Source organism: Narcine bancroftii, chromosome 7, assembly GCF_036971445.1.
Source record: "Narcine bancroftii isolate sNarBan1 chromosome 7, sNarBan1.hap1, whole genome shotgun sequence".
NCBI classification, from domain to species: Eukaryota; Metazoa; Chordata; class Chondrichthyes; order Torpediniformes; family Narcinidae; genus Narcine; species Narcine bancroftii.
Genome location: NC_091475.1, coordinates 207,460,583 through 207,746,389, shown reverse-complemented (window position 1 = coordinate 207,746,389; position 285,807 = coordinate 207,460,583). Strand labels below are relative to the sequence as shown.

The following is a 285,807-nucleotide window of genomic DNA, read 5'->3' as shown; positions in this document are numbered from 1 at the left end:
TTTTGGGCGCCTTGTTTAACCCTTTGGACTCCGTGTCCCAGCTTTCAGGGTCTACCGACAAGCGCACACTTTCCATGGCCCCATTTTATGAGACTGGTTGGATCCCCAACCACTGGCTGGTTTATACTGTAGTTTCCCCATGGACCCTGTCTGGATTGGCGAGAAGGGCCAAAGGGGCCTGTTTCTGTGCTGTCGTGTTCTATGGTTCCAAAGTGTTCAGAAAGGATGAGCTAACGTTGGAGAGGGTTCAGAGGAGGTTCACAAGAATGATTCCAGGAATGAAAGGGTTATTATAAGAGCTCTTGACCTGTACTCTGGAATTTGGGAGGTGTGGGGGGGGGGGGGGTGAAGAAATATTTTGAATGTTGAAAGGTGTGGTTAGAGTGGATGTAGAAAGGTTGTTTCCCATGGTGGGACAGTCTAGGACACAGAGGGAACAATTTCAGGACAGAAGGGCGTCCGCTTGGAATTTCTTTAGTTAGAGGGTGGTGAATCTGTGGAATTTGTTGCCACAGGCAGTTGTGGAGGCCGGGTCATTGGGTGTATGAAAGGCAGAGATTGATGGGTTTATTCTTAGCCAGGCAGTGGGGCTGAGTGGAAGAATGGAGCAGTGGGGCAGATTCGATGGGCTGAATGGCCTATTTCTGCTCCTGTATCTTATGGATAATAAATATTCACAGCTATCCCTAGTGCAAGAAAGTGTACAATAGTGTAGCAGTAAAATGAATGGATCCAAAATTACAGAGCGCTGAAATTGATAATTTACATAGCACTTCTAATGTTTCAAAGTGGACTCAAGAATCCTTATGGGAAATTCACTGGACAATTTTTAATTCTGAGCAACAAATATTAGGGCATTTGATCAAAGAGGTTGGATTTCAGGGGGTTAGGGACTTTAGCAGCTGAACCCATGGGTATTAATAATGGAAGATTATTATAGAGTGGTGTACATAATTGAAGACAGCAAGGTTGCTGCGCCAGAATCCCGGGTTCGGATCCGTATCTGTCAGGAGTTATTTTCCTGTCACCTGCGTGGGTTTTCTCTGTGTGCTCCGGTTTCCTCACACCACCCAACTCCTATGGGTTTGGGACATTAATTGGGCCAGAAGGGCATTCTACCGGGCTGTAGCATTAAAATTAACGTTAAATACAAAAGGTAGGTAAATTTTTAAGGGTTATCCTAGTGCAATAGTGCAGTCTTTTGGTGGTGTTGGAACAGCTTTCGATTAGTGTAACAAGGTGAAATTCAAGAGCTGTTGGAAATAAATTATGCTTGAACCTGGAAATGCTTGTTTTCAGCCTTCAGCCCAAGAGGAACAGGTTAGGGGTGATGGGGGTCCTTTAGCCTCGCAGCCTTTTTAAGGCAGTATCACATATAGATACCAGCAATGGTCGGGCGATCAGAGCCTAAGATGGATATGGCTATGTTTACTAGCGTCTGGAGTTTTGTAGAGTCATGCAATGTGGAAACAGGCCCTTTGGCACAATTTGCCCATGAAGTCCCACCTGCCTGCACTTGGCTACATCCTTCCCAGCCCACCATATTCATGCATCCGTTCAAATGTTTCTTAAGCATTGCAGTAGTACCTCCCTCAATTGTCTCCTCTTGCAACCTGTTCCATACGCCCACTACCTTCTGTCTTAAAAAAAAGTTATCCCTTGGGTTCCTGTTAAATCTCTTCTCCACCCCACCACCACCACCACTCACCTTGAGCCAATGTCCACTGGTTACTGATTTCCCTACTTTTGGCAAAAGTCTGTGTGTTCACCCAGTCTACACCTCTATGAGATCACCCTCATCGTTCTGTACTCCAAAGAATAAAGCCTTTACCTGTTCAATCTCTCTCTATAGCTCAGGCCCCTGAGACCTGGCAACAACTTTGTGAATATTTTTTGCACCCTCACAGGCTTGCCAACAACTTTCCTGTGGCATGGAGACCAAATCTGAACACAAGACCCTAAAAGGTGCTTCGACAACATCTTGCAACATGACCTCCCAACTTTCACAGTAAAAACACAGCGCTGGAGAAACTCAGCAGGTCAAACGGTGTCTTTTACATAGTAAAGATAAAAATACATAACCAACGTTTTCGGCTTGAGCCCTTCATCAAGGTGTGGAAAAATGTTGGCAGGGGTCTGGATAAAAAGGATAAGGGGGAGGCGTGGTCGCAGAGACAGGAGGTAATAGATGGAGAAGGGAGTGAGGGAACAGCAGCGATCAAGGGGAAGGATGGCTTGGTGAATAGAGAGTGAAGGCAGTGGAGAGCTCATGGGGGAGGGGAAAAGGAGAACAGGTTAGCCGAATCCAGAAAAGTCACTGTGAATGCCATCCGGTTGGACAGATGTGGTTCCTTTGATGTATGAGTGATCTTGGTGGGGTAGTACATGAGGCCGTGGACAGACATGTGAGTAGGGGAGTGTGAAGCAGAACTGAAATGGTTGGCCACTGGGAAGTCCCTGTCACTGATGCAGACAGAGCGAAGGTGCTCAGCGAAGCGATCTCCCAATCTGTGCCCAGTCTTTCTGTGGTAGAGAAGGCCACAAAGGGAGCACCGGATGCAGCAAATCTGTGGATACACATTATTCGGATGACTGCCCGCATTTTGTCCATACCTTGATGAAGGACTCAAGCCTGAAAAGTCAGCTATGTATCTTTATCTGACTCGCCAAGGCAAATAGCGCCTTTGGAAGACTACACAAAAGAGTCTGGAAAAACAACCAACTGAAAAACATCACAAAGATAAGCGTATACAGAGCCGTTGTCATACCCACACTCCTGTTCGGCTCCGAATCATGGGTCCTCTACCGGCACCACCTACGGCTCCTAGAACGCTTCCACCAGCGTTGTCTCCGCTCCATCCTCAACATTCATTGGAGCGACTTCATCCCTAACATCGAAGTACTCGAGATGGCAGAGGCCGACAGCATCAAATCCACGCTGCTGAAGATCCAACTGCGCTGGGTAGGTCACGTCTCCAGGATGGAGGACCATCGCCTTCCCAAGATCGTGTTATATGGCGAGCTCTCCACTGGCCACCGAGACAGAGGTGCACCAAAGAAAAGGTACAAGGACTGCCTAAAGAAATCTCTTGGTGCCTGCCACATTGACCACTGCCAGTGGGCTGATATCGCCTCAAACCGTGCATCTTGGCGCCTCACAGTTTGGCGGGCAGCAACCTCCTTTGAAGAAGACCGCAGAGCCCACCTCACTGACAAAAGGCAAAGGAGGAAAAACCCCACACCCAACCCCAACCCACCAATTTTCCGCTGCAACCGTGTCTGCCTGTCCCGCATCGGACTTGTCAGCCACAAACGAGCCTGCAGCTGACGTGGACATTTTACCCCCTCCATAAATCTTCGTCCGCGAAGCCAAGCCAAAGAAGAAGATAAAGGACACTGACCTGCTGAGTTTCTCCAGCACTGTGTTTTTACTTCAACCACAGTGTCCACAAACTTTTGTTTTACTCCCAATTTCCATGCTCTAACCGATGAAGGCCAATGTGCCAAACATTTTTGACGCCACTTTCGAGGTAGTAGGTACCTGCACTCCTAGATTCCTCTGCCCTTCGACATTCTCCAGATCCTTACCATTCACTGTGTGGTTCCGACTCATGTCAGGCCTCCCAAAATGCAACCCCACGTGATTCTCTGTATTAAATTCATCAGCCATTTTTCTGCCAAACCAATCAAGGTCGTGATGCTGTTTTTGGCAACTATCTTCACTACAAATGATACTAGGCATTTTAGTATCAAACACCACTGTTTTAAGGTGCTTGGGAGTAAGGACAGAGGGGGGATGCAGGAGTTAAGTTCTTCACACAGAGAGTGGTGGGTGCATGGAATGCATGGCTAGCAATGATGGTGGAGGCAGGTGCAATAGGATCTGTAGATTGGAAAATGGAACTGAGAAAAATAGAAGGTCATGCAGGAGAAGGTTGTTCGGTCAGCACAACACTGTGGGCTGAAGAGCCTGTACTGTGCTGTGGATTCCTCTGTTCGATAAATTGTAGTGTGATGAGTGCATGGCCTGGGTGGTGTGGGGTGTGGGAGGAAATGGATCAGCTCATGCTGGGACAGACTCAATGGGCCCAATGTGTAGTGGCTTTGTGAGGGCGTGGCCTAGGTGGTGAGGGTCATCAGGGATAGAGGCTGCTTTCTTGAGACCACGCCTCTTGTGGACATCCTCGATGGAGTGAAGACTGAGGCTTATGATGGCGTCACAACTCACTGTAGCCTTTTCCTGTCCTGTGCATTGGCACCTCCATACCCAAGAATGATGCATCTGGTCAGAATGCTCTCCACGATACACCTGTAGAAATTTGCAGGAGTCTTTGGTGGCGTACCAAATCTCATGATATTCTAGGGTGGATTCCATCAAACCCTGGGGACTTAACCACTGCAATACTTTTCAAGAGACCCAATACTACCACCTCCTGATCTTGCAAAATGTTGAGCATCTATTGATGCAAATGTGGCATTAGCCCGATGAACAGTTTCACACCAGGTCCAGATACAAAACCACGTAATGAATATTTACGATGCTGCATGTGGTAGAGCTGGTGTAAGATGCGCCTAATTCTTAAGACTTGTTTACACTATTTCTGATTGGTATCACAATACCTTACTGTGTCGCTTTTGTTTTTTAACTGCTTGGTATCACCTTGATAAAAGAAAGGTGGTCTCCCTGTGTGTTGCTTGAGGCCTTGTCACCTGGTCCCCTGCCTCTGTTGGATGTTTCTTTCATTTGCTGCCATGTCATGTTATTTTCAGATTTATTGCCAGACTGTACACAAGACATCACTTTTTTTTTCCTGCACTAATTGGTAGTGCAAAAAAATTGCACACAACGTAAAACATGTAAACCGATAACAAATGTAAACAATCTGACTGTGCAACACAGAGAGAGGAAAGAAAATCAATAAAATGCACAAGAGTCTTTAAATGAGACCCTGATTGAGTTTGTGGTTGAGGATTCTGATGGTGGAGGGGGAGCAGCTGTTCCTGAGCCTGGTGGTGCGAGGCTTGTGGCACCGATACCTCTTTCCTGATGGCAGCAGCGAGAACAGAGCGAGTGCTGGGTGGTGTGGGTCCTTGATGATTGCTGCTGCTCTCCGACGGCAGCATTCCCCATAGATGTACTCAATTTGCTCTTAGTTTCAGTAATTCTATCTAACCAATCAGTGGAAGTTGTGAAAGGGTAATCTTGGTGATTTTTTTTTTCCCAAATGTTCTGTTTAACTCTGGTCTGGAACAGTTTCTAATCTTCATTCTTCTTTCAATGCAGGCAGACAATGGCATACTCCACGTGGTTGGTTTTGGCTGTGTTCCTTGCCTCCTGTGACAGTGTACTGATGGCATGCTTACCAGAGTGTCACTGTGAAGTGGAGAGTTTTGGGATGTTCAGTAGTTTCAGTCTAACCAAAGTTGACTGCAGCAATGTGGGATCCCACCTTACAGTGGTCCCCATTCCATTGGATACTTCTTATCTGGTCTTGTCGCACAACCATTTGAAGGCCATCTCTCCCTTGATGTTCACAGGACCTGGCTACACAACACTGGTGAGCCTCGATCTGAGCTACAATGAGATCGCGGGCATGTCCTCCAGCATCTTCTCGAAACTGAAGTACCTCGAGGCCTTAAACCTGAGCCATAACACCCTGGAAGAACTCGAAGAGGGAATATTTTCAAACATGCCCCTTGGAGAAGTTGATCTGAGCAGCAACAGATTCCATAACATAAACCTGGACACATTTGCAGCTAAAGGCCACATGATGAAGCCCTTGAGTGTGAACCTTTCAAGAAATGTGATAACCACAGTTGTCCGAAGTTTGGATAAATCCATTCCCAACATTTATAGCTTGGACTTTTCAGGAAACAGGTTAAGGACAGTGCCAACCCATTACCTTGCCAACATTCCGTTGCGTTACCTCAGCCTGGCCCGCAATGAAATCACCAGCATTCCCGGGAATGCTTTCATGGGTTTGCAGGAACTGACCCACTTGTCCCTCCAGGGCCTTCCAGAGCTGACTGAGCTCTCTTCCGACAGCTTCAGGGGACTGAAGAGCTTGCAGGCCCTGGACTTATCACATAGCTACAAGCTGTGGTCTCTGAATGTGGCAGTGTTTGATGGCCTGAGCTCCCTGCAAGATCTCCGCTTGGAAAACTCTGGTGTTGCCACGCTTCCTGGCGGCATCCTGAACTATCTGCCTGCCATTAAAACCATCACCGTTGGAGACAGCTGGCTGAGGTGCAGGAAGACGACCACAGAAGGCTCATTCCACAGACAGTTTGGCTTTGTTAAGAAGGAACAGTCACTCCATTGTTTTGATGTCAATGGTTCTTCAAAGACTCAGTACTCTATAAAACTGAAATGAGCCAAGTCTAAACTTTGGTGAAGCCTCAGCTTTTGATGCCTATCCCTTTAAATGAAATTACTAAGTGCCTTCATTAATTAAGCTTCCTGTTTTTCCAGCATCCACCACTCATTTTAAGGCTTTTTCATTTTCTGTCATGTGCAAATCTGGGTTTAAGTGGAGTTTTCTTTCACACTTTGGAAGTTGACAGCATTGTACTGTAAATATATTTTTTAATTTTAAAAGAAAGTCAACAGATGAGAGTGCCTAAACTGGTTCAGCCTCTCTGCAAACATTTGAGGGAAACAGTGGGTGGAAATTTGGGAATTTGAAAGTCTGAGTGTTTTGAAGATTCGAGTTCTGAGAGTAAGCAGGTAATAGAACCATAGAACACTACAGCACAGAGAAAAGGCACCCTTCTAGCCTGTGTCAAACCTTTTTTTTTGCCTACACCCAGTCCACAGCCTCTGTCCCTCTCCTATCCATGTACCTGTCTAAATTCTTAAATGTTAAAATTGAGCCCGCATTCACCACTTCAGCTGGCAACTCATTCCACACCACCACCAGTCTATGTAAAGAAGTTCCCCTTAAGCTTTTCCCCTTTCACTCTTAGCCCATGTCCTCTAGTTTGTATCTCACCTACCCTCAGAGGAAAAAGCCAACCTACATTTACTCTGTCTGTCCTCCTCATAATTTTAAATACCTCTAACAAATCTCCCCTCATTCTTCTCTGCTCCAGGAGATAAAGTCCTGACCTGTTTAACGTTTCCCTGTAATTCAGTTCCTGAAGTCTGGGCAACATCCTAGTAAATCTTTTCTGCACTCTCTCTATCTTATTGATATCTTTCCTGTAGTTAGGTGACCAAAACTGCACACAATCCTCTAATTGGGCCTCACCGATTGTTGCATGAATAGAAGCTCTCACGACTGGAAGGAGAACAAATACTTTTATTAGCTTATAACTAAGGGTAGGGTCTCACAGTAGTCTTCGGAAGGGTTGTGACCTTGTTTTTTAGTTGTTGATCTATCGACGGGTAAGAATGCAACCCGGGTAATGAGGAGCTGCTGAGTTGGTGCACGAGTTCACCTTGGCTTTTGAAATAAAGACACAGGAGGCTGAAGATGCTAGGATCTGGAGCTCAGACAACAAACTGCTGGAGGAACTCAGTGTTACTGCATGGACTCCAGGATTTTATTTTGCTCTGTAAAATTTAATTTGGAATATGTTTGCATTACTACCTAGTTCCACTTGGGATGCAATTAATTTCAATGTTTCATTCTGCAATAAAACTGGAATATCAGACCACTTTATACTGAGCCACTTAAACATGGCTGTGTTTTACCTATCTCTTCCAACATGTGGCACTTTTATGCTATTTTATCATTACAGAGACACTTTATATTTGTTGGAAAACGATTCTCCAGCACCAGTACTCGGCCTGGAGTGAAGCAGGGTAGTCCCTTGAAGATGGTAAAGGGAAAGAGACAAGCACATGTGGCGCCCTTTATCATGCTGGAGGACTGGCGGGGAGTGGGGGTGGTCCAGCCCAGGCAATTTACAAAGCGACAATGGCTCGGTGCAAGCAAGGTCTAGTCGATTACAAAGGCCAATGGCCCAAGGCCAAGTACAAAGGTACTTAAAGAAGCCAATGGTCAGGTGTGCACTGATGGGTGGGGCCAAACCTTAATTGGCAGGTGGTGTGTCTTCCGACCAGGTAGTGAGTGGGCAGTGCTGTCACTTGACAGCCACAGCCCTCTACAGGGGGGCATTGGTTTGAGGTGAGAAGGGAAAGAAGGACCTGAGGGGGTAACATTTCCATTCAGAAGGTGGTCTGTATTTGGAACCTGCTGCCAAAGAATAAAAGTGGATGCAGTTGCGACTTAAAAAAGGTATATGGATGAGGAGGGCTTAAAAGGATACAAACTGAATGCAAGCAAGTTGGACTAGCCCAGAATGCCAGCTTGGTCAGCATGGACAAGTTGGGCCGAAGAGTTTGAAGTAAAACATGAAAATCTGCTGACACCATGGTGGAAGTAAAAACAAAGCTGGCAAAACTCAGCAGGTCAAGGAGCGTCCTTTATATTGCAAAGATTAAAAATGCATAAATGATGTTTCAGGCTAGGGTCCTTCATGCTGGGCTGAAGGGTCTGTTCTGTGTAAGTATGCACCTTTAACTGTGGCCAGCACCAATGTGGCTGCCTGTCTTTGCCCAATACATTTTCAGCGAAGACATCCTGGTTCTCTGCCCAGTTCACACAAGTCCAAGTATTGAGTTCATTCACTCTTAACTGGGGTGGTTGAAGTTTCAACCCCTATGACCCCTTGACTCGCTGAGCTGACAGAAGAAGATGAGAAGCTTCTGTGCTCCCTTGTTGATAACAGCCTTCCTCTGAACTTGTTCCATTGGCAAGGCACAGCTGAAGCTCCTGGCTTTGAACAGAGTGGCTATTAGCTAAAGCCATTTGATAAAGGTAATGTTGAAGCTTGCCTCCTGAATGCAAATTAAATAAGCCACAACTGAGACTTTTTCCACAGTAGCCATTCTGGATTTCGGCATTGCCCCCAGAAGGTCTGAGATCAATTGTATCATCAGGGGTGAACAAGGGGTTTAGTAAGAGGGAGAAGGGTGCAATGTGATTCAATTACTCCTCATTATGCTGGAGTGTGTTAATCCTGCATTGATAGTAGATCAATAGAATCGACTATGGAGACTTCAGCCATGCGCAACCTTTTTTTGGCTATGGCCCCCTTCCTAGTTGGTTTCTTCTGTATTCTACTGATGAGACATAATTCTTTTAATAATACATGAAGTAAATTTTGGGTTTGACAGCCCCGGAAGGAACTGCATCTACAAATTTGCTGATGACATACGGCAATGAGGAAGTACAAGGGAGGGAGACAGATCAGCTGGTTGAGTCATGTCACACCAGCAATCTTGCACTCAACACTAGCAAACCTGAAGGAATGATTGTGGACTTGAGGAGGGGGAAATCAGGAAAACACGAACCAGCCCTCATCGAGGGGTCAGCAGTGGAAAAAGTCAAGAACTTCAGATTCCTGGGCGTTAACGTCTCTGGGGCCTCCATGTCGAAGCAATCATGACGAAGGCTCGACAGCTGGTATACTTAGTGAGGAGTGAGAGGAGATTTGGTCTGTACAGCTGTACCATGGGGAGCATTCTGATTGGTTGCATTCCTGTCTGGTATGGCGGTGCCCATGCACAGGACAGGTAAAGGTGACAGTGAGTTGTGAACTCAGCCAGTGCCATCGTGGACATCAGTCTTCACTCCACTGAGGATGTCTACGAGAGGTGGTGTTTCAAGGACACTCACCACCCAGGCCATGCCCCCCTTCTCACTGCTACCATCAGGAAGGAGATCCAGGAGCCTGAAGATGAACACCCAGCGGCACAAAAACAGCTTCTTCCCCTCTGCCATCAGATTTCTAAATGGACAATGAACATTACCTCACTTTTTCTCTTCCTTTGCACTAATTAACCGATATTTGGTTTTTTTAAAATGTAATTTAAAGCCACAAAACATCAAATATCATGAGATATTCTTGACAATAAACTCTGATTCTCAATGGGGGCCATACAACAACCTCCCCTCACCCTTCAAGGCCACAGCACATTTAAGGTTGGGGGCCACAGATTGAAATCATTAAAAAAAAATTATGAAGTCAGTAGGAGAGAAGTGCGGAAGAAACCAACTAAACTTGGCTGCTTCACAGGCTATAAACTTTGAGTAGAGTCCTAAAGAGGCCATAGCCAAAGAAAGGTTGAGATGGCTCCTTTAGTGCGTGTGGAAACTAGGCCTTACAATCGCTCTGTGTGTAATGTAAGATTGGGGTCAGACAGCATGAGCAACACTTGCACCCTATCGTTAGGAATACAGAAAGGGCTGCAGTTGTGCAAGTGGATCCCTTTTGCAGTTGGGAATGCTGTTGTGAGGAAGGCTAGAGTCACCCCTGTTGGGATAAAAGGGAGACTGATCTTTTAAAATGATGAAAAGTATTCATATTATTGCGGTTAAAATTTGTACTAAGGTGAACGTACAAGAACCAAGTGGTTTGTTGCAGCCGCAAAAGTTTGTGTTGCTAATGTTGTGATAAAGTTTGTGTTGAACTTTAAATTGAAATGTGATTAAACATCTCAAGGAAAGGGGATGTAATGATACAGTGAAAGTGATCCTCTTGACCACTAGAGTGAGTCGGAGACTCTTGCAGCTCAAGAGATTCAAGATGGATACCTCCACATGGTCATGGCATGAGTTTGAAAGCTAATACTGTTGTTTTGAAAGAACCCAAATTTCTTTATTACAATAAAAGGAACATCACATGGTAGAAGCTGATTCTGGCCATGTAATCCTGTGTTATCCAATGACATCCACCCGTCCCACCCAATGACAACCATATTAACCTACAGCCACATACATTATGTAAGGTGGGATTTGGAAAGTTGATATTCATTGCACATCTCTGAGATTGTGGTCCCGAGTGATCCAGAATTTTCTTCCAAGTCAAATGGAGACATCACCACTCAATCGTTGACAAAACGGCGCAAACTCTACGCTGAGAAGTCCAGATCGAGCCTGGGTGACTGGAACAGTGGGACAGCAGCTCTGCTACTGCTGTATTGATGGAGCAGATGCACAATGGGCTTTTGTCTTTGATGCTCTTCAATGTCTTCCATGCGAACTGCCTACTTCTCCCCACCCCCACCCCCCCCTATATTCTCCATTTACTTGTAAACCTTAAAATAAATCTGCTGTGGGTAGATGTGCCCCACTTTCTACCTGTTGCACCACCCATACGGTTTGAAACGCAGGAAGTAAAAAATGTGTTAAATCATGACCCAATAAATTGACTCGCCAAGGCAAATAGCACCTTTGGAAGACTACACAAAAGAGTTTGGAAAAACAACCACCTGAAGAAACACACAAAGATCAGCGTGTACAGAGCCGTTGTCATACCCACACTCCTGTTTGGCTCCGAATCATGGGTCCTCTACCAGCATCACCTACGGCTCCTAGAATGCTTCCATCAGTGCTGTCTCCGCTCTATCCTCAACATTCATTGGAGTGACTTCATCACCAACATCGGAGTACTCGAGCTGGCAGAGTCCGCAAGCATCGAATTCACACTGCTGAAGACCCAACTGTGCTGGTGGGTCACGCCTCCAGAATGGAGGACCATCGCCGTCCCAAGATCGTGTTCTATGGCGAGCTCTCCACTGGCCACCGAGACAGAGGTGCACCAAAGAGGTACAAGGACTGCCTAAAGAAATCTCTTGGTGCCTGTCCCATTGACCACCGCCAGTGGGCTGATATGGCCTCCAACCGTGCATCTTGGCGCCTCAAAGTTCGGCGGGCAGCAACCTCCTTTGAAGAAGACTGCAGAGCCCACCTCACTGACAAAAGACAAAGGAGGAAAAAACCAACACCCAACCCCAACCCACCAATTTTCTCTTGCAACCGCTGGAACCGTGCCTGCCTGTCCCGCATCGGACTTGTCAGTCACCAACGAGCCTGCAGCAGACGTGGACATTACCCCTCCATAAATCTTCGTCCGCGAAGCCAAGCCAAAGAAGAAGAAATTGGGAAACAGCTTGAGATTAGCTGAAGGAAGCAGCTTTGAATATGTGATTACAGACACAATGATAATTAAAAGATTTATAACCAACATGCACATTAAGCTGCAAGAGAAGGGGGAGGAGTCACGTGATGGAGTGTGGCCGGTCAGGGAATTCCAGCCCTCTCCCGAAAAGTTTAAAAAAAAATACACAAAGCACAAAGGTACAAGATTAAAATTTATAATAAAGTAAAAATAAAGGTGAGAAGAAAATGGCAGCAAAGAGAGAAAAGTCGAAAACAACGGAAAGAAAAGAAGAAAGAATGTCGGAAGAAGAAGGTAAAGGCCTTACCTGTCCAAAAAGGCCCGCCGCGGAGAGAGAAGTCCGCTCCTGCAGGTCAGTGGAGGTCCCGGGCTCGGGACTACAAAAATGGCTCGCAGAGCTGAGTAAAAGTGCGCAACCACGCATGCGTGAGGAGTCGCGCATGTGCGATGCGCATGAAAAAAAACAGACTGACGGGAGGGGGGAACAGCTGCGGAGTCGATCTCCACAGCTGAGAGAGACACCTGCAGCACAGCAGCAGGTGCAGAACACAGACAATAACGACAACAAGAAAGAAGAGGGTAAAAAGAAAACAAGGAAACAACAGATGGTCAATCCAGAGGAAGAAGAAGAAGAAGAACAGAAAGAAGTGGAAGAAGAAGAGAAAAGCAAGACAATGGATGTAGCTTTTCTTAAAGAATATATGGAATCAGTGAAAGAATGGCAATTACAAGAATTTAATGAGATAAAAAGAAGAATTAAGAATGCAGAAGAAAAAATGAATAAAATGGAAATGGCCATATCAGAGATAGGAAAAAGAGTGGAAAATATGGAAGAACGAGAAACAATTGAAGAAATGGAAGTAGAGGACTTAAAAGAGAAATTAGAAGAATCTAATAAAAAAGTTAAAGAGGCACATGAGCTGTTAGCTCAGAAGATAGATATAATAGAAAACTATAATAGAAGAAATAATATAAAGATAGTGGGCCTTAAGGAAGATGAAGAAGGCAAGAATATGAGAGAATTTATAAAAGATTGGATCCCCAGGGTCCTAGGAAGACCAGAATTACAGGAAGAAATGGAAATAGAAAGGGCACATAGAACATTAGCCCCGAAACCACAGCCACAACAAAAACCAAGATCCATTCTAGTAAAATTCCTAAGATATACAACAAGAGAAAATATATTGGAGAAAGCAATGAAGAAAATAAGAGAAGACAAAAAGCCACTGGAATACAAAGGTCAAAAAATTTTTTTCTATCCAGACATAAGTTTTGAACTCCTGAAGAAGAGAAAGGAGTTCAATACAGCGAAAACGATCTTATGGAAAAAAGGATATAAATTTATGTTAAGGTACCCAGCGGTACTTAAAATAGTTATTCCAGGGCAACAAAACAGACTATTCTCGGATCCAGAGGAAGCAAGGAAATTTGCAGAACAACTACAAAACAAGCAGAGAGATGAAGACATGTAATAAGAGTAAAAATGACCACGAACTATATGTATGTGTGTATATATATATATATATATATATATATATATAGGGTGTATACATGAATGTATCCGTATTTAGAGGAAAATATATAGAGTATAGACAAGAATTAATAAGGGAGGGAAAGGGAATAGAGGGAATAAGGAGGGAATTAAAAGAGTGACCTTTGTTACATATGAAAATTGAAATCTTTTCTGGGGGGGGCTGGGTGGGGAGGAATTACGGTCACTACAAAATCAGCTGACGTTTGCGAGTGAATTCGCAAATCCAAATGGAGAGGGGAGATGTGGTTGTCCGACAAGGGATAAAGGGCAACTCAGGAGGGGGAGGGGAGAATGGGGTTAAAGAAATTTTAAATAGGAGAATAAGGAAAATGTTTGATGTTTTAGAAATGTTGTCTTATAAAGTGTTCAAAACAAGAAAGCAGAAATGGATGAGAAGGAAAGGTGATGATGGAGAAACGGAAAGGGAAGATAAACAAAGTATAAAATGGTTACGCTGAACTATATGACTTTAAATATTAATGGCATGCATAACCAAATTAAAAGGAAGAAACTGCTAAATTTACTGTAAAAAGAAAAAATTGACATAGCATTTATGCAAGAAACACATTTAACTGAATTGGAGCACAAGAAATTAAAGAGAGATTGGGTAGGACACGTAACTAATTCAAAAGCAAGAGGAGTAGCTATATTAATTAGTAAAAATGTGCCAATTAAAATAGAAGAGGAAATAATAGATCCAGCAGGGAGATATGTAATGATAAAATGTCAGGTATATTCGGAGTTTTGGAATCTACTCAATGTATATTCACCTAACGAAGAAGATCAAAAGTTTATGCAAGATATTTTTTTGAAGATAGCAGATACGCAAGGGAACATATTAATAGGAGGGGATTTCAACCTGAATTTGGATTCAAATATGGACAAAACGGGGAAAAAAATTAACAGAAAGAACAAAGAAACCAAATTTATAATTAAATCGATGGAAGAAATGCAACTTTTGGATATATGGAGGAAACAACACCCAAAGGAAAAGGAATATTCATATTATTCGGGTAGACATAAAACGTACTCAAGAATAGACCTATTTTTGTTATCAGCTCGTATGCAAGATAGAGTAAGAAAAACAGAATATAAAGCTAGAATATTATCGGACCATTCACCCTTAATATTGACAATAAAGTTAGAGGACATCCCTCCAAGAATGTATAGATGGAGATTAAGCTCCATGCTACTCAAAAGGCAGGATTTTAGAGAATTCATTGAAAGACAAATTAAAATGTATTTTGAAATAAATACGAAATCAGTGAAAGATAAGTTTATACTATGGGATGCAATGAAAGCATTCATTAGAGGGCAAATAATAAGTTATGTAACCAAGATGAAAAAAGACTATAATCAGGAAACAGAGCAGTTGGAAAGGGAAATAGTAAATATAGAAAAAGAATTAGTAATGAAGGAAGACACAACTAAAAGAAGAGAATTGGCGGATAAAAAAATAAAATATGAAACACTACAAACATATAAGGTGGAGAAGAACATAATGAAGACAAAACAGAAATATTATGAACTAGGTGAAAAAACGCACAAAATCCTAGCATGGCAGCTTAAGACAGAACAAGCTACGAAAATGGTATTGGCATCAAGGAAAAAGGACAAACAAATTACATATAATCCAACGGAGATCAATGAAAACTTTAGAGAATTCTATGAACAATTATACCAAACTGAAAACGAAGGGAAAGAAGGCAAAATAGATGAATTTTTAACTAAAATTGAACTACCAAAATTACAAATAGAGGAACAAAATAAATTAACAGAACCATTTGAAATAGTAGAAATACAAGAGATAATAAAAAAATTACCAAATAATAAAACACCAGGAGAGGATGGATTCCCAATAGAATTCTATAAAACATGGGGGGCGTGGCAAGATGGCGTAGGGAGCGGACGTGCCTTCCCGGTCTCTCCCAGGCAGTTATATAAATACCCGTTTTAAGAATATTTCTTTTCTGTTAAAAGTCTTTGTTTTGTTTATCAATTGTTTTTAGTTTAAAATGGCAACAAAGATTAAGGAAAATAGAGTTCAAATACAGAACAAAACTACACTCTCCGACTTTGGAAGAAACTCGGCCTACTTGCCCAGACAGAACCACGGAGTCAAGGCTGGAATCTTCTTAAGAACGGAGCTCATTAATTGGACTGTCGGATAAGCTGGCCTTGGACACCCCTCTGAAAGATGGTGATGAATATTGATTTGAAATGTTTTATGAAGATAAATTGCAGTAATTGGCATTGGTTGCCCGTGAGTTTTAAAAAACCAGATAACATTAAAGTTTATTAGTGATTTTTTTTGGATGGAATATCAGAAGGATGAACTTATTATCTATAAATACAGAACAAAATTACATTCTTTGACTTTGGAAGTAATTTGACCTATTTGCCCAGACAGAGTCGGAGTTGGTGCTGGAATTTTCTCAAAACAGAACTTATTAAAGTTGATTTCGGACTCCTTTTTGAAAGATGGCGACGAATGTTGATTTGAAATATTTGAAATATTTTCTGAAGATAAACATATATATGGAACTCCTTGACCTGCAATAAGGTTTATCAGTGATTTTTTTTTTTGGATGGAATATTGGAAGAGTGAATTTATTATCTGTGAGTATGCATACATTGCAAACAGATTTTAATAGTTTTGAAAAGGTTTTTTTTTAAACTAAACAACAAGATCAGTTTAATATTGAGAAAATTGGAAAAAACGGAAACTTTATTAAATTTAAAAATTCAGTAGAAAGAAACTATGAACAAGATTGATGATTTATAAAATTAAAGTTGAAGGAGCAATGTCCAAGAAGAGTTAAAAATTTTGAATAAGTTTTTCTTGAAAATAAATAATAATTTCAACTTAACATTGAGAAGATTGACAAAGTGGAAAATTTGGTATTAAATTGGGAAACATAGAAGAAAAAACTTATGAATAACATTGATGCTTTAGAAGATCAAGACCGAAGGAATTATGTTCAAGAAAATTTTAAAAGATTTGAAAAAACTTTTTTTGAAAGTAAGCTACAAATTCAACTTGAGACTGAGAAGAATGGAAGATTTGGTGTTGAACTGGGATGTTCAGAGGTGTTTTAATTCAGTGGATGAAATTCAGGAAGACTTGAAAAAAAAATTTTAAAAAAAGCTTTTATTGATTGTGAACAATGTTTAACTCAGTGTTGGGAGGGTGGAAAGGGTGCAAAATTTAATATCAAGTTTGGATTTTCCAAAAAAAAGAGTTTATGAATAAGATTGGTTAAATTGATGGACCGGGGTTTTATGGATATAAGAAATGATGATTTTTCTGTTTATACGTGTATTTTGTCTGCCTGAGGGGTGGGGAGGGAGTGGTACTTCTGCTCCCGGAAGTCATATGCCACTTGTGGTTTATACCACACCCATTTGGGTTTTTGGGAATTAACCACCACAAGGTGGTCTCCTAAGGGGTTAGGGGAGGTGGGGGGGGGGTGAAAATTTGAAAATTATTTAGTATCTATTATGTAATATTATACTAAGTCAATTTGAAATGAATGTATGGAGATACTATAAATAAATTTCAAAAAAGAATTCTATAAAACATTTGAAGATTTATTAATTCCTCCCCTCCTGGAAGTAATCAACCAGATTGATAAAACACAAAACATACCAGATTCATGTAAAACAGCAATAATTACAGTAATACTAAAGCAAGGGAAAGATCCACTCACACCAGCATCATATAGACCAATATCATTACTTAACACAGATTATAAGATAATCTGATAAGGTACCGCACGGGAGTCTAGTGGGCAAGATCAGGGAGCATGGTATTGGAGGTAAGGTGCTGACATGGATAGGAAATTGGTTAAGAGATAGGAAACAAAGGGTTGGAGTAAATGGGTCTTTTTCAGAATGGCAGGATGTGACGAGTGGAGTGCCTCAGGGATCGGTGTTGGGTCCTCAGTTGTTTGTAATTTATGTTAATGATTTGGATGAGGGGATTATAAATAACATGAGCAAATTTGCAGATGACACTAAACTGGGTGGCGGTGTGAGGAGGATGTAAGGAAAATGCAGAGGGACTTGGACAGGCTGGAGGAGTGGGCGGCTAAATGGAAGATGAATTTCAATGTGAACAAATGTGAGGTTATTCATTTTGGGGGAAGTAATAGGAAAGCTGAGTATTATTTAAATGGAGACAAGCTAGGGAGTGGGGAAGTGTAAATGGATCTGGGTGTACTTGTTCACCGGTCACTGAAGGCTAGCATGCAGGTTCAGAAAGCAGTGAAGAAGGCAAATGGAATGTTGGCTTTCATAAAGAGGGGATTGGAGTATAGGAACAGAGACGCCCTTCTGCAGTTATACAGGGCCCTGGTGAGACCCCACCTGGAGTATTGCATCCAGTTCTGTCTCCAAACTTGAGGAAGGACATACTAGCTATAGAGGGTGTGCAGCGCAGATTTACAAGGTTAGTTCCAGGGATGGCAGGGTTGTCATATGCAGCAAGGCTAGAAAAACTGGACTTGTATCCATTGGAGTTTAGAAGGATGAGGGGGGACATGATTGAGGTATACAAAATCATCAGGGGGAGAGACAAGGTGAAGTCTGATTACTTGTTCCCAATGATGGGGGAGACGAGGACTAGAGGGCATAGTTTAAGAATACAGGGTAGGCCCTTTAGGACGGAGATGAGAAAGCATTTTTTTTACCCAGAGAAGTGTGAATCTGTGGAATGCTCTGCCACAGAGGGTGGTAGAGGCGGATTCGCTGACTATGTTCAAAAGAGAGTTAGATAAGACTCTTGTGGGTAACGGAGTTAAGGGTTATGGGGATAAGGCTGGAAAGGGGTACTGATGGTAATGATCAGCCATGATCTAAAATGGCGGTGCTGGCCTGACGGGCCAAATGGCCTACTCCAGCTCCTATTGTCTATTGTCTATTGTCTATTCTTTTCTTTGGCTTGGCTTCGCGGACGAAGATTTATGGAGGGGGTAAAAAGTCCACGTCAGCTGCAGGCTCGTTTGTGGCTGACCAGTCCGATGCGGGACAGGCAGACACGATTGCAGCGGTTGCAAGGGAAAATTGGTTGGTTGGGGTTGGGTGTTGGGTTTTTCCTCCTTTGCCTTTTGTCAGTGAGGTGGGCTCTGCGGTCTTCTTCAAAGGAGGCTGCTGCCCGCCAAACTGTGAGGCACCAAGATGCACGGTTTGAGGCGTTATCAGCCCACTGGCGGTGGTCAATGTGGCAGGCACTAAGAGATTTCTTTAGGCAGTCCTTGTACCTTTTCTTTGGTGCACCTCTGTCACGGTGGCCAGTGGAGAGCTCGCCATATAATACGATCTTGGGAAGGCGATGGTCCTCCATTCTGGAGACGTGACCCATCCAGCGCAGCTGGATCTTCAGCAGCGTGGACTCGATGCTGTCGACCTCTGCCATCTCGAGTACCTCGACGTTAGGGGTGTGAGCGCTCCAATGGATGTTGAGGATGGAGCGGAGACAACGCTGGTGGAAGCGTTCTAGGAGCCGTAGGTGGTGCCGGTAGAGGACCCATGATTCGGAGCCGAACAGGAGTGTGGGTATGACAACGGCTCTGTATACGCTTATCTTTGTGAGGTTTTTCAGTTGGTTGTTTTTCCAGACTCTTTTGTGTAGTCTTCCAAAGGCGCTATTTGCCTTGGCGAGTCTGTTGTCTATCTCATTGTCGATCCTTGCATCTGATGAAATGGTGCAGCCGAGATAGGTAAACTGGTTGACCGTTTTGAGTTTTGTGTGCCCGATGGAGATGTGGGGGGGCTGGTAGTCATGGTGGGGAGCTGGCTGATGGAGGACCTCAGTTTTCTTCAGGCTGACTTCCAGGCCAAACATTTTGGCAGTTTCCGCAAAGCAGGACGTCAAGCGCTGAAGAGCTGGCTCTGAATGGGCAACTAAAGCGGCATCATCTGCAAAGAGTAGTTCACGGACAAGTTTCTCTTGTGTCTTGGTGTGAGCTTGCAGGCGCCTCAGATTGAAGAGACTGCCATCCGTGCGGTACCGGATGTAAACAGCGTCTTCATTGTTGGGGTCTTTCACGGCAAAGACTCAGAAACCTGGCCAGGAATCCTGGGCAAGCATGGCGTCGGCAAGTGCAACGACAATGGGCGCCTCCTGTTGGAGCTCTGCGCAGAACAGCGGCTTGTCATTACAAACACCCTTTTTCAGCAGAGGGACAGCCTTAAGACCACCTGGATGCATCCCCGATCCAAACACTGGCACCTCCTGGACTACATCCTGGTGCGAGAAAAAAAAAAAGAAAGTGACAAACAAGATTGTCTATTAATAGCTAAACTATTAGCAAACAGATTAGCAGAGTATGTATCGAAAATGGTAAATCTAGACCAAACTGGATTTATTAAAAAAAGACGCACAACAGACAATATTTGTAAGTTTATTAACTTAATTCATGCAGTAGAAAGGAGTAAAGCGCCAACAGTAGCAGTTGCTTTAGACACAGAGAAGGCCTTTGACAGAGTAGAATGGAATTATTTATTCAAAGTATTGCAAAAATTCAGTTTACCAGAGAAGTATATTAATTGGATTAAAGCATTATATAAGGGACCATTGGCGAAAGTGACAGTAAATGGATATATATCAAAGCAATTTAACTTAAGCAGGTCAACACGGCAGGGATGCCCACTATCACCCTTATTGTTCGCGTTAGCTATAGAACCACTAGCAGAATTGATAAGAACAGAAAATAATATAAAAGGGATAAAAATAAAAGACAAGGAATATAAAATCAGTTTATTTGCGGATGATGTTATAGTATACTTAACAGAACCAGAACTATCAATAAAAGAATTATATAAGAAATTGAAGGAATATGGAGAAGTGTCGGGTTACAAGATTAACGCAAATAAAAGTGAAGCAATGCCTATGAATAATGCGGATTTCTCAAAATTTAAGAAGGAATCACCATTCAGATGGCAAATGCAAGCAATAAGATACCTAGGTATACAAATAAATAAAAATCTCGGCCAACTATATAAACTCAATTATTATCCACTAATGAAAAATTTACAGGACGATTTAGAGCATTGGAAAGATTTGCCATTAACACTAATAGGAAGGATAAACTGTATTAAAATGAACATTTTCCCAAGGATATTATACCTATTTCAGGCATTGCCAATACACTTGACAGAGAAATTCTTCAAGGAGTTAAAGAAAATAATAAGGAAATTTTTATGGAAAGGGGGGAAACCGAGGATAGCACTAGATAAATTAACAGAATGGTATAAACAAGGAGGCTTACAACTGCCAAACTTTAAAAATTATTATAGAGCCGCACAATTAAGATACCTATCAGATTTTTATCAAACAAGGGAAAAGCCAGATTGGACTAGATTAGAATTAGATAAAATAGGGGAAAAGATACCTGAACACATATTATATAAATGGGATGAAAAATTGGTACAACATAGAAGTTCTCCAGTATTACATCATCTACTCAATATTTGGAAAAAGATTCATGTAGAAAGGAATAAAACAAATTATCAATTACCAAAACTAATATTGACGCAAAACAAGTTACTCCCTTTTACAATAGATAACCTTTCCTTTAGAGAATGGGAGAAAAAAGGGATCAAAAGAATAGAAAATTGTTTTTCAGGAAATAGATTATTATCCTTTGAACAAATGAAAGATAAATACAATATAACTCAAGATACAGTGCTGGCATATTACCAATTGAGATCCTACTTGAAGGACAAATTAGGAAGCAGTCTGAGTTTACCAGAGGGAAGTAACTTTGAATATGTGATTACAGACACATTGATAATCAAAAGATTTATAACAAATATGTATATTAAACTGCAAGAAAAGGAGAATGAGGAAACAAATGGTAAAACTAAACAAAAATGGGAACAAGATTTAAATATAAAGAAAAAAAAGGAAACATGGGAGAAGTTATGTTCTGGAATGATGAGAAATACAATAAATACGAGGTTACGTATGATACAATATAACTGGATACACAGGCTATACATTACACCTCAAAAGTTAAATAAATGGGACCCAACAGTATCTGACAGATGTTTTCGCTGTAAAAAAGAAATGGGAACAACAATTCATGCAATCTGGACATGTGAGAAAGTAGAAAAATTTTGGGAAGATCTAAACCAAATATTAAATAAAATAACAGAAAACAATATACCAAAGAATCCAGAGATCTTTCTCCTAAGTAACATAAAAAACAAAGAATTTGGAATTGATTTGGATGGTGCACAAAAAAGATTTGTTAAGATAGCTCTAGCCGTAGCAAAAAAATGTATTATGTCAACCTGGAAATTGGAAGATAATTTGAAAATACAACAATGGTATATAGAAAGGAATAAATGTATTCCATTAGAAAAAATAACATATAGTTTAAGAAATAATATTGAAATATTTGAACAAATATGGGAGCCTTACATGAAACACAATAGCGAAAACCTACCGGGGACATTCACTACCTAAATTAACAAAAGGAGAGGGAAATGAAAAGAATTGACTCAGTGGAATTTCTTGTTTATTTTTATTGAATGACAACATTGTTTGACTGGTTTAATGTATCCTAGATTTTGTACTTTAAATGGACGGGGGGGGGAGAGGTAGGGAGGGTGGGATGGGAGGGGGGGGGTGAGAAAATGGCACTGTATATATTTGAAAAGGAAAAAGTATGTATCATGGTCAATGCGGTTTATGGTGTGAAAAATAAAAAAATTAAATTAAAAAAAAAAGCTGCAAGAGAAGGAAAATGAAATAAACTATAAACCTAAGCAGAAGTGGGAAAAGGATCTAAACATAAAGATAAAAAATGAAGTATGGGAAAAGTTATGTTCTAGAACTAAGAAGAATACAATAAACACAAGGTTAAGCATGATACAGTATAATTGGTTACACAGGGTATATATTACTTCTCAAAAGTTAAAAGAATGCGATCCAACATTATCAGACAGTTGTTTTCGCTGTAAGAAGGAAATGGGAAGAACAGGACATGCAACTTGGGCATGTGAGAAAGTGAAACCGTTTTGGGAAGATCTAAATCAGGTATTAAATAAAACCACAAAAAATAACATACCAAAAGAACCAGAGATTTCTTTTAATTAACATAAGAAGTAGAGAATTAGGCCTCAAATTGGATAAAGTGCAAAAATAATTCATTATGATAGCAAAAAAATGTATAATGTCAACTTGGAAAAAGGAAGAGAGCAAGAGTATACAGCAATGGTACATGGAAATGAATAAATGTATTCCATTGGAAAAAATAACATAATTAAAAAAAATAAAGTCACATTCTTTGAACAAATTTGGGAACCGTACACGGAACATATCAGAGAGAACTTGCCTACGACCTCCATCCCCTAAAATGAGAATGAAAATGATAAGAAGACAAAATGACTAGATTCAGTCGATGATGCATTTTTCTTGTTTATTTTCCTTTGTGTGAAAATACTGTTTTATGGTTTTATTGTATATGTTGAATATTTATGGGTATTGGAGGAGGGTGGGTAGAGGGGAGGGAGGAAGTGTGGTGGGGGGGGGGGGGTGGAAAGGGGAGAAAAGACCACAGTGTAAATTTAATGAGATATGTTTGTACATATTTTGGTTGAGATGGTTCACAGTGTGAAAAAAAAAGCTAATAAAAAAAACCATGAGCCAATCCTACCACTACTCAACGTGAAAGCGGAAACAAGAAGAGGACATCTGACCCATTCTGCCCTGTTAAGTCATTTGTTGCTGATCTTTCAGCTGAGCCCATTTATTAATGGTCTTTTTGCAGAATCACTTACTGATGATTAACCATAACTCACCAATATTTTTTTAAATATAGACAGGCACAGACAGACCCATCCAGCCCAGGAGCCTAAATTTGACAATTATTCTCTAAGCCCCGTATGTTTCGAAGGGTGGGAAGAAACTGGAGCACCCAGAGGAAACCCACACAGACACCAGGGAGAATGTACAATCTCTTTACAGACACTGCCAGATTCGAACCCAGAACCCAGTGCTAACCATTACACCCAAAAATCCTCTTGATTTCTTCTTTGAATACAATGAGTGCCTGAGTTTCCACATCCCTCTTGTGTTGAGAATTCCAATACCCTCGGGATGAAGAAATTTACCTTGGTTCTGAATGGTTTTATTCTCAGTAGGGGGCGAGGAGTGATCTAAGAATTATGATGGATAGAAAGGATATTTTTCTCAGGATGGGAGAGGTCTAAAGGAGCCATTTTCAATGGGGGCCTTACAGCCCCCTGTGGGGGCCACAGCATATTTCAGTAAGATCCTTGTTTTCACCTCACTTAATGTAGCGGTTAGCATGACGCAATTAGATCACCAGCGATCAGGGTTCGAATCCACCGCTGTTCTCCCCGTGTCTGTGTGGGGTTCCTCCGGGGACTCTGGCTTCTTCCCACCATCCAAAATGGTCAGGGTTGGGTATAATTGGGCGGCACAGGTTTAAACGGCCACATTTGGCTTTTACCATGCTGTAAACAAACATTTAAATGTAACATTTTTTACGTAGTCGGCAGGAGAGAAGTACAGAAGAAATCAAAACTTGAAGGCTACACAGAGAAGGGTGCCCATAAACTCTGAGCAGATCCCTAAGGGGGCCAGAGCTGGGAAAAAGGGTCAGAATGGCTGGTCTAGAGCACACGAATTTAAGGTGAGAGGAGAGAGATTTCTAACCAAAAAAAAATGCACTCTCCCTACCTTATAAGTCTGAATTTTTATTTCATCCAAGAGTCTCTTAAATGTCCTGATTGTACCAGCCTCCACCACCACCTGTGGCAAGGCATTCCCGGAGCTCACACCGCTCTGTGCAAAAACCCTGACGTCTCCCCTAAAAATTCCTCTCCACTTTATACCGATGTCCTTTGGTGTTTGCTACTTCCACCCTGGGAAAAATGTGCTGGCTGTCCACCTTATCTATGCCTCTCACAGTTTTGTTGTCACCTGAAGTTAGAAAGTCCGATATTTATTCCAGAGTAAAGAAAGTGTCTAGAGCGAAGATAGAGCAATGTATGAAAGTCTTGGTGAAACTCATCAGGTCGGGCAGCGTCTATGGGAAGTAAAGGGTAACCAGCATTTTGGGCCTGAGCCCTTCGTCAAGGTTTGAGCAAAAGGCAGGCAGGCACCAGAATAAATAAAAAGGTGGGGAGAGGGGAGGAGGGAGGAAAGGGCGGGGGGAAGAGACACAAGCTAAACAGGCAAGAGGACTTAGGTGGCTATGGGTGAAAGATAGAAGAGAAAAAAAAAGCCAAGAAGGGATAGAGGGAGCGTGTAGCTCTCTGGGGAGGGAAAGGGGGTGAGGAGCTGAAGCAAAGGTGTCCGAGGGATCGGGAGAGAGAGAGAGAAGGGAGGGCCAAAGAGAAAATGGTGAAGTCAATGTTAATGGCGTCTGGTTGGAGAGTGCCCAGGCAGAATATTAGGTAAGGTCTTGTTAAGAACATAGAGCAATACAGCACAGTACAGACCCTTCATCCCTCAATGCTGTGCTAACCCATATTAGTTCTAATTTATGTGGGGCCTCTCGGTGGTAATGGAGGAGACTGCATGTAGACATGTCCAAACGGGAGTGGGATTGAGAATTGAAATGCCATGCAGCAAGAAGTGGGGACAGCCTCAATGGGCTGAATAGCTTATTTCTACTCCAATGTCTTATGGTCAAGTTACTCTCTTCACAGATGCTGTGTGAACTGATGAATTTTTCCAGCCCTTCCTGCTGGCATTTCAAATGACTTTGACTTTTGGATCAGTGAAAAGTTGGATCCTGTTAGAAAGGCTCAGGCCTGAAACATCAGCGATATATCTTTGTCTCCTTTAGATGCTGAAGACCGGCTGAGTTCCTCCAGCATTTTACTACAATCACAGCGTCTGCAGTCTATCATGTTTCACTATAAGTCTTTTATCTGTGAAATTTAACACTCAAGTCATTTACTTGTAAACATCCTGTTCCATTTGAAAGGCACTCAAGGAAGGGAGGATCTTTCTTTCATTGAAAAGGCTTTGTGGGTGGTTGGGAATTCGATGAAACAATGGCTGGGCAAAATGCAATTAGGACCCTGAGGGGACCAGGAGTGGGATGAACAGAAGAAATGGGACAAATAAAACTTGCCTTTACGGAATCATAGGACACCAGCACATAAACATGCCCAGAGGCCCATCTAGTCTGTTCCAAACTAATATTACACCTAGTCCCATTGACCTGCACCCAGACCATTCCCTTCCCATCTATGTCCCTATCCAATTTTTTCTTTAATGTCAAATTAAACTCACATTTTTCATTACTTCAGCTCTCTCTGTGTGAAGTTCCCTTTAAACATTTCACCTTTCATCCTTAACTTCTTGTCTCCAGTTCTTGCCTCATCCAATCTCAGAGGAAAATGCCTGATACCATTTACTCTATCTATCCCTCATCATCTACTTCTATTAAATCTCCCCTCATTCTCCACGGCTCCAGGGATTGATCAAGATTCCTTTATTGTCATGTAATAGTTCTTTCTTTGGCTTGGCTTCGCGGACGAAGATTTATGGAGGGGGTAAAAAGTCCACGTCAGCTGCAGGCTCGTTTGTGGCTGACCAGTCCGATGCGGGACAGGCAGACACGATTGCAGCGGTTGCAAGGGAAAATTGGTGGGTTGGGGTTGGGTGTTGGGTTTTTCCTCCTTTGCCTTTTGTCAGTGAGGTGGGCTCTGCGGTCTTCTTCAAAGGAGGCTGCTGCCCGCCAAACTGTGAGGCGCCAAGATGCACGGTTTGAGGCGTTATCAGCCCACTGGCGGTGGTCAATGTGGCAGGCACCAAGAGATTTCTTTAGGCAGTCCTTGTACCTTTTCTTTGGTGCACCTCTGTCACGGTGGCCAGTGGAGAGCTCGCCATATAATACGATCTTGGGAAGGCGATGGTCCTCCATTCTGGAGACGTGACCCATCCAGCGCAGCTGGATCTTCAGCAGCGTGGACTCGATGCTGTCGACCTCTGCCATCTCGAGTACAGAACATGTAATACCATACAAAATGTTCTTCGGCTGCCGAGCCCCTCGCTAGTCTGCCACCATGGTCACCATCCTGGAGGGTCGTCGCCTCTCTGCTTTTCCTTCTCAATGGAATGTGTTCCCATTTCTGGAGTCTTGCTCCCCTCGGACATCCGTGGAGAGTTGTCAAACCCAAAGGTGAATATAAACGAATTCTACATGAAATAACTAAACATTGGTATGTATTTACTGACATTCAAACACATGAATTGGGAATGGAAGTAGCCCATTTGAACCCTCTAGCCTTCTCTGCATTATTAATATGATCTATCATAGTCCTAACATTCCCACCTACTCATGAAAACCTTTCATTCCTTATCAAAAACAATATCTTATCTACTTCTGCACCCATACCTCCTCCCTCACCACCATTCAGGGCCTCGAACAGTCATTCCAGTGCAGCAGCTCTTCACTTGTGTGTCTGCAGGAATGATCTACTGCACCGGTGCTCCCTTTGTGGTCTTCTCTACATTGGAGTGACTGGGCGCAGACTGAGAGATCACTTTGCTGGTCACCTTTGCTCTGTCCACATCAGTGACAGGGATCTCCCAGTGGCCAACAATTTCAAATCTGCACCCCACACCCATACTCACGTGTCTGTCCACCCTCTCTTTTGTTTGGGTGCCTGCTGACAATTTTCCAAACCTTAATAAAAGGCTTATATATATTTATCTTACTCTATAATGTATATTGTTTGATCTGCTGAGTTTCTCCAGCATTATGTTTTAACACCTATCTACTTCTGCCTTTGGAAGAGGTTGCAAAGGTATGATCCTCAGAGAGAAAAAGATAGTTTCATCTCTGACTTGAATGGCAACTCCTTATTTTAAACAGGGATCCTTGGTTCTAGATTCTGATGCTATCCTCACTGGGACTCAACACCCCTCTCTGTAACTTGATTCTGGACTACCGAATGCAAAGACCACAGTCCGTCCGGGTCAGCAGCAGAACATCGAGAACCTTCATGTCGAGCACTGGTGCACCTCATGACTGCGTGCTCAGCCTGTGCCTGTTCACGTTACTGACCCAAGACTGTATCGCCAGATCCAGCTCCAACAGAGTTATCAAGTTTGCAGATAACAGTCGTCGGTCCCAGCAGCAACAACGACGAGTCGCACTACAGAGAAGAGGTGGAAAATGTCGTGATATGGTGCAAGAGTAACAATCTGAGTCTCAGTGTGGATCAGACAAAGGAGATGATCGTGGACTTCAGGAGGACAAGGAATGACCACCCTCTGCTACACATCAATAGAGAGAGTGGAGAGCACAAAGTTCCTTGGAGTTCACTTAACTGGGGACCTATCATGGACACTCAACATCTCCTCACTTGTCAGGAAGGCACAACAGCGACTGCACTTCCTGAGAAGACTGAGGTGGGCAAGGCTACCGGCCATCATTATGTCAACTTTCTAAAGGATCTCGATCAAGCGTGTCCTTGCTGGCTGCATCACAGCAAGGTACAGTTGCTGCAGAGAAATGGATTGGAAGTCAATCCACAAGACCATAAGAGAAGATCACTGGAATCTCCCTCCCCTCCATTGACATGATCTACCGGGATCAATATCTAAAGAGGGCATGCAAAATCATTGAGGACCCCTACCATCTTATACACAGCATCTGTCAGCTGCTCCTTTTGGAAGTAACAGAGCCAGCCCCACCAGGCTGAGAAACAGCTTCTTTCCACGGGCAGGGAGAACGCTGAACGACCAAAGGAACTGCTCACACTGACCCTCCGAGACTCTCAAATTTACGAAACAATATTTATTTATTTGTATCTATGAATACTTGTCCTGCATATGCATTGTTCGTCTGTATGTGCATTATTTTTGGTTGTGTGTCTGTGCGTTTTGCACCAAGGACTGGAGAAAGCTGTTTCATCAGGTTGGACTTATGCAATCAGATGATAATAAATTTGACTTGATTTATAGAAAATATCTTCTCCACAGTCAATCTGTCAAATGGAGAGTACAGGAGCATCAAATTCAGGACAGCAAGGCTGAGAAATAGCTTCTTCCTGCAGACTGTGAGATTGATGAATGTTTTCCTGTAACCTTGGGCCTCTTATAAATGAAACAAGTAAATTATTCTGAAATATTTGTACATTCATTTTATATGACATCTTTCTGTGCATATGTGATTCTATGCTGTCTGTACACTGTGATCCAGTGAAATCCTGCCTCTCCGTATGTACAGTCGGATGACAATAACATTGAACTTGAGGTGCGAGGCTTCTAGTGTAGCACACAAAAGTGCTGTCAGCAGGTGATGTGACGTTATGGGCCTGAGCCCTTCTTCAGGAATGCAAAGCCACCCCAGATCAATGAAATCCCCTACCATGTTCCTGAATCGATTAGCCTGAGTAATTGTTCCCTCACAGGACCACCTGCCCATTCTAGACATGTCTAGAAAATCTTATTTAAACTCCTTTGAATGTATTACCATCTTCTTTAAATGAGGAGAGCACTGTACCAATTTTCACCAATGCCTTAAAAAACACTGGTCAATGGAGATTTTTCTTCCTGAACACTTTTGGGTGTATTTTATGAATTTTTAGCTGCTGAGTACAAAAATCATCTTATAATTTCCTACCATATCCCATCTTATAGATATTGTCTAACCTATTTTTGAGATTTCCTGTCATATTTTAAGTCTACTCATATATTGCCTACATAGCAAACTGTTTTGGTCATTCCAAGCATGCCGGGGCATGCAAATTATGTCTTAGGTTTGGACACGCTTAGTTAGGATAGAGGTAGACAGGCTATAAAAGCAGATCATATACAGATGCTATGCATTAGATTGATATAGAATCAATGCATGTTGATGCATATGTTCTTCAGGCAATAGCACAGTGAGTCTACTTAACAATAGCATTTATTGTCTTCAGGACAATTCAATAGAAAGAAAAGTGTCAATGTCGCAACAGCTACGATCCATTTGTGGTGTGTATTCACTTAAGGCTTAAAGATGCAACATGACTGCACTTATTAAGAAAGCCTATGAGCTCTACTTCGGTTGTAAAATTGGTAACAAAAACAAACTCTGAGCTCCTCACATTTGTTGTGCATCATGTGTAGTCAACCCAAGAGCTTGGCTCAGAGGTACTCGGGAGTCAATGCCATTTGCAAACCTAATGATATGGTGAGAACAAAAGGATCACATGACAGACTGTTAGTTCCATCCGATCAATGATTTTGGCTTCTCTGGCAAAAATAAGAAATCTATTGAATACCCCAAACTGCCTTGAGTCATGAGACCAGTGTGGCATGATGACAGTTTGCCAGTTCCAAAGCCACCAGAGACATGGAGCTTAGATGAGGCTAATGAAAATGCCACAGATGCACAAACCAGATGTGGAAAACATCACTGATGTAGATGCTGAACTGCTTATGCCTGGCGATCCTCATCTGATCACACAGTCAGAATTAAATGACCTGGTCAGGGACTTGGCGTTGTCAAAGGAAAATGGTTCAAGACTGCAAGCTTGGTATTTGCTGTCACCAGGTACAAAAATTTCTGTCTTTCGGAGCTGTCAAGAACACTCGACAATCTTCTTTCCGCAGGTTGACAGTTTCTGATTCTGCATTGATATTGGTGGATTGTTCACAGCTTTGGACTATGTTCATAACTCACAACAAAGGCATCTTTCTATAGATTCCTATTAGTTAAGCCTAAAAACTGTCCTATTACACAGTGGGAATGTCCACCCTTCAGTACCCATTGGCTATGCAGTACTCTTGAACGTAACCTACGATAACATGGAACTGTTGTTGAAACACACACAGTACAAGTGGAACGTCTGTGCTGATCTAAAAGTATTGGCACTGCTACTAGGAATGCAGCTCGGATATACCAAGTACCATTGCTTCATTTGTGAATGGGATAGCCGTGCTAAAGAGTCACATTAAATTAAAAAAAAGAACTGACCGCTCCATGAACATTTGGCTCCAGGTCAGAAAAGTGTGGGACATAAACCACTTGTTGACCCAACAAAGATATTTCTGCCTCCTCTTCATATGAATCGGATTGGTGAAAAGTTTGTGAAGGGAATGACAAAGAAGGTGATGGATTTCATTATTTGATACAGACGTTTCTAAGAATAACTGACGCCAAGATTAAGGAAGGCATTTTTGTTAGTCCATAAATCTGAAACGTTCGAAAATCAGCTTGTGTTACAGAATTATGCTATTATTAATCTTAAAGTTATAATATATTTTAGTTTAGAAAGGTAACTTGTGGATTGGAAACAGGGAAACACCAACAAAGACACTTACACACAGAGAACACCATTTTGAAGAGACGCAGAGTCTGCTATTCCCAGCTGTAAACAGAGCAATAAAACTAAAATTGGTTGTTCCATTGAAATAGTGTAAACAAACAACCATTTGCTTGTTGGCCTGTGGCGACAAACGGGATGCCACGTGCTTTTTGAAAAAGAAACAGTCATATGATTGAAGACAGTTCAAAGAATCAACTTTTGTATCATCAATGAGATTGATCTGAGGTCAGAAATGCAGTAACATCTATGAGAAAGGACTGCTATTGTGTTCCTCTTGTGAAGGGAGGAACACAGGATCAAAGTGGCTTCGGAAAAGATGGCCACTTTGTCTGTCTTTCTTTGTTAAGAGAGACTGGTGCTACTGTGGCCATTGTAATGTTCATTTCATTTAAAACCCTTGCCGAAGTTTGTGAAATCATCGTGGAAATCACAAGTTCAGTAACCTCCACTCAAGAGAGGGGAATTGTGAAAAAAATCATTCGTATGAAGAAACACTTCTCTGAAAACAACTCTACAAAAATTCATGAGTTTTGAGAAGTCTGATGACTTGGCACCTCACCTACTCCATAGCTACATTTGAACAACAGTTTAAAGATTCTGAGTTTCAACACAAAAACTTATAAGACTGAACTTTGAAATAGACTTTTCAGAATCGTGCCTGAACAGTAATAGTTTGGGATCTGCCACACACACACACACACACATACATTTGAGCATAGTGGGGTTAAGTTTAGAGTGAAGTAAGATTTTATATTATTAATAGTTATTAATAAAAATATCGTTTTGAAGATAACATTGTCTTGGTGAATTTCTATTGCTGCTGGTCTAGGGCAAAACAGTGAGGCCAGAGAAAATAGCATGGAAGTCATTTAAAGATGTTGTTGAGAATTTTCTTGGCAACTACAGAGCACCAAATCTAGCTGATTGACAACAAGTTCAAGCATACATATCATTGAAAATTAATTTTCTGCATTTGCACTTGGACTTCTTCCCTGCTGATCTTGATGCAGTTAGTGACAAACATACGACCATGGAAAAGTGGTATCATGGCAAGTGGAATCCATCAATGCTGGCCCACTACTGTTGGATACTGACATGAGAGGCATCAGATGCTAAGTACAAACGAAAATCAGTGGCAAAACATTTTTGGGTCAATTGAACTAACGCATGGGTCAGCATCATTATGCAATTACATTTTAGAAAAAATAGACATACAGCATGGTAAATGGCCATTTCAGCCCGCGGGCCCATGCCACCCAACTTACACCCCATTAACCTACACCCCCGGAACGATTTATGAACGGTGGGAGGAAACTGGAGCCCCTGGAGAAAACCCAGATAGACAAGGGAGAACATACAAACTCCTTACAGACAGCGCAGCATTCGAACCCCTATCCCTATCTCTGTTATTGTAAAGGCATTGTGCTAACGACTACGCCAACCTTGCTAATCAAGTTAAATTCAATAAAAGTTAATTTAATGTTTCTCCAATTTCCTACATGATACAGCAAATTTGAAATTATCTTTGTGTATGATGCACCATCAATAACTTCAAAGACTAGAAGTGGTAGAGAAACAGAATGGATGCCCATCCATGCTAGTCAACTACCCTGGACTGAGGAGGTGGGTGTGGCACTGTTGCCTTTATTCAATTCAGGGGTCAGTCGGAGGAGCCTCAAACACAGTGTCCTAGCACATCCGAACATATATACAGGACATGTAAACATATATACAGTGGTTTACCATAGTGTTCAGCTTGAAGTTGTCTATCACAATCCCCAATTTTTTTTCAGGAAGCAAACCTTTTGAAAAAAATTTGTTGCCCAGTGATAATTTAAGTACAATTTTCCTAGTTTTATTTTCAATTCCCTTCCCCCACCTGACACACAACAATATCTGACACTCCCTTCATAGCATTTTGGAGTAGATATGACCTTTCCCAATAACTCAGTGCAACTGCACTCAAGCCTTTCAGAACTTTACAACTGTAAATAAAAAGGAACAGACAGAGCTTGCTCCATCAGTCATGAAGATCTTCAGATCTAATCTTGGCGTCAAATGTTTTTCCCACAGATTTTCCCTGCCCCTTTGTCTATTGGCAGTTTAAATTTCTGTTAATCTCCACCTTGATTATATTCAATGACTCCACTTCCACATTTCACTGAGATTCGGAGTACCAAATGTTGTTTCAGTGGTGCTGCGTAGAAGATAAACATTGGACAGCACAGTTTAGGCCCTTCTTCCCATGATGTTGTATCAACCTAAAAAAAAACTAAACCCTCCCTATCTCATAACCTTCTATTTTTCTTTCATCCATGTGCCTGTCTGAGTCTCTTAAAAGCCTCAATTATTCAAAACTCCACCACCACCCCTAGAACTGCATTCCAAGCACCCACAACGCTCTGGGTAAAAAGGTGTACCCACCCGATGTCTTCCATAATCTTTCCTGCCTTCACTTTGTATAGGACAACACCCTGTTATTCTCAATAATAGTGTTATGAAATCTTTTTCATCCACTCAAGACAGCAAATGATTCAAGGATCCTTTGTTACCTAATAAGACATAAAAGGGTCATAAACATGACAAACTTTTATCTGCCATGGGACCCAGATACAGTAATAAAAAGGAACAAAGAAGGTTATAAAATTAACTATTATATATACAAAAACATCATTTGCCCAACTGTACTCTATATACTTAAAATACATGCAAGCTGTGATGGTGAACAGATATCTAGTTATGTATAGGCCGGGGGTGGGGGGGGGGGGGGGGGGTGGTGAGGGAGGGTGGGAGGGACTGTTTTGTTTGTATATTTAAAATGTTACTATGTATATTTTTTGAAAAAGACATAAAATATTCCAAAAAAAAACTTTTATCTGCCATAAGGCAGAGTGGCCATGAGCAATGCCCAGCGGTCCTGACAACAAGAGAAAGAGTTGCAAAAAGGTCCCTTCAGAGATGTTGAATGTCCACAGATTCCAGAATGTCCACAGATTCCAGAATGTCCAGCGGTGCAGCAGCATTGACTTCTGTTCAATCCTTTGGCAATCTGAGCTCCTCCTATATTATCAGGAAGCCTTCAATGCCCAAGGCCCTTTGGGATCCCTTCAGGAGCCCTTCTTGCCCACAGCACCCTCTCGAATCCTGGTTCTGATACCTGGTTCCCGCAAGCAAGTCTCTAGCAGCCCGTAGACTGGTGCTGGCCCTTCGACCGCAAGTCCCCAGCAGCCCACAGCCTGAGTGGGTCTTTTAGCTGCGAAGCCCCTCACTGGTCTGCCATCATGGTCACCTTCCCTGCAGGGTCGTCTGCCATGTTTTTTCTTCCCTGTTGGAACCTTTGGTTAACTTCTAATCCAAATAATGATACTTTTGACAATATTTACATACAGCACGCTCTCATTCCTGCATTGGAGTAGGAATTTTGATCTCGTCTTTGAAATTGAATTCACAACTTTGTGACTCATCATGCTACAGGTGATTTTGATATGTGTGGATGTTAAGTGAAGTGCCAAATGAACATCCTCGCCCTCCTGACTCCTGTTTAAATTCTGTGTAATTGGCATCAGCTACATCTAAGGGAAGGCAAAATCCTTTCTCTTGCCCGTGCAATGTCAGACCCTGTATCGACTTGCCTCCTTCTGGGAAAGTCATTCCCAGTGTTGAAATGTTAAAAACAACTTAACCTTTTAAGTGAAAGTGAGCTCTGCTTCTGAGTAAACGCCAATGCAAGCATTGTTGGGACATGAAAAAGGGAACTCAATATATAAAGGCAGAAAACAAGTTGCTTGAGAAACACAGCATACCAGGCAGCATCTATGGAGAGAAATGGGCATTTTGGGTAAAAATCCTTCATTAATGTAGTCAATGTTGTCCCATTGTTCAAGAGGGGAAATAGGGATAATCCAGTAAATTATAGACCAGTGGTTTGTAAACTTTTTCTTTCCACTCACATCCCACTTTAAGTAATCCCTAGGCCATCAGTAAGGGATTGCCTAAGGTGGGATGTGAATGGGAAGGGAAAGTTGAGACCCAATTGTTACTGAAATATTTTGCTTGAGAAAAATTGTCATTGGTCCATCTCCTTTGGAGTCCTGAAACGGTGCACATAACGAGTCCATGAGGGAGAATTAAAACAGGGGTTTTCAAACTTTTTCTTTCCACTCACATCCCACCTTAAGCAATCCCTTACTGATCACAGAGCACCTGCGGCATAGGGATTACTTACGGTGGTCCTAACAACGGTGTTAGGGAAGTTAATGGAGAGGATACTTTGGGATAGTGCAATACATAAAAGTGCTGGAGAAACTCAGCAGGTCATGCAGCATCCAGAGGAAGTAAAGGGTGATCAACATTTCTGGCCTGGTCCCTTCGTCAGGTGGAATTTCTGCACATTTGGAAAGTCTTGGTCAGTTTAGGGACAGTCACCATGTCTTTGTGCAGGGCAGGGCATAGGCTATGATTTAGTTTTGTTGAGTAGATGTCAAAGGTAGTTGATGGGGATAGAGCAGAGGATGTATGATTACCTGGACTTTCGTAACTGTGGGCGGCATGGTTAACATAGCCCTTAGAGCAATGGATTCACAGTGAGAGCGATCTGGGTTCATATCCGGCATTGTCTGGAAGGAATTTGTATGTTCTCCCCAGGTCTGCATGGATTTCCCCTGGATGCTCCAGTTTCCTCTCACCCTCCAAAATGTATGGGTTTGTAAGTTAATTTGGGTGAAATTGGGTGGCACGGGTTTAAATGGATGGAATTGGCTTCTACCGTGCTGTAAATAAATTTGATTTATTTGACAAGGTCCCTCATCTTGAATAAGATGATCCAAAAGGTAAAGGTAAAGGATTCCATGGTGAAATGGCAGGATTTGGAATTAGCTGGCCCAGACAAGACAGGGGATAGTGGTGGAAGGGTGTTGTTTTGTTGGAGGTTTGTGATCTGTGGTGTTCCACAGGAATCAGTGTTGGGACCCCTTGTGTTTATGTGGTATATAAATTACATAAGAATTGGTGGGTGGGTGAGTAGGTTTGCAGATGACATAAGCTTAGGCTACGCAGTGGACATCGTGGTGGGATATCAAACAATACAACTGAAAAGAGATCAAGTTACAGATGTGGGGAGAGAATGACAGATGGAGTTTAATTGGTAGATTGGATTCAAAGTTGGCTTACACAGGTAGTCCCTGACTTCCGACCGTAATGGGGACGGAAGAATTGGTTATAACTCGGTTTGGTCATAGGTCAGGGAATGGGGAACTTGGGCTGCTGCAGGAACAGGGAGTGGAAACCACTGTATACAGTACATTTAATCCAAAATAAGAACCTGTACAATAGCTTTAATAAAGATTTTTTTTTAATTTTTGTCGTATGTGCGAGAAGATGTAACTCTATGCTCTACTTACTTTACACCTTCGACTGTGTGGCTCAATATGACAATAACACCATCTACAAATTTGCCAACAATGCCATGGTAGTGGGTTGTATAAAGGAAGGGGATGAGTCAGCGTACAGGAGGGATATTGAAAACTTGGTGAAGGGTGCAACAACAACAACCTTGCATTCAACGTCACCAAAACGAAGGAGCTGATTGTTGACTTCAGAGAAAGCCGGAGGTATACAATCCAGTGATCACTGGGGGAATCAGAGGTGGAGTGGGTGAGCAAATTTAAGTTCTTGGGAGTCACTATCTTGGAGGATCATTCCTGGACCCAACACACTAATGGCATCGTGAAGAAAGCACATCAGCACCTCGACTTCCTCATGAGTTTGTGGAGGTTTGGTATGACACCAGAAACCCTGGCAAATGTCTATAGATGTGTGGTGGAAAGTGCGATTACTGGCTGCATCACAGTCTGGTGTGGGAACACCAATACCCCTGAGCGTAAAGCCCACCAAAAGGTAGTGGACACAGCCCAGGACATTACAGGTAAAACCCTCCCCACTATTGAGTACATCTATTGAGTACACTGCCATTGGAGAAGAGTAGCCATCGTCAAGAATCCGCACCACCCAGCACACGCTCTGTTCTCGCTGCTGCCATCAGGAAAGAGGTGTAGATGCCATAAGACTCGCACCACCAGGTTCAGGAACAGCTGCTACCCCTCCACCATTAGAGTCCTCAACAACAAGGACTCTTAGTAGTGCACTTGATTGATTTTTTAAATTCTCTCTGTATTGCACAGTTTGTTTACGTTCGTTATAACCATATTACAGTTTATGGCATGGAAACAGGCCTTCTCGGCCCTTCAAGTCCGCGCCAGTTCACGCATACAACTCTGCTCGATCCCCCGCCTATTCTCCACCCATAACCCTCCAACCCCCTCTTATCCATGAATATATCCAGCCTCTTCTTAAATGAAAGAATTGACTCTCCCTCGACTATTTCTGTTTACAGTTCTTTATTTGTTTACATGTATACGCTGTGTACAGTTTTTATTTTGTACTACCAATTAGTGATAATACTGCTACACCCACAGTGTATAAAATTGGCCTCTGACATCTCCCTTGAACTTTCCTCCACTCACCTTAAACCGATGTCCTCGGGTATTTGCTGTGGTAGCCCAGGGAAAAAGGTGCTGGCTGTCCACCCTATCTAAGCCTTTCATAATCTTACATACCTCTTGTGGTAAATCACTGTTATATTATGATTGGCTGCTGCCAACTGGACACGCCTTCTGAGACCGATCCTACCCATAGCCCTTTGGATGTTCCCTATTTCACTCTGCCTTGATCAGTCGATGAGGTTGATGGCTGTCCAGTCTATAATTAATAAAAGCCTATCAGTTTCACAACTCCAGCCTCGAGTGATTATTGATGGTGATTCACTTCAGTGAACTGGAATTCACTGCTTGAGTGTAGATTATATGCCTGACCCCTCTTCTTGGCTCCGCCTCCATCAGTCCCGATATGAATCTTGTTTTTCCCGCCTTACCCCAGATTTACCTGAAGACCTCTGTAAATACTGGCCGTTAGTTGTAAGTTAATAAAAGCGGGTTTGTGCTCCTCACAAGTCTCCGAGTACTATCGATCATGTTACAATTTTATAACTTGCTTTTGAAGACGGGAAGGAAGCCCTACTGAAGCCAGGCATGCTCCAGGTCGAAGAATTTGCCTACTGGTGGGCATGCTTCCAATCCTACTTAGGGCCATCCAAGAAGTCTTCCACTCCGACGGCCTCCAAAGATCGGCTCCAAGGGATACACGGTCATCAGGGACTGCGCGACATATGAAATGGCCATCGAAGGCCTGAGGCCCCAGAATGACGTGCTGGCAAGACACTGACTCTCACAAAGTTGGCAACGACTGGCTGAATCACTGGACGACTATGTCTTAGAACTATGGATGCTGACAAGAAAGTGCCACTACGAAGGCAGTCTCAGAGAAGAAGAAGTCCGGGATACTCTCGTTGCTGGAGTGAGTTCGAGGAACATGAGGAAACAACTATTGGAGTTGGGGAAGAAGGACCTTGCCAGTACCATCGATCCAGCAAAATTCCTCGAACAATCCCAACTGGGAGTGGACCACCTCGCTAACTAAAGCGGCGCCTTCTCGAAAGCCAGGCCTGCAGTGCACTGCTGCCCCAGGTACCGAACACCGTGGCCACACTTGACTGGGAGTGCTACTTTAGTGGACAGGCCAAACCCCCCCCCCCCGCACCAGATGCCCCACAAGAGACTCATGTGTTCAGGATGCAGTAAGAGGGGACACTGGGCAAAAATCTGTCGGGCAAAGGGGATACCCAGGAAGGCTACCATGTGTGCGTGGCACCCAAACATTCGTACACCCTGTGCCCAAGCCTGGAAGTGTGGGCCCCCGCCTCCCCATGCTGCTTGCTGCCACCATCTTGCTGTGCCTCGTGGTGGGATCCTCTACTGGAAGAGAAGCAATGGCGGGAATGGTGGCCGTCTTGCACTCCTCATGGTCAATGCCACCTCTTCAGCCTTCAGATCAAGACGATGGCAGCAAGGGGAGCGATGCAGCCTCCAGAGAGCTGGCATCAGTTGTCCTCGACCAAACAAAACCCCACCAGCTGAGTAACTCGACGATGGAGGTGAGGGTGAACAGACATCTGATGGACTCTTTAATAGACACTGGCTCAATGGAGAGCTTTATAAAATCTATGACTGCCCGCTGATACAAATTAAAGGTTTACCCCACGGACTACCGTATCGATCTAGTGTTGCAATCATATTCGGCGACTATTCAGGGGAATTGTACTGTGCACTTAACTGTAAAATGGAGGGAAATCTTGCAAGTTCCGACTGTATGTATTGAAAGGTTTGTGTGTTTCTGTGTGGCTGGGCCTAGACTTCCTGTGTCACATTAAAAGTGTGACCATGGAGTACTCAGGCCCACTTCCTCGAATCACGGTGCGGAATGGAAGGTCCCAAAACCCAAACACTACATGCAGTCTCTCCACATTGAATACTGAACCCCTGTTTCAGAACCTAATCCCAGGTACCATCGATCTAGCTGGAGGCACTAGGTGACCAGCAGGAACTTCACTCTGCTCACCGATCTGTAGCATTCATGTTCAATAATACGAACAGGGGCAAAATAAAGAATGACAAGATCGTGAGGTGGAGGATTGAACTCTTCACCTATGAGATAGTGTATAGGCCAGGTACGCTCAATGTGCCTCTAGATTACCCATCCCGAGGAAGCTGTGCTGCTGTGCACTCCAATCAGTTGCGGTCACTTCACAACGAGCTCTGCCACACAGGCATCACCCGCATGGCCCACTTCGTCAAGGCACTCAACACTGGCCTCCATCACGCTAGACCGGGGAGCGCTCACCAACTCACCAGATCAATGATGGACATCGGGTGTAAATGGCCACGTGACGAGCTGCCTGTTCGACAGTGGGAGCACGGGGAGCTTCATCCACCCCAACACAGTGCAGCGCTACTCCCTCACAGTAAGGCCAGTAAACCACAAAGTCTCATTGGCCTCAAAGTCCCAAACAGCAGGTGGCCGCGGCTACTGTGTAGTGACTCTTGACGATACAGGGCACAGACTACAAAAACTTTAAAATCCTCGTGATGTCGCAGCTTTGCGCTGCTGTGCTGTTGGGCTGGACTTTCAATGCCACCTTAAGAGTGTCACGGTGTAGTATGATGGGCCCCACCCCCCCCATTGTATGCAACCAGCAGTTTTTAAACTGCCCACTGCGCTCCACCCATGGAAATCCCCTGGCCTCTCCTCCCATCGTTTCCAGTCACCAACCAGCTGATTGCCCACTGCAAGCAACTTGCGGCCTCTCAACCCTGAAGATCACTCCTTTACTGCTGTTCGCTATCCTCGCCCCTGAATGTAAGCCCGTTGCTACCAAAAGTAGGCGATGCAGAGCCTTTAACAGGTCGGAGGATACAAATGGCTTCTGACTGAGGGGATCATTGAAGCCAGCACTAGCCTCTGGCGAGCCCAAGTAGTGGTAGTTAAGAATGGATCAATACATAAAATGGTCATCGACTACAGTCAGACCATTAACAGATATACAGAGCTGGATCCATACCCTCTTCCCCGCTTATCCGACATGGTGAACCAAGTAGCCCAATATCGGGTATCCTCCACCATCGATTTAAAGTTGGCATATCACCAGCTCCCTATCCACCTGGAGGACTGCCAATACACTGTCTTTGAGGCAGATGTCTGTTTCTACCATTTCCTCAGGGTCCCCTTTGGAGTTACCAACGAGCTCTTGTTCTTCCAACGTTGATGAGTACGAGCTGCACGCCACATTCCCATACCATTTGCAGCCATGGACAAGTGCATGCAGTGGACAAATCCATCCAGTTCCTGATGGAGAGCGATGCGTCCAACTTCACCTAGGCTGCCACCCTTAGCCAGGTGGGCGGACCCGTAGACTGTTTCTCCCGCACCCTCCAGTGCCCTGAAATTCAACATTCCTCAGTCAAGAAGGAGGCCCAGGCAATTGTCGAGGTGGTATTGCATTGGAGACATTTCCTTGCCAGCAAACAATTGACCTTGCTGACTGACCAACGTGCAGTTGCCTTCATGTTCAACAACCAGCAATGAGATAAAATCAAAAATGACAAGATATTGAGGTGGAGAAACAGTGGGGGGTGGGGAGGATCAATATTTACATTATTTAGGGTGGAGAGACCGCACGCGACATCCAGCTTTTGGGACCTTCCGTCCCGCTCCATGATTGGAGAGAGTGGGTGAGAGTATTCCATGGTCACGCTTTTAAGATGACACAGGAAGTCTAGGCCCAGCAACACAGGAGGACACAAATCCTTCAGTTACATACAATTGGAACTTACAAAATTCCCCCCTTTGATAATAGCTCTATGATGGGCAATCAAGAGTCTCCACGAGCCAGTAGAATGGAGTCAAAAGGTTTTATTTAGCTTAGTCATTAGCTGGGGGTCAGAGAGAATCTGGCCTGGATCTGAACAGGAAGTGATCTGGGATCAAGGATTTGGGTCGGGACCTTTATTAGGGAATCTTCTGGGAGGGGTCTGAGGGAAGGAAGGGGTGGTCCAGGCCAGTATATACAGTTATTACAGTGGTGTAATACCTCATACCACCTGAATCGACACAGAGTGCGAGTGTGAAGATAGGAAAATATGATAGTATGTTGGGTTCACTTTTAAGTTGTACTTCAAAGTTTATAAAGCTCTCAATGGAGCCAGTGTCTACTAAGCAATCAGTCAAATGTCCGTTTACCCTCACCTCCATCTTCGAGTTATTCAATTGGTGGTATTGCCTGATCCAGGACAATCAATGCCAGTGCTCTAGAAACCCTATCGCTCCCCATGCTGATGTCAACTCTCTCCTCTTGGCCTGCAGGCAGACAAGATTGTGTTGACAAGGCATGGAAAGATAGCTGCCCTCCGTCTTGATCCAACAAAGGAATAGGCGACGCTGACCTCTAGTCGTGGCAAGATGGCCACTGTGGCTTCCCACAATGCTTTACTTCTGATGGTGGGTCCCACCATGAGGCACAGCAAGATGCTGGTGGAGAACAGCATGGAGAGGCTGAGGCCGGCACTTCGGGACTTGAGCATGAGTCGAGCAATTATTCAGGGGTTGCACACGCAGTCGCCCTCTTTGGTTCCCTTTAGCCTGGCAGACCTTCACCCAGTGCCCTCAATTACCGCATCGTGATGTGAAGGAGTCCTTCATGGGGCATTAGGCGCGGAGATGCTGTGCCTGTCCACAGAAGTAGCAATCCTGGTCGCGAATGGCTGCAGCGGTCGGTGCTGGGGCCGCGGGGGGTCACTGGTGCCCCAACGATCTGGTCTTCTGAAAAGGTGCTGCTTTTGCCCGTGAGGTTATCAGCTCCCAGTTGGATCTGTTCGAGCTCTTTTGCCAACTCCAGGGTGTTGGCTAAGTCTTTCTTCCCTTATTCTAGCAGTCGCTACCTCATGTACCTCGACCTCACTCACTGAGAGCTTTATAAATTCTGAAGTACAACTTAAAAGTGAACCCAACATACTATCATATTTTCCTATCTTCTGAGGGTGTCTCAGATTTGTTCCTCCTCTCTCACCCGGGCAGTGCCACTTTGTAGTGGCATTTTCTGGTCAGGGCACACAGTTCAAGAACATAATTGTCCGGCGACTCACCCGGACGCTGCCTTGAAAGTTGGTGCCTTGCCAGCACGTCATTCTGGGGTCACATGTAGTGGGCCTTCAAGCCTTCTATGGCTGACTCGTATGTAGCACAGTCTCTGATGACAGTATACCCTTTGGGGCTGACTCGAGAGAGAGAAGTGCCAATCTTCAGAGAGTATCAGAGTTGAAGATGTCTGTGGTGCCCTGTTAGACAGAATCAGACACACACAAGATAAAGTCTGAACAACAGGCTTTAATCCACAAAAACCTCCACAGATCCAGGCTGGCTGTGGTTGTAGCAACTCAGTGTGAGGCCTCGGGAGGCCAGCGCAGGCTTATATCCCGGAGGGTGATTGACACCCGACCGGGTGGGGCTTGATCCATTCAGGCCGACTGATTGGCAGCCGGCCAGATGTTGTCCTGTCCCCTTACACTCCTGCAGGTAGAGAGGTTGCCCCCTGCAGTAGGCCGGTAGTGTACCATCAAAACGTCTTGTGTGGCCATCAGGTAGGACTGGAAGCACTTCAGGCAGTAGGCAAATTCCTCCAGGGCCTCAGGGGACAGGGGGTCCACCTGGAGCATACCTGGCTTCAACAGGACTTCTATCCTGCTTCAAAGTCAAGCTATTAAAATTGTAACATAACTGATTGCACTTAGAGACAAGTGAGGAGTACAAACAGGCTTTTAATAGCTTACTATCAATGACTGGTAGACACAATAGGCCTCAGGTGAATCTGAGGTGAGGCAGGAAACCCAGGATTTATATTGGGGTAGGTGAAGGTGGAACCAAGAGAGGAGCCAGCCACCTGGACAACACATAAAAAATGAATTCCAGTTAATTGCAGTGGCGTACTCCAGTGGGCATGAGGACACGGTCTCCATTTGGAACCTGGCGCCTTCAGGAGTCCCCGACACCATTACTGACCACCCCGCCCCCCCCCTTCATCTCCCACTATCCACGATGCACCAGCATCATGGCATGTCAGATCTGGTGCCACGCATACACCAACCTATTGCCGACGATAACGTGCAGGTGTCCCAGACCAAACCTGCATTGCAGCCAGCACTACGACAGTGACAACGGCAGACCAGACCACCCAAAAAAATTAAACTGCAAGAACTTTTAAATCACTTCACCCTACCGGACTCTTTTTAAAAACAAGGGGTGAATGTGGTAAACCACGTTTGGATGTACTAGGACACGTCCCTTGCTGACTGTGTCTGAGGCTCCTCCTACTGGCCCCTGAATAAAGACGACTATGCCACAGCCTCAGTTCAGGGCAGTCAAATAACATGGGTGAACATCCATTCTGTAGTTAATATAAAGCCTATCAGTTTGTCTACAACTAGTCTTTGAAGTTATTGGTGGTGTATCAGTCAATAGGATGCAATTTGGTGGCACAAGCTAATGGTTCAAAAGGGCCTGTTACTGTCCTGTATGGGTGAAATAAAAAAAAATAAAACAGATGTAACATTACACAAAATTGCATTTAGTCTGTTGTAAGGCAAAAATTTGCCGTCAGCAGATATTACCTGGCGTCCCTTGCAGAGAAAGAGAAGCAGAGTTCTGTGCATTGGTGTGTTAACCATTTATACCACTTCAATAAACATATTTCCAAAACTAAACTTAGCTCAAAATAAAATTATATGCAAAGGAAAAAAGTGCAGGTCTCTTCATATCTTTAGTGTAATTTTCATATATGCATTCCACTACTGTACATTGTAACATTAATCAAAGTTCAAATTTGTTAGAGTTCATACAACCCCGAGGTTCTCTTTTTCTGCTGGAGCTAGCAATTTCTACGCCAGAAACTGGAAACAAACTGTGCAAATGCTGATATAAATATACAGTAATAAATAATGAGCATAAAAGTCCTTAAGGGTGTTTCTACATGAATATAGTTATCCCTTTTGATCAAGACACTGACAGCTGAGGGGTAGTAACTATTCCTGAATCTTGGAGTACAAGTCCTGTGGCACCTGTACCTCCTTCCTGATGGCAGCAGCGAGAACGGAGCATGTTATGGGTGGTGCAGATCCTTGATAACTGCTGCTGCTCTCCGATGGAAACATTCCATAGATATGCTCAATGATGGGGAGAGTTTTGCCTGTGAAGAACCTGTGTTCCAGGCTGAGTCGACTAACTTTTGCAGGGCTTTCCGCTTCGAGATTAGATATTGGTGCCTCCATGATTCAGTCACTTAGCACACTTTCCACCACACATCTGTAGAAGTTTGCCAAGGTTTCTGATGGCATAGTGAACCTCCTGCAGACTCCTGAGGAAGTAAAGGCGCGATGGTGTTTTCTTCGTCGTAACATTTCTATGATGGGTCCAGGACAGGTCCTCCCAGATAGTGACACCCAGGAATTTGAAGAAGTTGCTGACACTCTGCCCCTGATCTCCCAGTGATTACTGAGTCATATACTGCACCTCTGGCTTTCCTTTCCTAAAGTCTGTACTGTCAATAACCACACCAGCAGTGCAAGTATAAGACAGCTTTAATAAACTAATATGTACACTTAGAGATCTTGTCTTTTTGCAAGACAAACCTGGAAGGCTAGACTGTAGCTCTGCACTGCTTTATATACAAGGCCACTGAGATGACCCCTGGTGACCTAGTGGTGTAGTTACATATCACCACATTCATCCCCCCCCCCCCCTTAAAAATTGTTAATCCCCCCCTTGTCCTCCTTCCCTTGTTTGTAAGTTCATAAGTCCAAAATTTTTTGTGGCTTCCATTGTCTTCTGGACCTCCTCGGTAGTGGTATAGGGGTGGAGAGTGCGGTCTGCCTTTCGGCCTTTCTTGGTGGAGGTGTGGGAGTGGGAAGTACTAGATGGCCATGTGGGCCGGGGATCCTCTTGTATGGGATTAGGTCCTGCCATCAAGTCTAGGGTGGTGATATTTTGTGGGGTGGGAGTACCCAGGGTCCTGATTTCTGGGGTGGGTGGTCTAGTCCTCTGGGGTGACTCGATGGATGACTGTTCTAGTGACTGCTGCTGCGCTCCTTGTTGACCTGTAGACATCTGTGTTTCCTCCGCGTTGTTCACACATCCGGCCGGCGCGAGATCCCTGGTGGCCACCGAGTCTTCTCTTCCATCTGGGAATGTGACGAAGGCGTACTGAGGGTTCACGTGCCTCAACTCCACTTGATCCACCAGCGGGTCCGCTTTGTGGGGTCTGCAGTGCTTCCGGAGGAGAACAGGTCCCGGTGTCATCATCCATTTAGGCAGCAATGTGCCCGTCGTGGCTTTCCTTGTGAAAGAAAAGATACGTTCATGTTAGTGGCAGTACACAACAAAGAATGTATAGAGTGTAGGGCTTCTGGCAACACTTCTTGCCATCTAGTAACAGGCAGGTCTTTTGCTTTTAAGGTCAAGAGGACCGTTTTCCAGATAGTGGCATTTTCCCTTTCGACTTGTCCATTCTCCCTGGGATTGTAACTTGTAGTGCGGCTGGTAGCAATCCCTCTCTCGTGCAGGTACTGCTGTACTTCTGCGCTCATGAATGCAGCACCCCTGTCTGTGTGTATGTAGTTCAGGTACCCAAATATGCTGAAGATGGGTTGGAGGCATTTTATAACAGTGGGTGCTGATACATCAGAACACGGGATTGCGAAGGGGAAACGGGAATATTCATCTATTACGTTTAGGAAATAGACATTTCTATTATTGGACGGGAGCGGCCTTTAAAATCGAGGCTGAGGCACTCAAAAGGTGTGGTAGCTTTTATCAGGGTGGCTTTGTCTGGCCAGTAAAATTGGGGTTTGCATTCCACACAGATGGGGCAGCTCTTGTTCACTGACCTCACTATCTCTACTGAAAATGGGAGGTTTTGGGTTTTAATGAAGTGAAACAGTCTAGCGACCCCCGGGTGGCCCAGCTCATTGTGCAAGTTCTCCAACTGGGACGTGGGGTTAAGGATGGCACAAGTGCCTCTGGACAATGCGTCCGGGGGCTCATTGAGTCTCCCAGGGCGGTATAGAATGTTGTAGTTAAATGTAGACAATTCTATCCACCACCGCAGGATTTTGTCATTCTTAATTCTCCCCCTGTTCTGGTTATCGAACATAAAAGCCACAGACCGTTGGTCCGTGACGAGGGTGAAGTGTTTGCACGCCAGATAATGTCTAGGGCCTCCTTCTCTACTGCTGAGTGTCTTACCTCTGACCCCTGTAGGGTTCGCGAGAAAAAGGCCACCGGTCATCCGTCTTGGTTTAGGGTGGCTGCCAGAGCCACATTGGATGCATCTGTTTCTATTTGAAATGGGATCGACTCATCTATGGACCACATGGTAGCTTTAGCGACATGGTCTATAATGTCCCTGAATGCTCTGGTGGCTGCTGGGCACAGTGGGAACACTGAGGCTTTTCTGTGGGCGGGCCCTGTCAGCATAGTTGGGGACCCATTGGGTGTAGTAAACGAACAATCCCAAACACCTTTTTAGTGCTTTCAGCGTGTGTGGCACTGGGAGGTCTAGGGGAGGGCGCATATGGGCTGGGTCTGGGCTGATTTTCCCATTCTACACTATGTAGCCCAGGATTGGCAACTTCCTGGTGCTAAAGACGCATTTGTCCCTGTTGTACGTTAGGTTCCTTTCCTTGTCTGCCTGGAAGAAGCGTTTTAAATTCATGTCATGATCCTCCTGAGTGTGGCCACAGATTGTCACATTGTCTAAGTAGGGGAACATTGCTTTCAGTTGGAAATCATCTACTATTTGGTCCATTCCTCTCTGAAAAAGGGACACTCCATTGGTGACACCGAAGGGAAGTCGCAGAAATTGATACAGCCTACCGTCTGCCTCAAATGCCGTGTAAATGCGATCTCTGTTTCTAATGGGCAGTTGGTGGTATGCTGCCTTCAGGTCTATGGTGGTGAATACCTTATACTGCGCAATGTTGTTGACTATGTCTGCTATGCGTTGCAGGGGGTAGGCATCTAGTTGTGTAAGTTTGTTGATTGTCTGGCTGTAATCCACTACCATGTGCACCTGGGCTCTCCAGGGGCTGGTGCTCTGCTCTATGATGCCCTCCTGTAGTAGCCTGCGGACCTCTGTCCTAATGAAGGCTCTGTCCCTCGGTCTGTACCTCCTGCTCTTTGTGGCTATTGGTGTGCATTCTGGGGTCAGGTGTGTGAACAGCGGAGGGGATTCTATGTTCAGGACAGACAAGCTGCAGTGTTGTTTCTTCTTAAGGCGTAGTGGGGGGGTGAGGCCCGTTGTGCACTATTGTACTGCTTTCTAACTGGCACTGAAAATCTAACCCCAATAGTACCGGGGCACAGAGGTGAGGGAGTACTAGTAATTTGAACCCTTCGTATTTTGTGCCCTGGATTTCTAGAGTAACCCTGTAAAACTGTTTTACCTCAGCCGCAAGGCTGCTGGCTGTTAACAGGATCTGGTGCCCACTCGGGCATGTGGGGAGGGCAAGGCGGTTGACTAACCCCTGATCAATAAAACTTTCAGTGCTTTCACTATCTATTAAGCAATTTACCCTCACATCATTAATTTTGATGCACACAGTGGTGTCAGATAAATTGTGTGGACTCGCCTGATTCATGCATAGGGAAGCAAGTCTGGAGTGTCCTTCGATCCGATAGTACTCGGCATCATATTCATCTCCTGAAACCTGTGTCCTCTGCTTTGTAGCATTTTTCCAAGATGGCCGGCTGCACATGGCATTCTTCTTCTTCCAGGTTTGACTTGCAGAGATACAAGACCTCTTAGTGTACATATTAGTTTATTAAATTGTACTGACAATAACCACAACAGCAGTGCGAGTATAAGAGAGCTTTAATACACTAATATGTACACTAAGAGGTCTTGATTCTCTGCAAGACAAACCTGGAAGACTAGACTGTAGCTCTGGACTGCTTTATAGACAAGGTCACTGGGATGACCCCTGGTGACCTAGAGGTGTAATTACATGTCACCACAAAGTCTACAATCAGTTACTTCGTCTTGTTGACATTGAGTGAGAAGTTGCTGTTGATACATCATTTAGACAGTCTTTCAGTCTCCCTCCTGTATGCTGAGGGTGACCATTCCAAAGGAGGACATGGTCATAGGTTTAATTTAAATAGTATTGCAAAAGCAACAAATGCAAATTCACTCTATGTGTGTGTGTGAGTTTGTGTGTGTGTGTGTGTAATATGTGTATGTGTGTGTGTGGCAATATATGGTAACCTATGACCATGTCCTCCTTTGGAATGGCCACCCTGGCATTGTCAGCAAATGTATATATGGTGTTGGAGTACTTAGCTACACAGCCATTGGTATAGAGTAAGTCTTCTTCTTTGGCTTGGCTTCGCGGACGAAGATTTATGGAGGGGGTAAAAAGTCCACGTCAGCTGCAGGCTCGTTTGTGGCTGACAAGTCCGATGCGGGACAGGCAGACACGATTGCAGCGGTTGCAAGGGAAAATTGGTTGGTTGGGGTTGGGTGTTGGGTTTTTCCTCCTTTGCCTTTTGTCAGTGAGGTGGGCTCTGCGGTCTTCTTCAAAGGAGGTTGCTGCCCGCCAAACTGTGAGGCGCCAAGATGCACGGTTTGAGGCGTTATCAGCCCACTGGTGGTGGTCAATGTGGCAGGCACCAAGAGATTTCTTTAGGCAGTCCTTGTACCTTTTCTTTGGTGCACCTCTGTCACGGTGGCCAGTGGAGAGCTCGCCATATAACACGATCTTGGGAAGGCGATGGTCCTCCATTCTGGAGACGTGACCCATCCAGCGCAGCTGGATCTTCAGCAGCGTGGACTCGATGCTGTCGACCTCTGCCATCTCGAGTACTTCGACGTTAGGGGTGTAAGCGCTCCAATGGATGTTGAGGATGGAGCGGAGACAACGCTGGTGGAAGCGTTCTAGGAGCCGTAGGTGGTGCCGGTAGAGGACCCATGATTCGGAGCCGAACAGGAGTGTGGGTATGACAACGGCTCTGTATACGCTTATCTTTGTGAGGTTTTTCAGTTGGTTGTTTTTCCAGACTCTTTTGTGTAGTCTTCCAAAGGCGCTATTTGCCTTGGCGAGTCTGTTGTCTATCTCATTGTCGATCCTTGCATCTGATGAAATGGTGCAGCCGAGATAGGTAAACTGGTTGACCGTTTTGAAAACGGATAGAGTAAGTAGAGCAGAGAGATGAGTACTCATCCCTCTGGTGCTCCATTGCTGATAGAGATGTGGAGGAGATGTTTTAGCCCAGGGGTTCCCAATCTTTTTGATTCGGGGGAGTAGATTTAGGACAGAGATGAGGAAAAATAGTTTTTCCCAGAGAGTAGTGAATGTTTGGAATTCTCTAACCAGGGAAGTGGTTGAGGCTGCCTCATTAAACATATTTAAAAATTGGTTAGATAAATTTTTACATGATTGAGGAATTAGGGGATATGGGGAGAAAGCAGGTAGGTGGAGTGAGGTCATAAATTCGATCAGCTATGATCGTATTGAATGGCGGAGCAGGCTCGATGGGCCATTTTGGCCGACTCCTGTTCCTACTTCCTATGTTCCTTTATAGGTTCCCGTGTACCCCTAAAAATTAAGGATTTAAAAAAATGACATTGTGCAATCTGACTGTGGATTACAACACCATGTATTGTACAGTAGTGGTTAATCTCTCAGACCCAATGTACCCCCTGAAAAGTGCAAATGTACCACTGGTACATTGCCCTAACCCCCATTTTAGCCAATCGAAACTGACTGCGGTCTGGAGGTGAGGAAATCCAGGATTCAATTACACAGTGGGATGTTGAGGCTCAGATTTTGGTGTTAATGGATCAGTTTTGAGGGGATGATGGTGTTCAATGCTGAGTTGTAGTCAGTAAAGAGCATCCTGATGTGTGCGTCTTTGCTGTCCAGATGTTCCTGGTTTTGTAAAGAACTAATGACATGCCATCTGCATAGACCTGTTGTTATGGCAGGCAAATTGGAATGGATCCAAGTCACCATTCAGACAGGAGCTGAAATGCTTCAACACCAGCCTTTCAAAACACTTTATGCCACTGGTCGCCAATCCTTAAGGCAGGATACCACATGCTGCTTGGGCACCTGTACATTTGATGCTTGATAGAAACAGGTGGGTACCACACACTGTCGTAGTGAGAAGATATCCATGAAAACATTAGTCAGTTGGTCAGCAGAGGTTTTCAATACTTGGCCAGGAACTCCGTCTGGATCATACACTTTCCTTGGATTCACTCACCTGAAGGCAGCCTGCACGTCATATACAAATACTGACAGTAAAGGATCAGGAGACATGGGCGTGTGCAGTGGATCCTCCTTTTACTGGTGGTCAGTGCGGGAATAGAAGGCATTGAGCCCATTTCAAAGTGCAGCCTAGCGGATTTGGCTTTATAGTGGGTTATAGTGGGCTGTGCACATCCCTTGTTGATTCCATTCTAGTCCGGAATCTCCACTTCACCCAGGAGATGACTTTCCAGAGATCATACCTGCATCGCTTGTTGAACTCTGGACTTTAGAGCCTCTGATCTGGCTCTCAGCAGGTTCTGGATTTCAATGTTAATCCAGAAATACCAACTGGGGAAAACACTGAATGATTTTGTAGGAACACACAGCTGTTTTAATAATGCCTGTCATGACCCTGGTGTAATGATTCAAGTCCTCAGCCGAGTTGTTGAACACAGCCCAATCCACTGACTCAAGGCAATCCTCAGCCTTGCTTTTTATGTAGGGAGCAGAAGTGCTGCCAAGTGGTTCAACTTGCCAAAATGTGGTCTTGGGAAGGAACGACAGGCATTCCCTATAGTAGTATAGCAGTGATCAGGAGTGATCGAACCTCTGATTCAGCAGGAAACATGCTAGTGATAGTAGGGCAGGGCCCTCTAATTTGCTACATTGGATTAATATGGCTCCTTGTAGTTACACTCCACCTCCGTTGTTTGAGGGAATTGCCCGGTAACAGAAGAACTCAAGAATGTCGTCCTTTCCCACAGGCCCTCTCATTGGCTGTGCCAAGCCTCAGGGCATCCCTCAGCACATCCTCCTGCAGCCTGGAAAGCGCCAGTCAGCAGCATTCCTCACCGACACCTCTGTGTGCTGGAAGGCCAACAAGTTTTTTGGGCAGATAGGGCATCTTTCATTGACCGAGTTGATGGTCTTCCAGCAGCCCTGGATCTCTGTCTCTACGTGCATCTTCGGGGGAACAGTACAGCAGCTGGAGATGAAATGTGACAAGGATCTTTGCGTCCTTCTCCACTCACTCTTAGCAAATCCACAGTATGCAAAGAGGTGGGCGACTGTCTCCACTCCACCGCAGTCATCTAGTAGAAAACGTCTATTGTGGGTGATGTTCTGGTTGTACAGAAAGGATCTGATTGGGAAGGCTCCTCTCAATGCAAGTCCTGGTGCTTATTGGCACAGTAATACACTTCCTATTAAAATTGTGACAGACTGAATTCCTTCACCTCTTTGTCCAATACCCTATCACCTCTTGGCCCCTCTTTCCCCCCCCCATATACAAAATATAACCTCCTATTTACCTGTCTCGATAAAGAGTCCCGACACATGGAACCACAGAACACAACAGCACAGAAACAGGCCCTTGCAGCCTTCTAGACTGCGGCAGTATTATTCCGTGGATAACGGCGTTTGAACCAAACTGAACTGAATTGTTCAGCAATTAAACTCAGTGTCTGTACATCCCACAAACGAGTACAATGACTCCAGTTAGATCTGCTGCTCAAGATTCAAATACTAATTCCCTCCAGGTATGGGGGCCCTTTTATGGACCGTTACCACCATCTACATTTTTAGGATTGTTATAAGCTTTGATGCTGCGCTGTCTCTTTCCAGGTGGGAGCTGCTTGATACCCACAAGTTAGTTTTTTGTCCAACCTCGTCGGGGTGTTTTTATTTCTATTTCTTGTAACTCAGTTGTTTAATTTTTGCATTATGGTAAACTGCGGGCAGCAACCTCCTTGGAAGAAGACCGCAGGAGCCCACCTCGCTGACAAAAGACAAAGGAGGAAAAACCCAACACCCAACCCCAACCCACCCATTTTCCCTCGCCACCGCTGCAACCGTGCCTGCCTGTCCAGCAAACGAGCCTGCAGCGGACGTGGACATACCCCTCCGTAAACCTTCGTCCGCGAAGCCAAGCCAAAGAAACTTCAATGAAGATATCTTAAAAACAAATTATTCTGCCTCGTCCGACTGACCCGCAGCCGGACCATATCACTGCACACCCATCCACAGCACAGAAGCAGGCCCTTCAGCCCTTCTAGTCTGGGGCCACCTATTATTCTGCTTTCCTCCCGCTGCAGGCTTGCACCATGCCCAAATTTTCCTGCGGACTGAGCGAAGGGGCGTGGCCTCGCCCTCCTGGCCACGTCACCCGGGGGCGTGGTCCCGATCCGTGATTGACAGTGGCGGGTCGTCATGGCGACGGCGGCTCCTCCTCCTCCTCCCGCCTCGGCCGGCCCCGTCTCAGACTTCAAACATGGCGCCCCATCCATGACAGGCCCGGCTACTGGGGAGCGCCGACCTCGACCCTGGACTGGTGCGAGGAGAACTACGCCGTGTCCTTTTACGTGGCCGAGTTTTGTGAGTTTAACTCTTGTTAACATTTCGCTCAGAAGGAGTGGGGCTGGCGACCTGCACGTCCCCCCCACCCCCCCCCACCCCCATCCCCCACCCCCCCCCACCCCATCCCCCACCCCCTCCACCCCATCCCCCATCCCCCACCCCCCCCACCCCATCCCCCACCCCATCCCCCACACCCCCCCACCCCATCCCCCACCCCCCCCACCCCATCCCCCCCCACCCCCCCCCCCACCCCATCCCCCCCCACCCCCCCCCCCACCCCATCCCCCACCCCCCCCACCCCATCCCCCACCCCCCCACCCCATCCCCCACCCCATCCCCCACACCCCCCCACCCCATCCCCCACCCCCCCACCCCATCCCCCACACCCCATCCCCCACCCCCCACACCCCACCCCCCACCCCGCACCCCCCCATCCCCCACCCCCCCCCACCCCATCCCCCACCCCCCCCACCCCATCCCCCACCCCCCCCACCCCATCCCCCACCCCCCACACCCCCATCCCCCACCCCCCCACACCCCATCCCCCACACCCCATCCCCCACCCCCCCACCCCCCACACCCCCCCACCCCATCCCCCACCCCCCCCACCCCATCCCCCAACCCCCCCCCCGTGAGTGAACCTCCCATCGCCTCTCCATTGAAACGGAAACATTGGACGAGCCTCAGACCCGCTTCTCACACATTTTCTCAAGTGTGGTTGATCTGCCAGAGGATGGGCCAGACTTTTACAACGCCCCCCCGCCTTGGAAATTGGTGCATTCACATCTGTGGGGAGACATTGAGGATGGAATGTGGGGGGTCTAGTTTCCCACCTCCACCTGTTCATGTCTCATGGTTGCCCCTTGCACACTGGTTGGGGTGGGGGGTGGGGGGTCTAGTTTCCCACCTCCACCTGTTCATGTCTCATGGTTGCCCCTTGCACACTGGTTGGGGTGGGGGGGAGGTCTAGTTTCCCACCTCCACCTGTTCATGTCTCATGGTTGTCCCTGGGATACTGGTTGGGGTAAGGGGGGGGGGGTCCCTAGTTTTCCACCTGCACTTGTTCATGTCTCATGGTTGCCCCTTGGATACTGGTTGGGGTGGGGGGAGGTCTAGTTTTCCACGTGCACCTGTTCATGTCTCATGGTTGCCCCTTGGATACTGGTTGGGGAAAGGGGGGGGGGTCCTAGTTTTCCACCTGCACCTGTTGATGTCTCATGGTTGCCCCTTAGGGTTGGGGTGAGGGGGGGTTCCTAGTTTTCCACCTGCACCTGTTGATGTCTCATGGTTGCCCCTTAGGGTTGGGGTGAGGGGGGGGGTTCCTAGTTTTCCACCTGCACCTGTTGATGTCTCATGGTTGCATTTTGCGTGTCCTCTAGGTGACTTCAGGGGCAGTCACACTGTGTATGATATAAATACCATTTGGAAATGGTGGGAATGCTTGCATGTTGCTTAGGATTTCTTTTTTTTTCTTGCTTCCTGATCAACAACAATAAGCATTGCCAACTCTCTGCTTCCAATTTGACATTTAATTTTTGGGACCCGGCACAAGGGCGAGTTCAATTCCCAATTGCCAAAACTGCCCGAGGAAAGTGGGTAATTTTGCGTCCTTCGCACTTTACTTATTTGCACGCAGAGTGTAGGCAATGCTGATATTGATTGTCCTTGAATTGGGTGATAGCTGAAAGGCAGCCATTCTCAACCTTTTCTCTGCTTCGAACTCTGCTCGAATTTTATGGGCTCCTTTCCCTGTGAGGCAGTCATGTTGACTCTGTCGCTCTCTTCTACTGATGACATAAATATAAATTACGATTTCAGTCCGGGGTGCTGGTGGCATTTGGCCCCCTCTATCAATTTGATCCTAGTTTCATGGGTGTCATATTGCAGATATGGTGCCTTTGTTTCACCAAGTTTGCACTAACAATCAAGCACATGTTTAAAAGATTCAAGATAATGCAAGATTCTTTTATTGACATGTGCACAAAATGTTTACTTCTCTTTGCCCTGTAAAGGTGCATAAAGAGTCACCTCTAGCACCATTATCAAGATGAGAGAGTTACCAAAGAGAGTCCCTTTAGAGGATGGATCCACCTCTGAGGCAACTGCCACCTACGATTCTGTAAATTTCACAGCTGCACGATCTCCTGTCGGTCCCAGTAGTGAACCCAAGCATCAGGCATTCCAGTTCCTCTCCTCAACTCCTGCTTCCAAACTTACAATGCAATTAAGAAGTTGTCAGAACTTCAGAAGCCCTCCTGAGACCTGGTTCCAACTAGCAAATCCATAGTTCTTCAGACACCAGAACCCCCCCCCCACTGGTCTGCTGCTGTAGTCCCCTCCCCTGTAGAGTCCTTTCCTAGGCTTCTCATTTAGGGGTGGGGAATGTTCTGCTTCAGTGCCCTGTGCTGGTTCACCAGTTCTTTGAAGCCTGCACCTACCAAGTAGGGGGACCACCATCTAGGCATGGGTCTTCAATGAAAAGACTGTTTAAATTTGCATTGAGGGCTGGGCAGTAGGACCCCACAGACAAATGCTAAAAGACACACTGATGCTAATTCTGTTTTGTTGTCCTCAGATTTCCCCCTCACCCCATTCTGATGCAAGCAAACACTTGTATACATCACGGCAATTTAGAGGTCAATTGGCCTGTGTACATTTATGGGATGTGGTAGGAGATTGGAAATCCAGGAGCTATCCACATGGTAACAGAGAGCATGTGCAATCTCCACACCAGAGGTCAGGTTTGAACTTGGGTTGCTGGCATGCCACGATGGTTGGTTGAGAAAGTAGAACATGTATAGCTCACTAACCAAGCATCCGGCTGGCATTGGCCCTTCAACTGAGTGGGGTGGTTGGCTCTGAAGAGTGGTGACTAATTTGCAATAGTTACATAACATGCCCACCTCACTGCATTTCAATATATGTGTCATTAAACTGGTTAGGACAACCTGACGCAGGCAATCACAGGGGTTGCAGCAGATATTAAACTCAGAGTGTGGCATATTGGGAAGAGAAAAAATAGTTTTCAGAATTTTTACCCTTTGGTTTTGAATGTTTCAGATCCTACAATTACAAGCTTTTTTTTTTTAACCTTTGTGGGATGTAAGTTTGCTGATGGAAGCCAAAGAATTGTAAAATTGCTGCAGTACAATTCTATTTGTTTAATTTGTGTAATAACGTAGTTGTTTAATTTCCAGAAAAAAAATAATTTAATATCCTATTTAGAAAAGTATTAATATAGTTAAAAGTAAAATACGAAAGTCTGCAGTCACCGTGGTTGAAGTGGAGAAACTCAGCAGGTAAAATAGTGGACTTTATATCGCAAAGATAACTGTTTTGGGCTTGAGGCCTTCACAACGTTGATTATGTATCTTTATATTTGCAATATAAAATACTGAGTTTCTCCAGCATTGTGTTTTTAATTAATATAGTTATTTGTGACCCAAGGTCACAGAAATAGTTCTGATTTTTCATTTTGAGTTCTAGATTTGTGAAACCATATATTAAAAATGATGATTAAATAACTTTTCTATGGAATATTCAATAATTATCTGACAAAAGCAGAGGTGTGTTGATTTTAGTTGGAATAGGTGGCAATTCAAATGGCAGGTAGTTTGGTTCAACTTTGAACATTAGCCAGGAAGATTAATGTGGTCATTGACAAAGCTGGATTCTTTTAAAGGGGTTGACTCATTCATGGAGTCAAACAAAATTGAAGTGTAGTAAAAATAAAACAATGTTCTGCGTCGATGGCTCAATGAAAGACATTGCTATTCTGAAACATTAATTATGTCCTTTTCTCCTTGGATGCTGCCGAACTGGTGGACCCGTCCCCCCGTCCCCCCGTCCCCCCGTCCCCCCGTCCCCCCGTCCCCCACCATTTCAGACTTCTGATTTCCAGCATCTGAAATCCAGGTACAAAAAAGTGGTTCAGCACTGACTAGAAGGGCTGAAGGGGCCTGTTTCTGTACTGTAGTGTTCTATGGTTCTATCTGCAATTTCCTTTGTGGGGGGTGAGTTTAAGCGTGGAGATGGGTCCACAAGGAGAATGACGGAGAGTGCACGTGAGAGAGCTGCGGAGAATTCTTGAACCTTCTTGCAGTAATCGCAAGGCTAGACGATGAATCTCCTGTTGGAGGTGAGTCAGCAATAGAATTGTGGAATGGTTACAACGCAGAATTAGCAGATTGGCTCATTGTGTTTGTGTCAGCTCTTCATCGAGCAGACCAATTCATGGGCTCCGAGTTCGAGTTCTTTCTCCATGGCCTTTCAATTATTTAACCATAATGTGCACAACCATAAACATGAGACATCAACAGGTGCAGGTGGAAAACCCGGGGATCGGAGTGTTCTGCCTTCATCTGGAAACAGGTGACTTTCTGCTGTCCCTTTTCCACTGGTTTTATCAGCACGTTGGCGTCAGCTGACACCAGTTTCATGTTGAAGGCCACAACTGAATTTTCTCCATCACCTCTCTGGGTAGTGCATTCCAGATTCCAACCGTGTCTTCTAAAAAAGAATGCCACTCTTAATTCTCTTCCCTGTTGTTTCACATCCCCATGAACCTCTAAACCTTGACTCTACTGCCAGTGGAGTTTGTCTGATTTTCATACAGACCTCTTGGCATTTTGTGTCTATCAAATCTACATTCAACGTTTTTGAAAGAAAGCAGACCCAAGCTCTCAGATTTATCCTTGGTAACTGATCTTGTAACCCAAGAACGGGTTTCGTAAACCTTTTCTCGATCCTCTTGAATGACCACATCCTTTCCATAATGACATCATCAAACGAGGAAAATACTTCAGTTGTGGCCTGACCTGTGTTGCATGGTAATACCATTGACTCTCAGTTGTCTTAGCCAACTATTTTCTATTAATACTACCAATGTCACTTTATTGTCATTTGCTTCAGCTCTCGCTACAAGCGGGATATGCGATATTTTATCAAAAACCGTCTGGAAGTCTGCTTTTCCCTCATCACCCTAATTATGATCCCATCAAAAATTCTGTCAAATTTGTTCACTATGCTTTGCCCTTTTTAATTTGTGTTGACTTACCTTAGTAAATCCATACTCCTCCAGGTTACTATTAATCATATTCCAAATTAATGTTCCTGAAAGCTTTCTCCTCCCTTTGAGTCACCAGTAGTTTCTGAGTTTATACTTGGTCCCTTCTCTTTGGGGTCAGATTAGAAACTGTTGCATTGAGACTGATCATTCAAGAGAATGCTATCATAAAGAAATGCCATGAAGGATGTTGCTTCATGCCAAATTGTAAAAACTGAAGCAGTCAGTCATTTAAAATGTATTTGCTCCCTCTTTACAAATAAATTACAATCCTTATTTGGTCATAAGATATAGGAGCAGACCCCTCCAGCGTATTCTGACATTCAGCAGTTATAGATGATTTTCTAACAAGGCCATTTTATTGATTCCCCTACTATCCAAAAATGTATTGAGCTGACATTTGATTAGTTAGTGACAGAACCTCCAAGTATCTGGGGTAGAAAATTCCAAAAGACCCTTTTCCACTGGCATCCCAGTTAATCGGCTGTGCAGTGTCCCAGGATGGGAAGCCCTTTGTGCAGTTTCCACTGGACCACCCTTAACTGGGACATAACTCATCCCCGGGAATCGGAAGTTCTACCTTCATCTGGAAACAGGTGACTTTCTGCTGTCCCTTTTCCACTGGTCTTATCAGCACGTTGGCGTCAGCTGACACCAGGAATACAAGTAGGGGTAGAGGTGGTTAATCCCATCATTTGACGCCGGCATGCTGACAGTTTTCTTTTTCCACTGGACCCTGTCCCAGTGGAAAAAGGGACTAAAGATTCAGATTTGTCTGAATCAGTATTTATGGTCGTGAACAAGTCATGAAAATCGGTGTTTTTGCGGCAGCGTCACAGTGTAAACGTACAAATCATAACGATCTTACAACATTACTATTAAAAAAAACAATTATAGTGCACAAGAAGTAAGGCAGTATCATTGATTATTCAGGAATCTGATGGCAGCGGGGAAGAAGTTGTCCTTGTGTTGCTGAGTGCTTGTCTTTAGGCCCCTGTACCTTTCGATGATAGCAGAATGAAGAGGGTGTAGCCTGGGTGATGGGAGTCTTTGAGGATAGAGGCTGCTTTTTTAAGATACCACCTCATGATGTCTTCAATGGTGTCTGTGATGCTGGAGGCTGAGTTTACAACCCTCTAGAGTTTATTCTTGTTCTGAGATGTTGACGCCTCTATACCAGGCAGTGATGGAATCAGCCAGAATGCTCTCCATAGTTCACCTGTAGAAGTTTTCAAAGGTTTTCGGTGACATACAGAAAATCTCCTCAAAACACCTCAAAGTATAGCCGCAGGCGAGCCTTCTTTGTGATTGCATCGACGTGGAGGCTCCAGGGCAGATCCTTGGAGAGTTGACACCCAGAAATTTGAGGTTCTTGACCTCTGCACTACTGAGGACTGGGTCACATTCCCTGATTTCCTCCTGAATTCCACAATCATCTCCTTGGTTTTGCTAACTTTGAACGCAAGGTTGTTGGTGTGGCACCACTCAACAGACTGATCTATCTCCCTTCTGTATGCTTCCTCATTGCCGTTTGGATTCTGCTGACAACTGCGGTGTCATCGGCAAACTTGTAGATAGCATTGGAATTGTGCCTATTCACAGAGTCATGCCCTTAGGTGTATAATGAGTAGAGCAGTGGGTGAAGTAAGCATCCTTGGGTTGAGCCTGTGCTGATAATCAGTGAGGAGGAGACATTGTTTGCAATTCGTACTGACTATGGTCTTTCGATGAGAAAGTCTTGGATCCAGTTGGGGGGGGGGGGGCGGGGTACAGAGGCCGAGAGTTTGTAGCTACTTGATCAGCACTGAGGGAATAATGGCATTGAAAGCCGAGCTGTAGTCTATGAAGAGAAGCTGTATGTATAAATTGTTGTTTTTGAGGTGATTGAGAGCTGAGTGGAGACCCAGCGAAATTGCATCTACTGTAGAGCGATTGTGACGATGGGCGAATTGCAGTGGGTCCGGATCTTTGCTTAGGTACGTGCCAATTCTGGCCATGACCAGCCTATCAAAACATTAGTGCTACTGGGTGGTAGTTGTTGAGGCAGCTCACACTACTCTTCTTGGGTACCGGGATGATTGATGCCCTTTTGAAGCAGGTGGGAACCTCTGACTGCAGCAATGAGAGGTTGAAAATGACCGTGAACACTCTGGCTGGTTGGTTGGCACAGAGTATATACATGACATCATGTATGATGCTGAGATTCTTTTTCCTGCAGGTAAGGCAGAATTACTACTTATTGGCATTGCACAAAAAACCTGACTCAGTGTACACATGTAAAGAAATAAAGTAATGTAAACAAGCTGCAATACAGAGGAAAAAAAAATCAATGAAGTGGATTCTGAAACTGAAGAATAGAGGCCTAGCCTATTTAATCTTTCTTCTGTGGAAACTGCCATCCCATCCAAGTGGGTCATTATCAAAAGCCTTCATGAAATCCAAATACATGACATGCTCTGATCTCATCTCATCTAGTCTACTCAATACATCCTCAGAACCATTACAGGTTTGTCGAACGCAATTTCCTTTTGAACTATGATTATTTCTGCTCATCTTGATGTTGGAATATTTATATTACGGATTTCTGCATTTTCCCAACGTCAGGTCGGTCGTTCAATATTCTTTGCCTCCTTTTCTTTAATAGTAGGATCACATTTCCTATCTTTCGATTTTCAAGATTCATTCCAGGATGTATACAATTTTAGAAGATGACAACCAGACACCACCTCTTTCAAAATTCTGGAAGTGGGTCATCAGTTTGTTGGGATTTGTCATGTTTTCAAATCTATGACTCCCTGGTATTTTGCATGCTTGCTGGATTTTTAAAAAAAAATCACTAACAATTTCAATATAAAATATTGCACATTTTCTCTGTCCCTACTTCATGAAATTTTGGATGTAAAAAGAATAGAAGGATTGTTCATTAGGTTAGTTTGCAAAAAAAGTCATTTTTTGTGTGTGGGTGTTATTGGCAAGGTTGGTTTTATTGCCATTTAGATGTTCTTGATGATTGTTTTCATTCACAATGGCAAGGAACCAACAAGGGAGAATGCTATTTTAGATCTAGTATTGTGCAATGAGATGGGTAAAATTAACGATCTAGTAGTTAGGGACCCCCTTGGGAAAAAAAAATGATCATGGTATTTAATTTCTCATACAGGGTCCAATAGATCTAAAACGAGTGTATTATGCTTGAACAGGGGAGACTACTACAGGATGAGGGAGGAATTGTGGTCAGCATGGACTGGGAGCACAGGCTAGTTGGCAGAAGAGTTGAGGAACAGTTGCTAAACAAAAGTATATTCCTTTTTTAAAAAAAAAATAAGGGCAGTAAGAGGGAAGGGTCAGCCTTGGTTAACTAAAGAAATAAAGGAAAGTATAAAATTAAAAGCTCGTGTACAAAGTTGCCAAGAGAATTGGTAAACTGAAGGATTGGGAAAACTTTAAAAGGGAACAAAGGACAACTAAATGGGAAATAAGGAAAGGGAAGAAGGATTCTGAAGGGAAATTAGCACAAAATATAAAAACAGATTGCAAATATTTTTAAATATATGAAACGGAAGAGGGTGACTAGAGTCAACATGGCTCCCTTGGAAGATGAGAAAGGGAGATTGATATTTAGTAATGAGGAAATGGCCAAGGCATTAACAGATATTTTGTCAGTCTTCATATTGGAAGACAAGTCCGGCATGCCAAAGAGTGGTGATAGGGATGCGAAGGGAGGTGAGGGCCTCGATAAAATAAATGTTAGAAAAGAGATGGTCATGAGCAAACTAATGGGACTGAAAATGGACAAATCCCCTGGCCCTGATGGGATGCATCCCAGGTACTGAAGGAAATGGCGGGAGTTATAGCTGATGAAATGGTAGCCATTTACTAAAATTCTCTGGATTCTGGACAGGTTCCGGCAGATTGGAAGACAGCAAATGTCACACCACTTTTTAAAAATGGGATTTAGGCAGAAGATGGGTAACTATTGTCTGTAGTCGGGAGAATGCATGAAGCTGTCATTAAGGATGAAATGGTGAGACATTTAGAACAAAGGGGTTCCATCAGGCAGAAAAAGCATGGATTCAGAAAGGGCAGGTCTTGTTTGACAAACTTGCTGGAGTTCTTTGAGGATATGGGTGTGGTAGATAGAGGGGAATAGGTTGATAAGGTGCTGCACAAGAGACATCAATAAGATCGAGATGAATGGAGTTGGGGAGGTATATTAGCATGGATTGAGGATTGGTTAACTGACAGAAGGCAGAGAGTCAGGATAAGTGGGTGTTTTTCTGATTGGCAGACAGTGGTAAGTGAGTTGGTGCTGGGCCTGCAGTTGTTCACTGTTTGGAAGAGGAGACAGAGTGTAGTGTAGCCAAGTTTGTGGATAATACTAAATTGAGTGGAAAAGCGAATTGTACAGAGGACGTGGAGAGGCTGCAGAAGAATATAGTTAAATTAGGTGAATGGGCAAAGATCTGGCAGATGAAGTACAATGTTAGTAAATGTGAGGTCATCCACTTTGGAAGGAAAAATAGAAGAACAGATTATTATTTAAATGATGAAAAATTGCAGCCTGCTGTAGTGCAGAAGGACTTGGGAGTGCCTGTGCATAAATCGCAAAAAGTTGGGTTGCAGATACAACAGGTTATTAAGAAGACAAATGGAATTGCTAGAGGAATTGAATTCAAGATCAGGGAGGTCATGCTGCAACTATATAAGGCACTGGTGAGGCTGCATCATGAGAACTGTGTGCAGTTTTGGTCTCCATCCTTCAGGAGGGATATACTGGCCTTGGAGGCAGTCCAGAGGAGGTTCACCAGGTTGATCCCGGAGATGAGGGGGTTGACCTACGAAGAAAGACTAAATCGCCTGGGATTATACTCACTCCAATTCAGAAGAATGAGAGGAGATCTTGTAGAAACGTATAAAATAATGAAAGGGATGGTTAAGATAGAGGCAGGAAATTGTTTTCACTGGTAGGTGAGACCAGAACTAGGGAACACAGCCTCAAGATTCAGGGGAGTTCATTTAAGATGGAGATGAGGAAAAATTGTTTTTCCCAGAAAGTAGTGAATTTGTGGAATTCTCTGTCTAGGGAAGCAGTTAAGGCTACTTCATTAGACATATTTAAGGTTCAGTTAGAGAGATTTTTACTTTAAAAAAGTAATTAAGGGATATGGGGGGAGGGGGGGAAGGCAGGTAGGTGGAGTTTAGTCAATGATCAGATCAACCATGATCGTATTAATGGCGGAGCAAGCTCGACAGGCCAGATGGCCGACTCCTGTTCCTATTTCTTATGTTCTATGGTGTTTTGCAGATATTTCCATAATGCTATTGGGCTGGGAGTACAAGGTATTTGAGTCATCAGTGGTGAATGGCAATTTGTGTATGAGTAACGTAGAGAACCTGGAACTAATGCTGTTTCAGAAACAATGTGTCTCTGGTACTAGAAATCTGAAATAAGATGGGGGAAGGTGGTCGAGGCATTGCTAATCAGAGATGGTTTTCATCAGCTGCAGAGGCTGCGGGAGTGCTGGACGTGACTCCTCGGACATTGTGTGTATCTGAGGGGCACTCTTTCTTACTGTAAAGGGTGCCGGGCAAAACTAATGATGACTCTTTGTCTGCCTTGGCCAGACAGTAATTTCATTTAATATTACATGTTTTGTACTATTACATGACAATGAAGAAATTTTGAATCAAGTATCGCAGCCGCAGAAAGGGAGGACATGGTGGAAAGGAGGAAGCATTCTGTGTGGTGGAAGTCAGAAACCGAAAGAGAACGCTTACTCTATTGGGAGTATTCTGTCAGCCCCCAAAATAGCCACAGAGCCATTGAGGAGCAGATGTTTAAGCAGGTTTTGGAAAGGAGCAAAAATAAGAGGTTGTTCTCGTGGGAGACTTGAACTTCCCTAATATTAACTTCAGGCAAAAGGTTCTGATGGGGCAGAATTTGTCAGGTGTGGGCAAGTCAATTAGAAGAGAGGCTGACCTCTTTTTTGGGGGGGGGAGCATTTTGGTGAAATTGACCATAACTCCCTAGCTATGGACAAGGATGGGAATTGGGCAAAAAGGTAAAGTATTTAATTGGGGAAGGTCTAATATGGGAACTAGTGGGATTAAATTCTCAGAGAAATGCACAGCAGAAATGTGGAGGATGTTTAGGGACTTGTGTTGGTCCTGGTTAGAATCTTCTCACTGACACAGGGAAAAGGAGATAGATAAAGGAGCCATGGTTGACGAGAGAGATGGAACAGTTAGTCAAGAGGAAGAAGCTTTGGAACCAAAAATCAAGAAAGGGTCATGAGAGTTGTATGGTGGACGGGAACATATTTAATAAAGGACTTAGGAGAGCTAGAAGGGGAATGATAAAGCCTTGGCAAATAGGATTAAGGAAATCCCTAAGGCATTCTATGCTTACATGAAGAACGGAAGTATGACGAGTGTGAGGCTACGGTCACTTAAGGATAAAGGAGGGAACATGTGCCTGGAGGCATAAATTAATACTTTTCTTTAGTGTTCACTGGGGAGAGGGACCTTGATGAATGTGAGATCAGTATAGAACAGACTAATGTGCTAATAGGAGCATGTTGAGGTTAAGAAAGTAAGTGCTGGACTTTCTACAAAATATTCTGGGAGACAAGTTCTTGGGACTGGGTGTGATATACCCCAGGGTGCTAGAGGAAGCAAGCAAAGAGATTGCAGGGGCACTGGCAATTATTTTTGCTTTCTTCTTGGCCACAGGAGAGGTACTGGAAGATTGGAGAATGTCAAATGAAGGAATGTAACAAGAAGAATTCTGGGAATAATAGACCAGTGAGTTTTATGTCATTGGAGGGCAAACATTTTGAGAGGATTCTTTAGAGAGGATTGAGGAGCATTTAGTGAAGCATAGTCTTCTCAAGGCATGGCTTTATGAGAGGCAGGTTGTGTCTCAAATACCTCAATGAGTTTTTCAAAGAGGTGACAAATGAAATTGATGAGGTAAGGCAGTGGATCTGGTGCATATGGATTTTAGGAAGGCATTTGGTAGGCAGGGGTAGATAGAGTTCAGTCTGGATAAGTGTGAAGTAATGCACTGAGGAAGGACAAACTTGAAAGTGGAGTATTGGTTAATTGCAGTGTGGAGGATCAAAGGGATCTTGGGGTTGAAGTCCATAGATCCCTTAAGGTTGCTGCACAGGTTGATAGAGTGGAAAGAGGGAGAATCATGTGCTGACCTTCGTTAGTCAGGTATTGAGTTCAAGTGCTGTCTGGTAATGTTGCAGGTCTGTAAAACCGATTGTACCACACTTGCCATATTGTGTTCATTTCTGGTCACTTCACTGCAGGATGGATGTCGAAGTTACAGAGAGGATGCAGAGGAGACTTTACCAGGATGTTGCTTAGATTGGAGAATGTCTTATGAAGCAAGATTGACAGCTAAGAATTTCAATAAAGGATGAGAGGTGACTGAGTAGAATTATATAAGATTATGAGTGGCTTCGATAGGGTGGACAGCCAGCTTCTTTTTCCTGGGGTGACAATAGCAAGTACCAGAGCACATCTGTACAAGGTGAGTGGAGGAAAGCTGTGGTGAGACATTATGCGTAAGTTTTTTTTGCACAGAAATGGTGGGTGCTTGGAAAATGCATTGCCGGGGATAGTGGTGGAAGCTGCAACAATAGGGACATTTAAAAGAAAAATTGAGGTTTACAGGTATGAGGTAATGAAGTATTAGATTATTCTGGAAAAGATTTTTATAGATAGCACAACATCATGATCTGAAGGTCCTGCACTGTGCTTTCATGCTCTACGTTCTAAAACAGAAAATTCTGGAAATAAGAAAGGTAATGGAGCACCTGTCAAGAGATGTTTTATCAGAACTGTAATGACTTTTTCAGGCACTTGCTTTCTTTGTACAGTAAAAACTCCCGGTATCCGGCACCCACGGGGATTGCAGACGCTGTATATGCGAATGTTCCGGTTTCCCGAGACTCACTTTTACAATGCCAAACAAATACACCTGGATTAAAGAATAAACAGTTTAAAAGAGAAAAGACAGTGCAAAATCAAAGTAATTTGAAAAAAAAATCAGTATTATAGTCGTTAATTATATGAAGTTCACTTTAATCAGGTAATTTATTAAATTTATGATGGTATAACAGCGGTAACTGTGCTAACTATGCCACCACCATAACGAACCCCTTCCCCCAAGTTTACAGATAAAGCCTTAATAATATGCTTAATAATATACTGGTGCTAATAAAGCCTCTTACTAGACAGGTTAGGGAGATAATTTGAGAGTGTCATCCTAGGTGACACCATTTTATTCAAACACAACTTTATTTAAACAGCTGTGGTGAGTGAGTCATGACAGGGACACTCCTCTGGCTGAATGTTTGCTCCCATCTTCACCAAGGGGTTGTGTGTTGCTCCAGAGAACATTTACTTATACAATTTTAAACTTTTGTTTAAATTTTAATTCATTTTTATTTATTTTAATTTTAAAAAATCCTCTATTTTATTGCTAGTTGCTTGGGGCTCCGATTGCTTGAATTCCGGATAATGGGGATTTTACTGTACATTGCAAATGTCCAAGATTGCTGTTTTTTAAAAATGTTATAGTAATTTGTGCTGTCTTTTACACCCTGAAGCAATTATGTAGCTGTGGCGTGTTTTGAGGTTTTCTTTGGGCAGACTTTTGTCTTTGATATGGTCAAAAGTGTCCATGCAAGCAGAGAATATAATTACTGAACTGTGCAATGTGGGGAAAAGAAATCATGGGAATTTGAACAAATTCACCTGCTGAAGAAAACTGCTTCTGTTCTAATTCCCAAACTATTGTCAGAGGGATTAAATGATGCCATGGGAGTGCCAAGGACAGGTGGTCAAACTGCCTTGTTGATGGTCTTTATCTGTTTCTATGCAAGTCCTAGACCTAGACGAGCTGGATATTGTCCAGCTATTGTCGCACGGACTGTTTCATTTTCTGTAACAATCCTATGGAATTATAAATGGGTCTGAACACTGCAAAATCGTCAGTGAGCAGTCCTAGTTTAAAAACTTAACTTGGATATTGAAGCAGGTGTGGTTAGTTTGTCTGATTAGGAATAATGTAATTGATCCTCTGTATTTGCACTTTGGGTAATTTAGCTGTGTTCGATGTGTCACATGCTTTGTGGAGTGAACATGCCTGGGCATTTTTCCATTTAGCTAGCTAGATACCAGTGTTGTGGCTAATCTGGAACAGTAAAGCTCTACAATCTATTTTACCAATGCAAAGGTCACCTTACATTAATTAAATACTGGATCCAAATTTTCAGGTGTTAATGTGAATGAAATGGGTTAGGAAGAAATATTAGCGTGGATGACCTCAGAAGCAGATGCATTTAACGTACCACATTATTTTGACAATGCTAAATGTCCAGACTAGACTCAGTTGACGGTGATCAAAGTTTGTTGTGGATTTTCCATGAACGTTGTTATTCTTTTGAGATCTCCACCCCTTGCATCTTTCAACATTCCAGGCAGTTTGTGTTTAAAGAATTATCTTTTGCATTGCCTATTCTCCTTCCTGCAATTTATTTATGATTTCAATAAACCATTTAGCTGCTTGGTTATTAATAAAATTGGTGAATTTTGCTTGTTCCTCTCCAAATACTAGATTCAGTTAGTGCAATTCTCATTTCTATAGCTGTGGGAAATGTTCCTACCTATGCATTAACCAATTGCCTTTTCTGTTCCAAGAGCTGTTAGCTTACACTCTAATCAAAAGATTCTGGGTTCTGGGACTTGTTCCTGTCACACAAGCGGAAAATCCAGCCTAAAATTTGAATATGATACTGAGGTATCATGTACTGTATTTTTAGATAGTTTTTATGCCTTCTTTCTGAATGACAACATTTCAAAGAAAAATATGCAGATTTCCTTCTCTTCAGTTAAGCATTAATTGCTCATTTATCATTAAAACAAATTATTTGACCATTATCACATTGCTGTCCGAATGAACTTACTATGTGCATATTAACTTATTAAAATAAATATAAGGAGGAGGGAGGAGGCCATAGGCCCATCAAGCCTGCTCTGCCATTTTATATCCGGGTGTGGACTCAGCTGCATTTATCTGCCATTTCTCCATAACCCTTAATTTCCCCCACTATAGAGAAATCTATCTATGCTTAAATATATTTATTAAAGCATCATGCAGAGGTCACAAAAGGCACTAAAGATTTGGACTCATGCTACCTTCCCTGGCCTCCAGTCATCCCAAAGGGTGTTCCTTTAGAGAAAACATGGCCATATGATAATTGGAGATCTTTGCAATGATGTTGATTTGAGGAAATACTATGCCTAGGAATACAGTAGAAAACTCCTCTTGTATTTGAATAGAGCCTTGGGATTTATTACATCGATTTGAGAGAGCAGGCACTGCCTTGGTTTAGTTTATTATCGGAACAGAAGCGCTTCTGACAGTGCAGCACTCTTAGAGACACGTTGGAATTTTGTGCTCAAGTTGCTGAAATGGGACGATCTCAGCATTATTTTAGTCCTTTGTCACAATATGTAGCCATTCTAATATTAAAGCACCGCAGTTCAATCAGCTAAGTGACTAAGCTGTTCAACAAGCGAGAAAGCTGAGTTTGGTTAAAAACACTGTCTTGAGAAAGACATTACATGTCAAAGAGCTGCATGTGGCTCTCGAGCCGTGGTTTGGCCACCCCTGGTATAGTGATTGGCATATCAGAGGCCATTTCCAGGAGCTTGCATGATCCTGTTTAACCAAAATTGGGGAAGGAAGCTTGAGAAGGATTGAGGACAAGCTGTGACTATTTTTCAGTGTCCACATTTTGTGTGAAGACCACAATCTTAGTGTGGACAGGGCAAGGGGGAATCTTGAGCTGAGTACAAACAAAAACATAAATTTATATAGTACATTACAAAATGCTTTCCAGGTAATGAAATCCTTGTGTGACCTAATCACAAAGGTAATGGCAGCTGTTCTGGATAAGTTGAAAATTATATTTTCCATTTGTGATGACATTATTCCTCTCTTCAGCGCTTGACGTCCTGCTTTGCGGAAACTGCCAAAATGTTTGGCCTGGAAGTCAGCCTGAAGAAAACTGAGGTCCTCCATCAGCCAGCTCCCCACCATGACTACCAGCCCCCCCACATCTCCATCGGGCACACAAAACTCAAAACGGTCAACCAGTTTACCTATCTCGGCTGCACCATTTCATCAGATGCAAGGATCGACAATGAGATAGACAACAGACTCGCCAAGGCAAATAGCGCCTTTGGAAGACTACACAAAAGAGTCTGGAAAAACAACCAACTGAAAAACCTCACAAAGATAAGCGTATACAGAGCCGTTGTCATACCCACACTCCTGTTCGGCTCCGAATCATGGGTCCTCTACCGGCACCACCTACGGCTCCTAGAACGCTTCCACCAGCGTTGTCTCCGCTCCATCCTCAACATCCATTGGAGCGCTTTCATCCCTAACGTCGAAGTACTCGAGATGGCAGAGGTCGACAGCATCGAGTCCACGCTGCTGAAGATCCAGCTGCGCTGGGTGGGTCACGTCTCCAGAATGGAGGACCATCGCCTTCCCAAGATCGTGTTATATGGCGAGCTCTCCACTGGCCACCGTGACAGAGGTGCACCAAAGAAAAGGTACAAGGACTGCCTAAAGAAATCTCTTGGTGCCTGCCACATTGACCACCGCCAGTGGGCTGATAACGCCTCAAACCGTGCATCTTGGCGCCTCACAGTTTGGCGGGCAGCAACCTCCTTTGAAGAAGACCGCAGAGCCCACCTCACTGACAAAAGGCAAAGGAGGAAACACCCAACCCCAACCAACCAATTTTCCCTTGCAACCGCTGCAATCGTGTCTGCCTGTCCCGCATCGGACTTGTCAGCCACAAACGAGTCTGCAGCTGACGTGGACTTTTTACCCCCTCCATAAATCTTCGTCTGCGAAGCCAAGCCAAAGAAAGAAGATTCCTCTCTCCTAATGGCTGAGCATTTCCAGTTTTGTCTTTGATGGAATTTGTTAACCAGCGCATGCTTAAGGAGAATGTTGGTCACCATTTCAAACATAAATCATTCATTGGAACTGATTATTATTTAGTTAATATTAAAATGCCCGCATGCTGAAAGTAAATTCATTCATTGGAAAAGCTAGGGTTGTTTTATCTGGAAATTATTGATCAATTAAGAAAATATTTCATGTGATTTACAGAAATGTTGTTCTTAACTTGAAGTGACGATGAAAATAAAAAAAAAAGTTAAACTGCTGGAGATCTGAAATTAAATCAGAAACTGGTGAAAACGTCGTCAGGATCAGAATTTACTGTCATGAACTAGTCCAGAAATTCGGGGATTTTGCGGCAGCGTCTTAGTGCAAACATACATATTATAACCATTTTACCACAAGTTTTAAAAAAATAACTGCATGAAAAGGAAGGCAGTGTCTTTGGTTCATTGATTTTTCAGGAATCTGATGGCAAAGGGGAAGAAGCTGTCCTTGTGCCGCCGAGTGCTTGTCTTTAGGCTCTTGTCCTTTTTCCTGATGATAGCAGAGTGAAGAGGGCATGGCCTGGGCAGTGGGGGTCCTTGAGGATAGAGGGTGCTTTTTTTTTAAGAGACTGCCTCATGTAGATGTCCTCGATGGAGTGAAGTCTGGTGCCTGTGATGTTGCAGGCTGAGCTAACGACTCTTTGATGTTTATTCTTGTCTGAGATACTTGGAAAGACAAATAGACCTAATTTTCAGGTTGAAGGGTAAAAAGAGGGGCTTCCAATCTTAAACGTTAATTCTGTTTCTCTTTATGCAGATGCTGCTTGATGTCACCTGACCTGTTTAATGATCCAAATATCTGTTGCTATTTGAAACCATGATGGCTTGCTCTGTAGTACTGGATACTGAATTTAGCTTGCTGCGACTCAGGCTATTTGGTCTTTGTGTGGGCACCAGATTTTATAAACCAACATTTTCCCTGTGAAACAAAAGTACTATTTAATCATTTTGCAGAGTTATCAATTGGAAAGCGCTTGACGTCGAATCCTCGTGACCATTTTGCTCATTGTTATATTAAAGCAGATTTTTTTGTGATTTCTGGTGTTTTGTGTTGAAATAGCTGATCTCGGCTAATGCCGATTAGGATACTGTAGGAGGTAATAGTTAAGGGGCAGCCAACATTTAAATTTTTAATTTAGACATGATGCAAGGATCGACAAAGAGATAGACAACAGACTCGCCAAGGCAAATAGCGCCTTTGGAAGACTACACAAAAGAGTCTGGATAAACAACCACCTGAAGAAACACACAAAGATCAGCGTGTACAGAGCCGTTGTCATACTCACGCTCCTGTTCAGCTCCAAATCATGGGTCCTCTACCGGCATCACCTACGGCTCCTAGAACGCTTCCATCAGCGCTGTCTCCGCTCCATCCTCAGCATTCATTGGAATGACTTCATCACCAACATCGAAGTACTCGAGCTGGCAGAGTCTGCAAGCATTGAATCCATGCTGCTGAAGACCCAACTGCGCTGGGTAGGTCACGTCTCCAGAATGGAGGACCATCGCCTTCCCAAGATCGTGTTCTATGGCGAGCTCTCCACTGGCCACTGAGACAGAGGTGCACCAAAGAGGTACAAGGACTGCCTAAAGAAATCTCTTGGTGCCTGCCCCATTGACCACCGCCAGTGGGCTGATCTCGCCTCCAACCGTGCATCTTGGCGCCTCACAGTTCGGCGGGCAGCAACCTCCTTTGAAGAAGACTGCAGAGCCCACCTCACTGACAAAAGACAAAGGAGGAAAAAACCAACACCCAACCCCAACCCACCAATTTTCTCTTGCAACCGCTGGAACTGTGCCTGCCTGTCCCGCATCAGACTTGTCAGTCACCAACGAGCCTGCAGCAGACGTGGACATACCCCTCCATAAATATTCGTCCGCGAAGCCAAGCCAAAGACAGAAATAGACCATTTCGGCCCAGGAATATTGGACCAAAATGGCCTGTTACCGTGTTATATGTCTAAATTAAAAATTAAAAGGTTGGCCACCCCTGTATAGTAGAACAAAATAATTGGTATCAAGAGATTTTTGTTGCAGAGCTTTTGATTATATGTTGCATGACCTTGTATGTTTCATGAGCAAATATTTAATTTGATCTGTGTGAACCATCATTGAGAATCTGAAAGGGAGTGAGCATATCTCTATGTTCTATACAGAAGAAAGCACACCAGTGCCTCTACTTTCTCAGAAGTTTGCGAATGTTTGGTATGACATTGGAAACCCTGGCAAATTTCGACAGAGGTGCTGTGGAAAGTGTTCTGACCGGCTGCAGCGCAGACTGGTATGGGGACACAGCCCAGAACATCACAGGCAAAACTCTCCCCATTGTCAAGAACATCTACGGCGAATACTGCCGTTGGAGAGCATCAGCAATCATCAAAGACCCTCACCACCCATCAGGAAATGGGTATATGTGCCAGAAGACGAGCATCACCAGGTTCATGAACAGCTGTTTACCACCTCTTCCCCCCCCTTCCCCACCATCAGACTCCTCAACAACAAACTTTATCAGGGACTCTTACTTATGCACTTTAATGATTTAAAAGAAAATTCTCTCTGTATTGCACAGTCAGTTTGTTTAGATCTGTTACCTGTTTGCAGTTCTTTATTTCTTTACTTGTGTACAGTACATTTTGCAATCTTGCCCAATAATTGCCATCTGACAATAGTAACACAATTGTCCAGCAAGTTACCACTCAAATAAATAAAACATAACAAGAGTAACTAATAAGGACAGGGACTCACATTTTGCAGTAATATGTCAGATATTTTAGTTTTTGTACATTCCTCCAATCGCATATTTCATTTGATGCACTCTAAGTCTCACAGAAGCATGCACTTCAGCCCAACTCAAGCATGTTGGCCAAGTTAGCAGAGGACTGGTATAGGACATCAAAAAATGGGGAGAACAACCCCCCCCCCCCCATCCCCAACCCCCTGGTTTGAGAAGGAGAAGCAGAGGAGGTGACCACAGAGAATTCTTGAGGCGAGGAACCCACAGAAGCTGTGGGCTGCTAGCGACTGTGGTTGAGGGATTCACACCAGGCGGCAGACTGGTACCAGGTATTGGAATCGGGATGCAAGAGGGTGCCGAGGGCACTGATCGTTATGGAGGTTTGGCTTTGGAGCTGAGGTTGGTGATGGTTTGGATTGGACTCTGAGTAACTGCCATGGCTGCGGGACACTCAGGGTCTCTGAGGGTCTCCCATTTGCTTTTCTTTCTCTGGCTGTAAGAAGCACTTCAGGAAATTTCTGCGGATGGCGAATCTGCCTAACAGCAGATGAAAGTAAATTCTGCAAAATATTGTACTATATTTATTACATGACAAAGGAATCTTGAATCCTTCTAAGGCAGCCATTCTCAATCTCCACTGGGGGCCACAGCATATTTAAGTAAAAGCCTTGTTTTCTTTTCATCTCGCGTAACATAAATAAAATATTTTTTATATGGTCGGTAGGAAAGAAGTATGGAAGTAACGAAAACTTGACTGCTTCATAGGAAAGGGGGCCCATATACTTTGAGCAGAGTCCTGGGGGAGCCATTGCTTAAAAATAGGTTGAGAATTGCTGCTCTAAATTTTCCTTATCTGTGTATCTCTCTGAATGTATTTTAAATGTGGTGATTGTTACCACCCCCCCCCCCCCCCCCCCCCCACCAACCACCACCACAGTTTTCTCTGGCCGTTTATTCTAAAGACCCACCTCCCACTGAAAATTTCTGAGACCAGCTATATAAATGTAGAGTATTCACCATCCAATGAAGGTGCAGGACTTGTAATATACAACACACTTCACACCAAAGACTACTGTTTTTAGACACAACATGGTGAAAGCCCCCTTTGGCTCATGATCCGGTGCTGCCCAATTACACCCAATTGACCGACAACCTCTGATACGTTTTGAAGGGTGGGAGGAAACTGGAGATCCCAGGGAAACCCCACGCAGACACTTCCCGCCTTTACCATAGCAACCTGAGGTATATTTTGTCTGGTTCAGGGGATATAGATCTTAATGTCTTTAAGAAGACCCAGCACATCTTTCTTAATCTCAACATGGTCCAGCACATAAACATGTTCTTTTCTGACCTTGCCTTGACCAAGGTCCTTTTCTCTGGTGAATACTGAAACAAAATATTCATGTAGGACCTCCCCAACTCCTCCACCTCCAGGCACATGTTGCCTCCTTTATCCTTAAGCAGCACTACCTTCACTCTTGTCCTCCAGTTTTTCACATATGTATAGAATACTTCAGGAGTCTCCTTAATCCTGCTTGCCAAGGTCTTTTCATGGCCCCTTCTAGCTCATAAGTCCTCTCTTAAGTTCTTTCTGACTACCATACAATTCTCATAAGCCCTTCCTGTTTTTTTTGCTTCCTAAATCGAATGTATGCTTCCTTCTTCCTCTTAACAAGCTGCCTCACCTGTTTTGTCAACCGCTGTTCCCTTTTCCTATCATCTTTTCCCTGTCTTTGTAGAACAAACTTATCCAGAACCCCTCCAAATGGTCTCTAAACCATTTTCACATTCTTTTTGTGCTTTCCTCTGAGAACATCTGTTCCCAATTAGTTTAGTTTGCGTTTGGCTTCACCCTGACAGGTTGAGGACAGTTTCTGAGTGGCACGAAAATAGCTGACAATTGGGAGTTCAAGTTTGCACCCAAGAATTGAGCATGGATGCTTGATGAAGTGTTTGCCTGATTTGCATTTGGCCTCACCAATGTAGAGGTGCACATTGAGTACACCAAATGCAGGAGATTAGGTGGGAAAAGATGCCTTGCCCAGAATATCTGCGTATGGCCCTGGGTGGAATTGAGGGGGGAGATGAAGGGACAAATTTTGCACCTTCTCTGGTTGTAGTGGGAAAGAGTGATCCAAGATTCACTGAAGCAAGAAGAGGGAAGGAGAAGATGTGGCTGATAATGGGATAACATTGGAGTGTCGAACAATGATGTGCCAGATGCTGAGGCCAGTGGAGTGAAAAGCAAAGACCAAGGGAACCCTTATTCCATCTGAAGGGAGGTGGGGGGAGAGTGGAAGTGTGTGAAATGGAGGAGATGAAGGTAAGGGCTTTATCAATGACAGTTGTAGGCTGGGGTTATTTTAGAGCCCACAAAAAATGGACATGGAGATCAGAACATGGACAATTTCTCCGATTTCTTCAAAAACATGCTGCCAGTAGAGTTGACACAAGTTGTATAAAAATAATTTCCCTTCATTTATTAGCATTGAGATCTCCATGTAAGGGTGGTTCATTACTTTGCATTTCCATTCTGATCCATTATAGCTGAGTTCTGAAAAGACAGGAGATGTTCGCGCTGCTTCTGCACCTAATTAGTATTGCATGTCTTGCCGTAAAGGATGTTATTTGATATTTAGTTGGTGTTAATGTCATGCCATTCTCTCCAGTAGCGCTGAAAAGCGCAACTAAAAGATTAAGAGCTAAGTTTAAGTCAAGAATTATTAATAAAATCTGAAAAGCCTCTGTCCAGTATCTTCTCAGGCTTGAACAAATCCAAAACATGTGAATTAATGAAGTCTCCCCATTGTTATATCTATCGTTACAAGGAGTAAAATTTGGCTAAAAATGAGAAAGTTTATCCTTGGACATTTGAGATCCATGGACTTCTTAAATTGTAAGAGAGAATGGCAAGAATATACATAATGATGAAGTATTAACCAATTTAAAATTCAAATCCCAACATTTCAGATATTGAAAAAGGGAAGTCCTGTTCTCTTGCTTCTTTAATTTTATCTAAAGGAGCTTGATGCAATTTCATCATTTTGTAAACAGTAGATATTAAACCTTTCCGCCAATAATATTTGGCTCAGGAGCGTTAGGAAACTCAGATAGAGAATGAAGAAAGTTTCTAATCTGCAAAAACCTAAAGAAAAATTAGTTTTAGGTAAAGTAAATTTGCTTGCCAGTTGTTCCAATGAAGTAATATTTTTGTCAATAAATAAATCTTTAAACCTTGTAATACTTATTCTGTATCAGTTATAAAAAGTTAAATCATTCATAGAACGTTGAAAAAAGTAATTGGATAAAATAGGGCTGGAAAGAGAAAAACTGCTTAAACCAAAATATTTTCTGAATTGCAGAAATGTAATACTTTGGCTTGAGCAATTAATTAACTTGTCAACCAGCAAAAAATAAGGTTAAAAAATGAATTTGAATGCATTATGTATATAATGTTTACAGTAATAGTTTTATAAATGAATATAGCAGCATCTGCGGACTTTCTTGGGATACATTATATATATATAATGTTTACAGTATATAGTTTTATAAATGAATATAGCAGCATCTGTGGGCTTTCTTGGGATACATTATGAATTTGTTTTGATTTTTGTGCTAATTTGAGACCAGGATTTGGTCAACATAGAATCTGCCTATAGATTTCATCATTTTAGATTTCAGATTTCTTGTCAGATCACATACATGACATCCCATACAACCCTGAGATTTTTTTCCTACAGGCTTGGCAGAATCACCCCTAATGGGTAGTGCAAAAAAAAACTACACAACATTATATATGTGAACAAATAAAGAACTGTAAACTGATAACATATGTAAACAAACTGTGCAATACAGCGAGAATAAAAAAGATCAATAAAGTGCCCAAATAAGAGTCCTTAAACAAGTCCCTGATTGAGCTCGTTGTGGAGGAGTCTGGTGGGGGGGGGGTGTGGTGTGAGACATGTGGCCCCAAGACTTCTTTCCTGATGGTAGCAGCGAGAACTAAGTGTGTGCTGGGTAATGAGGGTCTTTGATGATGGCTGCAGTGTTTCCTGTAGATGTACTCAATAGTGGGGAGGGTTTTGCCTGTGATGCCTTGGGCTCCGTCCACTACCTTTTGGAGGGCTTTATGCTCCGAGGAATTAGTCTAAGGTGAATGATAACCGATCCTAACTAAATAAGAGATTTTACTGAAAATTAAAGGGCTCATCTTATACTGACAATGAATTAGATTTCTGGTTCTTGTCATCCTGTTTAATCAACTGTATTCACTATTTTTAGTAGCTCAGATGCTGTTCGTTATTCTGCACCTTCTGTAGATTGTAGTTCTATGCTATCTTACATGGGTGTTTAACTCTACCTTTTGTTTTTGAGCTACTAGTTACCTTGGCTATGCTCTTTGAAGGTCTTGTTTCTTTCCTGCCATTCAAAGTCTCTGAACATTTTTAGTTGCCTTCATATTCAAAGGATCAACCTCTTTAATTTCCACCACCTTCAGGATTCCATCACAAATGGATGGCATTTCATTAATTTGCATAATCCCCAAGACCCCCATTTTCATAGAACGTGGAAATCTACAGCACTTCTCAAGCCCTTTGGTCCAGTGTTGTTTTACCTTGCCGTCCTCTCCGCAATTTGCCACTTTTCGCCCCACCCCCAAGTTCATCTGTTCCAATTTACCTTCCCAAGATCCTGCCTAATAGGGGGATGTAAAAGATAGGTTTTTCCACAAAGAATGGTGGCTTCATAGAATGCTTTGTCAGCAATGGTGGTGGAGGCAGGTACTGTACAATAGAATCTTTTAAGAGACTATTGAATAGCTATATTTTAATTGTATTGAATAGCCTTTTGGCTGATATCGCCTCAAACCCTTCACAGTTCGGCGGGCAGCAACATCCTTTGAAGAAGACCGCAGAGCCCACCTCACTGACAAAAGACAAAGGAGGAAAAACCCAACACCCAACCCCAACCCACCAATTTTCCCTTGCAACCGCTGCAACCGTGTCTGCCTGTCTCGCATCGGACTTGTCAGCCACAAACGAGCCTGCAGCTGACGTGGACATTATCCCTCCATTAATCTTTGTCCGCGAATCCAAGCCAAAGAAAAAGAATGTTTCTCTGAGGGGCGCTGGACAAAGTGGCGACTCCGTCTTCCTTATGGTAGACAAAGTTAAAGAATTTTATGTATGTTACATTCTAAATGTAGTATTACATGACAATAAATGGAACCTTTTAGCTACATGGAACTGAGAAAAATACAAGGTTGGCAACAGGGAATTTCCAGGCAGTTGTTGGAGTAGTTTATTAGGTCTGAAGGACTTGAACAGTGCTGTATGTTTTCTATGAACTTGGAAATCATGCAAATTAATGAATGGTTGAACAGGTTCAACAGAACAGACATCTGACCCACTCCTATTTCACATTGTTGATTTTTTTTTGCTAAATGTGGGACATGTGTTAGTCAGGAAACAGGCACAGTATCTTTCACTTTAATATGTAAGAAAATGAGGTCTCAATTTGCTGTCTCATCCAAATGATGGCAACCTTTTGGTTTGACACCGTTTTGGAATTGGGCTGGCATGTCAGGCTAAATTTTTCTGAATGGGGAATTAAACCTCATCTTTCAGAATCAGGTTAAAGTACTGTACCTAAAGGATATTGGTGCCTGGTTGAAGTTGTCAAGATTACCAAAAGATTCAATTTTATTTGGTCATGGAAACAAAATACTTTTGATGGTTGCACTGATGTTATGAAAAGGGGACTTGGGTAGGAAGGGGCTAAGCAAGAGGACAAGAATAAGAAAGTGACTATATAGGGGGTTTCATGCTCAAAAGCCACGCTATTCCCTGCTCGTTTTTTTTTTAAAAAAAGGCGAATCCTCTGTTGTGCAGAGGATGGAAAAGGTGGATCGCGCAGTCCTTTTATGTAGCCCAGAGCAGCAGCCGGCTTCTCAAGGAAACCCTTGCCAGCTGGTTGTGGTCTGGTTTCGTCCCACCCTCAAAATGTACAGGGTTTGTAGGTTAATTGTTGTATTTGGGCACCATGGACTTGTGGACTGTGCTGTTATCTCTAAATTAAAAAAAAACAATTGATCAGCATGCCTCTCCAGCCAAACCACTAATGCATTTAAGATTCAAACTGTACTTTGTTTCTGTGATTCTTTTGCCAATCTGTTTAATGTTCTTGATCCTTCTGCCAAATGAGTACAATCTCTTTTTATCTACTTTTGGATGGACTTTTGATGATTAAACTACTTTTAATATTCTGCAAGATCCCCCACCTCTGTTCCAAAGAGAATAATTTTTTTAAAGGGTTTATTTTCTGGAACCATTCTGGGGATGGTGAACACTGTTTTGTGAAAAGCTTGCTAAGTTTGAAGTTTTTTCTTATTACCCTCCTTCAATAGTTGGAACATTTTAATATTTTTAGCTTTTTAGTATGTCAGAGAACATACATGACATCACATACAACTCTGAGATTCTTTTACCTGCAGGTGAGGCAGAATTATCACTTATTGGTCGTGCAAAAAAAAATGTGTTATGTGAATGGACATGGAATTGGTGGGGTTAAGAGAGAGACTAGGTTACAGGGATTTCTGTAGACAAATGGGATTGACATGAACTTGATGGCTTAAGTTGCTTTCTCCTACGCCCTTTAAGTATATAACAATATGATGACTTGACAACGTCTGGACTGGGCATCTGCACAATAAACCATTTAGTTAGCCACTAAACCTTGGCACCAACCTGTAAAAACTGATAAATTTGGTTTTCAAATTTCAAAATTTCTTAAATAATTCCTCCTTTTCATGCTTGCTAAGTATTTGTAGAATCTTTACAGCTGGCAAAGGAAGGAAGTGCTTTTCCCATTAGAGTGGGATAGTTTGGCAAGTCTGTGAAGAGAAAGGATTAGTGTGCTTAGTTATTGCGCCACACAGTTTCTGCAAAAGAGTGTTTGATAAAGGAAGCAGTGTGTAGAGTTGTGCCATAGTTGAGTTGAGTCCAACACATCGAAGGCTTTGCGAGACTCCACATTAGTTTAGTGTTACTGAGATACAAGAGTTTCAGACAGCCTGTGACTGGAATACAGTTGCATTTTGTACATCGTGAACTGTTGTCTTCGGAATATACAGTATTTATTCTGCCTCCAGTTCTCCATTACCAGAATATGCACACCATTACAGGGATTTTTGTTTTCTTTGCAACTAACTGGAAATTTGCACAGTTGTAGGGTGGAGAGGAGAGAAATTATCTTTGAGTATCTGGCAATGGCAGCATTTATAGGCTATCTCTTATAGCCCGAGAGAAGGTGGCAGCGATCGAGTGCCTTGAGCTACTGCTGTTGATTTACTCGCAAATCTTCACTCTCACTCCTTGTTAAAGAATATAGAACATTAGAGCACAGTACAGGCCCTTTGGCCCACAATGTTGTGTTGACCAATATCGTCTTTGGCTTGGCTTCGCGGACGAAGATTTATGGAGGGGTAATGTCCACGTCAGCTGCAGGCTCGTTTGTGGCTGACAAGTCCGATGTGGGACAGGCAGACACGGATGCAGCGGTGTATATATACACCTACCAAAAAAACCCTCTATTTTTCTTTCATCCATGTGCCTGTCTAAGAGTCTCTTAAATGCCCCCATTGTTCCAGCCTCCACCACCACACCTTGCAATGCATTCCAGGCACTCACAATTATGCGTATAGATTACCCCTGATGTCTCCCCTAAACTTCCCTCCTTCGTTTTGTACAGATGTCCTCTGATGTTTGCTACTCCCGCCCTGGGAAAACAGCTGACTGTCTACCTTATCTATGCCTCTCATATCTTTGTAGACCTCTATTTCTCCTTTCATGTCTCGTCTATGTATCTTCTCATTCTTCTTCACTTCAAGGAGAAAAGCCTTGGCTTTGCTAACCTTATTTTCCAATCCAGGTACATCCTGGTAAATCTCTTCTGCAACCTTTTCATATCTTCCACATCCATCCTATAATGAAGATACTAGAACTGAACAAAATACTCTAAGAGTGGTCTTGCCATCTACATACTTAAGTAACTGACCATTTACCCTGTACTCAGCCTTCTGGTTTGTTCTTCCAAAATGCATCACCAAACACTTACTCAAATTGAACTCCATTTGCCACTTTTCCACCTAAATCTGCATCCTCTGGTAACCTTCATCAACCTTCAGCTCCATCCACAACTCCTCCAATCTTCATATTATCGGCAAACATCTGCCTCGTAGGATCATAGGCACATAGGAAGTAGGAACAGGAGTCGGCCAAAAATGGCCCATCGAGCCTGCTCCGCCATTCAATACGATCATGGCTGATCTCATTTATGACCTAACTCCACCTACCTGCCTTCTCCCCATAATCCCCTAATTCCTCTATCATGTAAAAATTTATCTAACCAAATTTTAAATATGTTTAATGAGGCAGCCTCAACCACTTCCCTGGTTAGAGAATTCCAAACATTCACTTCTCTCTGGGAAAAACTATTTTTCCTCATCTCTGTCCTAAATCTACTCCCCCGAATCTTGAGACTGTGTCCTCTCATTTTAGTTTCCCCGGCCAGCTCAAAAAACCTTCCTACATCTATCCTATCCATACCCTTCATAATCCTGTATGTTTATATAAGATCTCCTCTCATTCTTCTGAACTCGAGCGAATACAATCCTAGACGATTTAATCTTTTGTCATAAGTCAACCCCTTCATCCCAGGGATCAACCTAGTAAACCTCCTCTGGACCGTCTCCAAAGCCAGTATATCCTTCCTTAAATATGGAGACCAGAACTGGACACAGTACTCCAGATGCGGTCTCACCAGTACCTTATACAGTTGCAACATGACCTCCCTACTCCTGAATTCAATTCCTCTAGCGATGAAGGCCCACATTCCATTTGCCTTCTTAATAACCTGCTGCACCTGCAACCTAACTTTTTGCGATTCATGCACAAGCCCTCCCAAGTCCCTCTGCACAACAGCATGCTGTAGTTTTTCACCCTTTAAATAATATTCAGCTCTTTTATTTTTCTTGCCAAAGTGGATAACCTCACACTGACTAACATTGTACACCATCTGCCAGACCTTTGCCCACTCATCCAGCTTAACTCTATCCCTCTGCAGACTCTCCACATCCTCATTACAGTTTGCTCTTCCACTCAATTTGGTGTCATCCGCAAATTTGGCTACACCACATTTTGTCCCCTCCTCCAAGTCATCAATGTAAATGATGAACAGTTGTGGGCCTAACACTGACCCCTGCGGCACCCCACTTACCACTCTCTGCCAACCTGAAAAACAACCACTTCTCCCGACTCTCTGCCTCCTGTCAGACAACCAATTTTCAATCCAGGCCAATAGACTTCCCCGGACTCCACTTTCCTGTAACTTACTGAGAAGTCTCTTGTGCAGCACCTTATCAAACGCTTTCTGGAAATCCAAATATACAACATCAACCTGTTCCCCTCTGTCCACCACACCCATTATATCTTCCAGGACATCCAGGACATTTACAAAAATCACAAAGAGCAGAGGTCCCAGAATAGATCCGTGGTACTCCACTAGTCACAGACCTCCAGACAGATTGCTTTCCTTCCACTACTACTCTTTGCTTTCTACCTTCCAGCCAATTTTTTTTTAATCCACAGTCTCTCATGGGGGACCATGTCAAATGCCTTACTACAATCCATGTAGATTACATCTACTGCCCTACCCTCATCAATTTCTTTTGTTATTGCCTCAAAAAAACTCATTTAGGCTCGTAAGACACAATCTTCTCTTCACAAAGCCATGCGGATGATCTTTGAGTAGATTGGACTTATCCAAATGTTAATGGATCCAATCCTTAAGAGTCCTCCGCTAGTTTACACACCACTGACGCAAGACTCAGCCGTCTATAATTCCCAGGTTTCTCCCTATTACCTTATTAAACAAGGGGATTACATTTGCCATTCTCTAATCCTCTGGCACCCTTCCTGCAGCCAAAGAGGACTCAAAGATCAGAGCTACTGCCCCAGCTATCTCTTCCCTTTCTTCCCACAGCAACTTGGGGTATATGTGTCTGGCTCCAGGGACTTATCAATTTTGTTGTTTTTAAGATCCAACATCTCTTAATCTCCACATTGTCCAGCACACAAGCCTTTGCACAGTTGCTCCATGACTTAATGAGTATCTCCAGCATCTCTTATATTTGTGAGTCCTTGCATTGGCTATTTTTACTTTTCAAAGTCCTTGCAAACATTTTACTATTCACTTGGAATGTATCTGTATCCCTGCTTTAATTATCTTCCGTTGCTATTCTCAAACATTTTGAACATAGAAACCAAGAAGTTTGATCCTATTATTGTGAAGGAATATATCCAGGTTCTAAAAACTGACAACCCGATACCCTTGCTTAAAAGGAGAAGGAGGCCGAAAGCTGGAATTGGGCCGGTTTGTCTAATGTCTGTGAACAAGGAACCACAAACACTACCTCATTTTTTATCTTTTACACTTATTTATTTTTAAAAAATATATTTATGGAAATGTAATTTATAGCAGTTTTGCTCCTACAATGCTGTAAAGCACAACAACGCTGCCGCAAAACAATGAGCTCATGACCGTTCATGGCAATAAATTCTGATCCTGTTTGTCACTCATTAGAAAAAAAAATGAGAAGCTGTTATTAAGGAAGTAACAAAATTTGAAAAGCCATAATCTGATCCTACAGAACAACGATAGCTTCATGAAGGGGAAATCATGTCTGATAAATTTAATGGGCTACTATCCAGCCAAATTGGTTGGAGGGAATCTAGTAAAAATGGTTTATTTGGATTCTTAGAAGCATTTGACAAGATGTTACAGTAATGGTTACTTAGCAAGATAGGAGCTTATGGTGTTTGAGTAGATAGAGGACTGGCTAATCAGCTAGAAGGAACATAAAGAGGTTTATTTTCAGTATTGTAACTTGTGGTACAGCAGGGACCCCACATTGTTTACTTTCCACTAAATCAGTATTTCTTGTGTTCTGCAGATAATTGGTGGTCAATAGGTTTGTTATATGTGGTTTGCAGTGAAGGCAAAGATTACTGAATTCATTAACAAGTTAACAACCTAAGTCTCAATGTGGACAAGACATAGAAGTTGATTGTGGACTTCAGAAGCACCAGAGATGACCACCCTTCACTACACATTAATAGCTCAGTTGTGGAGGGCACCAAGTACCTTGGAGTCCACTTAAGAAATGACCTATTCTGCACATATAAAATCTCCTCACTTTTCAGGAAGGCGCAACAACAACAACAACTGCTCTAACTCAGAAGGCTGAGGGGGCAAGGCTACCGGCAACCATTCTGTCAACTTTCTACAGGAGCTCCTGGCTAGCCGTATCACTGTGGTAGGATTGTTATAGAGCATTGGATCAGAGGTCAAACCACAGGACCATACAAGTGGTAGAGAAGATCACTGGGATCTTCCTCCTCCAATCGACGTGATTTACTGGGATCATTGTTGGAAGAGAGCACGCAAAATCAGGGCGGGTCCCTACCACTTGCACACAGCATCTTCAGTGATTCCCATCGGTAAAGAGATACAGACGTAATAGAGCCAGAATCACTAGGCTCTTTCCCATGGGAAATGAGACTGCCGAATGACTGTTGAACTGCTCAAACAACCCTCCGAGTCTCTACTATTTCTGAATAAGATTTCTTTTAATATGTATATATGTACTGGTGGAGAAGTTGGATATGTTTATGGATGGGAAAGGAATGGAGGGTTACGGGTTGAGTGTAGGTCAATGGGGTTAGGTGGGAGAAAGTGTTCGGCATGGACTAGAAGGGCTAAGTTGGCCTGTTTCTATGCTGTCATTGTTATATGGTTATCTGTATCATTTGTCTGTATATGTGTTTGCACTGTATTTCATCTGGTTGTACTGGTACAATCTAATGATAAATGAACTTGAACTATTAGGCAAAAAAAGTTGTAAATTTTACAATTTTTAAAAAAAAAGCAAATTCTCAAAAAACTAAGTTTAAAAATCTTGTCATTGGTCTGGGAAGGAGCTCGATCTGCCATTCCACCTCATCGATCCACCGGCGATCTGTTCTAGAGGAATATTTAATATGGTGCATGGGTGGGGGAAAAACAGTTGAGAACCAGTACTCTAAATCTTTAATATTTATGGCCACATACAAAAGTGTGGGGTGGAGGGTGTGGTTGAGCAAGGCAAGATGCTCCAAAGGTCACATTAGGAAGAGTGGACATTCTGAGCATCAACTTCCAAGATTCTGGTAGATTCTGGAATTTTTTTCTGTGGGTTGGAGGGAAGCAAATGTGACCCATTATTTAAGTCGAGGGAGAAAGAAAATTGGGAATTACTGCCCTGCTTACGCAAGGTCAATGGTAGTTAAAATGATGAAATATCTAATGAAGGATACCATCACTGACAATTTGAAAAGAATAGGATTGACCAGAGTTGACATGAATTTTGAAGGGACAGTCATGTTTTGCTAATCTCTTGAAGTTCTTTTCTCTGGATTCTTTGGTATATTGTTTTCTGTTATTTTATTTAATATCTGATTGAGATCTTCCCAAAATTTTTCTACTTTCTCACATGTCCAGATTGCATGAATTGTTGTTCCCATTTCTTTTTTACATCGAAAACATCTATCAGATACTGTTGGGTCCCATTTACTTAACTTTTGAGGTGTAATGTATAGTCTGTGTATCCAGTTATATTGTATCATACGTAGCCTCGTATTTATTGTGTTTCTCATCGTTCCAGAACATAATTTCTCCCATGTTTCCTTTTTTATCTTTATATTTAAATCTTGTTCCCATTTTTGTTTAGTTTTACCATTTGTTTCCTCATTCTCCTTTTCTTGCAGTTTAATATACATATTTGTTATAAATCTTTTGATTATCATTGTATCTGTAATCACATATTCAAGGTTACTTGCCTCTGGCAAACTCATACTGCTTCCTAATTTATCCTTCAAGTAGGATCTCAATTGGTAATATGCCAACGCTGTATCTTGAGTTATATTGTACTAATCTTTCATTTGTTCAAAGGATAAGAATCTATTTCCTGAAAAACAATTTTCTATTCTTTTAATCCCTTTTTCCCATTCTCTAAAGGAAAGGTTTCTTGAAGTTCTTTTGAGGATGGAGAAGTTGAGGGAGCCAGTAGATGTGAAGTATTAGGATTATGATAAATTTGTTTGTCAGCCAGGGTAGAGAATGCAAAATTGGGTAATATGATTATGGACTTGGTTATTGGACAGAAAGCCAGGGTTGGAATAAATGGATCTTGGGTCGTCAGATTTTGACTGATGAAGACCCATAGGAATTGGATTTGGGGCCTGTTTATTCACAATTGATGTCAGTGATTCTGTTGAGGGGACAAAAATGGCACATATCCAAGAGAGATCTGGACCCACTTCAATTTGCTTACCATCACAATTGCTCCACACCAGATGCAATCTCACTGGTTCTCCCCTCAACTCTAGATCACCTTGAGTCTCGGTTGTAGACAACAACAACACCTACATCAGGCTTCATTTGACTAGAGCTCAGCTTTCAGAACCATCACCCCCTCTGTACTGGTCAACCAACTCCAAAACATGGGCCTCTGCACCTCTCCCTCTGTAACTGGATCCTTCATTTCCTCATTGGAAGACCGCAGTACAACTAGGAAACAATAGTGCTTTTTCACACTGGCGAACCAGTAGACTGGGTGTTCAGTGAACCGGTTAAGGAAGCCGTTTGCCTTTCACACTGGGCCACTGTTTAAACCACTCTCTATGTCATTTCATGCTCGTCACAAAGCATCCCTGGTGATGGGGGATTCTATCCTCCACTGGTGACATCTGAGTGATGCATCGAGTGATGGTGGACCTGCCATAAATCCTGATCAATGTATTGTGATCTTGTATTTAAATAAAATTGAACAATCTATCCAAACCTCTGCAGGTGTACTGTGGAACGAATACTGCTTAATTGGGAGATATAGACCAACTAGTGGATCATTTAATCCTTCGTTCAGTTGTTACATAATTAAGCATTATGTACAGCACTGTATGAGCCGATCAACCCGTTGTTATATAAACCTTTATAATTTTATAAAAGACTGGGAAAGTCGAGCTGCACAATTTATAAACACCGTGGGAAAGTCCTAGTGGCAGTAGTGCACAATTTATAAAGGTTATGGGAAAGAGCGATGAGAAAAGGCTGTACGCATGGAGCACTCTTGGAGGGGTTTGTGTGCCTCATGGAATTCTGGGAAGGCAGGCCCACCATCTTTCTCTCCCGCTGCAGCTTTCCTACAGTCCTTTAGAAATTTTTAAAGCTTTATATAGGTCGGCAAAGTTTTTAATCTTTTGTTTCCTTCATGTTCCTGCACTCGTGCAAAAATGTAATCAACCTGTCGCTACTTTATCCCAGGATACCCTATGTCCCTTTCACGCTGGGCTAATCAGTACACAGGCATCATCAGACTCAGGGGATGATGCTACCTCCCTAAGAAGTACCCCTGGCGTGATTTGACGCCTGCGTGCCAATAAAGGAGCTTTCAGAACTGGACCCTTAACTGGTAGATGGGCTCTCAATTACTAGGACAATGTGCCAGTGTTAAAGGGGATAATGTCTCCTCACTCACAATCTGCATAGGTGCACCTCAAGCAGGCATGTTTAGCTCATTGCCCTACTTGTTCTGCACCCATGACTGTGTGGCACAATTCAAGTACTATCTACAAATTTGTTGATGACACGAATAGTGCATTGAAAGGGAACGTGTCTGAGAGTGGCTGTGGTGGAAGTGCTGACCTCCAGCCCTTTTATGCAACAGTTGACACATGGCTTTGGACCTGAAAGATTTGAACAAAGGATTAGATGACCCACTAGTTGGTCTATATCTCCCAATTAAGCAGCATTTTTTCCACAATACACCTGCAGAGGTTTGGATAGATTGTTTGATGCATGCCAAATCTTCTCTGCCTCCTGAGAAGGTAGAGAGAGAATAGTTGAACGTTGAGCAGAATTTTTGTGTCATGCTGTGTTTTTAAAATTTGTTTAATTTCCGAATTCCACACAAAAGCAGGAAAAAGGCAAAAGACACCCTTTGGCAGTGTCGATTTCAGGAACTCTTATCCATTTCCACAGATTGCATAATAATAACAGCCAAGGCAAGCCATTTGTGTCACAATATCCGTGTGTGAAAGAGTGCCAAACACTGATAGCTTTCTTATCTTAAGAAGGTTGTGAGTTCAAATTTGTCTCTATTCCAGCTGACTGCAGGAATACTCAGATTTTTGTTCGTGGACTAAATTTTGCCTTCAATCCTTGGCTTAGTAGTGAATTGAAAGGGAATGTGTCTGAGATTGGTTGTTGCTGGAAATGTCAATTTCTAGTCCCTTTGTCCAACAGTTCACACACTGCTTTGGTCCTGAATGTTTTGAACAAAATATTAAGATGACCCAGCTGTATCTTTTTGGGCACCTGGTGACATTTTTCCATACCTTGATGAAGGGCTCAAGCCAAAAATGTTGGTTATGTATCATTATTGCCTTTATTATGTACACTGTTTGACCAGCTGAGTGTCTCCAGCATTGTGTTTTTACTCAATGACCCACCAGTTGGTCTACGACTCCCAATTTTGCAGTGCCATGATGCTCCAGGGTGTAGAGTCAGGCCAGCATTGTCTGAATTTGTATTCTGTTTCTCTAATTCAAATTCCCAGCGATTGCCCCCTTAGTACCTACCCCTGTGCCTGCAAGAAATGCTTCATGTGCACCCATACCTACTCCCTCACTATCATTCAGGGCACCAAACAGTCCTTCGAAGTGAAGCAACACTTATGAACCTGCAGGGGTAGTCTTCTGCATCTGATGCTTCCATTGTGGCCTCCTCTACATCGGAAAGACTGGATGCATTTTGGGAGATTGTTTCATTGAGCATCTTTGCTCTGACCATTGTAATAGTGGGGATCTCCCAGTGACAACCCATTTCAATTTATTGCTCCATTTCCATGCTGACATCTCTGTCCATGGTCTCATGCACTGCCAAAATGAGCCCAACTGGAAATTGGAGGAACAACCCCTCGTATTTCGTCTGGGCAGTCTCCAACCAGATCGTATTAACATACATTTTTCCAGTTTCCATTGGCCCACCCCGTCTCATTTCTCCCCTGCTTTTATCCCGATGTTACCTTTTCTCTAGCACTTTCGCTTTGTCCGCTGTAATAAAACAGCGTCCTCCCTGTGGCAAACCGTTTTAATTCCACACACCATTTCCACACCGCTGTGAAGCACAAAGATCTGCAGATGCTATGATTGTAGTAGAAGCGCAGAGATCACAAGATGAATAAGAGCAGAAATGCTGGAGGAACTCGGCAGGTCTCGCTCTCAGCATCTATTGGAGGTAAAGATATATGACCAATATTTCGGGCCTGGGGTGCTCTTCAAAATACTGACGTGTCTATCCATGACCTCGTGCACTGCCAAACTGATGCTACCCACAAAATACTGACGTGTCTATCCATGATATCGTGCACTGCCAAACTCATGCTACCCACAAAACTGGAGTTACTTGCAAAATAACACCCAATAGTTCATCTGGCCACTCTCCAATCTGACTGCATTAACATTGTTCAATCCCTTCCCCCGGGTCTCTACCTTTTCTGTTTCCTTTCTTCCAGCTAGCTCTCCATCTTCTTTCCCTGCCCATCTCCAGAGGGCTACTTCCTCCATCTATCACATCCATTTTTTTCTCTTCTACCCTCCCACCTATATACACTGTGCCTGTTAGCCTGTGCTCCTCCCCGTGCCCTGTCCTCTCCTCTCCTCCTTCCCCCTCCCCCTCCCCGCACCTCTTTAAGCAACTTCCTTTTTGCTCATATTCTTGTCGAAGGGCTCAAGCCTGAAACGTTGGTTATGCTTTATGATGGTGCATGGCCTGCTAAGTTTCTCCAGCACTTTTATGTATTGCAAGAGGTGTTGGGACTGAATAAGAATGTAAATTGTTCCCTAATCTTGTTTTCCTTTCGGACTACCAGTCTGCTTAATGTTTGCATTTGCAAGGGAGGAAGCTGTCTCAATTGTATAGAGACATTACAACCTCTCTGCTGAAGATTCAGTCAATGATCCTGCAGAAACATGATGAGGGAAGCACAAGAGACTGCAGATACTGAAATCTGGAACAGCAGAAAAAAGAGCAGCTAAAAAAAAATTCAGCATAGAGATGAATTAATGGTTGATATTTTGGGTCAAGTCCCTGCATCTGGATGGAGAAAGTGTGGGGAAGGTGGCCAGTTTAAAGTGGTGAGAGGGAGGGCTGAGAAAGAAGCTGGCAGGTGATTGGTGGAACCAAATAAGGAGGGGATGATTGCAGATGAACCAGATTGGGGATGTGATGGGAGAGGGGAATCAAGTGAACGGAATTTTGGTTTCCTAGTCATATCAATGATGGACTGATGGAACAATGCTGGAGAGGACAATGAGACTTGGTAATGTGGACAGGAATGGGAAAGGAATCTGGCTGGATTGGTGAGTGAGGAGAAGAATATTGGGTGAAAATTGCTCATTTGCAAGATTCAATATTCTTGTCATTGAGATGTACACTCCCAAGCAATCTAAGTTTGTGTTTTGCCTTGATGCACCTCATGATTTTATGCACTTTTGCAAAGAGTTTGCCTGACTTTAGCTTTTAAACATGTTGGAATGTCACATCAGAGGCGCAGGTTATTCTTCCCAAATGATGTCAGCCATTTTCCATGGATCCATAGAACATTACAGAACAGAAACAGGCCCTTCTGGCCTGTGCCGAACTCGGATACTGTCTCGTCCCACTGATTTGCACACAGACCTTACCCCTCCTTTGACTTATTGTAAGACTACACCCTGCATTTTTGATTTATTATTATGTGCTCCCTGCTGGTCTTAAGTACGGCTTGACTTGCCAGATAGCACACAAAACAATGCTGTTCTCTGTGCCTCAATGCTTTAATTTCTGGTGAAGGTGGGGCCCCTGTGCTGTTGTCTAGGATGATTAAGGTGGTCAATTTGCACCGATTTGGAACCTGTATCTCGAATAATGGGATTAAAATTGTAAATAGTTATTCCTTTTTTAAAATATTTTATTTAAGATTAAACATCACAAGTAGAAGAATTACTGCAACTAAGTACATATATAGTGTGATTAATCATTTTGCCTGAAAAACTCGATTAGGCTCATGAGGCATGGCCTACTCCTCAGAAAGCTGTGGAAGACTGTATGTCTCCAGATGCTTGTAAATCCTGCTCCTAAGAATCTTCTCCAATACTTTGGCTGCCATCTTTCTGTTTTGACCTGAACCTGGCCATCAAACACAGAGGTTCTTTTTGTGAACTTCCCTAGTCCTGTGGATTGTTCAAGGTGTGTGGTACTATCTTATACTTCGTTAGAGTCATGTTACAGGATTCTAAAGTAAACTCTCTCAAGTAAACTTTAACCATTTGAATTGTTATTGAATAGTCTTCTCCGAGCCTAATGTTTATCTGATTAATCAGCGGAATGCCAAGGCCAGTATGGCATCTGCATCTGATCCAACTGATATCACCTCACTTCCCTGTGTGTGGCTTAGTTATTCACATACAGGAGTTTTTCTTCCCTACTTAAATAACTGAGAAACGATTGGGCAAGATGTGTAGTTGGATCCTGAAGTAGTTGGGCTCAGCTGAATTCATCTGGACTCTGTGTAGACAAAACACTGCAGCGTGTGTTGACTGCCTGGTATCAATCTTCATTTTCTTCTTCTCTTTATTCTGCAGGGAATACTGTAAGTAATCTGATTATGATTCTACCTCCTATCTATGGTGCGGTTCAGACTGTAAGAGATGGCCTTGAAACTCGCTATTTGGCTGCATTTTTGGGCCTTGCAGGTATGTTCTGTGATTTTTTTTTTAATATCATCTTTTCCCCATTTATTATTCTTGTTAATTTTTACATGTAGATTTAAAATTTGTTCTTCTGCTTCATGTTTTTCAGTGCGGTAAATAGGATGCATCCAATATGAATTGTTAACTTTGTTTCTCTAAGTAAATACACAATGTTGGAGAAACTCAGCAGGTCAAACGGTGTACTTTATATAGTAAAGTTAAAAGGCCATTTCAGGTGAACTCTCCGCCTTGAGGGCGGCGACAGGAGCAGATTGAAAACTGAGAACTCACATTTCAGGCAGCAGCCTTAAAAGGTTGCTCCACTGTCCCATTCATATCCAGAGGTGCCTCATAGCACCCCCAGATCTGTTGGAGTTGTCACCGCGCCATCCATCATTAATATGTAGCATAACAATGGTGGTCTTCCCCACGCAGGTGGAACCGCTCTTTGTTTCCCAGAACAGTTTCAGCTGCATGGGGGATTATGGGTAGTGAAGACCGCCATTGCTATGTTACTTTTTGAGCTGCAGAGAGTGGCCCTGAAGACCTGGGCGCCATGGAGGTTGGCTGTAAAGTCCTGGATGTGGGATATTGGGTACCTGTCCGGCGTGGTCGCGTCGTTCAGGCGTTGATAATCCTCACGGATCTCAATCCTCTGGAGGATTTTGGGACCATATGAAGAGGGGAGGCCCAGGGGCTGTCCGAGCAGTGGACGATACCCAACTCTTGCAGGCGTGAGAACTCCTCCTTGGCTAACTGCAGCTTCTCAGGCGGAAGTTATCGGGCCTTGACGTGCAGTGGGGGGCCTTGTGTGGACATGTGATGGTATACCCAGTGCTGGGGTAAGACGGCGTTGAACTGTGGCTGAAAGATGGAGGGGAACATCAAATATACTGGAATACTCATCACTGGGGCGGTGATGGTGGCGATTTCGAGTTTGCAGGCATCCGCGGCATCGAGGCGAACCGAGTGGAATGTGCGGGCGTTAACCAGTCTTTTGCCCTTCGTGTCTATTAGTAGGCCATGTGCTCTGAGGAAGTTGGTCCCCAACCGCAGGGTACCTACTGAGGCTAGCACGAACCTCCAGTGGAATTTCTCCATCCCGACCTGGATCTGCGCCCTGTGGGTGCCGAATGTTTTGATGGCGGAACTGTTGGCTGCCTGCAGGGAGGGACCACGAGCCCAGGTGCGTGTCTTAAGGGCGGTTGGGGGCATGACACTCAGTTCCGCTCCAGTGTCCACCAGGAAACGTCGGCCGGAGGACTTATTGGTCACATGCAGAAGGCTGTTCGCGTGGCCAGCTGTCGCAGCCATCGTGGCTGGCCGAGTCGTTTTCCTGGAAGGTGCAAGGTTGCCTCCACTTACGAGCTTGTGCCCCCCAGTATTGGTGATAGAAGCACCAGATGGGATGGTGCTCCTCTGGCTTGTGCTTGGGGGGAGGCTGCGACCGGCTGGTTCCTGGACGCGTGACTTGGCTGAGGGTGGCTTCGTTCTCCCTCTTGTTGCGCCAGGAGGTGTCCACTTGGACTGCGACTCGCCATGGGTCCGTGAAGTCCTCATCCGCCAGCAGGAGCTGAATGTCCTCTGGCATCTGCTCCAGGAAGATTTGGTGGAATAAGAAGCAGGGCTTGTGATCTTCCACCAGCGCCAGAATATCGTCCATGAGGGCCGATGGCGTTCGGTTGCCCAATCTGTCCAGATGCAGGAGTCTGGAGGTCCGCTGTTGTGGGGAGAGACCAAATGTGCCCCGAAGGAGGTTTTTGAGGGCAGGGTATTTACCCTCAGCTCGTGGGTTGTGGTTGAGATCGTCCTGCGGTCTCCTCATCCAGCACATTCACGACGTGGTAAAACATTGTGGCATCTGTGGAAATGTTCCTGAGGCGAAACTGCGCCTCCACCTGCCCGAACCACGTATGCGGGCGATGGGTCCAAAAGGGGGGCAGCTCGATTACAATGGCATTTATCTCGGCCGGATCCATGTTTTAAGACCAGAAAACCATCTGGGCTCGTCGGGGTCACCAATGTAGTGGTAGCTACACCGAAGAAACTCACAGCCACCATGTTGATGCACTCATCGACTGTTTTATTCAAATCCCGCGCGCGCCCCTTTAAGGGCAGCGTGAGCTCGGCCACCGCGTGTGTGGTGATATCATTTCGGCTTCCCGAAACATGAGGCAAGGGAGAACCCCCGACGGTGCCATCTTCTCTTGGCTGCCCTGCCACGCGGCGGTACAAGCGGGGCCGGTTTGCCACGAGAGAGTGCGCCGCCATAACTTCCTTATAACTTCCTCAACTCCTGTGGCATTGAGGTGAAATATAACTTTTGAATTCTTAGCTTTTCTCAATGCTTTCTCCTGGTTGTTTTGTTCTTCATGTAAATAGTCTTTTTATTCTCTATCCATTTCTTTTTTCATTGTGGGAGAGCATTCTCCACTTTATTTGCAATCTTCAGCAGTGCTGGAGAAATTCAGTAGATCACTGCAGCGTCTTTGGGAAGTAAAAGACAATAGGGCCTGAACCCTTTGGGAATGTGGAAAACTAGGTTGATCCCTGAATAAAAAGATTGGGGGGGGGGGGGGGAGAGAAGGGAGGTAGGAGGACAGGTTAGAGGTGTTGGGTGGATACAGGTGTGAGGGTGAATAGGGGAAGTGATAGGGGAATGGGCAGAGGACCAAGAAAGGTAGCTTCTGATAGGACAAGGAAGGGAATAAAGTAAGAAACTGGAGGAACGAGGGGGCAAGGAAAGAGACCATGCTCAAGAGTGGCTGCAAAAAGGTTAGGGAGAGAATTGAAGTATGGTTTTGTAACGTTTAACAGTGTTTAAGTGAAAGATGGATAGGTCAGTAAAAAGGAAAGTAAAGAAAGTATACTTTATGGGTTGGTATGTTGCCTCCCTGGTGCCAGGGTCAGGGATATCTCTGATCGAGTACATAGCATTCTGCAAGGGGAAGGAGAACAGCCAGAAGTCGTGGTCCATGTGGGGACCAATGACTTAGTTAGAAGTGGGGATGAGGTCCTGAAACAGGATTATGTAGAATTAGGTAGGAAGTTAAAAAAACAGGACCTCCAAGGTAGTAATCTCTGGATTGCTGCCCGTGCCACGAGCTAGTGAGGGTAGAAATAGGAGGATGTGGAGGATGAATGCGTGGCTAAAGAGATGGTGCAGGGGGCAAGGGATAAGATTTCTGGATCATTGGGATCTCTTATGGGGAAGGTCGGACCTGTACAAGAGGGACGGACTCCACTTGAACTGGAGGGGGAGCAATGTGCTGGCAAGTAGATTTGCTAGAGCTGTGGGGGAAGGTTTAAACTAGTTTGGCAGGGGGGTGGGGAACAGAGGGTGAGAGCAGTGTCCAGGGAGTATGGCCACCTAGCTAGGAATAAAAAAGATAAGAAAGGTGGGATGGAGATTAGGGTAGAAGGTAAAAAAGAGAATATATGTGAGGGTCATTCTCTGAGATGCATATATTTGAATGCAAGAAGCATAGTGAACAAGGTAGATGAGCTGAGAGCATGGATAGATACTTGGGGTCACGATATTGTGGCAATTAGTGAGACCTGGCTACAGGAGGGGCAGGACTGGCAACTTAATGTTCCGGGATACATTTGTTTTAGATGTGATAGATCAGGGGGTAAAAAAGGAGGAGGAGTTGCTCTGCTTGTTAGGGAGGACATTACTGCCGTGAGGTGGCAGGATGGTATGGAGGGATCGACCAGTGAGGCTGCTTGGGTGGAATTGAGGGGTGGAGGAGGCAAGAGGGTGCTAATAGGGATGTATTACAGACTACCAAATGGGCCAAGGGAATTAGGGAGGTTATGATGAAATTGTACAAGGCATTGGTGAGGCCAAATTTGGAGTACTGTGTACAGTTTTGGTCACCAAATTATAGGAAAGATATAAACAAAATAGAGAGAGTGCAGAGAAGGTTCACGAGAATGTTGACAGGATTTCAGGGTCTGAGTTACAGGGAAAGGTTGTGCAGACTGGGGCTTTTTTCTCTGGAGCGTAGAAGATTGAGAGGGGACTTGATCGAGGTGTTTAAGATTTTAAAAGGGACAGACAGAGTCAATGTGGATAGGCTTTTTCAATTAAGAAAGGGGGAGATTCAAACTAGAGGACATGGTTTAAGATTGAAGGGGGAAAATTATAAGGGGAACATGAGGGGAAATTTCTTGACGCAGAGGGTGGTGGGGATGTGGAATGAGCTTCCGGCAGACGTGGTCGAGGCGGGATCATTGGTTACATTTAAGGAAAGACTGGATCGTTACATGGATAGGAGAGGACTGGAGGGGTATGGACCGGGTGCTGGACAGTGGGACTAGGAGGGTGGGGATTTGCTACGGCATGGACTAGTAGGGCCGAACTGGCCTGTTCTGTGCTGTAAGTGGTTATATGGTTATAAAGAATGTTTTCATTTACCACAACAGAAACAAAAGATAATGAATGTGAAAAGGTGGATAAATGGAATAGTAATTTGGTAGGATGGTTGAACAGAGTACGTAGGCCTCTCTTTGCATTGGGTTGCTTTAAACTTGAGATACATTTAGTGCTTAAGTGAAGATGTTTATGTTGAATAGAAAATGCAGCAGCCAGTTTTCAACATTATCCTGCAAGCTGATGTTATTGATTTTTTAATATATATAATGAGGAAAGAGTGTATCAGCAACAAGGACAGGATTTATTTTCCATCCATGTTTGCCTTTGAGAAGGAGACCATAATCCAGCAGCCTCTGGACGACAATTGTTTGCTCTGTTATATGCATTTTGAAAGTGTAGTCCATTGTTGATGCCCAAGGTGATTAAGCTGACCAATTTTAAATACATCCTGGACTGAGCTTCCAGGCCAATCTTCTTCACCCCCACCCCCACCACCCAACTTCATAATTCAGAGCACATCCACAGGGGGAGACCTTTGTGCTTCTCTTGCATCTGTACTCATTATTTTGATGGTCTCACAACTAACCCTCTTCTTGCCTTTTGAAAACCTTGTATTTGTACCGAACTTGTTGTTTATTTCTTAGTTCAGAATCAGAATTTATTGTCATGAACAAGTCACAAAATTCGTTGTTTTGCAGCAGGGTCACTGTGCAAACATTCATCTAAACGACTTGACAACAATAAATCAAAATAGTGCATGAAAAATCAAAGCAAGGCAGTGTCTTTGGTTCATTCAGGAATCTGATGGCAGCGGGGGGGGGGGGGGGGGGAAAGCTGTCCTTGTGTTGCTGAGTGCTCGCTTTAGGCTCCTGTACCTTTTTCTCGAAGGTACTGGAGTGAAAGAGGCATGGCCTGGGCGGTGGGGGGTCCTTGAGGATAAAGGCTACTTTCTTAAGATGCTGCCTCTTGTAGGAGTCCTTAGTGGAGTGTAATCTTGTGCCTGTGATGTTGCAGACCATTTAAAAACCCTCTCTGGTTCTGACATTGTCACCTCCATGCGAACCAGCGATGCATCCAGCCAGAATGCTCTCCACAGTACACCTGTATAAATTTTCGAGAGTCTTCGGTGCCATACTGAATCTTCTCAAACACCTCGCTGCTGGCAAGGCTTCTTTGGGATTACATTAGCATGGAGGCTCCAGGGCAGATCCTTGGAGATGTTGACACCCAGGAATTTTTGAAGTTCTTGACCCTCTCCACTACTGAACCTTCAATGGGGACGAGATCGTGTTCCCCTGACTTTCTCCTGAAGTCCACAATCATCTGCTTAGTTTTTCTATTATTGGGCGCAAGGTTGTTGGCGTGAGACCATTCCATGAGCTGATCTACTACCCTCCTTTATGCTTCCTCATTACTATTATGATTCTGCCGACAACTGTGATGTGATTGGCAAACTTGTAGACAGCATTGGAATTGTGCCTGGCCACACCGTCATGGGTGTATAGTGAGTAGAGCAGTGGGCTAAGCCCATATCCTTGAGGTGCACCTGTGTTGATTGTCAGTGAGGAGGAGACGTTGTTTCCAATTTGTACTGATTGTGGTTGTCTGATGAGGAAGTCAAGGATCCAGTTGCAAAGGCCCATGGTTTGGAGCTTCTTGACCAGCACTGAGTGAATAATGGTATTGAAGGCTGAGCTGTAGTCTATGAAGAACATCTGACTGTATGACCTGCTGTTTTCAAGATGATCCAGGGCTGAGCGGAGAGCCAGCGATATTGTGTCTGCTGTGAAGCGATTGTGACAATAGGCAAATTGCAGTGGGTCCAATAGGCACGTGTTCATTCAAAGCATTTTATCAGCAGATGTTAGCGCAACTGGGTAACAGTCGTTGAAGCAACTCACCCGGCTCTTCTTGGGCACCAGGATGATTGAAGCCCTGTTGAAGCAGGTGAGAACCTCTGACTGCAGCAATGAGAGGCTGAAAAGTCCGTGAGCACTCCAGCTAGTTGGTTGGCACAGATTTTCAGTACCCTGATGCCTTGTGAATGAAATTCTGACATCGCCTCAGGAACTGATATCACAGGGTCCTCAGCCTTTGCAGGAATTCTAGAAGGCTCTCTATGGTTCTTCTCAAAGTGGGCAGAGGTGTTTAGCTCATTGGGTAATGAAGCATCACAACCATCTGTGGTGTTCGTCCTTGCTTTGTAGGCTGTAGTGGGCTGCACTCCCTGCCACAGCTGGTGTGTCTCTGTCTCTAGCTTCCTCCAGAATTGCCACTTTGCTTCAGAGATTTTTCCACAGGTCTTCCTGTACATGTCTGTGTACATTAATCTTCAATCTAGTAGACCTCTGCATTTGAAATGATAATCCTTCTGTTACATTTTTTTCATCCACACCATGCTCCCTGCTTCTGTTAACTTTTTCTATGCTCCTCTAGCCCAACAAGCCTTAATCTTTGGGTTCTTGCGGTTCATTATTGTTTTCTTTTTGAGGCTTCAGTTGTTTAGGAGTCTGTTTCTCCTCCATATCTTGCATTGGTCTTTTTTTTACCTTGCATCCATGTCCATGACTTGTATATTTGATTATTTATGGTGGGTGGTGTGCATGTGTGTGTGTGTGTGTGTGTGTGTGTGTGCACTTATGGTCTGGAGAAATGCTGTTTTGTCTGATTGTATATGTAGAGTCAGGTAATAATAAACTTGTCAGTCTGGCTGTTTCACAGTTTTGATACTGGTTGCTGCTCTCCTCTTAGATGTGGATTGTGGAGAAACACATGGCCTCCCTGCCTGCCTGGAATGTTGTGGATTGCAGGTGGTCACGTGTCCTCCCAGTCTGAAAATCACCTGTCAATCAAGGTTGGATTCTGGCCACCCCCTCACTGATGGCTTGTTTAAATTACCTAGGCTGGGCACCCAGATCAGAACTGTTTTTAACATCAACGCAGAGCACATTCTTTCTCTCTGCCTCGTGGTCCAAGCCCTGGACATCACTCCATGCCAGGTCGCCACTGTGGACCTCGCTGGGAGTGTCGCAGGGACGGTGTGTGCCACACTTAAGTTGACGTTAAGTACTGCCATAGATCAGTGCTTGCAGAAAGTCGCATCCCCGTTGGTACAGGGAATCGGGAGTGTGTGTGAAGTCCCTTTCTGTAGAGTGTGCACACTTGTGTGAGTGTGTAGTGTATAGGCAGCCATCGGTTTTGGAATCCAACCTGGGTCCATTGTGAATATCTATATAGTTGTTTAGCTCTTCAGCGCTTGACGTCCTGTTTTGCGGAAACTGCCAAAATGTTTGGCCTGGAAGTCAGCCTGAAGAAAACTGAGGTCCTCCATCAGCCAGCTCCCCACCATGACTACCAGCCCCCCCACATCTCCATCGGGCACACAAAACTCAAAACGGTCAACCAGTTTACCTATCTCGGCTGCACCATTTCATCAGATGCAAGGATCGACAATGAGATAGACAACAGACTCGCCAAGGCAAATAGCGCCTTTGGAAGACTACACAAAAGAGTCTGGAAAAACAACCAACTGAAAAACCTCACAAAGATAAGCGTATACAGAGCCGTTGTCATACCCACACTCCTGTTCGGCTCCGAATCATGGGTCCTCTACCGGCACCACCTACGGCTCCTAGAACGCTTCCACCAGCGTTGTCTCCGCTCCATCCTCAACATCCATTGGAGCGCTTTCATCCCTAACGTCGAAGTACTCGAGATGGCAGAGGTCGACAGCATCGAGTCCACGCTGCTGAAGATCCAGCTGCGCTGGGTGGGTCACGTCTCCAGAATGGAGGACCATCGCCTTCCCAAGATTGTGTTATATGGCGAGCTCTCCACTGGCCACCGTGACAGAGGTGCACCAAAGAAAAGGTACAAGGACTGCCTAAAGAAATCTCTTGGTGCCTGCCACATTGACCACTGCCAGTGGGCTGATATCGCCTCAAACCGTGCATCTTGGCGCCTCACAGTTTGGCGGGCAGCAACCTCCTTTGAAGAAGACCGCAGAGCCCACCTCACTGACAAAAGGCAAAGGAGGTAAAACCCAACCCCAACCCACCAATTTTCCCCTGCAACCGCTGCAACCGTGTCTGCCTGTCCCGCATCGGACTTGTCAGCCACAAACGAGCCTGCAGCTGACGTGGACATTTACCCCCCTCCATAAATCTTCGTCCGCGAAGCCAAGCCAAAGAAGAAAAAAAAAGAATATAGTAATTGAGCATCGTTTGATGTTCTTCTGTTTGTCTCCTGTGTGTTCATCAAAGTTACCTGTGATTGTTGTACTTGTGTCCAGACTCGTGTCTCTGAACCCACTGAACCTGATATTCTTCCAAACACAACATGTGCATATGGTTTATAATTTGATCTATATCATGTACAGAATTGAGAAACAATGATCATTAAGAATTAAAATGTACAGGAATGGCCAGGAAATTGATATTCTGATATTGTTTTAACTATTGCCCAACATTCACCATGATACACCTTCAAGTGCCCTCATTCCTCAAGGCACAACCTCCTCTGATAGCAGCACAGTTTGTTAAGTGCAACAAAATATTGATTGTATTTCAAATGATTGCTGTGAAAGACCTGCAACTAGAATAATTCAACTAAATAATTATCCAACTGTACTTGCATGGTGAGAATTTTCCCACAGTTCAAGTGAAGATTACACTAATCTGCCCATAATTCTATTTGGCTGATTGAAGAGCCAAGTAGATCATACTGTTGCTAGCACCGGAACAGCAGAAATTGTATAAATCAGGAGCTAAAAAAAAGGCTGGAGAAATTTGAGAAGACAACCAGGCTGTTTTATGCACCAGTTTACACCGTCTGCTCTTGTGCCTCAGTAGCATAAATCAGTACTTGTCTACTATGGGGCAGGGAGACATTCAAGTTTATTGTCACATGTATCTAAATGCAATGGTAGAGATCGTTTTGTGAGCAGACTATTAGAGTTGTACATTTTACAACAAGTAAGACTATATAGTATATAGAGAGAGATCAGTTGGTATGGAGCAATTGTGTTGGTGGTGTGAGAGGGCCATATCAATGAGTGACACTGAGAATTAGGATGGAAGTGATTGATTAATTCTGTGATAAGTATTGCCCGTTAGGGTTTCCTTATGTAATATCATTGGTGGTGGTTTAACTACACTGTTAGGTTCCTTGTTATGAGCTCGGTAAAACCCAGCTACTGTTTTCTGATGGAATCTCTTGTTTTCAATGGCCGTTATGGCTTGTTATTGCCACATCAAATCTTGAGTGGGGCAATCTAATAAAACAGATGTGGTTTCTTAAAACAGCAATCGTTTCTTTCTGTGGTACATAATTTTCCTCTTTTGTCTTTGCATCCGGTTGCACTCATTGAATAATGGCTAGTTACTCAACAGCAGAGTTGATTGAACAAAATCAACATGGCAGATGTTTTGAGCAAGGCATTTTCCAGATTGCTTTGAGAAACCGCACGGGGCCAGATAATTTGACCCATCGGCAGGAAGTTTTAGAAATACCTAATGGTAATTCTGTTTCTGGTGGGAAGATGGCAGGTAGACGGTCTTGGTGAGGTACCACATTCCCAACTCCCAACTACTTGTACTTTCACCATAAGATAGAGGAGCAGAAGTAGGCCATTCAGTCTGTCAAGTCAGCTCCGTCATTCCATCAGGAACTGATCCATTCTCCCACTCAGTATCACTCCTCTGCCTTCTCCCCATAACATGTGATACCCTGACTATTCAGGTACCAATCAATCTTTGCCTTAAATACACCCAAGGGTCTGGCCGCCTCAGCTGCCCATGGCAGGAAATTCCAGAGGTTTACCACTCTCTGGCTAAAGAACTTACTCAACTAATTACATTAATTGGCAGTCTTCACTTTAAACATTCTAGAATGCGCTGGGATTTTTTTGGTACATCTGGAATGCTGAGCCATTGCTTTGCAAGAGGAAATCTGGGACAGGGAGTATTGGGGATAAGGGGGAGGTGTTTGAGAGGGCAATATAGGAGGTGGTGGTCTTGGGGAAGAAAAGATATTTGGGCAATTTTGAGAATAGAAAGCTAGCTGCAAGATTTTTAAAATATTATGATTAATTTTGTCCTTCCTTTCAGAGGATTGACATGGATGTTCATAGTTACTCTTCTCATCTGAATCATTTCTTAGGATGGGAATAGAAATGAGATCCTCCCTATCCTGGAAATGAAAAACAAAGAAAGGTCTCCAAAGTTTTTTAAAATTAAGTTGATTTATTGATTGTCACATGTATCATTCAGTGAAAGTCTTTTGTATGCTTTCCAGGCATAGTACAGCAGGTGGTACAAAAATTAAAAAGAACATGTGCAAGGAATAGTGTTAAATAAAAAGTACAAGGCATCACCTTTTATTCTTGAAAGGACCAAGCAGTGAAAATTATCAACGCCCTACATCTCATGCCAAGGATTGAAGTGAAGAGGCCCATCCTTCAGAACTCAGGAGTTGAGCAACTAGTCAGGAACATCAGTCATTGCATCCCACTGGATGATCTGGTTGATGTACATTTTGGCTGTGGAATCCATCCTTTTTTTTTGCTTCTAAACAACGACAAGCAGCTGAATTTCTGGAAATAAATACAAATTCTAGTAGTATTTAGCAGGCTGGTTGATTTGATGCAGCAGAAAAACCGACCCTTTGATCAAAAATGTCTGCACCAAACATCATACCAAATTCTGAGGATGTCATTGAATACTCCATCAAGCTTCTGAAGATGCACATGGAAAATGTGCTGACAGCTGGTCCATCACAGGCTCTGACCTCCCATCTGTTGAATGCATCTATGTGGGGTGATGTCATTTCTTCTCTACCTGTTCCTGTTTTTTGTCTCCAGTACTCTACATTCTTTCTCTCCCACCCCCCCCCCCCCTCCCCACACTGACAGTGGCCTCTCCCTTTACCTGTCTCTCCACCTCTCCCACCATCTGTCCAATAACCCATTCACTTTTTGGACCCTCCCCAGCTTCTCCCCCTTCATATAAGAAATATTACCCCTTTTTACTTTAGTCTCAACAAAGGGTCTTGAGCCAAAACATGTAACCATTATTACCCCTGGATGCTGCTTGACCCACTGAGTATCTCTAGCTGCTCATTGTAGTTAGCTGAGGATCAGCTTCATGATGGTGGAGCAAATCTGTGGAATGGTGGTGTTCAATGTGACTGGAGAATGTTTCAAAGATGGGGACAGATGAATTTAGCAGGCAAACATCTTCAAACAAATTTGTAGCATGCAGACTCATTTTTACTCCAATCTTATTAGATTCCACTTCAAAACACTTTAAAAATCTTGTCCTTGTGTCCCCTTGTGTCCTTAACTGGTGTAACTTCTGCTAGTTCCTTGTGATAACTAGTTGTGACAACCTGCTTCCCGATCCCTTCGACCTAATGTTTGTAGCCTCTAGGAATAACCCTTCTGGAACTCTCAAATTCCTAGTTTTGTGACCTTTTTCCACAACCTTTGAAGGCCTCTGTGCAGCTTATCTTTTTAACCATATGTTCAGTTTGTACATAAATTCTCAATGTCCCAAAACAATTTACAATCTCATGATTTATTTTTGAAGTGTGGCCATTGTTACTTAGGCATACTGAGCAAGCTATCTCACAGCAATGACCCTCAGCCATAAATGTATAAATGAAGGGAGGTGAGGGAAAACTAGTGCTGCTCTGTGGAGCACCCTGCAACAATTTAATTACTGAGAAGGTGTTTGGATGCAAATTTAATTTTTCATTGCAAATTCTGCTCAGCTGGCTAAAATCTACCAAAATGTATTGTTATGGGGTATATTATATGTCTTTAAACCCCACAATCTATCTCTTTTAGTGTGTAGGTCACTTCATAAACAGAGTAACACTTCACAAAAGACATCTCATTTAAAATGCAAGAGCTTTGCTGAAAGTGAGACATTGAGGCACCAGTGCCTTTGCAAAGACAATGAAACTACTTTGGAAGGAACTTTAGAAGCAGGTGCAAATGGATCGATGGCCAGGCTCAGGAAACTGATTCTGCTGCCAGCAATCTGTCTGATTGCAGTTTGCTGTTCTAAGAGGGGTCATGTGTTCTAAGAGGGGTCTTTGGAGAGAGGGAGAGAACTCAGTACTACAGTTCTGCAGTAACTATTGGAAGGCTGCAACATGGCAAGCTGGCAGGCATGTTGAAAACCCCATTTTGAAGATGGGTTGTGAATTCTGAGTTCAGCCTGTTCAAACCCCTTGTAGTCCTTACAAGAGGAAATGGCTGGCTAGAGTATTTCTCCCGAAATAAAGGAAACAAGAGGAACTCTGGTGACCTGGAAGAAGAGATTATCATTGGGAAAACCCATGATGGGGCAAGTTTCTACAGCAAGACACTGAAGTGGCTGATCGGATGAAATCAGTTTGTGTGTGTGTCCAACGAGCAAGAAATCTCTCTCTGAAACCAACAAGAACTTTCCTGAGTGGTAACCATTTACCTTTAAGCACCAGAGCCTAGTGAAGATTCATAAATGTGAAATTCTGTGCACAGTCTAAGAAATGCCTGATACTGGTGAACTTGGAAAAGTGAGATGCGAATAACTGGACTATTAAAGCAAATAACTTTTCTGAACATACACACATTACATACATGTGTGCTTAGAATTAGAAGGGGGCTGTTAGTAGTAATAAGTTAAAGTTTGATCCTGTGTTTATGTTTAAAGAAAATTAAAAGCAACTTTTGTTTAAGTAACCATTTGTCTTGGTGAATTTCTATTGTTGCTGGGTTTTGGAGTCCTCTGGACTTGTAACAGTATCTGCAGGATATTTTTGCCCATTGAATTCAGCAAAATTTTCACACACCCAAAACAGCAATTCCTGAAATTCGTGTCAACAATGAAATTGGGCACTTTTTTAATAACTACTGAAATGATTGAAATACTTTCAAGCTGGAGAGCAGAGTATCTGTACGTGTATTTGAACCTAAGCACTTATTGTAATCTATTTTTTTTAATTCTTGTAATATTTTGAAATGTGGATGGAAATCTTCAGCTTTCATTTTTATGGAAGGCAATTTTTTTAACAGAGGATAATTTTGTATGGTTTTGCAATATTGAAGAATCTGAAGCACCTGAAATTCTTAATGTGTAGTGGAGGGTGATTGTTTCTGGTCCTCTTGAAGTTCATGATCATCTCCTTTGTCTTGCCCATGTTGAGACTTGGGTTATTATTCTCACACCATATCACGGGATTTTCCCCCTTTTCTCTGTAGTGTGATTCACCATTGTTGCTGATGAGGCCGACTACCATTGTGTCATCTGCAAACTTGATGACTGTTGGAGCTGGATCTAGCATTTCAGTTGTGGGTCAGTAGCGTGAACAGGAGTGGGCTGAGTACACAGCCCTGAGGTGCTCCAGTACACAGCATGATGGTGCTCGACGCATGCTCGACGTCCTGTTGCCAACCCGGACAGACTGAGCTCTTTCCATTAGGAAGTCCAGAATCCAGTTGTTGAGTCCTGTGAGGACAGCTTGTCCACCAGCATCTGGGGAAGATGATGAGTGACTTGAAACCAGCGGGGATGACGAATTGCTGAATTGACATTTTGAAGATGTCCACTAGAACCTCTGTCAGATGTTCTGGGCAGTTTATCAGTACCCGACCAGGCATATTGTTTGGTTCCACTGCCTTGTGTGGGTTCACATTGGATAGGGTTCTCCTCAGAAATGAGAACAAACCATCTCAGTCTCTGTGGAGTTTCAGAATTTGGAAGTAATGATGATGAAATAACCAGAAGATTTTAATGTATATAAATTATAGAAGATAAATAACGAATGATTGGTACATCTATGCTTCCCTTGTACTTATTGGGATGATGAGTGTGGAGATTTGAGAGATCCTGTTGAACCCAACTCTGTATTGACGAGTAGATTAGCTATGAGTAAATGGTGTGTGACAACACTGTCAACAACAGCTTCCTTCACTTTGTCACTGATTATATTTCTACCAACAGGACGACGTTATGTGGACAATTTTCTGCACTGTCCATGCCAATGTTGTAATTAAACCAAAGGAGCTTGGGTAAAAGTGTAGCTGATTCCAGAGTTCAAGCCTTCAGAGGGATGTTGTCTGATTCTGCAGTCTTTGCTTCTAGTGTTCTCAGCCATTTGAAAAATCTTGTTGGAGACTGACTTCGATGAGGATGGGAATCTCAAATGAAGCTCAAATAGATCACTTATTTGGCACTTTTTACAGAACATGGTTGCAAATAATTTTGCCATAGCAGTGCCCTGGGTATTATTGGGGATTGGGGTGTTTTTCAAGCTACTATTATCTCATAAACTCACCAGTCAGATATAGTGGGAATTCATGGCTTTGATGTGTTTGTTCTATGTTGATTGTTGGTTAGTATGCTTGTGAAGCTGCAGTCCAGCAGTTCAAGACTGACATCTCGTGATTATAGGTATGTTTGGAGCTTCTCCCAGCATCCTCTTCTGAAAAAGCCTGTTTGACTCTCTGCTTGAAAAACCACATCACCCTCCTAGAACAGCAAGTTCTACTTCAGACATTCTGTAGCTCCGACAAATTCTTTCATCTGTTGCCTTTTGTAAACAACAGTCCATTAGTGAAGTCTCTTGGGCGCTCTCCAAAGCTCTTGCAACATGTCTAACATTAGCAGAGCTCCAGTATTTTAAATAAGATCTGCTTTAAAGTGTTTATATGTGACCTTTTTAAAAAAAAAAACCTGCCCCAATTTATCTCCCAAAAACATATCTATATTCTGTCACACTCTCTTTACTTCCTACAGATACTGCAGGACCTGCCGAGTTCCTTCAGCAATTTGTTTTTATTACAATCTGCAGACTTTCATGTTTCACTTCTTTTCACAAGGTCTGTTTAAAATAGATAACATGAAAGTTGAATAATGGATCCTGTACTATAAACATTTTTATATATTCGTTATTTATCTTCTATAATTTATATACATTAAAATCTTCTGGTTATTTCAAATTATTGAAATTATTTACAATTCAAATTTTGTTTTTTTTAAAAAGAATGACAAAACCATATTTACATGACAGTTTGCTTCTACCCATATCTCATGAGTATGTTCCAATTTTTATTTTGGACAATGTAAAATATATGAATAATGTGACCTTTCTGGTTTGGTCTGTGATAATTGGCCAAAAGAAATCTGGGGAACTCAGCAGGTCATGCACTATCTGTGCTGGTGAGAGGAGAGAGGAATTTTAAATTTTAGATATTTTGAGTCTAAACTCTAAGGGTGGAAGGAGTCCTTGGTGCTCGGATTCTTATGTCAACTAGTACTGTATGGTTATTGTGTACAGTTGTGCTTTCAGAGATGTATTACTCACTTGCAGGTCTTTGAGAATGCATTTATCCATTGTGTTGATTCACTCATTAACAGGCATCCAAATCCTTCAGGATTTAGCCTCTGCTCAGTATGGTGATGCTAATAAAAACACCAAAATGATGGAGGGACTCAACTGGTCTATTCAGCATCTACAGGGGACAAAGATATCTTGCCGCCATTTCGGGCCTGAACCCTTCTTCAAGGCTACCAAGCAGCCCTTGGCAAAGGCATGACTCAGAGTACATTCTTGGTCACTTGTTGCACTGTATGCATCTTAAGGCTTTTTCAGGTGCATTCTACGGTAAGAATGCACCTGAAGAAGCAGAAGCAGCCCTTTAAATTGCCTTTCAGGTGGCCAGCGGTTTAAACGCAACAGGATGCGGCTCTGAGCCCACTCCGGCACCTGCCCAGTGTCAGCTGGGATCAGTAGCCTGACCCTTTAACATCCGCTTTCAGCCAGCTGCATTCAGGTGGCTGGGGGAGCCACTGAGCTAAGCTGATTATACCTCTCGGAGGAGGGTTACGTGGCTCGCCTCAAGAGTGTCTCCTGCACCTTCAGGTGGCCTCAAAACAGCCGCATATTGCTTAAACATGCGGCTTTACAAGCCACCTGAAAGTGCCTTTATAAACCATGTACACTGTAGGCATCATTTGTCAATGGAACAAGCCAATGTAATGCACGACTTTTCCTGGAGCATGTTGAGCAGCTTGGTATTATATTGTTGGAGCTGCTCATCCAGCTCAATGATGCATATTCCAAAGTAGTCTTTTGTTCTGTAGTTGGTGGAAAGGCTTTGGGGGAGTATGGGGCAGTGATCCGCAGGACAGAATGCTTAGCTTCTTTCCTGTTCTTGCAGCCAGATTATGTAATGCTTGTCCTGTTATAGTTTTGGCCAATAGTGACTTCCAAAATGTTTATCATTAAGAATCTCACAGTGGTTAGACCATTGAATGTCTTAGTAAGGTTATTTCAAGGGTGCATTAGATTACTCTGGGTTAGACAATCGCTGTTAAAGGCAGTTAATTTCGGCTCACCGCAGGCATTCAGTTTCTGAGTTTATGTTTAGACAAAGAATGTGAAAAGAAGTGAACTGAATGAACTTTTCCCTTGCAACATTATGCAGGTGCCTTCTAAACACACCTTCCATGTGGTGACTATAAGTAAAATAATGAGGGAATAATTAAGTTGATTGCATGTGTCATCTTCTGTTGGAAGATGACACACCTGGGCAATTTTCCACCTTTTGGGTGGATGCCAGTGGTTTACCTATATTGGAACCACATGGCTGGAAAACGTTAGAGCTTTTGTCTTCAGTGTAAACAATAACAGGCCCTTTCGCCTCAAGAGCCCGAGTTTTATTGAGTGGGAACTCCTCAAAGACCCTCAGCACCCAGGCCAGTCCTCTTCAATCTGCTACGATCGGGGGGAGAAAGGTACAGGAGTCTAAAGACTCCTAGGGACAGCAAAGAGGCTTTCATGCAGGGTGGTGTTAGTAGCAGTGCACAGCAGCGATCAGATGGCATGGAGCACCTCGGGCAAAAGGTTTTTACCTGCTGCCATCAGATACCTGAATAATCAATGAACCAAAGACACTGCCTGACTCTTTGTTCACTATTTTTATAGTAATGTTGTAAGATGGTTATAATGTAAATATTTGCACTGTTGATGTTGCCGTAAAACACCGAATTTCATGACTTGTTCTTGACAATAAAATTCTGATTCTAGAGTTCAGATATCTTGTCAGAGTACATCATGACATCACATACAACCCTGAGGTTCTTTTTCCTGTGGAGAAGCAGAATTACTACTGATTGGTAGTGCAGAAGAACTGTTCTCAAGCAGGTTGGTCCACATGTAAACAAATACAAAAATGTAAACAAATTGTGCATACCGAGGGGAAAAAATCAATAAAGTTCAAAAGTGAGAGTCCTTAAATGAGTCTCTGATTGAATTTGCTGTTGAGGAGTCTGGTGGTAGAGGGGTAGCAGCTGTTCCTAATCCTGGTGGTGCAAGTATTGTGGCACCAGTATCTTTTTCCAGATGGTAGAAGCAAGATTACTAATACATCAACTCGTCTACAAACCTTGAACATTTTTTTGAAGGATTAAAAAAAAATCACTGACTAACATCTACTCGGTGTAAGTGTCGGACTATTTTTTCCTTGATGTGCACCAAGATAGGATTTAATAAAAGACAGAGCAATGGATTTGCCGAACTATGTTTCCTGTAGTCACATCATCAAGCAGAAGAGCTGGTAACGTAGGTTTTTGGAATAGCTTTGTGCATGCAGGAAGGAGATGGAATTCTCCAGTGAAATTCTGCCAGCTACTTGTGTGGTGACGAAGGTTGTAACCTGATGAATTTAGAACATGATTTAAAGAATTCAATTATTTTCTCAAGCTCAATGAAGTACTTCTTATACAATCAATAACCTGCACACTTGACTTTGTGAATGAGAAACCAGATAATATTTGTCAAAAAATGTATTGAGATAAAATGACCAATTGTTTATCTGGTTTGCTTGGGGAAGATGCGAGCTGAGAGAAGTTTGTAAAATGATAGAACATGTACAGCACAGTACAGGCCCTTCAGCCCTTCTTGTGCCAACCTAATAATCAATTTGAATTATTGCCAAGAATTTCCCTACTGGATAATCCACCATGTTTCTCAGTTCCAAATACCTAATAGTGTCTTAAAATATTCTATTGTACCCACCATTCTGTGTAGAGAAACACACCTCTTGTACCCTCCGTTATTTACTCCCAAGCATCTTAAAACTATGCCCCTTGTGTTAGCCTTGGGTGAAAAGCCTCTGGCCATCCACTCTAATCATCTATTAGGTCACGGCTCATCCTCTGTTGCTCCAAAGAGAAAAGAGCAAGTTCACTCAACCTATCCTCACAAGGCACACACTGCCATCCAGGCAATGTCCTTGTAAATATCATCTGCAGTCTCTCTGTAGCCTCCGCCTCCTTCCTATAGTGAGGTGACCAGAACTGAATACAATATTCCAAGTGGGGTCTAACCTTGGTCTTGTATAGCTGCAACATTACCTTATGGCTTTTGAATTTGATTCCATTCACCTTCTTAGCAAACAATCAACCTGTACAGAGGCTTTGGAACATGGACCTCAAGATCTCTCAGATCTTCCATGATGGTCAGTCCTTCCATTAAATAACGAGAGGCAACAAGAGGGGTAGATTTTTTTTTCCACAGACTAGAGGATATGCTTACAGTGAAGGGTAGCAAGTTTAACTGAGATGTGTGATATGTGGTGGGTGCCAGGAATATTGGTGGAAGCAGGTACAGTAGGAAATTATTAAGAGGCTTCTTGATAGAATATGAAGGGGATGGAGGGATATCTGTGTAGTGCCAGCAGCAGAGTTTTAGTTTGATTTGGACACTTGGGCTGGACGGCCTGTTCTTGCGCTCTACTGTTCTGTGTCCTCTCTAAAATTGTTTGAATTGACAATTTGTTTTACTTTTGGAATATTATAAGTCATATGAACCATTGAATAGTTCTCCAAATAGTCAAGGCTTAAAAAGAAGTCTCATCCAAAGCATTGAGACTTCCCTCTTTAGTATACTCTCACTTCATTTCAATATAACCCTGGGTATAGTGTTGAAGGGATGAGGTAGAGCTTTGACCTTTGCATGCATTGCCACTTGGCATACATTTTTATTTTTTTAATTAAAAAGCTTGAATTTTGAAGTGGGTTAGGTGGGCATAAATTCTACTAATCTTTAACTGGGAGAGAGCTGCCAACTCAGCCATAGAATACAACTTTAATAATTAGACAGGGAGGATAACAGTATGAGATGGAAATGCAGTGTTTCCGATGGAGCCCAAGCGCTAAGAAAGCCTGATCTTGCCTGCTGACAATGTAATCACCATATCTTCATCTATCAGATTTAAATTAATGGATAACATATATTGAATGGATTATATTTCATGATTAACAGTGTCATTTTGTTGCCCTTTGGCATTTTCTGCTGGTCAATTTACTGGGCTAACATATGAGAGTTCAAATGGAAGTTAGAGAATGAGCAATGTACAGCACACCTGCTCTGTAGTTTGGAGACCCCCTCGTCCCCAGCGCTGGAGGCTCTCCTCCCCCCTCGTCCCCCACGCAACTCTCTCCTGCTGTCTGTGAGAGTAATCTCCTCTGCATTAGAACCATCATTGCTGTGTCCATGAGAATCTACCTCTCTCTAACGCTCTTTCTACTTTTGTGTGTGGTATTTCTTTCTCTCTCTCTCTCTGTGTGAGGCTCACTGTTTCTTTCTGTGGCATTCCCCATCTGTATGGTGACATTCTCCCCTCCCACTGCTGCCTGTTTTGGGTTCATTGCGATTAATCTTTCTTCTTTTTGACTGTTCTAACTTTTGTTAAAATTGCATCTCATGAGTAATTTGCGATTTTTGGTGGATTAGCACATTTGAAGATGCCTTCCCTGACCTGAAATGCATCATTTGTTTTAATTCCATTGATTTATCAGTCCCATCTATTTCATATATGGTAGCTCAGTGTTTAGAGCACTGGTCTTGTAAACCAGGGGTCTCAAATTTGTTCCTCTCCGGGGCCTCATTTCCGTGAGGAGCGCTGGACAAATTAGAATAAAGTTTTCAAAAGGGAAAAGGTTAGATTTGCCTTACACAAGTTTTTTTTGTTGTGATGGTTTTATTTGCTTGTTGGATACAGACTCTATGTATATTTGAGGCTGATCTCGCCTCAAACCGTGCATCTTGGCGCCTCACAGTTCGGCGGGCAGCAACCTCCTTTGAAGAAGACTGCAGAGCCCACCTCACTGACAAAAGGCAAAGGACGAAAAACCCAACACCCAACCCCAACCCACCAATTTTCCCCTGCAGCCGCTGCAACCGTGTCTGCCTGTCCCGCATCGGACTTGTCAGCCACAAACGAGCCTGCAGCTGACGTGGACTTTTTTACCCCCTCCATAAATCTTCGTCCGCGAAACCAAGCCAAAGAAAAAGAAAGAAGGATACAGACTCTATGTATAGTGCAACATATTTACCGTATATACAGGTACCATCTTATAGAAGGACTCATGTAGGAGACCCTCAGAATTTCCACCTAAAATGTTGGTTTTGAGCGATAGATACCCTTTGTATAAGACAACTCACCCGTGAAATCTGGCACTTAACGCTGACCAGTGAATGCTGTTAAAAGCAAATCACAGTATTTTAATAGCAAATTATAATTCAAAGGTTTTAATTTTATTTGCATATTTTAAAATAAACCATTCGGCTCCTGTAACAGGCTGTTTAAAGCCTGTGTAGAGCTGACAGCAGTCAGACCAGGCGATGGACCCGCAGAGGAGTGCTGAGACTTTTCAAATAACTTCTGGGTGACACAGTTGGCGTAGCAGTTAGCGCAATGCCTTTACAGCGCCAGCGATGGGATTAGATATTGGAATCCTACACTGTTTTTAGGTTCTCCCTGTTTTCCCTGGGGGCTCCAGTTTCCTCCCACTGTTCAAAACGTACGCTCATAGGTTATTTAGGTATAAATTGGGAGGCATGGACTTGTGGGCCAAAATGACCTGTTCCTGTGCTGTATGTCTAAATTAAATGAAAACTAACAGGGCATGTGCCAAATTGCATCGGAACAGGCAGGAAGGTGGCAGCAACTTCATTTCAAGGTAAGAATTTTATACCAGTTCTATGGTATAATCGGGATGACCCTGATTTTTAAGGTGAAATTTTTAAGATTTAAGGATCATCCCATATATGGCATATACAGTATTCAATGGAAATTTTTACGTTGATTCCGGAAGTGAAGGGCTTGCCTTGTGAGGAGAGATTGAGTAGTATGGGTGTATACTTATTGGAGTTTAGATGGACAAGGGGGATCTTAAGGAGACATACAAAATTATAAAAGCGAGCATTGGCTCAGTTCATAATGCTAACTCACAGCTGCATTGCCAGATTCATTTCTAACAATCACATATGTGGGTGATACAACAGAAGTTGGCCTCATCGGCAACAACTATGAGCTGGTTTACAGAGAGGAGGTTGGAAGGCTCATAAAATAATGTGAGAAAACCACCTGTGTCTCAACATGGGCAAGACTTCAGGAGGGTGAAGGTCAACCATTCTTCACTGAGAGAGTGGAGAGCATGAAGTTCCTTGGTGTGCATGTAAAGGATGTCTTACATCACCTCATTAGCCAGAAAGACACAGCAGTGCCTACACTGAGGAGGGCAGGGGTGTCTGCCCCCATCTTGACAACTTCTTACAGGAGCACAAACGAGAGTGTCCTGCCTGATTGCATTGTTGTGTGGGACAGTAGCTGGAAAATAACAGACCGGAACTCAAAACAGATGATTATAAAAAGGGCCAAAAGCAGTCTTCCTTTCCTCTATTGACATTATTTACGGGGCCATTGCTTTAGGACTCAAAGAATTAGAGAAGGTTCTTTCCATCCAGCATACAGTATCTTTGACCCACTACCATCAAGCAGGGAAATGGCTTCTTCCCACAGGTTGTGATAAACACTATCCATCCTCGAGTCGAGTGAGTCATTCCAAAATATTTATATGCATTTATTTTCAATTGTATCTTTATGTATGTATGTGATTGTTATGTACTGTGTATTGTGTCAGTATGTGCACCATGGTCTGGAGAAACGCAGTTCTGTTGGTTTGTTTACATATATATATATATATATATATATATATGCATTCAGATGATAATAAACTTGAATTTGATAAGATTGAAGTGGAGCAGTTGTTTCCACTGGCTTGTGAGGCTAGAATTAGAAAACTCAAGATTTGGGGTAGTGGATGGAAGACAGATCAGGAGGAAATGCTTTTACCAGAGAGTAGGGAACCTGTAGAACTTTGCCCTAGGAAGCAGTGGAGGCTGCCTCATTGAATTTTTGCATAGTAGGGGAATTAAGCATGATGGAGAATGGGAGCTAAATCTATGGCAGGATCAAGCATGATTTTATTAAATGGTGGAGGAGTGCCAGATGCTCTCCTCCCTCCTGCTCATAGTTCTTAAGTTCTTGTTGACTTTGGGTGATGTATTTTATCACCATCTGTCTACTTCATTAGTGCTTTGAGGGGTACTGATGACTGCTTGACTGATCACAGCCTACTTCATTTGATTATCTCCAACTGGCCTCAAAAGATCAGCATCAACAGAAATGTTATTTTAAGAAGATCAAAGTCAAATCTGTAGAGGATCCCCACCGAGGAAGCTATTCTCTAACAGTGCCTTGATATTTTTCAGTCTTGTGTAATATTGCACCTTGCTTCCAAAAACAATTCTTTCAAGAGTGAAGCTCATCTTCAAAGCTTGTAGAAAACTAGTAAACCTTTGATTAAGGTTACTCCAGCCTCACCAGTTGAACTTCAGTGTGCATCTAATGACTGCACACTTCAGAATCAAAATTTATTGTCATGAACAAGTCAGATTCATGGTGCAAACATTTATAAAAACCACCTTACAACAATAAATAAAAGTAGTGCACAAAATATCAGTGAGGCAGTGTCTCTGGTTCATTAATGATTCAGTAATCTGATGGCAGTGGGGGTGAAGCTGTCCTTGAGCAGCTGAGTGCTTGTCTTTGGGTTCCTGTACCTTTTCCCTGATGGTAGCAGAGTGAAGAGGGCATGAAGATAGAGGCTGCTTGCTTAAGACTCTGCCTCTTGTAGATGTCCTCAATGGAGTGAAGATTGGTACTTGTCATGTCGTAGGCCGAGTTTTCTTGTCCTCTGTGTTGGCACCTCCATACCAGACAGTGATGCAACCAGCCAGAATGCTCTCCACACTACACCATTCGAAGTTTTTGAGAGTCTTCAATGTTCAATGACATACAAATCTCCTCAAACACCTCACAAAGTATAGCCGCTGGCAAACCTTCTTTGTGATTGCATCGACATGGAGACTCCAGGGCAAATCCTTGGAGATGTTGACACCAAGGAATTTGAAGTTCTTGAGCCTCGCCACTACTGAACCCTTGATTAGGACTGATTTGTGTTCTGACTTTCTCCTGAAGTTCACAATCATCTCCTTGGTTTTGGTAACGTTGACTGTAAAGTTGTTTGTGTGACACCACTCAATGGTTGATCTATCTCACTCCTCATTGCCGTTTGTGATTCTGCCATCAACTGTGGTGTCATCAGCAAATTTGTAGATAGCATTGGAATTGTGCCTGGCCACATAGTCATGGGTGTATATTGATTAAAGCAATGAGCTAAGCACACATCCTTGAAGTGCGCAAGTGTTGATAGTCAGTGAGGAGGAGAAATTTTTTCCAATTTATACTTGACTGTAGTCTTCCAATGAGGAAGTCAGGGATCCAGTTGACCTTGCCGTTGAAAGCAGAGCTGAATGAAGGAATTCATGATTGTGTTCACAGCATTTACGGATAATGTTATATGACCACGTAGAACTTCAGACCACGAACAAAATTTTGTTTACCGTGCAGCAGTGGACTTCCACTGCGTTTTTGAAATCTGAACTGCCAACCACAGCGATTCAAAGCACTAGAAAGAAACAACTAACACCACTTCTAGTAATTCTCCAAGTCCACGAGCAGGATAAGTGAACTAACATCAGTAATTTCTCCCAGTCTAGCATCCCCGCCTTGAGGACTTCATTACTAAACAGATGTATTACTTCATGTGATGTTACAGGAAATGAATACGAGCCAGACAGAAAAAAATTAGTCATTCAAAACTTAATAATAATTGCATCATCCTCATACTGGAAATTTCTTGCCCAAAATTGTGTAAAGTATTTGGGATTAAGTCCATGTATTGTGAATGCACAGAAGGATACCACCTGGACATTTGCTCATCCTCCCAGCCACCATTTGTGGAACAGTCTGTGATTCCTACATTGGTCTCATCAGAATCCACAAATACACAATGAAGCAGATCATTCTCAATCTTTGGGCTGCATAAGAAGAGGTGAAAGTCTAGATATCAATTCCCATGGCACACTAATGTATTCAATAAGCAGTTTAAAAAAAAGTTGACTTTCTGTTTCCTGTTAGCCAAATAGTTTTTCATTCAAAAACACAAATGCTGGCGGTCTTGCAGAATACATATGAGGTAAGGATATAGCCAATGTTTCGGCCCTTTGCCCTTCTTCAAGGTGTAACCAAAAAGCAGGCATGGTGCCTATATTAAAAAGCTGATGAAAAGGGAAGAATGGGAGGGGGAGGAGGAGGAGGAGTACAGACAAACATCAAAAGGTCTTAATTGGATATGATGAGTGGAAAGGTGAAATTAATGGGGGGAGGGGGGTTGTTTTGAGCCCCTTTCACAGTGGGACCTTGTCCTAGACAGCCAATCTATCAGTTGAGGGTCCAAAGCGAAAGCTCCTTAATTGGCATGCAGGTGTCATATTACGCCAGGGATTATACAAACTAGGTTAGTTGCATCACCCCCGACATCAACTGATGTCCCTTTTGGCCAATTAGCCCAGTGTGAAAGGGACATGGACTAACCAGGGACAAAGTAGTGACATGTTGATGATGTTTGAGTGCAGAAAGGTGAAGGGAAAAAAAAAGGTATAAACTTTACCGACCTATATAAACCTTTATAAATTTCTAAAGGACCTTGGGAAAGTTGCAGTGGGAGAAAGAGTGTGATGGCGGATCTGCCCTCCCAGAATTCCATGCAGCAGAGAAACTCCTCCATGAGTGCTCCATGCATACAGCCCTTCCCTGCCGCATGGTATTCCGGAAGGGCAGGTCTGCCATCGCTCTTTCCCACTGACTTTATAAATTGTGCGCTATCGCCACTAGGACTTTCTCACTGTGTTTATAAATTGTGCAGCTATACTTTCCCACAGTCCTTCATACATTTATAAAGCTTTATATAGGTTGGCACAACAAGAGGGACTAAAGGCCTCATACTGTGCAGTATGCAATGCCTAATTATGTTATAATTAGGCATGATTAATTTTTAAATACAAGATGATAGTACATTGATCAGATTTGGGGCATGTCCACCATCACTCGATGCGTCATGACATCACTGATGGAGGATAGAATCCTCTATCCTCAGGGATGCCCTGTAATAAGTGTGAAAAGACACACAGAATCGATTAACAGTGGTCCAGTGTGAAAGGCAGAAATGGCTTCCTTAACCAGTTCACTGAGCAGCCAATCTACTGGTGAGAGAGAGAGGGACTGAGCTAGAGAAAAGGAGATGTAGGGAAAGATAGGGGTGGGAGGGGGGAGTGCTAAAGAAAAATAGAATTTTATATTTATACCAAACTGTTGGTGAGTGCCCAGATGAAATATGAGGAGATTTCAGTTTGCGGGTGGTCTCAGTGTGGCAGTGCATGTTGGTATGTGAATGGGATGGGTAATTGAAATGAGTTGCCACTGAATAATCCACTCAATGGACAGAGCCAAGGTGCTCAATGAAGCGATCTAGACTACGTCAAGTGTCTCCAATCTAGAGGAGACCTCAGGGGTATCACTGGATACAATAGATGTCCCTGCAGGTTCACAAGTGAAATGTTGCTTCACTTAGAAGGACTGCCTGGGGCTCTGAATGGAGGTGTGGGCGCAAATGGAGCACCTCCTGCTGTCACAGGGGTAGGTACCCAGGAGATCGCTTCGTTGAGTTTACAGACTGGAAGATCATTTCGTTGGGCACCCCTCCTCTGTCCGTGCAATACTGTGGATCTCTCAGTGGCAACTCATTTCAGTTCCCCGCTCTATTCCTTTGCTGACATGTCTGTCCATGGTTCATACACTGCCAGACGGAGGTCATTTGGAAATTGGAGGAACAACACCTCATCCTCTGCCTGAACACACTCCAACTGGCACGAATATCGACTTCTCTGGTTTCAGTTGCTTCTCCCCCCCCCATCTTTCCCTCTGTCCCCTTTATCACCCGCACCCCACCCCTTCTCCCTCCGTCTACTTTCACAGGGCCAAAAACTACCCCTCTTCCCCATCAATTCTCACCTCTCCTCTCTTTCCTGTCCATTTAATATCTTTTGTCTGATTTGAGCTCCTTCTCCCATTCTTCCCTTTTGTCTGATGATTTGAGCTCCTTCTCCCATTCTTCCCTGGTCACCAGCTTTTTAATGTAGACCTCTTGCCTGCTTTTTGCTCACATCTTAAGTTTCAGGACCGAAACTTTGAATACATATCTTTAACTCCTATGCACCTGTTGAGTTTCTCCAGAATTTCTGTGTTATGGCTCCAATCATAGTGTCTGCAATTTTTTATTTGACAGTTTCCATTTGAGCTAATCTGGTACCTCCAATGCCACAAACATTGATTTTTATGTTGTAATCCTTGTAGCACCTGTAGAATATACATGGGTTCTCCTTTATCCATGCCCTTCAATTAATTTTTCTATGTTTTTATAGAATTTTGTTTAGATCTTGCACAAAATATTCTATATTGTTTTCATTGAGTTAGCTAAGGAACAAAGAGAGGGTGCAAAAGGGTTCATTAAATTGAAACCTGGGTTAAATGGATTGTCCTTCTAAGTAGTCATTGTGTCGAATGAGTGTAGTCTGTGGAAGAGTGAAATGTGACAGGGGATATAACAAATTCTATGTTCACCTTTGTGTGTATTTTAGTTGTCTGTCCAGATCTGAGCTCTTTGCTTCTATCAGCAATTTTTCTTCCAAACTATCTTTCTCTTTCCTAGTATCCGCTGCAATACTAGAAACCTTGGGGTGGCATGGTTACAGCACCAGCGATTGGGGCTGGGATTGAATCCCGTGCTGCCTGTAAGGTCCGTACATTTTCCCTGTGACTGCTTGGGTTTTCTCCCACCATTCAAAAGGTGCCAGGGGTTGTAGGTCATTTGGGAGTAAAGAGTGGCATGGGCTCGTGGGCTGAAGTGGCCTGTTACCATGCTGTATATCTAAATATTTTAAAAAAAAATGTTCTTTTTCTTCTTCTTTGACTTGGCTTCGCAGATGAAGATTTATGGAGTGGTAAAGTCCACGTCAGCTGCAGGCTCGTTTGAGGCTGACAAGTCCGATGAGGGACAGCCAGACACGGTTGCAACGGTTGTAAGGGAAAATTGGTTGGTTGGGGTTGGGTGAAAAGTGAATCTGAAAACCTGATGTTTTCAAACTATAAGGAACAGGTTAAAAATGAGAGGGAACAACTTGAAAGGATATTTGAGTGGCGCAGAGATTCATAAATGACTGGGTACGAGCTTTTAGGGGAAGTGATGGAGGCAGGTCAAAATACAATGTTCAAAAAGATGTTTGGACAGATACAATACTTGATTTGGAAAGGGATGGAGAGGTACGGGCTTTAGTACAATCATATATTCCAGGCCAAAATGTTTGGGCTGGAAGTCAGCCTGAAGAAAACTGAGGTCCTCCATCAGCCAGCTCCCCACCATGACTACCAGCCCCCCCACATCTCCATCGGGCACACAAAACTCAAAACGGTCAACCAGTTTACCTATCTCGGCTGCACCATTTCATCAGATGCAAGGATCGACAATGAGATAGACAACAGACTCGCCAAGGCAAATAGCGCCTTTGGAAGACTACACAAAAGAGTCTGGAAAAACAACCAACTGAAAAACCTCACAAAGATAAGCGTATACAGAGCCGTTGTCATACCCACACTCCTGTTCGGCTCCGAATCATGGCTCCTCTACCGGCATCACCTACGGCTCCTAGAACGCTTCCACCAGCGTTGTCTCCGCTCCATCCTCAACATCCATTGGAGTGCTTTCATCCCTAACGTCGAAGTACTCGAGATGGCAGAGGTCGACAGCATCGAGTCCACGCTGCTGAAGATCCAGCTGCGCTGGGTGGGTCACGTCTCCAGAATGGAGGACCATCGCCTTCCCAAGATCGTGTTATATGGCGAGCTCTCCACTGGCCACCGTGACAGAGGTGCACCAAAGAAAAGGTACAAGGACTGCCTAAAGAAATCTCTTGGTGCCTGCCACATTGACCACCGCCAGTGGGCTGATATCGCCTCAAACCGTGCATCTTGGCGCCTCACAGTTTGGCGGGCAGCAACCTCCTTTGAAGAAGACCGCAGAGCCCACCTCACTGACAAAAGGCAAAGGAGGAAAAACCCAACACCCAACCCCAACCAACCAATTTTCCCCTGCAGCCGCTGCAACCGTGTCTGCCTGTCCCGCATCGGACTTGTCAGCCACAAACGAGCCTGCAGCTGACGTGGACTTTTACCCCCTCCATAAATCCTCGTCCGCGAAGCCAAGCCAAAGAAAGAAGATAAGATAAGTATAAGTATAGATAGGCATTGCAATCAGGCCTGTTTCTGTGCTGTGCAATTCTATAATTCTAATCTCTTCCTGTTATCCCAGACTTGATCTCTTCTTTGTTAAGCCTATAGCTTTCCTCTGGCACATTAAGGGATTCGGCCTTACCACACTATGAACAGTAAACCCAATTTCCTCTTCTACCCAGGTAGTCAGCATTCTTGTTTAAAACTTGCCCCATTTTATAATCTTGTTTGTTGCAGGAGGTGGCATCTGCTATGGGAAAGGAACCAGATTGCACTATCTAGCTGGCAGGGTAGACTCAAGTGGGTCTGGTATATTTTTAACGACTTTGTGCGCAAATAAATTTTGAGTGTATAGCTGTCCTTCATCGTAGTTTGATAAACCGTGCAATGTGAATGGAAGTTGTTGAAAATAGGAGCAGAAGAAGTGATTAGTTTAAGATGATTGGGATGGGCCATAGTGAGCCTGTTTCTGTTTGTATCTTTCTGAGACACTGCAACTAATTCTGGCTCATCACAGTAATTTTATTAGCCTGCTAATTCTTTGTGATCCTGCAAATACTCTTACAATTTCCTTTCTGAAAGTCAGTCACAAATTAATCTCCCATCTCCCACACTTTCAGGCAGTGCTTTTCCAATCATGTCATTTTTTAACAAAAAAAAAGCCACTCCTAATTTCACTCTGGGATATTTTTCCATTTAGTTTAAATCTGTTCCCTCTGGTGCTTGACCTCTGTGCTTATTTGAAGAATTTCTAATCATCACTAGCCAATCTTTTGTACATCTTAGTCATATCTGCTCCACTCAGCCTTTCCTCAGAAATAGAATGACTCTTAATCTTGTGACTATAGGAGATGGGAAATTAATAGTTAGGTTGAAGGACCTCTCTCTGCACTTATTGACTCAATGAGCCCCTTCTGTAGTTCCATTGAACCATAGAACACTACAGCACAGAAACATGCCTCTTTGATGCTTCTATTCTGTGCTGAACCATTTTTTTATTGCCTAGTCCAACTGACTTGCACCCAGTCTATAGCCCTCCGTACCTCTCCCTCCATTTTTTTTAAATGTTAAAATTGAGCTTGCATTCACTTCTTCAGTTGGCAGCTCATTCTACACTCTCATCACTCTCTGTGTGAAGAGGTTTCCCTGCATGTTCTCCCTAAACTATTCCCCTTTTACTCTTAACCCATGTCCTCTAGTTTGTATCTCACCTATCCTCAGTGGAAAAAGACTATCTACGTTTACTCTGTCTCTCCCCCTCATAATTTTAAATACCTCTATCAAACCTCCCCTCATTCTTCTACAGTGCAGGAAATAAAGTTCTAGTCTGCTGAAGCTGTTTAACCTTTCCCTATAACTCAGTACCTGAAGTTGGGCAACAGCAAAGTAAATCTTCTCTGCATGCTTTCTATCTTATTGATAACTTTCCTGCACACAATACTACAAATTTGGTCTTACCAGCTCCTGTACTCAATACTTTGATTTATGAAGACCAATATGCCAAAAGCTATCTTTACAACCCTGTCCACCTCTGTCACTTTCAGGGAATTGTGTATCTGTATTCCCAGGTCCCTCTTCTACCGCACTCTTCAGTACCCGACCATTCACTCTGTATGTCCTTTCTTGGTTTGTCCTTCCAAAATGCAGCACCTCACACTTGTCTGCATTAAATTCCATCGGCCATTTTTTTTACCCAATTTTTCCAGCTGGTCCAGATCCCTCTCAAGCTTTGAAAACCTTCTTCACTGTCCACAATGCCCTCAATCTTAGTGTCATCTGCAAACTTGCTGATCCAATTCACCACATTGTCATCCAGATGACAAACAACAATGGTCCCAGCACCGATATCTGAGCCAGTCTGAGATGCAATCATCCATCACTACTCTCTGGTTTCTCCCATACCTTGGTTCTGAACCTTCCTGACTAACTTCCCATGTGGGACCTTGTCAAAGGCCTTACTAAAGTCCATGTGGACAACATTCACACTCTTTCCTTTTGTTAACTTTCCTGGTAACTTCCTCAAAAAATGCAATAAAATTGGTAAAACACAGCCTACCACACACAAATCCATATTGACTATCCCTAATCAGTTTCTGATGATCCAAATAATTGTATATTTAATGTTACAATATCAAGCCGTCAACCACAAAGAAGGCTTATCACACAGGGGTAAAGATGAACAATTACTTTATTAACAAAAATTCACCTTCAAACTTTAATTCAAAATCTCTCCTTTTATAACAATGCCCACTGGTCACTATGCAAATTTCTATAACAGCGTAAAACTAATAAATTCCCCAGCCTAAATATAACATATGTAATTAAAGTCTAAGTTATATCTCCAACCAGCCCACAGAAAAACTTAGACACAAGACTCACAAAACTTCGATCTCAACCGAAGCAAAGATCATAAACAAAATTCAGTTTGTTTGGTAAACTGAAGCCAAAAGAACTTTTAGAGAGAGAGAGAGAGCACAAAATTCAAACTGGTCTTCTTGTGTTGCTTGCAGAGAGAGGAACAACTGACTTGGTCTGGATCCTTCTGCCTGTCTTTGGAATCTTCATCCCTTTTAAAATGCCCAACGTTCCAAACTGCCTCCCAGACAATGACTCTGCTTGGGCCTCCTTCCACTCCACTGACACACCCAGCTGTGACTTGTCTTCCAAGTCCAGAAATCTCTAGATCATCTTTTGCACATGCCCAGTCTGCCTCCCACTCTCTCTCTCTCTCTCTCTCTCTCTCTCTCAGCAGTCCACCTTCACCTTGGCTCTCAAAGGCAAACTGCCACTTTTTAACATAAAACCACACAACACATAGGTTAATACACAACACAGAACACTGTCACACCAATCTCTTAGAATCTTTCCAATAATTTACCTACTACAGATGTTATGCTCACCGGCCTTAAACAACGGAAAAATGTGAGCTACCCTCCAATCCTCTGGCACCCTACCAGTGGCTAAGGACATTTTAAATATTCCTGGCACAAACCCCTCAAGGTCCAAGGGAATATCTTGTCAGGCCCTACAGATTTATCTCCAGTGGAACTTCTCCTTCCCAATCTGGATCTGTGCCCTGCGGGTGCCATTGGTCCTGATGGTGGAGCCGTTGACTGCCTGCAGGGTTGGACCTCAATCGGGTGCGAGTCTCTAATGCTGTGGGGGGAAGAATGCTGAGCTCAGCCCCTGTGTCCACCAGGAATTGGCGGCTGGTGAATCTGTCCATCACACGATAGAGGCTGTTTGTGTGGCCAGCCGTCGCAGCCATCAACAGTGGCTGGCCTGGTCGTTTCCCTGAAACCCGTAGGGTTGGTGGCAGGGATTGGCGGCACTTATGGGCTTGCGCTTTCCAGCGCTGGAGGTAGAAACACCAGGCCGACTGGCCCTCCTCTGGCTTGGTCTTGGGAGTGGTTTGTGGTCGGCTGGCTCCTGGTCATGCCACCTGGTTGAGGGCTGCCTCATTCTCCCTCTTGGTGCACCAGAGGGCATCCGCATGGGCTGCTGCTCTCCTCGGGTTCGAGAAGTCTTCATCTGTGAGGAGCAGCTGGATGACCTCTGGCATCTGTTCCAGGAGTATCTGGCAGAAGAGAAAACAAGGCTTGTGGTCTTCCGCCAGGGCCAACATTTCATCCATCAGCGCCGACGGACTATGGTCCCCAAGCCCATCTAGGTGAAGGAGCCTGGAAGCCTGTTGCTGGGGAGTTAGCCCGAAAGTTCCAAGCAGCAGGTCTTTGAGGGCAGTGTACTTGCCCGTAGCCGGGGGGTGGTGGATGATGTTGTCCACTCTCGCTACCATATCTTGGTCCAGAGAGCTCACGATACGATAGAACATCGTAGCGTCTGAGGAGATGTTGCAGAGTTGAAATTGTGCTTCCACCTGCCCGAACCATGTTCTCGGTCGGTGGGTCCAAAAGTGGGAAAGCTTGATGGAGACAGCGTTAACCCCTGCTGAATCCATGGTGTTTTGAGTCCAGAAAAACATCTGGGCTCGTCGGGGTCACCACTGTGGTGGAGTGAGCAGCGGAAACACAGCCACCATGTTGAGGGTCGTTAATGACCGTTTTTATTTAAATTCAGCACGCCCCTATAAGGGCAGCATGAGTTACCTGGTGCATTGTGACATCATAATCGCTGCCCAGGGTGCGCGCAGGAAGGGACGCTGGAGTCGGAGATGACGCCATTTCCCCATAACTGCCCCCCCACGTGGCGATACAAGCTGGGCCGGTTTCCCATGAGGATGTGCGCTGCCACACACCCTTATTTGCTTTAAGGCAGCAAGCACTGCCTCCTCTTTACTCAGTATGGATTCCATGACCTCATTGCTTGTTTTCCCCTCCCTTCCTACGACTCTGTGCCCATTTCCTGAGTAAATACTAATGAAAAAAATTTGATCTCCTCCATCTCTTTTGGCTCCAATGCAAAACCAACCACTCTGATCTTCAAGGGGACAAATTATGTCCCTTGCTATCCTTTTGCTCTTAATATACAGTACAACTCCAATTATCCAAAATGGTCGGGACTGGGCCATTTGACAAACTCCAACCCATCCAGCCTTTTCACGTTATGGGAGTCCCAGTCAGTATGTGGAAAATTCAAATCCCCTACTCTCACAACCTTATGTTTCCTGCAACTGTCTACAGATTTTCACCTCCAATTCTCATTGATGATTGGGTATCTATAATACAATCCTATGAGTGTGGTCATACCTTTCCTGTTCATCAGCTCCACCCATAACACCTCAGTAGAAAAGGTCTCTGGTCTGTTCTACCTGAGCACAGCTGTGATCTTTAGCTATGATATCATTCCTCTGAGAAAATTAGAAGTAGTTGTGATCTTTCCTCTTCTTGCGTACACTGAATGGAGTATATCCATAACATTTTGATTAAACTTGCTGTGACTTTTGATAATATTGGCATGTACACAGTTAGCGTAGTGGTTTATTGCAATGCCATTACAGTACAATCAACCTGGGTTTGAATCCAGTGCTGTCTATGAGGAGTTTGTATGTTTTCCCTGTTTTCTCTGAGTGCTTTAGTTTCCTCCTACTCTCTAAAATCTATGGGTTGGTCATTTAAATGGGCGGCATGGGTTTCATGGTCTGGAAGAACTTTCTCCTATATTGTTAAAAGATTACAATGTAAACGTGCATCATTGTCTGATCTCTCATAAGGAGGAGGTTGATAAGTCGTGTAGTCTCTGTCTGCTGCACTAATGACGATATCAGTTTTGGAAAGAAATGATTCATCGAATTGGTGGAGAGATGAGGTGTGATTTGACTGTAGTTATCGTGTCAAAGTACAACTACATTCTTTGTATATTTATTGCATCCTTAAGTTATTCTATGTACTTATGATTGACCTAAGAAATAAGAGTTTTAATGCTTCCTAGAACTTTCTGCTGGCTGATCTGTCCCTCTGTCCCAATCACCACATTTTTTATGTTGATTTCTACTTTAATTGAAATAGTTGTGAAAATTTTTATAGCAACAAACCTTATCAAGAGGAATTTGTGTTATTGCTCATGTTTTACTGTTTGCGTGTCAGGCATTTGAGATTTAAATCGTTCAGGCTCTTTGTTGTGTAGCCAATTTGGCTTGGACTTGTCATAAATCTCTGGCAGGGTGCTGCCTTTAACACAATAGAGATGGACCCAAGATTATAGGCTTCATTCATGCAACACTGCAATTTTGACGAGTTATGGAACAATGTAAAGGCAGATCATTATCTCCAGTTACAACAGTGGTTTTCAAACTTTTTCTTTCTTTCTTGACTCGTTATGTGCACGGTTTCATAATTCCAAAGGAAATGACCCAAGGACAGTTTTTCTCAAGCAAAATATTTCAGCACCAATTGGATCTCGAGCAATGGTTCTCAACCTTTTTTCCCCATTCACATACCACCTTAAGTAATCCCTTACTAATCCCAGAGCGCCGATGGCACAGGAAATAATTAAAGTGGTATAAGAGTGGAAAGAAAAAGGTTGAAAACCACTGAGTTACAATGGGTAATTTCAACTTCCCTAATATTGACTGACACCTCCTGACTGCAAGGTGAATAGATGGGCTGAATTTGTGAGGTGTGTTCAAGAAGAATTCATGACACTGTATGTAGACCAACTGACAAGAGGAGAAGCCATACAAATTCTTGAGGGACAAAGTACAAGGAAATGACTCATCCAATCACGTCTCTGTTGGTAAATTATGAGCTGTGCAAAGAACTCACCTGGTCAGTTAGCAACCATGGATAAATGTGGTCAGTGAAAGAATCTTGTTGACCCTTCATTGAGTCTTGAAAAAGGGTCTGAACCTGAAATATTGACTGACCATTTCTACCCATGGATATGTTCTGACCTGTTGAGCCTCTCCTGCAGATTTGAGATTCAACTAACTGAAGTTTTTGTGTTTCTATATGCTTCTGGTGGTTTTGGCCCTTGCATGGTGTTATCCAGGCCAATGAAATGTCTCTTGTCTTTGGCTTTATACAACATCTTTCTTGTATAAACATGTATTCAGTTTCCTGCAGTGTGAAGGCTCCTGGAAGAAAAAGGAAATGCTTATTTCTTCTCTTTCTCAATTCTTGTGTAATTGAGTTGGCTCCTTGTTGCTTGTGTGCCAATGAAGGGAAATGAGCTGCTTTTGAAAACTGTACCTTTTTCCTGATGGTAGAAGAGTAAAGAGGGCATGGCACGGCCTAGGGTCTTTGAGATGGAGGCTGCTTTTTTAAGCCACCATCTCATGTAGATGTCCTTGATGGGCACAGAGGGGAAGAAGCTGGTTTTGTAATGTTGGGTGTGCGTCTTCACCTCCTGTATCTTAAACCTACTGGTAGCAATGAAAAAGGGCATAGGCTGAGTGGTGAGGGTCCTTGAAGATAGAAGTTGATTTTTTGATTTAAGATTTATTGTCAGAGTACATACATAACATAGCATACAACCCTGAGATTCTTTTTTTCTGTGCGAGGGCAGAAAGAGCATTCAAAGATCATTGCTACTGCCCCAGCTATCTCTTCTCACAGCAACCTGGAGTGTATTGCGTCCGGCCCAAGAGGTCTGCCACCTGACCAGGTTCATTACCCAGAACTAGATCAAGTATGGCTTCTCCTCTTGTCAGTTGGCCTACATACAGTGTCATGAATTCTTCTTGAATACACCTCACAAATTCAGCCCATCTATTCACCTTGCAGTCAGGAGGTGCCAGTCAATATTAGGGAAGTTGAAATTACCCATAACTGCACCCCGTATTTCCTGCACCATTCCAAAATCTGTCGTCTTATCTGCTCCTTGGTGTCTCAAGGGCTATTAGGGGATCGAAAGACTATTCTCAGCACAGTGATATCTCCCTTCCTATTTCTGACTTCTACCCACACCGACTCAGTGGGCAATCCCTCTGCAGAGTCCTCCCTTTCTTTACCTGTGATGCTATCCCTGAACAGTAATGCTACTCTTTTCCCTTTTCTACCTTCCATCCTATTCTTTTTAAAACACCTAAACTCCAGTACCTGCATCAGCCGATCCTGCCCATCCTCCAGCCAAATTTCTGTAACATCCACATCCTGATCCATGCTCTGTTCATCTCCTTTATTCCTAATACTCCTAATGTTGGAATAGACATATTTCAAACCCTCTTACTGGCTACATCTATATTTTGTCCCCTGCCTGTCCTTCATCATCAATTCAGAACATATAGCTTCATGCTTTCTGCGCTCTCATTCTGATTCCTTCCTCCTTTCCAAGCTAGTTTAAACCCTCCCTAACAGCTCTAGCAAACCTACCCGCCAGTTTAGTTCCCCTCCAGTTCAGGTCAGACTTTTTATACAGGTCAGACCTTCCTCAGAAGAGATTCCAATGATCCAGAAATCTGAACCCCTGCCCCTCTGCCACAAATTCCTGTCCCTACCCTCTCTAGCATGTGACACAAGCAGCAATCCTGAGATTACCACTCTTGAGGTCCTGCATTTTAATTTTTTTCCAAACTCCCTGTATTCTCTCTTCAGGACCTCATCCCTCATGGATACTCTCACCCATGTCATTGGTCCCCTCATGAACCACAACGTCTGACTGTCCCCTCTCCCCGTCCAGAATGCTATGAACTCGATTAGAGACATCCTTGACCCTGGCACCTGGGAGACAACATACATCCGGGAGTCTCGATCTCGCTCACTAAACCTATCTGCTTTCCAAACCAATGAGTCCCCAGTTATCATAGCTCTCTTATTCCTTCCTTTCTGAGCTGAGGGGCCATTCCTTGTCCCTGGTAGTTCTTTGCCACCCCCCTCCACCCCAACACCCCCCCCCCACCACCCCCAAACTATATCCAAAACATTATACTTATTGTTAGGTACTTTATGGTGGCCAAATCCCCATTTGTAAGCCCGCATATTATGACAATATGTGGCTGTCGGGAGGCCACTTGAATGTGCAGGAGGCGCCTGTGAGGCGAACTTTGTAACCCTCCTCCGAGAAGGATAATCGCCGCAGTACAGTGTTCCCCCCCAGCCATCTGAATGTGGGCACCTGAAAGTGGCTGCTAAGGGGATGATAGTCAGCTGGCAGCGCCTGACAGCTCCCCTCCCAGCTGCCCTTGCCCCCGGTGTGGGACGTCAGGGCAGGGGCAGCTGGCGTGGGCTGTCAGCGCGGGGATGTCCCCACACTGATCCCGCTGCCCCGCTCTCTCCCAACAGTCTGATATCAGTCCCCACACTGGGGCGACTGGCGCGGGCATTAGTGGTTGGAATGGCCGGCGTGGGCTGTAGCGGTTCAGGTTGCTGGCGTGGGCCGGCATTGACTGTAGTGGTTTGGGCGGCCGGCGTGGGCTGAGGCGGTTCGGGCGACTGACGAGGGGTGTAGCACAACCCGCGCCGGCCACCCCAACTGCTGCAGCCTGCGCCGGACGCCCCACAGTGTGGGGACTGATATCAGGCTGTTGGGAGGGCGGGGCAGCAGAATCAGTGTGGGGACGTCCCCTGCTAATAGCCCATGCCGGCTGTCCCAACTCTGACAGCCAGCCATCCCAAACCTGACAGTCCGAAGGGACAGGAGCCAGAGTGTGCTCAGAGGCGCATCCCGTGCAGCTGTCTCATCAGGTGGCCAGCGCTGTGCTTTTAGAGCTGCCACCTGAACGACAATTCAAAGGGCCGCTTCCCCTACTTCAGGCGCATTCAAGGCGGAGAATGCACCTGAAGAAGCCAGTTGAGAGGAATGGCCACAGGGGTGCTCTGTACTATCTGCCTATTCCCCTTCACTCTCCTAGCAGTCACCCAGTTACCTGTCTCCTTACTTTTATGTGCTACTCTCTCCCTGAATCTCCTCTCCATCATTGCCTCGGCTTCTTGAATGACCCTGACTTCATCCAGCTCCAGCTGCAGTTTCCCAACATAGTCTCTTGCAGGTGGATCCAGGGTCAATTGTGCTGTTCCAGATATCCCACATCCTGCATTTGGAGCACTTGATTGCCCTAACTGCTGACTCCATTAATTCCTCCCAATTTATATTCAAAGATCTTCTCTCCCCTCTCTCCCCACTCTCTCCCCTCCCCTTCCCTCCCTCCTCTCTCCCCTCCCCTCCCCTCCCTTCTCCTCCCTCCCCTCCCATGAGGAGAGGTTGAGTTGTGTTAGGTCTGCTTTGTTCATGAATGAGTGAGACAAACACCAGACTGAGTCGAAATCAGGGTTCTTTGTTCTTTATTACCGGATTGTAACACTTGCAACTAACAATGTTAGTCGGAGAATGCATTCTGCCGTTATCAGCAAAATGGTGATTTTTTTATACCCTTGGATACGTGCTTAGAACATCATCATATCATTACTTGTCCAATGACTAAAACTGTTGCTATCCTTTCCCTGCTAGCTTCCTGCCTCTCAATCCATCAATGTCTCTCTTATCTTGTAAGTACAAGGATGCATTCACATCTTGTTACAGCCCTGCACAGGGTAACTCCTTACACATTCCCATCTCATGATGTTTTACCTTACAATCCCTCCTTTGTCCTCTTTAGAGGACAATCTCGCCCTGACTATGCTACCACCGCGTTACATTAGTTCGCCTATTATTGCCAAGCTCTATACGGGTTCTGTTCACAGGGTAGTTCGGCTGGTGGGCGAGGGCTCCCCCAACCCTCCTTTGCGTACACCCCCCATCCGTCACCCCGATCCCATTGCCCGTTTACAAGTTTCATCCCATTTGCCCCCAAGCAAAAAACTAGCTAACCCCCCGTACATTAGTAAATTCCCAAGTTAACATATGGTCTACAATCTAATTCATAATACTTGTTCTACAATCTGATTAATAATGTTTGTGTTACAATCAATGTTATAATATTTGTTCTACAATCAAGGTTATAATATTTAGGTTACAAGCAAGGTTAAAATTATATGTGTAACAATCTAATTCACAATCCCTCCTTCCCATCACATTCCCCTTCAGACTCCAGATCGATCTCAGCAACTTTCTCCGCCTCCTGTAATGTGAGATAGTCTTGCTCCACAGCCTGCACAGCTTGATATTTCGGAGGCAGTTCATCACGGTCAGCAAAGGCTCTCTCTATGGTCCTCGTGACCAGCGTTCGAATGCATGGAATACAACAACAGCCACAAGTGATAAAAATTGATACAGAAATGAACAAACCCAGCAAAAGTTGTCCTAACAATGTGCTCCATCTCCCAAACACTCCCTGTAACCAGGATAAAACAGGATTGGAGACTCCAGACTGGGCTTTTAATTCTTTCGCCAATGCCCTAAGTTTCGTTAACCCCTTAGTGAGTGATCCATCTGGCCCTGTGTTATTAGAGATAGAAGTGCAGCATAGATCTCCAAACATAGCACACACTCCACCTTTCTCTGCCAGGACCATATCAATCGCTATCCTATTCTGAAGTGTCATAAGGGAAGTTTCTGACAGTTGTTGATGTATTGCCTCAACAACGTCCCTGGTCAAATTTGCAAGGTGCTGGACATTATAGTGAATAAGGTTGATCCTATTAACATTTTTATTTACAGTGATGGGAAAAATTGCACTAAAAACAGGAAAACTTTCAAACCCAGCTGCAATCTCATCGGCTAATTTAAATTCGTCCGGAATATTCCGGGCTTTCTGTCTGCCTGTATTCACACCCTATCGCTTCCTTTACCATCGGACCCAGCTGTCGAGCGTGATGATCTTTGGCAATACCCAAGGTCACATGAGGCACACTTTCTACTCCTAAGCAGAACCACTCCATTTGTTCTTCTGTCATGACAACCATAGCAGCTATTCCCTCCTTACCTACAAAGATAAATGGACAATGTATCGTTTCTGTCTTCCCTTCTTTTAGAGAGTCCCACCTCTCCTCATATTCCTGGTCCGGGTGGATGGTGTAGTTTAATGTAACATGCATAGGATCTAGTGGATAATGGTAATCCCCATACCGAGGAATACTGGCCCTCCACTCAAAAAACTGTTTAATCAGCCCTGGGCCTGGTTCATCATACAGTAGCCGACTCCAGAAAATACTAACCTCCACAGAGTCTTCTGAAGCGATAGATGGGGTCATTACTATAAACTGTCCTCCCCTTCTTATTGTATCCCCTGGGTATGTTAACCGAAGGCCCTTCTCAGAACATTGTATGGTTATTCCTAGTTTGGTAAGAATGTCCCTTGCTAATAAATTAATGGGGCAACTTGGCACAACCAGGACAGGCATTTTAACCCTTTGTCGTCCAAATGTCATGTCGATGTTATCTGTATAGGGCTGTGTTTCCCTTATCCCGGAGAATCCTATTGTAGATAATGTTTTGCCCGAAAATGTGCTCCCTGGGGGTTTTTTAATCACTGTCGTAACTGCTGCCCCTGTGTCAACCATAAATTCAATTTTTTCTCCATTTACCGTCCCCCAAATTTTTGGTGGCTCCCAGGGAGGCGTGATTTTTGATTCTCCAGGGCACCTTCAATAATCAAATTCAGCACCTTCCTCAATATAGTCATTACACTGAGGTGCCTGGACTTGTTGATCACTCTGCCACCCCCCGATTCTCTGGGGCCCATCAATGTGTCCACCCCTACCCCTTGCTTGTCCTCTTAAGTTTCCTCCTCTTCCCCGATAGCCTCTAATAGAGGGTAATCTTTTTCCCCTTGCTCTCCCAGCCTCCGGACAGTTCCGCTGGTAGTGTCCAGGATTTTGGCAGTACCAGCATACTGCATGTTCCCCTCTATACATTGTACCTAGCTGTCTTTCCCAACCATTTCTTACTTGGGGTCCCGGATTTATCACTGGCCCCATGACCTGTGGGACTATCTGTTGGGCCGCTAATTTAACCCCTATATGTTCTATGGCTCTCACCAATTTATCGGTTGTCTTGTCCACCTCCTTCTGGGATGCACTTTCTGACTTAGCATGCTCTGATTGACGATGTCGTTTGATTGCATGTGTCAGGTGTCTTTTCCACAAATCCTCTGACATTGTCTCTAATCCCACAATGTCCCTTAATTTTGCTTGAACCGTAGCAGGTAGTCCGTTTATTATCCCATTACGAAAGTGAGCCCTTCCTAAAGGGCTGTGGTCGGGTCTTTCTCCAGTCCCTGTTTCCCATAAGTTCCATGCTCGAGTGAAATACTCGTGTGCAGACTCTCCTTCCTTTAGTTGAAGGGTTACCAAGGCATCCAAACTATAGGGTGTAGGAAATGTTTCTCTAAGTGCTTCCCAAAATTTATTCCGAAGTGGGTTAAATTCTATTTCATCCCCCAATTTACTGCTTATTACAATTCTCTCTATTTGCTTCAGGGCCCCTTCTGCCTTTAATTTTATCATGATAGTTCTGACATCTGCGAGTGCTAATTGTTCTTGGCAGGTTTCTCGCTCAAAACAAGAAATCCATGGACTAGCCCCATTACTCAACGGAGGTAGTTTTTTCATTAAACTCTCTAAGTCCATTCGTGACCAGGGTACATATTTTTTGAGTTCCCCGTCCCGTGATCAGTAATGGGCATTGATATCTCAATTTTGGGGATTTCTGCTCCTTCTTTACTCTTGGCATGCATTTATTTATCCCACCTTGTTCTGACTCTTCTTCGTCACTGTCACTGTCCCTATCTGCTTCCAATGTCTCAGGGTCAAAGGTATATTGGTCACGTTCATCTCTAAGATAATCTTTTCGGCCATAGTTTAGTTGTTTCACATCTTTCTCTTTTGTCCTAACTATGTCCAGGTAGGCATGTCTATTTTTCTCCCTCCCGAGTCTTTTCCTTTTACTTTCCTCCCATGGTGGATCGTATCTCGTTTCCTCATCTGTACTACACTTTTCGTCCTTTACTCCTATTACCATTCCTTCAGCTTTAATTTCTCCTGACAGTGTTGTAGTTATCTTTTCCACTTCCTTCAATACACCTACCATTAATTCTTTTTGATCCTCACTGATCTGCCCCAGCACATTAATATCTCTGTTTAAGTTTTTAATGTTATCCTGAACCTTTTTCATGTTCCATTTCTGTATCTCTAACTCCTTTTCTATTTTCTTGGACTCCAGAGGGGTCTCCACATCTATTACTCCCCCTTCTATTTTTATTAAAGGGGCCTGTACCTCGTCTGATGTGTCCCTATTCCCGAGGTTCTTGTCACACCCCAGTGTCTCAATATCTGGATATAAGGGACGTGACTCCAGGATCCCATCTGGGGTGCCAGGGGCACCTTTTGACTCCACATATGTATAGGGCGGTGGTCTACAAGCTATTTCTACAGGGGCAGTAACAGGTGGGTTACCAGGGAGACCAAATTCTTCAAATAGAGCTAGGACATCGCGGTACTGAATCTCCTTGTCTCTCACCCTCTTTTTTGCTGACTCGTGATTAAAGATTTTGTTTTCTGTGTCCCGTTTTGTTTCTTCCAGCTTGCCTAAGACTCTACGTTTTAAAATTTTGTTTCCCTCACCTGTCAGGAACATCTCAGTGCCCCCGGGTAACCAACCCCTCTTTCTCCAGCGGTCTACACATTTTCGGAGCATTTTTTGTTTTTCCAATGCCGCATTACTGGTATTTCGCTCCTCTAATTCCTGATTAATTTCCTTAATAACTTGGTCAAAAGTCTTAGCAGGCAACTGTACAGCCATAGCTGCGGGACCGCTTTCTAATGCCTGTTTTAATTTAGGTTCTTGTCCGTTTAGGGGATCTATGTCAACGAAAATTGCTTTTAAAAATGTCTCCTTGCAAGCTGGATGACTAATATCTTTTAAAGGAACAGTCTCTAAGTCTTGTCCTCCAATTGACTTCAGACTGTCCTGTATACTCTGATTGCTCGTTTTCCACTCTCTGTTTTCCCAAAGGGGTCTGAAAGTTAAATTACAACTAGAAAACCAAATATTTGGGCTATACTTTTGTCCTGTTTCCCTGTACCAATCTATGAATTTACGTAACTTTATCTCCTTGGTGATGTTGGGAATACCCTCATTTAACTTATCAAAAGTATTTCGAATAAACCGGGTGTCTCTTAGGAGTTTGTCAACTTTTTCATTAATATCTCCTACCTGATCCGGACACAGCTGTCGCAGCCTTCTGTCGTCGTTCTTGTTCACCAGGCAGGCGTCCCTGAGTACTTTTTTTGTTGTCTCAAGGTCTCTAGTGTCTGCTGTGGTATTCCACCACGGCGAATTGGGGAAATAAATTCTTAACTTCTCAAGTGTACAGACATTATCATACCTACCGGACATTTATAAGTCAGTCTCTCAGATACAATTGAGGCCAATAAGCCTGAACCTTTGTTTTCTTTCAAAGCCCAACCTTCACGTGGGAGATTTCTCCTCTTAATAACCAGTTTAGGGCAGAAAACTCAGGTCCTCAATTGTTTATAGACCACCTTCTCACTCTATTGGACTTTGCAACAACACAATAAAGACTTTTAAACTCTAGTAGTTTCTTGCGAAGCACTTAATAAATGTCATTCAAACACCTTAAGGACTTTTATCTTGTCTGTAATCACTTACGTGTTACAATCCTGGCATGCGACCTTCAATTGTGGTCGTCTAATTTGTCCGATCTCCAGTTCTTACTGACAATCATAAAGATTTAAAAAAAAAGAGAATTTTGTTAAAACAGGCTTCTCTGGACCTTTTTATCAGCCGGCTGAGATGATTGTCAGAAAAAACAGAAACCGTCGTCCAGTGTTCACTCACCCATCACGTCGGGGTCACCAAATTGTTAGGTCTGCTTTGTTCATGAATGAGTGAGACAAACACCAGACTGAGTCGAAATCAGGGTTCTTTGTTCTTTATTACCGGATTGTAACACTTGCAACTAACAATGTTAGTCGGAGAATGCATTCTCCGACTAACATTGTTAGTTGCAAGTGTTACAATCCGGTAATAAAGAACAAAGAACCCTGATTTCGACTCAGTCTGGTGTTTGTCTCACTCATTCATGAACAAAGCAGACCTAACAGTTGCTAGGTCTATACTCATTGGAGTTTAGAAGAGAGAGGGGGAATCTTTTAGAGAAATATAAAATTATTAAAGGAATATATAGGTTAAAAGCAGGGAGCTTGTTTCTACTGGCGAAGGAGATTAAAATTGGGAGACATCGGCTCAAGATTTATCTCTGTAGGACAGAGATAAGAAGGAACTGCTTCTAAAGGGTGGTATATCTGTGGCATTCTCTACATAATAAAGCTGAAGAGGCAGCTTCATAAAATGTATAATTTGATGGAAGATTTTTTTGAATAGTAGCTAATTAAGGGTTATGAATCTTACTGATTGGCAGAGAAGGCTCAGCGGCTAGATGGCCTGCTCCTGCTCCTATTCCTAATGTGTTTATGTTGTGAAAGGGGATTGATTAAATTTATGGTTAACTCGTTGGTATCCTCTGCCAAATTACAATTGATAGAAATTCAAGATGAGTACTGGAAGGATGGGGAATTCTTTCCTGGGAATCTCTGGGGATGTTTAGTGCTTAACAATTCATTTGAAGCTAGTGACATCTCACCAATTTTAACACTTTTTTTCGACTCCCATCCTGTTAATATTTGATAGACAACCCAAAGGAATTAGCTCATTTGATAGTTGTTATCAGTATGAAAATTGATCAAATCATGTCTGGACACTTGTGTTTTGAAATATTCCCACATGCTTTTCTGCATGACTGCCTTTTGTAAAAATTACTGCATAAAGCCCCTCTTTTTTTTTTTGCCACAAAATCACATGCTTTCATATGACCTGTGTAAAAGTCTAACCCCTCCCTTTTTTTGCCCTGATGCCTTGAACAACGCCTTTACCACAGTCGAAAGTATGACCCATGTAAGAGTCAACCCCCCCCCCCCCAAATTTGACCCAAAATATTAGTCCAAAACATTCGATTACACAAATATGTATGGGAATTAAAAATAAGGGTAGAATGCCCATGATTTCATGTCACAGACTTTTGTGGTTACATGGTATGGCAGTTAATACCCATATTTAGGAGAAATTCCTTTGTATATTCATGGGGGTAAAATAATATTGAATTCGGCAAAATTATAAAAGCCTATTAAGCCTTTTCTAACAGCTGGACGTGTGTGAAGTTATTTTAGACAACTTGGCATCTTCTAGGCAGTTTTTGAATATGAATTTTGTACATATACCAAATGTTTCCAATTTCTTAATCTTCTAATTTTATTCTTGTTTCAGCTGTGGGAATAGGGTCGTGGTGCTTCCACATGACACTGAAATATGAAATGCAGGTGAGAAGCTACACAACTATCCAGTGTTAATTCATTTGTTGAATCTTTAGTTTCCTGATTGCCTTTCTGCTTTGATTTAATTTTAAATTTAGACGTACAGCAAGGTAACTGGCCCTTCTGGCCCACAAACCTGTGCCGCCCAAATACACCAATTGACATACAAAACCCGTACTTTTTTGGAGGGTGGGAGGAAACCGGAGCACCCAGAGGAAACCCACACAGACTCTGGGAGAGCGTACAAACACCTTGCACGCAGCGCTGGATTCGAACCCAGGTCACTGGTGCAGTAATAGTGTTGTGTTAACCTCTATGTTATCCGTTATGCCCTTGAAAACTAATGGTCTATGTGCAAATGAAACACATTTTCTGTTAATATCAAAGTAAATGCCAGGATCTACCCTATCCTTTGACAGTGGAGAGAGTGCAGAGAAGGTTTACCAGAATGTTACCTGGGTTTAAGCATCTAGAGTATAGGGAGAGATTGGACAGACTTTATTCTTTGGAGCGTAGAAGGTTGAGAGGGGATTTGATAGAAGTATTTAAAATTATGAAAGGGATAGACAGAGTGGATGTGGATAGACTATTTCCGTTAAGAGGAGGAAAGATTAAAACAAGAGGACATGAGTTAAGAATTAAGGGGCAGAGGTTTAGAGGTAACATGAGGGGGAACTTCTTTACTCAGAGAGTGGTAGCCGTGTGGAATGATCTTCCGGGAGAAATAGTGGCGGCGGAGTCAATTGTATTATTTAAGAAAAGGTTGGACAGGTCTATGGATGAGAAGAAGATGGAGGGTTATGGGCATTGTGCAGGGAGGTGGGACTAGAAAGGGGTGTTTGGTTCGGTGCGGACTAGAAGGGCCTAATGGCCTGTTTCCGTGCTGTAAATTGTTATGTCTAAATTGGACCAGGATGTTGTTTTGGACTTGAATGTCTATTACTACTTGCTGCTTTGCTTTTGCGTGACATTGCTGCTTCAGAAGCATTTGTGGATCTAAGAGACTACAAGTGTTGGAATCTGGAGCAAAAACAAACTTCTGGAGGGATTCGGCGGGTCAGACACATTTATTGGGGGTTGGTGGGGAAAGAACTGTCAATATTTCAAGTTGAGACCCTACATGAGGACATTAGAGGTGAGGGAAGAGGTATGAAGAGGAGAGGGCAGGGGCCTGCAGGTGATGTGGACTGAGGAAAGGTGGAGGGCATGGAGTCAGGTGGGAGGAGGGAGGGTGAAGGTGGAGACATTCATCTTCTTTCCGGGCCACAAGCACGTACCGCCCAAATACTCCAATGAACTCTGTACGTTTTGGAGGGTGGGATGTAACTGGAGTAAAAACCACACAGACACGGGGAGAACACATGCAAATTCCTGACAAACAGCACGGATTTAAACCTGGGTCGCTGGTGCTATAACAGCATTATGCTAACCACTTTGCTTGCTGTCTCCCTTCATGGATGCTTCCTGACCTACTGAGTCCCTCCAGCCTCTCTTTGTTCATTCAATTCCAGCGTCTGCAGTTGTTGTATTTTGCATGGGATTTCTAGTTGAGGGGGCAGGGCATAAGATTTGCACATTCCTTGTGAAAGGGGGCACTTCTTTAAATCTGTCATTTTCTTGGTGAAAGATGACTATGCACAAGGCTGCAATGAACAAAAGGTTTGGAAGTGTATCATATCACCTTGCAGGCTTTACTTGACTTCACAAAGCATTCTGTTGAGCACTTTGATGTCTCAGCTGGGCTTTGAACATAGCGTTATTCAGGAGATTAGAGAAAGTTTGGATGATCCCATAACAAGTGAATGTATGAGCAAATCCTGTGACTAGCAAGTAAACACTATTTACTAGGCTTTGATAAGAGTACCAGAGAGATTTACCAGGATGTTTCCTGGATTGGAGGGTATATTTCAGGAAAAGTTGGACAAACTTGGTTGTTTTCTCTGAAACTTTAGAACCTGAAGAATGATTTGGGGGAGGCTTATGAAATATAAAGTTTATGAAATCATGAGTGGTATAGATCGGATGGACAGACAGAATTTTTTTCCCCATGGTAAAAATGTTGCATTCAGGAGGATGTGAATTTAAGATGAGAGGGGAAAAATTTATTGGAGTTTTTTTTACACAGAGTGGTGGGTGCCTGGAACAGGCTGTGAATAGTATTCAAGATTCCTTTATTGCTACAGGAATTGCCTCTGCTTGGCATACAAGAATCACCATTAGTGTTGCCTGGCACCCCTTACAGTATGAAAGAAAGAGAAGCAAAAGAGAATCCCTTCCGACACACTGGTGGATTCTCCTCCAGCGTGCCCGCAGCTTCTGCAACCGCACAGATTCCTGTTTGATTCACTGGCAATCTGAGCTCCATATCCAAACCTCCGACATGATCAGGAAGCCTTCAGCGCCTGAAGCCCTCTGGGAGCCCTTAATGCCCTCAACACCCTCTAGAATCCCAGCATCTATAATAGCATTTAAGCAGCTTTCAGATAGATGCATGAATATGCAGGAAATGGAGGGATGTAAAGGAATCAAATGCAAATAGCAGTCTTTTACTTTAAATTTGGCATAATATTTGGTGCTTGCACATGGGCCAAAAGACTTGTTCCTGTGCAAGACTGTTCTGTGTTCTATCCCATGGATGGAGTGGGGAAAAAATAATTAATTCTGAGATCGAAGCTTTTGAATCAGAACTTAGCCAGTATTGTCTATATTCCATGAATGAATGAGGAGAATTGCTGCCTGAATACTAATGGGTTTGGTGACTATGTGGCCTCTAGGCCTGTAATTTTATTTGTGTAGCTTTGCTTGGTATTGGAGCTTCTCAAGCAGCTGATTGTAATACATGTAATGCATGATAAAGAGGGGAATAGCTTCCTGAAAGAAAGCCTCTTCAAATTCAATGTGTTTTGAATAAAAGTGAACCAAAATTGTTTTGAAGAAATCATCGTTCAGTGTGCCGAGTCTCAAACCTTTACTGTATATTTTGGAGCATGTCATCTTGAAACCCTCAAAAATCTCTCAAAAAATGGGGGTCGCATTGTACATCAGATATAATTTTGAGTCCTTAAATTCAACTAAAAAAAACTGCTGGACGCCAATTAGGCAGAAAGGTCGACCCTTGAAAACCAATTTGGTGTATAATTCGACTCTTGAAAAAATCTACCACAAAATTTCATGATACCAGTATATTAAAACAAAATTTTTATTTTTTTTAAAAAAAAAAAGCACATTTAGAATCCTTCAAAACCATGATCATCATTTGAAGCAAGAATGTGGAAAACAGATCCACACGGGTCCCAGTCTCTATCTGATGATGTGGATCCATATCCTTACTGTTTATACATTCATCACACGGGTCCCAGTCTCTATCTGATGAGGCTGATCCATATCCTTACTGTTTATGCATTCATCACACGGGTCCCAGTCTCTATCTGATGAGGCGGTTTCAGGTTCATTGTCAGTGTCTCACAATAAATGATCTACTGTACCATCAATTGCACAAGATATACCACACTTTTTAAACACTTTGTCCCATGCTTTGAGCAGTCACACAGTACAATCAAGTGATGCAGTTCGCATTGATGCGCCTTTTGTGAATGATTTTCTGCACTAGTCATCCATGTATTTCATTCTTTACCCCTGTGGTCTTTGACTGGCTTGTTCAAGCTGTGACGGAGTATATAGATATGTTTTTGGGAGATAAATTGAGAAAGGTTTGTTAGAGTAGGTTACATACAAACACTTTAAAACAGATCTTATTTAAAATACTGGAGCTCTGACCCATTCTAGGCATATCAGGTCCTCAGAGCATTTGCAAGAGCTTTGAAGAATGCTCAGGAGTCTTCACTAATGGATTGTTATTTACAAAATGCAACGGGTGAAAGAGCTTGTTGGAGCCACATATTGTCTGGTGGAGAGCTTGTTGTTCTAAGAGGATCATATGGCTTTGCAAGCAGAGAGAGTCAAACAGGCTTTCTCTCAGAGAGAGTGAGAGAGAGAGAGAAAGATGCAGAGATCACTTGTACAGTGTTACAGCTGGCAGAAGTAGCTGGGACTGGAACAGGACAAGCTGGCAAGCATGTGGAAAGCCCCATTTGGAAGACGACCTGGTCAAAGCCCTTGTGGTTTATGCAAGAGGAGAGGACTGGCAGTCTAATGTTTCACTTGGAAGAAGAGAAACAAAAAGGAACTCTGTGGGACCTGAAAGAAAGAGGTTATCATCTGGAGAACCCTGAAGGGGCAAGTTTCGTCAGCAAGACACTGGAGTGGTTGATGGAAGTACATCAGTTGTGGATGTCCTGGAACAACAAATCTCTCTCTCTAAACTGACAAGAACCTTCCTGAGTGGTAACCATTTACCTTACAAGCACCAAAGCCTGGTGAACTTTATAGGAATTGCCTGCAACCAGTGAAGTTGGAGGAATGAAGTGAGATTGGACTGTGAACCAAATAACTTTTCTGAATTTACACACACATTACATACACGAGTGCTTAGGATTAGAAGGGGGCTAAGTTTGGTTAAGTAAGTCAATAGAGATAAGTTAAAGTTTGATTCTATTTTTAAGTTTAAAGATAATTAAAAGCAACTTTGGTTTAAGTAACCATTTGTCTTGGTGAATATCAATTGCTGCTGGGTTTAGGGGTCCCCTTGATTTGTAACAAAGCACACATCAAGAAGTTGCAATCAAGACATCAAACCACCTGGGATAACTGCCATGTAAGTATTATGTAGTGTTAATCTACTTTTAGTCTTCTCAGTCACTTGACTAAGAAACATATCCCAGACCAGCAAACTCTGTTGCTTTGTATAAACTGCCTGGCTGCCTGTTCAACACATTGTCTATCCATCTATCCTTTTTCATGAAAATATACAAAAATACCTGCAGGGAATTTCATTTTCGGTTTTATTTTGCGCTTGAAGATTATCATGGGTCTTTGTCCTCTCAGCAATGCACGCTAACACCACCATGAACCTTCTCCTTTCATGGCCTGCACTTCTGGTTTGCACTGTTTTCATACCTTCCATTCCATTGCTCTATTGCCTATCGTGTCGAAATTCAAGGGGGTTTTGTTCATGTTTCCACTATTTGCCACTGCAACTAATGTTTCTGCTGGTTATGTGGAATAAACGGGTAAAAACTTGTAACTTTATGATCAAGATCTTTTGGTAATTTCTGAGCAATTTTTGTTTTTTTGGCACAATACCAGATTTTTCCTGTTCATGAAACAGGAAGCCTACTGTAGCTTCAAAATCTTTACTGCATTCTGGGTGCAACTATGCCCACTTCAGTGCAAATGTTATTTTATTTTGTGTGACGATGTAGCAATCCTGTTTTTGTTCACCTACCCATTCTGCAACATGATTTTCCATCTCTGGCCAACAAGTGATTACTTTTTGTCATCGAACATTGCCTTTTTGGTATTTTTCTTAAAGTCTCTTCTTTCTCCTGTTATGAGTCCTGTGGACCTCAAAACCCAGCAGCAATAAAAATTCACCAAGACAAATGGTTACTTAAACAAAAGTTGCTTTTAATTATCTTTAAACATGAAAACAGGATCAAACTTTAACTTATTACTATTAACTTAACCCCTTTCTAATTCTAAGTGCACCTGTATGTAATGTGTATGTAAGTTCAATAAAAAGTTCTTTGGTTCACAGTCCAATCTCACTTCTCACTCCTCCAAGTTCACTGGTATCAGGCAATTTTTATACTGTGCACAGAATTTAACACTTATGAATTTCACCAGGATTTGGTGCTTGAAAGGTAAATGATCAGGAAGGTTCTTGTCGGTTTGCAGAGAGGGATTTGTTGGGACACCCACATCTGATCCCTTCCGATCAGCCACTTCAGTGTCTTGCCGAAGAAACGTGCCCCATCAGGGTTTTCCAGTTGATAGCCTCTTTCTTTCAGGTCATCACAGAGTTCCTTTTAGGTTTCCCTTATTTCAAGTGAAACATTATACAGCCAGTCATCTCCTCTTGTATGGACCACAGAGCTTTGACCAGGCTGAACTCAGAACTCACAACCCATCTTCAAATTGGGGTTTTTCCTCAAGTTTTCCAGCTTGTCCTGTTCCAGTCCCAGCGGCTGCTGCTGCTGGACTGTAGAACTGAATTCTCTCTTTCTCTCTCTCAGAGAAAACCACATGACCCTCTTAGAACAGCCAACTGCACTCAGACAGACTGCGGCTCTGGACCTAATTTTCTGAGTTCATTCATCTGTTGCTTTCCAAAACAATAATCCATAACTCCATAGCATGTCCAATTAACACCAACTTCTGAAGTCCTTATAGGCCTTCGTCAAAGCTTGTGCAGAGGCACTTGGAGCCTGGACTGTCTGGCTGGAACAGACCTCTGACATTTTAAATGAGGTATGTTTTGAAGTGTTTGTATGTGACCTACACTAAAAACCTGCCACAATTTGTCTCCTTTAAAACATATCTATATACAATATAAAATATAGCATAATCTGTCACACTCCAATCTCTTACCAACTTCTCATATTGTGATAGTACAGATCTATCACCAATGTACATAGTGTATATAGTTACTGTATCTAGACTGTGCTTACAGCGATTGGCTGAGAGCTAAGCCACGCCTACTGTCTGGGCCTTAAAGGGTTGTGTCCCTAGCCAGGTCGGATCATTCCGGACTGGTCGGCCACCTGTGAAGAGCTCCTGTCTTTTGCTAATAAAAGCCTTGGTTTGGATCAACAAGTCTTTGGTTCTTTCGACGAGCTCTACACATATACATCAAATTTTCTCGCAGCAGAGCAGTTGTTGGTTTTCTTGGTCATTTCTATTTCTTTTAACTTAAAACTCGCTTCATACTTTCATTGTTTTGCTGGAGCCTCCATGGTAACCACCTTCAGCCAATGCCCAACAGCTCAATTTTTGGGGGTTGACTTATACACCTGATTATATGATAAAACCATTAAAATGAGGATGAAAAAGGGGACTCGACAGCTGCCAGTTGACTTGTACGCAAAAATGGATGGTAAATTCTGAGTGTGGTCTTCATTATTTCACCCCCATTCCCCTCTACCCCATCCCCACCCAGCCACACACATATGCATACACACTTTTCCCACATTAGCTTTTTTAATTCACGAATTGGAAAGGTTGATCCAAGACGAAAACTGCGTTTATGTAAAAACCATATTTATTTTGGATAGAAAAGTGACATCACCACTGGGAAAAAAAATCCTTGTCAGTGATCAAGAAATGAAGAGGTTGCGGGAAAAAGTTTTGAGAGTCTGGCAAATTGTCACTTCCAACCATCATATACAGAGAATCAGAATTTATTGTCAAGAATGTGTCATGAAATTCGTTGATCTACGGCAGCATTACAGGTGCAAATATTGCTATAAATTACATTTAAAAAAAAAAATAGTTGAGTGCAAAAGAAGAGGAAAAACTGGGTATCTTGTGTGGTTCATTGCCCATTCTGACATCTGATAGTGAAGAGAAACCAGGTGTTTTTGTACCATTGGAGGTTCGTCTTCAGGATCCTGTTCCTTCCTGATGGTGGCGATGTAAAGAGGGCATGACCTGGGTGGTGAGGGTCCTTGAGAAGAGAGGCTGCTTTCTTAAGACAACGCCTCTTGTCGAGGGATGATTACACGATCATAGTTGGGATGGCTTAAGTGTGCATTGAGCTTGATTGCAGAGGATTGATAACCATTGCAAGATGTGAAAAAGTGATGATGTTGTCTCACATCCCATAACAAAATTATAAGAAATACTTAAAAAGTTTACTTCAAAAAGAAATTCCAGTAAAATAAAAACACTATTCTCCACTGCATGATGTAATTCATCAAACTTGCTCCTTGCAAACACCTACTTCGATTCAATCAAACTTGCTCCATGCAGACCCCTACTTCGATTCAATCAAACTTGCTCCATGCAGACCCCTACTTTGATTCAATCAAACTTGCTCCATGCAGACCCCTACTTTGATTCAATCAAACTTGCTCCATGCAGACCCCTACTTTGATTCAATCAAACTTGCTCCATGCAGACCCCTACTTCAATTCAATCAAACTTGCTCCCTGCAGACCCCTACTTTGATTCAATCAAACTTGCTCCATGCAGACCCCTACTTCGATTTAATCAAACTTGCTCCATGCAGACCCCTACTTTGATTCAATCAAACTTGCTCCCTGCAGACCCCTACTTTGATTCAATCAAACTTGCTCCCTGCAGACCCCTACTTTGATTCAATCAAACTTGCTCCATGCAGACCCCTACTTTGATTCAATCAAACTTGCTCCCTGCAGACCCCTACTTTGATTCAATCAAACTTGCTCCATGCAGACCCCTACTTTGATTCAATCAAACTTGCTCCCTGCAGACCCCTACTTTGATTCAATCAAACTTGCTCCCTGCAGACCCCTACTTTGATTCAATCAAACTTGCTCCCTGCAGACCCCTACTTTGATTCAATCAAACTTGCTCCCTGCAGACCCCTACTTTGATTCAATCAAACTTGCTCCCTGCAGACCCCTACTTTGATTCAATCAAACTTGCTCCCTGCAGACCCCAACTTTGATTCAATCAAACTTGCTCCATGCAGACCCCTACTTTGATTCAATCAAACTTGCTGCATGCAGACCCCTACTTTGATTCAATCAAACTTGCTCCCTGCAGACCCCTACGATTCAATCAAACTTGCTCCCTGCAGACCCCTACTTTGATTCAATCAAACTTGCTCCCTGCAGACCCCTACTTTGATTCAATCAAACTTGCTCCATGCAGACCCCTACTTTGATTCAATCAAACTTGCTCCCTGCAGACCCCTACTTTGATTCAATCAAACTTGCTCCATGCAGACCCCACTTTGATTCAATCAAACTTGCTCCCTGCAGACCCCTACTTTGATTCAATCAAACTTGCTCCCTGCAGACCCCTACTTTGATTCAATCAAACTTACTCCATGCAGACCACTACTTTGATTCAATCAAACTTGCTCCCTGCAGACCTCTACTTTGATTCAATCAAACTTGCTCCCTGCAGACCCCTACTTTGATTCAATCAAACTTGCTCCATGCAGACCCCTACTTTGATTCAATCAAACTTGCTCCCTGCAGACCCCTACTTTAATTCAATCAAACTTGCTCCCTGCAGACCCCTACTTTGATTCAATCAAACTTGCTCCATGCAGACCCCTACTTTGATTCAATCAAACTTGCTCCCTGCAGACCCCTACTTTGATTCAATCAAACTTGCTCCATGCAGACCCCTACTTTGATTCAATCAAACTTGCTCCCTGCAGACCCCTACTTTGATTCAATCAAACTTGCTCCCTGCAGACCCCTACTTTGATTCAATCAAACTTGCTCCCTGCAGACCCCTACTTTGATTCAATCAAACTTGCTCCCTGCAGACCCCTACTTTGATTCAATCAAACTTGCTCCATGCAGACCCCTACTTTGATTCAATCAAACTTGCTCCCTGCAGACCCCTACTTTGATTCAATCAAACTTGCTCCATGCAGACCCCTACTTTGATTCAATCAAACTTGCTCCCTGCAGACCCCTACTTTGATTCAATCAAACTTGCTCCCTGCAGACCCCTACTTTGATTCAATCAAACTTACTCCATGCAGACCCCTACTTTGATTCAATCAAACTTGCTCCCTGCAGACCCCTACTTTAATTCAATCAAACTTGCTCCCTGCAGACCCCTACTTTGATTCAATCAAACTTGCTCCATGCAGACCCCTACTTTGATTCAATCAAACTTGCTCCCTGCAGACCCCTACTTTGATTCAATCAAACTTGCTCCCTGCAGACCCCTACTTTGATTCAATCAAACTTGCTCCCTGCAGACCCCTACTTTGATTCAATCAAACTTGCTCCCTGCAGACCCCTACTTTGATTCAATCAAACTTGCTCCCTGCAGACCCCTACTTTGATTCAATCAAATTTGCTCCCTGCAGACCCCTACTTCAATTCAATCAAACTTGCTCCCTGCAGACCCCTACTTTGATTCAATCAAACTTGCTCCCTGCAGACCCCTACTTTGATTCAATCAAACTTGCTCCCTGCAGACCCCTACTTTGATTCAATCAAACTTGCTCCCTGCAGACCCCTACTTTGATTCAATCAAACTTGCTCCATGCAGACCCCTACTTTGATTCAATCAAACTTGCTCCATGCAGACCCCTACTTTGATTCAATCAAACTTGCTCCATGCAGACCCCTACTTTGATTCAATCAAACTTGCTCCCTGCAGACCCCTACTTTGATTCAATCAAACTTGCTCCCTGCAGACCCCTACTTTGATTCAATCAAATTTGCTCCCTGCAGACCCCTACTTCAATTCAATCAAACTTGCTCCCTGCAGACCCCTACTTTGATTCAATCAAACTTGCTCCCTGCAGACCCCTACTTTGATTCAATCAAACTTGCTCCCTGCAGACCCCTACTTTGATTCAATCAAACTTGCTCCCTGCAGACCCCTACTTTGATTCAATCAAACTTGCTCCATGCAGACCCCTACTTTGATTCAATCAAACTTGCTCCATGCAGACCCCTACTTTGATTCAATCAAACTTGCTCCATGCAGACCCCTTCTTTGATTCAATCAAACTTGCTCCTTGCAGACCCCTACTTCGATTCAATCAAACTTGCTCCCTGCAGACCCCTACTTTGATTCAATCAAACTTGCTCCATGCAGACCCCTACTTCGATTCAATCAAACTTGCTCCATGCAGACCCCTACTTCGATTCAATCAAACTGGCTCCATGCAGACCCCTACTTCGATTCAATCAAACTTGCTCCATGCAGACCCCTACTTCGATTCAATCAAACTTGCTCCATGCAGACCCTTACTTTGATTCAATCAAACTTGCTCCATGCAGACCCCTACTTCAATTCAATCAAACTTGCTCCATGCAGACCCCTACTTTGATTCAATCAAACTTGCTCCATGCAGACCCGTACTTCGATTCAATCAAACTTGCTCCATGCAGACCCCAACTTTGATTCAATCAAACTTGCTCCATGCAGACCCCTACTTTGATTCAATCAAACTTGCTCCATGCAGACCCCTACTTTGATTCAATCAAACTTGCTCCCTGCAGACCCCTACTTTGATTCAATCAAACTTGCTCCCTGCAGACCCCTACTTTGATTCAATCAAACTTACTCCATGCAGACCCCTACTTCGATTCAATCAAACTTGCTCCATGCAGACCCTTACTTTGATTCAATCAAACTTGCTCCATGCAGACCCCTACTTCAATTCAATCAAACTTGCTCCATGCAGACCCCTACTTTGATTCAATCAAACTTGCTCCATGCAGACCCGTACTTCGATTCAATCAAACTTGCTCCATGCAGACCCCTACTTTGATTCAATCAAACTTGCTCCATGCAGACCCCTACTTTGATTCAATCAAACTTGCTCCATGCAGACCCCTACTTTGATTCAATCAAACTTGCTCCATGCAGACCCCTACTTTGATTCAATCAAACTTGCTCCCTGCAGACCCCTACTTTGATTCAATCAAACTTGCTCCCTGCAGACCCCTACTTTGATTCAATCAAATTTGCTCCCTGCAGACCCCTACTTCAATTCAATCAAACTTGCTCCCTGCAGACCCCTACTTTGATTGAATCAAACTTGCTCCCTGCAGACCCCTACTTTGATTCAATCAAACTTGCTCCCTGCAGACCCCTACTTTGATTCAATCAAACTTGCTCCCTGCAGACCCCTACTTTGATTCAATCAAACTTACTCCATGCAGACCCCTACTTTGATTCAATCAAACTTGCTCCATGCAGACCCCTACTTTGATTCAATCAAACTTGCTCCCTGCAGACCCCTTCTTTGATTCAATCAAACTTGCTCCTTGCAGACCCCTACTTCGATTCAATCAAACTTGCTCCATGCAGACCCCTACTTTGATTCAATCAAACTTTCTCCATGCAGACCCCTACTTCAATTCAATCAAACTTGCTCCATTCAGACCCCTACTTCGATTCAATCAAACTGGCTCCATGCAGACCCCTACTTCGATTCAATCAAACTTGCTCCATGCAGACCCCTACTTCGATTCAATCAAACTTGCTCCATGCAGACCCTTACTTTGATTCAATCAAACTTGCTCCATGCAGACCCCTACTTCAATTCAATCAAACTTGCTCCATGCAGACCCCTACTTTGATTCAATCAAACTTGCTCCATGCAGACCCGTACTTCGATTCAATCAAACTTGCTCCATGCAGACCCCTACTTTGATTCAATCAAACTTGCTCCATGCAGACCCCTACTTCGATTGAAGAACTTCTATTTACTGTTGCAGAAATTTATGTTCATATATCTTTGCTGAGTATTCGAAACACACGGTCAATTGTGTGGCTTTTTGAAAAGAACTGGTAGAGAGAAAGGATCTTTCTTTCTTCGGCAGCTTTCACTGGAACTATTTCACTCATTTAGCATGAGTCTGCTGAACGACTCAATGAATTGCTCGCGCTAACCCTCTACGCAACATTTATTTTTACATATGCATGTTTGTTCTGCATACGTTTCACTTGTCTGTATGTCTGGTTGTGTGTTTGCAAGTTTTTGCACCGAGGACCGGAGAACGCTGGTTCGTCCAATTGTACTTGTGCAATCCGTTGATACCCGCACCTGAATACAGAAGGGTGAAGTTATGTCATGAATGTCTTCAGTTGCTGTCGCACATTATGTTGAGGTAACTCCAGTTGTGCTCTGCTCTGCTAGTGAAATTAATTATTTCTTCTGGCTTTTTGTCATAGTTGTTGGATGAACTTCCCATGATCTACAGCTGCTGTGTATTTGTCTACTGCCTGTGAGTACTACTCCGCTTTTCATAAGTCAATCAACCATATGTGTGATGTATGCAGTGCTCAAGTTCAGAAAGAAGCATCCAGGAAGTGAGAAGGACATCAAATTCACCAATCATTTTCCTATTATATTTAATGACAAAATGTGCATCAAGCTGTGGAGCGATTGGTCAGATTTTAAAAAATTCCTTTCCTTCTCGTCTATTCTGAAAGGTTGATAATGAAATATATTAAAACAGAGCCATGGAGTTGTGCAGCATAGAATTTTTTTTTTGGCTTCAACATCAATGCTGACCACCATGCCCATTACTGCTTAAATGTTACCATTCTTCTTTCCACTCCCACCTCCTGGCAGCTCATTCCCGATCACAACTTTTGTTTTGTACAGAAAAATAACTGGACCCCTCAGATTCCCATTTCCCCTTCGCCGCTGAAGAGTCTTTCAGCATACTAGCAAGCTTTTTGGCCCAAACGAGCAGCGTGGTTGGCGCAGCGGTTAGTGCAATGCCTTTACGGTGCCAGCAATTGGGACCGGGCTTTGAATCCTGCCCTGTCTGACAGGAGTTTGTATGTTCTCTCTGTGTTTGAGTGAGGTTTCCTCCAGGGGCTCCATTTTCCTCCCACCATTCAAAACGTACTGGGGGTGTAGGTTAATTGGGCGGCACGGACTTGTGGGCCGGAAGGGGCTGTTAGGGTGCTGTATGTCTAAATTTATACAGCTGGTCCTCAACTTTCAATGGGGTTACATTCTAGCAAACCCATCATAAGTAAAAATAAATTGTAAGTCGAAAAAGATTACCGCACCTACCATTTTTTTATGATTACATTTTGAAGACCTTTATTGGAAAAACCATTAACTTACACAGCTGAAAGCACACTGGGCATGAAGAATGTTTGGAACATTGAACCAAAATTAATTGCTGGATGGCGGGGATGCTAAAGTGACCGGGTCATCAATTTCACTCTCTTCGGATGATGCTCAGAAACAGCTCGTAGAACGTACTGGGGCATTGACACATCGTCTTCAGGAATCAAACCATCAGAACTTTAAAAAATTCTACGTCTAAGACTGTCCTAAGTAGAGGAGCACTTGTAAATGAAAAAAAAAATGGCAACGCTGGTTAAATTGCCTCCCCAAGCTATTCCTATTCATCCTATATCTCTCTAAATGTTTGCTTACATGTACCCGTTTCAATTTTATCCGACTCCATTGCTACCTCCAGCTTCTGGTTCCATTTACCCACCAACCTCTGTGTGTAAACCATTGACCTTCAAGTCCCTTTTTAAATCTTTCCCATTTTGCCTTGATTAAATTTAAATGAATTTTATTTCAAAAATTTGTAAATTTACTTACAACATAGTAGAATCTGATTCCAGTTGTTTGAACCCATGCCACCAAATTAACCTAGAGCCCCATATGTTTTGGAGGGTGGGAGGAAATTGGAGCACCTTTGGAAAATCCATTCAGACACTAGGAGAAGGTACAAACTCATTGCAGTTCAAATCCTAGTCGCTGGCTCTGTAATCACTTTACACGGTGCAGACTATGATTATTTACCTTGTCTGTGGCCCTTATGAATTTATAAACCTCTGTAAGGTTCCCATTGAGCCTCCAAAGCTCCACCTATGGGGTAGGAAGAGGGGCCCAACTTATTCAACCTCTCCTTATGATTAAAGTCTGCTAGTCCTGGTAATATTCCTGTGAATCTTTTCTGTACCTTTTTCATTTTAATAACGTCTTTCCTGTAGCTGGGTAACAAGACTGCACACAATACTCCAAGTGTGGTCTCCCCAACATCTTGTTCCGTTGTAACATGAAGCCTGAGATTATATCAACTGTATTTTGTCTGGTGTGTATTCATTGATTGGAGAAGGTAAATGAGGCACATTCCAAAGTACAATACTGTTTCACATCATTGTAGATATTATGCTGAATGTTACATCAAATGTCAACATTTTATGTTTCTCCACTAGTTCTTCTATTAGTGTTAGACTATTTGAACAAACTCCTTGGGATATACCAATTCTAGTGAACATCAGGACAGTCACAAGTCCAAATCAGTCCAAAAGCCAAACCTAGATTTGCAGAAACATTTTTCTTGTAAATGTTGTGGGCCATGAATGAGAGGAGAACGTGAACACTAAATTGGAGGATCTCAAAATGACTATGCGACTGCATTATTCGTTGGTATCCACTAGGTAGTGTTACTAATACCAACAGTTGACTTTTTAGTGTATGGCTCAGTGGTTTATCTGTGTGGCTGAAATATACATCAAATGCAATTTTTTAAAACCTAAAAGAAATTCATTTATAGAACCATAAAACATTACAGCTCAGAAAAAAGTGGACCATTCGGCCCTCCTAGTCTGTTCATAGGAAGTAGGAACAGGAGTAGGCCAAAAATGGCCCATCGAGCCTGCTCCGCCATTCAATACGATCATGGCTGATCTAATTTATGATCTATTATTAGTTCAGAGCTATTATTCTGCCTAGCTCCACTGAACTGCAGCCAGTCCATATCGTCCATACCCCTCCTATCCATGTATCTGTCCAAATTTTTCTTAAATGTTAAAGTTGAGTCAGTATTCATCCCTTCAGCTGGAAATTCATTCCATACTCCCACCTCTCAGTGTGAAGAAATATCCCCTAAACTTCTCCCCTTTCACCCTTAACCTATATTCCATGGTTTGTCTATCACCTAACTTTAGTTGGAAAAAGCCTCCTTGCATTTACTCTATCTATACCCATCATAATTTTGTATACCTCTATCAAATCTCCCCTCATTCTTCTACTTTCCAGGAAATAAAGTCCTAACCTGATTCACATTTCCCTGAAACTCAGTTCCTGAAGTCACGTCAGCATCCTCGTAAATCTTCACTGGACTCTCAGTTTTATTGATATCTTTCCTGTAGTTGGGTGTCTGAAACTGCGCACAATACTCCAAATTTGGCCTCACCAATATCTTATGCCACTTCACCATAATTTGATTTATGAAGGCCAATGTGCCAAAATCTCTCTTTGAAACCCTATCTACCTGTGACACCACTTTCAGGGAAGTGTGTGTCTCTATTCCAAGATCCCTCTGTTCTACTTCACTCCTCAATGTCCTACCATTTCCCGTGTATGTCCCACTTTGGTTTGTCCTTCCAAAATGGAACACTTCACACTTGTATGCTTTAAATTCCATCTACCCATTTTTCTAGCAGGTCTGGATCCCTCTTCAAGCTGTCTCAGAGTTCAATTCTGGTCTTTAGTGAAGTTTGGTTGGAGGTTGAGACCAGATGGGTACATGAATGTAATTCCTTTCCCATTATTAAGTTGTTAACTCTTTTGTTATATTATACTTTGGTCCTTTTTTATTTCAAATTTGTCATCATTGCTTGCTAGTCTGTGAATTTGGGAGAAACAAATTTAAGTTTGGAATAAGTCCAAGAGATACTGGTAAATACACAGGACACTAAGAACCTGTGGCAAAATAAAGTTATCATGATGGATTGACGACTTCCATTGTAGTTTTTATCAACTTTTGATGTTTCATTTCAGATTTCCATCATCTGCAGAATTTTATAAACATTGATAAATAAGAAAATCTGCAGATGCTGGGGTCTATTGTGGTAAGACAATTAAATATAGGAGCAAAGCCAGTGATCCTGCTCTGTCATTCTCCCACTCAGCCCCACTCTCCTGCCTTCTCCCCATAAACCCTTGATACCCTGACTATAAGTTGTAACCTCTTGACCTTACTCCTCTACCATGGGGAGCAATATTTCCACATCTACTATGTCCAGGCCTTTCAACATTCAAAATGCTTCTTTTAGAAGCCACCGCTGCCCCCCCCCCCGCCTCCCCCATTCTTCTGAACTGCAAAAGGTACGGACCAAGAGCTATCAAATACCTTATTTCCAGGAATTGTTCTTGTAAATTTTCTCTGAACCCTCTCCAATGCCAGCTCATCCTTTCTTAAAAAAGGAGCCCAAAACTGTACTCTTTACTCCAAGTGATGCCTCACCAGTGAAAATAAAACCTCAACATCACATCCCTGCACTTTATATTCCCATTCCTCTAGATATGATGATAATTTTGGATTCCCCTTCTTCACAACTGACTCAAGCTGAAGGTTACGAGCCCAAAGGACCCCAAAACCCAGCAGCAATAGATATTCACCGCGACAAATGGTTACTTAAACAAAAGTTGTTTTTAATTATCTTTAAACATAAAAACAGAATCAAACTTTAACTTATCACTATTAACTTCTAATTCTAAGCGTGCGTGTATGATGTGTGTGTACATTTAAGAAAAGTTCTTTGATTCACAGTTCAATCTCACTTCTCCTTCTTCCAAGTTCACTGGTTGCAGGCAATTCTTTATACTGTGCACAGAATTTAACATGTATAATTGTTTTTCCTTGTGGAAATTGAGCCTTTGTCCTCAGCTAGTGAGACCTAATTTTTGACATTCAGGAAAATGTTCTTTATATCACATCTGAAGTTAGATTAACTGTTGGGGTATTTGATAGAGATGTTCAAAATTGTGGGGTTCAGTTGGAGTCAAAATGAAATATTTACGCTGATCGTACTTTGGGATAGCAAGAGTAGGTTTATTGAATGTAGGCACCTCTTCATCTCTGCCTCTTTTTGCCAGAATTACAATTTAAGATATACTGACTGAACTCTGGATTTATAGTTTTTTAAAAAAGGAAACAAATGCAAGAGGTAGGATTAATTGGATAATGAGAACATGTTGGTACATGTGTGATCCTTTGGTTAACGATTCCTTCACAAATATCTACAGAACATAGAAACATAGAAGATAGAGCAGGAGTAGGTCATTCGACCCTTCGAGCCTGCTCCGCCATTCAACGAGATCATGGCTGATCTTAAAGTTCAGTACCCCGTCCCCGCCTTCTCTCCGTAACCTTTAATATCCTTATACTGAACAGTACAGGCCCTTTGGCCCAGTGTTGTGCTGACTGAATAACCTACTCTACCAACAGCCAAAAATTCCCCCCTGCATCTCCCTCCATTTTTCTTAGTTCCATGTACCTACCTAATGTCTCTTAAAAGATCCTATTGTACCTCCATCCACTGCTGTTGCCTGCAGTGCATTCCATGCATCCGCCACTCTCTGTGTGAAGAACTTGCCTCTTACATTCCCCTCTTGTACTCACTCCCAAGCATCTTAAATCTATGATCAGTGGTGTTAGCCATTTCAGCCTTGGGGGGGGGGGGGAAGCCCCTGGCCATCCACAATGTCCTTCATCATCTTGAGCACCTCTATCAGGTTACCACTCATCCTCCGTCACTCCAAGGAGAAAAGACCAAGTTCTCTCAGCCTGTCTTCATAAGGTTTGCTCTCCAATCTAGGTAAATCTCCTCTGCACCCTCTGTATAGCATCCACATCCTTCCTGTAGTGAAGTGACCAGAACCAAATGCAATAATCCAAGTGGAGTCAAACTAAGGTCTTGTATAGCTACAATATTACTTCCTGGCTCTGGAACTCGATCCCACGGTTGATGAAGGCTGACACACCATACACCATCTCAACCACAGAATCAACCTATGCAGCAGCTTTGTGTGTCCTATGGACACAGATTCCAAGATCGCTCAGGCCTTCTACACTGCTCAGTATCCTCCCATTAACATTATATTCTGCTTTCAAATTTGACTTACCAAAATTAATAGCATTATACTTTTCTGAGTTAAACTCCACCTGCTTCTTCTCATCCCAGCACTGCATCCTAATAATGTCCCTTAGTAATCTCTGGCAACCATCCAGACTATCCACAACACCACCCACTTTCATGTCATCTGCAAACTTACTAACTCACCCTTCCACTTCCTCATCCAAAGAGAAGGGTCCCAGAACAGATCCATTGGTCGTCAACCTCCATGCAGAACATGAACTATCTCCAACCACCTTCTGGCTTCTCTGAGCAAGCCAATTCTGTATTCACAAAGCAAGGCCTCCTTGTATTTCATGCCTCGTTACTTTTTGAATTAACTTTGCAAGGAGAACCTTACTGAAATTCATATACACTACATCCACTGCTCTTCCTTCATCAATGTTCTTTGTAACATCCTGAAAGAATTCAATCAGGCTCGTGAAACGTAACCTTCCTCTGGCAAAGCCAAGCTGACTATCCCTGATGAGATTATGTCTCTCTGAATGCTTGTAAATCCTGTCTTTTCGGATCTTCTACAACAGCTTGGCCACCTTTGAAGTAAGACTCATTGGTTCTTGAACAGGAGAGCAACATTTGCAACCCTCCAATTCTCAAGTACTTTTGTCCCTTGTGACGATATGAAAATCCTTAGCCAGCGGCTCATCAATCTCATTTGCTTCCCCCAGTAGCCATGGGTAAACCTTGTCTGGTCCTGGTAATTTATCTAACTTCTTAATGTCAATGTGCCTGAGTTTGTCCCAAGATCATTTTACAATTGCCAAGGTCGTTTTCTCTGGTGAATATTGAAGTAAGTATTTATTAAGGACTGCTGCTATTTCCTCCAACTCTAGGCACATGTTTACACTAATATCCCTGATGGTTCCTATCCTTGCACGACTCATCCTCTTAGACCATAAGATTCAGAAACCAAATTAGGTGATTTACTATCTGTTTCAAAACATTCTCCTGCTTTCTCCCCATAACCCTTGATTCCCTTCCTGATCAAGATTCCTCTTCATCTCTGTCATAAAGGGATATTTTTGTATTCTGGTGCTATGCCCTCTGGTGCCAGACTCCCCCACCAGATGAAACATTCTCTCCACATCCACTCTCTCCAGGCCTTTCAGTATTCAGTAGGTTTCAGTGAGATCTCATCCTTCTAAACTCCAATGAGTACAATCCCAGTGCCATCAAAAGCTCCTGGTATGAAAACCCATTCTCTCTGAGGATCACCCTTGTAAACCTCTTCTGGATCCTTTCCAATGTCAACACATCCTTCCTTAGCATTGGACAACCTTAATCGTTTGAAGATCATCGCATTGTTGTTTTTTCTCATGGAAGTTGGAGCCAAAAAAAGCTCACAATATTCCAAGTGTGGTCTGACCAATGCTTTATAAAGCCTCAACATCTCATTCCTTTTATATTCCATCCCTCTCAAAATGAATGCTTGCATTCTATTCATCTTCCTTACCACCAATTCCACATGCAAGTTAACCATTAAGGAGACTTGCATGAGGACTGCCAAGTCTCTCTGGGTCTCTGATTTCTGAACTCATTTTCTGTTTTGGAATATAGTCTACACCTTTATTCTTTCCACCCAAGTACATGATCATACACTTCACTACACTCTACTCCTCTGCCATTACCTTGCCCAGTCTCCTAACCTAAGTCTTTCTGCAGACTCAGTGCTTCCTCCACATTACTTGCCCATCCTCCAATCTTTGTATTGCCTGCAAACTGGGCCATAAAGCCAACTAATTCATTATCGAAATCATTAACAGAAAATGTGAAAAGATGCGGAATACCATTGATCACCAACGGCCAAACAGAAAAGGCCCCTTTTATCCCCACTTTCTGCCTCCTGTCAGCCAATCTTCTATTCGGGCTAGTATCTTTCCCAAATTACCTTGGGCTCTCAACTTGACCAACAGCCTAATGTCAAGGGCCTCTGGTAAACTGCACCCACTGGGTATTCTTTATCCATCCTTCCTGTTATTTTCTCAAAGAATTCTGACCGGTTTCTGAGGCAAGATTTCCCCTTCAGGAAAACTTGCTGACTTCAACCTATTTTACCGGGTGCCTCCAAGTACTCTGAAACTTCATCCTTAATAATAGATTTGAATATCTTGCCAACCACTGAAGTCAAGCTAATCAGCTGCTAATTTCCTGTCTTTTGCCTTCTTCCTTTCTTAAAGAGTGGAGTGACATTTCCAATCCACTGGACCCATTTCAGAATTTAGTGATTCCTGAAAGATTACCACCAACGCCTCCACAGTTTCTTCAGCTACCTTCTGTCAAAACCCTGGGGTGTGGTTCATCTGGTCCAGGTGATTTATCCACTATCATAACTTTCAACTTTCCCAGCACTATCTCAGCATCCCATTCTCCCATTTCCCACCACCCCCCTTCACCTGCCTGTCCTTTTGGTATACCGTACGCCCTTAGATGTTCAACACCCAGCTGTGATTTCAGCCACGACTCTGTGGCGCCCATGTTGTGTTGAGTTGTGTTGCAAGATCATCTTTATCCTTGTACTGTATGCATCTAAATACAACACTAACACTCCTTTATTCCTCGTCCTTTTCAATTTTGTCTCCATCCTACCACAAGTTAAATTGTTATCCTTCTGTCTGGAATTTTGCCATAATAACTGCCAATTCCCTCTTCACAATCTCAACTACATCCTGTATCCACTTGTATATCATCTGCTCTATCACTGTTTCCCATCCCTTTGCCAAACTGGTTTATACTCTCCCCAACAGCTCTAGCACATCTGCCTGTCAGGATATTGGTTCCCCCTAAAGTTCCAGCATAACCTATCCTTTTTTTTTAAAACAGGTTGTGCCTGTTAAAAAATGATCCCAATGATCCATAAATCTGAAACCTTTCCCTTCTGCACCCATTTTTCTGCCACTCTTTCATCTGCAATGGAACATATAGAACATTACAACTTGTTACAAGCCGTTCATCCCATGACGTTGTGCTGACCAATGTAAACCTACACAATGTAAACTTTCCCTACCTTATCTATAACCCTTTTTCTTGCAATATCATCCTATTTTTACCTTCACTGACGCTTGGCACAGGCAGCAACCACGAGATGACTCCTCTTGAGGTTCTGTCTTTCAGCCTCAACCCAATATCGACCGTAATATCTGGCTGCTCACCCTGCCCCTTTCAGAATACCTTGGGCCTAATCCAAGTAATCTGGGAGGCAATAAATCATACTTTGCATTCACAGAATTAAATTAAATTTTTAATTAAAAAAATTTTTTTTTTTTTTTTAAACAGCTCAGTAACAGGCCATTTCGGCCCAAAAGTCCGTGCCACCCAAGTTACACCCAATTAATCTACACCCCCAATACATTTCAAATCTGCTCCCCTAACTATTGAATCCCCTTTCACAAACACTCTCCTTTTCTCCCTCCTTCTCTTCCGAGCCACAGGGCCAGGCTCAGTGGTAGAGACCGGTCACTGCGGCTTACTCGTGGTAGGTCATTATCTAACAGTATCAAAAGTGGCACACGTTATTGAGGGAAACAGCCATCACTTTTCAGCATTGATAAAACCAAGGGCACTCAGTCGGCAATTTGTGACAAAACGCTAAATAAATCAGTTGCCAAACAGTTCATGGCTGGAATGCTTGAAATAATGAGCAGGAATCACTTTTTGAGCCCTTGGGTAACCACTATGGATTATTGATGTGCAATTTCCACAGGTTCCAACAGTTTAAATGACCATAGATAAGTTTTGCTGACTTCGTATATATGGTGTACTGTTTTGAAATGAGGCATTTGTTTGTCTTGATTGACAGCCTGAAGTAAGCACTTGGGTATGAATGCACATTTTCACAGGAATAGTTTAACTTTCTCCTATTTATAATTCTGCAGACAATATTAAGGACCTGAGCTGCTCTCAATGACAAAATAAAAAAGGCAGAGTAAAAGCTTGAATTTGATATTTTGACATTAGGACATGCAGCGCAGTAACAGGCCTTTCCAGCCATGTGCCTGCACCACCCAAATACCCCAATTAGCCTGCAACCCCCGTACATTTTGAAGGGTATGTTTCTTCCTGGCCACGATGGTTTTCATTTTAGCAGTCACGATTGATCACTGAATTCAGCAAACTTTATTTATGCTGGAGTGCAGCATGCACGTCAGCGAAATATTGTTACAGTGGTCCTATCAAAAAGAAGAGGATCCAATCTGCCGTGAATGGTATCCACCTACATTAATGAGATGGACTCCTGTTTTGGTGAAGCTCGCTATCTGAGAAATGTTCTCCATCGGAGAATTAAAGAAAATTTTATCATTTGCATTCAATGGCACTATTTCATGACTGAACAAAATTAGATTTTAAAAATATTTGTAGCACGGTAGAAGCCAATTCCAGCCATTTAGACCTGTGCTGCCCCTAATTGCTTCCAAATTAACTTGCTGTCTACCTCTGTACTTATTGGAGGGTGGGTGGGGGAAGCTGGAACACATGGCAGACACGGGATTAACATACCAACTCCTTACAGACAGTGCTGGATTCTAACTCAGGGCGGTGGTGCTGTAATCATGTCACACTAACCATGCTATATTAATAACTAAATATTATACCATTATAATGTGCAAATTCTCATGTGTCTGGCATTCATACAGAGCATAGTGTTTTCGTAGCCTCTTTTATTATGCCTTGTCGTAACTCGAAATTGCCTCTATAGTTGGAAGCAAGCAGAGTGGATTGATTTTGGTTTGGAAACCAATACAGAGTACCTTCCAATAATCCACAATTCAAAATGTGACAGGAATATTTTCATGGAAAAAAAAGCCTTGCCACAATACCTTTGAATAGCAAATCTTGAAAGAAAAACTGAATACCTTCACTATTCAATTTAGTTTAGCCTGACATGGCAATGTCATGCCAGGATTTGACCCGTTCAGCACAAGTCATCAGTTATGTGCAAGCTAAGTCGGATAATAGTCACTTGTGAGAGAGCAAGGCTTATCCTTTATTCACCCAAGCAGGACAAGCTTGAGGGTAAAACAGCTTCATCTTCTCCTAGTTTACTTCCTCTTTCCCCATCCTCTCCCATAAACAAAACCCAGTGAATTAACCTCCAATCTCTGTAATTTGTGTGCAAACTTGGAACAAAATGAGAATTGAAGCCAGAATTTGCAATTTGGCAGAACTCCATGCCCATTGCAGAGCTTGGTTGTTTTGATTGTAATACACGCAAACAGCAGCCTCAAGCAACTGGCAACAAAAAAAATCCCAGAAAATAAACAAGTAAAAAATACAGAAGTTTAAAATTGGTATGCCTTGCCTTTAGTTCGCCACTCAAGCAACTGGAAAATTCCTTGTCTGGCATCTTCTCCTCCCATAGGTGTGGGATACTGGGGATTTTACTGTATTTTGGGATCAAAATCGGAAAACAGGCTAATGTGGATCGTTGTTACCTTTCATCAGAACTGGGAAAAGTGACAAAGGAAACAAGTTCGAAGTTGCAGAGAAAGTTGAGAGGGATGGAGAAAACGAATATGACAGGACAGATATCAGGAAAGTGAGTGATTGTGGTAGCTGAAAAAGGCTGATACAAATGTGTGTGGAAGTGGTTGCAAATAGATAGTAGCAATTGAAATCACAGATATCAGCCGGGAAGAGGAGAATAAAATATTTACTGCATTGATGTTATGTAAGTACATAAGAAATCGGAGCAAGTGTAGGCCATCCAGCCCTTCAAGCCTGCTCTGGCGTTCAATGAGATCATGGCTCATCATTGACTCTTCTCCATCTATCCGCCTTTTCCCCCATAATCTCTTAATTCCCTTACAATGTAAAAATCTATCCATTCTTGTCTTAAATATATTTACTGAGGTATCCTCCACTGCTTCAGTGGGCAGTGAATTCAACAGATTCACCACCCTCTGAGAAAAGCATTTCCTCCTCATCTCTGCCCTAAATCTTGAGGCTATGCCCCCTAGTTCTGCACCCCCCCCCTTAGTTCTGGTCTCCCCTACCAATGGAAATAACTTGCCTACCTCTATCTGTGCCTTGCATAATTTTATATAAGATCCCCTCTCATAAAGTCCCAGATGATTTAATCTCACCTCATAGGCCCATCTCTTCATTCCTGGAATCAACCTGGTGAACCTCCTCTGTACTGCCTCCAAACCCAGTTCATACTTTCTCAAGTAAGGAGATCAGAACTACACACAGTACTCCAGATTCGGCCTCACCAGTACCATGTGTAAAGGTTAAAACCTTGTGTTTTTGATTGGTAGTTAATTATGTGCCTATCCTACTCGTGGTAGGTCATTATCTAACAGTATCAAAAGTGGCACACGTTATTTAAGAAAAAGTATTGTTTGTAGTGTTACCATAGTGACTATGACATCATATGTCATAATATCCAAGCAGACCAAGAGTTTGCATCTCATTCTTTGAAGAACTATGAAGGGGATGTAAGCTCACGATACTTCTCTTTGAATTCATCTTATTTTGTCTTAATTTCGTCAGTTTCTTCTTCTATCTGTTTAAAGTTGAATATCGTTATATCATTTATACAGGATGCTTTGTTTACTCATCGTAATGAAAAACTCAATATGAAGCTATGCAAAATGTTTATCTGTTTTATCAATGAATTAAAGCTACTTAAAGCTGCATCGACAAAGTTTGGTTTATTGGATTAATAAGATAGTAATTTGGAATATCGTCGCTCACATTTCCTTGAAGACGACACGTTTTGAAATTTGGAAATATTAGAACTTGGAAAGTGTCACCTTTACCATGTGCAGTTGCAGTTTAACTTCTCTGCTCTTAAATTCAATCATTCTAGCAATGAGGGCCAATATTCCATTTACTTTCTTGACAGCCTGCTACACCTGCAGACCCAACCTTTTGTTGTTTTTAATCTTCTAGTTGTTTTAGATTTTATTCACCATCTTCACTTTATACCTCCTCCTCCTCCTCCATGTTTTCATTTTTCCTTGCAACATATGCCATAGATAACCCATTTGATTTTGCATTCATGTCACCATCCAAAGGAAACCCATTTTCCCATAAAATAGTCCCTCACATGTGCCCATTAATAACCCCTCCACAACTCCTATTCTGACTCTCGGGGACAGTCTCATTAGGCAGATAACCCGACAAGACAACCAGCCCAGCTTGAACATGGGAAGGAAGTAGAGCAAACCCATGCAGTCATAGTGATAGCATGTTAACTCCACGCAGACAACACTTGTGATGAAAATAGAACCAGGTCACTGCCTGTACAACTGGACAACCACATACTTCACACCCAATAATATAATAATTTGATACCTTAATGAAGGGCTCAAGCCTGAAACATTGTTTATCTTTATCTTTTTGCTATATAAAGTACACCGTTTGACCTGCTGAGTTTCTCCAGCTTTGTTTTTATCACACTCCATAATGTTCATTTTTACAATTAAAGACATATAATTTAATCAATGCTCTCTCAGGTATTTTGAAACTCCTTTGAATGCTCTTTTCACTTGTACAATGCAATAGTTAAGTTTTGAAGTTGAAGTAGATTAAGTTTTGGAGTTGGACAGTCTTGGATTGCCCACCAGTTTGGTGCCCCTGCTTTTTTTTTTCATTTGGAGTCAGGGGGCAAATTGGCAGGACTTTCCTTGTGTTTTGTCCTCCATCAAAATGATCAACCTGCCACTCCTCTCACTATTAAGAGGGAGGAATGAACCTCCAGCATATCTGTCCAATGACCAATGGCAGGGAAGCAGCTGAGAGTGATGCTGAGGTAGGTCCTGTCCTTGCCCTTTGGCCTGCTAAACGAATAATTAGCAATTGGAGAAGGTATAGGTTCTGAATATGGTACTTAAAGAACTTAAAATATTTTATCCCATTTGTGTGCAAAGTTTCATCATCAACAGCTTTGTGGTTTTTAGGTTTCTTAAATCTAATAATGTGTTATTTTGTTCAGGTACGAATGCTTCAAACACAAGAACACACGCAACTACCTTCTAGCTTTTATTCTGGTACTATTCAGTGGGCTAGTGACCATAGTAAGTTAATATTCTTATTTGTTTTAAATTGCTTTCTGTGCAGGCATTCACTTTAATACTGCTTGATTATAGACCAGTGGTTCTCAACCTTTTCCTTCCCACACCACTTTCAGTATTCCCCATGTTATCGGTGCTCTGTGATTAGTAAGGGATAACTTAAGGAGGGATATGAGTGGAAAAGGAAGGTTGAGAATCACTGCTCGAGACCCAATTGTTACTGAAATCTTTTGCTTGATAAAAATTGTCGTTTGCCCATTTCCTTTGGAGTTCTGAAACGGTGCACATAACGAGTCCATGAGGTACGATTAAAACAGTGGTTTTCAATCTTTTTCTTTCCACCTACATCCCACCTTAAGCAAATCCCTTACTAATCACAGAGCCCTGATGACTTAGGGAATACTAAAAGTGGTATGTGAGTGGAAAGAAAAATGATTGAGAACCACTGTTTTTGAGAAAAGTCCCTGAGATTCCAGCTTGTGGCCATTGGGCTTTGCATAGAATCTGAATTTGTATAAATTAAATATCTCTTGGCACTTTTACCAATTTAGCATGTTGTTGCTTTCACTGAGAAACAGAGTGATGTCAAGTAGCACTAAAGGCAGTGAGAGAGAAGCTAATGATAAGATACTTTATTTAAAGGTCTGCTTTCCCCTTCTTTTGCCTTGTGGTTGAAAAAATGCATTTATGTGAAGTATTTTCACAACCGTAGCCATTTTGTCACAAGGGAAGGCAGTAGAAAATTGAGAGTACCACAGTCTTTCATAACATATATGGGATAAATCGTGAGGTTATCTGTTTCATTACTGATTGTTGAGGAATAAATATTGGGCAAATTGGTGAATTTAAAATAGTACCGTAGTCCGTTTAACAGTGAAAACAAGGCCTCAGTGCAACCTAATCTGAAAGCTAATCTCTGGTAGTGTCTCACTTAGGAGAATGATTTTGTATTGTGTTAAAGTCATTGGAGTGTAATTTGAATCATCAAGATTCTGAATTTGAAGTGAGAATGGATCCAATTGATGCACAACTGACAAATAGGTGCAGTGCTTCCTCTAGATACAACACAATCCCTTTGGATTTTGAGCTATTGCCTGCAAGGAGAATGAGGGCAACTATGAAGGCAGTCTTCCTTGATAATAAATATCACAGCTGTGCTCAGGCAGGACAGACCAGAGGGCCCGTCTACTTAGGCTATATAGTTGGAGCTGATGCATGGGAAAAGTGTGACCACACTCACGGGTTGTGGTATAGACCGCCCAATAATTAACGAAAATTGGAGGAGCGAATCTGTAGAGGTTGTGATAGGTAGAGATCTTAATTTTCCACATATTGTCTAGGATTCCCACTATAAAAGGGCTGTATTCAGGAAAGTTTTCTAAATCAATATATACAGGTACCAATTACTGAATCTGCTATTAGGGAATGAGACAGGAGAGGTGAGAGAAGTATGTGTAGGGGAACGTTTTGGGTCAAGTGATCATAATGCCATTAGTTTCAAGTTTATTCTGGTGAAGGATAGATCTGAGCCTCAGGTTGAGATTCTAACTTGGAGAAAGGCTGATTTAGAGGAAATGAGAAAGGATCTAGAATGTGTAGATTGGCATAAGTTATTTTCGGGCAAGGATGTGTGAGATTAGTGGAAGACCTTCATAGTTGACATTTTGAGAGTACAGAATTTGTATGTTCCTGTCAGGATTAAAGGAAAAGTTAGTAAGTATAGCGTTACGAGCCCAGTGGACTCCAAAAACCAGCAGCCATAGAAATTCACCAAGACAAGGATTATTTAAACAATTTCTTTACATTTTATTAATACATAATAATAAGATCAATATTTAACTTATTACTATTAACTTAACCCCCTTCTAATTCTAAGCGCATGTATATGCAATGTGTATGTGTTCAGGAAAGTTCTTTGTTTCACTGTCCAATTATTCACTTTTCACTTCTCTAACTTCATTGGTATCAGGCAATTTTCCACACTGTGCACAGAATTTAAGACTTATGATCATCACCAGGCTTTGGTACTTTAACTTAAATTACAGATAACCTCTTCTTCTAGGTTACCACGAAGAGTTTGTTTTATCCCCTATTTTAGGAGAAACACAATAACCAGTCACAGCCTCTGCAATTGACAACAGAGGTTTAGGCTGAAGTCGGAACTCAAAACCTGTCTTGAAATGGGGTCTTGTAGCAGGTCTGCAAACTTGCAGTCTTCAACACCAACTGCTGCAGTAAACTCTTTCTTGCTTGCTCTCTCTTTCTCTCTCTCTCTCTCTCTCTCTCTCTCTCTCTCTCTCTCTCTCTCTCTCTCTTCCCCCCCCTCCCCCCACCCCAAGAATGGCATGTTTTTTCCTCTCTGTTTGCAAAACTACATGACCCATCTTAGAACAGCAGACTTCAACCATAAATTTGGATCGCTGGCACTAGTTTAGCAATAAAAGATTAATCAGTTTCTGAGCCTGGACATCTGATCATAGATGATGTCCCTTTAAAGACAATTGTCTATTTCAAATATAACATCAGTCCATTTAACACCTACTTGTGAAGTCTTCACAGGCATTCTTCATGGCTTCTGTAAAGTCATGGCAGACATGGAGTCTACACTTAGGCATAGCTCTTGTACTTTAAATTAGATGTCTTTTGTGAAATGTTAATGTCTCTTGTAGAATGTAAACAAATACGTAAACCACCGCAATCTAACCTTACCCCTTAAGATATATTTTATTCCATAATCATATTAACTTATTCTGTAACAATAGGGAAACTTGGTTTTCAAGGGATATTGGGGACCTGGTTTGGAAGAAGATAGAGGTGTGTAGCAGGTATAAGCAACATGGAGGAAATGAGGTAATTGAGTATACAAAATACAAGAAAAACCCTCATGAAAGAAATCAGGAGGCTTTGGCAGACAATGTGACGGAAAATCCTAAGGGTTTCTACAAGTATATTAAGAGCAAAAAGGACAAAATTGGTCCCCTTGAAGATCAGAGTGATTGGTTTTGTATGGTGCCAAAAGAGATGGGGGAGGATCTTAAAAGTTTTTTTCCATCAGTAGTCACTCAGGTAACGAGCACAGCCGTGGGAAGTAAGAAAAACAAGCAGTGGGGTTATGGAACTAATATAGATTAAAGAGGAGGAACTGTTTGCTGTCTTAAGATAAAGCCCCAAGGCCTGAAAAGATATTTCCTCGGATTGAGGCTAGTATAGAACAGAGGCTCTGACAGAAATATTTAAAATGTCCTTAGCTGTGGGTAAGGAGGGTAGCTCGTGTTGTTCCATTGTTTAAAAAAGACTCTAAAAGTAACCCTCAAAATTATAGACCGGTGAGCCTGACATCAGTAGTGGCTAAATTAATGATGGTCTACATCAATGATCTAGATGATAATATGGTCAATTGGATCAACAAGTTTGCAGAGGACACTAAGATTGAAGGCATTGTGGACAGTGAGGGTTTTCAAAGCTTGCAGAGGGATCTGGACCAGCTGGGAAAATTCAGCTGAAAAATGGAAGATGGAATTTAATACAGATAAGTGTGAGGTGTTGCATTTTGGAAGTACACACCACGAAAAGGACATACACAGTAAATGGTAGGGCATTGAGGAGTGCAGTAGAACAGAGGGAGCTGGAAATACGGATACATAATTTCCTGAAAGTGACAACTTTCTGCACGCTGGACATCTGTCAAGAGGCTACCAATCACTCCCGTGGGCAGGAACTATGTCCATATCCCTCCCATCCATATCCCTCCATACCCCTCCCATCCATATCCCTCCATACCCCTCCCATCCATATCCCTCCATACCCCTCCCATCCATATCCCTCCATACCCCTCCCATCCATATCCCTCCATACCCCTCCCATCCATATCCCTCCATACCCCTCCCATCCATATCCCTCCATACCCCTCCCATCCATATCCCTCTATACCCCTCCCATCCATATCCCTTTCATCCATATCCCTCCATACCCCTCCCATCCATACCCCTCCCATTAATACCCCTCCCATCCATACCCCTCAAGATAGGGTTGTAAAGAATAGCTTTTGGCATATTGGTCTTCATAAATCAAAATATTGAGTACAGAAGTTGGGTTGTATTGGCAAAATTGTATAAGACATTGGTGAGGCCAAATTTGGAGTATTGTGTGCAATTTTGGTCACCGAACTAAAAGAAATATATTAATAAGATGGAAAGATATTAATAAGATAGGAAGAATGCAGAGAAGATTTACTAAGATGTTGCCCAGACGTCAGGAACTGAGTTACAGGGAGAGGTCAAACAGATTAGGACTTTATTCCCTAGACTGCAGAAGAATGAGGGAAGATTTGATAGAGCTATTTAAAATCATGAGGGGAGTAGACAGAGTAAATGTAGATCAGCTTTCCCCACTGAGAGTAGGTGAGATACAAACCAGAGGACATGGGTTAAGCGTGATAGGGGAAAAGTTTATGCAGAACATGAGGGGAAACTTTGTTACACAGAGAGTGGTGGGTGTGTGGAATGAGCGAGTGATGAATGCGGGCTCAATTTTATCACAAGAGGAATTTGGATGGGAGGGGTATGGAGGGATATGGATGGGAGGGGTATGGAGGGATATGGATGGGAGGGGAATGGAGGGATATGGATGGGAGGGGAATGGAGGGATATGGATGGGAGGGGAATGGAGGGATATGTATGGGAGGGGAATGGATGGATATGGATGGGAGGGGAATGGAGGGATATGGATGGGAGGAGAATGGAGGGGCCTGGACGGGAGGAGAATGGAGGGGCCTGGACGGGAGGGGCCTGGACAGGAGGGGCCTGGACAGGAGGGGCCTGGACGGGAGGGGCCTGGACGGGAGGGGCCTGGACATAGTTCCTGCCCACGGGAGGGGCCTGGACATAGTTCCTGCCCACGGGAGGGATCGATAGCCTCTTGACAGATGTCTTTTCAGTGGGCTGACATGCCCCTTCCTGCACTCTGCAACTTGATTTAATGAGCTTTTTTTGACATTCCTCTTACTTTCACCTTTGAAAGGAAATAGTTCAGGAATAAGAAGATGATAGAAACACTTTATTCCATTAAAACAATGAGGAATTTAATCTTCTACGTGGCAGGAGTTCTGAAATGCTGCACAGGCTGGTTGAAGGCTCACCTGTAAGCTTACAAATTGCCTTGCAAAGGTAGCTCTTGACTATTACCTGGTGGAAGAGTCAAAACACACAAATGTTGGAGGAACTCAGCTGGTCTTGCAGCATCCATTGGAGGTAAAGATATATTCCTGACATTTTGTGCCTGAGCCCTCCCTTGGAGAGACTTGGGCCTGAAATGTCGGGAATATATCTTTACCCCTGTGATAGTACAGATCTATCACCAATGTATATAGTGTATAGAGTTACTGTATCTAGACTGTGCTTACAGCGATTGGCTGAGAGCTAAGCCACGCCTACTGTCTGGGCCTTAAAGGGTTGTGTCCCTAGCCAGGTCGGATCATTTCGGACTGGTCGGCCACCTGTGAAGAGCTCCTGTCTTTTGCTAATAAAAGCCTTGGTTTGGATCAACAAGTCTTTGGTTCTTTCGACGAGCTCTACAACCTCTAATGGATGCTGCCAAACCAGCTGAGTTACTCTGAGCATTTCTGTGTTTTGACAACATTCACAGTGTATGCAGACTTTATTGTTTCACTCTAGGTTGAAGAGTGATTGGAGACATTTAATGATCAAATGATTATTATTAAAGACTTTCTGCCTTTTTTTCACTGTGTGCCAGTTACTTTGTTCTTGTTTTGAACAGGTATATCTGCAGTGGAAGGAGCCAGTGTTTCATCAGGTTAGTAATGCTAAAGATTATTATTTTGGGAAGGAGCCCTCCTGTACACACTCCTACCAAATGCAGAATGATACAATAATTACCTCATAAGTTAACAGTAAATGAATGTGATCGATGATGAAATTCCCAGAGGTCACCTGAAGATGTTGGGCATCTCATTCCTCCAGTTTGTACAACTCAAGAAATTCAGGGTTACTTCTTCCCGTTTTGCCATTCACACTATCTTTGGGCCTTTGGATGCCACCTCAGTTCCAGTTCTTTGGTTTGACACTTTGGATTCTCCTTGATCTCATGCACCACATTGTTCATCGAGCCTTTATGTTGCCGAATAATTCTCAGGTTGCAGTATGTTTCGAACATAAATCTGCTTAGCTTCAGGGTGAGATCTGGGGAAATTAAAGTACCTTTATTTGACAGGGTAGCATTAAAGGACATGTGTATGTATCTTATTAACATGCAACCCATTTGTGTTTGCTATAAAGGTGGAAATCTGACTTGTTACACTGTTCTTATTTCTTTTACTTTGCTAGGAGCTCCCACTAAAGTTCTGAATAGAACTAGGCAATAATGATTGCTTTCTAGATGTAAAGTTTTATGTCTGCATTTATAATTATGAATTTGCATGGAAATGAATCCAAGAGGAATGCACCATTCCCATAGTAATGTAGTGAATTTTTCTGGTGATTGCTCCTTTTGTAACAGTCTCCACTCTAATCATTGCTCCAAATCTCTATGCATATGGTCCAATAAGTGTGTTGAAAGCATCCATTCTGACTGGCCTTCACTGAAGGCATCTTAGAATGTTACCATTTGAAATCACATGAAGAAAAGCATTTGTAGGGGATAAATTCTTAAAATGTCACCAAATGCAGCAGTGTCTAACAGCAGCTGATTGTAGCTTTTCAAGATGATTTTGACAGAATTCTGAGTCAATCCATCAAATTTTCTGCCACTTTTATGTCCATATGGCTACCATCTTATGTTTAAAAAAAAGGTGGTGTGGATTTCACATTGAGACACAATTGTGTGTTCCTGAAAATCAAAGCATTTTGTAATTGGACAATTAGTTCTGATTATTTCAGTGTGAAATTCGTATTTTACTTGTGATTAAAACCACTTGTTGAATCTGTAGGCACTTCATGAAGATGAAAAATGAGGAATTATTCTAACTGGTTAAAAGCAACACAAGTCTTGATGAGGTACTATTCATGCAGTTGAACTTTGTCAATGCCAAATCTTTCCTCCTGAGTAAATGGTCTGATTTCTCCCAACTGAATGAGATTTGAAAATGCCATTACTTGACAAAGTTTTATATTGAATTGGAATTTCTGATTGAGAAATAGGAAAAGGCATAACATAATGGCTTATTAATTTGGAGGTGGTTTCTTAATAGTTTCTTAATAGGTAGTTTCTTGATGTGAAACCTGGATGCCTGAAGTAGAACTAATTTCAATCTCCAGCATTCTGTTATCCTGCTTCCTGAATCATGAGATATATGCATCTGTTCCACGACTCAGCTGTAACGCAGTATGAAATCTTGGACCCCACCTATCGCATTCTAACGAGGTATTACTATATTATGCCAGCTAGAATCCCTGTGCTCTGTGACATCTCTTGGTGTACTAACTAATTGCATCAGTTTGCATGCTAATTACTTTGTCAGTTCTTTCTTATGATGGAAATTGAAATTGGATCCCACTCATTGAGAATATCCCATTCAAAAATGTTCTCATTGAAGCAGTGGATGGGTAATCTATAAATTACCAATGCCATGTATGTTAGTGGCCAACTGCAAATTAAACAAAATGAACAGTTCAAGATATATCTCATAATGTTCTTCTGGCCCAATCAGAAGTTTTGATAGCACTGAATTTTCATCTTTGGAACGGGGACAAAAAAAAACATACTCAGCTTCTAAACTTGGAAAGTTTCATTAGGCTTTTGTTACCTTGTCGGTATGACTTGTCAGAGCTAAGCATTTAAAGTTTTCAGGAAGGGAAAATCTGACCTTGTGTTGATTCCGCTGTCTTTCATCAGCCAAATAATAATAAGGCAATACCAGTGGTTAAAGAGAAAACTCTGGAGGAACTCAGCCGGTCTTTTCAGTGTCTACAGGAGACAAAAATATATTGCTGATGTTTTGGGCCTGAGCCTTTCCTCAAGGAATTGTTAGAATAAGCCAGAAGCAGGAAATCTCAGAAAGTCTCAGAATTCAAATAATGGGTAGGAATCTAGACCAACAGAAGGCGTTAATTGGATGTGATAAGGGAGGAAGTAAGAATTTATCATGTTTGTGCAAAAGGAGATGGAATGGAAAGTCAGATAGGGAAATGAGCTGGGGGAAGAGTGGGAGGAGGTTTAACAAAAGCCAGAGAAGTCGATATTAATGTGATTTGGTTGGAGGGTTCCCAGTCAGAAGAGGTGCTGTTCCTTCAGTTTACGTGGGGTCTCAGCCTGGCAGTACACATAGACAGACATGTCAGAAAGGGAATGGGATGGAGAATTGAAATGGGTGGCCACTGGGAAACCCATGTTATTGCAGCGGACAGAGCCAAGGTGCTCAACAAAGTGATCTCCCAGTCTGCGTCCAGTCTCTCCGACGTAGGGTAGACCACAATGGGAGCACTGATGCAGTAGATGACCCCTGACAATTCACAAGTGAAATGTTGCTTCACTTGGAAGGAGTGGTGAGGGAGAAGGTGTGGGGAAAGGCAACAAGGGTAGAAGAAGAAGGGTGGAATTTCTTACAAGTGAAGCAACATGGCACTTTTGAATTTTCAGGGGTCATCTACTACATTCAGTGCTCCTGTTGTTGTCTCTTCTTCCTTGGAGAGACTGGGCGCAGACTGGGAGATCACTTTGTTGAGCTTCTCTGTCCATTGCAATAGTGTGGATCTCGCAGTGGCCATCTTTTTCAATTCCCTGTCCTGTACCCTTGCTGACATCTCTGTCGGTGGTCTCATGTACTGCCAGACTGAGACCACCCACAAATTGGAAGAACAACATCTCATCTTCCGTCTGGGGACCCTTCAACTGGATGGCATTAACATCTACTTTTCAGGTTTCTATTGAAACAACCCCTCCCCCCATCTTTGTGCTCTCTCTCTCTCTCTCTCTGTTCCCTTTTTCCGCTGTCTCCTTTCACAGATCCAAAATCAATTCTCACCTTTCCTCTCATCAGTTCCAATTAGCACCTTTTGTCTGTTGGTCTGGACGACTCCTCCTCCCATTCTTCGCCCTTTCTCTCCCCAGTCTATATTCAGATGCCTGCCTTTTTGCTTATGCCTTTAAGAAGGGCTCAGAACCAAAACATTAATAATATATCTTTAGCTTCTATGGATGCTGCAGGACCAGCTGAGTTCCTCCAGCATTTCTGTGGGTTTTGACTTGACTTGATTTTCAAGAGCGTCTCCCTACAGTTTAGTTGGTCTAGTGTAGTATTGAGAAACTCTTGGATTGATCTCAACTAGGATGGTGAAAAAGATAACTAAGATTTTTTTAATGATTTCTACAAAAGAAGTTGATCAAGATTTCTTCTGGGAAATCTGTATGTGGGTGAGATTAGGATCATAGTTAGATAGGCCCCTCAGCCCAACACCCATACCTATCAAGTTGCCTACCTGCATTTGGCCCATATCCCTGTCTACACCACCAAGGACATGCTCTGTTCTCACTGCTGCCAGCAGGAAAGGGGTATAGGTGCCACAAGACTCATACTACCAGGTTCAGGAACAGTTGCTACTCCTCTTCCATCAAACTCGTAAACAACGAACACTATCAGAGATCACTTAAGGACTCTTCGTTTTCACATTATTCATTATTGAACATTTCTTTTCTATATTTCACAGTCTGTTTGTTTATGTTTCTATTTTGTAGACGCTTTTTTAAAATGACTACAGGTTTCTTACACTACCGATAAGTAGAAATTCTAGCTAGCCTGTAGTCAAAAGAATCTCAGGGTTGTATGTACTGTGACAATAAATCTGAACTTTGAACCTGTCTAAATGTGCAAGATTCTAGAGATATTGTTGTCACTCTATAAACTCTGCTTGGACCACAGACTGTAGTGTTCACTTTTGGTTGCCTCATTATTAGGAAGGATGTGGAAGATTTAGAGAATGTGCAGAGGAAATTTACCACGTTGCCTGGTTTGAAGAACATGTGAAGAAAGGTTGAACGAGCTAAAGCTTTGCTCTTTGGAGCAATGGAGGAAGAGGTCACCGCTCAGGTTGATAGGATAATTAAGAAGCCCGTGGGATGCTGGGCTTCATTAATAGGAGGATTGAGTTCAGGAGTTGCCACTCTACAAATCTCTGGTAAGACAACACTTAAGATTATTGTGTTCAGTTCTGGTTAGCTCATTATAAGAAGGGTGTGGAAGCTATGGAGAGGGTGCAGAGATTTACCAGGATGTTGCCTGGATTGGAAAGCAAATCTTATGAGGCAAGGTTAGCGGAGCTGGGATTTTTCTCTTTGGAGTGTAGAAGGATGAGAGATGGAGGTCTACAAGAGTGAGAGGCATAGATAGGGTGGACAGCCAGCACCTGTTTACCAGAGCCGGAATAGCAAACACCAGAGAATGTGTGTAGAAGTTAAGGGAGAGAGGTTTAGGGGAGACATCAGGGGGAAGTTTTGTTTTTAACACAGATATGTGGGTGCCTGGAATGCCTTGCCAGGGATGGTGGTGGAGGCTGAAACATTAGGGTCTTTTAAGAGACTTAGACAGGCACGTGGGTGAAATAAAATTAGAGGGTTACAGGCAGGGGTGCAGGGCTACTGGAGATCACCAGAGTGCCACTCTGGCACCTCAGGGGGTAGCTCCAGCACCTGATGTGGCCAGTCTGGGCCCCTAACGATGCAGCTCTGGTGCCTCCTTGTCACTGGTTTTAGTTATGTCCGGAACTTAAAAATTTAGCGCTGCACCCCTTATTACAGGGTAGGGTGGGTTTATTATTTTTTTTAAAGGAATATATGGGTCAGCACATTGAGGGCTGAAGGGCCTTGTACTGTTCTAAGAGAAACAACTTAATGGAGGTGTATAATTAAGAGGCACAGATAGGGTGGACAGCCAACACTTTTTTTCCCCAGAGTGGCAATATCCAATACCTGACAACGTCGATTTAAGGTGAGTAGAGGAAAGTTAGGGGAGAAGTCTGAGGTAAGATTTTTTTTTACATAGAGTAGTGAGTGACTGGAATGCATTACCATATAACCATATACGGAGCGGAAACAGGCCATGTTGGCCTTTCGAGTCCGCACCGGTTCACTGATTTTGTCCACCCTCTTCAGGCATTAGTGATTTTAAGTGTATAAAGGAGACATTAAAAAAATTCTTAGGTAGGCACACGGATGTTAGAGAAATGGAGGATTTTGTGTTGTGAAGGAGGAAAAGGTTAATTGATATTGAGTAGGTTTATAATCAATTGGCGCAACATCAGGGGTCAAAGGGCCTGTGCTGTACAGTTCTAGGTTCTTGAAGTAATGACAGAGAATCTGCAGCCAGTGGCACATGAGCACTGTACAAGAGGACATAAAATGTAGTGAATGGGAACAGTGACGTGAGCATGAAAGCTTAATGCAGCAGGTGGCAGGGAAATTAGTGGAACCGTGAGCAGGAGCGGGCTGAGCTCATAACCCTCAGGTGCTGCCACTGCTCAGTATGACGGTGATTGATGTTCTGCTATTGACCTGGAGAGACTGTGGTCTTTACGATAGAAAGTCCAGAATTCAGTTACAGAAATGGATGTTGAGTTCCAATGAGTGCAGCTTCTCCACCAGCCTGTAATCCAGATGAATGGCTAATCATCTGCCAATACTCCCATGGCAACTAGAAAGTTGAAGATGCTATTGAATATGTCTCAAAAGTAGAAGCCAAAATCAGAAATGACCATGAAATTACTGAATCACTGCAAAAACTGTCTGCCTCACTCATGTTCCAAGTAAAAAGAAACTGGGCTTAGCTGAGGTAGTTTTAATGTCATTCCAGAACCATAGCAGTGTGGCTGGGTCTTCCACTGGCCCCTGAAAAGGCCTGGAAAGTTACTCTGTTCAAGGATCACAAGGGAAGCCTTTCAAAGAAATGAAGTGGACATCATCCCAGGAAGCCACATTGGTGTATCAATACTATAGAATGATTGGCTAATACTCTTCTTTGGCTTGGCTTCGCGGACGAAGATTTATGGAGGGGGTAAATGTCCACGTCAGCTGCAGGCTCGTTTGTGGCTGACAAGTCCAATGCGGGACAGGCAGACACGGTTGCAGGGGAAAATTGGTGGGTTGGGGTTGGGTGTTGGGTTTTTCCTCCTTTGTCTTTTGTCAGTGAGGTGGGCACTGCGGTCTTCTTCCAAGGAGGTTGCTGCCCGCCAAACTGTGAGGCGCCAAGATGCACGGTTTGAGGCGCGATCAGCCCACTGGCGGTGGATTGGCTAATACTGCAGTGTACAGAAATGAAACATAGAGTCTAAATGCCATTGTGACACTTGGAATGTAAAAAGACTGCACTTTTTTTCCGTGATTTTATTTTTGTGAATAAAGTTATTTTTTAGAAAGGGATTTTGCAAGTTTTGTGCAAGAATATGTTTTAAAAAAGGGAAACTAGCATTAAACTTTCATTAGTAATTCTAATTTACTTGTAATAAAAATTAAACTGGTGGTTTGCAGTTTTCATGCCAAGTTCTTTGTTTGAATCAACAATCAGGCTTCTGCCCAGCCACAGCATCAAAAGAACCCTTATCAGGGTTGTTGCTGGCACCCTATACAACAATGATTAAATGTCCCCTCTCAACTCCGATTTCAGGCATGAAATTGGAGCTGAGAACGGGTCACATCAAGGGAGCACATCATTCTCCTTCTGATTCTGATCCAACTGACTGGGAGTCCAGTCACCTACTTCTATCCTGATCGAACAAGTAACAGCCACAGGATCATCTGCAAAGTCTTCACTTTCTGATTCGTCACCATCACACCAAGCATCCACACATCCTCTCAGCAACATCCGAAAATACAACAGTTCCCTTGAACGTGCCAGCTTGTTTCTCTCTCATTTATTTTTTGCATTGTCCTCGAAACATCCATTTCCTCGAAATAAGAAGCTCAAAGCCACTGATGACTCAAATGTCTGACTTGTTCTGTGTAACTTAGTAATTGTGTGACAGTTGCTGAATTGCTATTTTGTTAATGTTTCCTCTCCAGTAAATCTCATTAAAGATGTCCTGGAGTTGTCTGGCACAGAAGCAGACCCTGCGGCCCGACAAGTATCTATCCACACCAGTCCTACATCTTCTATCCATTTACCTGTCCAACAACTTCCTCTGGCAGCTTGTTTCTTTTGCCACCACCCAATTGGAAAAGGTTTCCCCTCAGATCATTTTGAAATATTTCTCCTCTCACATAACTCATGCCATCTAGCTTTGGACTTGCTATCCATAGAAAAAGACTGTGCATATCTACCTATCCATGCTTTTTTTTTGAAGACTTTATTTAAAATTTTATAACATGAATACAATAAAGAATTACATTTAAAGAAAAATAGAAAAAAAATTTTTTAAAGGTATGATTACAATATTACATCAGAAAACTACACAAAATACCCCCCCCCCAGTTAATTGTAACACAATATTAATAGTCTAACTTAAAATTAGTCCAACCCTCCCCCCCAAAATAAAGAGTGAAGAGTTAATAAAATTGACAATATTATATATGGAAAAAAATACCCACTTACAAAAAAAGAGATAAAACAACCTAAAAAAAATTCTAACAACAACAAAAAAAATTGTCAATACTAAAATATCACACTTAAACATATATTTAAATCAAACTTAAATGCATATAATTAGCAAACAGAGTCCACTTTAACTTATAAAAAGACATCTTATCTTGAATTGAAAAAGATATTCTTTCCATAGTCAAACAAAATTTCATTTCCAAATACCACTTATCTTTCCAAGTAAGTACTATACATTTCTTAGCCACAACTAAAGCTAAATAAATAAATGAAATCTGATAATCCTCTAAACCTAAATAGATTAATGATTGCATGTTCCCTAATAAAAATATATCAGGATCTAATACAAGATGGATATTATATAAACTGTTAAAAACAGATTGAATACCTTTCCAAAACTGTTGCAATCGATCACAAAGCCAAACAGTATGGAAAAAAATATTGGCCGTCTGATCACATCGAAAACAAGAATCCAACTTACTAAAACCAATTTTTTTTAATTTCTCCGGCGTTAAATATAGCTGATGAATAATACCTATCCATGCCTGTCATTTTATAAAACTCAGTAAGATCACTCTTGTGAGAACAACTCCTGCTCGTTTTGTTTCTCCTTGCAGCTATAGTCCCCTATTCCAAACAACATCCTGATGAATCTCTTCTGTCCTCTGTCCAACACTACCACATTATTTTTATGGTGTGGTGACAGAACTGACATAACATTCCAAATGTTACCCGACCAACATTTTATATAATTGCAGCCTGTTGCCCTGAATATTTAGAACATGGAGCACTACAGCACAATACAGGCTCTTCGGCCCTCAATGTTGTGCTTCCCCATATATTCCTTCCAAAAACTAAGTACTAAACCTTCAAGCCTTGTAATCCTCTATTTTTTTTTCATTCATGTGTCTGTCTAAGAATCTCTTAAATTCCCCTTAATGTTTCAGCCTCCACCATCATCCCTGGCAAGGCGTTCCTTGCAACCACAACATTATATAAAACTTACCCCTGATGTCTTCCCTAAGCTTCCATCCCTTCACTTTGTAGAGATGTCCCCTGGTGTTTGCTATTCCTTTCCCGGGAAAAGGTGCTGGCAATCCACCCTGTCTATGCCTCTCTGAATTTTGTAGATCTCTATTGTCTCTTCTCATCCTTCTACAGTCCAAATAGAAAAGTCCTGCTAACCTTGCTTCATAAGACTTCCAATCCAAGTAATATCCTGGTAAATCTCCTCTACACCTCTCCACTGCTTTCACATCCTTTCTATAATGAAATGACCAAAATAGAACACCATATTCTAAGTGTGGTCTCACCAGAGATTTGTAGAGTTGCCACATTATCTTTTGACTCTTGAACTCAATCCCCCTATTAATGAAGCCAAACATCCCATAGGCCTTCTTAACTACCCTATACGGTAACCTAGAGAGATGTATAGATTTGGACCCCAAATTCCCTTTGTCTGTTTACATAATAAGTAACCGACCATTAACCTGGTACTTAACTTTATGGTTTGTCCTTCCAAAATACACCACCGCACACTTATCTGAATTGAATTCCATCTGTTACTTTTCCTCCCAACTCTGCATCCTCCCTATACCCTTTTGTAACCTACGACAATCTTCAGCACCAACCTCAACTCCTCCAACCTTTGTATCATTTGGAAACTTACTGACCCATCCTTCTGCCTCTTCATCCAGATCATTTATAAAAATCAAAAAGAGCAGGATTCTAGAACAGATCCCTGCAGAACTCTAGTAGTCACTGAACTCCAGGCAGAATACTTTCCTTCCACTACTTCTCTCTACTTTTTACATACAAGCCATTTTTTTTTATCCATATAGCCTAGGTTCCACTGATCCCATGCCTAATGACTTTCTGAACGAGTCTCTCATGGGGGACCTTGTCAAATGCCTTACTAAAATCCATTAATAACCACGTCTACTGACCTACGCTCGTCAATTTCATTTGATACCTCCTCAAAAAACTCAATTGGGCTCATGAGGAACGACCTTCCCTTCACAAAGCCATGCTGACTATCCTTGAGTAGACTGAACTTCTCCAAATACTCATAGATCCTATCCTCAAGAATCCTGTCCAATAGTTTGCACACCACTGATTTAAGACTCACCAGTCAATAGTTCCCAAGATTCTCCCTATTACCTTTTTTAAACAAGGGGACCATATTTGCCATTCTCCAATCCTCCAGCAACTCCCCTGTGACCAAAGAGGACTTTAAGGTCTTAGCCACGTCTCCAGCTATCTCTTCCCTCACTTCCCACAGCAACCTGGAGTATATTGTATCTGGTCTTACAGACATTTCAATCTTAATGTTTTTAAGAATATCTAACTCTTCCTCTTCCTTCATCTCAACATTCTCCAGCACACAAGCCTGTTCTATTCTGATCTCACCCGATCAAGGTCCTTCTCTCTTATGCACTTAAGCTAAGTATTCATTTAGAATCTCCCCAACCTCCTCTGGCTCCAGGCACATGTTGTGTCCTTTATCCTTTAGCGGACCCACCTTCATTCTCATGGTCCTTCTGTTATTCATATACACATAGGACGCTTTGAGGTTCTCCTTAATCCTACATGGTCTTCTCATGCCCTCTTTTAGGCCTTCCTGGCCTACCCATATACTTTTCATGACCCCTTCCTGTTTCCTAAATCTAATGTACACTTCCTTTTTCCTCTTGACTAGTTGCCTCACCCATTCTTTTCCCTGTCTTAGTGGGACAGATTTATCCTGAACTCAGCACAAGTGGTCCCTAAATTTCCTCCACTTTGGTTCTGTGCTTTCACCCTTGAGCATCTTTTTCCAATTTATTCTCTCTAGTTCCTGCCTTATCCCATCATAATTACATCTTCTGCAATTAAACACTTTCCCATTTTGTCTGCTTTTATCCTTATCCATAGCTATGCTAAAGCTCAGGGAGTTGTGGTCACTCTCATCAAAGTGCTCCCCCACTGAGAGGTCCACCACCTAACCAGAATTAGATCCCGTATGGTCTCTCCTCTTGTCGACTGGTCCACGTACCTTCTTGAACGTACCTGACAAATTCAGCTCCATCTGTCCCTCTTGCAGTCAAATGTTTGACACAGTACCATGACAATGAAGGCAAGTAAGTTATACATAAGGCTCCAACTGATCCATTGAGTCCAAGAGGAACTGCATTAGGACATACTTGAGCAAATATCATTGTCGGGGACATTTTAACCTCTCCCTGATTGCCTACATTTCACAGAAGGAGCGGGCCTCTCTGCTGATGGCCATTTCCACCTCTATGCTAAATACTTGACCCAAGCTGCAGAAGAAATGATCTTATTTTGACTCACTATGCCGATTATCACCAGTCTCCCTGTTAAAGCCTCCACTTAGACCTCAAAGTCAGCAGAATGACCAAAAATAAGAGGAAATTTCATTTCCCCAGGAATAAATATAATAATCCAAAGACCATGTCAATATCCTTGCGATTAGAGCATGTCTGAACGTGGTTTTGCTTGCTTGCACTCCCTGCCAAATGACTGGCAGAAACTATTTAAATATTAGATTTCAGTCTGAGGCTGCAATAGCTGGCAGATGTTCCCAACCTCATCTTGGTTTGGTGGCTGCACTCTAGCATTTGAAATGGAACAGAGGGTTGCAGCTGCAAGCTCCACCCCAAGGTTGAATAACTAAGCAAGGCTTGTTTCACCACTGGAGATGGCATCTATGGAGTTCATAAAAGTTCCAATCACAGTCTGAAGGAGTTCTTTTCGATTTTTATACCTCAACAAACAATTGAGATAAGCCCTGGTTCTTCTCTTGGCTAATTGCAAAGTGGTGCAACATTTCCATGCCATTAACTGCCAATAACAACACTTCAGAAATAAATTTTAGCTGCATGCTGGTGTTGATTCCATAGGGTTTCCTTTGAATTTTTTCTTGTGACCAACTGTATAATAATTTCCTTCGCCGCCCCCCTCACCCCATCTCCCCCACTTTGATCCCTTCAGCATCTTATATTGTCAGGAATGTTGGTTCTAAATCCTGACTTGTTGCAGAGAGCACTGCTTATGAGGGGTAGTTGAAATGAACTTTGGGATGGCACAGTTGGTGTAGCAGTTAGCACAATGCTGTTACAGTCCCAGCGATCAGGACAGGGGTTTGAATCCCGTGCTACCTGTAAGGAGTTGATACTTTCTCCCTGAGTCTCTGTGGGTCTTTCCCGGGGTCTCCAGTTTCCTCCGACCACTTGAAATATACCTGGGGTGTAGGTCAATTGGGTGTAATTTGGCGGCTTGTGCAATGCATACACGCATACCTACATGCATGCGTGCAAAAGTTAAGAGTTTTTGAAAAGTCTGGATTCTCGGGTCGTCTGGATTTCTGGCCTCTGGATTTTTACTAGTTTTACTTCAGAACTTCAGAAGACTCGATCATCAGTCTATGATTAGGAAGGAACATGAAAGGGTAGAAATTGATTGGGGTGGCTATACTTGTGTATTGATAATACTCCAATGAAGCATCTTAGAACATTTTTACATGAAGCATGTTGTGAGTATTTTGATTCTTAATGTGTAAATAGAAGATTGCCCAAATTTACAACTAATACGGGCACATTAGAATGTTGGTAAATCCTAGCATTCTAATACTTTCAAACAGTGTATCCTCATCCAGATACACAGCAACGTCTGGTTTCTCTTATCACTTGCACAGATCTACGTCACTAATTCTTCGGGAATGCACTTTGTAGTATTTGAACACTTTATTTTTGCGGGTCAGTGGGACCCAACTCCTTTTCTCCCTTGCCTTTCTCTCCCTTTATCTGGGATCAGACAATCATCCTTCACTGCTCCCTAGTTTAACATTTTCCTCATTCAGAAAATAAATGAGAGAGAAATGGGTGTTGGAACGTTCAAGGAAACTGCTGCATTTTCAGATGATGCTGAGAGGATATTTGGATGTGGTTGGTGGGTGGAGGGGTTTTGATGGTGGCAATGCAGAGAGTGAAGACTTTGCAGATGATTCTGTGGCTGTGACCTGTTCAATCAGAATGGAACTAGATGACTGGAATCCCAGTCAGTTGGATCAGAATCAGAAGAAGACTGATGTGCTCCTTTGATGTGACCCCTTAGCTCTGATTTCATGCCTGAAATCGGAGTTGAGAATGGACATTTTTCATTGTTGTATAGGGTGCTAGCAACAACCCTGATAAGGGTTCTTTTGTTGCTGTGGCTGGGCAGAAACCTGATTGTTGATTCAAACACAGAACTTGGCATGAATCCTGTAAAGCACCAGTTTAATTTTCATTACAAGAAGGAATTAATTAAAATTACTAATGAAAATTTGATGCAACAGAGCCCATATATTTTGTTTATTTTTCATATTCTTGTGCAAAACTTGCAAATTTCCTTGCCGTAAAATAAAATTTATTCTCAAAAAGTATCAAGGGACAAGTGTGGTCTTTTTGCATTCCTAGTGTCACACTAGGATTCAGTCTCTACATTTCATTTCTGTACATTGTAGTGTTAGCCAATCATTCTGTAGTATTCATACATGTAGCACCATTGTGGCCTCCTGGGATAATGCTCACTTTGAAAGGCTTCCCTTGTTGTCCTTGAACTGAGTGACTTTCCAGGGCTTTTCAGGGGCCAGCGAAGACCCAGCCACATTGCTATGGTTCTGGAATGGCATTGAAACTGGCTTAGCTGAGGAAACAAGTTTTTTAAAACTTGAATCATGAGTGAGGCAGATAGTTTTTGCAGTGATCTCGTCGTTTCATGGTCATTTCTGATTTTGATTTTTACTTTGGTTGCATATAGAAATGGCATCATCAATTCTCTAGATGTCACGGGGAGGATCTCCAGATGATTCGCCATTCCTCTGGATTACACGTCCAGTAATATAACTTTGAGCCAAAATGTGTAATTTGTTTACTTACTTTGTTAGGTTGGCATCCTTTTGCTTCCCATGAGTGTCATAGGCATCTGTGGGTTAGATTGGCTTTCCATAGCCATCTTTGTTATTGTGTGCATGTGCGAGCTTCAGTAGCATATGCAGTGCGTTAGTGTATTAGAATGCCAGTTGGAATGTGCACAGTAATGTATGGCACGCATCGAGAGCTTCAGATAGATTATTATAAACATGGCGACATAGAGAAGAATGAGTCAAATGCTCATAACTTTAGTTGACCGTTAGTATAAATGTTACTCTGTATTTTCGGAGCTTTAATTCCGATGTTATTTATAGTCATTTCAACAAATGTTGAAGACAGTTATCAGTTTACCTGTTAAATAAAGAATTCAAATACATCTGGATTTGTATTGAAAATAATTGAAACATGTCACTAACAAGTGTCTCGCTTAGCCTTCAGGCAACTATTTATTGGATCAAAGTCCCTATATTTAGTCAACATTAGACGTTACGTTTAATTATAATAATTAGGGGCTAGTATTGTAAGAGCCAAAATGTGTAATTCCTTTACTTAGCTTGTTAGGTCGGCGTCTCGCTTGGTTCTCGTGAGCGTGATAGGTGTTTACGGGTTCGGTTGGCTTTCTGTGGCCATCTTTGTTCTAGTGGCACGCGCGGTGCGTTTGTGTATTAGAGAGCCACTTGAGCATGTGCGGTGCATTCGTGTATTGGAGTGGCGGTTGGAGCATGCACGGTAGTGTATGACGTGCATCAGGAGCTTCAGATATATTATAAACATGGTGACGTAGAGAAGTGTGAGAGAAACCCTCATAACTTTAGTTGACCGTTAGTATAAATGTTACTCTGTATTCACACAGTTATTGAATGTTGAAGAAGATAGTTGCCAGTTTACTTGTTAAATAAAGAATTCAAATGCATCTGGATTTGTATTGAAAATAATTGAAACGCATCACTAACAAGTGTCTCGCTTAGCCTTCAAGCGACCACTTATTGGATCGAAGCCACTATAGTAACCATTCTCCTGAGTTAACTACTGCCACCTTTCAAAGTCTTGAAAGATCTCGAGAAACTCAGTGAATGAAGTAAGCTTGAGTTTTTCCCGCCAATTAATTGTTCACATGCTTGAAAATGTATCTCAATAACTTCCTTGAGGATGTCTCAAGATTCCTTTTATTGTTGTGTAATAATACAGAAAGTGTAATACACCGTAGATGACATAACATCAACTTTTGCCCGCTGTAAAGGCAAAGAATTAGAAGGGGCTTTGCCATGAGCTTTGCCCCAGTGCCTCCAATAATAACAGAAAAAAATGACCACTGATTTGCCTCTCGCGCTTCTGCAGTTTCTGCAGCTGCCACAGACTCCTGTTTGATCCATTGGCAACCTGAACTCCAGATTCAAACCTCCAAGACAATTAGCAAGCTTTCAGGGCTTGAAGGCCTTCAGGAGCCCTTCTTTCCATCACCACCCTCTCAAATCCTGGTTCCCATATCTGGTTCTCATCAGCCAGTCTCCTGCAGCCTGGTGTGAGTCCCTTGATCGCAATTTACCAGCAGCCTTCATCCTGTGTGGGTCCCACAGCCGCTGAGCCCCTCGCTGGCTTGGTGCTGTTGTCACCTTCCTGCTATGTTGTCTCCCAGCATTCTCCTTCTTAATGTGTTATTCACCCTTTTCTGGTGCCGTGTGCTGGTCGGCTAGTCCCCCAGAGTCTGCAACCCCTCATCCAGCACAGGCGCCACCATCTTGGGGAGAGGCTTCCCTGGTTACAGGATTTAAAAATAAAACCATACTTTGTTAGTGTTATGGGCCCAGAGTACCCCAAAACCCAGCAGCAATAGAAATTGACCAAGACAAATGGTTAATTAAACAAAAGTCGTTTTTAATTATCTTTAAACATGATAACAGGATCAAACTTTAACTTACTACTATTGACTTAACCCCTTCTAATTCTAAGCGCACTTGTATGTAACGTGTGTATATATTCAGAAAAGTTCTTTAATTCACAGTCTAATCTTGCTTCTCACTCCTCCAAGTTCAATTCTTATACTGTGCACAGAATTTAACGTTTATGAATTTCACCAGGTTTTAGTGCTTGAAAGGTTACCACGCAGGAAGGTTCTTGTTGGTTTTCAGTGAGAGATTTGTTGTACGATGGACACCCAGCCACTTCAGTGTCTTGCCGAAGAAACTTTCCCCCTCAGGGTTCTCCAGATGATAACCTCTTTCTTTCAGGTCACCACAGAGTTCCTTCTTGTTTCCCTTATTTCAAGTGAAACATCATGCAGCCAGCCCTCTCCTCTTGTATGGACCACAAGGGCTTTGACCAGGCTGAACTAAGAACTCACAATCTGTGTTCAAAATGGGGTTTTTCCACAAGCTTGCCAGCTTGTCCTGTTCCAGTCGCAGCTGGCGCTGCTGAACTGTAGAACTGAATTCTCTCTTTCTCTCACACTTAGAGAAAACCACATGAGCCTCTGCACTCAAGCAGTTTTTAACAGTTTATATAATATCCATCTTGTATTAGATCCTGATATATTTTTATTAGGGAACATGCAATCATTAATCGATTTAGGTTTAGAGGATTATCAGATTTCATTTATTTATTTAGCTTTAGTTGTGGCTAAGAAATGTATAGCACTTACTTGGAAAGATAGAAATATACTAACTTTAGATAAGTGGTATTTGGAAATACCCCGATCCGGGCAGGAGCAAGGGGGAGACGGCGGCCCCAGTCCGGGCACAGGGAGAGCAGCAGCGGCCCCGGCCCCGGTCCGGGCGAAGGGTAGACGGCGGCGGCCCCGATACGGGCAGGAGCAAGGGGGAGACGGCGGCCCCGGCCTCGGTCGAGTGAGGCAGACGGAGGCCCCGGTCCGGGCAGTATGGACCGACCTAGGAGGGGAGGCAGGCCCCTCCAGCCCGGGTAAGAAACCTGCATAGGAGAAGGCCACTCCGATATAAAACCTACGACCCAAGGACCTCGCTGCCACGTCCCAGCTTGCTTGGCCACGGCACACGAACCATGGGTGTAAAGGGTGGGGCCAGTACTGCGCGCACTGCACTCCACCTAAAAGCTCCTTTGCGCAGGCCCGAGGACAGGTCCACGTCCTCCCCCTCCACGTCCTCCCCCTCCACGTCCTCCCCCTCCACGTCCTCCCCCTCAAAAGATGCTCACAAACTCAAGCTAGCATGCTGGAACATCAGAACCATGCTAGATAAGACTGACAGCCATCGACCTGAACGTCGGTCTGCCCTCATTGCACATGAACTCCTCAGACTTGACATCGACATAGCCGCTCTCAGTGAAGTCCGCCTGGCAGATGTAGGCAGCTTCCAAGAACGCGGCGCGGGCTACACACTCTACTGGTCTGGCAAGCCTTCGGATGAACGACGCCTATCTGGTGTAGGCTTCATGGTCAAGAGCTTCATTGCCTCCAAACTCGAAAACCTTCCGACAGGCCTCTCGGACCGAATCATGTCCATGCGACTCCCACTTCAAAACAAGCGTCACATCACCCTCATCAGTGTCTATGCTCCAACCCTCCAGGCGGAACCAGCAGAAAAGAACAAGTTCTACACAGACCTGCGCAACCTCATCCAACGTACCCCTACAGCCGACAAGGTTGTCATCCTGGGCGACTTCAACGCTCGTGTCGGCAAAGACTCAGAAACCTGGCCAGGAATCCTGGGCAAGCATGGCGTCGGCAAGTGCAACGACAATGGGCGCCTCCTGTTGGAGCTCTGCGCAGAACAGTGGCTTGTCATTACAAACACCCTTTTTCAGCAGAGGGACAGCCTTAAGACCACCTGGATGCATCCCCGATCCAAACACTGGCACCTCCTGGACTACATCCTGGTGCGAGAAAGTGACAAACAAGATGTGCTCCACACCAGGGTCATGCTTAGCGCGGAATGCCACACTGACCACCGGCTGGTTCGCTGCAAGCTCAACCTTCATTTCAAGCCAAAGCCCAGGAACAATAAAGCCCCCAGAAAGAGGTTCAATGTTGGAAAACTGCAGTCAGACGAAGCGAGAGGAAACTTCCAGGCAAACCTCAAAGCAAAGCTCGACGTTGCAACCCGCCTCACGGACCCGTCCCCTGAAACCCTCTGGGATCAGTTGAAGACTACCATACTGCAATCCACTGAAGAGGTACTGGGCTTCTCCTCCAGGAAAAACAAGGACTGGTTTGACGAAAACAGCCAGGAAATCCAGGAGCTGCTGGCAAAGAAGCGAGCTGCCCACCAGGCTCACCTTACAAAGCCGTCCTGTCCAGAGAAGAAACAAGCCTTCCGTCGCGCATGCAGCCATCTTCAGCGCAAACTCCGGGAGATCCAAAATGAGTGGTGGACTAGCCTCGCCAAACGAACACAGCTCAGCGCGGACATTGGCGACTTCAGGGGTTTCTACGAGGCTCTAAAGGCTGTGTACGGCCCCTCACCCCAAGTCCAAAGCCCGCTGCGCAGCTCAGACGGCAAAATCCTCCTCAGCGACAAGATCTCCATCCTCAACCGATGGTCAGAACACTTCCAATCTCTTTTCAGTACCAACCGCTCAGTCCAAGATTCCGCCCTGCTCCAGCTCCCTCAACAGCCCCTAAGGCTAGAGCTGGATGAGGTTCCCACCCTGGATGAGACATATAAGGCAATCGAACAACTGAAAAGTGGCAAAGCAGCAGGTATGGATGGAATCCCCCCAGAAGTCTGGAAGGCTGGCGGCAAAACTCTGCATGCCAAACTGCATGAGTTTTTCAAGCTTTGTTGGGACCAAGGTAAACTGCCTCAGGATCTTCGTGATGCCACCATCATCACCCTGTACAAAAACAAAGGCGAGAAATCAGACTGCTCAAACTACAGGGGAATCACGTTGCTCTCCATTGCAGGCAAAATCTTCGCTAGGATTCTACTAAATAGAATAATACCTAGTGTCGCTGAGAATATTCTCCCAGAATCACAGTGCGGCTTTCGCGCAAACAGAGGAACCACTGACATGGTCTTTGCCCTCAGACAGCTCCAAGAAAAGTGCAGAGAACAAAACAAAGGACTCTACATCACCTTTGTTGACCTCACCAAAGCCTTCGACACCGTGAGCAGGAAAGGGCTTTGGCAAATACTAGAGCGCATCGGATGTCCCCCAAAGTTCCTCAACATGATTATCCTACTGCACGAAAACAAACAAGGTCGGGTCAGATACAGCAATGAGCTCTCTGAACCCTTCTCCATTAACAATGGCGTGAAGCAAGGCTGTGTTCTCGCACCAACCCTCTTTTCAATCTTCTTCAGCATGATGCTGAACCAAGCCATGAAAGACCCCAACAATGAAGACGCTGTTTACATCCGGTACCGCACGGATGGCAGTCTCTTCAATCTGAGGCGCCTGCAAGCTCACACCAAGACACAAGAGAAACTTGTCCGTGAACTACTCTTTGCAGATGATGCCGCTTTAGTTGCCCATTCAGAGCCAGCTCTTCAGCGCTTGACGTCCTGCTTTGCGGAAACTGCCAAAATGTTTGGCCTGGAAGTCAGCCTGAAGAAAACTGAGGTCCTCCATCAGCCAGCTCCCCACCATGACTACCAGCCCCCCCACATCTCCATCGGGCACACAAAACTCAAAACGGTCAACCAGTTTACCTATCTCGGCTGCACCATTTCATCAGATGCAAGGATCGACAACGAGATAGACAACAGACTCGCCAAGGCAAATAGCGCCTTTGGAAGACTACACAAAAGAGTCTGGAAAAACAACCAACTGAAAAACCTCACAAAGATAAGCGTATACAGAGCCGTTGTCATACCCACACTCCTGTTCGGCTCCGAATCATGGGTCCTCTACCGGCACCACCTACGGCTCCTAGAACGCTTCCACCAGCGTTGTCTCCGCTCCATCCTCAACATCCATTGGAGCGCTTACACCCCTAACGTCGAGGTACTCGAGATGGCAGAGGTCGACAGCATCGAGTCCACGCTGCTGAAGATCCAGCTGCGCTGGATGGGTCACGTCTCCAGAATGGAGGACCATCGCCTTCCCAAGATCGTATTATATGGCGAGCTCTCCACTGGCCACCGTGACAGAGGTGCACCAAAGAAAAGGTACAAGGACTGCCTAAAGAAATCTCTTGGTGCCTGCCACATTGACCACCGCCAGTGGGCTGATAACGCCTCAAACCGTGCATCTTGGCGCCTCACAGTTTGGCGGGCAGCAGCCTCCTTTGAAGAAGACCGCAGAGCCCACCTCACTGACAAAAGGCAAAGGAGGAAAAACCCAACACCCAACCCCAACCAACCAATTTTCCCTTGCAACCGCTGCAATCGTGTCTGCCTGTCCCGCATCGGACTGGTCAGCCACAAACGAGCCTGCAGCTGACGTGGACTTTTTACCCCCTCCATAAATCTTCGTCCGCGAAGCCAAGCCAAAGATTTGGAAATGAAATTTTGTTTGACTATGGAAAGGATATCTTTTTCAATTCAGGATAAGATGTCTTTTTATAAGTTAAAATGGACTCCGTTTGCTAATTATATGCATTTAAGTTGTGATATTTTAGTATTGACAATTTTTTTTTGTTAGAATTTTTTTAGGTTAAGTTTTATCTCTTTTTTTGTAAGTGGGTATTTTTTTCATATATAATATTGTCAATTTTATTAACTCTTCACTCTTTATTTTGGGGGGAGGGTTGGACTAATTTTAAGTTAGACTATTAATATTGTGTTACAATTAACGGGGGGGGGTTATTTTGTGTAGTTTTCTGATGTAATATTGTAATCATACCTTTTTAAATTTTTTTTCTATTTTTCTTTAAATGTAATACCTGGGCTCTAACTACTTTCCTTTGTTATTATGACTCAAACAGCTTGAGAGGCTTTTCATTGGGCCAATAGTGATTTTAGATTTTTTTTAAAGAGCCTTTTGGTTTCAAATTTAATTAAATCTTCAGCACACAAAGAGAGGCTGGAGTGACCCAGCAGGTAACCAAGAAAGATTGCACTTTCTGGAAAACTGGAGCAACCTACAAACTACTGGAGGGACAGCGGGTCGGCTAGAATTCATGGAAGGCAATAGAGAGTCAATGTTTCAGGCAGTAACCCTTTAATGGGAAGACCAAGGAAGGAGAAGCCTGAATGAGAGGAACATTGACTGGGTAGGTAATAGGTGAAATACAAATGAGAAGGGGAAGATTACTATTTGAATGACAATAGCAATAGATTAAGAGATGGGGAAGTTCAGAGAGACCTAGGGGTACTTGTACACCAGTCTCTGAAGGCGAGCATGCAGGTACAGCAGGCGGTTAAAAAGGCAAATGGTATGTTGGCCTTCATATCAAGAGGGTTTGAGTATAGGAACAAGGATACCTTACTGCAGCTGTACAGGGCCTTGGTGAGACCCCACATGGAGTATTGTGTGCAGTTTTGGTCACCTTATCTAAGGAAGGATGTTCTTGCAATGGAGGGAGTGCAGAAGCGATTCACCAGGCTGATACCTGGAATGGCAGGAATGACTTATGAGGAAAGATTGCGTAAATTGGGATTGTACTCGCTGGAGTTTAGAAGACTGAGAGGGGATCTCATAGAGACCTATAAAATTCTGGTAGGACTGGACAGAATGGATGCAGATGGGATGTTTCCAAGGATGGGAAAATCCAGTACCCGGGGCCAGGGTTTGAGGATAATAGGCAAACCATTTAGGACCGAGATGAGGAGGAATTTCTTTACCCAGAGGGTGGTGAATCTGTGGAATTCATTGCCACAGAGGGCAGTGGAGGCAGGTTCATTAAATCTATTTAAGAGGGAATTAGATCTATTTCTTCAGTCTAAGGGTATTAAAGGTTACGGAGAGAAGGCGGGGACGGGGTACTGAACTTTAAGATCAGCCATGATCACGTTGAATGGCGGAGCAGGCTCGAAGGGTCGAATGACCTACTCCTGCTCCTATCTTCTATGTTTAAGAAATGGAGGTGGGGGGATGGTAAAAGCTAGGAGGTGATAAGAGGAAGAGGCAGGGAGCTTGGGAAGATGTATATTGATAGGAGAAAAGAAGGCAAGTGGGTAGGAGCTGGAGGAAGGAGGCTGTATGTGCAAATGGAGAGGATGGGGCTGGGAAAAGAGAAGGAGGGATGGGGCCTGAGAGATAGGAGAAAGTAAGACTGAGGGATTGAGTGAACAATGGAGGAATGTTACCAGAAATTGGAGGTTGATGTTGATGCCATGTGGTTGGAGACTGCCATACAGAATAGAAAGTGCTGTTCCTCCAATTTTGATGTGGTCTCAACTTGGCAGTATGGAAGGTCATGTCAGTATAGGAACGGGAAGTGGATTTAAAGTGGCTGGCCACCGGCAGATCCTCGTTCAGGAATTCAGCAGGTCAAGTAGCCTCTGTGGAGAGAAAGAGATGGTCAGCATTTTGAAAAGGGACCCAGAATTGGTTACTTATTCACCCCACCACCCCCCCCCCCCCTTGTGTCTCGACCCACATAAAGAGAAAGGCGAGGTTTCTAGCTGAGTGCTTCTGCAGGACACAAATTGGGCGTTGAGCAAGTAAAGTTGATGAGTTGTGCTGAGAATTAACCCTGCTGAGTCTTGAAGCAGGGTTTTGGCTCAAAACCTCAACCATTCTGTTTCTCCCACTGATGCTGCTCAGTCTGCTGAGTTCATTCCAGCAGATTATGTTTAGTTTCAGATTTTGCCTTGCATTCTCCTTGGTGTCTCCAAATAAATGACAATGTCAGGCTTCACTAGAGAGCAATTAACTATCTTTTACTGGGTAAAAATTGTCATCCACCTATAAAACAACTTTCCCAATCACTTCCCATCTTTTTTTTTCCTTCTGCTCTCTCACCCATATCCCCTCTGAAATAACATCTTCCCGCTCCATTCAGTAAAAGCTATCCCCTTCCCCTATCACTTCCTCGTTTTTTTCCCCTCTTGTACCCTCCCTACCATATCCACCCAAGACATCTCACCCCCGTCCCCACCATTTTATTCAGGTGCTTCCTGCATTTTGCTCGTATCTTAATGAAGGACACAGACCTGAAGCATTGGTTGTGTATCTTTGCTAATTAAAGAATACTGCCTAACCTGCTGAGTTTCTCCAACACCTTTGTGTATTAAATTGCAATCACACCATCTACAGATTTTCCTGTTTAAGTCAAATACCAGAGGACATGGTGGGGAGGGGGATAACTGGGGAGTTTAAGGGAGATGTGTGAGGCAAGTTGAAGCCAGGGTAGTGGTGGATACAACAAATGCATTTAAGAAGCTTCAGATAGACACATGAATACACAAGAAATGGAGAGATATGGATCATGTGCAAGCATTAGAATTTTGATTTAGTTTGGGCATCATGTTTTGTGCAGACAGCGGCGCCAAAGAGTCTGTTCTTTTGCTCTCTTCTTTGGCTTGGCTTCGCGGACGAAGATTTATGGAGGGGGTAAAAGTCCATGTCAGCTGCAGGCTCGTTTGTGGCTGACAAGTCCGACGCGGGACAGGCAGACACGGTTGCAGCGGCTGCAGGGGAAAATTGGTGGGTTGGGGTTGGGTGTTGGGTTTTTCCTCCTTTGCCTTTTGTCAGTGAGGTGGGCTCTGCAGTCTTCTTCAAAGGAGGTTGCTGCCCGCCAAACTGTGAGGCGCCAAGATGCTCTACTGCTCTGTTATATGGTCCAACTGAACAGTGGATGGTGATACTGCACCAAGTGTAATCTTGCTGAATAAGAGGGAAAAAAAAAATTATTAGGAGACAACACAGATGTTGCAGGGCTGATGTTGCCTCTCTGCGATCAGGGTTAAGGATATCTTTCACATTCTTCAGGGCAGAAAGGAGGCTATTGTGTAAAGGAATCAAGGGGGATAATTGCAAAGGCCCTGCTATAATCTATCAAACACATGGAATTCCAGATGGTACGTGAGGAATGAAAAATTGCATGTGTTCCACCACTGTTTCAAACTAGGTGTACGGATAAATCAAGTATCTAACCTCAATTCCAGAAACAATGATCAAAAACAAAATTAACAGTCACTTTGAAACATTGGATTGACTGGATATAGTTGCTGTGGGTTTGATGATAATAAATCAAATCTAGTTAATTTGAGGATTTAAAAATTAGGGATGAGAGTTGTTGTGGCATGTACAGACTTCAAACAAATGTTGATATAGTGTCACATAATGGGCATATCATGAATGTTGCATCATCAATTGGACATTAGCCAAGGAACAAAAAACTGAGTTTGCTTTTCAGATGGAAAGGATGTACGTGGTGAAGTTCTGCAAAATCAGAATTTATTGACATGAACAAGACATGGAATTTGGCGTTTTGCGGCAACGTCATAGAGCAAGTGTTCATATTATAACCATCTTACAACATTTCTATTAAAAAAAATAGTGCACGAAAAGTAAGGCAGTCTCTTGGGTTCATTGATCATTCAGAAATCTGATGGCAGCGGGGAAGAAGCTGTTCCTAGGCTCCTGTACCTTTTTCCCAATGGTAGCAGAGTGAAGAGGGCATGTTCTAGGTGGTGGAGGCTCATGTAGATGTCCTTGATGGGGTGAAGTCTGGTACCTGTGATGTCGCTGGCTGAGTTAACAATCCTTCTTTATTCTTGTCCTGAGAGTTGGCGCCTTCATACCAGGCAGTGATGCAACCAGCCAGAAATGCTCTCCACGGTACACTTCAGTGACGTACCAAATCTACTCAGACACCTCACGAAGTATAGCCGTTGGCAAGCCTTCTTTGTGATTCCATCAACATGGAGTTTCCAGGATAGATTCTGGGAGATGTTGACTCCCAGGGATTTGAAGTTATTGACCCTCTCCACCACTGAGCCCTTGATGAGAACTGGGTTGTATTCTCCTGACTTCTTCCTGGTCCACAATCACCTCCTTGATTTTATTAACGTTGAGTGCAAAGTTGTTGGCATGACATGAGTTGATCCATCTCCCTCCTGTACATTTCCTCATTGCCATTTGTGATTCTGCCGACAACTGTGGTGGCATCAGCCAACTTGTAGATAACATTGGAATTGTGCCTGGCCACGCAGTAGTGGGTGTATAATGAGTAGATCAGTGGGCTAAGTACACATCCTTGAGGTGCACCTGTGTTGCTAATCAGTGAGGAGGAGACCTTGTTTTCAATTCATACTGACTTTCCATCTGAGAAAGTCCAGGATCCAGTTGCAGAGGAGGGTACAGAGGACTAGAGTTTGTGGCTCTTGACCAGCACTGAGGAAATAATGGTATTGAAGGCCGAGCAGTAATCAATGAAGAGCAGTCATATGTATAATTTGCTGATTTTGAGGTGATCTAGAGCTGAGTGGAGAGCCAGCAATATTGCATCTGTTGTGGAGTGACGGTGGCAACAGGCTAATTCTGGCCATGATCAGCCTCTCAAAGCATTTCATTATAATTGAAGTTAGTGCTACTGAGTGGTAGTCATTGAGGCAGCTCACTGTACTCTTCTTGGGTATCGGGATGATTGATGCCCTTTCGAAGCAGGTGGGAACCTTTGACTTCAGCAATGAGAGGTTGAAAATGTCCATGAACACTCTGGCTAGTTGGTTTGCACAGATTTTCAGTACCTTACTAGATTGCCATCAGGGCCTGACGCCTTGTGAATGTTCACCCTCTTGAATGATGTTCTGACATCGTCCTCAGAGACAGATATCACAAGCTCCTCAGCCTTTCAGGGATTCTAGTAGTCACTGTTTGGTTCTTCTCAAAGTGAGCATAGAAAGTGTTCAGCTCATCGGGTAATGAAGTATCTATAGTGTTCACCCTCACTTTGTAGGCTGTAATGGCCTGCACTCCCTGCCATAGCTGGCATGTGTCTAAGCTTATTCTGGAATTGCCACTCTGCTTCAGAGGTGGCCTTCTGCAGGTCGTACCTGGACTTCTTGTAAAGATCCCGATGCCTGGCCTTAGGCACCCTTGTTCTCGACATCAGCGTGTTGGGAATTCTCTGATTCATCCAGGGCTTCTGGTTGGGGAACACCTGGTATGTGCGCGTGAGCACACACTCATTCACGTAGGTCTTGATAAAATCGGTGACACCAATTGCATTTTCATTCAAGTCTGTGGATGAGTTCTTGAATATGTTCCAGCCCACCGATTCAAAGCAGTTCTGCAGATGCTCCTCTGCCTCCCTCAATCATACTTTCGCTGTCTTCACCACTGGTGCTGTGGTCTTCAGTCTCTGTATGCCGGAAATAAAAGAATAGCCAGGTGATCAGACTTGCCGAAGTGTGGTCGTGGTATGGCTTGGTATCCATTCTTTATGGAGGTGTAACAGTGGTCGAGTGTGTTGGTTCCCCTCATCTCGCATGTGATGTGTTGGTGGTCGTTTGTTAGAGTCTTCCTCAGGTTGGCCAAATTGAAGTCCCCTACAATGATCGGGAAGGCATCAGGATGTGCTGTCTCATAGTGCTCAGTCCCTCCGATGCCAGCCTGACGTTAGCCTGAGGTGGAATGTACACTGCGACCAGGATGATGGCAGTGAACTCCCTTGGCAGGTAGAATGGGCAACACTAGATCGCCAGATTAAATTTTTTTAATTTATTAAATTTAGAGATAAGACACGGTAACAGGCCATTTCGGTCCATGAGCCACTGCTGCCCAATTTACACCCAATTAACCTACACCCCCAGTACGTTTTGAAGGGTGGGAGGAAACTGGACTCCCTGGGGAAAACCCATGCAGACACGAGGAGAACGTACAGACTCCTTACAGACAGCAGAGGTTTCAAACCGCAGCCCTGATGGCTGGCGCTGTAAAGGGGTTGCGCTAATTGATTTTCCAGGACAGGGGAACAGGACTGGGACATGACTGACACATCTGTGCACCACGATTAATTGATGATGACACAAACGCCACCTCCCCTGGTTTTTCCAGACATTGATGTTTGGTCAGCGCGATGGAGGATTGTTACGTATTAAATCACCAGCAATGCAAATACGTCAAGACAATGGTTTCGGTAAAACAATAATTATTATTAGTCATTATTAATAACATAAAACTTAAAGAAACATCAAGTCATTAGTCCTCTTTAAAACTCATAAGTTTCTTTTGTGGAGTTGTTTTCAGAGCAATGTTTCTTCATACGAACGATTTTCTCTCTCTTGCATGGAGATTTTGGAATCTGTGTTCTACACGATAAACCTGTCCTCTTTTCAAAGAGACAGTGAAATGGCTATTTTCTTCCATGATGATTTCACTGTAAATGTGAATTTTCCATGCATTTCCGCAATTTTAAAATGATTTGCGCGTTTTTCACCCCTTTGCTCGCCAGCACTGTTGTCTCTACAGCTGTGACTGGCCGTTCAATTGCACGTTTGCTTGCTGCTCCTTTCCTCATTGTTTAGATCGATGACACAAGAAAGGCGAGCCACGAGAGAGGTGGGCTGTGCATGTGCAGGCGTGCCTGCACACACCTGGCTATGGGGCTGGGGTAAGTGAGCGCAGTGAGTTGACACATGGAGGTTGCCCGGTCTCGGCCTCCGAGGCAGGAGGTGTAGCGATTCTGTTCAGGTAAGGGCAGCATTTTGAGGCTGCCTTAACAGAAATTCAAGCTGAGGAGGAAACCCTGAGCCCACCTTATGGCACTGGGGAGCTGGCCTGTGAATGAATGGTTCAGTGAGGGCCTCTGGGCAAGGAAGGTGATGGCTCTCCTGTGGAAGGAGCCTTTCCTTCTCGAGGGTTGGGGAGCGATGAGAAGGTGAAGGTTGCAGTATCCACTGCCTCTGGGTGCTGGCGCAGGATGGCATAGCACTGTTTAGAGATCCGATGCAGGGGTAGTAGTTACTGCTTGGAGATTTGGTATGATTGGGCAGAGGTGCTGCCTGGAAATTAGGTGCAGACTGGAGAGGGCTCTGCCTGGTGATTGGGTTCAGGTTGGGCAGGGGCTCTGCCTAGGGATTGGTTGCAGGTTGGGCAGGGTTGCTGCCTGGTGATTGAGGGCAGGTTGGGCAGGGGTTTCGGTGCAGGTTTGTAGTTACTTCTTGGGGATTGGAATCAAGTTGGCCAAGGGCTTTGCTTGGAATGCTGAATGCTAGTTATGGTCAAGTACTGCTTGGGGTAAGAACCAGACACTGGTTTGAGCATAAGTCAAGCGGGTACTGCCTGGTGATCTCCAAGGGCCTTGGAGTCTGGGTACAGATGGTAGTGTCTGTCTGATATACTGTGGTCACTGTAAAAAAAAACTTTCTTTAAAATTATTAGTTTTTTTAATGGCTTGAAACTGGTAATTTTGAGTGTACATTTTCAAAAACTTTCCAAATGGGGGGGGGGGGTGCTGCCCCCCCAAACCCCACACATGAGATGCTGCGCCCCCATGATCCCTGTTGTATGCCTCGTGCAAGCGCTCGGCTCGTTTCCTCCTTTTTTTGACCTTACTCACATGCCTGTTTCACAAACCGAGACAAATGTTAAACGAAGTGCTCAACTAGAAAAGGACACGGTTGAACTGCCTTCTTTCTCTTAGAGACCATTAGAAGTAATCATCCTCATTCAAAAGCCACTTATTCTGTGTTCTGCTTTGACCAAGAGTAACATGGAACAGCACCTTTTCTGCTCACTCTATTTAAATCCTGGATGGCCAAGCCATTGCTTCAATCCAGTGTTACCTACAGGATGGCCAGGTGTACAAAGCTGCAAAGAGCAGTGGGAAACTGGAAGATTGGATAACTTTAAGAGACAACAATGGGTTACAAAGCAGGTAATAAGAAATGGGAAAAAGGATTATGAAAGTCAATTGGCACAAAATATAAAAGCAGAAAGCAAAAAATTTTATAAAGATATAAAACAGAAGAGGGTGGCCAGAGTTAACATAGGACCCTTGGAGGATGAGAAAGGAAAACTGGTAGCAAAAAGTGAGGAAATGACCGAGGCATTGACCAAATATTTTGTGTCAATCTTCGCAGTGGAAGACACGTCCAGCATGCCCAAGCGTGGAGTTAAGGATGCGAATGTTGGGGAGGGCCTTGATAAAATAGTTGTTACTAAAGAAGTAGTGATGGAGAAACTAATGGGACTAAAGCCAGACAAATCACCTGGTCCTGATGATATCCATCCAAGGGTTCTGAAGGAAATGGCAGAAGTTATAGTTGATGCACTGGTGGTCATATACCAAAATTCCTTGGATTCTGGGCAGGTCCCGGCAGACTGGAAGACAGCAAATGTCACCCCACTTTTTAAGAAGGAATCTAGGCAGAAGACTGGAAATTATCGGCCAATTAGCTTGACGTCTGTAGTTGGAAAAATGCTTGCAGCCGTCATTAAAGATGAAATAGTGAAACTTTTGGAACGCAAGGGTTCAATCTCCATAGCTTTCACATCCTTCCTATAATACTCTCACCAAAGATATGTAGAGTTGTAACATGACCTCTCTACTCCTGAATTCAATCCCCCTATTAATAAAGCCCAGGATCCCACAGGCCTTCTTAACTATCCTATTAACCTATGTGGCGATCTTGAGGGATATATGGATCCATCCACACTCTTAAGTAACTGACCATTAACCCTGTGTTCAGGCTTTGGTTCATACTTCCAAAATGCATCACCTCACACTTATCCGGATCGAAATCCATCTGTCACTTTTCTGCCTAACTCTGCATCCTGTCTATATCCTCTTATTACCTTCGAAAACCTTCAGCTCCATCCACAACTCCTCCAACCTTCATATCATCCACAAACTTACTAACCCATCCTTCCACCTCTTTATCCAGGTCATTAATAAAAATCACAAAGAACAAATCCCTGCGGCCCCTCCACTAGTCACTGACCTCTGGGCAGAATACTTTCCTTCCACTACTACTCTCTACTTTCTTCCTACAAGGCCATTTTTTAACTATATAGTTAATTTTCATCTAATCCCATGTCTCATGACTTTCTGGATGAGTCTCATGGGGCACCTTGCCAAATGCCTTGCTAAAATCCATGTAGACCACATCTACAGATTGAAAGTGAGTAAAATCCCCATTATCCGTGATCGCAACAACTAGCAGCCTCAAGCAACCGGCAAAAATTTGTGGAAAATAAATAGGTAACAAATACAAAAGTTTAAAATTGGCACCCCCTAGCTGTTAGTTTGCCAATCACGCAACACACAATCTCAAGAAACCAAAAAAAAGGACAATCCTCATAGGAGATTTTACTTTATCTATGAAGAATTTGCAGAGCTTCGGGAAGAGCATCAGGGAAGGGGTCTGGTTGGATTGCACCTGCATAGAGTCACGCTGGACTTGATGTGCCAAATAACCTCAACATGTAACTATTCTGCATCAGTGTCATACAGGGTAGAACAGGCCCTTCAGCCTAACTCATCTCTGCTGACCAAGTTGGCATTCTGAATTAGTCCCATTTGAGAGAGAGGAACATTTTAAAACAAGGACGATGAAGAGATGAGTACCATCATCCATACTGAACACGACCTTTTATCTGTTTGCTCAAGGTTATTTAATTTTGGAAGTACAGCGTGGTAAAGTGGGATTGACAACAACATTGTGCACACGCACCAGTAACCACAATGGAATCCAGGGACACAAATCACACACTAACTGCTTTCAGCCTACATATTAGTTCATGTGGAACTTTATGAAGAGTAATGGATTTAATACCCATTTTGTTTTTTTAACCATGGTGAAAATTTGTTGCTTTCATTTTTAAAATATGAAACATTTTAAAGATTATTGAAAATCTCTAATTAAAATAGTGTATTTTACTATTTAAAAATAAAATCTTCCAGCTTGCCATGCATTTGCCATTTTGCTTGAGCAAGACTCATTAAGATGGCTCAAAGTCAGATAACCAGTTAATCATCATTTATCATCTGGTTAAACCTAAAATTGCTAATCTTAGCCGTTTATTAACCACGAATAAAAAAATTCAACAATGGCTGGACAGGAGGTGCCAGAGAGTAGTGGTGGATGATGCTTTAAAAACTATCAGAAGGACTGCTCTTTAACTAATTCAGAACTTTCACTATCCCTGTGACCGCAGGAGAAAGAAACATAGAACATTACAGCACAGAAACAAGCCCTTCGGACTTTCTAGTCTGTGCCGAACCATTTTTTTTGCCTAGTCCCACTGATATGCCCTACATACCTCTCCCAATCATCTACCTGTCCAAATTCTTATTAAATGTTAAAATTGAGCCCACATTCACAACGAGCTAGCAGCTTGATCCACATCCCCACCGCTCTCTTTGTGGAAAAAGTTCCCCTAAACTTTTCCCTTTTCACTCTTCTGGTTGTACCTCACCTGTCCTCAGTGAAAAAAGCCTATTTATATTTACTGTCCATCCCGTGCATAATTTTAAATACTTCTATCAAAACTCCCCTCATTCTTCTACACTCAAGTCCTAACCTTTTAAATTTTTTAATTTGTAAGTTTAGACATATAGCATGGTAACAGACCCTTTTGGCCCATGAGTCCATGCCCTTCAATTTACACCCAATTAACCTACATTCCCAGTAGATTTAACCTTTCCCTGTAACACAGTTCCTAAAGTCCGGGCAATATCCTAGTAAATCTTCTCTGCGTTCTTTCTATCTTATTGATATCTTTTCTGTCATTAGGTAACCCAAACTGCAAACAATACTCCAAATTTGGCCTCACCAATGTTTCTACAACTTTACCATAAAATTCCAGTTCCGATACTCAATATCTTTACAACCCTGTCGACCTGTGATGCCACTTTCAGGAAATTATCCGTATTTCTAGATCCCTCTGTTCTACTGCACTCCTCAGTGCCTGATCATTTACTGTGTATGTCCTTTCCTGATTTGTCCTTCCAAAATGCAACTCCTCACACTTGTCTGTATTAAATGACATCTCCCATTTTTCAGCTGATTTTGTTCCAGCTGATCCAGATCCCTCTGCAAGCTTTGAAAAGCCATTGCTGTCCACAATGCCTTCACTCTTAGTGTGATCTGCAAACTTGCTGATCCATTTTGCCACATTATCATTCAGATCATTGATATAGATGACAAACAACAATGGTCCCAGCACTGGTCCCTGAAGGACATCACTAATCACAGGCCTCCTGTCTAAGAAGCATCATCCACCATACTTTCTGTCCAGCCATTGTTGAATCCAATTTAATACTTCACTATTAATACCTAATGTCTCAACCTTCCATGTGGGACCTTGTCAAAGTCCTTCCTAAAGTCCATGTAGACAGTATCCATAGCCTTTCCTTCTTCAACTTTCCTGGTAACTTCCTTGTAAAACTTGATCAGACTGGTTCAACACAGCCTATCGTGTATAAAGCCACGTTGACTAACCCTAAACCCAATCAATTTTTGGATATCCAAATAATTGTAGATCCGATCTCTTAGGTAACTTCTAATAATTTACCTAGTACTGACGTCAGGTTCACCGGCCTATAATTTCCAGGGTTATTTTGGAGCCATTTTTAAACAATGGAACAACATGAGCTACCCTCCAATCCTCCATCACCATATCCGTGGCTAAGGGCATTTTAAAATATCTGCCAGAGCCCCTGCAATTTCTATACTAGCCTCCCTCAAGGTCCGAGGGAAGATCTTGTCAGGCCCTTATCCACCCTGATTTGCTTTAAGATAGCAAGCACTTCCTCCTCTTTAATCTGTGTAGGTTCCATGACCTCACTGCTTGTTTTCCTTACTTCCCATGACTCTGTGCCTGTTTCCTGAGTGAATACTGATGGAAAAAAAATTTAAGATCTACCCCATCTCTTTTGGCTCCATACAAAGCTGACCACTCTGATCTTCAAGCGGACCAATTTTGTCCCTTGCTATCCTTTTGTTATTAATATACCTGTAGAAACCCTTAAGATTTTCCTTCACATTGTCTACCAAAGCAACCTCATGTCTTTAGCCTTCCTGATTTTTTTCTTGTATTTTTTTATATTCCTCAAATACCTTATTTGCTCCATGTTGTCTATACCTGCTACACACCTCTTTCTTCTTCCAAACCAGATCCCCAATATCCCTCGAAAACCAATGTTCCCCATGCTTGCTAACCTTGCCTTTCTTGCTAACTGTCTGAAACAAGGGCGTTTCAGTCTGTCTGCAGTATGCTTGCCTGGTGGTCACAATTCAAAGGTACCACTGAAGAATATCACTGTACTTCGGTTTTTAATTGGGTGCATTCTGTCCGGGGCCAAAGAACAATTTGCCGGAGGATAAACACAGAAACTGCAGATGCCGGAATCTTAAACGAACAAATGAGATCCTGAAGAAGGAGCAGAAGAACATAAGAAAAAGGATCAGCAGTAGGCAATTCGGCCCATCGAGCCTGCTCTTCCATTCAATGAGATCATGGCTGATCTGATGATAGCCTCATCTCCACCTACTTGCCTTTTCCCCATATCCCTTAATTCCCTGATTATGTATAATCCACTCAACCTTGTCTGAAGTATATTTACTGAAGTAACCTCCACTGCTTAAGTGGGCAGTGAATTCCACTCACCCCCTTCTGGGAAAAGCAGTTCCTCCTCATCTGTATCCTAAATCTTCTACCCTGAATCTTGAGGTTATATCCCCTAGTACTAGTCTCCCTCAACAATGGAAACAACTTACCTATCTCTATCTTATCTAGGCCTTTCATAATTTTATACATTTCTGTAAGATCCCCTCTCTTTCCTCTAAATTCCAGCAAAGTACAGTCCCAGACAACTCCATGTCTCCTCATCTCTGGAATCAACCTCTGTACCACCTTCAAAGCCAGTACATCCTTCCTCAAGTGAGGAGACCAGAAGTCAGCATGTCACACAGTAGCCATTGGGTAGAAATGGTCAATCAATGTTTCCTAACCCATAATCAATGCACTAATTTGCATGAGAAACTCAACCAGTCACGCAGCATCCATAAAGTAAAGGGTAACCAATATTTTGGGCGTGAACCCTACGTCAAGGTATGACCTTATTCAGGCAAGGGCCTGAATAAAAAGGCAAAGGGGAGGGAGGAAGGGGTAGAGGGAGGAACAGACATCCACAAGTAAGAGGTATACAGGTGCAAGAAATGGAAGAGAAAAAAGCTGAGATAATGGCAGCAGAGGGTAGCTCTCTGATAGGAGAGGGAAGGGGCGGGGAGCAGGAGGTAGCTCTCTGATAGGAGAGGGAAGGGGCGGAGAGCAGTAGGAAAGGAGACAGGGAAAGGGTGAGTCGGGGAGAGGTTTAATGGAAATTGGAGATCGATGTTTATGTTGACTTTTTTGGCCCACTGAGTTCCTCCAGCTTCTTATTGTTAGCTTAACCTAATGGAGGAACTCGTGGGCCCACCATGTGGGAGTGGGGAGGATTCGTTGAGACTTTTCACATTAAGACAATACACATGCAGATACTTGGTTGTTACTTGGAGTTCTCAGTATTTATTTATTAAGAATGGCTTCCTTGGGTAGAGTGGGAGGTTTCCACTGATTCTTTCACACTAAAATGCTGAGCGCACATTTGTACTTCCACAAGCTTGTACTAATTCAGCATAGATATTCTTGCCTTCCATATCCTCATTTTTCTCTTTGAACCCCCTTTCTCCCTTACCCCCCATAAATTTCTTCTTTATCCCTTCATGGACCACCCACATTGCCTCTGAGGCTGCCTCCCTCCATTCTCAACCTTATTTTCAAATCCAATGCCCTTTTACTGAAATTACCTCAAAAACTACAAGAAGAAATTTGTGCTCTTTTTTGGTGTCATACCATTGACAAATGTTTCTTTCACAGCTACCAGGCTGTGGAAATCCACTGTCATCCTCTCCACCTTAATACTAGCCCAGATAACCAAATACTTAGCTAAAGAGCTAACATTTTTTTTAAATTTTCCTCTGAAGTGCCTTAATGTGTTTTAAGTATATTTGTCACAAAATACCCAATATAGTGAGACAGGTTCTTCTGTGAGTAGACTCGGAGGTTATCTCTAACATTCATAGAACCAAAGGGCAGGATTTGCACAGTTACTATGGGAAGAAAAAAAATCAATTTGCACCAAGCAAGGACAACATTTTGCTATTTCAAAAGACCCACATCTTTTGGTTCCAAAATATTTTTGGTGAAGGAGTTAATTTTCTTATTTTGCATTATACACACATCATTCAAGTGCTCCAGCACCCAGTTTGTTCATTTTCAATGAATGCACAGAATCCTTTTCTACACAGTAACTCCACAGTAGTTAACAGCGCACAACACTGCTGAAGAAACTCAGCAGGTCATGCAGCATCCATAGGGATTAAATGGCAATCAATGTTTTGGGCCTTGTATCAGACATTAATGTTGACTGACTATTTCTGAAGTGCCCCTGTTATCCGGAATTCAAGCAACTGTCAACCTCAAGCAACTGGCAAAAAAAAATGAGGACAATAAAGAAATAAATATATAGAATGAATAAGAATGAACACAAATTTAAATAAAAGTTTAATATAAAAAGTAATGTTCTCTGAAGTAACACAAAAACCTTTGATGAAGATGGGCTCAAATATTTCAGCCAGTAGAGTGCCTTGGTCATCCTCTTCTGGCAGCAGTTGTTTGAATATTATTGTGTTTAATGGCGTAACCCTAGATGAAGACCTGCTTGATGCCGCTCGCCGTTGGGGTGACTCTCTTAAAGTGTCTCTTTATCCCTGCTTAGTAAAAGTCTTTACCTTTTATTATTAGTAAGGCTTTATCTGTAAACTCGGGCAAGGGGGAAGTTAATTATGATATTGTTCATCTTTCGGGCGGATCCATGGAGGAGGAAGAACCAGCAGATGTAGCGACGATTAAATGTTTTCAAAGAATGTGACTGAAAAGAAACTCAAGTGCTTTAAGGTTCATGTATTCATGCAAGTGAAGTTTGTTCAGTTCAAGTGCAGTGTACAGGTGCTCCCCTTCTTACGATGGTCCGACTTTCATGATTTTTCGAAGTTACAATGGTTTGAACCCATAGAATTCTGGTCAGTTCCCGCGCTTGTGATATGTGTTATACTACTCTCTCGCAATGCTGACTCAACCAACACTTGCTGTCTCTTCAGTGATCATGCGAATGAAAGAACTGTAAATAATCCATCATGCCTACTAAATCCCCATGTGTGTCTCCTGCTTCTGGTGAGAAGAAAAAGAGGAAAGCAATTACTCTGGAGATGAAACTCAAGATACCTGCTCAGCATGAAGGTGGCAAGCCAATAATGGCTATGCCACATGAGTTAGGACTTTTGCAATTGACAATCTCAACCATCTTAAAGGATAAGAGGTGAATCAGTTAATTATAAAAAGAATGGTATGTGCGGTATTCTTTTTCAACTTACGATTTTTAAAAAATTTGTGATCGGTTTGCCGGAACGTAACTCCATCATAAGCTGAGGAGCACCTGTGGTATTTTTGTCTTTTAAACTGATTATTCTTAATGCAGGTATATTAGGCATTGTAAGAGTGAATCCCAAGCAATTGGAAAACTCGCTTATCCGGCATCTACTAATCCCCATGGGTGCTAGATACCAAGGGTTTTACTGTAGTCAGAAATAGTTGTTCAATATTTGCAGGGCTCATCTACTGCATTCAGTGTATGAAAGCACTGGATGAACAAATATGCTTCACAATTCTTTGTTTTCATGTGTATGTTGTGTACAGTTTTATTTTGCAACACCAGTAAATGGTAATTCTGATTCGTCCACAGGGTAGTATGTGATGTCATGTATGTAGTCTGACAATAAATCTGAAACCTTTTGGAGCACAATACACAAAAGTTCTGGAGAAACTTAGCAGGTCATACTGCATCAAAATGAAGCAAAGGGTAACCAAACTCTCAGGTCGCAGCCCTTTGTCAAAGTTTGAGCAGAAAGGAGGCAGGTGCCTGAATAAAAGGTATGGAGAGAAGAAGAAGAGGAAGGAAGGGGCTCAGGCTAACAGGTCATGGGTGGGAGCATAAGAGGAAAAAAATGCTCTGTGAATGAAGAGAGAAAGGGATGGGGAGCTGCAGGAAAGGAGAAATAGGGATAGGGAAATAGAAAGACTTGGGAGGGGTTTATCAGAAACTGGAGAAATTGATATTAATGCTGCCTGCTTGGAGAGTGCCCAGATGGAATATGAGATGATCCTTCAATTTATGGGTAACCTCGGTTAGGCATTGCATGAGGCCATGGATAGACATGTCAATGTGGAATTAAATAGCTGGCCTCTGGGAGGTCCCCATTATTGCAGCAGGCAGAGTGAAGGTGCTCAACAAAATGATCACCCAGTATGTGTCAAAACTCTCCGACGTTGACTGGGACTCCCATACTTTAAAAGGGCTGGGTGGCTTGGAGTTTGTGAAATGTGTTCAAGTTTTATAAATCAATATACGAAAGTACCAACGAGACAGGATGCAGAACTTGATCTCCTATTAGGGAACAACACAGGTCAGGTGACAGATGTATGTGTAGGTGAAGATTTTGGGTCCAATGACCATAATGTCATTAGCTTCAAGTTAATTATGGAAAAGGATAAGTCTGGTCCTCATGTTGGGATTCTAAATTAGAGGAAGGCAAATGTTGTGGAAATTAGAAAGTTTCCAGGAGGAGTGGATTGGGATATGTTGTTTTCTAGCAAGGGTGTGTTAGGTAAGTGCCTTCAGAGGTGAAATCTTGAGAGTGCAGAGTTTGCATGTTCCTGTTAGGATTAAAGGCCAAGTTAACAAGCTTCAGGAACCCTGGTTTTCAAGGGATATTGGTGATCTGGTTAAGAAGAGGGAGGTGCACAGTAAGTCTAGGCAACAGGAGCTAATGAGGTACTCGAAGAGTACAGAAAATGCATGAAAATACTCAAGAAGGAAATCAAGAAAGCAAAAAGAAGACATGAGGTTGCTCTGGCAGATAATGTGAAGGTAAACACGAAGGGTTTCTGTAAGTATATTAAGAGTAAAAGAATAATATGGGACAAAATTGGTCCCCTAGAGGAGAATCAGAGGGAAATCTTAATCCATTTTTTTGCGTCAGTATTTAGTCAAGAAATTAGTATAGTGAATAAGGAAGGAAGGGAAACAAACAGAAGGGTCATGGGACATATGGAGATTCAGGAGGAAGATGAGCTTGCTGCCTTATAGTGAATAAAGGTAGATAAATCACCTGGGCTGGAAATGATATTCCCTCGGACCTTGGGGGAAACAAGTGTAGAAATTGCAGGCTGATGTATTTAAAATGTTCTTAGTCATGGATAAAGTCCCAGAGGATTGGAGGGTAGTTCATGTTGTCCCATTGTTTAAAAGAGGCTCCAAAAAAATAAACCAGGTAGCTATAGGCCAGTGAGCTTGATGTCAGTAGTAGGTAAATTATTAGAAGGAGTTCTGAGAGATAGGATAAATAAGCATTTGGACAGTCATGGGCTGATTAAGGACTGTCAGAATGGCTTTGTGTATGGTAGGTCATCTTTAACGAATCTTGTAGAGTTTTTTTTTGAGGAGGTTACCAGGAATGTAGATGAAGGAAAGGCTGTAGATGTTGTCTTGGTGGAATTTAGTAAGGCCTTTGACAAGGTCCCACATGGGAGGCTAGTTCAGAAAGTTCAGACACTAGGTATCCATGGAGAGGTTGTAAACTGGATTCATAATTGGTTGTGTGGGAGAAAACAGAGTGGGAGGCCTGTGATTAGTGGTGTGTCTCAGGGATCTGTGTTGGGACCAGTGTTGTTTGTTGTAGATATCTATGATCTGGAGGATAATGTGGTCAATTGGATCAGCGAGTTTGCTGATGACACAAAGATAGGAGGCGCTGTGGAGAGTGAGGAAGATTTTCAAAGCTTGCAGAGTGATTTGGACCAACTGGGAGAATAGACCAAAAAAAAAGGCAGTTGGCGTTTAATCCAAACAAGTGTGAAGTATTTTGGAAGGGCAAACCAAGGGGGACATACACAGTAAATGGTAGGGCACTGAGGAGTGCGGAGGAGCAAAGAGATCTGACAATACAAGACTGTGTTCTTTCCGTGAGAAAGTCCAGAATCCATTTACGGGGGTGGGGGTGGGGTGTGTTGTGTCCCAGCGAGGACCACTTCTGCACGAGCCTCTGGGGAATGAGCGTATTGTACTTGAGAGATCTACAAGATTCTGAGAGGCACAGATGAGGTGGACAATCAGCACCTTTTTCCCAGGGCAAGAATAGCAAACACTGGGGATATCTCTACAAATTGAAGGGAGGAAAGTTTAGGGGAAACGAGTTGAGGGTGCCTGGAATGCTTTGCCGGGGGTGATGGCGAAGCTGAAACATTAGGGGCATTTAAAAGACAGGCGCATGATGAAAGAAAAGTAGAGTTACAAGGTTGGAAGATTTAGTCCTTTTTCTTAGGAATATATAGGTTGGCATAACATCAAGGGCTGACGGGCCTGTTCTGTGCTGTAATGTTCTATGTTTTATCAAGTGATGAGCTGAAATCAATGAACAGCAACCTGGTGCATGAAGTGTCATTCTCCAGGTGGGTCACTTTGGCTGACTTTCCTAGGCAGAGGGGGATGTAGATGGAGCCCGTGGAGGGGAGGGAAGTTTGTGTGTGATGGTTCTGAGTTGCCTTCACTACCTTCTGTAGCTTTCCTTCTTGAGCAGAGTAGAGCTTTTGATGGCACCCCTGTAGAAGTTGTTGAGAGACTAGTGGGACATGCTGATTAGGAAAGTAGAGCTGCTGTTGCATCATTGTTTGTCCTAGGTCAGGTCATTGGAGATATTTATTTCAAATTTATTTTTTTCACTTTGGCACCAAGAATGTTGATAGGGGTATGGACTCTGCCCCCTCTACTGTAGTTAATGATCATCTCCTTTATTTATTCATATTCTTGGCACCATTGCACTAGACTTTGAATCCCTTTCTCATATTCCATCTAGTCGCTATTTGATACCTGAACTGCTACTGTGAGTATTAGAACTTTAGATGAGTTCAAGTTTATGTAAGCGGGAATACGGATATCTAACCTGAAGTGTGTTGAACCGTGGAGCAGACTCGAGGTTAAATGAGCAATAATCATTGTTTCTACTGAAACAAGGAAGATTAAAAGTCAGAAAAGCATGGAAACTGCTTCAAAGTCACAATATCATTCTGATTTCTAAATTTAGAGTCATGGAGCCATAGAATATAACAGCACAGAAAACTGCCTTTTGGGCCTCTAGTCTGTGCCAACCTATTATTCTGCCTTGTGCCACTGACCCACACGCTGTCCAGTACTTCATATCCATCCTATCCATGTACCTGTCCCAACTTTTCTTAAATTGTAAAATTGGGCCCATCTTCACCACTTCAGCTGGCAGCTTGTTCCATCACTCTCTGAATGAAGAAGTTCCCCCTAAACTTTTCCCCTTTCACTCTTAACCAATGTCCTCTGGTTTGCACTGTATCTCACCTAACCTCAGTGGAAAAAGCTTACTTGCATTTACTCTGTCTATACCCTTCAGAATTTTGCATACCTCTATCAAATCTCTCTCCATTCTTCTACACTCCAGGGAATAAAGTCCTAATCTGCTTAGCTTTGCCTTGGAACTCAGTTCCTTAAATCCTGGCAAAATCCTAGTAAATCTTTGCTGCACTCCTTCTATCTTATTTAAGTCCTGGCAAAATCCTAGTAAATCTTTGCTGCACTCCTTCTATCTTATTGATATCTTTCCTGTAGTTAGTTGACCAAAACTGTACACAATTCTCCAAATTTGTCCTCACCAATATCTTATGCAACTTTACCATAATATCCAAACGTACTCAATATTGAGTTATGAAAGACAAAATGGCTAAAGCTCTCTTTACAACCTGTCTACCTATAATGCCACTTTCAGGGAATAATGTACTTGTATTCCCAGATTGCACTGTTCTACCACACTCCTCGGTGCCCTGCTGTTTATCATGTATGTCCTACTTTGGTTTGTCCTCCAAAGTGCAACACCTCACACTTGTCTGCATTAAATTGCATCTGCCATTTTTCACCCCATTTTTCCTGCTGGTCCAGATCCCTCTACAAGCTTTGGAAACCTTCCTCGCTGACAACAGCATCTCCTTTCTTTGTCATTTTTCAATAGGTTATTGTTTAATCTGGTATTAAAGTGTCTCATAAGTACAAAAAAATATCTGAAGTAAGACTGTAGAGAATTGTTCTTATTGCTAGGAATAATTAGTTTGAATTGAAAGATGATGAAACTGGCAGCTGTGAGCTTTCAAGATCAAGAATAAACTGATTTTCTCTGTTTTAACTACAGCATTATGATACTGCATTTACTTTAATAGATTTGGTTTCAGTATGAGTATGAACTGGAACCATAACTTGTCCCTCCTAGTAGTTTGTTTCAAGCTCTATCTGATCGTGATGTATAATTTTGAACTTCATACTGTGAAATATTATATTGTGTTTGTATTGTATCTAGATATGATTTGGGGAGATAAATTGGGGAATTTTTTTAGTGTAGGTCACATACAAACACTTTAAAATAGATCTTATTTAAAATACTGAGCTCTGCTCATGCTAGACAGGCTGGCACCAAGAGCCTTTGCAAAAGCATTGGAGAGTGTCCAAGAGACTTCTCTAATGGATTGTTGTTTACAAAAAGGCAGCAGATGAAAGAACTCGTTGGAGCCACAGGCTGTCTGGAGTGGAACTTGCTGTTCTAAGAGGGTCATATGATTTTGCAAGCAGAGAGAGTCAAACAGGCTTTTCTCTCAGAGAGAGAGAGAGAGAGGGAGGGAATTCAGTTTTGCAGTTTACAGTCACCAACAGCAGCTGGGACTGGAACAGGACAAGCTGGCAAGCTTGTGGAAAACCCCATTTGGAAGACGGGTTGTGACTGGTTAGTTCAGCCTGGTCAAAGCCCTTGTGGTTCATTCAACAGGATAGGACTGGCTAACTAATGTTTCACTTGAAATAAGAGAAACAAAAGGAACTCTGTGGTGACCTGAAAGAAAGAGGTTATCATCTGGAGAACCCTGAAGGGGCAAGTTTCTTCAGCAAGACTCTGAAGTGGCTGATTAAAAAGGAATCAGTTGTGGGTGTCCAGCGTACAACAAATCTCTCTCCGAAAACCGACAAGAACCTTCCTGAGCAGTGACCATTTACCTTTCTAACACCAAAGCCTGGTGTAATTATAAACGAGGACATAGTGTACACTGAAACACTAGACTCAAACTTTATGGGTTCGGTGGCAGAAGAACTGAGTTCTTTCATACGAGAACAAGATTTTTGAAAAGCAGTTGCAAGCTATGTGAGAGATTGCATGCAAGTTTCCAATGCAAATTTCTTAATGACATCCAGCTGTGAAGTAGCAGCTACAGGTACAATACTTACTCATCATTTCTGTTGAGAGAAAAACAACCCATCAGAAAGCATCTCCAGGTATAACATGGAATTCAATGACAGACAATAGTGATATGAACAGTTTTCACAAGATAGAGGATCACAGGGTATAAAAGCAGAGGTATGTCCATTGGCCGATCCCTTTTTTAAGAGAGCAACCTATTCTGACATAACACACAATGACACTAAGGGTCTGGAGTATTGTTACGAGCCCAGAGGACCCCAAAACCCAGCAGCAAAAGATATTCACCAAGACAAAGGGGAACTTAAACAAAAGTTGCTTTAAATGATCTTTTAACATGAAAACAGAATCACACTTTAACTGATCACCATTGACTTAACTAACCTAACTTAACCCCCTACTAATTCTAAGTGCACATGTATGTAAGTTCAGAAAAGTTCCTTGATTCACAGTCCAATCTCACTTCTCATTCCTCTAAGTTAACTGTTTGTAGGCAAAACTTTTAGTGTGCTCCGAATTTAACATTGATGAATCTTCACCAGGCTTTGGTGCTTGAAAGATAAATGGTTACCGCTCAGGAAGGTCTTGTTGATTTTCAGAGTGAGAGATGGTTGTTCGCTGGACACCCACACTGATTCCTTTTAATCAGCCACTTCAGTGTCTTGCCGAAGAAACTTTTCCCCATCAGGGTTCTCCAGGTGATAATCTCTTCCTTTCAGCACACCACAGAGTTCCTTTTTGTTTCTGTTATTTCAAGTGAAACATCAGGCAGCCAGTCCTCTCCTCTTGCATGAACCAAAAGGCTGAACTAAGCAGTCACAACCTGTCTTCCATATGGGGTTTTCCACAAGCTTGCCAGCTTGTCCTGTTCCAATCCCAACTGCTGACTGTAAAACTACAGAACAGAATTCTCTCTCTCTCTCAAAAAAACCTGTTTTACTCTCTCTGCTTGCAAAACCACATGACCCTCATAGAACAGAAAGTTCCACTTCAGACAGCCTGCAGCTCTGGGAATTATTTCATCTGTTGCCTTTTTGTAAACAGCAATCCATTAGTGAGGTCTCTTGGGCACTCTCCAAAGCTTTGGCAATGGCTTTGGCCCTGACATGTCTAGCATGAGCAGAGCTCCAGTATTTTAAATAAGACGGTTTTAAAGTGTTTGTATGTGACCAACACTAAAAATCCTGCCCGAATTTATCTCCCAAAAACATATCTATATACAGTACAAACACAACATAATCTGTCACAACACTGTCTCTCACTTTATTTTCTCTCCTTGAACCATGATTATGTAAAGACCATAACATGAGGGTTGGTTATTCAATTATTTTTCTCTTACAAAGGATCTATGTATATGATGTACACACAGTCCAATTAAACTCCTTCCATTTTCTCCACTAAAGCCTCTTCATTATTCAAATTGTCAAATGTATTTTAATGGTACAGCTGTCAAAATCACATTGCCTCTCACATTCCACATGGTCGATTGATTGTACAGCTTTTTGCCACTGTTCTGGCAGGTCACTTTTTTCTCATGTTGGATGGAAGAGGAGTTGAAATGATTCCAGAGCTTTGCTCTTGCACCCTATCATTATCTTTATTCAAGGTAAGATGTGCCGACTATGAAAATCTATTACACAAAAATCTAATTTTTCCCTACTTTACGCTCTCCATGAGCCTATCTAATTTTTTTTTGTACCAGTCTCCACCACCACCCCCAGCAATGCATTCCAGGTACCCACCACTCCCTTGTGTGTGTAAAGAGAAAAATCAACATGCCTCTGATATCTCCCCTGGACTTTCTTTCACAACCTTAAGAAGCAGATGTCCTCTGATATGTTATTATTGCCTCAAGAAAATGGTGTGGACTATTTTCCCTACCAAAGCCCCTCATAATCTTATATATCTCTATTAAGTCACCTCTCATCCTTCGTTGCTCCAAAGAGGAAAGGCCTCACTCTTTCAACTTTGCTCCATCTCAGTCAGGAAATGAGACCTGTATTATACAATGATATCTAATAGATAGAAGTGTAGCATTTTTATTTAAAGCAAGTTATCTGTGATTTCAAATTTCTAATGTGCATTGGATGCAATTGCGTGATCATTGGGATTCTAACTTTTTTCTTTGAATCCGTGTCCCCTTCCTCCCTTGGTACTTGGAGTTAGCCATTCTTCACCTGAAATGTCTAGTAATAAGTTTCATCTGCTTCCTATGTTTAAGACTGTGATGAGGAATTTCTTCTGAGAGATGTTGTCTTTGGAATTATTAGCTCCCAGTGTGCAGCTTTAAGTCATTAAATGCTGAGAGATTTTCAGAGTACAGGGGAACCAAGGGTTGTGAGGATCAGGTAGGAAAATGTTGAGACAGTTGAATTACAGAGCAGAATTAAGGTGATTTGTGCCATGCTCTTGGGCTAATTTTTTATGTTTGTCTTTGGCCATGAATGAAGGAGCTGACAGCTGTGTGTGCCAATATGTTCCTAGCAATCACTGATTTGCCAGCGGGCGGCATTCCATGGTGACCAGGAATAGGAATCTGGAGCTGGTTTGGTTTCTCTCCATTCTAGATTCTTATTATTGCTGATCCCGTCTATCATTTACTTCAGTCTGATCATGTTTAATCCTTATTTCAATTGGATTTACCTGCTGTTGAACCATGTTCACCCTCTTTAAAAAAAAAAATCTTCCATTCCGTTCCAAAAATAAGTTTCTTGATTGGTGGTGAAGTGATCCAGATTTTCACCATCCAGTATGTGAAGGTTCACATCACGCATTGTCTAGCTTTCATTTTCAGATTATTGACCAGACTTAAATTAGTGCCATCAAAGTCCAGGACCTAGTGTGGAGTTCAACATTAAAAAGGCTGCTGTAATTCAAATGAATCTCCTTTTATTTGAGTGCTCATTCAAAGGAGGAATTAACTTCTACGAGATTGCCAAAAACAATGGAAAATGCAACTTTCACTTAATAATAGACAGTTTTTTTTTAAAAGAACAGTAAAATCCCCCTAATTTCTGTGGTTTCAGTGACGATATGCATTACTGACCATTGAAACTACATGTCCAACATTCCAAGAAAAAAGGCATGCTTCCAAAATTCCAAATCCATTGTGTGTGTGTGTATTTCTTGATTACTGATACTTGATAGATCATTGCAGTGATTATTTCAGATGCTTATTAGCCAAATAAACAAGCATGGTAGAGTAGTAGAAGTGAACATAGAACCTTGCAGCACAGTACAGGCCCTTCAGCCCACGATGATATGCCAACCTATGGAAACCTACTCCACAACAATCTAATTTTTCCCTACCTCACACCCATAACTCTCTATTTTTCTTGTATCCATTTGTGTATCTGAGAGCCTTTTTAATGTCCCTATTGTACCATCCTCCAACACCACTCCTGGCAATGCATTCCAGGCACCCACCACTCTGTTTTAAAAAAAAATTACCCCGCTGTCTCCCTAAACTTTCCTCCACTCACCTTAAACCAATGTCCTCTGGTATTTGTTATTGTCACTCCAGGAAAAAGGTGCTGCTGTCCATCCTATCTAAACCCCTCATAATCTAATACACGTCTATTAAGCCACCTCATCCTTTATCGTTCCAAAGAGAAAAGGCATTGCGCTGTCAAGCATGCTTCATGTGGCACGTTTTCCAATCTAGGCAATACCCTGGTCAATCTTCTCTGCAGCCTCTCCGAAGCATCTACGTGCTTCTGTTCATGACATGGCCAGAAATGAATGCAATATTCTAAGTGTGGTCTGACCAGAGTTTTATTGAGCTGCAATATTACCTCACTTCTCCTGAATTTAATTCCCCCCCCCCCCTTGACTAATGAAGGTCAACACAGTGGACACTATTTTAACCACCCCATCAACCTGCGTGGCCACCTTGATGGAGCTATGGACCTGAGCCTCAAGATCTCTCTGTTTCTCCACACTGCTAAGAATCCTATATGTCATAAATCTGAAGCACTGACTGTCCTTCCACACACTTGCTATTTTGTTCAAATTCTCTGCCAGGGCTCCCATTTCCTAATTTATTTTTCATTTGGGAGCTCAGATGACAGATATCTTCAGTTTGTTAATTCATGGGCAGCTCACCAACTACCACTGGAGAGTAAGGGCCTATACCCAGAATTGTTGGTGTGCCAGTATCGTCTGCATCAAAGCCATGCTGCCTTTCTGAGAATGGTCGAATTAATGAGCCATTCTGTAGCTGAGCTCGAGGATCTTTGAGATTGCACTCTTTGAAAAGTACTGTTTTAAGCTTGTGTCAGCATAACTGGATGCTTAATGGAGTGCCTTTTGGGTTCTCTGTGTGCTTGCCTCCTGCATGAGTGCTCCATCTGGTTCCAATCAGTATAAATCCTCTGGCAGTTCAGTGCGAGGTCTGCTGTCTTTGAGTCATGATGCTTCACTAAAACATTAAACATGTGGCGTTGTTAGATGATGCAGACTGCCTTGAGTTGACACTTAACCCTTCTGTTCCCTGTAAAAGCTGATTAAAAGTTCATCCTTGGCCCCACTGACTGACGTTTTAATCTGTAAAGATTGGCCAACCAACCTCATCAAAACTTTCATTCATTGAGTAAATCCGTTCCTGCTGGGACTGTTGTCCAGTTCAAACCTGTTTTAAAGTAAGGAATAAGCAGGAAAGAATTTTGTGCATCTGTATGTATACACAAGTACAATGAACTTTCATTCAAAAGATGGCAATTCTTAGAGTCATCGAGAAGCAGCATGGTTAGTGTAGCAGTTAGTGCTACGCTGGTACAGCAGGAGTAACTAACCAGGGTTTGAATCTGGCACTGTCTCAAAAGAGTTTGTGCATTCTCCCCTGTGTCTGCATGGGTTTCCTGCGGGTGCTTCGGATTCCTCCCACCATTCAAAATGTACTGACGTCGTAGACTATTTGGGCAGAATTGGATATTACCAGGCTGTATGTCTAAATTAAAATTAACTTTACCATGACATATGTGGTGATAACCTGAACTCTAATCCCATTTTAGGGCTGGCACGTTAGTGTAGTGATAGCGTAACACAGTTACTGTCCTAGCGACGGGTTTGAATCCGTCTCTGTAAGGAGTTTGTACATTCTACCCGTGTCCAGTTTCCTCCCACCCTCCAAAACTTACTGGGTTGTAGGTCAATTGGGTCTTGTGGGCCGAAAAGGCCTGTTACTATGCTTTATGTTTCTTTAAACAGTTCCTTCAGCCCACCCACTGAGTCTGTGCTAATCATTAATCTTTCATTTACATAATCTACATTAGTCCCATTTTATTCTCCTGACATTCAGTTCCTCCTGGATCTGACCACCCACCTAGACACTTGAAGCAATTAGCCTGTCAATTAATTAGCCAATTAACCTGTCAAAATTAAACAGCGAGGTCAGAGTGCTGCATGGGTAGAAATGGTCAGTCAATGTTTTGGGTTGAGTCCTTTAACGAGACTAAAGGGGAAAGAAACATTATGTCACCTCTTTGGAACATGAGAGGAAACCAGAATCGAAAAGAAACCCTTGAAATCACAGGGGGCAAACATGAACTCCACACAGATTATATTTGAGGTCAGGATTGAACTCAGATCACTGGAGCTATAAACCAGTGGCTCTACAAGCTTGCCTCTGCTTAAAGTACTTCCTCAAGTCTTCTGACTGTTGTAATGAAGGAAATGACCATTAACTTGAGAATAGCAAGTTCCCATGAATGGCATTGTGATGTCCAGTTACTCACTTTTAGTAATTTTGCTTGGGTGAGACCTTGAGGATGGTTCCCATCTTGTTTTTCAGAATAATTCCATGAGACCTTCTGCATCATCCAAGAGACCATGTAGGCAATAATTTTATTGTCTTGGTTAAAAGACATGTCACACCAACGTACTTTTTATCTCTGAAGGGACACAATTATCAGCTAAGGAGTCGATTGTAGAAATTTCTTCTCACAGAAAGTGGTAAACCTCTGGAATTCTGTACTGAGATGGCTGCAGAGGATGCTTCATTGGAGGTGTACAAAGGGGAGTTATGTAAATATTTGAAGGATGGGAGGAACGCAGTGGTGTGGGAAATTGACACACAGGACGAGTTGAGGCTTGGGGTAGATCATCAATGATGACATTTGAATGGTAAGGCAGATGAGGAGCCATGAAGCATACTGCAGATCTTGTTTGTCCCTTGTGCTAGTGACCCAATCATTTTTGCCTCTGCAGTCCATACCTGGCACTGATTCGAATTGCACGGTGGCTTTCAGCTGTTCTTTCCTCTCTAGTTTTTTTTTGTTCCTTCCAGTAACTCAGGCCAATCTCTTTTTGTACACTTTGGTGGACTCTTCCGTGAGAGAAGGCGCCCCAGTTGAGCTCAATTTGGCTCCAGACTTATTCTTGAAATTGTGCCTTAGTCATAGAAAATGGATTTGGAAAAGTCTCTTCAGCCCTTTGAGTTTGCTCCACCTTTTAATATGATCATGGTTGATCATACAACTTCAGTGCCCTTTTTCTGCTTTCACTCCATTACCCTTGATCCCTTTAGCAAGTAGGGCCACGTCCAGCTTCCTTCTAAATATTTCAAGATTCTTTTATTGTCATGTAATAAAACAGAAAATGTAATATTACATGAAATTCCATTTAACCTTCTGTAAGGCAAATAGTCACCAATGTGTTGCCCAGCACCCCTTAAAGAAAGAGAAAGAAAAGCAAAAGGAAGTTCCTTCAGAGTCACTGAGTGTCCGAGGACTCACCTCCAGCATTCCTGCAGCTGCACAGACCCCCGTTCTTTCCATTGGCAACCCGAGCTCCAGATGCAAACCTCCAGTATGATCAGGAACCCTTTCTGCACCCGAGGCCCTTCGGGAGCCCTTGGCCTCAGCACCCTCTTGAATCCCAGTTTTGTTATGTGATTCCCATAAGACAGTCTCCAGCAGTCAGCAGCCTGTGTGGTCCTTTGATGGCATGTCACTAGCAGCCGGCAGCCTGGATGGGTCCTTCAGCTGCTGAACCCCTCGTTGGTCTGCCACCGGATATATCTAATGAGGGATCTCAGCAACTTTCCTTGGCAGGGTGTTCCACATGGCCATAAGTCTGAGTGAAGAGGTTTCTCTTCATCTCAACCCGGAATAACTTAATAGCCACTAAATAGTAAATATGGCAAAACCTTAATCCATATCATACTCCTACTCCGTACCTTACCATACCCCACTGTTGTGTTAAGAAGAGTATCAGGTTCGGTGGGTTCACAGAGAGATGGGTCTGGTCATAAGTGTTACAATCATATGTAACTTTTATTAACACATGGGAAACAAACGGGAGAACGATAAATGATGCACAATGTCTTAAGTGACAATACATTTACTCCAGACATCAGTTGGACTCCAACAATGGTAAATCTATATTCTATGCCACTCACACACTATAAACAGGGACTCTTACACACACTCCCAGATCCCTGCAAATATTGACCTATCGCAATACTACGGCTCAGCTTTAGTGTAGTGCACACCTTACCCGCAACCCTTCAGGCGATGTTCACGGTAGTGAACTGGCTTGGACCAAGAGGCAGAGAGAGAGAATGTGCTCTGCGCTGGTGCTAAATACACTGCTAATCTGTGCTGTTAGCCAGTGGTGACCCTAGGTGATTTAAATTAACCAACAGTGAATTAGTGGACGGAGGTCCAACCTTGGCTGACAGGTGATGAGACTTCCGAATAAGTTTCAGACAGGGAGGACACATGATCACCCACAATCTACACATTCCAGACAGGCAGGGAGCCCATGCTTCCTCCACACACAACATTCCACCCCTTGGAAGTCGCATCATCTGAAATCACTAATAAATGACAATCAGGAAGGGAAATTAAAAAAAAGTAATACTAATTAAGCTGGAAAAGGCCCATAATCAAATTCAATGAGAACACCTCACCAGCTCCTCCTCCCCCTGCCCTCAAACAGGGTCGCTCTGTTTCCGATGGAACAGGGTACTGTGAGAGCTGCTCCCCAGTGCCAGAGAGGAGGGTAGAAAAAGGAGTTTGTTCAGTCACCGACTCATATGCCTGGTTTCTCCGGCTTGGCTGGCAAATGTGAGCACCCTTGCCACCAATGTCTGCGAGCAGGCAGTGCAAGGTCATTCATCAGGTGCCAGAGCCCAGATGCCTGTCACCTTGCTGTCCCATGGGGAGGCAGGAGGCAGGCCAGCAGGCATACATTCATGGAAGCCCTGTTTTTCTGCTCACATTCTCTTTACCGAGGTGCCTGCGCTGGATCCCTGTAACGAGAGCCAGGAGGAGTCGAGACTGAAAGTTAGCCAACTTGGTGTTTTTTTTAAATAAAAGCTCCCAAAGTTCCCACCACATACAGCATGTTAATAGGCCATTTCGGACCACGAGTCCATGCCACCCAATTTGCACCCCACCCTACACCTACCTACACCCCCGATACGTTTGGAAACAGAATACATAAAACGTTTCTGGCTATTGTTTTATCAATGACACTCTACTTATAAATGGCAAACTTTGTCGCCATTTGTAACTTGAGTGTGCTTAGTAAAGGTGTTATTAGAGTTGATACCACAGCTCAAGGTGCCATAAAAAAGAAGGAAAAAAAGACCCTTACAAAAGCTGTTGCTGTGAAGGTGCTGGCAGAAATCAGTGATGCGATCGCAGCAGTCTGTGTTTCGTGGACCCTCACGTCCAGAAGAGGAACCGCTTGAAGGGTAGTCTTCTTCTGTGGAGGGGGGGGGGGACGCACGTTGGGAGAGCTCAAAAGATAGATTACTCAGGGGCCACCTCCAGTGGAGGAGCACCAGAGGAGAGGCTGCTCCAACTCAGAGTAGGCAGCGCATGGGAAGCTCCACATCTACGGGGCTTCCCCCCACAATGTCCTCTCCAGAGAGCGCACATGTCTCTGTGAGACACCAGCAGGGTAACGTCATTGTACTTTCCCTGAAATCTTGAAGAGGAGTTCTCCACTCCACGTACTCTGATCCCTTCAGGAGGGTAATAGCTTCCTGGTACACCGTCCTGTGGTCAGTCCCACGTGGGGCACGACCACCCTTCTATGGTCAGGGCATTTGGCAGTGACTAAATAACCCACCAAAGCACCAGTCACCTTCATGCTCCCTGGGAGGTGGTGCTCTTGGGCACCCCCGTAGGTACACAAAATTCTGAACAATCCATGCCCCCATGCCATCAGTGTGCCATTGCGGCTGGCCTTGTCAGCCACATTCTAGGAGGGCAGAGAACCTGGCCCAGAACGCAGTCACCACCCGTTCCCATAGGGTGGTGCCATCAGTGACCCCTTCTTGCAAGGCCCACAAGGCATTAGCAATCATCTACTGGTCAGAAAGTCCGCCCAGAATGCTCGCTTCCCTGTGATAAAGGAATTGGGAGCCCCCCTCGTCTCCCAACTGAAGCAGCGGCATGTCTAAGTGTTTACCTGGCTGCTGGTAGTATTAGTCACCTCGACCGTTAGCCCCTTAGCAGAGTAGTCCTGCGAATCCATTCTCTCGCAATGACCTTGTTTACCACCACAGGTCTCATGATTTATAGGTCGAGTTTGAGCCAAATTTACCTAGAGTATCTGAAGCTGGATACTGGGTACTGCTGCACTAATGCTACACATGAAGCTAAGTCCAAACACCACTCCAGGGAAAATAAATCAAGAATCTCATCAGGAAATTAACTTCTTGAGGTTTCATTACTACAATATTCATTATTGTGAAGAAATTGTACGCACATGTTGGGACAGGTTAAATTAGCAGCTGAATTGGCCCAGTATGCAATAACATGTCTTGAATAATTCAAGTGAAATATATTTAAGTAATTTGACCACATTAATCCATCTCCTCCCTAAACCATTTTTTGAGATGTTTAATTGCAAATACGACAATCGGCTTTTTCAAACACCTACATTTCTTTACACTCAGCGGGATGAGACCCTTTTAATCCTCTGCTCTGCCAGCTTTCTCTCCTTTGAAGTTGTCCCTTTCCTGGATGATGGTTCCGTGGGGGACTCAGTGGTCCTGGTGGGTAACGATTTACGTGGCAGGCTTGAGTAAACATTATGAACTGAACCTCCCTTTGCTAGCTCAGTGATCCATTTGTCTGTTTACAGCTATGATTTGAATAGCAACGAGCATTGCTTCTAAGGTTACTTCTGCAGTTTGTACTGCCTTTGCTATTGATTAATTTGACACCTTCTAATTCAATGCCGATTAGCAGCAGAGCCTGTGGATTTTCTTGGCTTGGGCAATGCTTTGAATAAAATCTGTGCCAGTGAGACAAATTTTAATGATGAAATTTATCTTTGCTGGTGAAAGAGTCATAACATCATTTTTTTCCTTAATTTTACAGTAACATGCCCTTCTGGCCCACAAGCCTGTGACACCCAAATACACCAATTAACCTAGTACGTTTTTGGAGGGTGGGAGAAAATCCAAGCAGGATACCTGGAAAAGGTACAAACTCCTTATGGACATGCCTGGATTTGAACCCTGGTCGCCGGAGCTATAATAGCATTGCACTAACCACTACACTAACATGCCACCTCATGAAATAATAATGAATTTGTTGCCATGTACGTTGTACAATATACAGGCGCACCAACATTCTTTCTTGCTGCAGCGAAACAGGTACTTAAAAAAAAACAAAAGCATACATTAAAAAGGAATAATAACAGAAGATACACGATGAATATTGACATTTACTCTTTTCTTTGGCTTGGCTTCGCGGACGAAGATTTATGGAGGGGGTAAAAGTCCACGTCAGCTGCAGGCTCGTTTGTGGCTGACAAGTCTGATGCGGGACAGGCAGACACGGTTGCAGGGGAAAATTGGTGGGTTGGGGTTGGGTGTTGGGTTTTTCCTCCTTTGCCTTTTGTCAGTGAGGTGGGCTCTGCGGTCTTCTTCAAAGGAGGTTGCTGCCCGCCAAACTGTGAGGCGCCAAGATGCACAGTTTGAGGCGAGATCAGCCCACTGGCGGTGGTCAATGTGGCAGGCACCAAGAGATTTCTTTAGGCAGTCCTTGTACCTTTTCTTTGGTGCACCTCTGTCACGTTGGCCAGTGGAGAGCTCGCCATATAACACGATCTTGGGAAGGCGATGGTCCTCCATTCTGGAGACGTGACCCATCCAGCGCAGCTGGATCTTCAGCAGCGTGGACTCGATGCTGTCGACCTCTGCCATCTCGAGTACTTCGACGTTAGGGATGAAAGCGCTCCAATGGATGTTGAGGATGGAGCGGAGACAACGCTGGTGGAAGCGTTCTAGGAGCCGTAGGTAATGCCAGTAGAGGACCCATGATTCGGAGCCGAACAGGAGTGTGGGTATGACAACGGCTCTGTATACGCTTATCTTTGTGAGGTTTTTCAGTTGGTTGTTTTTCCAGACTCTTTTGTGTAGTCTTCCAAAGGCACTATTTGCCTTGGCGAGTCTGTTGTCTATCTCATTGTCGATCCTTGCATTTGATGAAATGGTGCAGTACATTTACTGTAGTGTAAGAAAAAAAGTCGTGATCTCATAGTGAAGACAGTCCCTTTTGTGGTGTTGGAATGGATTATTATTTTTTTCAATATTTTTATTGGTTTCATCAAATAAATGTCACATGACTAAAATATTAATATAGAATACTATATCATATATATAAATGAAAATGGTATTAAAATTGAAAAGAAATATTTTTAAAAATGCCTGCTATACTAATTATCGATCCCCTCCTTTCCAAGGCCACTGGCTAAACACCAACAGTCCACTACTAATAACAAAAAAGAAAGTAAACAATGGGGTCAAACACCAGAAACTAATTAATCTTACAAAGTTTGAAAATAATTAAGATGGGAACCCCATAAAAAAAGAAAGTTAAGAATATTTTAAGTGCAACAAGAACCTGACAGCTGCTGGAAAGAAACTGTTTTTGAACCTAGAAGTGCTCGTCTTCAGGCTTCTGTACCTTTTGCCCAAAGCTAACAGTGAGAAGGGGTTGTGGCCAGGATGATAGTAGCCCTTTATAATGTTGGCTGCCTTCTTGAAGCAAAGCCTTGCACGGATGACTTCAGTGGACAGGAGGTCCGAGTCTGTGATGGACATGGTCATGTTTGCTACCTTCTGCACCCTTCTATGTTCCTGAGCACTTGAATTACCAAGCCAGGCCGCGATGCAACCCGACAGTTACTTTTCACAGTGCACCTGTAGAAATTTGATAGAGTATTTGACAGCAGGCCGTATGTCCTCAGACTTAGAAAGGGGAGGCGTTAATATATCTTCTAATCCTTGATCCTGAAAAAATGTCCAGTGATATCTGATGATTAAGAATGAATGGGAAAGAGAATGTCAGATACCTTACATATAGAGACATGGGAGAAAATTCTCCAATTCGTTAACACTTCTTCAATGTGTGCTCGACACTCTTTCATACAATTTAAGGTGATCCATAGGGACTAATTGTCTAAAGATAAGCTAGCTTGGTTTTACTCCCATCTAAATGATGTCATTCTGATGTGCCTTCCCTGATATATATGTTTTGCACCTGTTGTTCCTTGAAAAGAAATATTGGAAAGATATTTTTGGTATTATTTCAGCAGTTTTGCTTATTGGCCTACAAAATTATTCTATTACTGCACTTTTTGGACTACCAGTTTTGGATTCTGGCCACCGATCTCTTTCAGCTTGTCAGCATTTGTTACTTTAATAGCCAGGAGGTCGATTTTATTTTTATTTGAGTGGAGAGAAGTGGATTTAATGACAAAAGAATTGTTTAACTGGTGAAATATGGTAGCCCATAACTTTTGTTTTCTCTTTTTGTTTTGTTTTTTAGTTAAGGGGATATTTTTGTAATAAAATTTGATTCTTTTCCACGTTCAGCTTTTAAGAGGTTGGGAGGTTCAGTTTTCATTCCTTTACTTAGTGTCTGCGTTTGTATACGTTGTTATTAATGCAATCCTGACCTCTTTGTGTATTATTGTTACGTTTATTGACCTGTAACTTAAAAAACAAAAAGATTCAGAAGAGAAGTATACCTTCTTCATGCTTGCCTCCAAATGCTGGCTCCAGGAGAGATCTTTTAATAGAGGGACTCCCAGGAATTTGAAGGTACCAACCCTCTCCAACTCCATATGGTAGCACACCAGCTGTGAAGACTAAATGTGGGAGGGGGGGGTGGGGAAAGGGTGTTCCTACACCTAGTTATAGGATAAGATAAAGCCACAACTAAAGAAAATGAACAGATCCATGAAATGGAATCACATGTCAATATTTTAGACATTAAATTTTTTAGTCACTAGAAATGATGATCTTAGCTTTTGGCAAGGATTATTTTTAATCTATTTAGCATTCAGTTCTTCGCCAGTTCACAAGGGGACATAGCTACAAAATAAAGGGCCTGTCACTCAAACAAAAAGTGCAAAGGAAAGCTTTTTCAGTGGGTAGTGATGGCATCCAGATCTTTAGACATATTTAAGAAGGGGGGGGGGGGCAGATATATTTCAAAGATTGAGAAATTGAGGGTCAAGGGGAACTCGCACAAAGAGGAGTTAAGGTCAGCATCAATCAACCATAATCATATTGAGTGGTGGGGCAGGCTTGACACTGTCACCATTTTAATCCCCCTTACCTTTACCGCACAGGCACGTCTGTCCCTGGCACCATCCAGTGCCACAGTGAGCATGAGCTTAAATGTTTAGGGACAACATATCATATTCCTCCTGGATAGCCATTGAATTTTCCAATTTTGGGTTTGATTCACCTCTATCTGGCTCCAGTGTTTCCCTTTCTTCTTTGCCTGTTCCTGTTCTCACATTTCTTTCCAACCTAATCTCCATGCCCCAGAGGTCTTTCCGCACTCACCCCCCTCCCAACCTGCCTGTCTCTCACCTTTTATTCACTTGGCCTCTCCTTCCCATTACTCTTGAAAAGGGTCATGGACTGAAATATTGATTGGCCATTTCTATCCATGTGTACTGCCTGACTCACTCAGCTTCTCATTATTAACTCAAGATTCAATTTATTGCCATTGCAATAAAACAGTGGTCATATTACATGAAAATGCTTTTTGCCTGCTGCAAGGCAGACAGATTCACCATCGGCAGAAATTGCTTGAAGCGCCTCTTGCAGATTCCAGCATCTACAGTTTTTTGTATTATTCCCTACACAGTTGCCTTATTTATTTGTAGGTGACACGAAGGTTGGAGATTTTGTGAATATTGCGGAGGATTATCAGAAGCTACAATGCAATTATAGAGCAGGTGCAGACTTTGTCGTAGAAGTGGTAAATGGAGTTCACTCTGGAAAAGTGTGAAATTATATGCTTTGGAAGATGGAATCTGAAGGCGGAGTTTCTGGTTAATGGCAGAATTCTTGACCATTGGGAGGAATAGACCGATATTGGCTCTCTCAAAGTTAAGAAGGAGTGTGGTGTCCTGGCCTTCATTAGATGGGGGTTTGAGTTCAAGAGCCATGAGATCATATTACAGTCTATCAAACTCTGGTTAGACCACACTTGGAATATTATGTTTAGTTACGGTCACCTCATAATTGGAAAGATTTGTAAGCTTTAGAAAGGTTGCAGAGATTTACCAGGATGTTGCCTGGGCTAGAAACCATGCCTTATATTGAGTGAAAGGTTGAGGGAGCCACAGCTTTCTCTTTGGAGTGACAGTGGATAGAGGTGGCTTAAAGGACTGAAAGATTATTCAAGATTTGTTTATTGTCATGTGGCAAAGCAGCAGGTATGGATGGAATCCCCCCCAGAGGTCTGGAAGGCTGGCGGCAAAACTCTGCATGCCAAACTGCATGAGTTTTTCAAGCTTTGTTGGGACCAAGGAAAACTGCCTCAGGATCTTCGTGATGCCACCATCATCACCCTGTACAAAAACAAAGGCGAGAAATCAGACTGCTCAAACTACAGGGGAATCACGTTGCTCTCCATTGCAGGCAAAATCTTCGCTAGAATTCTACTAAATAGAATAATACCTAGTGTCGCCGAGAATATTCTCCCAGAATCACAGTGAGGCTTTCGCGCAAACAGAGGAACTACTGACATGGTCTTTGCCCTCAGACAGCTCCAAGAAAAGTGCAGAGAACAAAACAAAGGACTCTACATCACCTTTGTTGACCTCACCAAAGCCTTCGACACCGTGAGCAGGAAAGGGCTTTGGCAAATACTAGAGCGCATTGGATGTCCCCCAAAGTTCCTCAACATGATTATCCAACTGCACGAAAACCAACAAGGTCGGGTCAGATACAGCAATGAGCTCTCTGAACCCTTCTCCATTAACAATGGTGTGAAGCAAGGCTGTGTTCTCGCACCAACCCTCTTTTCAATCTTCTTCAGCATGATGCTGAACCAAGCCATGAAAGACCTCAACAATGAAGACGCTGTTTACATCCGTTATCGCACGGATGGCAGTCTCTTCAATCTGAGGCGCCTGCAAGCTCACACCAAGACACAAGAGCAACTTGTCCGTGAACTACTCTTTGCAGACGATGCCGCTTTAGTTGCCCATTCAGAGCCAGCTCTTCAGCGCTTGACATCCTGCTTTGCGGAAACTGCCAAAATGTTTGGCCTGGAAGTCAGCCTGAAGAAAACTGAGGTCCTCCATCAGCCAGCTCCCCACCATGACTACCAGCACCCCCACATCTCCATCGGGCACACAAAACTCAAAACGGTCAACCAGTTTACCTATCTCGACTGCACCATTTCATCGGATGCAAGGATCGACAACGAGATAGACAACAGACTCGCCAAGGCAAATAGCGCCTTTGGAAGACTACACAAAAGAGTCTGGAAAAACAACCAACTGAAAAACCTCACAAAGATTAGCGTATATAGAGTCGTTGTCATACCCACACTCCTGTTCGGCTCCGAATCATGGGTCCTATACCGGCATCACCTACGGCACCTAGAACGCTTCCACCAGCGTTGTCTCCGCTCCATCCTCAACATTCATTGGAGCGACTTCATCCCTAACATCGAAGTACTCGAGATGGCAGAGGCCGACAGCATCGAGTCCATGCTGCTGAAGATCCAGCTGCGCTGGATGGGTCACGTCTCCAGAATGGAGGACCATCGCCTTCCCAAGATCGTGTTATATGGCGAGCTCTCCACTGGCCACCGTGACAGAGGTGCACCAAAGAAAAGGTACAAGGACTGCCTAAAGAAATCTCTTGGTGCCTGCCACATTGACCACCGCCAGTGGGCTGATATCGCCTCAAACCGTGCATCTTGGTGCCTCACAGTTTGGCGGGCAGCAACCTCCTTTGAAGAAGACAGCAGAGCCCACCTCACTGACAAAAGGCAAAGGAGGAAAAACCCAACACCCAACCCCAACCCACCAATTTTCCCCTGCAGCCGCTGCAACCGTGCCTGTCTGTCCCGCATCGAACTTGTCAGCCACAAACGAGCCTGCAGCTGACGTGGACTTTTACCCCCTCCATAAATCTTCGTCCGCGAAGCCAAGCCAAAGAAAAAAAAAACATGTTATGTCACACACAATTTCCTTCTGGAAAGGCAGACATAGAGCAGCCATTAGTGTTGCCCCTTACAGTATGGGAGAAAGAGAAACAAAAGCGTGGTACTGCTAATGTAGCAGTTAGCACATCACTGTTACATCATGCTGTTACAGCGCCAGCAATTGGGACAGTGTTCGAATCCCGCGCTGTCTGTGAGGAGTTTGTACATTCTTCCCATGTCTGCATGGGTTTTTCCCTGGGGCTCTGCTTCTACCGTTTGAAACATACTGGGGTTATAGGTCAATTGGGTGTAATTGGGCATCACAGGGCTGTGTGTCTAAATTTTTTTTTTAATTAAAAAGTTTAGGAGTCTCTTCACAGTCACTGAGTGTCCGCGGATTCACGTCCAGTGCACCACTCAGATTTGTGTTAGATCCATTGGCAACCTGAACTCCAGAATAGGAGGGACATCGAGTGGACACCCACTGCCATTTTCCCAGGGTGACAATTGCCAGTACCAGAGGACACCTGTGTAGGTTGAGCAGAGGAAAGTTTTAGGAAGAAGTAGGGTTTTTTTTTACACTGAGAGTGGTGGGTATTGGAATCCACTGTGGGAGTCGTGGTGGAGGCTGATACAATAGGGATATTTAAAAGACTCAAAGGCACGTGCATGTAAGGAAAATAGAGGACTAAATACTGGGAGGGAGCAAAGGGTTAGATTGATTGAAAAGTAAGTTTATATGGGTCGGCACAACGTTGTGGGCCTGCACTGCGTTCTACTGTTCTTTGTTCTATGTTATTATTGCACTACTTGGTGTTTTAGTTGGACTTACCTGGAGAGCATGCAAAATAAAACCAGCCCTCTATCTCCGTACAAGTGACAATGAACAATTCAGTTCAAAGGTTCCTTTTATTGTCACATATTAATACATTAAAAAAGTAATTTACAGTAAGGGAGTCAAAGAGTCGCCATGAGCATTATCTGTCGCCCCTTACAATCACATGGTTCAAATCATATGGGTGTGTTTGGGTGGCATGGACTCGTGGGCCAAAAGTGCCTGTTACCATGCGGTATCTCAAAATTACAATGAAAAATATTTAACCAGGTTATTTTGGCCAAATACAGTTAATTGATGTCCATTACATTGGGGAAGACCCGAGATTGGTGTGGGATCACTGGGACTTCCACTCTTAAGGAAGAAATATGTGCAAGTAGAGTTTTTCATGAGGACTAAATTTAATAATTTTGGCTGGCCTCCATTCTTCACTCCCCACACGTGAATAGTGTGTAGTGATTGAGTGCAGGAAGATGAGAGGCATCCTAGAAATGCTATCACTTGTCATACACATTAAAGAGAAATTTTTTTTAAGGCTCACTCCCATGAAATGTAGTCTTTGTAGATTTCATTTAAATCCCTATTTTTCTTAATTGAAGTTAAACATGAGTATTAAAAGAAATCCTCCCATGCTGGTATTGAGAAAATCTCTGCCTCCGTTGAGGCACAACAGCATTGTCCATTGATGACATTCCATTTCCCTTCCCTCCTGCCGAGTGAATGAGCTAGTTCTTCATTTTAGAGGCTGATACTTTCATTACCTACTGCTTCTCTACCAATATTTTTAACATTAAGAATCAATAACGGCAACACATCTTTCTATTTGAACTTTGACTAATCACAGGGTGTAGACTCATATTAACTTTGACAGCATGTGATTCAAATCCACATTATTCTAAAATTGGCAGTAACTGCATGTCAGGAATTTTCGTGCTGATTTATACCCAGATCTCAAATACCTTTCCTTAGTTAACTGCTTTTTTACTTCCATCATTTTGTGTGGATTTGTGTATGACCAGCAGCAGCCCTGGAAGTTTAGTTCTCACGTTATATATGGTACAACGAGACAGGTTCTTCTATGCGCAGTCTATCCAATTATCTCTAATCGTCACCCCAGTCGTGTAAAGAGCAGAATTTACCGAATGAAAAGAAAAATCAGCAAGTGCCAAGCAAGGTCAGCGTTATAGCACTGTTGAGGGATTCATTCAGAAGGCTGCGGAGAAGGAACTATTTTTATGTGTTGGCGCATGCTTTCACTCTCTTGAGCCTTCTTCCCGATGGGAGGAGGGAGAAGAAACTGTCTGGGGTGTGACGGGTCTTTCAGTATCTTGGCTGCCTTTCCTCGACAGCAGGAAATGTAGGTGGATTCCATGGGGGGAAGGGAAGGATGCGTGATGCTCTAAGCTGCACCTCGGCACCTCTTTTTGCTTTTTCTGATCTCGAGCAAAGCATCTCCAGTTCCATGCTGTGATGCATCCAGCAAGTATGCCATTGATAGTGCATCTGTAGAGGTTGTTGAGAGATAAGGTGGGGGGGGGGGGGGAATGCTGGATTTATTAGTCTCCAAAGAAAGTAGAGGCCTTAGTGCGCCTTCTTGATCATCGCATCAACATGCTTGTCTCAAGTCAGGTCATTAAAGATGTTTACTCCTAAGAACTTGAAGTGAGCTACTCTTTCCACTTCAGCGTCTTTGATGAGGACAGGGGTATAGTCTCAGAGTCTTATTGATATTGAGAGCAAGGTTATAATATTGGCATCATGTCATTAGATTTCCAGTATCTTTCCTCTATTCCATCTTATCATTATTTGACCCCTGTGTGGTGTCTTCAGTGAAGAGAGGTGATCTTTATTTTGTAGGAACATGTTGAGGTGGAGTGACTTGAACTTGCTTTGAATTTTTAATTTTTTTTTAGTGCTACAGTACGGTAACAGGCCCTTCCAGTCCATAACCCAGTGCTGCCCAAATACACCAATTAGCCTAGAGACCCCATGTTTTTGAAGGATGGGGGGGGAAAGAAACTGGAGTTCCCAGAAGAAACCCACTTGATCAAACTCCTTACAGACAGTGCTGGATTTGAACCCAGGTCACTGGTGTTCTAATTTTTCTTTGGCTTGGCTTCACGGACGAAGATTTATGGAGGGGTATGTCCACGTCTGCTGCAGGCTCGTTGGTGACTGACAAGTCCGATGCGGGACAGGCAGGCATGGTTGCAGCGGTGTTCTAATGGTGTTGTGTTAACTGCTATGCTAACCGTGTCACCCTTCCTTTTGGAACCAACTCAAGATATTCTGAAGCTCTTTATAGCCTTGTAGTCACCGTTATAATGAGGGAAGACAGCTGGCCAGTTGTTCAAAGACAGCTTCCACACAAAACAATATGATAAAGACAAGAAATTTGATCCATTAAAGTTGGTTAACCACAGTGCTAGATAGAAATGTATGACTTTTCTTTGAATATTCATTGGTGTTTTATATCCATCTGAACATCTCCAAAAGTAAGAGTCACCAGAATGTAGACAATAGACAATAGATGGAGGAGTAGGCCATTCGGCCCTTCGAGCCAGCGCCGCCATTCATTGTGATTATGCCTGATCATCTACAATCAGTACCCCGTTCCTGCCTTCTCCCCATATCCCTTGACTCTGCTATCTTTATGAGCTCTATCTATTCTTTCTTGAAAGCATGCAGGGAATTGGTCTCCACTGCCTTCAGATAGCTACCCCTTTGATCTGGAGAAAGTGGGAGTTGAAAGAGAAATTGTTGAGGGTGAGTGCAAATTCTGCCTGACAGAGGAGGATGGTGGAGGGGAACTGTTGAGGTCGATTATCCAGGAAGAAGCAGACAGCCTTGAAGTCTTTCTTATGGGAGATTGAAATGTACAGTTTCCATGGGGAAAATAAGGCAGTCAGGATAAGGGAACTGAAAGTTGTTAAAGTGGGAGAGATCATGCAAAGTGTCATGGAGATCGGTTTAAAGGCCTGCTCCAAGGAGGACAAAATGGATTTGAGAAACGAGGAAATTAACTTGGAAGTTGAAGATGGTTAAAGGCCAAATGGTTAAAGTAGGATCTTAAATGGATGAGAAGATTCAAAAAACTCCCACAAAAATAAAATGAGGCAAATACGCAGATAGAGAAAAGCTTTCAAACTACTCTAGGTACAGGATCAAGTCCAGCCTAGATCACTGCAATAGAAATCCCCTTTGCTTGTCCATAATTAAGACACTATATGAAATAAAAGTGCAGGCTTATTTAAGATTCTGTCTTACAGGGCATTTGAGAAACAGAAGGATGTCAGCCTGGTTCTGTGGTAAAAGAATTGAGGTGTGGAACATTTATAATACCAAAGATTTCCATTCACCACAATGCACTACCTCTCCAAGCATATCCAATTACTCTCTGCTCTTTCCCTGATATTTCTCTTTCATTTCTTTATTTTCACTCCTTTTTAGTGCTATGGTATATAGTATTAAATGCACATAGGTGCCAGAACATAGAAAACTGCAGCACAGTCAGTACAGGCCCTTCGACCCCATGATGCTGTGCCAACCTATATAAATTTACTGAACAAACTCAACCTTTCCTACTTCATAATCCCTATTTTTCTTGCATCCATGTATCTGTCAAAGAGTCTTTTAAATGACCCTTTAGCACCATCTTCCACCACTATACCTGGCAATGCATTCCAGGGACCCACTTCCCTCTCTGTAAGAAAACTTGCCTCTTACATTTTTCCTCCCCTCACCTTGTACAGATGTCCTCTGATGTTTGATAATCTCGCCTGGGAAAAAGTTGCTGGCTTTCTAACAATTTTACAGACCTCTATTAAGTCACCTCTCATCCTTCTTCGCTTCAAAGAGAAAAGCCCTAGCTCTGTTAACCTTGCTTTAAAAGACACGTTCTCTAATACAGGCAACCTCCTGGTAAATCTCTGCACCCTCTCCAAAGTTCAACCTTCTTCCGGTAATGAGATTACCAGAATCAAACACAATATTCCAAGCGTTTTCTAATCAGTTTTGTAGTGCTGCAGCCTTTTATAGAACTCAATTCCTGACTAATGAAGGCCAAAATACCATAAGCCTTCTTAACTTGCCTATCGACCTACCAGTTAAACATGAGAGACCTATAGATTTGAATCTCAAGGTCCCTCTGTTAAGTATTCTTCCATTAACCATGTACTCTGCCTTCTAGTTTGACCTTCCAAAATGCATCACTTCACACTTTGTTTTTAGACATACAGCACGGTAACAGGCCATTTCAGCCCACAAGCCCATACTGTCCAATTTATACCCAATTAACTGACACTGCCAGTATGTTTTGAATGGTGGGAGGAAACCGGAGCTCCTGGGGAAAACCCATGAAGATATGGGGAGAGCATTCAAACTCCTTACTGACAGCGCGGGATTCAAACCCTGATCTTGATCACTGGTGCTGTAAAGGCATTGTGCTAACCGCTATCCTTACCATGCTGCCAGATTGATCTCCGTCTGCCACTTTTCTGCCAAACTGCATCCTGTCTATATCCTGTTGTAGCCTATGACAACATTTTACACTATCGACTACACCTCCAACCTTCATGTCAGCTGCAAACTTCCTGACTCCATTCCTCTACTTCTCCATCCAGGTCATTTATAAAAATCACAAAGGGCAGGAAGTCCTAAAACGGATACCTGCAGAATTCCACTAGTCACTGACCTCCAGGCAAAATACTTTCTGTCCACTTCTTTTCACATGCAAGCCATTTTAAAATCCACACAGCCATGGTAACATGGATCGATCCCATGCCTCATGACTTTCTGAACAAGTCTCGTAGAGGACCTCGTCAAATGCCCTACCTTTGTCACTTCTTTGGAAATCTCATTTAGGCTTGTGAGGCATGACCTACCCCTTGCAAAGCCATGGTGTTATCCCCAAGAAGACGATGCTTCCCTAAATCCTGTCACTAGTTTTCTCACCACTGGAGTAAGACTCACTGGTCTATAATTCTCAGGATTTTTCCTACTACCTTTTTTAAACCAGGGGGCCCTTCTCCAGTCCTCCAGTACCTTCCCTGTGGCCAGAGAGGATGCAAAGATCATTGCCAAAGCCCCAGCACACTTTTCCCTTGCTTCCTGTAGTAACCCGGGATATACCTCATCTGGTCCTTGGGACTTATCAATTTGAATGTTTTTAAGAAGATCCATCTCTTCCTCTTAACCTGAATGTGCTCCAACACACAGGCTTGTTTGAAACAGACCACACATTGACAAGATCCCTCTCTCTGATGAACACTGAAGCAAAATATTCACGTAGGACCTCCCAATATCCTCTGCCTCCAGGTACATATTCCCTTAAGTGGCACAACCTACTCCCAAGTCATCCTTCAGTTCTTCATCTATGTACAGAATGCCTTAGAATTTTTTTTAATCCTACTTGCCAAGGCCATCTCATGTCCCCTTCTCGGAGTCTTGTTCCTTCCTGGCTACCTATAATTCTCATATTCTCAAACCTTTTCCTGTCTTTTGCTTCTTAAACCTTCTGTATGACTCCTTCTTCCTCTTCACTAGCTGTCTCACTTCTTGTCAACTGAAGTTCCCTTATCCTACCATCTTTTCCCTGTCTCAGTGGGACATACTGAGCCAGACCCCCATATATGTGGTCCCTAAACATGGTCCACATTACTTCTGTGCTCTTCCCAATTTACTCTCCCCAGTTCCTGTCTAATCCTATTGTAATTAGAACTTCACCAATTAAACACTTTACCATTTTGTGTTCTCTCCTTGTCCTTTTTTCTCTTTTTTCTTTGGCTTGGCTTCGCGGATGAAGATTTATGGAGGGGGTAAAAGTCCACGTCAGCTGCAGGCTCGATTGTGGCTGACGAGTCCGATGCGGGACAGGCAGACACGGTTGCAGCGGCTGCAGGGGAAAAATGGTTGGTTGGGGTTGGGTGTTGGGTTTTTCCTCCTTTGCCTTTTGTCAGTGAGGTGGGCTCTGCGGTCTTCTTCAAAGGAGGTTGCTGCCCGCCAAACTGTGAGGCGCCAAGATGCACGGTTGGAGGCGATATCAGCCCACTGGCGGTGGTCAATGTGGCAGGCACCAAGAGATTTCTTTAGGCAGTCCTTGTACCTTTTCTTTGGTGCACCTCTGTCACGGTGGCCAGTGGAGAGCTCGCCATATAACACGATCTTGGGAAGGCGATGGTCCTCCATTCTGGAGACGTGACCCACCCAACGCAGCTGGATCTTCAGCAGCGTGGACTCGATGCTTGTCCTTGTCCTTGTCCATCGCTGTGCTAAAGATCAGGGAATTATGGTCTCACTTTCACCGAAATACTTCCCCACCGAGAGGTCTGATACATGACCAGATTCATTACCTAGTGCTAGATCCAGTATGGCCTCTCCTCTCATTGGCTGGTCCACATACTGTATCAGTAATCCTCTGTGGACATAATAAACAAATTCTGCCTCATCTACTCCTTTTGCAGTAAAGAGAAATACAAAAACTGCACATACAGAGATCTTGAGCAAACAAAGTGCTGTTAGGTGGGTTGGGCACCATTCATGGGCAGAAATTGTAGGTCAATGTTTCAAGTTGAGCCCCTTTCAGTAAACAAAAAGGAGGAGCCACTACATCACTCAGTTTTTACTTTTGTCTTGATAAAGAGAGACAACCCAAAATGTTGACTAACTATTTTTACCCATGGGACAGATGAGGTTGATGAGAACACAGAGTTCCTTCCAGCAGCTCATTGTTTGATTAGCCAGCATGTTGATCCTTCAGGACAACTCTAGCAGCTGTAATTCACCATGCAAGATGTCTTTATAATTATGTCCTGATGCCTGTGCAAAAAGTCAAGCCAGGCTGTAAAGCCGATGCCAAGCAAAAAAAAGCGCAGAAAGTTAACCATTCACTATTCTCCAGAAAAGTTCTCTTCTTGCGTGAGAGGAATGAATTCTGAAACAATGAGCACTTTAAATCGACGCCAGGGATTGCAATATTAAAATACAATGATCAATAAAGAATTCAATACTTTAAAACTATTCTGCTAATAGTTTGATCCATTATTCTGAACACCGTGCAAATGTCTTGGTAAGAAAGCAGCTTAGACTCTATCATGTGGAGCGTTGGCACTCTGCCTTCATTTTCTAGTTGAATAAATACCCACCCTCTATTAAATGTGAAAAACTAAAGACTCCTGGGAATGATTTCCAAGTACTACAGTTGCTAAATACCACTTGCTGAAGCAGCTGCCAATGTGCTCCAGTTACATTGAACTGAGGAAATCTCAGTCTGATCATCTGTCCAAACTGACTCCCAGTGTGTCCAATCTGAATCAACTCCAACACTTAGGATCATGAGGTTCATAACCAGACCAATCACCATGGCAGTGAAGCTTTTCAGCAAGTGACTGACAGCATTTTACATTTTGCTCCGTAATATCTTGCTGAATGTGGCAGGAGTAGAATTTCAGAGCCTAGATCAGGACAGTAGATTGTAACATAGAGCATTGCAGTACAGGATAGGCCCTTCAGCCCACGATGTTGTGCCAACCTCTATAAACCTATTCCACAACAATCTAATTTTCCTGACCTCGCACCCTATCTGCAGTAGACACACGAGAAACTGTAGATGCTGGAATAACAAACCATAGGCTGGAGAAACTCCGCAGGTCGAGCAGTATCAGTGGGGGAAAAAGAATGGTCAACATTTGGGTTGGAACCCATCAAGACTTGTTGAAAGATTCTAGCCCGAAATGTTGACAATTCATCTTTTCCCACAGATGCTGCTCAAGCTGTTGAATTCCTTCAGCAGATTTTTTGATGGCTTTACAGTAGTTGCAGTGGTCATGAAATTTACCCCTCCTCCGTCTGCCCATTTCCCTCACGTCCCCCACCTTTGTGCCTCTGCTTATTGCCCACCCTTCATCCCACCTGCCTTTTATACTCCTGTCCTCTGCCTCATATTGCCCACCACCTCCCAACTCCACCTGTCCCAGCTCCACATACCTTTCAACCTCTAGCTCTCTTTGCCAACTTATCAGCTACCTGTATCTATCTCATCCCTCTTCTTCTCATCTTCCAGTTCCTACTCTTTCATTTCCTCCTATCAAAGTGCATTTTGATCAGCCTACTGCCTCTTCCTCCAGTCACCTCTTTAAATTTATTGTCAGAGTACATCAGGAATAGGAGCAGGAGTCAGCCATCCAGCCCCCATCGACCCTGCTCTGCCATTCAATTCTTCTTTGGCTTGGATTCGCGGACGAAGATTTATGGAGGGGTAAATGTCCACGTCTGCTGCAGGCTCGTTGGTGGCTGACAAGTCCGATGCGGGACAGGCAGACACAGTTGCAGCGGTTGCAGGGGAAAATTGGTGGGTTGGGGTTGGGTGTTGGGTTTTTCCTCCTTTGTCTTTTGTCAGTGAGGTGGGCTCTGCGGTCTTCTTCAAAGGAGGTTGCTGCCCGCCGAACTGTGAGGCGCCAAGATGCACGGTTGGAGGCCATATCAGCCCACTGGCGGTAGTCAATGGGGCAGGCACCAAGAGCTTTCTTTAGGCAGTCCTTGTACCTCTTCTTTGGTGCACCTCTGTCTCGGTGGCCATTGGAGAGCTCGCCATATAACACGATCTTGGGAAAGCGATGGTCCTCCATTCTGGAGACGTGACTTACCCAGCACAGTTGGATCTTCAGCAGCGTGGATTCGATGCTATCGGCCTCTGCCGTCTCGAGTAGTTCGATGTTGGAGATGAAGTCGCTCCAATGAATGTTGAGGATGGAGCGGAGACAACGCTAGTGGAAGCGTTCTAGGAGCCGTAGGTGATGCCGGTAGAGGACCCATGATTCGGAGCAATAAGACTCAATTAAATCTACCTGACTTTTCCCCATATTCTTTAATTCCTTTTTTATGTAAAAATCTATCTAACTAAACCTTAAATATGTTTAATGAAGTTGCCTCAACTGCTTCCCTATGTTCAGAATTCTACAGATTCACTACTCTCTGGGAAAATTTCCTCATCTCCGTCTTAAATGTACTCCCCTGAATCTTGAGTCTGTGTCCCCTAGTTCTGGTATCATCTAGCAGTGAAAACAATTTCCTGCCTCTATCTTATCCATCCCTTTCATAATTTTATACGTTTCTACAAGATCTCCTCTCATTCTTCTGAATTGGAGTGAGTATAATCCCAGGCGATTTAGTCTTTCCTCGTAGGTCAACCCCCTCATCTCCGGGATCAACCTGGTGAACCTCCTCTGGACTGCCTCCAAGGCCAGTATATCCTTCCTCAAGGATGGAGACCAAAACTGCACACAATTCTCCAGGTGCAGCCTCACCAGTGCCTTATATAGTGGCAGCATGACCTCCCTGCTTTGAATTTATCTCCTCTAGCAATGAAGGCCAACATTCCATTTGCCTTCTTAATCTGTTGTACCTGCAACCCAACTTTTTGTGATTCTTGCACAAGCACTCCCAAGTCCTGCAGTTTTCCACCATTTAAATAATAATCTGCTCTTCTATTTTTTTCCAACCAAAGTGGATGACCTCGCATTTACTAACGTTGCATTCCATCTGCCAGATCTTTGCCCACTCACCTAACTGAACTATATCCTTTTGCAGCCTTTCCACATCCTCTGTGCAACTTGCTTTTCCATTCAATTTAATATCATCTGCAAACTTGGCTACACGACACTCTGTCCCCTCTTCCAAATCATCATTGTAAATGGTGAACAGCTGAGGGTCCAGCACTGACCCCTGCAGCCCCCCATTTACCACTGTCTGCCAATCAGAAAAATACCAACTTATGCTGTCTCTCTGCCTTCTGTCAATCCACGCCAATATACTTCCCCTGACTCTATTCATCCATATCTTATTGATGCCTCTTGTGCAACACCTTATCAAACACCTTCTGGAAATCCAAATATACAACATCAACTTGTTCCCTTCTATCCACCGCACCCATTATATCCTCAAAGAACTCCAGTAAGTTTGTCAAACAAGACCCGCCCTTTCTGAATCTATGCTGCATCTGCCTGATGGAACTCTTTTGTTCTAAATGTCTTGCTAGTTCATCCTTAATGCCAGCTTCAAGCATTTTCCTGACTACAGATGTTAAACTAACTGGCCCATAGTTATCTGTCTTCTGCCTCCATCCTTTTTTTAAAAAGTGGTGTGACATTTGCTGTCTTCCAATCTGCTGGGACCTGTCCAGAATCCAGAGAATTTTGGTAAATGACTACCAACGCATCGACTATAACTCCCGCCATTTCCCTCAGTACCCTGGGATCATCCCATGAGGACCAGGGGATTTGTCCGTTTTACTAAGAATACATATACAATATTTTAACACTATAATTTACTAAAAATTTTTATAAGTAATATAGCTTAACCTTATCCTAAATAATACTATTAACACAGATCAATTACAAGCCACACAGATGAAGGTGTAAAGTGAATGGAGCAGAGGGGTAAGAATATGGAGATGTTCTTATCAATCTTCACTGATTGTGGTGTGGAAGTGAAGAAATCCATGATCCAATGATATAGTGAGGTGTTGAATCCCAGGACTTGGAGTTTGCTGATCAGTTTTGAGGGTGATGATGTTAAATCCTGAACTGTAGTCGATAAAGACCATCCTGTTGAATGTATCTTTACTGTCCAGGTGTTCCAAGGCTTTCTGTAGAGCCCATTACATGGCATCCTCCATAGACCTGTTTACCTGATAGGCGAACTGGAACGTATCCATGTCACTGCTCAGACAGGAGCTGATATACTTCCACATCAGCCTTTCAAAACAGGAAGTGCTACTGGTCGATAGTCATTAAGGCAGGTTACTGCACCCTTCTTGGGCACCGGTGTAATTGACTTGGCTTCTTTTTTCCCTATTTCATCTCCACAACCCTCCCCCCACCCCCAACCTATCATCTGCCAACCTTTACTCCTCCCCCTCCCTCACCCTTTTATTCGGGCATCTGCCGTTTCTTGCAATTCATGATGAAGGGCTTTGCCCCAAAAAGTCGACTTATTTATTGCTTTCCATGGATGTTGACTGGCCTGCTGAGTTGTTGCTGCATTGTTCCAGCATCTGCGTTCTCTCTTATTTAATGTCCTCTATTTCTGCTCTTGTTTCGCCTCCTATTTGAATGTAAAGATCTTTGTCTTTTAATGTGAAGAACTTTAAGATGTGTGGTTGTAGAATTTTTTTATCAGAATGAGCCATTCCAACTTCGTTTGCACTTTGACTTCCACTTAACTTATTGACCAATTCCCCTTGGTCCAGTCTCTCTTGTGCACCAATAGCTTTCTCTTAAGAAGCCGCTGTGTAAATCCTAACTAGTTCTCCTATTACCTCTCACCAGTGCACAATCAAGATTGCAACAGTAACCTAATCCTGTTTGGCCCAAAGCTCAGCAATTAAATTCTGCTGTTGAAACACAAGCTGTTCCCCAGCAAAGCAGCCTTCAAGTAGCCCTCTAGTGATGTACGACACGTTATCATGACTGTTTCTGACAGTATCAAAATCGTCTATCCAGTGAAACGGGCTATATTACCGATTAAATACACATAGTTGAATAATCTTATTTAATTTGACATCTGCCAGCTGAAGGCGATTTGTAGATCAAGCAAGCCAGACATTGCCTGGAGCTGAGGTTGCTAGACGGTCACAGAGTGTAACTGGATGCTTAGAGGTATTATCTTCATGGAAAAAAGCATTTGAGTCAACAGTTTGTTTAAGAAAGGTCAAAAAGCAGTGATAAGGAATTGTTTCCTTCCTATTATCTTTGAGTCGCAGAGTCTTGCAGAATGGAAGAAGGCCCTTCACCCCAATTTGTCCATGTTGACCAAATTGTCTACCCACTAGATCCCCGTTTGCCCATGTTCAGCACTTATCTCTACCCCGTTTGCCCATGTTCAGCACTTATCCCTCTTAAGCTTTCTGACCCATGCACTCGTTGAGGCTCAAATAATCTTTTTGAAAATGAGTGCTTTACAGATTAATTTGATACAAATCCACCAATTCCTGTAAATGAAATGTAACTTTAATCATGTGTGAACCTTCCTGTCTCAATGATTTTGTTGGAGTGATTTTTTTTTTTTGCTTATTGACACATTAGCCATAATTTCCTTCCATGCATGTAATTCAACAAGCACTGGTGACTGAACTTTATTAAACTCATTATCTAGAATTCAAGCAACTGGAAGCCTCAAGCAACTGGCAAAAAAATTGCAGAAAATAAACAACTAAAATATACGGAGTTTAAAATTGGCATGCTTTTCCATTCGTTTACCAATCCACACAACACACAATCTCAAGCAACTAGAAAATTCACTTATCCAGCTCCTTCCAAACCCTATAGGTGTCGAACACCAGGGGTTTTACTGTATTCTGATTATCCCATGTGACACCAGCAAGTTGGCTAATAAGACCTCTCATTGATAAAAGATGGGCACACCCAGCACTTTGTTTTATTATTGCACTCCCTGCTATATTTAAGCATGGAGTGAAACACGAAAACCTGCAGACGCTTAATTGTTGTTAAAAACACAAAAAACACTCGGCAGGTCTCACAGCGACTATAGGAGGTAAGATACTTTATCACCAACAATAAACTTTATTCACAATAAATTATTTACAAAAAGAAAAACATTCAAAAGTCTTTTCCCATAGTTTCATCACATTGTTACATTCATTTATATATACCATAACCACCACTGTGGCACCTTCTTGTTTCTGCCACTCCGTTGTTTGAGGGGATTCCTTTCAGCCTCAGTTCCTCAATGCCTGGTAACGGAAGGACTCTAGAACAGCCATTACATATAACCATATAACCGTTTACAGCACGGAAACAGGCCATGTCGGCCCTTTAAGTCCGTACCGGTTCACTTGAACAACTCCGCTAGCTCCATCCTCAAACATCTCCAAGTAGAGCGGCTGGCGAGACTTTGTGATTGCATCAACATGGAGGCTCCAGGATAGATCCTTGGAGATGTTGACACCCAGGAATTTGAAGTTCTTGAACCTCTCCACTACTTAGCCATTGGGTCATGTTCCCCTGACTTCCTCCTGAGGTCCATAATCATCTCTGATTTTGCCAACATTGAGCGCAAGGTTGTTAGAGTTCCACCACTCAAAGAGTGGATTGATCTCCCTCCTGCACGCTCTGTCATTGTCGTGTAGGATTCTGCCGACGACTGTGGTGTCATCAACAAACTTGTAGATAGCATTGGAATTGTGCCTGGCCCCACAGTCGTGGGTGTATAAGTGCCTTCTACAAATCTAAGTGTAATACGTCCACCCTTTATCCAAAACAAACGTTTGCTTATTCAGAGAACACCGGCAAATTGGTCAAATATGATTTCTGTTAAGTCCAACTGCATTTTACAAGAATGAAAACAATCGTCAGCTTGAAAACATCTTCAGCAGACGGTTGTTACTGCTCCTGTAGTCTCAACCTTTTTTTGGGGGGCTATGGCCCCCTAGGACTCTGATCAAAATTTATGGGCCTGTGAAGCAGTCAAGTTCATTTGGTTTCTTCTGTACTTCTACTAACTGCATTAAAAAAACATTTTAAATATTTTATGATTTTATTCCATGCCTTACCCCCCCCCCTTTAAATGTGCTGTGGCCCTGGAGTGGGGGGCGCATTGAAAATGACTGCGTCAGCAGCATTCCTGCACCAGCATCTCTGTGTGCTAAAAGACCAACAGGTTTCGGGCAGATCCAAGTGTTTCATGAGGTAGTTGATCTTCCAGCAGTTCTGGATACCTGACTCTGCGTGCACCCCTGTAAACAGCCTGTAAATCAGAGAGCCCTCTGAATGTTTCAGGCCTGAGCCTTTCATCAAGAATGAGCAAAAAGCAGGCAGGCTTCTGTCCAAGATGGTGGTGTGGCAGCAGCGCGCAGGGTCTATCTAGACCTGGTGCTACAGTAATTCCCTAAGCAGGTGCTGTGTACAATTTTGATTGGATGAAAATAGACATTGGAACTCCGTGAAATGGGTACTGCAATGAGGGAATCGCCAAGCAAGAGCAGACCTCCAAAGTTGGGCAGACTTGACTGCTGAGGGAAGCAAAGCCTCTGATGCGGCCTTGACACCTGAGGGGACCAAGCCTCTGCTGTGGAGATGTGGCCTCTGGTCTTTGGCATCGGCGTCACTTGTTGTCCGTTGGTCGATGAGACAACATGGCATAATCGGAGTAGGTGTTCTGTGGTGTCCGGAGCAGCAGAGTCGTGTGCCCAGTTCAAGGGCCCTGGAGGATGCATCACCCTGGATCACGGTGCCTCGTGGCGGATGGTGCCGAGGCTTTGGGGTATTGTGAACTGCGGAGCGGTTTCCTCTCAAGGTGGCAGACTTTTAATATCGAGAGTCCAGTAAACCTGGCCTAAGATTGCAGTGCGGCAGTAGCCCGCAATAGCCCCTCTGGACCGGGTTAACAGTTTCTTCATTCAAGCTAGTAAACATTTTACCATTTAGAGTCTAATGATATTGCAACCAGTCTTTACTGTGCCCATTACCTAGTTTTTGATAATTAATGTGTTGTAGCACTATTTTTTAGATATTTTAGCTAGTTTTGTGTAAATTGTAGTTTGAATGAAAGAGAAATAGAACATAGAAAAATAGGTGCAGGTGTAGGCCATTTGGCCCTTCATGCCTACACTGCCATTCAATATGATCATGGCTGTTCAGTACCCGGTTCCTGCCTTCTCCCCATACCCCCTGATCCCCTTAGCCACAAGGGTCAAATCTAACCTACACTTAAATATTGACAAGGAACCAGCCTCAACTACTTCCTGTGGCAAGTAATTCCACAGATATACCACCCTCTGAGAGGAGAGAAGAAATATTTCCTCATCTCAGTCCTAAAAAAAACTTCCCCCTTATTCTTAAACTGTGTCCCTGGATCTAGTTTTTCCCAGCATTGGAAACAACTTACCTGCTTCTAGTCTGTCTGAACCCTTAAGAATTTCATACGTTTCTATAAGATCCCCCTCAATCTTCTAAATTCCAGAGAATACAAGCCTAGTCTATCCAACCTTTCTTCACATGCGAGCCCCTCCATCCCTGGTGAACCTTCTCTGCACCCCCTTCAAGGCAAGGATGTCCTTTCTCAGATAAGGTGCCAAAAACTGCATGCAGTACTCCAGGTGTGGTCTCACCAAGGCCCTGTACAGCTGCAGCAGGATCTCCCTGCTCCTGTGCTCAAATCCTCTCGCTATGAACGCCAACATACCATTCGCCTTCCTCACCGCCTGCCACACCTGCACGCCCACTTTCAATGACTGATGCACAGCAACACCCAAGTCTCGCTGCATCTCCCCTTTTCCAAAACAGATACCATTTAAATAAATAGTCTAGTTTGATGATGTTGTTGTTTCCTGTGGGGATAAAATGGCGCTAAGATCCAAGATGGTGGCATGGCAGTTGCTCGCAGCGGCCTCTTCCAACCTGGTGCTACTATACTTACGCTCTTTTTGTCGTTTTGAGTTGTTTTTATGCAGCACCATGATCTTGAAGAACTTTTTTTTACCGTGGCACTGCTTTGCAGGATGGTTTTAAGGCGACAAATAAAGGTACTTGAATAAGCAGGTGGAAACAAAAATGTCTGCAGATGCTGTGATTCTAGTAAAAACTTAAAACTTTGTTGGAATTTTGGAGAATGAGGGGGGAATCTCATTGAAACATTTTGAATGCTGAAAGGCATGGACAGAGTAGGTGTGGAAAGGTTGTTTCCCATAGTGGAAGGGTCTAGGACAAGAGGGATCAACTTCGGGATTAGAGGGAGTCCACTTAGAACATTGTTAGGTAGGAATTTCTTCAGCCAAAGGGTGGTAAATCTGGAATTTGTCACCACAGACAGTTGTTGAGACCAGGCCATTGGGTATATTTAAGGCAGAGATTGATAGGTTCTTGTTTAGTTTATTGGGGGAGAAGGCCAGGCAGTGGGGCTGAGTGGGAAAATGGATCAGCTCATGATTAAATGGCAATGTAGACTCGATTGGCTGAATAGCTCCTGGTAACCTTGAAGAAGGACTCGAGTCTGAGCCGTTGGTTATATACCTCCTGTGGACGCTGTGAGACCAGCGGAGATCCTCCAGCATTTCTATATTTTTCTTGAAAAAAACAATGGGGGAGGAGCACAGGACCATAGGCAGAGGGTGATAATTGGACATGGATAGGAGGAAAGATGAGAATTAATCAGGGGAGGGGTGTAGCTCTGTGAATACAGAGCTGGACAAAAGCAGACAGAAGGAAAAGGAGAGGAGAGAGACAGAGCAAAAGAAAGGAGACATAGGGATAGGGAAAGAGAGAGATGGGGTGGTGAGGGATGATGGTGGAGGGGGAAGCTAATGGAAACTGGAGAGGTCAACATTAATGACATCAGGTAGGAGAGTGCCCAGGTGTCATTCTTCCAATTTGCATTTGGTCTCAGTCTGGCAGTGCATGAGGCCATGGACAGAGATCCCGGCATGGGAATGTGTGGGTGGGGGGGGAGAGGAATTGAAATGGATGGCCACTGGGAGATCCCCACTATTGCGGCAGACAGAGGGAATGTGCTCTGCAAAGCGATCTCCCAGTTTGCATCCAGTCTCTCCAATGGAGAGGCAACTACAACTGGAGCACTGGATGCAGTAGATGACCCCTGCAGATTTGCAAGTGAAATGTTGCTTCACTTGGAAGAACTGTTTAGTTCCTTGAATGGTGGTGAAGGAGGAAGTCTGAGTGAAAATGCAGCCCCTCCTGTGGTCGTGGGATAGTGCCAAGGGGGCGATTGGTGGGGAGGAAGGAGTGGGCGAGGGTGTCCTGAAGGGTGCATTCTCTGCGGAAGACAGAGAGGAGAGAAGAGGGGAATATGTGTCTGGTGGTGAGATCTCGTAGTAGGTGGCAGAAATGGTTGGATGCTGATGTTGGTGGCATGGTAAGTGAGGAAAAGGGGGATCCTGTTGTGTGTGTGGGCGTAGTTGGCCAGGGCAGATGTGTGGGTAATGCACGATATCCAGGTGAGGGCTGAGTTGATGGCAGAAGAGGGGAAGCCATGTTTTTTTGAATAAGGAGGGCATTTTGGATGTTTCTCTACCCTAGCTTTTTTTATTCAGGCACCTGCCTGCTTTTTGCTCATACCTTGATGAAGGGCTCAGGCCCAGAAAGTTGGATATATATGTGACAGAGTATATGGAGGTGTTTGGGAGATAAATTGGGAAAGATTTGTTAGAGCAGGTCACACACAAGCACATTAAAACAGAATTTTTGCAGGAGCTTTTGCAAGAGGGCTCAGAGACTCATGATGGACTGTTATTTGCAAAAGGCAACAAATGGAACAACAGGTAGTAGCATCTTTGTCTGGAAAACAGAACTTACTGTCTGAAAGGTCATGTGATCTTGGCAGGCAGAGAGCAGAGAAAAAAGTGGGCTTTGCTCTCAGATTGGGAGGGAGTGAGAGAGAAAGAGGAGAGTAAGACATGGGTTCCAGAGGGACAAGCTGGCAAGCTTTGGAAGACGGCCTGGTCAAAGGAGAGGACTAGCTGACGAATAGGAAATAGAAAGGAACTCTGTGTTGACCTGAAAGAAAGAGGTTATCATCTGGAGAACCCTGAAGGGGGCAAGTTTCGTCAGCAAGACACTGGAGTGGTTGATTCAAAAGGAATCAGTTGTGGATGTGCTGGAACAAGAAAAACTCTCTCTCTGAGAACCAGCAAGAACCCTCCTGAGTGGTAACCATTTAAGCACCTGTTAAGCACCAAAGCCTGGTGAACTTTATTAATGTTAACCTCTGTGCACAGTACAAGAATTGCGTGCAACCAGTGAGATTGGACTGTGAACCAAAGAACTTTGCTGAACTTACACATTACACATTAGAAAGGGGTTAAGTGAGTCAATGGAGATAAGTTAAAGTTTGATTCTATTTTCATGTTCAAAAATAATTAAAAGCAACTTTTGTTTAAGTAACCCTTTGTTGTGGTGCATATCTATTGCTGCTGGGTTTTGGGGTCTTCAGAACACGTAACATATATCTTTACCTCCTCTGGACATTGAGTTCCTCCAGCATTTTTGTGTTTTTACTTAAGCTTGCGTTGACTTTCCGAGATATTTTCACTGTCCCTCAGTACATTGGAAAATCGTTAATACAATTCAATTAAATTTGATTCAATCAACTTCTCGCTTTTAGTTCACCTTCCAGAAGATAGGAAAATTGCAAGCTGCAGGGCACTTGTGGAGGCTGAGAGACAGTGGATGTTTTGGTCGAGACCCAGCATCAGGACTTTGTAACTGAATTAAATTTTCTCAGCTCTTTTTAGAAAACCGGCCAGATTGAGGATGCTAATGTATGTTTATGATTATATTCTTGACAAATCTTGCTAAAATCACTCTTGTTCCAACTCATTATCAGTGTTAAACATTACCATACAGTAAAACCATTCTGAATGCTAGTTGGCAATGTTCCCTCTTCTGCCGTCCAGCTGTGCATCCCTAACTGCTATAGCACAACATGTTCATGGACTTGTGTCTTTCTTTCCGATTTCCTGCACCAGCTGTGACCCAGTCCCTTGCCGACTATACCAGTGGTTTGTGAGCCAAGGAACCACAGATGTTTAGAACATAAGAAATGGAAGAAGTCCATTCATCCCCCTGGGCTTGCTCAACCATTCAATGAGATGAGGCTGGTCTTCTACCTCAGCGTCATTATCCTGCACATATCCCTTGAATCCTGCAATTTCCTCTTCTGAATGCGGCTGATGACGATTCATCCACGGCACTCTGGGATTCACACCCTTTGAGTTTTTTTTTAAAAACTCTTAATTTCAGTCCAAAATTGCCAATCTTTTGCGAACTTTACTCTGAGTTCCAAGTTCATTAGCCAGGGGCTTCATCCTTTCCGATCAAACTCGAATAATTTTGTCTGTTTGAATATGATCAGTTGTCGTTCTTCTAAACTCCAAAGCTTGGCTGATTCCATCTCTCCTCAGAAACCAGGCTGGTGAACTTTTTTGCAGCACCTTTGAAAGAATACCCTTTTTTATATAAAAAAATTAAAATGACACATAACTACTTCAGATGTGATTTCATCAAATTCAATGGAATTGTACCAGCTGATCTTTAGTCTGAGGCTTGGATCGTCTTGCAATCACGGTTAAAATTTCGACTTGTGTACAGGGATGCCTAATACTTTCCAGTCTTTCACCATGTAAAAAAAAAATCAACGTTGAACCCCCTTCATTTTCTCCACTTTGTACCCTGTCATGCGTTACCTTTGCGGATAACCTCTGAAGCTTTATACCCCAACGCTGGAGAAACTCAGCAGGTCAAACAGTGCCCTTATGTAGCAAAGGTAAAGATACAACACCAACGTTTCAGACTTGAACCCTTCATCAAACCTCCATCAGTTCCTCCAGCGTTTGTGTGTTTTTTTTTTCCACTTAACCACGGTGTCAACAGAATCCTGTGTTTTACCCAAGCTTTATATTCTCATTTCTATAAAAGCCTCTATGTAACTCGTAAACTTGAGCTAGTTGCATTTGGTTTCTGACCCAAATCATTAGTAAAGACAGTGACTGGCTCCCTACTAGGATTCTGTCAATCCTAGAAAGACCTGTTTATTCCTGTTTGTCATTAACCAACTCTTCTATCATTATCATGTTATCTCCAGCAAGTTCTTTCACCCCATTCAGTGAGCTTCTGTGTCAAAGATTATTCAAAAACATTCTGAAAATCTGAATACTGTATATAATTGTGTAATAGTCGATTTAGGGGACAAATTTTTGGGGGGTCATATTTGGGGAGGTCGACCTTTACATGGATGTTCCTTTTGACTGCGGTAAATACCTGCATCATTTAAGGCAGTGGTTCCCAACCTTTTTCTTCCAACTCACATCCCACTTTAAGTATTCTCTATGTCATTGGTGCTCTGTGATTAGTAAGGGATTGCTTAACGTGGTGCGTGAGTGGGAAGGGAAGGTTGAAAACCACTGCTCTAGACCCAATTGTTACCAAAATATTTTGCTTGAGAAAAATGGCTATTGGCCCATTTCCTTTGGAGTTCTGAAACCATGCACATAACGAGTCAACGAGGCACGATTAAAACAGTGGTTCTCAACCTTTTTCTTTCCACCCACATCCCACCTTAAGCAATCCCTTACTGATCACAAAGCACCAATGGCATAGGGAATACTTAAAATGGTATGCGAGTGGGAAGGAAAAGGTTGGGAGCCACTGGTTGAAGGTGTTGGGAGTTCAGATGGCCGGGCGGGACCAGGTGATAAGTCCATGTTCAGGGCATTAAGAGCTTGGATGGGTAGGTAGCCGGGGTGACGGTTCACGGTTGGGACGCCAAGAGCTCCGATTGGCAGGTGGCCGAGGCTAGAGTTTGCAGTTGGGGTGTTGAGAGATCAGATCAGCAGGTGGTCAGGGTGAAAAAAGAGATGACTTTATCACAGGATTAACTATCACACATATATATCCGATACACTGCATTATCTGGTTTGACGACGATAATGGATACTTTGTGACTAAAATACTACAACACATGGAATTAAATTAAAAGAGATTAAAAGAATCGATAAATAAATAGTTGTAACTATCACAGTACAAGAATTGAAAGTGGCGTTGCAAGAGCGTGGGATTCCTTTTGTGGTGACTGAGCAGGCCCGATGGGTGTAATAACGGGAGGTTCAAGAGCCCGAAAGCCATTGTAAAGAAACTATTCTTGAACCTAGAGATGCTGGTCTTCAGGCATGTGTACCTTCCACCCGAAGAGGAGAATAGGTTGTTTCCACAATCTTCCCCATTAGATGCAGCCTCAAAGAACTTGAGTAAATTATCAAGTCCACATCATCTCGTCTGGACGTTGCTCAATCAAATTCATGTTTTTTAGGCACCTTTGGTATCTCAACTTTTACCATAGAGACCAGCATGTTCACAATTACTGATGTTAAGCTATCAGGTGGGAAGTTCCATAATTTCCTTCTCTTGCATTTTGGGTGGCCTTGCTACCCTCCAATCTGCAGGAAAATGATGACCTGAGCATCAGTGTGTCCCATGGACGTCTCTTTCAAAGCTCTGAGATGAAGAATCAGAATGTGTTGACCATGCCGTGAAATTCGCTGGTTTGCGGCAACGTTATTGTGCGCTTCAAGTGCAAAAATTGCTATAAATTATACTTTTGTAAATACACTATTTATAAAAAAAAAATAGTGGAAAAGAAGAGAAAAAAGTGAGGTGGTTCCTGTGGTTCATTGATGGTTCGGAAATCAGGACCTTGGGATTTATCAGTTGATTAAATTCTCTAATATGCTGGACAAAGTGGTGACTTTCTGTCTTCCTTACGGTAGACAAAGAGTTTCATGTATGTTACATTCTAAATGTAGTATTATGTGACAATAATGGAACTTTTACTGATTTATTTCATTCTTGATTTGGTTCTCTGATATATATGCATTTTTGGGTATTCTTCCATGACAAGCTCAAAAACATTTGTTTAATTCCTCTGCCATTCCTTTTACCCTCCCAATATAAAAAAAATTCCTTTGTCTCAGTCTGCAAGAGACCCATGTTTGCTCTGATTAGTCATTTCCTTTTTCTGAACCTTTTAAAATGTTTCCTGCTAGCGTAATCCCATTCTGTTTTCCCTTCCTAATTTAATATTTAGTCATCCTTCGCTGAATCTTGAAACACTCTCTCTACCATCAGGGATATTGCTTTTCCTGGCAACTTAGTAAGCTTTTCCCTTCTATTTCGTGCCTTCTTTAACTTCTGGTGTAATCTGCCATTGAACCTCTTGTGAATTTGTCCCTCAAAGGAATGCAAGGCTGCCACTTGTTCTACTCTTTCTTCAAGTATTAACCATTATTGTCCACCACAGCCAATCTACTTTTTGTACCTCTCTTCTCTGTGTTCCTCTGCATCACTTTTGAACAATCTAAAATTGTATCATTACAGGTATTAGAATCACTCTTTCCTAGGGCCCTCTTTCATTAATCAATTAATTAATCCTTTCTCATTGAACAGTTCTGTTCTTGAGAAATTGTATCATCTTACTAATTTAGAAATCCATTTATTCATCCTTCATACTAATTTCATTTCACCAGTCTATGTACAGGTTACATTTTCCCCACGATTACTGTATTTGCTTCATTATGTGCTTACAGATCTCATCATATATACCTACATCGCCAATCAGAAGCCTATCAACTACTCTCCACCAATGATTACTGTTCAGCTTATGCCTAGCTCCACTTGTACTGATTCTAAGCCTGTACTGCCATCTACCAAGCCAAGATCCTTTCTTTCTTCACTGACAAAAGACAAAGGAGAAAAAACCCAACACCCAACCCCAACCCACCAATTTTCCCCTGCAACCGTGTCTGCCTGTCCCGCATCGGACTTGTCAGCCACCAACGAGCCTGCAGCTGACGTGGACATTTACCCCCCTCCATAAATCTTCGTCCGCGAAGCCAAGCCAAAGAGAAGAGAGATTTGCTAGAGCAACTCAGCAGGTCAAGTAATATCAGTGGGCAACAAATTCCACAAGTTCACCACTCTCTGGCTAAACATCTCTGTTCTTATCGGATGCCCTTCAATCCTGAAGTTGTCCTCTCTTGTCCTATACTCTCCCACCATGGGAAACAACCTTTCTACATCTACTCTGTCCATGCCTCTCAACATTTCTAATGTTTCAATAAGACCAACCCCCCCCCCCCCCCCCCTTCATTCTCAAATTCCATCAAGTACAGACCAAGACCTGTCCACAATTTAGATCCAGCAATGACAAACTGGCAACATATTTCCAGACAAGGATGATGGAAGTGAACAACCTCAGTGTCAGCTGCCTCTGGATATGTTAGTGGTAGAGGATATGGGTTTTGACCGGTGCTGTTGTCAAGTTAGTGAAACCGTGATAGTTAAGAATTGGATCATTGGTTGTAGAGAGGATATTTCCTATGGTGGGGTGTCTGGAACAAGATGGGATGGATCCTATTTCTTGTGATTGTACCTGGGCAATTTTCCCCTTTGCAAAGAGGTGGTGGTGTACGTTTATGCTACTACTGCTAGACCCCAGCACCTTATAGAGACCAGGTTTTGAGTGACTGAATCTGTAGTTGACACTAGATGACACTATTGTAGTTTCATATAATTGGTAAATTCCATATACACTCACACAGGTGTTGTTCCTGGGAACAGCTCCTCATATTTTGCCAGGATAGTCCATAACCCACTGCTGTGAAAATTAGATTTTCTAATTTCAGATACCCTTCACCTCCTGTGTGCTCCTTCTGACCCACCCTCCAGGTTCCATCATCCACTCCCCATGCATTTTCCACCATTAGAACCCTTCCCCATCTCATTCCATTTTCCCTACATCTCTTCATCAGTGGTTCTTATTATCATCTTCCTGATCAGATTCCAGCACTAGTAGTCTTTGTTTTCCCATTTATCACCCTCCAAAATCCGCCTCCACCTTAACCCCCCCCCCCCCCAATTTTTCTCAACAGGTTCCACCTATCCGTCATCGTTCACCCCCTCCTTTATTCTACCTATCATATACTGGCCCCTGTCTAGCCAGCCCCTATTCTACCTATCATATACTGGCCCCTGTCTAGCCAGCCCCTATTCTACCTATCATATACTGGCCTCTGTCTAGCCAGCCCCTATTCTACCTATCATATACTGGCCTCTGTCTAGCCAGCCCCTATTCTACCTATCATATACTGGCCTCTGTCTAGCCAGCCCCTATTCTACCTATCATATACTGGCCCCTGTCTAGCCAGCCTCTATTCTACCTATCATATACTGGCCCCTGTCTAGCCAGCCCCTATTCTACCTATCATATACTGGCCCCTCTCTAGCCAGCCCCTATTCTACCTATCATATACTGGCCCCTCTCTAGCCAGCCCCTATTCTACCTATCATATACTGGCCCCTGTCTAAGCCCCTTGACTATCATCTTTAAACCAGATACTCTTAATTGTGATGCAGAGTCTCTTTCTCAAACATAGACAATTTTGTTCTCCTCACAGATGCTGCTCGACCACTGATTGCCTCCATTAGTTTGTCATTTGATTCAGCTTCCAGCCTCTTATGTCTGTAATGTTTTACAAGCTAATTAGTGGTTGGGCATGTTTATTTGTTCATAGTTGCAGATGTGATCTCTGTGCTCGACAATGACCTAACCTATATGAACTCATGCTAAAAACACAAAGCTGGAGGTCAAACAATGTACTTTATATATCAGTATCTGCAAACTTTCATGTTTTACTTCTGCACTCATACTAACTTCATTTCCATTGTTTCAGGTTATGTATGGTTTTCTGGTTGGCTGCTTAGTCCTACGATCAATATATATTGTCACATGGTAAGTCACACTCAAATACGGCACTTAATTATTCAAACTCTGTGGTCTTACAGGTATGCATTAATGATTGTGATTCCTTAAAGGTTTCCAAGTGACACAGAAGGTTTTTAACTAAAGCTCTGCTCCTTGCACATGATCCCTATCCCTCTATTCTCTGCATCTTTGTCTGTTCAGTAAGAAGCCTCTTAAATGCTAAGCTCGTAGCTTCTTCATCCATTACCCAGCCCGTTACAGGTACCCACCTTTGTATTTTTAAATTAAAAAAACTTGACCTGCACCCCCTTTCTCCCCCAGCCCCCCCACCACTCTTTAAATGTATAGTATATCCTCTCATGTGTGACATTTTGATCTGGGTAAAAGAATTCTGACAGTGTCCAGAAAGCTATCCCCTCTCCCTGTTACTTCTCAGCTTGTTTTTCCCTTTGTGCCCTCCCATCCATATCCACCTATGACATCTTGCCTGTTGACCTGTACTCCTCCCTCTGCTCACCCCCTCCCCCAACTATTTTTTCAGACAACTGCCTGTATTTTGCTCATACCTTGATGAAGGGCTCAGGCCCGAAACATGATGCATCTTTAGCTTTGCTACATAAAGAATGCTATGTGACCTGCTGAGTTTCTCTGGCATTTCTGTGTAAACTACAATCACAGTGCCTTCAACTTTCTTATTTAACTTCTGACAGTGTAGCATTATCAATGCCTCTCATAATGGTATAAGCCTCTCTCGGGTCTCCCCCTCTGCACCCGACGCTTAAGAGAAGTGAACCCAAATTTTTCTGTCCAACCTCTCCTTATAGCTCATCCCCTTTAATCCAGCCAGCATCTGGGTAAATTTTTCTGTACCCTTTCCAAAACCTCCACGTCTTTCCTGTAATGGGTCAACCAGAATTGTACACAATAAATAAGAAAATAAATATGAGGAAAATCGTTGAATTGACTTTAACAGAACATGTTAAACATGGAGTTTTCAAAATATTATTTCTCCTTTTGATTTTGTGTGCTTGTTTTCTTGCACTTTGAACATTAGTGTGGTCAACTTGACCCTTGCCTGGTCCTCCCAGATCCATTTCAGCTCTTTGTCGTTTTTATATTCTTTGCATCATTGCCACATCATTGCAACGGAACCACTCTCATGCTGAATACATTTTCTCTTTCGCCTTTGAACTCAGGATGATGGACAGATAATTCTCTGTTCATCTCTGATGAAAATTGCCACCATTTTGTCTTCACCACAATACATAACCAGCTTTAATTGAATATTAAAATAAAATGCTGGACATACTCAGTAAATTGGTTGAGAGAGAAACAGAATCATTGAGAGGTCACTGACCTGAAACACTTGCTGAACTCTCTCCACAGATGCATCTTAACCTGCCAGGACTTTCTATTGTTTAGGTTTTTTAAATTTTATTTACAGCATGATAGAAGTTGATATCTGAGGTAAATTTGGTTTGAGAATGTTAGGTTCTCTTGCATTCAATCTTTTGATGTAATGTTTATAGTACATGATACTATTTTCACTCAAAGTCCATCTCTTTGAAGAGTTTTCAAATTTCATGACCTCCATTTCGATTCTCTTTGGCTTGTCAGTTTGGAATGTAATTATGACAGATTAGTTTAAACAAATTAATTTCATACATCCAGCATTGCCATCATATCACGTGCTGGCAGCCTGCATCCGCTCCATCCTCAAAATTTTTTTCTTACCTGACCATGATTCTGGGATTCATCGAGGTTTAGAGACAACTTGGCGAAATCCACCATTAGGAGGCACATGTGTTCAGGGATTTTAGATGTTATAATTCAGTCCTTGATTACATCTTTTATCTTGTTCATCTACATCAGCACAATGCATTGTGGTCTGATTTTGACATCGATACCAATAACATCCATCAGGTAATCAAAATGACTGCATCCTCAAGGATATGCGCTTAGCCCAATGATTACTCTCTCTAAACCCATTACGATGTGGCAAGGCACAATTCAAATCTTCTTTGGCTTGGCTTCGCGGACGAAGATTTATGGAGGGGGTAAATGTCCACGTCAGCTGCAGGCTCGTTTGTGGCTGACAAGTCCGATGCGGGACAGGCAGACACGGTTGCAGCGGTTGCAGGGGAAAATTGGTGGGTTGGGGTTGGGTGTTGGGTTTTTCCTCCTTTGTCTTTTGTCAGTGAGGTGGGCTCTGCGGTCTTCTTCAAAGGAGGTTGCTGCCCGCCAAACTGTGAGGTGCCAAGATGCACGGTTTGAGGCCATATCAGCCCAATGGCGGTGGTCAATGTGGTAGGCACCAAGAGCTTTCTTTAGGCAGTCCTTGTACCTCTTCTTTGGTGCACCTCTGTCTCGGTGGCCAGTGGAGAGCTCGCCATATAACACGATCTTGGGAAAGCGATGGTCCTCCATTCTGGAAACGTGACCTACCCAGCGCAGTTTGATCTTCAGCAGCGTGGACTCGATGCTGTCAGCCTCTGCCATCTCGAGTACTTCGATGTTAGGGATGAAGTCGCTCCAATGAATTTTGAGGATGGAGCGGAGACAACGCTGGTGGAAGCGTTCTAGGAGCCGTAGCTGATGCCGGTAGAGGACCCATGATTCGGAGACGAACAGGAGTGTGGGTATGACAACGGCTCTGTATACGCTAATCTTTGTGAGGTTTTTCAGTTGGTTGTTTTTCCAGACTCTTTTGTGTAGTCTTCCAAAGGCGCTATTTGCCTTGGCGAGTCTGTTGTCTATCTCATTGTCGATCCTTGCATCTGATGAAATGGTGCAGCCGAGATAGGTAAACTGGTTGACCGTTTTGAGTTTTGTGTGCCCGATGGAGATGTGGGGGGGCTGGTAGTCATGGTGGGGAGCTGGCTGATGGAGGACCTCAGTTTTCTTCAGGCTGACTTCCAGGCCAAACATTTTGCCAGTTTCCGCAAAACAGGACGTTATGTGCTGGAGAGCTGGCTCTGAATGGGCAACTAAAACGCATCGTCTGCAAAGAGTAGTTCACGGACAAGTTGCTCTTGTGTCTTGGTGTGAGCTTGCAGGCGCCTCAGATTGAAGAGACTGCCATCCGTGCGGTACCGGATGTAAACAGCGTCTTCATTGTTGAGGTCTTTCATGGCTTGGTTCAGCATCATGCTGAAGAAGATTGAAAAGAGGGTTGGTGCGAGAACGCAGCCTTGCTTCACGCCATTGTTAATGGAGAAGGGTTCAGAGAGCTCATTGCTGTATCTGACCCGACCTTGTTGGTTTTCAAATTCAAATGCTATCTACAAATTTGACAATGACACCATGGTTGCCGGCAGAATCACAGATGGCAATGAGGAAGCGTACAGAACTGAGATAGATCAGGTAGTTGAGTGATGTCACAACACAAACTGTGCACTCAACAGCAGCAAAACGAATGAACTGATTGTGGACTTCAGGAGATGGAAATCAGGAGAACACAAACCAGTCCTCATCGAGGGGTCAACAATGGAGAGGGTAAGAAATTTCAAATTCCTGGGTATCAACACTTCTGAAGATCTATCCTGGGGCCTTCTTGTTGAATCAATCATGAAGAAGGCACGTCAAAAGCTACATTTTGTTAGGAGTTTTAAGAGATTTGGTATGTCACCAAAGACTTTTACAAATTTCTTCAGGAGTGCAGTGGAGAGCATTCTGACTGGTTGTATCACTGTCTGGTATGGAGGTGCCAAAGCACATGACAGTAACAGGCTACAGAGGGTTGTAAACTCGGCCAGCGCCATCATGGCCTTCAGTCTTCACTGCATTAAGGACATCTTTAAGAGGTGGTGCCTCAGAAAACAGCTTCTATCCTCAAGGATCCTCACCACCCAGGCCATGCCCTCTTCTCACTGCTACCATCAGGAAGGAGGTATAGGAGCCTGAAAACACAAACTGCTTCTTCCCCTCTGTCATCAGATTTCTGAATGGACAATGAACCTATGGACGCTATCTCACATTTTCTCTTTTTTGCCCTAGTTATTTATTTTTTAAATCTATTTACGGAATTGTAATTTATAGTAATTTTTCACCTTGTTCTGCACAACCCTGCTGTCACAATGCGATAAATTTCGAGACATAGGTTCATGACGATAAATCTGATTCTGACATTTAATTCCAACAAAAATAATACAGAGAGTAAAGTGTTTTAGGGCATGAAATACAAGTACACTGCCTTAATTACCTTTATTTTTCTTCCAGGGTCCACCCATGGCTGAGGCCCCTTGCCTATACCTCGCTAGGTGTATTTATGATGGGCTTTGTTCTCTGGAATGTAGACAACATCTTGTGTGATAATTTGAGGTACAGTTTTATTCTACTTTTTCTAATACCATTTTAGAGGAGACCAATATATTGCAGTAACATTTTTGATCCCCATGAAGGAAGTCAGCTGTCCTGAGTTTTAGGTTAAACAAGATGACTGCAGATGCTGGAGGACTGGAATAACATGCAAAATTGCTGGAGGAACTCAGCAGATCATATAGCATCCATGGAAAGCAAGAGACAGTTGAGATTTCAGGATGAGCCTGGTTGTTTCGATTCCTGATGAAGGGCTCAGGCCTGAAACATCAAGATGTTCCATGGATGCTTCATGACCTGCTGAGTTCCTCCAGCACCCTTGTGTCCTGAGTTTTATAATTGCCTTGGTATTCTCTATCTTTTTAAACATGGAAACAGAGTGCAGTTGCTTCCAGCAGAATCACGTAACTAAACCTCTGACCGAATTTTAAAGAAAATTTGCAGCTTGACAGAATCAACCAAATGGTAGTTAAACACCAGCTGTAAGATACTGCAGGTTGAGTACCCTGTATCCGGAACGCTTGGGAGCAGACGTTTTTCGGTGTTGAGAACAATGGAACTAAGCAGCACAGTATCGTCGGCAGAATAGTCGCCAGTCACCGACACCTTCCTGCTGCCACTGCCAATCCCCGACACATCCTTTCTGCCGGTTCCCATCTCCTACTTACTGCTGCTACCGATCCTCAACACCTCCTCACCGCCTTTGCCAGTCCCCGACACCTCCCCGCCACTGTCAGTCCCAACACCTCCCCACTGCCACCACCACTCCTGACACCTCCCCACCACCACTGCCACCAGTTCTGACATCTCCCCACCACCGCCTCTGGTCCTGACATCTCCCCACTGCTGCAACCGGCCCCCAACTACGGTCCCACCTCTTGCCCGGGAGCCCTAGGTGACTTTTATGTGGACAGCACGATACCCGATGTTAAGAATGAAGTCGCCATCGCTGACTCCAGCTTCAGCCAATGGTGAAAACTTGGACCCAGCTCCGTTTGGCATCTTCCCAGCCAGAAGCAAAGATTTTGTTTTGTACCACAGAGCTCTGTTGTTACCAAACTGGGGCCAACAGAGCATCAGAGCCCCACATGGGCAATTCTTTTACAACTTGTGAAGTCATATCAGCGCTTAAAAAAAATGTGTGGTTTTTGGATCTTTTTGGTTTTCGGATCTTTGGATACGGGGTACTTGACCTGTATCTGGTCATCTCACTTCAGGAAGGATGTAATTGCATTGAAGAAGATTTTTAAAAATGGTGCAGGACAGAAATACCTAGGGAATATGCATTAAAGGTGCTCTGTAACTGTACTCTTTGTTTGGGTGCTTGAATGTGAAAATTGACTTGCTAGAACGCTTGTGAGAGAATCCTTCTCATTGTACCAGGTGAAGCATGACAATGAACTAAAAACATTGACTATTCAAGTTGGTTGGCATTTGAAAAGTTCCTATGAGATCCCTGACTTTGCAAAGAAGGACATGAAGTGCATAACGAGGAAGTAGTGGTTATCGTTTGAGAATCAATGGTTGACTTCAGCTGGAAGTAGCAAAGTAAATGTTTCCATGGGCAAGAGGATGAGTAATTAACAAAATGATCTTGAGGGATAAGAGGAGAATTTATTTTGTCAGAAAGCAAACCAACTGTGATCTAGATTACATCCGCAAATTGTGGATTGTGCACTCATTTGGAAAAGGGAGAAATAGATAAATACTCGAAAGAAAAATTGTGTAGCCAAGAGGAAAAATCAAGGATTGCAGATAGCATAATGCTATTAAGCACCAGTGACCTGGGTTTGAATCCAGCACTGACTGCAAGGAGTTTGTGCGTTCTCTCCATGTCTGCGTGGGTTTCCTCTGGGTGCTCTGGTTTCCTCCCACTCCCCAAAATGTACGGGGCTGGTAGGTTAATTGGGGTATTTAGATTGCACAGGCTTGTGGGCTGGAAGGGCCTGTTACCATTCTCTATGTCTAAATTAAATTAAAAATTAAATTAATTAGGTAACTCTTTGAACGACCTGGACATGCATGGAGGGCTGGATGTTCATTTTTTTTGTGTTCTAGGATTATGTTTTTCAGACCGTAGAACATAGGAGCAGAAATAGGCTATTCAGCCCATCAAGACTGCCCTGCCATTTAATCATGAGCTGATCCCTTTTGCCACTCAGTCCCACTGCCTGGACTTCTCCCCATAACCTTTGATGCCCTGGCCAATCAAGAACATATCACCCCACAACCACCTGCAACAACAAATTCCACAGAATTGCCACCCTCTGGCCAAAGAAATTATATTTTATTCTAAGAAATAAGAAAAGAAATTCTGTTCTAAGCAGATGCCCTTCCACTCTGCCCTCTTGTCCTTCATTCTCCCACCATGGGAAACCATCTTTCCACATCTACTCTGCCCATGCCTTTCCACATTCAAAATGTTTCAATGTGATCATCCCTCATTCTCCTAAATTCCAACGATCCCAGGCCAAGAGTTATAAAACGCTCCTAATATGATAACCCTTTCATTCCCGGTACCATCCTTGTGATCCTCCTCTGTACCCTTTCCAATATCAGCTCAAGTTGTTAGAACAGAGTCATGGAGTCATTATGCACAGAAACAGTGCTTCAGCCCACAATGTCCATGTCCATTTGTACGAATCCTATTTCCCAGCACTTGGACATAGCCCGATGTGCCTTCATAATTCAAGTTCTCGTCTGGATACTAACTGTATGTTTCTGGAGCTGCCTCTTCCACCCTTGGTGTGGGTGCTTCAAATTCCAAACAGCCTCTGGGAAGAAAAGATCTTCCACAGATCCTCTCCAAATCTCCTAGTCCTCTGCCCTTTAAGCGCCTTTGCTATGGGGAAAAGTTTCCTTCCATCTACACATGGCATCAGGTCCCTCCTTAACTTTCTCCACTCTGAGAAAGATAAACCCAGCCTATCTGGTCTCTCCTCCTAATTGAAATGGTCTTTCCCAAACAATGTCCTGATGACTCTCCTGTATACCCTCTCCAAAGCAATCGCATCTATTCTCTGGTGTGACGATCAGAAATACACATTGTACTCCACCTGCTTTATTAAGTTGTAGTATATTTTCCCTGCTTTTATGTTCTGTGATACACCACTAATCGTAGGCTTCCAATCTCAAAAAGAACTCTTCATCTTCTTCCTATCATCACACCAGTTTTGAATCAAATTTGCCATCTTGCTTTGGATCACAAGGGATCTAAGCTTCTGGACTACCTTAAGTTATGGGGAGAGTTTGGATAGGTTGAGACTTTATTCACCAGAGCATAGAAAGCTTGAGGGGCAAACTTACGGGTCAGATGGAACTTGCCACTAACAAAGACACGCTGACCATCTTTGATTATTTACCTGCTTGTCAAGTATAAATTAATCTATCCCTCAAATTTCTTTTCCATAACTTCCTTCTTACAGATGTTGCACTGTTAGACCTGTCGTGTCTTAGTTTATTCCAACAGTCTTTCTTGAATTAAAAGCACGACATTTGTTATCCCCTCATTCATCTGGCCTGTGGTCATTGAATATTTTTTTTAAATCACGATCAGGGCCCCTATAATGTATTCTCACATCTCCCATATTAGTCTCAGATTCATCTATCAGACTCTGGGGTTTTTTTGCCCTGTTATAATAACGTTCAAGATCAAGATTCAACTTATCGTCATGTATAAAAAAAATCTTTCCTTTGTTTGCCCTGCAAAGGCAAAGAGTCGCCAACTAGTCCAGCACCGTGATTAAAACAAGAAAGAGAAGCGCAAAATGGTCCTTTCAGAGACATCGCGTGGCCATGGACCTCGCCGCCTCCTCCGATGTTGCCACTGTCGGCGCCACGGTAACCTTCATAGTGGCACGGCCTGTTGCTCAGCGGTGTACCCAAGCTCGAGGTATCCAAATCGCACCTGCTCTCCCCCTAGGGTGCTCAAATTTGACCATCCTCCTCTCAGAATTCTCCACCTGTAGGGTATCCTCAGTAAATCTAAAGGAGCTCTTACGTTAAAACCTTGCCCATATCCTCTGGTTTTACATTGCCCCCAATGGCCTCTGCACTTTCCTTATCCTCATCCAAAGATTTTCTGTACTCTTGTCTGTGGGTGATGTGTCGTTCCCTTGCTTTGCCTTCCTGATTTATAATTAGTTTTCTCTATGGTACTCCTGAAGGGCCTACCCCATTTTCAGTTCTCTGACTCTTTCCTGACTCTTTTTGTGCTTTGTTGGCAATTGTCTACGGTCTAAATCTGCAAGGTGCCATTTCTGAGCAAAGCTAATCCATGCCTGAAGAGGGCGCCCAAAATCAGTGACCGGTGCGGACTCGTAAGGCCAACATGGCCTGTTTCCGCTCCGTAAATGGTTCGATGGTTATATGAAGGGATGTTTGCTGAGAGCTTTGATACAAACTGGGTTGAAGAACATAGCTGCTAAACTTCTTGCCCTAAATGGAAATGGAGGGATAAAATAACTTCCATTTTATTTACATTGAGCAAGAATTTTGCCATGATCTATTTTAGAAGGATCTCTGAGTCCATCTGTAATTGGTCATCAATGCTTACAAGTGACCAGTGTCACTGCCATCCACTTAACTGCTCATCAGTCGACCTGGTGAAGACTCCAGGTCCAAAAATTTATATCCTACAGACGGTGTGTGGCCTGCTGAGTTTCTCCAGCACATTTAGCAGGCTGGCACGGTTGGCGTGAGGGCAGCAAGGTTAACATTGAGGGTGGCCCAGTTAGCATAGAGGCTAGCACAGCATTGTTAGGGCACCAGCGATCGGGACCAGGGTTCGAATCCAGCGCTGTCTGTGAGGAGTTTCTACATTCTCTCTGTCTGCGTGGGTTTCCTCCTGGCGCTCCGGTTTCCTCCCACCATTCAAAATGTACCGGGGGTTGTAGATCAATTGGGTGTAATTGGGCGGCACTGGCTCATGGGCCAAAAAAGCTTGATACCGTGCTGTATATATGTCTAAATGTTTGTGTATTGCACCTCAGTACCTGAAGAGATAGCTGGGTAAAATGCAGTATGTAACTTGAAATGTAATGGACATTTTTTTTGCTTTCCTCAGGCAGATAAGGCAAAAGGTACCACTCCATATCCTTGGTGCCCTGACACAATTTCACGCATGGTGGCATATTCTAACAGGCCTAGGCTCTTACCTGCACATTCTCTTCAGGTAAGCTTAATGGCAGAGTTCTTGTTGTTTATCACTGGTGTATAACTATTCATTTCAAGAGGAATAGAATATAAGAGCAAAGACGTGATGTTGAGGCTTTATAAGGCACTGATGAGACCTCGCTTGGAATATGGTGAGCATTTTTTGGTCTCCTCACCTCAGAAAAAATATGAAGAGGGCTCAAAAGAGGATGATTCTGGGAATTAAAGGGTCATCATATGAGGAGCGTTTGATAGCTCTTGGACTGTATTCATTGGAATTTAGGAGAATGAGGGCAGATCTCATTGAAGCATTTCAAAGGAGCCTGAAGGGCAGCACTTAACAGCACAGGGACAGCTTCTTCCCCTCTGTCATCAGATTCCTGAACAAACAATGAACCATAGACACTACATTATTTTGTCTTTTTCTTTTTCTTGCACTATTTTTATTTATTTTGTAAGGTGGTCTATATAATCATTTGCACCTGTGATGCTGCCACCAAACAATGAATTTCGTGACATCTTTGTGAGAATAAATTCTGATTCTGAAAGTTGAAAGGCATGGACAGAGTAGACTCAGCGGCACAAGGACAGCTTCTTCCCCGCTGCCATCAGATTCCTGAATAATCAATGAACCAAAGACACTGTCTTACCTTTCATGCATACAGATGTAGAAAAGGTTATTTCCCATGGTGGGAAAATCTAGATCAAGAGCGCACAGCTTCAGATATAAAGGGCATCTACTCAGAACAGAGATGCCCAGGAATTTCTTCAGCCAAAGGGTGATAAATCTTGTTGCAGGTGGCTGTGGAGGCCAAGTCATTGGTGTATTTAAGGCAGAGATTGATAGGTTATTGATTAGCCAAGGCATCAAAGGTTTGGGGAGAAGGCCAGACAGTGGAGCTGAGTAAGGAAATGGATCAACTCATGATTAAATGGTGGGACAGACTCGATGGGCTGAATAGCTTACTTCTGCTCCTCTATCTTATGATCTTAAAGCTATGTTTTAGTTCCCTTGGTATGTTTGTGCCACATCTTTAGCTTATTAATTAGCTCAAATAAAGCTTGGGTTCGGATGTTTAACTGACTCCACTAATGAGTTCAAGAAATCAGGCCTTGAAAATACCACCAGCTATATTATCTTGTTGCAATGTTCCTGCTTTTCAAGGTCTCTACCTGCACATCCTATTCACTGGAAGTAAGAATATTTTTCATCATTTTATTTTGCTGTTGTGTAACAAGGTAGCTAAATTACTGCAATGATCCCTATTGTTGAACCTGTACTTTCGACAGCCTGGATGTCATTATTGACTGGAAACATGGCCATAAAGATCCATGACTGCTCGAGCAGCTGATGAAGGGTTCATAAACACTCATGAATCTCAATTCAATTCTAATTGAAACATTCATCTTCCATTGTCCAAATGCAATCCAAATGTCTATCTTGCTTGTTCTAGCACTACATATTTGTTTTGAAGTTCCATGGGTGTATTGTGGAGAGCATTCCGGCTGATTGCATCACTGCCTGCAGGACAAAAAAAACTCCAGAGGGTTGTTAACTTGACCTGCGACATCACAGGCACCAGACTTCACTCCATCGAGAATATCTACATGAGGCGGTCTCTTAAAAAAGCAGCCTCTGTCCTCAAAGACCCCCCCACCTCCCAGGCCAGGCGCTCTTCACTCTGCTACCATCAGGGAAAAGGTACAGGAGCCTAAAGACGAGCACTCAGCGGCACAAGGACAGCTTCTTCCCCGCTATTCCTGAATAACCAATGAACCAAAGACACAGCCTTACTTTTTGTGCACTTTTTAACAAATATTTATTGTTGTAAGATAGTTTGTCCTCTGAATGTTTGCACCATGACGCTACTGCAAAAACGTAGAATATTGTGACTTGTTCATGACAATAAATTCTAATTCTGACTTCTCTTGCCTCTCTCTCCCCTTGTCTGGCACCTGCCAATTAAATTTTCTGTCCTCCTTCACTCCTCTCTGGTTCATCAATCCCTCGCTGGTCCCTAGACATCCCCTCCCATCCTGAACCCATTGTACCAGTTATCTCACTTGCATTTTCAGTCTTGGTGAAGAATTCTGGCCTGAAACACCCTTTTGTTCCCCATTGAACCCACTGAGTTCCTCCAGTGGATTTTTTTTTGTTGAAGAGAAATATTAAGGAGGTGACTGGAGAATGAATCAGGTACTCATGAACTACTGCCATTAAAGTTGTATTGTATTCGTGCAAATTGGATTAGATTCAACTTTATTGTCACTGAGCCAAGAAATATACAAAGCAAATTTGGATACCTTGTCCAAAAGAGCCTAATAAGCTCAATTTACCCTGCAGATGATTCATTGTACAGTTCGTTTGAAACTAATTTCGAAAAATATAAAATCTGTCATTCCTACTATCTTGGAAACACAATATTATCAGTAAATCTAAATCCTGTCAGTACTCTCGTAGTCCTAGCACCAGAAGAACTGCTCTGGACAAAAGGGATCTCGCCATTAAGGACTGTTAATTACTAGGTTCTTCAGTGACATCCTCATTTAGTAAAATAGTATTTATTTTTAAATTGTGTCAAAGAACATTTTAAAGAATTCATGATCTTGGTTTGGTGCACTGTGGAATTTAAGCTAATCAAAATTGAAGAAACAATAAGGAAACAAAGATGCTGGAGGGACTCAGCAGGTTAGACAACGTCCATGGGGAGAAACACTGAAGTCTGCAGATGCCGTGATTGGACTAAAAACAGAGCAATACTGGAGGAGCTCAGCCCGACTTGCAGAGTCCATAGGAGGTAATGAAATATAACCAACTTTTCGGGCCTGAGCCCTTCTTCAAGGAATAAGCATAATGCAGGCGCAGGCCTGAAATGTCGGTTATATACAGTAAAATCCCCGTCATCTGGAATTCAAGGAACCGGCAACCTCAAGCAACCGGCAAAAAAAAAAACTCACTGGAAAAAAAAGGTAAAAAGTACAAAAGTTTAAAAATGGCACCCCCTATCAGTTAGTTTGTCAATCATACTCACCCAATCTCAAGCAACTGGACAGTTCACTTAACAGGCATCTACTAATCCCCATAGGTGCCGGATACCGGGTTTTTTTTAAACTGTATCTTTATTTCCAAAGGACCCTGAGAGAGCTGCTGAGTTCCTCCAGCATTTCTGTGTCCATGGAAAGAAGTGGATAGTCACCAGTTGGATCAGGATTCTTTCTTGAGACAAAGATGGGAAGGGGAGTCAGCAAGGAGGGAAGGGGAGGAGAGTACTCGTGGAGGGTGGGAGAGAATTGAGAGTAAAGTGAGTACTGGAATGGGTCAGGAAAATGGGAGCAGATGGAAACAGAGGAACTGGTTTGGGGTGCTGGGTTACCTGAAGCATTCATGCTTTGGGTTTTATGCTACTAGATCGAATATGTTCCTCAAGTTTTCATTTAGTCTCACTCTGACAATTGACAGGTCAAGGACAGATGTGGTGAGGGCTACCTGATTCTCACATGTGTGAATATTCTAGTGACAGTGATGTTGATTGAGGATTAATTAATCCCCGGGGGGGGGGGGGGGGGGGGGGGTAAATTCTCCTCCTCGTCATTAACACATTGCATAGGCCATTTTATGTTCGCATAATGAGACTGATCAACCCCATGGACATAACAGGAACATTCTTTTTGCCCACAGATCTGTGTCAAACATGATGTCCAAATCAAACTAAAACTCAGCTCCTGGTAGCCCATTCAAGGCACCTATCACTCTCTGGGTAAAATATTTGCCCTGCACGCCTCCCTTTAAACATCCTTCCTCTCGCCTTAAACATGTGTCCTCTTGTGTGTGATTCTGACTGTCCACCCTATCGATGCCTCCTTATGATTTTCAAACAAATAGTTTAATGTCTAATTGAAAAGTAAGATCTGTGACAGTGTGGCCTACCTCAGTACTTCACTTTTAATGTCTCTGGAGTTGGATCCACAGTCTTCCAATTCAGGAATGGCGTGAGTCACGGGCTGCCTTGGCAGGAGGATCAGTGTGGGGTTTGTTTATGTTTACATTCAGAAAAGATAATGGCAGCCCCTCGAGCATTGAATGCTGCCATAGCACATCAGTAGGTAGAAACAAATTGAATTGATGCAAGCAGATTACGCAAGGGCAAATTAATTAAACATAAGATTTAGGACTGGAATCAGCCCATCAATTATCCCCTGCCAGTTGATCACAAGCTGATCCATTTTTCCACCTAGCCCCACTGCCTGGCCTTCTCCTCATAACCTTTGAGGTCCTGGCTAATCAAGAATATATCAAACTCTGCCTTAAATGCATCTAATGACCTGGCCTTCATAACAGCCTGTGGCAACAAATTCCACAGATTTACCACCCTCTGGCTGAATAAATTCCTCTGCATCTCTGTTCTGAGTAGATGCCCTTCAATATCCTGAAGTTGTGCCCTCTTGTCGTAGACTCTTCCACCGTGGGAAACCACCTTTCTCCATCTACTCTGTCCACACCTTTTATGTTCATAATATTTCAATGAGGTCCCCTCTCATTCTCCTAAATTACACTGAGTGCAGGCCAAGAGCTGTCAAACCCTCCTCATACAATAACCCTTTCATTTCCTGAATCATCCTTATGACCCTCCTCTGAACCCCCTGCAATGTCAGCACATCCTTTCTTAAATAAGAGCCAAAAACAACTCACAATCCTCCAAGTGAGGTCTCACCAGGGCCTTATAAAGCCTCAACATCACGCCCCTTATGACAAATTTAGTAAAACAAAAGTTCTTAGTAATATTAATGGGGCAAAAAATAGAAAATGTTCTAATTGTTAAGATTTTTCTCAATTCTTTATTTTATTGCCTGCAGTCCAGGCTCACTCAGCTGAGTATTTAAAATTATGACGGGTATCAATAGGGTAAATGCAAACATTCTTTTTCCTCTGAGGTTGGGTTAGACAAGAAGAAGAGGACATGGGTTAAGGATGAACGGTGAAATATTTTAAAGGGAACATTAAAGGGATTTTTTTGACCCGGAGAGTAGTGAGTGTGGAACAAGCTGCCAGCTAAAGTGGTGGATGCCGGCTTGATTTTGACATTGGATAGGGGTTATGGTCCAGGTGCAGGTCAATGGCACTGGGCAAAAATCTAGTTTGGCACAGATTAGGTAGGCAGAATGGCCTGTTTCGGTGCTGTCGTATTCTATGGTTCTAATGTTTGGCCGTGAGTTGGATTAGTGACGTTGAAATAGGCAGAATAATGATGAGCTCCACCGATACTTACCATGGTTTAATCTTTAATCACAGATTTCAAATTCCAACATGTATTTCTGTCTGATTATCTCTGATTTCTGTTTATATTTTTCAGTATGTACACAAGAACGTTATACTTGAAATACAGGCCTAAAGTGAAGGTAAGCCAAGACTTTATATCAGAAGTTTGATTTTGTTTTCTGGAAGTCATGTTCCCACAAAGTGTTTGAATTAAAAGCCTATCTCTTGAACATAACAATTATCAGCCCTTTCTCATGGTAACTGAAACAGGAGTTTAAACTGATTTTTGAACATCAAACTCCTTAACCATATAAATCTGTCCCTGATTTGAAACTTAGAAATAGTATGAACTTCTACCACCCTTTATGTGTAGCACTGTTTCCTGACTATTGAACAATCCATATCTAACTTATCAACTGCATTTTCTAAACACTAGAAGTAGCTTCTTTCTCTCTTGTCAGCTCCTGCCTCTCTGCCCTATCGAGTTCCCAACAAAGCTCCTGTTCTAAATTCCAAGCAATAGTTTGTGTAAAACCTAGAAGCCAGGTAAGTTTTTAAATTGTTTGGGTTATAAACATCCAACCACTCCTTATAATTCATCCCGACCAGTCCTGGCAGCATTCTCATGAATCTTTCCTAAATCCAGGTAACACTCTCTTTTCTGTAGCGAGGTGACCAAAACTGCGCACTATAGTCCAGTATGGTCTCAGCTGTAACATGCCATCCCTTCTTCTGATGAAGGCAAATATGCCGCAATCAGAATTTTTTGTCATGAGCGTCAGAAAATTCCTTCTTTGGCAGCAGTACCACAGTTCAAATATTGCTATAAAGTTGGATTTGAAAAATAAATAAATTAGTGCAAAAATAAGAGAGAGTGAGTTAGTGTCTGTGGTTCATTATCAATTCAGAAATATAATTGCAGAGGGGAAGAAGCTGCCCTTGTTCCACTGGGTGTTCATCTTCAGGCTCCTGGACCTCCTTCCTGATGGTAGCAGTGTGAAGAGAGCATGGCCTGGAAGATAAGGGTCTTTGAGGTTTTCTTAAGACGCCACCTATTGTAGACGTCCTCGATGGAATGGAAACTGATGCCTGTGATGGCACTGGCTGAGTTCACAACTCTCTGTAGTGCTTTTTTTCTTGTCCTGTGCATTGGCACCTCCATAACAGATAGTGGTACAACCAGTGAGAATGCTCTCCACAGAACACCTGTGGTGACCTTCCAAACCTCCTCAAACTCTTCACAAACTATAGCTGCTGGCAAGCCTTCTTCATGATTGCATCAATATGGACAGATCTTCAGGGATGTTGCCAAATGCCTCCTTCACCACCATATCTACCTGCATTGCCACTTTTAATTCAAATTTATTATCACCTGATTGTACATATACAACCTGATTGAAAAGTATTTCTCTGGGGCATGGTTTATTTACATATACACACACAATGCACAGTGCCTCTTTCTAAGATGAAGTCTTTTCATAAGATCTTACTCCCTGTGGCCTGACAAACAACCATATACAACTGGCAAAACCGACATACGCATTTCTAGGTGAGTTTTTATGAAATTGAAAACTTGGTTGTGTTGGGTAATTAATAATTTTCAAGTTGGCTGACAAGAACAGAGGAATGAGATATTGCCAGTAAAGATGCTATCATCATAGATATGGTGAGTTCCAAATCCAAGGGAATATCTTCCTTTGAGGGAAATTCTCAGAAAGAGTTAGACTCAAGAATAGGCCCTTTGGCCCACATGTCTGTGCCAACCATACTGTCCCAATCAAACTAAAACTCTACTCCTTGCACTGGTTAGATATCCCTCCATCATATTCACGTATCTATTTAGAAGCCTCTTAAATACAACTATTTTATCTGATTGCATCACTACTCCTGGCAGCCCATTCCAGGCACCTACGCTTCTCTGGGTAACATATTTGCCCGCACATCTCCTTTAAACTTCCTCCCCCCTCAACTTAAATGGATGCCCTCTTATGTGTACCCTGGGATAATGTTTCTGACTGTCCAACCTCTTAATGCCTCTCATAATGTTATAAATCTCTATCAGGTCTCCCTCCATCTCCTATGCTCCAGAGAAAACAGCCAAAGTTTGTCCATAATTCATGCCTTCTAAACCAGACCACATTCTGGGCAAACCTCTTCTGTACCCTGTCCAAAGCCTGCACATCCTTCCTGTAATGGGGCAGTCAGAATTGCATGCAGTATTTCAAGTGCAGCCTATTCAAACTTTTATATATAAAGTAAGAGAATTTCAGGGTTATATGTATGTACCCTGAAAATAAATTTGAACTTTAATAATGGAATATGAGACCACTCCAGTCACTTCCTCCTAATCAAAACTCATTCCTGAATGTACACCATGGTTAAGTACCTTAAACATGATGAAGCTTCCGAAGGTGTTCCATTGTAGGCCTGCACAACTTTGGATAAAGGCACAGCTATCAGTGATGGCCAGTGAAAGCTGGAGATGAACAAGGTGACAGAATTAGAGAAACACAGAGATGTGTAACAAGGAGGGAGTGGCAAGATTTGGATGCATTTGGAAATTTAAATTTACAATCTTTAAGTTGTAACTTCTAAGATGGCCTATGCACATTAACGAGAACGAGAGGAATGAGTTAATGCTGTCAATTTCCTCCCACATCACAAAGGGATGCGTGTTGGTAGGTTAATTGCCCCCTGTGAGTTGCCATTAGTGTGTGAGTAGTACAACTGGGGATGTGGGGAGGAGAGATATGGATGGCTGGGTTTTGGAAATATGACTTTGTGGTTTGGATGAGCCCTACAACTTCAGGGCTCGTCCTGACTTACAGTGGCTTTATTGGTGCTGACTTTCTCTGAATATCAAAAGGAGAAGCAGCAGCAGAGAATCTTAGTTTGGGTAACGCCCTTGACCACTGACTCTTATAAAGCTGCCACAGAACAGGAACCAGATACTGGGCCAATTTAATTCCTGTAAGCGGAAGAGCCAAGAATTCAGAACCAGAAATCGGCCATCCAGCCCATCGAGCCTGTTCCACCAGTCACTATCGGCTAATTTGGCTGTGGACCCAACTCCAGTTACCTGCCTGTTCCCCATAACCCTTAATTCCCCAATTAATAAAAGAGCGATCTGTGTATTAACTACATTTAACAAAGCTGCCTCTGCTACTTCATTGGGTAAAGATTTCCACAGATTCAGTAATCCCTGGGAGAAACTAATCCTCCTCATTACTAGCTTCAATCTACTCTCCCAAATCTGGAGGCCGTATGCCCGAGTTCTGGTCTTACCTGCCAGTGGAAACAACCTCCCTGATTCTATCTTATCTCATTTAATAGCTTTATGTTTAGTTGTTTTGCAGAAACTCTTACACAGAGAAGAGATTGTCCTTGCAGTTGGGGGCAATTAAATTTATACCCTTCTTGCTCACATTTGTGGACTGTGTGTTCAGATTCATCTGAAGATGATTGAGCGTATAATTCATGCTTAATGCAGAGTGCTGTAATGAGGGAGTGCCATCTTCTGGATGAAATGTTCCATCTAGGCCCTATCATTTTCTATTCAGATGATGTATTTAAAGGATGCCCAGTGACTGTTCTGATCCAACATATTTATCCCATAACCAGCTTTGTCAATGTGTCATTAGAAAGGTCCAATATAAAAGGAGTCCCTCCATAAGTCTACAATGAATCAAGATTCCTTTATTGTCATGTAATAGGTTAAAATGTGCAATATTACACAAAATTGCCTTCGGCCTGCCGAAAGGCAAAGCATCACCATTACTGTCACTTGGCACCCCTTGCTGAACGAGAGAAAGAGAAGGAAAAGAGAGTCCCTCAGTGTCCATGGATTTACCTCCGGTTCTCCCTCAGCCTCTGCAGCTGTAAAGATACTGGTGTAAAGACACTGGTGCAAACCACTGGCAACCCGAGCTCCAGATTCAAACCTGATACGTTGCCCATTGTATTCCCGCTCATGTTCTTAACTTAACCCCCATCTAATTCTAAGCACGCATGAATGTAATGTGTGTGCAAGTTCAGAAAAGTTCTTTGGTTCACAGTCCAATCTCACTTCTCATTCCTCCAAGTTCACTGGTTGCAGGCAATTCTTATACTGTGCACAGAATTGAACATATATAAAGTTCACCAGGCTTTGGCGCTCAAACAGTAAATGGTTATTGCTCATGAAGGTTCTTGTCGGTTTTGTAGGGAGAGATGTGTTGTTCCAGGACATCCACAACTGATGTACTTCCATCAGTCATCTCAGTGTCTTGCTGATTAAACTTGCCCCATGAGAGTTCTCCAGATGATAACCTCTTTCTTTCAGGTCACCACAGAGTTCCTTTCTGTTTCACTTATTCCAAGTAAAACATTAGACAGCCAGTCCTCTCCTCTTGCATGAACCACAAGGGCTTTGACCAGGATGTCTTCCAAACGATCTTGCCAGCTTGTCCTGTTTCAGTCAAGTGATCTCTGTATATCTCTCTCTCTCTGAGAGAAAGCCTGTTTGACTCTCTCTGCTTGCAAAGCCACATGACCCTCTTACAACAGCAAGTCTCCTCAGACAATAGCGGAGCCAGCATTCTCTCTCATCTGTTGCTTTTGGGTAAACAAGAATCCATTAGTGATGTCTCTTGAGCACTCTTCAAAGCTCTTGCAAAAAGGTGTGTGAGAAGCCTCTATGTCCCCAGTATTTCAAATAAGATATATTTTAAAGTGTTTGTATGTGGCTTACTCTAACAGACCTCCACGAACCATGCCATTGTACACCTCACTTGGTTAAAATAAATTTCCCTTCCAACATTGTTTTGCTCGTGAGAACCTTGCTGTTCTCAAAATGGTTGCCAGGTTTTTGCCATGTTAACAGTGACTACATTTCAAAAAGAACTATCTGGGATGAACTTTCAGACATTCTAAACAAAATAAGTTAAGTTCCTTATATGACTACTTTAAATTAAGGAGTTTTTTTTTAATTTGCAGTTTTTGCTTGGAGTTTGGCCTGTTATTTGGGTGGAGACACCTCCGAAAAAGCACTAAAGTTATCTGAAAGTCAAAATCTCCTGGGACAAGAAAGCACGTTGCACCTCAGCCCTGGGAATCGCTTTGCTTGATTCTGCAGAATTGGTGTTTGTGAGTGAAAGGGTTTCAACAGGATCACGAAGAGAAGAAAAGCAGAGAGATATTTCTAATCATGCCGTGTTTTTTGTATTTATTTTTGTAAACCACTGCCAGGTAAGAGTGGATTGAATTGGGAAGTTATTATGTAAAGATGGCAAGCAAGGCATTGTGCACCTTGTATTATGGTTGCTAGGTTTTGGTAAGACTGCAGACTACCAACTAAATCTTTAAGCAACAAGAGTTCATTGGATTTTGTATATGTGGCCAAAATATTGAACAAATATTGGAAGCTAATTGCTCTTTATGGCATTTTTTTTAAAATTTGGGTTCTTGTTCACAATCTTGACCATTTGGTTTTAGGGTTGCTTCATGTAAACTCCAACCATGGTGTTTCAACACGAGAGGTGAGCACGCAAAGGTGCAAGTACAAGCAATGAAGGAGGGAAGAGGTCTATGCGATGAGTCAGGCATGCCATAAGGCTTAGGAGAGGTCCATTTGGCCCATTGAATCTGCTCCTCCAGTCATAGAACATTACACCACAGTACAGGCTGTTCCACCCATGATGTTCTGCTGATGTATATAAACCGATTCAACATTCCAAACCTTCCCTACCTCATAGCCATGACCTTGCATTCAGGAAAGAGTCTTTTAAATGTCCCTATTGTGCCAATCTTCACCACCATCCCAGGCAATGCATTCCAGGCACCTACTACTCGCTATGTAAAAAAAACATAACTCTGACGTCTCTCTTAAACTTTCCTCCCCTCACCTTGTGCAGATGTCTTTGATATTTGCTACTGTCACCCTGGGGAAAAAGGTATTGGCTGTCCATCCTATCTGTGCCTCTCATGGAGGTAAAGCGTGAAGGTCTGCAAACACCATGGTTGAAATAAAAACACATGCTGGAGAAACTCAGTAGGTCACTTTATATACCAAAGATAAAGATACAGAACCAATGTTTCAGGATTGAGCCCTTCATCATTCATTAAAAATGTAGGCAGGTGCCCGAATAACATGGTAGAGAGTAGGGGAGGGGCACAGTCCTAAAGGCAGAAAGTAATAGGTAGATAAAGGAAGGTACACCAGCAAGCAGGGGGAAGAGGGCTGGCTCTATGGGAAGCCATGTTGCCTTACTCTCTACTTGCATATGCCAACAACTTGTGTCTCATGGGGTTTCAAGCCTCCCAGTTTGGCCCCCACAAGGATCTGAGGTTCCTACACAGCACTGACTGCTGCTCCTCTGCTTCTCTAGCCACGATGGGGTGATATCAGCGACAATGTGCTGTTTCACTGCCACAGCTCCGAACTCGCTGGCCATGGTCTGCAATGGACCTTTCCCGTACTTCATCCGCCACCATATCCACACATTGAACCACCAGCTCTACACTCACCTGGTGTCCATCAAGGATTGCAAGCTCACCTCCCTAGGGACTACCGCCTCTGCCATCTTCCATGCGGGTTTCCACCTTGGCCCCAGCCACCAGCCCATCAGACCTCCAGATGCCTTGATCGCCAACTTTATCCTGGGCCATAGCCACCTGCTTTCCGGAGCTCCAAGATCCTCAACCACCATCTTTTGCCTTGGCTGCCATCTTTTATCTAGGCCCCGACCATCTGCCTATCATAGCTATAGACACCTCAGCCACTGTCTCCTGTCTATGCCCAAACTGCCCACGTACTGAAGCTCCCAACCCCTCACCCGTAAACTCCAGCTGAGATCCTGGCTGCTGCCTACCAGAGCTCCAACTACTCTTAGGCCGACTCTCACCTGGGCCCCGGCAGCTTCTAACTGATTCTCACAATGAGGCTCCCAATTACACAAATGCTTTCTGTGGTCGCAATCTCGCTGCTGGATCCTACAGGCTCATTCCCCCACCACCACCACTACTCCAAACCCTTCTCTATCCCCCATACCTCTCCTACTTTAGCCCCATCTCCCCCTCTGTACTCCCCATTTCTAATCACTCCTCAACCCTCAGACCCTCTCATCTCCCGTCCTCCATCTCCCCTACCCTCCAACTCCCCCTGATATCCCCTACCCTCATATTTTTGGCATTCCCAACCCTCCACCTCTCCCCTCTGACTTCCCCTACCTTCCATCTCCACCATCTAACTTCCCTAATCTTCCATCTTTCCCCCCCCCCCTTCCCCAACACACTCTATCACACCAACTCCCACTCTGACGCTTGCCATCCCCTCTGACAGAGCGCTCAGTCCTCAGTGGAGACCTTACTTTCGTCCCCCTCTGCCTTAATAAGTTCTGCTCACAGTACAATGCCGAACTTTTCTTCCATCACCTCAGTCTCTGGGCTTCCTTCCACGTCATTGAACTCTCCACCTTCCATTTCAAGACTCCTCCCATTTTAAGCCTTCTTGCTCCTCTTGTTCAGCTCGTCCTGGTCAATTGCCCTCTCTGGATCTTTTTATTTCTAATTGCTGCCAAGACATCAACCGTCTCAATCTCACCTGCTCTGAATGCTCTGCCCTCCACCCTCTGCAATAATTCCAATCTCTCGATCAAACCTGCAGGAAAGGGTGGTGCTGTTGTGGTCTGACACACTGACCTCCCCCTTGTCAAGGGCAGGTGATAGCTCTCAGACTCCTCCTACTTCCTCGGCTCATCAAGCCACTGTCTCCAACACTATCTCCAACCTCATCACCTCTGGTCACCTCCCTCCCACGGCCGCCAACCGTACATTAACTCCCACAACTACCTCGACTACACTTCTTCACACCCATTCTCCTGTAAGGATTCTATTCCTTTCTCCATCTCTGCTGTCTCTGCTCCCACGATGAGATATTCCAGTCCAGATTATCCGATTATGCCCTCCTCCTTCCACAAATGTGGGCTTCCCTCCACGTCCAATTCAGCCCTTAAACACATCTCCTCCATTTCCCTCTCATCTGCCTCGCCCTTTCTGCCCCAGACCTGATAAATACAGGACACACTTTGTCTTCACCTATCACCCTATAAGGCTCCAGCACAATATCCTCAGTAATTTCTGCCTCCTACAACATGATCCCACCACCAGACACATCTTCCCCTCTTCTCTACTCTTTGCCTTCTGCAATGATTGCTCCCTCCATGACTCCCTCGTCCACACATCCATTCCCACTAATCGCCCCCTTGGCCCCTTCTACTGCGGCTGCAGAGGGTGCTACACTTGCACCCACCCCTCCTCCCTCACCATCATTTAGGGGTGCAAACAGTCTTTTCAAGTGAAGTAACCACTTGTGTATTGGTGAGAGCTATCGACTGCATTTGGTGCTGCCTTTGTGGCCTTCTCTACATTGGAGAGACTGGACGCAGACTGGGAGATCGCTTCGCTGAGCACCTTTGCTCTGTCCACATCAGTGACAGGGATCTCCCAGTGGTCAGCTACTTCAATTCCATGCCCCACTCTCTATGCTGACGTGTCTGTCCATGGCCTCGTATACTGTCCCACCAAGATGACCCGTAAATTGGAGGAGCAACGCTTCAAATTTTCCATCTGGGCACTCTCTAACTGGAAGACATTAACACCGACTTCTCCAGCTTCTGCTAGCTTTTCCCTTTGCCTTCTTTCTTTCAGTTCTTCACTCTGTTCCCTCTCCATTTACAAAGTCATCCCTTCTCGCCCTGCTTGGAAGTATGCACTTTCTCCCTTAATCACCTCTTACCTCCTGCCTTTGGGACTGTTTCCCTCCCCCCTCAATTTTGTTCTGGCACCTGCCTACTGTTTTTCATACCTTGATGAAGGGCTCAAGCCCGAAATGTTTGTTATATATTTTTTATCTTTCCTACATAAAGGACAGGCTGACTTCCAGGCCAAACATTTTGGCAGTTTCCGCAAAACAGGACGTCAAGCGCTGAAGAGCTGGCTCTGAATGGGCAACTAAAGCGGCATCGTCTGCAAAGAGTAGTTCACGGACAAGTTTCTCTTGTGTCTTGGTGTGAGCTTGCAGGCGCCTCAGATTGAAGAGACTGCCATCCGTGCGGTACCGGACGTAAACAGCATCTTCATTGTTGAGGTCTTTCATGGCTTGGTTCAGCATCATGCTGAAGAAGATTGAAAAGAGGGTTGGTGCGAGAACACAGCCTTGCTTCACACAATTGTTAATGGAGAAGGGTTCAGAGAGCTCATTGCTGTATCTGACCCGACCTTGTTGGTTTTTGTGCAGTTGGATAATCATGTTGAGGAACTTTGGGGGGCATCCGATGTGCTCTAGTATTTGCCAAAGCCCTTTCCTGCTCACGGTGTCCTGTTTTGCGGAAACTGCCAAAATGTTTGGCCTGGAAGTCAGCCTGAAGAAAACTGAGGTCCTCCATCAGCCAGCTCCCCACCATGACTACCAGCACCCCCACATCTCCATCGGGCACACAAAATTCAAAACGGTCAACTAGTTTACCTATCTCGGCTGCACCATTTCATCAGATGCAAGGATCGACAACGAGATAGACAACAGACTCGCCAAGGCAAATAGCGCCTTTGGAAGACTACACAAAAGAGTCTGGAAAAACAACCAACTGAAAAACCTCACAAAGATAAGCGTATACAGAGCCATTGTCATACCCACACTCCTGTTCGGCTCCGAATCATGGGTCCTCTACCGGCATCACCTACGGCTCCTAGAACGCTTCCACCAGCGTTGTCTCCACTCCATCCTCAACATTCATTGGAGCCCTTTCATCCCTAACGTCGAAGTACTCGAGATGGCAGAGGTCGACAGCATCGAGTCCACGCTGCTGAAGATCCAGCTGCGCTGGGTGGGTCACGTCTCCAGAATGGAGGACCATCGCCTTCCTAAGATCGTGTTATATGGCGAGCTCTCCACTGGCCACCGTGACAGAGATGCACCAAAGAAAAGGTACAAGGACTGCCTAAAGAAATCTCTTGGTGCCTGCCCCATTGACCACCGCCAGTGGGCTGATATCGCCTCAAACCGTGCATCTTGACGCCTCACAGTTTGGCGGGCAGCAAACTCCTTTGAAGAAGACCGCAGAGCCCACCTCACTGACAAAAGGCAAAGGAGGAAACACCCAACACCCAACCCCAACCCACCAATTTTCCCCTGCAGCCGCTGCAACCGTGTCTGCCTGTCCCGCATCGGACTTGTCAGCCACAAACGAGCCTGCAGCTGACGTGGACATTTACCCCCTCCGTAAAAGCCAAAGAAAGAAAGACATAAAGGACACTGTTTTACCTGCTGAGTTTCTCCAGCATTGTATTTTTACTTCAACCACAGAGTCTGCAGACTTTCATGTTTAACTCATCTCACCTCTTAGCTTATTATTTTTACATCCATTCATTTCTCATCTTTCTTTGTTCCAAAGAGAAAACCCCTAGCTATGTTAACCTTTTCTCATAAGACATGTTCTCCAATCCAGGCAACATCCTGGTAAACTGTTCTGCACCCTCTCTAAAGCTTCGGCATCCTTCCTGCAATGAGGTAACCAGAACTGAACACAATATTCTAAGTGTGGTCTAACCAGAGTTTTATAGAGCTACAACATTCCTTCACGACTCTTTAGCTCAATCCCTGGCTAAGGAAGGCCACTGTACCATAGGCCTTCTTAGCTACCCTATCAACTTGCACAGCAACTTTGAGAGATCTATGGCTTTGGACCACAAATCCCTTCTGTTCTTCCACACTGTAAATATTCTTGCCATTAACCATGTATTCAAGTTCAAGTTCAACATTCCAAATTCTTCACTTCATACTTTTCCAGATGGATCTCCATCTGCCATTTCTCCATCCAACTCTACATCCTGTCACTATCCTGTTATAACCTACATTATCCAGAATGCCTCCAACCTTCGAGTCATCTATAAACTTACTGACCCATCCTTTCACTTCTAAGTTCAGGTCATTTTTAAAATCCACAAAGAGCAATAGTCCCAGAACAGAACCCTGCAGAACTCCACTTGTCACTGGCCTCCAGGCAGAATAGATTTCATCTACTACAATGGCTTTCAAACTTTTTCTTTCCACTCCCATACCATCTTAAGTAATCCCTGAGCCATTGGTGATCTGATAGTAAGTGATTACTTAAGGTGGTAAGTGAGTGGGGAAAAAAGGTTGAGAGCCACTGCTCTAGACCCATTTGTTATTGAAATATTTGCTTGAGAAAAATTGTCATTAGCCCATTTCCTTTGGAGTTTTGAAACTGTGCACATAACGAGTCAATTAAGTACAATTAAAGCAGTGGTTTTTCAAACTTTTTCTTTCAGAATTTATTGTCAGAACAAGTCATGAAATTCGGGGTTTTGCGGCAGCGTCACAGGGCAAACATTCATATTATGAACCATCTTACAACATTACTATAAAAAATTAAAATAACAGTGCAGTGTCTTGGGTTCATTGATTATTCAGGTATCTGATGGCAGCGGGGAAGAAGCTGTCCTTGTGCTGTGGAGTGCTCATCATTAGACTCCTGAACCTTTTTCCCGATGGTAGAAGAGTGAAGTGGGGATGGGCTGGGTGGTGGGGGTCTTTAAGGATTGAAGCTGCTTTTTTAAGACTCCACTCATGTAGATGTCCTCGATGGAGTAAAGTCTGGTGCCTATGATGTTGCAGGCCGAATAAACAACCCTCTGGAGTTTTTTTCTTGTCCTGTGAGTTGGTGCCTCCATACCAGGCAGTGATGCAACCAGCCAGAATGCTCTCCACAGTACACCTGTAGAAGTTTACGCGATTCTTCGGTGTGACATACCAAATCTCCTCAGACACCTCACAAATTATAGCTACTGGTGAGCCTTCTTTGTGATTGCATCAACGTGGAGGCTCCAGGGTAGATCTTCAGAGATGTTGACACCAAGGAATTTGAAGGTCTTGACCCTCTCCACTACTGAGGCCTCAATGAGGACTGGGTCAATGCCTGAAGTCCACAATCATCTCTTTGTTGTTGCTGTCGTTAAGCGCAAGGTTGTTGTCATTTTTCCATTCAACTAGCTGATCTCTCTCCCTCCTGGACGCTTCCTCATTGCTATTTGTGATTCTGCCGACATCTGTGGTGTCATTGGCAAACTTGTAGATAGCATTGGAATTGTGCCTGGCCACACCGTCATAGGTGTATAATGAGTAGAGCAGTGGGCTAAGCCCGTATCCCTGAGGTGCACCTGTGTCGGAGGAGACGTTGTTTCCAATTCGTACTGACTATGGTCTTCCAATGAAGAAGTCAAAGATCCAGTTGCAGAGAGGGGTGCAGAAGCCCAGAGTTTGTAGCTTGTTGACCAGCACTGAGGGAATAATGGTGTTGAAGGCCAAGCTGTGGTTGAGGAAGAGCAGCTGTATGTATGAACTGTTGTTTTTGAGGTGATTGAGAGTGGAGACCCAGCGATATTGCATCTGCTGTAGAGCGATTGTAAAGATAGATGAATTGCAGTGGGTCCAGGCCTTTGCTTAGGGATGTGTTAATTCTGGCCACGGCCAGCCTCTCAAAGCACTTCATTACAGTAGAAGTCGGTGCTACTGGGCGGTAGTTGTTGAGGCAGTCCATGCCACTCTCCTTGGGCACTGGGATGATTGATGCCCTTTTGAAGCAGGTGGGAACCTCTGACTGCAGCAATGAGAAGTTGAAAATGTCTATGAACACTCTGGCTAGTTGGTTAGTCCAGATTTTCAGTACCCTGCCAGGTTCGCCGTCAGGGCCTGACACCTTGCGAGGATTCACCCTCTTGAGTGGTGTTCTGACAGCGCTCTCAGAGACAGATATCACAGGGTCCTCAGCCTTTTCAGGGATTTCAGTAGGCACCTTTTCGTTCTTCTTCACAAAGCGGGCATAGAAGGTGTTCAGCTCATCGGGTAATGAAGCATCACAGCCATCTATAGAGTTCACCCTCACTTTGTAGGCTGTAATGGCCAGTTTCTAGCTTTCTCAGGAATTGCCACTAGATATGACCTTCCGCAGGTCATACCTTGACTTCCTAATCGCAGAGCACCTGCAGCATAGGCATTACTTAAGGTCGTATGTGAGTGGAAAGAAAAAGTTTGAAAACCACTGACCTTCTACTACCCTCTGCTTTCTGCAGGTAACTATTTCTGAAACTATTTCTGCATGGTTCCCACGCCTCATGACTTTGAATGAGTCCCCCTTCCTTGTCAAATGGCTTTCTAAGATTCACATACACTATTTTTTCCACCCTACCTTCATCAATTTCTTTTGTTACTTCCTCAAAAAACTCATTTACGCTCGTGAGGCTCAGCCTACCCATCTCAAAGCCACGCTGTCTATGTCTTAGAAGACAATATTTCTTTAAATGCTCGTAAATTCTGTCTCTAAGAATACTTGTTTGCCCACCACTGACTTAAGACTCGCTGGTCTATAAATCCCAGAATGACATTTGCCATTCTCCAATCCTCCAGTATCTCCCATGTCCAGGGAGTTTGCAAAGACCATTGGCAATGCCCCAGCAATCTGTTCCCTCATTTCCTGTAGTAACCTCAGATATATCTCATCCGGTCCTGGGGACATATCAATCAGGATGTTTTTAAGAAGATCTAACACTTCCTCTTTCTAAACCTCAACCTGCTCCAACAGATAAACCTGTTCTATTACTGATGTTGATCAAGGTTCCTCTCTCTGATGAATATTGAAGCAAAGTATTCATTTAGGACCTCTTTGTTGCCTCCTTTATCCTTGAGCACCTCTACCTTCACTTAAGTCATCCTTCTGTTTTTCACTTGTGCATAGACCACTTTAGGGTTTTCTTCAATCCAACTTGACAAGACCTTCTCATGCTACCTTCCTCTCTTAAATCCTTTCTTAATTTCTTTCCTGGCTACCATTTATCTCATTAGTCCTTCCTATCTTTTGCTTCCTAAACCTATGTATGCTTCCTTCTGTCTCACCTCTTTTGTCAACCATGGTTCCTTTATCCTACTATCTTTTCCCTGCTCATTGGGACAAATGCATCCAGGCTCCCCCACTACTCCCCCCCCCCCCCCAACCTTCCCTGCTACTTCTACGCTTTTCCCTGACAACAACCATTCCCAATTTAGTCTCCGCAGTTCCTCCTAATCCCACTGTAATTAGTCCTTCATCAACTAAACACTTCACTATTTTGCCTACTTCCATGCTTGTCCAGAGCTATGCTAAAGGTCAGGGAGTTGTGGTCACTCACCAAAATGCTCCTGGTAACCTGACCAGGTTTGTTGCCCAATACTAGATCTGGTATGAACTCTAGTTGGCTTGTCCACCTTTTTGTGTCAGGAATCCTTCTTAGATACACCTGACCAATTCTTCTCCATCTCCCTTTTGCAGTAGGGAGGTGCCAGTCAACAACCCAGCTATTTTTGCACCATTCGAAAATCTGCCTACTTATTTGTGCCTCAGTAGCTATTTGGGGCTGATATACTACTCTCAATAGAATGATCGCTCCAACCTAATTTCTGACCCACCCATACTGACTTGGTAGATTATCCCAGCATAAGGTCCTCCTCTTCTACAGGTGTGATCCCTGATTAGTAATGCTACTTTCCCCCCCCCCTCCCCCACCACCCGCCAACCTCCACACTTTTTTTTAACCTCCTTTCCTATTCCTTTTAAAATATCTAAATCCTGGTACCTGCATCAGCCAATCCTGTCTTTGCGTCAGCCCAGTCTCTGTAATGGCCACAACATCATGATCTAAGTTCATCTCCTTAGCCCCTAAAAATGTGAAAACACATTTCAATCCTTTAAACTTTGCTCCTTCCACTGCCTGTCCGGCTCACACATCGCATCAACGTTTTCACCATCTGCCTCTCATTCTGGTTCCCCTCATCCTGCCAAACTAGTTTTAAACCTTCCGCAACTGCTCTAGGAAATCTCTCTGCCAGGATATTGGTCCCCTTCTAGTTCAGGTGTAACCCGTCCTTTTTTATACAGATCTTGCCCTCCGCAGAATAGATCCCAACCTTCACCAATTATGCCAGCCACACATTCATCAGCCATATCATCCAATTCTTGCCCTCACTGATGCATGGTAGGGACAGCAATCCTGAGAATACTCCCCTTGAGGTCCTGTCTTTCAGCTTCCTACCTAGTTCCCTGTATTCTTTCTTCAGGACCTCATTGTTTTTCCTACCAACGTGCACCATGACTTCTGGCTGTTCACCTTCCCTTTACAGGATGTTATGGACCCGACCCAAGATGTCTGTGACCCTACCACCTGGATGGCAACAACAGGTGTCTCCCTTGTGTCCATAGAATCTCCTATCTGCACCTCTAACTATTGAATCCCCTGTTGCTACTGCTCTCCTTTTCTCCCTCTTCCCTGAGCCTCAGTGCCAGAGTCCTGGACCCTGTGGCTTTACCCTGATAGGTTGTCGTCCCCCCCCCCACCAACAGTATCCAAACTGGGTTATTTATTATTGAGTAGAACAGCCTCCGACGTACCCTACGCCACCTTTCTGCTTACTTTTTCTTTCCCTCTCCCGACCATCACCCTGCAGCTTCAATGTGACTGCCACCCTGTAGCTTTCATCTATGAACTCGTCATTCTCCCGTACAAGCTGAAGGTCATCGAGATGCAGCTCCATTTCCCAAATACAGTATGTAAGAAGCTGCAACTCAATGCAGATGTAACTATCTGGCAAATCTCCCAGAATTCTCGTATCTCATTAGATGAACGCTTCATTAACCCTGTTGCCATTCTGACCATTCTAACTTGGCACTAATATAAGGTGAAAGAATAAATAATAATAAAATCTCAGCTGAGTCTTACCTAGTCTCCACCTCTTCTCACCAAAGCCTCTTGCACCAAAGCCTTAACTCACCATTCTAACACTGGCCCACTCGCACAATGTCCTCTTCCACCATGGCCGTTCCAATTCTACCATTCACCTTCCTAAACTGTCCTGCTCTCTCATACTCCCACTCCAACTCCCATTTACCTATTTACTTCATCCACCATTTCTTTGGACCCCATTACCACTTCTCCAGAGTCATTTTCCTGCAGTCTGATGTCCACTCTTCCCTCACTTCTCTTTATAATATCTAAAAAAAACTTTTAGTATCCTCTCAGATGTGATTGGCTAGCTTACTTTCATATTTCATCTTTTCTCCCAATATGTCTTTTCTCGTTGCCTTCCGTTGGTTTTTAAAAGCCACCCAAACCTCTAGCTTCCTGCTAATGTTTGCAATACTGTACCATGTGCCTCCTTTTGCATTTATGCTGTCGTTGAATTCCGTGATCAGCTCTCGCCCCTTAGAAGGTTGGTTCTTCTTTGGGATCAGGCTATCCTGCACCTTTAAATTATTCCCAGAATTATTGCAGCTCCACCCTCTTCCCTGATCGGGTTCCTTTCCAACCAATTTGGCCAGGTCCTCTCCCACACCTCCGTAGATTCCAGTGCTCCACCACTGTAATACAGATGCATCTGATTTTAGCTTCTCTCAAACCCCCAGAGTGAATTTTGTCACTTTGCACCCACTGCCTCCTCAGGGTTCTTTTTACCTTAAGCTCCCTAATCAAATCCCAGAGCTTTTCTTGGTGTGGGTGTTGGAGAGGAAGGACAAAGACTGGGGTTCGAATTCAGCACAGTCTGTTAGGAGATTGTACACTCTCCCCCTGTCTGAGTGGGTTTCCTTTGGGTGCTCTGATTTCCTTCCACGTTTTGGAGGGTGGGAGGAAACCGGAGCACCCATAGGAAACCCTCTCTCATTCCACAGGGATTGTTGGTTAATTGGTGTATTTATTGGGGGGGGGGGTGGGGGGGAGGCACGGGCTCATGGGCTGAAAGGGCCTGTTACAATGCTGTATGTCTAAGTTTAAAATTTAAATTCCTCCTTGTTTCATTGCTTGCCCATCTGCTCCTGTTACTGTCAGTGCTACTGTTGTCTGGCAGGTTGCTGAGTTTGCATGTGGGAGAGGATTCCTTTATAATAATAGGTCTGTGCTGGTCACATAAACGCTAAACTATTGTACATGTAGAAGGGAAAGTTAGGAGGGAGCAGGCACCCTTTGAGTCCCAATGAAGAATTTCAGCCCGACATGTGAACCATTCCTTTTCTCCTGCCGATGGATGAGATGGTTCTGAGAGCCAATATGGGGCCAAATGGTCTTTTCTACTGTAGGAAAATGCAAATATAGTTGCTTCACCTGCATTAGTAAATGGATCAGAGAAGAGTCAAGATAGTGAGGTTCACCTTTGCCATTCCCTGAGGGACAGGTGGCAGATTTATACAACATCAAGGCAGTGGACAATGTGTCTAGGGCAGCTATTCTTAACAGGGTCCCTAAGTCCCTCTCTGGGGGCCGCAGCATGTTTAAGTAAAAGCCTTGTTTTCTTTTCACCCCACATAACATAAATATATTTTTAATGTATTTTATGGTAGGAGCGAAGAACAGAAGAAACTAAACTTGACCACGACGCAAGGGAGGGGGGCCCATAACTTTGAGCAGAATCATAAGGGGCCCATAGCCAAAAAAAGATTGAGAATGGCTGGTCTAAAGTGCTCCATTCTTGCAGTTAAGACAAGGTTTGTGTTCTTGTCCAACTGCAAGGAGCTGTGTAGAATCTTGTGTCTTCACTTTGTTCTTTCCTTTAGCCAGCCATTCTCAGACTTTTTTTTTGCTCCTTTCCCCCACCTCCCCACACACCCCCCCCCTTCGAGGCCCTTTTATAGAGTTTTTTAAAAAGCATCTGTGAAGGCAGAGATTCTCCCCCCTCACGTTGCTGACCCTACTTGCATAAATGCTCCAGGAGCGCCTCCAAGGTGTCGACTCCGATCCTTGTGTCAGAGGTGCAGCGGAGCCCTTCACCTCGCTCTATAAATGTCCAGGGATGGGCTGATGATGTTGTGATGACACAGTCACCCAGGACTGTTTAGTGAATCTGTGCAGAACCCTGGTGCGAAGGTGGAGCATGGGAGTGCAAAGTCCCCCCCGGCAAACCGATGCATTTCATTCACAAGTCATCGACTCCCTAACATCTTGCAGATGAACATATTATGCCAGCATGTTGGATATTTAAAGTAGCGCAGAAAAGTCATTATCAGTGCCGCCACACCTTTGGGGCCCGGGACTTGACGTGCTGCTCA

At 43.3% G+C, this 285,807-nt stretch overlaps 3 protein-coding genes and 1 long non-coding RNA gene across 6 annotated transcripts in view; 2 read left to right on the top strand and 2 right to left on the bottom strand.

Annotated features, from left to right (window-relative positions):
• tsku (tsukushi small leucine rich proteoglycan homolog (Xenopus laevis)) overlaps window positions 1-7,670 on the top strand; it is an 8,354-nt gene extending 684 nt beyond the window's left edge. For 2 of the 3 annotated variants that reach the window (XM_069892554.1, XM_069892553.1), the window contains exon 2: window positions 5,285-7,670. In XM_069892554.1, the coding sequence (XP_069748655.1) occupies window positions 5,285-6,374 (1,090 nt within the window). In that variant the 3' untranslated portion in view covers window positions 6,375-7,670. Of the gene's footprint in view, window positions 1-1,907; window positions 2,040-5,284 lie in introns of all 3 variants that reach the window. The other variant, XM_069892555.1, reaches the window with a different exon arrangement.
• Window positions 7,671-52,166: 44,496 nt separating this feature from the next.
• On the top strand, window positions 52,167-274,487 carry acer3 (alkaline ceramidase 3). The gene is made up of 12 exons (XM_069892507.1): window positions 52,167-52,188; window positions 52,762-52,938; window positions 91,547-91,657; window positions 137,236-137,288; window positions 150,048-150,100; window positions 163,714-163,795; window positions 169,568-169,603; window positions 252,929-252,987; window positions 257,179-257,280; window positions 262,343-262,450; window positions 267,783-267,828; window positions 272,663-274,487. The coding sequence occupies exons 1-12, from the start codon at window positions 52,167-52,169 to the stop codon at window positions 272,717-272,719; spliced, it is 906 nt and encodes a 301-aa protein (XP_069748608.1). The 3' UTR covers window positions 272,720-274,487.
• LOC138739640 (uncharacterized) lies at window positions 130,363-135,845 on the bottom strand. Its single transcript, XM_069892105.1, has 2 exons — window positions 135,751-135,845; window positions 130,363-135,626 (listed from the first exon to the last, which is right to left on the bottom strand). The coding sequence occupies exon 2, from the start codon at window positions 135,286-135,288 to the stop codon at window positions 133,477-133,479; it is 1,812 nt and encodes a 603-aa protein (XP_069748206.1). The 5' UTR covers window positions 135,289-135,626; window positions 135,751-135,845; the 3' UTR covers window positions 130,363-133,476.
• LOC138739641 (uncharacterized) lies at window positions 184,446-220,902 on the bottom strand. Its single transcript, XR_011342354.1, has 3 exons — window positions 220,834-220,902; window positions 191,407-191,601; window positions 184,446-184,996 (listed from the first exon to the last, which is right to left on the bottom strand). It is a non-coding gene; the product is annotated as an uncharacterized lncRNA (long non-coding RNA).
• Window positions 274,488-285,807: the final 11,320 nt, after the last annotated feature.

Bases quoted from the DNA above. Each gene is read 5' to 3' on its own strand.
- acer3 (XM_069892507.1), top strand. From the start codon at position 52,167: ATGCTGCGCTGTCTCTTTCCAG. The intron at 91,658-137,235 runs GTATGTTCTGTG...TTCTTGTTTCAG, and splicing joins TGCATTTTTGGGCCTTGCAG to CTGTGGGAATAGGGTCGTGG. The intron at 137,289-150,047 runs GTGAGAAGCTAC...TTTTTGTCATAG, and splicing joins CACTGAAATATGAAATGCAG to TTGTTGGATGAACTTCCCAT.
- LOC138739640 (XM_069892105.1), bottom strand. From the start codon at position 135,288: ATGTCCGGTAGGTATGATAATGTCTGTACACTTGAGAAGTTAAGAATT.